This window comes from Trachurus trachurus (genome assembly GCF_905171665.1).
Source record: "Trachurus trachurus genome assembly, chromosome: 7".
Taxonomy (NCBI): Eukaryota; Metazoa; Chordata; class Actinopteri; order Carangiformes; family Carangidae; genus Trachurus; species Trachurus trachurus.
Genome location: NC_139901.1, coordinates 4,956,844 through 5,245,201, shown reverse-complemented (window position 1 = coordinate 5,245,201; position 288,358 = coordinate 4,956,844). Strand labels below are relative to the sequence as shown.

Genomic DNA, 288,358 nt, shown 5'->3' with positions numbered 1-288,358 from the left:
GCTAAATCCTGATGGTGTTCAGCTCATTGTTAAAGGATAATTACCGTTTTTTACGACCTGGCCCTTATTTCTAGCATAAAATATGATCATTTACTCCCCCAGGTAACTTTGGTGTCATTACAAGTCGTTCAGACGAAATTAGATCCAGCCGAGAGCCACGTATATCAGTATAATGCGAGAACACATTATCCTAACTGTATTTTCTGGGTGTTACTTCTCTAAGCAGGAAGTGAACATTGGATTTATCGGAACCTTTTTTTTTTTTTTTTTTAAATAGCTGCCTTCTATGTCTTTAAATGACAGTGAAGAGCAACAAGGGTGAAATTATATAATAATACAATTACACATATATTAGTACACTTACTAATAATATATAATAAATAGTTACAGGCTGAAAAACCCAAGCAACAAACTAAAGGATGCTGAATCATGCAGAGTTGGTTGATCATTCTCTGCTGCTTTGTCTCTTTCACATTACACACAGATTTTTGATCCTTTGTTGATATAAAAATATTGCTTCTTGAAGCTTTAAAGAAGCATGGATCACTGGTTTTCTTTTTTTCCTGGAATATGAAAATAATGTCATAGAAATATTTATTTTTATGTGTACAACAGCGCTGGGCTGAAAAGATTTAAAGGTCTCGTATACTAAACCGGTGGATGTCAATTGTGTTCTGTGTTTATTATACAGCAGATCTAGGTTATATACTGTTACAGTATCAAAGCTCTCAATCCACAGAGAAATGCACACAGTCTGTATTCAGAAACTGAGTTTTAAATGAACTGTCAAGACATATGTAACTGTGTGATGTCACAACAAAGCACAGATCTATCTTCTGGATGGATTCGTATGCAGTGTATACAAAATAAAACACAGGATAGCTGTAAAAAGTGAGACCTTAAACACTATTAAACACAGTGAAACAAGACCAACATGATGGTCTTATTGTCCAAAACACTGTTATTACAAAATATCCTATTACAAATTTCAGTGGAAACATGATGGATAACAACTGTTAATAGTCTTTTAAAAAGTGAACTTATCTTAAAATATGAAATTCAGTGTAGACAAACTCTGGTGCACCTGTGAAATGTGTGTATTTCCTTCAAAACAAAAACTGTGCCTACTAGATCAAATGCAGCAGACACTTCGCTGTATTTACAGTAAATACTGTTGTCTTGCAAATACTGGGTTAATGATGTATTCATGTTTAAAAGACACACAGCACATGAAGCTGTCCCTTTCTGAACTAATAAATACTAACATTTTAGAGGCTCCGTTTAAATAAAACATTTCATTTGTTTTATTATACACAAACAGATTACACAGATGTGCAGCAGCTTGCATTTTTAACATGACGCTGAACTGATAGCAGGAGGGAAGCACACTATATAAACTATACATGAGTTTACATTGGAGCAACAAAGCACGTTATGCATATTTAAAAAGGACACAGATAAACAACTAGCGTCATTCTAAAAGACAAAAATAGGTCTTGACAGATGAGGAGTTTCTCTCTTCCTCTTTCACACAGACACACAGCCCCCCACCCCCTCCTTACCTTAATAATCCGAGCCAGTCCGAAGTCAGCCACCTTGCAGACCAGATCTTCTCCCACCAGGATGTTCCTGGCAGCCAGGTCTCTGTGGACGATGTTCCTGTCCTCCAGGTAGGCCATGCCCTCCGCAATCTGACTGCCCATGTAGATCAGGTGAGCAGAAGTCAGCACTTGGCCTTCAGCAGCTGAGACAACACACAGTGTCAGGTGTCATGAGATGTGCTTTTGACGCAGCTAACAAGACTAAACTTTTACAAACAGCCGGGGCTTCATTCACAGATTTCCTCAGTTAAACCAAACAAAGCATCTACAGCAGCAGTGACCGAGACTGAACGGCAGCAAAATTATACTGTTTCTGTAGGAGGCCGTAAAAATGCATTTCAAACATGTTGTATATAGTGTATTAGTATTATTTTTTCTTATTTTGTTTCATTTTTACTTATTAACTAACTGTTATCATTTTAGAATGTTATGAGTTGTGGGGCGCGAGGCAGTGGGCTGTTGTCATGGGCTTCTGTTGCTATGGAGCAGTTACAGTAGCGACATGAACACAAAAGTTGTCACTGTGTATCTCTCCGCCCTACAGGTAAAGAAATAAGTTAGAAATAGTAAATATTGTTGTTTATCTTGGGTGCTGTTGCTTGTTAAATGTGTGTGAGTGTTAGTTTTACCATTTTTAACCGTAGTTTTTGCCGTTAGTGTAATTAATTAATGTTTAATGTTTCGTTGTTGTCGTCGTGATGAACGTTATATGTAGAGTAGCCGTTGTAACTGTTTTCGTTAGTACCGTAGTCGTTGTGTTGTTCTGTGATTATATTATATGTGTGAAATAAATGTTGACATGGAGCAGTTACAGTAGCGACATGAACACAAAAGTTGTCACTGTGTATCTCTCCGCCCTACAGAGGCGTAACATTTTGGAGGCACCGCTGGGATGAGAAGGCTTGAGGAGCGTCCGAAACCCGTAGGAGAGCCTCTCGTCTATCATCCCCCAAACTACCCAGGCATCAGAACGGAACCTGACGGAAGCGACGGCGGCGGTTACCGACGGCGGTGGTGACGTACCTGACGCATCAGAACGGAATAGGACGACGGCAACGGCAGCGGTTATCGACGGCGTTGGTGACGTACCTGACGCATCAGAACGGAACAGGACGACGGCAACGGCAGCGGTTATCGGCGGCGTTGGTGACGTGTATCCTGACGCATCAGAACGGAACCCGAGGAAAGCAACGGAGGCGGTTTACCGGCGGCGTTGGTGACGTGCATCCTGACGTGAGCAAAAGACACCACTAGGGAGCAGCGAGGACCAATTAAGCCAGATAAATCCCCCTTTTTCATTGCTTTTACCAACTCATCTGATGAAGATGGAATCTGAATTAGAGAACCTGCAGCTGGAAATTAAAGGAACACTGTATAGGCTGACTGTTGAGCAACTGATTAAAGTGTGCAATGCACTGAAGATCTCAGGATTAGGAAATGAATGTGTAGCTGGTAAAACACGTAGCCAGTTAATTTCACATATTACAAAATACCTAGAACGGGACGAATTGGCTGATCTGGAAGATGAGGGCATGTCTGACCTTCTTATTGCCCAGGACATTATTACCAAAATACAAATGACCAAAGAGCAGAGTGCAGGTGATGCTCTGAATCAGAGTGAAGAACAGGAGAGCCTCCAGAGGGAAGTAGAGGCACTAAGACTGTCACTGCGAGAAAAGGAGAGAGCAATGCATGACCTGATGGTGAATAGCCTGACCCCTCCTCTGCGTTCAAACGTCCCAGTACAGGCTATGGCTCCAGCATCACCAAATGGCTCTCTGTGGCGCAAAGACTTTAAGATATCAGGCCTAATAGGGGAGCCTGGACAAAAAGACAGACTCACCTTCTCCAGCTTGGCCAGGCAGATTGAAAATGGGCTCAGCAAAGGATACCCAGAGTCAGAAATCACAGATGCAGTAATCCGTGCCATCACACCAGGTCTGCAGTTAAGGAGTTACCTTGAAGGAAAAGAAAACCTGACATTGCCTGCCCTTCGTAGAATTTTGAGGTCTCATTACCAAGAGAGAAATGCCACAGAACTGTACAAGCAACTCACTTCTGAAGTCCAGAGTAATAAAGAGACACCCCAAAATTTCCTGATCAGAGCAATGGACCTGAGACAGAAAATTCTGTTTGCTTCGCAAGAGGTTGAATCAAGTCTCAAGTATGACCCAGCACTAGTCCAGAGTCTCTTCATGCATACTGTTTTGACTGGCCTGCAAAATGACAATGTTAAAAGTGATCTCCAGCCTTATCTCCTGCAGACAAATACGTCAGACGAGCTACTACTGGAAAAGGTGAACACTGCATGTGCTAATGAAAAGGAGAGACAGGACAAAAAGAAACATTCAGCCCCACCACGAGGAACTCATGTGAACACTGTCCAGTCAAGTGAACCCCGAGTTGAAAAGAAAAACATTCCCCAGCACAGTTCAGCCACTGTTTCCCCTGATCTCCTCTCAGAAATTAAAGAACTGCGCTCTGACATGGTGTTGCTGAAAGATCTGAGAGCTGAGGTTTCCCACATCAAAGAAACTATCCAACAGTCTGCACCTGCACCCCCCCAGTCACCGTCTTGGAACCCTGCACAAAACTACATGCAGTTCTACCACCAGCAACCGTCAACAGCAGCACAAGAGTACCGACCAACACAGGGACCTGCACATGTGAGGGAAACGGCGCAGTTCCAGCAAAGGTTTGCACCCCAGCGATCTTACCCAGCACCACGTCCACGCCCCAGGTGTTTTGCTTGCACACAAGCAGGAGAAGAATACTGCCAGCATTGCTTTAGGTGTGGAAGTAGTGAACATTTCCGTGCTGGATGTAAAATGCCAAGACTGCCAAGACCAGAGAGGGAGAGCTCTTTAAACTAATGAGAGTTGCTTCCACGGGACAAGGAGCAACTTGCAGTTCAGAAAGGTCCCACTATTGTGCACATAAAAGGTACTGTAAGCCACATACATGTGCAGCTATTAGGGAACAGGAAAATCAGTCATGTGGGGAGTCCAAGCTCAGAAGAGTTAGTGACCAAGTTAAAACATCCACTGTGAGGGAGTTGGTAGGAAACAAGTGTACAATCAGGTGTTTCCTGCATCAGCAGCAATTTCAGGCACTTTGGGACACAGGCTCACAAATTTGTGCTATAGATGAGATCTGGAAAGAGAGTTACTTGCCTGATGTACAGTTAAGAAATGTTGCTGAGATAATTGACACAACTAACCCCTTGCAAATAGAAGCAGCTAATGGAACAGGAATGCCATACATTGGTTGGCTTGAAGTGAGCTTTAAACTCACTGCTAATGATGAAGAATTGTTTATACCCATGCTAGTGTTAAAAGGCAGTCAACAGCCTTGTCCCATCATTGGGTTTAATGTCATTGAACACCTAGTAATAAACAAAGTACTGGATCGGTCAAGACACAGAGACAAAGAAAAACTTTTGAAGACAGTAATGATAGCTTTCCCTCAACTCAGGAAGAATAAAGCAAAAGCCTTTATTAGTGCAGTGAGTGCAGGGCAGCCACGTGAATACACTGTGAGGACAGTAAATGAGAGAGTCAGTGTGCCTAAATGCAGCTCTGTCCAGATTGAGTGTAGGGTCCAGGCTCCACCTTTTAAGGAAGACAACTTTTTGATTTTTGAGCCTCAAGTGAACCCACAGTGGCCTGAAGGACTTGAATTTTACGACACCTTGATATCAGTAAAGGCAGGAATGACCCCAAAAATTGTGGTCAGTGTGCAGAATTCAGCTAGCTGTGACATTACTTTGCCAGGAAGAACAATTATTGGCACAGTACAGTCAGTTAGATCAGTTTATCCTGCCGACATCTTCAGGTCAGATTGCCCATCCGCTGCATCAGTCCACCAGATCCAAGCTCAGAGCTCCAGTGAGGACACTGCCACCTGTGACCAATGGGACCCTCCTGTCAATCTAGCTCACCTGAATGAACATCAAAGAAAAGCTGTTAGTCAGATGCTAAGAGAAGAATCACAATCATTCTCTAAGTCAGATGATGATATAGGATGTGTGGAAAACCTGCAGATGAACATTTCACTGAGAGACAATGAACCAGTGTCACAGGTATATCGGTCAGTCCCAAAGCCTTTATACCAAGAAATGAAAGACTATTTACAGGACCTGATAGCGCAGGGGTGGGTGGAGAAATCCACTTCATCCTATTCTTCTCCCATAGTCTGTGTGAGAAAAAAAGATGGCACACTCCGCTTATGTATCGACTACAGGGAACTCAACAAAAAGACCCATCCAGATCGCCACCCCATCCCCAGAGTACAGGACATCATGGACAGTCTGGGTGGGAACACACTCTTTTCATTACTGGACCAGGGTAAAGCATACCACCAGGGGTTTATGGGCAAGGACAGTAAACATCTTACAGCTTTTGTAACTCCCTGGGGCCTGTATGAGTGGGTGCGGATCCCATTTGGACTCATGAATGCGCCTGCAGCATTTCAGCGCTGCATGGAAGAGTGCTTGGAGGGATTGAGAGACAGAATATGTGTGCCTTACCTTGATGATGTTCTCGTGTTTAGCAGAACATTTGAGGAGCATGTCAACGATGTGAGAAAAGTACTGCAGCGTCTGAGAGAGAATGGAATAAGACTAAAACCAAAAAAATGTGACCTGTTTAAAGAGCAAGTACGGTACCTCGGCAGGATTGTGTCAGCAGAGGGCAGCAGGATAGATCCCGCCGATACTGCTGCAGTGACAGCTCTGAAAAACAAACAGCCACGTACTGTCGGTGAGTTAAGAGCAGTGTTAGGACTGTTGAGTTATTACAGACAGTATATTAAGGACTTTTCAAAAATTGCTAGCCCTCTGTATGACTTGCTCAAAGGACCTACAGAAACCGAGAGCCTGCAAGATAAAAGGAGGAAGAGGCAAGCAAAGCGAAACAGCAAAGGAGTTCCATCCAGCAAACCTATCGAGTGGACAGATGTGCATCAGTCAACAGTGGAGCAGTTGATAGACTGTTTAACCCAGCCTCCTGTCCTGGGCTTCCCGGAGTTTTCACAGCCATTCGTACTCCATACTGATGCCTCCAATCAGGGATTAGGTGCAGTATTGTATCAAAAGCAGAATGGAAAGCTCCGTGTAATTGCATATGGTTCTCGCACTTTGACTGTAGCTGAGAAAAATTATCACTTGCATTCAGGCAAACTAGAGTTTCTTGCTCTCAAATGGGCAATTACAGAAAAGTTTCGTGATTACCTGTATTATGCACCATCTTTCACCGCCTATAGTGATAATAATCCTCTCACATATGTACTTTCTACTGCTAAATTGAATGCAACAGGGTGTAGATGGGTATCAGAACTAGCTGATTTCCACTTCACAATTAAATATCGCCCTGGTAAAGAAAATATTGATGCAGATAGCCTGTCTAGGATGCCCATAGATATGGAGACATTCATGAAAGAGTGCTCGGAGGAAATGTCACATGAGACAATTGGTGCAGCTTCACATGCAGTTGAAAATCAGGATGAATCCAGCGTGTCATGGTCCATGGGCATCTCAGCAAGTTGTGCAACAGTGACTCTTAAACCCCCTGTCACACCGCTAACAACAGACCAGATCAGAGAAGATCAGAGGAATGATTTGGTTATTGGGCCAGTGATTCAATGTAAACTAACAGAGCAAAAGCCATCAGGTCCAGAACTGAAACAACTCTCCTCCCAAGCCATCCGTCTTTTCAGAGAGTGGGACAGATTAGAGATGAGCACAGATGGATTGTTGTACAGAAAAACAGTAAATAGAAAACAGCTGGTCTTACCAGAAGTACACAAGAGTACAGTGCTGAAGGAATTGCATGATGAAATGGGCCATCAAGGTGCAGACAGGACAATGTCACTCATACGGGACCGGTTCTACTGGCCTTATATGCAAAAAGAGGTAGAGGAGTACGTTATGAGAAAATGTGTGTGTCTGAAACAGAAGAAGCCATGCCACAACACCAGAGCTCCTCTAAGAAATATTGTGACAACACAGCCGTTCGAGTTGGTATGTATAGACTTTCTTCATCTTGACCGGTGCAAAGGTGGATATGAATATATCCTTGTTATTGTTGACCATTTCACACGTTTTGTGCAAGCATACGCCACTACATCAAAGTCAGGAAAGACTGTTGCAAACCTCATCTTCAATGACTTTGCCCTGAAGTTTGGTTTTCCATCACGCATCCACCACGATCAAGGAGGAGAGTTTGACAATCAGCTGTTCAGCCAGTTAAAGCAGCTCAGCGGAGTCACTGGGTCGAGAACAACACCCTATCACCCGATGGGGAACGGCCAGGTGGAACGGATGAACAGGACGTTGTTGCAGATGCTTAGAACACTGACTGAGACACAGAAATCAAATTGGAAAGACTCCCTGAACAAACTGGTGTATGCTTATAATTGCACACAATGTGAAGTGACTGGCTACTCACCATTTTACCTTTTGTACGGAAGGTCACCAAGGCTCCCGGTCGACATGTTCTTTGGACTGCATGCAGAATCAGGCTCTAGTGACCAGCGAGAATATGTGGAGAAGTGGAAAAAGGGCATGGAGGAAGCCTACGCCATCGTGAACCAAAATACCCAAAAAGCTGCAGAAAGGAGTAAAAGGTATTATGACACAAAAGTGAGGAGTTCAGTGCTGCAACCTGGAGATCGTGTCTTAGTTAAAAACTTAACACCCAGGGGCGGAACTGGTAAACTCAGGAACTATTGGGAGGACATAGTTCATACAGTAGTGAGACAGATGGGTCCTGATCTGCCAATATATGAAATAAGACCAGAGAAAGGTAAAACCCGCTCCAGAGTTCTGCACAGAAATCTGCTAATGCCCTGTGACTACTTGCCCTTTGAAAAACAACCAGAGCTTGTTAAAAATGACAAGGAGAAACAAAAAAGGGAACGCCAGCCTGTATCCAAAGCTCAGGAATCTGATGAGGAAAGCGATGATGAATATGAACTGCATTACAAGCCACTTCCAGATCCCAGACTGCCAGGAGAAAGGAATGAGACAGAGATTGAATCTGGGACTGAGCATGAACAGGAGCACCGACTAGTAGAGGACAGAGTTGGAACACCAGCTCCATCTCCATCACCAGCGCAGTCTTCCCGAGGAGAGCCGCCGGAGGAGTTGAGTGCACCTGCTGAAAGCCTGCCTGGAGAGGAAACAGACTCACCTACAGGAAACGTGCCTGATGAAGCCTCTCCTTCCTCCTCGTCGAGTGCTGCTGCGGAACCTGAGGAGACATCATATCAGCTACCAGCAAGACAGAGACATCCACCGAGACGTTTGACGTACGACCAGCTTGGCATCTCTTCCTGCTACAGTGTGCAGCCAACACCTCAGATGTTGCCTGTGTACCACGCACCTGGACTGGCCCCATGGCTGCCACCGCTACAGCCATACTATTTCCAGTCTCCTTCCATGTATGGACTCCAGCGAAATGTGAGCCTACAGACTTAACAAGTTTGACTGTTGCCACGGACAACATATGGACTGTTCACATGGACTGTTGCCATACACTACACATGGACTCTTTACACAGACTGTTGCCATGAACAATTACAGTGTGAACTGTTTACACTGACTGTTGCTATGAACAATATACAGTATGAACTGTTTACACGGACTGTTGCTACAGTATGAACTGTTTATACATGGACAACATAAGGACTGTTTGCACAGATTGTTGCCATGGACAATGAATGTACTTTTCACAAGCTGTTGCCATGAACAACATTATGGACTGTTTACACCCGGTGTTGCCATGGACAAGTCATGGACTTTCTACAGCTGATGGACTGTTTATGGACTGTTATGGACTGTTCACACAGAGACCAGTAACAATGCAGGGACATTGGTTCTGTGAATATGGATTCAGTGACCTTTGACCTCTACTATTTGTGCATCACAGAGATCGTCAGTTCCAAGTTGATAAGAGAATGTAAAAAAAAAAAAAAAAAAGAAAAAAAAAAAGTGGAAAATTGTCTTGGGTTAATTTGTCAGTGTTAAGTTCATGGTAATGTCGGGACGACATTATATTTTGTTGGGAAGTGTGTAGGAGGCCGTAAAAATGCATTTCAAACATGTTGTATATAGTGTATTAGTATTATTTTTTCTTATTTTGTTTCATTTTTACTTATTAACTAACTGTTATCATTTTAGAATGTTATGAGTTGTGGGGCGCGAGGCAGTGGGCTGTTGTCATGGGCTTCTGTTGCTATGGAGCAGTTACAGTAGCGACATGAACACAAAAGTTGTCACTGTGTATCTCTCCGCCCTACAGGTAAAGAAATAAGTTAGAAATAGTAAATATTGTTGTTTATCTTGGGTGCTGTTGCTTGTTAAATGTGTGTGAGTGTTAGTTTTACCATTTTTAACCGTAGTTTTTGCCGTTAGTGTAATTAATTAATGTTTAATGTTTCGTTGTTGTCGTCGTGATGAACGTTATATGTAGAGTAGCCGTTGTAACTGTTTTCGTTAGTACCGTAGTCGTTGTGTTGTTCTGTGATTATATTATATGTGTGAAATAAATGTTGACATGGAGCAGTTACAGTAGCGACATGAACACAAAAGTTGTCACTGTGTATCTCTCCGCCCTACAGAGGCGTAACATTTCCATGGAGACTGTTCCTTCTCTGATTTCTTCACTTTGGAAAGCTGGTAACATCAGGCCTCCAGGCGTTTTGGAGTTGTTAGAGTTGTTAGATTGTGTATTTGATGAGTTTGATGAGGGACAGGGGACCTGTACCGTTGTGTTTGCTGATCAGCTCGCTTCTCTGCCCCGCGGATCTCAGAACAACATGAACAGATAATTAAAGGTAATGGACCTACTGCTATTGTAACGGAGGTGCACTCACTCACCCATAAAGGACGTGCTAACCAACTTTTAAACGGTTAGCATCGTCGCCCGCGGTGCGGGAGACCAGGGTTTGAACCCCACCTGGGGCAGTCCGTACCGAGAAAACACAATGCAAAGGGCCAGATTGACATCGGCTACACTATGACTATAGGCATTATGGCAATAGGAGAATTTGCCGAAATGTTGAACTATCCCTTTAAGTGAACAATTTAAAGGAGACATATTATGCCTCTTTTCCACAAATTAAAATAGTTCCCAGGTGTCTTAAAGACATCTGTGACATGCTCTTTTCATCCTCTCAAAACAGCCCTGTTCAGAACGGCTGGTTTCAGTGCCTGTCCCTTTAAATGCAAATGAACCACTGCTTGCCCTGCCCCTTCTACTGGTCCCAGGTAGGGGTGGTATTAGTATTTCAACCTAGGGAGCCTGCACATTACAGATTTTCTTGTCAACTGCCACATTTTGAAGGCAAGACAAACACCCAAATATATGTTAAAGAGCCTTCAAAAAGTGATATTTCCATAATATTTCCCCTTTAAGGACACCTTAACGGTGTTCAGTGCCCCGCCCCTCACTCTGCACTTAGTGTTTGATTATACTAAATAAAAGATCATCACACTCCAGGAGCGAGTGACTCTCACAAAGCTAAATGTTTACTGCAGCGTCGATCAGCCAACGGAGGTCACATTAGAAAATCCATGTGATTACATTGCTCTCCTCCTGATGGCAATAATCAGCCGTAGCACAAAGCAGTTGCTAAGGATGTGATTTGCAAGTGAAAGCTGAAACGACAATAGAAACAGTTCTGCTATTTCCTCTGAGACACAGTCACACAGGTGAAGAGGAAATATGATCATAGACAAAAAAACAACATTAGGCTATTTAATTGTTTCCCCTCTGCATGTGAAGGCTTTCAGTGGAGAAGAGTAGAGGAGGTATTAGTAAAGCTAATTGTGCGCATAAGGCAGAGATGTACTGTAACAAAACACACACACACAGCAGGGGAAGTAAAGACCATCTGCTGCAATGAGAAATATCCGTGTCGAGCCCTCACACTTGCTCACTAAGACTCTTGTGATTAGAGCCTTTTGTGAAACGTCAGAACAATATTTCTCGGCCAGAACACAGATTATAATTCCATTTGCTTTGGATTTGAGGGGAAGAGATTTAACGTCACTTGGCCTAAATACTGTTTCAGAAAAAGAAAAAAAAAGAAAAAAAAAAAAGCTAAAGGTAATGACTGAACCCATGAAAAGCTGAAAGGACCCTCAGGTACAGCTGCAGTGGCGTGTCCTCTGTCTGACAGCATGTGTGTGATGTTTAGAAACAGGAACCTGATAAGGACCTGATTTACCGGCAGCTGACATTTCAACTTTTATGACCCTGGCTTAGGTGTGTGCAATCCAAACATGTTTGTGTATATGTGTATGTGTGTGTGTGTGTGTGTGTGTATATGTGACTCACAGGCGAGGTAGGACTTGAGACTTCCTTTGCTCATGAGTTCGGTGACGATGTAGACCGGCTCTCCTCTGGAGCACATGGCCAGCAGCTGGATCAGCTTGGGGTGGTGGAGGTTCTTCAGCGCCTGGACCTCCTTCACAAACTCATCCTGCTTCGTGTCCTCTTGAATATGAGGGAGAGGGAGTCACTGTCTTGACAATAATCGGATCTTCCTACCTTTTGCTCACCTTTCTCTTAAAGGGATAGTTCAACATTTTGGCAAATTGGCCATTTCCATAATCCCTAGTCATAGCAGTAGGTTTGTTACCTTTAATTGTCAGTGCAAGCTATTTTTAGAATGGCGGAGCAGAGCCGCGAGCTGCTCAGAGCTACGCTACGGAGGCTAATGGGATTTCTTGGTTTCCATCATCAAACTCATCCAATACACAATCCAACAACTCCAAAACGCTCTGGTGGACAAGTTGTGACCTGCACATTCACCATGCTATGAGATAATAACGTAGCAGCTGGCGGCTCTGCTCCGCCGTTCTAAAAAAAGCTTGCACTGACAATTAAAGGTAACGAACCTACTCCTTAGACTATACGGATTATGGCAATGGGCCAATTTGCCAAAATGTTGAACTATCCCTTTAAATGTCACATTCAATTTTCACCTCTCGTCGCCTCATCTGTTTGACCCTCTCACAAGAGGTCTCCCCTCTTTTGTTTCAATTTTAATTTGTGGAAATAACACACATTACACATTTCAAAACATCTACCAACAATAACAAAGAGACGGCATTGGTTAGATTAAAACAGTCTCATCAGTTCTGTGTATGTGCATCCTCCAAATGTGTTAATACTGTAAACCACATATGTTTCTCCATTTTACTTGCAAGTACAAATCTCTCGTTGACTTCATGTTGCGCATGTTCAAGATTTAACCAAAACATTTCTCTGCAGTTTTTCCCTCACCTCCCTTGCTCTGCCCATTCAAAATTTATAAAGGCATCTCTACCTCTATTTAATAGGCTACTGAAATAGTCATCAGGACTCTCCACTCCTCTCAACCTCTGCATGGGTTTTTACTTTTGGTTTCAGCTTGTTTTTGCTTTCCTCATAGCATCTATTGTGCTGCCATGGTTACTTTACGAAATAAATATAAACATAGAATAATAAAATGTGCATCATCAAAAAGTGCATCATGATCTGTTAAATATTTAACAGGACTTTCGGGTGCAGCCTGGCTGGACGAGGACAGTAGCCTAAGTGTTTTTTTTTTTTTTTTTTTTGGTTTGTATGACATTTGTGTTGTTCCTTTCAGGTGCACACGATATATAGTAACTGTTTAGAGGAGAATAAATACAGGATTTCACACCATTCACCAGCTTCAGTGTCTCCCTGCACTCGTACCTTGTTTCAACATCTTTATGGCCACTCTCTTGTTCTCTGTGGTCCACAGAGCCTCCCACACCTCTCCGAAGTGCCCCTCTCCCAGCTTCTTGTGGAGCCTGAACTCCTCGCGAGGTCTCTCCCACGGCTCCATGTCGAAGAGCTCCCGCTGCACAGAGACGACAGGGTGAGTCCACACACTTGTCAAATTCGTCACAACAGTTCAAAACAAGTCGGACAGGCCTCCGCCGCGGAGATCCACACCGTGACCGAGCCAACGCAGCGACTGTGTTGACACTGACGGATTGCGCAGCTGAAATATTGTCCAATCCATCAGTTGTACAATAAAGTGCTGACCGAGCACAGTGCAAGGCTGCTGAGTCACAGAAACAGCCTGGACTGTGTGAAAATGTGAGAGTTGCTTAGTTGCAGGATTTACTTGATCCCTGTCTGACCGCGGGGCAGAGCGGGATCTTCACTGTCAGACCGTCTCACACAAAAATGTTTCTTTGACTGTTGATCAAAACTGAAGTGCCCTGGACGCTGTCCTTCAACACTTATCACTGTTTTCTGACTTTTATACTGTAATCTCAGGTGTGTGTTTTTTTGTCCTCCCGTGACTGTGATGAATGTGAGTCCAATCAGTAACACTTTATATAACTACACACTATTAAGCATTAGTTAATACGAATAAATATTGAATTCTTCATTTATAAAGGCATGGATGGCATGGTTAGTATAGCCTAGTCTATAAATACAGTTACCTAATGCTTAACTAATGCTTAATAGAATATATATATATTTTTTTGATGCACCTGTAGATTTTCCTTATGATGTCAATTGAGTGAAATATGAATGAATGAATGAATGAATGAATGACATGAGTTCAGATGCTTTGTGACAAATTTATTGTCTTTCACAATCAGGCGCTACAAATCATTTTGTCCTATTGATCAAGTGCTTTGGTAAACATGAAATGACATGAACAGATAAATAAAACAATAAAACATGATTCATAAATTAACAGGTAGATAAAAATGACGTGACAGATCAAGTTAGGTTCATCCATATGGATTACACATGACAAAGTGTTGACTGATCATTGAGCCCTTGTTCAGTTTTTCTGTGCTGTTGAAGCTTCAACAACACAAAATAACACAACCGTGTGTATTGGTGCGTGTGTGTGAAGACAAATGCTGCAAAAATGTGAAATAAGCAAGGAAATCCAAACTGAAATGAAATACACTTGGCCTCAGGTTCCTGCTGCGTCTCCATCCATCATTTAAAAACACTTTCTGTTTGTGGCATCAAATTACAGTCTCTTACAGTTCTCCTAACTCTACTTAATTAAAATGCCGTCTCGCTTATAATTACTACGAGCTTTAACACAGCCCTCTGATAAGTTTATTGGGCCTTTAAACACACGGGATAAATCTACTTGCAGAGCCAGAAGGCTGACGGATGAATCAGACTTCAGACCACAAACCACGCCACATCAGTTTTTATTGAAGTTTTTCTCTTTGCAGCGTATAAAAGGCCGGAAAAGGGATTTTGAGCCAAGTCGATAAAACCTGATTGAGAGTGCGTTTAGTGATTCGTGTCAGTGGCTGAACGTTTAACTGGTGGAAAAGGTGGAAGATGGTCTGAACGCAAGCTGATTTATTCTGGTGTGCGAGGTCGTAAAAAATCAGCTGTTGGACTGTTTAGGGTCCAGCTACGCATGAAAGAAAACAATTTAAAGAGGGATAACTAGCCACTGTCATTTTACTTTAAAGGAGACATATTATGGAAATATCACTTACAAGGCATTCTTAAAGGGGACATACTGAATTATACTTTCTGAAGGTTCTTTAACATACTGTATACTGTATTTGGGTGTTTGTCTTGCCTTCCGGTCCTCAAAATGTGAGAATTCAGAAATAAATCTGTAATGTTCAGGCTCCCTAGGTTGAAATCCATGTGGTTTTCTGAGCTATTCCCCGAGTTGTCTTCCAGTGATGTAACTAGGTTTCGAATTTGCATAACACCACCCCTACCTGGGACCAGTAGAAGGGGCAGGGCAAGCAGTGGTTCATTTGCATTTAAAGGGACAGGCAGTGAAACCAGCCGTTCTGAACAGGGCTGTTTTGAGAGGATGAAAAGAGACGTGATGTTTGATCCTTGGCTTATTTTGACCAAACCATGTCAGAGATAAGTCTTTAAGACACCTGGGAACTATTTTAATTTGTGGAAAGGGGGTATAATATGTCTCCTTTAATAATTCAATATGATAGTCAGGATTCAAAACAATCACATTGGCTGGCTTGAAGTGCCACTTTCTGATGGATGATTGAGACCCCAACAACACTTAGCTGAGATGAAGTTTAGGGGTTTAAAAATGAAACTAGAGGCAATAAGAAAGTCACAGTCTGAGTATTTCATGTGAAATAAATTAAATGAGGAAAACTAATAGAAAACCGAAATGAAATGTAAAGAAGTGTAAAAGTTCTCCTTCAGACCTGACTTATCATGTGTTGTGTGTATTCACCTTCATGTGTGTGTGTGTGTGTGTGTGTGTTTGCACTGTATAGTTTGCGTGCCGAACTGGAACTTCATATTTCCGTCATGTTTTCCGTCATTAGAAGTTTGACCGGAGCTCTTTGTATTACATCATCCTGCTGCTCCCTCCTCTTCAGCAGTAGATTCATGGCACCTGGCTGGAAAATGAGCCCAGTTTAATGAACTGTTTTATCTTGATGAAGCAGCTCCTAATATTTGCACAGTGGTGGTGGAGTCATTAATCTGCCCATTCTGTCTAAAACTGGTTCAACTTTGTGCTACATTATGGATGATAACCTGGTCAATGCTGTGCGTCCACATCACCCAAACATCATTCGCCCTTCTGCAGCGGCTAAACCAGCACATGATAAACAGGCTCGTCTGAAATGCATCCAAGCTTCTTCCAATTTGTGACTCATGGACTCATTTGGAAAAACTAAGCATGCAATAAAGTCTGATCAGTTTCAGCCCTACCGCACAATAGGCCTGCAGTTGAACACCTGGGATAGAACGGCACAATGGCAAGGCGATACACACATGATAATATGTTGCTATAGCGATGGTGTATTGTTTACAACAAATTGTGTATTTTTAATGTTATTATCAACTAATACATATATGGCTATAAAATTGTGATTTCTCTTGATATTGAAACTTATGTTAAATTCCCCAAACATCACATCCAGTTGTGAATACTGTGGCAATGGACGCCGGTAAAAGTTAAAATATTTTAACTTAGGGCAGCATTGCCGGCTTCCCCCAAGTTTTACCGTCGTTCTCTCGTCCACTAAAATGACATCCGGTGTGCCGTCTGCTGGACTTCATGTGAACGCAGCATTAGAGTTACTCTTAGTGATGTCATTCTAAGAAAATCTTAGAATTCCTTCAATTCTAAGAAAATTCTAAGAAAATGATTAGAATTTCCCCTTAAAGTTAAGTCTGGGCCCGTATTCACAAAGAATTCATCCAAATCTTGCACGATTTGCGCCGGCGTCAGTAATCGCCGGCGCAAATCGCGCGAGATTTGGACGGACCAGGAAGAGGAGCTTCCGCTACAAACAAGCTTGAAATATAGACTAATTAAAAATTTTTCGGGACAATTCCGCTTTTCGGGGCTTCAATACAAGACGGACATTACATATGAGCAGCATGGAGGTATTTGGATGTTTTTTGGTGTCTTTTTGTTACGAAGACAATTGATATCCATTTGCAACCGTTATATGGACATGCACTGCTACGCCGAGACCCCCTGTAACTCAGAGAAGCCATGGATAACTCTGAAACTTCTCCCAGCCCTTAGTCGACATGAGGGTGAGTAGATAATGAGTGAAATTTCAGTTTTGGGTGAACTATCCTTTTAAGAAGAGGGAGGAGGACTTTTAAGAGTTTCTTAAGTAGAGAAGGAAATGATGGAAAGACATAGAGATTGGAGAAATATTCTGTGATCGGTGGATTTCACTGTCAGTTCATCACTAGAAGTGCAGTTGGTTTTGTTTTTCCTTCCTTTTTCTAACAACCAATCGGAGCTTAAAAAAGAATGAGTCATCCCTAGCAATGGGGTCAACCACACCTCCCCACTAAGATAAAAGTTTCTGTCCCCTCCTTGCTCAGAGTTGCTCTCAGAAACTTCCTAAATCACTTAAGCTAAGACTCCTCGCTAGGAATTTTTAGTCTGAGTTAGGAGCTCTCTGAGAGGAATCTTTGTGAATACTGGCCCTGATCTTGTGATGATGATGAAATACAGTGGTTATAATTACGTACAAGATAATGCCTGCATACACATGATGTGTATATTTGTGTGTTACAGCCTCAGACTCACTGCTCTGCCTCTGCTGGGAGGCAAGAGCGAAGAGGAGGAGTCACTGACTGTGGCCTCTGAGAAGATAACATCTTCTCTATCAAAGACTTTTTTCATTTTTCTGCGAGGAGCTGCAACTTGATGCTCGCTATTCATTACGTAATACCCATTTATCCTTAAACATCTCTCTGTATTTGTCACGCAGCCCTCCCCGGGCATGTGAGCGGCTTTTCTGCTCGTAGTGAAAAACGCTCCAGATAGTGAGGAACCTCTGCTCCGTCTTCTCCTGCCGGGACTCCAGCTGATGAGCCATGAAGAAAGAATCCAGCTCGCTGAGGCTTTAATTTAAGCTGCAGTGCAGAGATAGGGCATGGAACTACGACACAGATATGTCTTTTTATTCTAAAAAAAAAAAATGCTCCAAATATTTCATTCTCTGCTTAATTACACTCCAAACACAGTATATATATATATTTGCCTCTTGGTATTAATTTATGCATGAGATGGCGCTCATTAAATTCCTGCAGCAACAAGAGAAGAAGAATATTCAGGAGCTTTGTTGCTCTTTGTTAGAGACTCACCCATAAGCTGCTCAGATGAACAGATACTGGGACGTTCTGCTCATTAAAACCAGATCGTCTGCTGCCTGAATACTGACTTGAGTTATCAGCAGCCTGAAGATACCGAGTCATTATTGGCGGCTGATTCTCTATTATGAAATTTTATAAATGATTCTTTCTGCTGTTGAATGTCTGCCAGCTAAAGAGCGGGGAGGGGGGGGGTCACCATCTCACCAGTGCAGGACTCCGAGCTGATCCACAAATAGGCGAAGAGGTGGGGCATATGCATGGCAGACAGTTGAGGACGAAATAATTAGCCCCCCTATGGAAAATGTCACTTTTTTGTAAGTATTTCCCAAATGCTTTTAAACAAACAGAGCAAAGAATTTTTTAACACAGCTTTTTCAAACTTCATAGTTGTTTCTTGATGCTTGCACTAATTTACTTTGACCACAGAAAGGGAATTATTTTACAAAAACCAAAAACTACCGAGGTCAAAATTATTAGCCCCCCTGATACTAAAAGTCAGTTGTGTGTCCTTTTTTTTCTTAATAACAGAATCTTCCACGTCTCCTGTGGAATTCCAGCCCATTCTTCTTTCAGAAATCCCTCCAGCTCCTCCAGACTTGATGGTATTCTGCCATGGACCTTTGTCTTCAGTCCCCGAACAGATTTTCAATGGGATTCAAGTCAGGGCTTTGTGCAGGACAGTCAATAACATTCACTTTGGTCCTCTGGGGGTAGTTCTCTGTGTTTTTGTTCATTGTTGTGTTGGAAGACAAAGCAACAACCCAGACCCAGTTTGACTGCTGACTGCTTAAAGAGATAGTTCAACATTTTGGCAAATTGCCATAATCCCTATAGTCATAGTGGTAGGTTCGTTACCTTTAATTGTCGGTGCAAGCTATTTTTAGAACGGCGGAGCAGAACCGCGAGCTGCTCAGAGCTACGCTACGGAGGCTAATGGGATTTCTTGGTTTCCCTCATCAAACTCATCAAATACACAATCCAACAACTCCAAAACGCTCTGGTGGACAAGTTGTGACCTGCACATTCACCACGCTATGAGATAATGAAACGTTACAAGACGGAGTTGTTTTCGAGAAAAATGCAGAGACTGCTTGGTGAAAAACTGTCCCCGCTGGGAACGCGAATCAGCAGTTTTACATAAATTTGCCTCGTAAACAACTTTGTCTCGTAACGTTCCGTTATTATCTCATAGCGTGGTGAATGTGCAGGTCACAACTTGTCCACCAGAGCGTTTTGGAGTTGTTGGAACAGCTCGCGGCTCTGCTCTGCCGTTCTAAAAATAGCTTGCATCGACAATTAAAGGCAACGAACCTACTGCTAAGACTATGGGGATTATGGCAATGGGCCAATTTGCCAAAATGTTGAACTATCCCTTTAAGGATTTCTTTCAAAATCTTCACATATTCTTCTTTCCTCATGATTCCTTCACTTGGGAAATACTTATAAAACAGTGACATTTTACATAGGGGGGCTAATAGTTTCGTCCTCAACAGTACACTCCCATCTGCCACTCAAAGTGGCCACACCCTCAGTCGTGCCGACCTCTAAGCCTCGGTGACATTTTAACAGGTGAATTGTACAAATACTCCCAACAGTGTTGCCAGGACTGACGAAATTAGCTGTAGAGACCAAAGCTGTTTCAGCATCAAACTGTAAACGCATTTCTTTCTTAACCTGAGAGTCTATGGAGACTGACTCACTGATGTAATCTGCCTCAGACCAGCCACCAGAAGAATTGCGGCTTGCAGTTGTCGCCGCATGCTACGCTGTGTTTACACATTCTGATAAGTCCAGATAAGTGAGTGGAAACGCAGGTGAGTTTTCGGCTGACACTCACTGAGGGCGTGAGGTTTTCAGAGTCTGGTGATAAACTACACTACAGCCTCAACCCTGTTCATTCAGCCTGTATTTGTTCACATTACGTCAAATGTGCACCATTAAACATCTGCTAAAAAGCCATCAGCTGGTTACTGTTTGCAGTGAGCTCAAGGACTGACACAAGCGACATGTTTTAATGATTAAGTGGATTTATGGATCAGAGATGTTCTGGATTGTACTAGATCTTGAAATATGCATCACGTCTGTGTTTAGATCCGAGTAAAAGACTTGGTGTTCAGACATCAAAGGTTTTAAAGGAGGTTAGTAGGTAAAACACACTGGCAATACTATAAAATAAGTATCATAGGAAACATAATTGTTCAGATCCTCTCCAAATGTCCTAATATCTGCTTAAAACTACTGTATTATTATTTATCAGAGTCCATCTATCACATGGTTGAACAAAAATGTCTGCAGGGGGAGGGTCATGCTACGGCGAATGGTTGTCAGGTGTTAGGACACCTAAGACACATTTCCAGTCAAAAGTGAATGAATGACATACTCAGGTAACCACAGCAACAGCGATATTAGAAAGATTTATGCGTGTTTAGCACTTAGCTTGGCTCCTATTGAAACACAGATGACAAAGTATACAAATGTATATTAACATTATTCTTATTCTTATTATTCTACACAGGCTGAATAAAATCACCATCTTCCCTTTGTGATTGTGTACGTGTGTGTGTGCGTGTGTGTGTCATTACATTACTAAATCAAAACTCAGCACGTGTGAGATTTGAGTGAAATATAACCACATATTTACATACACAAACAAGCTGTGGGAGTGGATGAGGTTGATTTTGTGTTGTGTGCAACACTGTACTTTTATCTTTGTGAAGACCAGTGAGACTGTCTTGACCTGGCGTCTAAGGGTGTATTCACACCTGGTTCATTTGGAGCAGTTGTGATGAGATTGAGATTGGTTCATCTGGGCAGATGATACAACAAGTGGGCTGAGATCGCTTAGAAGGGTCTGAGCTCGTTTCCATTCCAGCCTTAGAGCTTTTCGTTTGCAGTGAGAACGTAATCGACTCAACTACTGACAAAACACGCAACACGCTGCTGAACTTCAATGGTTCTCAACGACTGGGCGCAGGTTCAGCACGAAAATATAGTATACCTAGGATGACTCGGGTCAGCTTCCTTTTTTTCCAGGATTTTCATTTTCAGGCCCATTGGGACCTCTATTCCATGTTTTTTGTTTTTCCCGGGTAACCTCCTTCTCCTTCCGGGTAAGATTTCCGACCAATCAGAGAACAGTTGGTTCGCGCATGGCATTTGTTTACATTTTTGGACCGCTTGGGACTGTTGCCGTGGGAACACAAACAACCCAAAAGAAGAATGCTACAACTGTATCGGTTAAAGCCTACCACACACATAGAGATAATCGGGCTGATTTTGCCCCGATTTTCCCCCTTCCGACCACGGACAGACATCGCCCGATTATCTTAAGCTCTTAAGATTATCTTATAAGATTCTCTTGTAGTGTGTGGTGTGTTAAGAGTCAACATTCTCCCGACAATCGGCTCGGAAAACATTCGGCGCAGATAATCGTAAGTATTAAACATGTTCAATATTTACGATTGTCGGGGCCGACAACCGTGGCCGTTTCAATCAAAAGTCATCTTGTGTGTGGAAAGCCGGCGTTTTGCCAAGAAGTGCCTGCTTGCCGAGCTCTGTTTGCCGAGCTCTGCATGCTGCTCGCGGCGAGCCACTTCTCCGCACAACACCGGCGACCTCACAGAGAGCCACGGTGCAGCCCTGGCATTACATGAGGTTCACACAGACATTCACGCATACACGGGAGATTTCCTGATGGCCGATAGCAAAGACAGTAGCGCTCATAGCCGGCAACAGCCGGTAATAGAGCAGCCATGTTTAAACAATCATGTGACCGCCGCTCACAGCCCGTCACGTGACAGCGCACGGCTCCCTATTGGACAGCCGCTTGACTGCTCAGCATCCGGAGCCACAGACACACACAGATGGTATCGTTGTAAAGGCTGAAGTGTCCCGCTTTCATTAAAAAAAAAATTGCGTCACTCTTTTTGTCCATTCCGGAAATAGATCCGAAGGAGTAGCTACAACGACACCCCTGGTATCGCTGCTGATGCCGCGGATCTCTTTCTGACCAGAGGGTCAAGATTCTGAAAAATCTTAATGTGTGTGGTGTACTGTGTTTGGAATATCGCAGGACACCACACACAATACGATCAAAACTGTTCAATCACAGATTTTTTTATCTTCATGTGTGGGGTCTCTCACAGATAAAAATCGGTTGAGATTTAGAAAATCTTTATGTGTGCACCCCCCTTTAGTCGCTGAATCGGAACAAAGCAAACAAGCCACAGGTCTGAATACACCCTGACTGTCTGTTGCTGAGCGGGCTGTGGACAGTGACCTGTGTGTTTCACCACTCGGCGTGACTCTGTCCATTGTTGGATTTAACATTTGGAAGTGCAGCTTTAAAGTAAAAGACGCCTCACGGTCCCTCCGGGTCATCACAAGAATAGAAGTAAAGACACTGTGTGTTCATGTCTCTGTCCTACCTGCTGGGCACAGGGCTCCTCCAGCGGCACCCCGAGGCTGCGGGGGTTTTTCTGGTAGTAGGTGATGAGCTCGCCGAGCGTGGCGAAGGAGATCTTATCTGAGACGAAGTACGCTCCGATGGTGGAGCGCTGGATCCTGAAGTGGTACACTTTACCGTCACTGCGAGCTGCAGGACGGAGAGGAGAGTCACAGTTATCAAATGTGAGGCAGAAGTAAACACTGCAGTTATTTCACTATGAAAATCTGAATATTACTAACATAATTAATAATAATATCAATATTTGCATTGCACAGAAGAAAAAAAAACACACACACACACACACACACTCCATCGCTCACACAGACTAACTGACTGTCTCTGTGTAATAGGAGACCAGCAAAGCAAAGATTTCACTGTGTGGTCCAAACTGTTGTGCGTTAACTGTGCACATGACACACTTCTTGTATCCTAAAAATATGATATTAATGTTTGTTTGAAACGCTGACACTGCCTTGGGGCTGAATACAACAGCAGACAGTGATGTCAGTGAATATTGTGTAGTTCTACTGAAACATGTGAAAACAACCTCGACATCTGATGAATATCAAAATGTCTGCTGCGCGTCTTTCACAAAGATCTTTAAGCTCGGATGGAAATTTGGAGCTGTGAGTTGGGGGGACTGAATACATCACTGATTTTATTTTCAGCATCTTTATAATAATATTAATAATTATTATTATTATTATTACTTTGTGTCTCCTCTCTCTCAGTTTCTCCTTATTATTATTTGTACATTCACTCAAAGAGAAAGACAGTCGTGGCAGTGCAGTGAGACCATGGGCTGTTTAAATTTGCTATATTCCCTTTATAAAAAGAAGATTGTAGAAATAAATAAATGAAATAAACACAGCCGTGTGTTTTTTTCAACCAAGCAAACGTTTATCATACAGACTAGTCAGCCTCTTATGTGTGTAATGCAGGTCCTTGCTGAGGAAGCTACAGGAACATCAAGAGGAAAAGCAAGGTAGCTGTTTTATACAGCATCACAACATGAATGGAGTTGAACGGAGAAGCTGAATGCAACTGTAAAGAGGTAAAAAATACTGATATATCAACATGAGATCTCTGAAGTTTGACAGATCATCTGAGCTGCATTTTGTACACCACAGAGATTTTTCCAGCCAACACTCAACAATCACCTCCAGAGAGATGACATCAAGGTCACAGACTGAGGGACTGTTCTGTTGCCAGTTACTATATTTAAACCCACCGTGAGTAGAAATTGAACCTTTCTACATAGTCAGCAAAAAAGAAAAAAACATGACCCGAGATAAACTCACTTAAAAGAACAGAGCCTTCACCAATCTCCTATGTGACAAACCAAAGCTAGCATCCTGATTGCAGTAAGCTGAAAGTAATTTACACACAGCGGCTTTAAATATCCTCACCAGAGCTTCCTCTTTGCCTCATGGAAAAAATTAGGTTGAACACATACTGTAAACTACAGTCAGGATACTGGCTCCACCATGCAAACGAGTTAAGGGAAACCATTAACTGTCCAGGTATATGAAAATGTGTGTGATAGTGTGGTGGCTAAAGACAAAGACAGTGCATCAGAGAGAACTGTGTGGACTTGTGCCATGAAGCCGAGCGCCCTGCTCTGCATGATGCACACAGAGCACTGATTATGCATATTTCAGGTGGACCAGCACAGTGGGAATTAAACGTTCAACTGCAGCATTTTCCCCCTGGGACCTAAAGGACCTTGAAGGAGGGAGAGGGGGAGAGAGGGAGAAGAGAAGAGGGGGTGGTGGTGGTTGGGGCAGAGAGTCAATGAAAGGGTGGAGAGGGGAAAAAAAAAGATGCAGACGCAGAAGAAGGAGGCAAAGCCAGAGGACGGTGGGGATAAAAAAAAAAAAAAGGACAACAGCGATGAAGACCATTAGAGAGGAGGCTGTGGGCTGATTCACTGTGGAAATGTAGGTTACTGCCAGAGAAGAGCAGAGGATACACTCTGCACTGCCACCGTGCACAAAGCCTGAACAAACAGAAGGAAACAAACATGTGGAGCAACAACCGAGAGGAACTGTGGGGGGGTTTTGATAAATGGTGAAAGTCAGAGGTCGCTGCCGGGAATGGAGAGATGAGCGGAGGGACGACGAGCCTACCGGAGATGGTGTACTCGTCACTGTGGCTCTCGCTGATGCGAACCAGGAAGGAGCCATCTTTGTTTTGGGAAGCCAGCAGCAGCTTCTCAGCTTTCACCCTGTTTATGTTGCCGTAGTACCACCTGATCAGAGAGGAGAGAGAGAGAGAGAGAGAGAGAGAGAGAGAGAGAGGGATGAACAGGTGATCACACAGCATGTGAAGGAATGAAACAAGAGATAAAGATGTCAGGAGGAATGTGTTACATGTGCAAGCAAACATTCACCAGCACACACACACACACACGCACCCAAGTACACAAACGAAATCCAGTCAGTGTCACCAACTGGTCCGGTCAGTCAGAGAAACTGGTTCTACCAAGCAACTTTTCCCAATGTTTTAAACCGGATGTGAACGTAACATGAGCCGTTTCCCAACGAGTGCAGGTTCTGTTGGCAAAAGGGAATTACAGAGCGGGTAGTTGGGTCAGTGGAGACGTCCCACAGCTCCACCGTGTTTGATTCCTGCCTGTATTTACTTTATCTTGTCAGCACAGCAGAGAGCAGCACAGGGCGGGCCCGCTCTCTGGATGACGCTCGGGTTTCACTGAAACCAACAGGGAGTGACACAAAGAAGCAGGAGGAGAGAGGAGACAGAGACAGGCTTCTGACACCACACACACACACACTGTATAATTACATAACAATACATCTCTGATAAATCTAGTGTGAAGCACGTTCATTTAGTTTTTCCATTTCTTAAAGCAGAAGTGAGTGATCCGGTCGTTTTCGCTAATGCTGCGTTCCAGGCAGGCTTTTGAAATCGTAAATTACAGCTTCAAGTCACAACTTACGACTTTGTAGCGTTCCAGGCAACCCACTCGTGTTTTTCCGACCTGTTTTACCGGTGAAAGTCACTATAACGGCCACTCGTAACTTCCGAACGGTGAACTCGTACCAGATCGAACTGGTACGACTTCACGGTCGGAAAAATACGAGTTTCCTTGAACACACCATAACAGTCCTCGTCGCTACGTCACCACATTCACGGCGTCCCTTGGCTGCACACACAGCCCTGCATGCCGTTCTCTCTCCTCATTGGATAAAAACTGTAGGATACGATAAATGTTTTCTCTTCGGCTCAGAGCAGAGCAGAGGGACTGAGAGACACGTGTTTCAGTCCAAACACTCTATGTAAGTGATTGCTGTCGGAAGATATAACTATTTAAGACTTATATTAACACAAATATATCACTCACTTCTGCTTTAACTGTAAAAAAAAAAAAAAAAAAAGAGCCTGGGTGTAATTCACCTCATCTGCTCATTTCAGTGCACATCAGACAAGACCCGGGACATTTCATTTTCCCCAGCCTTAAACTATCCAAATAATAATAACAACTCATCTGAGTCTGACAAATGTCAAAAGCGACAGTAGCTCCAGGAAGTATCAAGTTTATTAATTGAAAAACCTGTAGTAGCCCTAAAGTAATTCTGTTAAAGGAATAGTTCAACATTTTGGCAAATTGGCCCATTGCCATAATCCCTATAGTTTTAGCAGCATGTTCCTTACCTTTAGTTGTTGGTGCAAGCTATTTTTAGAACGGCGGAGCAGAGCCGCAAGCTGCTCAGAGCTACGCTACGGAGGCTCACAATGATGAGGGAAACCAAGAAATTCCATCATCCTCCATAGCGTAGTCCTGAGCAGCCTTTCGGCTCTGTTCCGCCGTTCTAAAAATAGCTTGCACTGACAATTAAAGGTAACAAACCTACTCCTAAAAAGGGATTATGGCAATGGGCCAATTTTCCAAAATGTGGAACTATCCCTTTAAACTATCAAAATAATAAGTTGTAATTATAACAACTTATCTAATGTCAAACGCAACAGTAGCTCGAGGAAGTATCAGGTTTATTAATTGAAAGACCCGTAGTAGCCCTAAAGTAATTCTGTTAACTTTGTGAAAAATGTCTTCACTTCGTAGCTGTGGGATACTGATGCAGAAATTCAAATGCACAGTAAAGTGTGGCTCAAGATCAAAATCAAAATGTGGCCAAGTGCAATATCCAAATAAACAGGAGCTGCATTGTTTGTTTTTTTTGTTTGGATGAAAAAGGTAAAATGTGTGAATGAAGCATCCTGGTGTCACAGAGATACTCAGGCTTCTAGATCATACACTCCGGTCGTAAAGGAAGGTGTGCTTGGTACAAGATCAAACAGATGATGATTTTCAGTGAAATATTAAATGCAGATATGACCATCTCAACTGAACTCAAAGCAGGATCCCCCCCCCGCCCCCCGTATCATAATAAATGTGTAGAAAATGTGAAGAGTAAAAGCACCAATAAGAGTTGCTGCCCTCTGGGACCTGAGAGTGACATCGTGGTGGGATAATAAAGAGCAGAAAGCAGAGTGAGGTCAGTGAACTCACCACTCAGACCAAGAGCTGGATGATTATAAATGACTCAACACCAGTGTCTCTAATGAACTTCTCATTACTATGATTGAACACTTATGAGGGGGGCGGGTGGTCCGTGATGCTGCAGCGGTTCTCGTGCTCTGGTCCCCCGTCTTCAGGCTCGGCGGTGTGTCCGAGGACGGCCGGATGTGCGGAGTCCGTGTCGGGTCAGCGACGTGAAAACAGAAAGTGAGGTCAACCTTGGAGAAGGGAGCTCGGCTGAAACATGATGACTCCCCGCAGGCTGGATGAATAATGGAGGACCTGCAGCTGCAGAGCGCTGACCACATGCTGCCGCTCAGCTACATTTAGCTCCAGCCTGGTGCAGCAGCAGCAGCAGCAGCAGCAGCAGCAGCGGCACTCACATCCAAACCTTTGTGTTCAGCTTTGCTTTGAACATCAGGAGGATGCCAGTAGACGACAAGTGCAGAATTTCGAATGATTAGTTAAAGGGATACTTCAACATTTTGGCAAATTGGCCCATTGCCATAATCCCTATAGTCTTAGCAGCAGGTTCCTTACCTTTAGTTGTTGGTGCAAGTTATTTTTAGAACGGCGGAGCAGAGCCGCGAGCTGCTCAGAGCTACGCTACGGAGGCTAATGGGATTTCTTTGTTTCCCTCATCGAATTCATCAAATACACAATCCAACAACTCCAAAACGCTCTGGTGGACAAGTTGTGACCTGCACATTCACCACGCTATGAGATAATAATGGGATGTTACGAGACAGAGTTGTTTTAGAGGTAAATGCAGAGACTGCTTGATGAAAAACTGCCCCCAATCCCATTAACCTCCGTATTGTAGCTCTGAGCAGCTCGCAGCTCTGCTCTGCCGTTCTAAAAATAGCTTGCACCGACAATTAAAGGTAACAAACCTATGGATGGATTATAGCAATGGGCCAATTTGCCAAAATGTTGAACTATCCCTTTAATCAACAATCACTGTGCAACTCATTTTACAGCCGATTCTTCATTCAGAATCTTTTTTATCAAGAGTTCCAGCTACTCCAAAGTGAAAATTTGGTGCTTTTCTAGGTCCAGTGTGATCTTAAGTTGAATTTTGTGTGAGTGTGAGACTGTTGGACAGAACAGGGGAAACTGTGGTGAACCCTTCTAACTATCTTTCTGACCACAGACTTTCTCAACAATGGGGATGTTCACACTCAAACTGCTCATTCTTTTTGAGAACAGTTTAATATGAAGGAAGACAAAGAAACCCCCCCCAAAATTCACATGTGAGAAGGTGAAGCTGTTGAATTCTGCTCTCAGATACAGTGAAACTCAGAACAGGTTAAATAGTCAAGCTGTCACACAGGAAGGTCTGGTGAACGTCTGGCATCAGCGCTCAGCGTACAATTGTACAAGATGCTTGCCCTTTCATTTTCTGACAGTTGCATTAACAGATTAACAAATGAGAGTAAATGAACCGTGAACTGTCATAAATCCATCGAGGGTCATTAAATCAGAGTTGCAACATTTATCTCATGGGCTGTCTGTTCAACTGTGACTGTGCAAAGGGTATTTCTGATAGGTGCACTGATGTGTTCGCTGTCTGCTACATCCATCAGTGGATTATCTACTGTCACCACTGAACTGTCAGTCTTCTAGTGTCTTCCATTTATTTCTTATCCTTTTCTTACTTATCTTTTTGTAACGTGAAGGGAGGCAATCATTGCATGTTTTTTGCGCATATGACAATGAACAGCTTCAATCTTGAATCTCAGACGACAGCTCCAGGTTTAAAGAGGTTCAGTCTGAAAATCATCACATCTTAATCATTTTTGTATTTTTGCTTGGAAGAGACAAATCAGTGGTTCAATCCACTGAACAATCTTTGTGTTTGAGTGTTGAAGTTGTGACTTAAACAGCTCACAATGACATATTGACCATGAGCACAAGTGTTTGACAGCTGGGTCAGCTGTCTGTCAGCTCGCTGCTGCTGCAGAGACACAGGAACTTCTTCACGTCCCTCAGGATTTAGATCGATCAGATAGTTGATACAGATGATGTTTCTGAGCCATGCAGCAGGTTCAAGTCCAGATCCACTCAGGTGACTCCAGGACACACACACACACACACACACACACACACACACACACACACACACTGAAGAGGAACACAGTACACACGGTGTGTGACCTGAACACTCACTTGTGTTTGGCGAACTCGTCCTGCAGCAGAGCCACGTAGTTCGCCGGGATCAGTCCGGACTCCAGAGTCCCGGTCAGCTTCTTGGCAAACACGTACTCCCCCCGCTTCTCGATCACCGACAGCTTGTCCCCTTCCTTCACCGTCAGCTCGTCGTCGCTGCGGGCCACGAAGTCGAAGAGCGCCGCGTACAGCTGCACCGGCCGCTTCTTGGGCGACGGGACGCGGATTTCGCCGGAGACGGTGCGGATCTCCGCCGCCTGCGCCCCCGGGTTGGCGATGACATGGTTGTGGTTGGGCACGGTCGGGTAGCGGAATTCGGGCCATAACCAGTTCCACAGCCGGCTACAACACGGCATACACGAGCGGCAGCAACTCTCCATCCCGGGACATGAAGGAACGCGGCGGCGGCGGCGGCGGCGGCTTGCTTCGCGGCTTCGCTCCGACACCGAACAACCAGACGCGCTTCAGGCTCTATCAGTCCGCTGAAAACGGCCTTTTCCAGCCAACAGTCACCAGCCGCTCAGTCCTCCGGGTCCCCTCTCTTACTCTGGCTACAAACATACTGCACCGCCAGCAATAGTTGGGTAGATTAGCCGGAGGAACCGGTTTTTTCTGTTGAGATCACGGATCTTAGCTCCGCGCCTGCAGTGCGCACGGCGGCTGCGGGAATGCGGAAACGGGAATGGAGGCCATCCAAGTCGGATCGGAACCGTGCAAGGACTCGGCGGTGGCGACGCGACCCAAGATGAACCGAGGATGTGAGAGCATGGTGGTGTTGATCCGCTGTGATCAATCGATGTAGGGGCGGAGGAGAGGGAGAGAGGGAGAGAGAGAAAGAGAGGGAGAGAAAGAGAGGGAGAGAGAGCTGCAGCCGCGGAGGATCAGGTGGAGACACAAAGGTGAGAGCGAGGCGCGGCGGCGGCGCGGTGCATAGAAAAGTTTGGGTTTGGCGCTCAGCACAGCACAGCACAGCACACACACACACACACACACACACACACACACACACACACACACACACACACACACACACACACACACACACACACACACCTGCGTACTGAGAGAAAGAGAGAGAGAGAAAGAGAGAGATTGCTCCCTCCCCTAAACCATTTTATTCAGGGTGATTTTGATTTCTCTGGATTTCATCTTTTAAAAAAATAAACAGATAAACTGATGTTTTAATATTTCACAGTCTCATCCAATAATGAAAATCATTAAAAAAAAATCTCAGTGATCAATGATTTGTGGCAGTTGACAGTGTTTTTATTTGTTCCACTCAGGTCCCACTGAGGGAACATGGAGTGTCTCTAACATCCCATGATGTACATGGGTGAATAAAAAGAGCAGGTTTGTAGCCTACATCAGTGGTTCTCAAACATTTCTACATTAAGGACCCCTAAACTGACACAGATTAGACCACGGGCCCCCCATTGGACAAAACACCAGACACCAGAAATACACAAATATTTGTTCTGAGACTGAATAATGTTGCTTTTTTTTTTAAAGTCAATGTATGTTCAAATTACTGCCAATTTTGGAAAAAGAATTCAAGAAATTTCTGAAAAAAAAGTAATATTTCTGGGAAAAAAATCTTTTAGAAAAGGTTGGGGACCCCCTTGAACCTGCCCAAAGACCCCTGGGGGTCACCGGACCCCCATTTTGAGAACCATGGGCCTACATTATGTTGAAATAATCCTAGATGTGGTGTGTTTTATTCTGACCTCCATCTTTTCATCACGATATCTCACTGACCAGGATCAGTGAAGGTAAACAGAGACGGTGTGTTGGAGTCTTGCCTTTACTGCTGCATCGGTTCTGCATCATGACTGCAGCAGAAGCGTGCAGGCTGCTCATATATCACCGCAGAGGAAGGGCCCCAGGATGAACTCAACACCACATTTTTGATGATGCTCCAGTTAAAACCTGGAGGTGGATTTTCCTTCTTGAAATCTATTATTTAACCTTTAAAAAGCTCAGAGTCTCCACTAGCCTACATCATGAAGTGTTCCTGCAGCAGCACTCATCACCAGCCAGGTCAGGTGCTGACGGTGTTTCCAATGAATGATACACAAACCTGAGGGCACGCTGTATTACAACCTGCATTAGAGGGAAAGGTTCATCTTACATGGATGTGAATTACGCTGCGGTTTAAGCCCGGTGTGGCACATTTTGAAAGCATTAACCACATGTGAACAGCTGACTGTTCCCCTCATGAGGTGCAGGAGCTGGATCAAACTGAGACCCTCGGATCCTTTTGATCTGAGCAGCAAAGTTTTAAGACTGAAAACGGCTCAAATCCAACATGAAAGCTTTTGAGGTTCAGCTCTAATCTTAATCTTTCATTTGCAACAGCAGCTTTAAGTTCTGCTTCTCGTCGTGCAGGTTGACTCTGTGAGCTGCAGTTACATCACAGACTCTGGGTCTGATAAACATCACAGGCTGGAGGTTCTTTCTGCTCACTGTGTTCAAAGGAGGAGGCAGGAGAGTGCTCTGAAACCTTTCTCCAGTATGTGACAACAATGTAAAAAAAAAAAATACATGTGTTACAGTCTCATCACTTTCTCATCAGAATTCACCTACTTAAAAAAAACTCAAATATCAAAAGTGAAAGTACTCACTGTACAGCTCAGCTTCACCAGATACATCTGAAGGGTCAAGACATGATTTGTGCAGGAGAGGGGAGAATAAGAAAAAGTTAAAAATGATTCACAAATTGGATTTTACACATACAGTGACATGCAAAAGTTTGGGCACCCCTGGTCAAAATGTCTGTTAATGTGAACAGTTCAGCAAGTGGAAGATGAAATGATCTCCAAAAGGCAGAAAGTTACAGATGACACATTCCCTTTACATTTTAAACGACTGTTTATTTTTGTTTTCATCTTTTACATTTTCAAAATAACAGAAAAGGAAAAGGACCCACAGCAAAGGTTTGGGCCACCCAGCATAGTTACTGTAGCTAGTAGCCCCCCCTTTGGAAACTATCACAGTGTGTAAATAGTAAATAATCTTGTCTGATACCTTGGTCAAAGTTATCTTAGAGTTCAAGTCTCCTGGGTTTCTCTTTTGCAGGCTGCTGCTTTGTTCCCCTTTTTCACTGTAAAACTGTAAAACTGTAGAAAACAAAAATAACACACTGATAATGCTTAAAATATTGTAAAAGAGTTTTTCATGTTTAACTTTCTGCCTTTTGGAGATCATTTCATCTTCCACTTGCTGAACTGTTCACATTAACAGACATTTTGACCAGGGGTGCCCAAACTTTTGCCTGACACAGTGGATTTTACACGTTCTCCAGACTTCATTTTCATAATTTTGTGGTTTTAAGAGCAGAATGCCATCTCGGAATAGTTTTCCATCTCCTCTTTCCCCTCTGGAGCTCTAGAAACAACAGTTTGGTGAGCCACCAAAACATTATTTCCTGGGAGGTGGCGCTCTGGGGCCTCATTTATCAAAGAGGGTGTAAAACTGCTACTAAATATTTGCGTACGGCGAAAAGACGAAAATGGCGTACACCCTAAATATTTACACCTTTTTCAGATCAATCAAACTGTGCGTACGCTCAACTCTCCGCAATAAATCACAAAGGACTCAAGAATGGTGCACACGTGAACACACCTCTTACTCCACCCCCGGAACGCCTATATACAACTCTATATGGTCAGCACGTGCATATTTAATTAGCCATGTGCTCTCTGTGGCGCAGCAACTTTTGTGACAACAAAGTGACAACGGAGACAACCGGCGGAGGACGGGGGAAAGAAGCGGAACTTCTCCGCTTCTCCGAAAGCAGATACACGGGCAATAAATCAGTCAGAAAAATGATCTTGCATTTTAATAAGCTACAATAAAAACAAAAACCTCCCAAATCTCAACAAAAGGGAGCAGAAAGAAGAAGAATCTTATATAGTAATCTGCCCGTTTATCCCAGAAAATCTTTTTTTTTTTTTTTTTTTTACCTAGATGTTAAAACAATGTAGGAAGCAGGACGATAGTTACCATTACTTTGCAGGCCTTCCCACTTCACAGTTACAGCTCTACTGGACTCGGTTTAGGTCATTTTCCATTACAGCTGAGTCCTTCACAGTTCCTCCTCAGGGCCACGTTGTCTCACTCTTTATTCTCTCCTCTCGTCAGCTCCAAACACACGTGCACCTCGTTAACTCAGGTGACAGAATAATAACAGTCTCAGTAGCTGCAGATCACGGGCGCTGCTGCCGATGTGTTTTTAAACTTGGATGGTTTGATCCTTGTCGGACGTCACACAGCCTAATCAAAAAAGCAAAATCCACAATGCGCTCTGTTTATCAATTAACATAAAGCCTAGTGTTATTATAGAGCGGGTTGGATTGCCAGCACCGGTCCACCACTACCACAATTACTTTAAAAAATCCTCTGTGCTCTTCTAAATGTACTCCGCTCCTCTCTCCCTCTCACACTGCAGTTCTCTGACTCAGCAACGGTGTCGCCAATTCCTCCTGTTCCTCAAAAAAGGCGTACGCCAGGGTCAAAATGGGTGTAAATGTCCGCACTTTTCCCCGTCAGGTTTTGGCTTGATAGATCCCAAATTTGGCGGAGAAAAGTGCGTACGCACAAAACGAGGGGAAAATGGCGTAAAAAAAGGTGTATCCACGATGATAAATGAGGCCCCTGGTGTCATGGATGAGAGTGGTGACTGATTTTTTTTGTGACATCACAAAGTTCCAAAAGTCCTCAGAGCTTGTAAGGCTCAGGTTCATACAGGCTGTGTGCATTTCTCTCAGCACGTTGATACTTTCACAGTGTAATATACATAGAACCTAGACACGTTTATAAGTACACATGCAAATCTACCCTTATACAATATGGCACCTTTAAATGAAGTCTAGTGAGGATATACATCATCTCTTTGGTGGCACTGCAAACAATTCACCAGCATCTTGATATGGAATGAGACCTAAACAGGATAGTGGGAACCAATGGTTTATTCCTCAATAATGTTTTCAAGTTCATATTTTAAAGGAACTACTGTACGAAAAACTTTTAACTTTCACTTATTTCTGCTGATGTCTCTGTTATGACCTACAACAGAAAAAAGGCCATCGGTGGGAAGATAAGCTATTTCTGATTTTTTTTATTTCTTTTATTTTTTACAACTAGCGTAAGAAGCGGTTTGAGCACCAGTCAACAGCAGCTGCCAGTGAATTCAGCGCAGCCGATGAGCTGTCTTCTCCATGCAGCTACTTTACACTGTACTTTGCCCAATTTTTTTGATGATGATCTGTTCACACATATTGTTCAACAGACAAATCTCTACAGCTCTCAATTAATTGGAGACAGCATCAACACCACTGTAGATGAGATGAAGTCCTACTCATGGGAGTGGTGAAAATGCCCGTTATGCCAAAACAGTCAATGTGATGTCAGTAAAAAGGTTTGAATGCCTCTCAGGACAATCAGACATCAGACCCAACCCAAGATCGGCTCTGCAAAGTGACACCAGTGCTGGAGCACATAAAAAAGAAGTGTCTGGAAATTGAAAGTGAGAACAAGTTTTCCATAGATGAAATGATGGTCCCTTACAAGGGAACAAAGGCTGGGTCTCTCCTACAGTATCTCCCGAGCAAACCTCACCATTGGGGCTTCAAGATCTTCGTTCGAGCAGGCGTTTCTGGGATAGTGTATGCATACACACTAGTCTTATAGGATTTATTTTATAAATTTATAGGAATCCCAGAGGATTTTATTGCAACCAATAAAAAACAAATATGTTTCTAATAGGACTGTCAAAATCCTAAAAGAACCAAAACTATTTCCTATAGAATTCTTATAGGACTTTTGGAAAGTTATAGGAATCCTAAAGGATTCTATTGGAAATGAGGAAAATCCTATAGCACTTTCTGACTAGGGTCATGAGTCATGACTTCCTGACATACAGTACACTGGAAAGAGCACATTTGGCACAGGCCAGGGTCCAGCCAAAGAACGTGGAGTTGGAGCCAATGTTGTCATTCAACTCTGCAAGACCATCAAGAACCCATCAGAGTGTGTTGTCTACTTTGACAATTTTTTTCACCTCCCTCCCTCTCATTGTGCATCTGAAGGAGTCCCTTGGTTTGCGAAGTCTGGGAACCATCCGCAAGAACAGGCTTAAAGGATGCACTTGAGGATGACCGTGCTCTGCTGAGGCAAGGAAGGGGCAGCTATGACTACAGGGTGGATAATGAGGCAAAACTGGCTGTTGTAAAATGGTAGAACAATAAAGTTGTCACCTTAGCTAGCTCCTGTGCTGCAATCAGCCCAGAAGAGTTGCTGTTCCCTGTCCAAACATTGTGTCACAGTACAATGTCCACATGGGAGGAGTTGACCTTGCTGACATGACGGTGGCCACCAGTGGTACCTGTGCCTCTTTTGGCAAATGGCTGATATAGCCATCAACAATGGATGGCTGCTGTATCGTCGTGATGCCAAAAGCATTGGTGTGCAAAAGCACAAAAAGCTCAAGGAATTCAGGCTGGAGGTTGCAGATGCCCTTATCCACGGTGGAAAAAAGAAGGGAAGGCCTTCCAAGTGAGGGGAGGAGAATGTGCACAGCCCCACCAGATGCATACAAAGGCCAACAACCCCAAGACCCATGGTTGATGTCCGTCATGATCAAGTGGATCATTTCCCAGCTTTCACAGACAAGGAAAGATGCAGGCTTTGCCCAGAAGGACAGACAACAATCTACTGCACAAAATGTGGTGTTTGTCTGTGCATCGTCACCGGGAAAAACCCGTGCAACTGCTTCCAAGCGTTCCATAAAAAATGAAATATAGACAGGCAATGAGGGGCATTGTTCATAAGAGTTCCCACCATAATGGAAAACCTGGACCCATAAAACTTTCTCCACTTTCCAGAGAAAATGAAATTGCTGTGTTGTTTTTACAGTATGTAATTTTCAGCACACAAAAAGTTCAATATGTACACAATGAAATGTTCTGCTTTTTTGTGTGTGTTGTTGTGTTTTGTTGGTACAAATGAATAAAATCAACTTTAAAGGTGCTATGTGTAATGTAAATGACTAAGGAATACACCAATGTATAATTTATCTTCATCAAAATGAACATTAATATGTTCATCATTTGGGATCTTTTTATACCTTAATAGGGCAACGTATCCTGGGAGATACAACTCATAAAATCTAAAATATTGAATATATACTGTATATTTATTTTGAATGTGGAAATATTTTTCTTAGGGCCTAAAGAGATGAGTGATAACATTAAATTATTTTTTGCAACTTATTTTCCACTCCTGCCTGTTTTAGGGTTAATAGTGTTATTCTACCTTCAGGAGGCAGTGGTCGAGTCGGTCCATTGGACAAAACAATTTAGCACTATGCGCTAGAGCTCACTGGGAATGCAGTCTTCGTTCCTGCAAAAATAATACCGCTTCTGTCCACAGGGGTCGCCAAAATCAACACAAATGAAAGTTATTTGTAGATCCTTAATGAGTAAAAAGTATCATGTTTCTTTCTGAAATAAAGGTAGAAAGTAATGGAAATGAAAAAGTACCACAACACTAGACTGGTGTAAATGAGTTTCTCTCCACATTAGCACCATCCATCTGAAATCACAGATCATTGCTGAGTGTGGCTTTAAACGTGAGCGAGCGCAGCATGAGGAAGAAGACAACAGGGCAGCTCTGACTGATAGATAGCACACCGTTTTATTAGTATATTTAGCTTTGTGACGTACAGCTTGGGAGAAAAACAAAAGTAACCAAAAAACAAACAAAACTAAATGGTCACAACTTTTTTTTTTCTTTTTCTTTTTTAGAGTCCAGAAACATTTCAGCCTTAGCAGTGACATCACATGAAAGAAAGCTCAGTTTTTCGATCATTGGTTTCTTTGTCATGGACCAGAGTGATATGTTCTCATTAATTCAGGCTAAACGAACAAACACACCCATACCCCAAACAGAAAAAAATAACCCTAGATTTCTTTTTTAAATGTCTTTTTTTCCCCTCAATCATTAAAGATGCTTCACATATATTATCAACACTTTTCTAAAGAATCAAAATAATTAGCCACAGGTACTGGAAAAAAGGTATCCACTGTTATATATAATAATAAACACAATAAATATAAAAAGAATTTTTGATATAGTTTATATGGTATCAAAGAGAGAGGGAAATGGGCCTTCAGTTAGACGTGTTTTTACAAAAGTGATGTCCATTTTTTTTCCTGAGGTTGAGTTTTGTCATCTGCAGGTTAAAGTTTTGCTAAATATACTAATAGACTAAGAGACCCGACACACAGGGGTCTGTCATGGCTTATCATTCACTGAGGAATCATCTCCACCGGGTTGTGGTCACACCAGTGGAGGTGTCATTGTGGCCCCACTGTGATTTTTGTGTGCTGTGGAGTTAGCTGAGAGGTCAAAGGTCAGTCCCCCCTCCCCCCCTCCAAAGCCTAACAAACACACAAACTCCCCCCGCCCCTCCTTTCCAAAACAATCGGTTTCGTACCGGGGCGTCTTGCGTTTCAATTTCAGCCGCGTGACGTCTCTTCACCGAGCACAAAACTGAAACAGAAGCAAAAATGCACACACACATAGGCTAGCCGTTAGCATTCCACCATGAAACACAGGTGCACTTTTAGCATGTTGATGCTAACTAAATGCTAACAAGGCAGGTTTAAAAAACAAACTGAAATACATAAGCAGGTGCTCGGTGAAAAGAGGTGACGGGCTGAAATTCAAACCGTCCCCACATGCGATAGGCTTGTGTGAAATGGTGATAATTGTATTCAGACGCAGTCCCATTTCCCTTCAGTGTGTAAGGAAGGAGCCAGATCAACTGAGCAGGAACAGAAAGGGGGGTGGGGGTTGGGGGGCGGGTAGGATAGGAGGATAGAAGGACAGATGAGAGGAAACCAAAGAGAGAAAAAAAAATCTGAAAGAATCGCAAAAATCTGTACATGTAAACATCACACTTCCACTGAGTCAAATCATGAGAATACAGGTTTCTAGTTGGTATTACTGTGGGTAACAAAGCCACCAGCAGAGGAAATCAAGACAATCAAGAGTCTGGTACAAAGTCAGGTGAGGACAGAGAGAACAGAAAAGGAATCAAACCACTGAGAATGAGAAAAGAATCTAAAGCACCACGGAGAGAAACAAAAATGAAAAGCAGTAAAACCAGATGGCTGTGGAAGCCATCTTTTTTTTTTCTTTTTCTTTAATATTTTGACAGAAGTAGCTGTACATCGTGCCCTGATAGAAAAATAAAAATAACTCCATTATTTTTTTCTCCTTCGTTTTTTTTTTTTTTTTTTAATGTATGTTGAGCTTTACATTTGACCGGACTGGTTGGAGAAGTGTGTTCTGGTTTGCAGGGACCCGACTGGCATCACGGCTCGTCTGACGGTCTAAGCAGCTTCTGAAACTATTTAACGACTCTGGACCTGAAACTCTTGAGTCTGAAACTGTTCCCACCGCCCCGCCGCACCTGAAACACTAGTCTGTGTGCTTGAGGGTGGAGAAGAATTCCTGTACTCTCACACTTAGCGCAGTGGCATCTTATCTGTAATATCTCTGAATATTAAATGGGTAGTCCAACATTTTCTAAATCTCCATTATGACAGTTAGCAAAAGTTGAGCAATTAGCACATATTGTGTAAAAAATACCAATGTTCAGTTTCACCAGGGGTAATAGAATAAATAGAATGGAAATAAAAGCAAACTGTTGATCGAAGTATTTTCACTAGAAAGACTCTAAATCTTCTTTTTGTCAAAGATCTACAGACAGACTTGACAAACTTTTCAGAGACTTACAGTAAACCTCTGCAGCTGTAAAGAGTGTGTGTATATCACAGCAGATCAGCTGCCTGACCTTCAGGTTTTTTCTTTACAGCCTGGGCCTTTGATACAGTGGCTTATACATTTGCGCTGTACACGCCAGAGTCGGAGCAAACCCACGTCTCTGGTTGTGTGATCTCTGAGAGGTCAGGAGGACCTCCACGCTCTCGCTAAGGCCTCACAAAAGTAAATCCCTTCTTTTCCACAGTGGGAGGATCATAAGCGTATACAACCCGGTCAGTGTCTAGCCTATACCGTGTAAACGTAACCTTTAAAAAAAAGAGGTAATAAAACATGTCTTGTGTAAAGCGCGAGGAACAAGACGCTGAGGAGAGACGGTGTCAGGCAGTAAAAGGTCAATGTGGAGCTGAGATTTCCCTCTGTTTGATTTAAGAAAAAAAAGAAGAGTGGATGTGTGTGTTGATGCCGGTCGGGTCCGGTGTTGGTTGACATCCGTGTTTGGAATGTGCAGTATAGGCATACAGAGTGAGGCTGCTGGAGAACTGTATAAAATATCTTCTCAGAAAAGACCACTTTACTCGCACTACAAAATATATAATGATAGTAAGAAGAATCAGAACATTGATAATCGATAATCATGTAATACTAAAAAATAGAAATCAGATGTGTGTCGGTGTGTGCTCGGCGGGTACGGACGTCTACAACAACAACAACAACAGGAGGAGGGGGTGTGTGTGTGGGGGGTCTGGAGTACCAACGCTCTGATTATGGCTAAAACACTCAGATTACTCTCCCAGTGTGTCCCACTGCAGACAACAGACACAGGGATGGAAACCAAACAATGAGCAAATTACACCTTTCTACAGATTGTCATTTGCCTTTTTTTTTTTCACTCTTATGCAGTTGTTGTTGACTTTGACGTAAACTGACCCGGGCTTAGAAAACCTTCAGAATGATCTTCTCTGAAGTTGAGGACGTGGTGGTCACAGAGGAACCGATGAGAGAGTCCCGTCTCCCTTCCACTTCCAGCTCAGTGATTGGCTACTGTCGGACAGGAAGGAGACAGTTCGGGACCGTCTCAGAGGTTCACATGCATTTTGTAAAATGACTTATTCCTTTAAAAAAAAAAAAAAGAAAAAAAGAAAAAGGAAAAATCCCAGACTCGATTTCAAAGCTAAAACGAGAATCAAACTCAAGAGGAGGGAGAAGCATCTGAAACTGCTCTGATTTCTTTTCTAAGAACCTAAAATGAACAAAATTTTTTGCTGAAGCTTACTACTGAACAGCTTTTAGATTCATCCTTAAGTCAAATAATTATAGTTCCTCCCATCTAATAAAGACAGAAGGGTTGTTGCAGTCATTGGGGTCATTTCTTTTGTTAACGTTTAAGTTACTATCCTATTATCCTTCATTTCCTGACTGCACTCCTAAATCATAAGCTGTCTTTTATAAAGTGTATGGCTGTAGGTCTGATGGTAGAATTTCCTTAATTTCTTTAAAAATGCATTTTTGGAGGTCTGAGGTTTTTTTTTTTTTCATTGCACAGCAGCAGCAACGGTTTTCTTTTGTTGTTGTTTTTTTTCAGTCACTTCTGGAGGAGGTAAAATGAGCAGTCCACCTGGTGTGTTCAGGTTCACACTAAATCCATCCAGTGTCAGGATGTTGGGCTCTGCTTTGATCTGAGAGACCTTCATACACTTCATGAGCATGTCGGTATAACAACAGCTGCAGCAGCAGCTGAGCGGCTGCAGGACTCACCTCCAGTCTGTGGAGGGTCATACCCACATACCCAGATTTCAAATGACAATTTTCATATTGAAGTTCACAGTTTCAGTGTTTCCTGAACCAATTAACTTATAAGGAAACTCAGATACTGTACAAAACTGTAAAAAAATTAGGAGCCAATTGAAGAGAGTGGAAATGATGTTTTTGTGCAGATGTTTTGCTTGATAATGACAAAACACTGATCTGAGAGTTCATGTGAATCAGTTGGTCCTGCAGACAGAGCAGAAGGTGTTTATATCAAACTGAAAAAGTCTTCAGTTCAGCACATCTGGACCGACCCAGGTGTGCCACAGACGACCAGGTGGACTTGACAGAACCATTGGCAGTATGTGAGAGCACAGTGAGGATCAAACAGGAGGAGAGAGTGACGGGAAGACGGTGTCGTTCAAGTCTTCAGTGTGGCGATTGCTCCACACTGACACTGACAAAAGGACTGAATGAGACCCCTGATCAGGAAAAACTCTAAAATTTAGGATAAATTGATTGTACCATAGAGGGACTCATAAAAAAGATTTGCATGAATTCAAGATTTTCCTCTGTTTTGAATCACCTAACTTTTAGGTAAAAAAAAGAAAGAAAGAATAAAAGTAATCTTTTAACATATCTGACTTATATGACATCATCGTCCCCTCCCTCTCTCCCATTTCTCTTCTAGTTGGGTCGTTTTTTTCTTTTTGCATATTTCTCTTTTGTGTAGAGGACAAACAACAAAAATAAACCAAACCAAAAACCTTTTACAGTTCTACATCTAATGTGTCATAGGCCTATTCCAAAAATTAAATAGGCCAAGTACATTTTCAACATCTCAGACCAATCTGAACTTGACACGGTGGCTCTGACATTGCACATGGGTGTAAATCAGTCCAGGTTTGGGTGGAGGCTTTGTGTTTATGGATAGAGGTGTGAGTGGCACAGATGCCTCCCAATTTTATGGCTTTCAAATGTCTCTTCCCAGCGCGTGTCACCCAGTGTGTGTGTGACACCCATTTCAACGTTAGCCTACTGCCTGTCGCCAACACAAACCATCTAAAGACCAGTGAATGCTATGATTATCAGCTGCATTGCAAAAAATAAAATTAAAAAAATGAAATAGAATAAATAATTAAAAAAACAACAACAACTCCACCACACCTCTCCAATCTCAGCAGTGCAAGTTGAGGGAGGGGTGGGGGGTTCCCCTCCCAGGAAACTTGTATACACACACACACACACACACACACACACACACACAGACAGACAGAGAGCCTCCCTGTTTAAATCACAGATGACTGTTGCCTCGCTCAGTGTGCAAAAAGGGAGCAAATGACAGTGACAGGACGGTCGGACTGAGCAGACATCACAGCAGATCACAGATCGATACCTCAGGAGGAAGAAGCCATGTTTGTTTCTGTCTTCATTTTCAGGCTTCTCCTTGTTGGAGCTGCTGGATGCATTATGTGGTCCAAACGCCCCCTTCTGATACAAAAATTCAACAAACTAATACCAACAATTTAAAACTCCACCAGGAGATTTTGGCTTCTTTTAGCAACTGTCCCCCCCAAAAAACAAAAAAACTAACAAACAAAAAGCTAAAAAGGAAAAAGTGGCAATAACAACCAACGACACAAGCTCCATTTTGGGAAATGTACTTAATTATTTTCATAGTGAGAGCGACATAAGCAGATTGATTTCACTCGGATGTAACTATGAAGCTAGAACCAGCAGGCGCTTAGCTTAGCTTAGCATAAAGACAGGAAACAGAGCTGGAAACTATCGGAAACTATCATTCCATTAGGCTATATCATGTTTGTTAAGTCTGTAGCCTACAACAACCAGATCACTGTATTTGGGGGTTGTGTGTCATCTCATTTTTTGTACAAATTAAATACCATGTAGGCTAATCTGTGCTAGTGGGATTTTGTTAGCTCTGAGCAGAGCCAAGCTAGCTGTGATCCCGTTTCCAGTATTTATGCTAAGCTAACTGGCTAAATCCCTTATATGCCAGTGAACTCCTTCATTGTTCAGCAAGAAAACAAACAAGCACATTCCCCAAAATGTTGAGCACTTCCTTTAAGTTGACTCTACAGCAGAGCCCTGTGTCCACTAAATGTCATTTTCAGGTTCTAGTTTGGCAAGACAACAGAAACGACCTTCATTTGGTGTAAAAACAACATGGCTGAAAGCAAAACCTGATCATTTCACAATAATAAATCATTTTAGTCTCATCTCTTTGCTTCTGCACCGAACAAGTCAAAACACGTCATCTTAAAAACAGTTATTCACAGAAGCGTTGGCCCCGTCGAGTGGTCAGGGTGGGTCGGCCCGCTAAGTGTTGGCCTGAAGCGGAGTGCTGTGGTGAGCGTGCAAGACCTTTGCTAACACACACCCCCCCCCCCCTCCCCCCGCGCTCTCCGGAGGATAAAAACATGGAAAGGAAAGAAGGAATTCACAGTTAGAGAGTCACTAAACACAACATTAATCGAGCCCTATGAAGCAAAAACAAAGACAGCCAACCAACCGGTCAGAGAGACAGAGAGGATGAAGGAGTGTTTCCCCCCCCAGCAACAACAAACAGAGAGTCTTTGACTTGTTTTTGCGTTGTCGTGGTGGAGGTTGTAGGAGGTTGGTTGGTTGGTTGGTTGGTTGGTTGGGTTCCCATGGGGCACTGCGGCTAACGCCCACCTTTGCTGAGGTTTCAGGTCTATGGTAGAAGGTCCGTTTTTTTTGTATAGCAGCAGCAACATGAAAGTTGACAACATTAACAATAATAATCATAATCATAATAATAGTAATGGCCATCTCAGAGTTTAACAGACAAACACAGTAAGACAGAGCAATCCTCCTCTTCCTCTGAAACCTGGACTGGACCAGGGAGGAGAGGAGGAAGAGGGGGATGTTTAGGTCCATGAAGAAGAAGTGTAGAGTAGGTCCAATGGAGAGGGGGAGAAGAAGAAGAAGAAGGGGGTGGGGGGTGGGGGGTGGGGTGTTACAACAGAATCATGAGGTTTCGTTGGCATTGCATCTACATTTGTAAAAAGTAGAGGCGCTCTCCCCCTTTGTTAAAGAAATACCTCTTCCCCCTCCACACACACACACACACCACACATTCACACACACACAAACACATACACACACACCCACCTCCCAGAGAAATACACTTCCTGTCGACCTCAGCTCTGATTCTTCTCAAGTTTTCGACATGAACTGATTATATACAGCAGCACACAAACAAACCCGCATGGATGAAAGAAAAATGTAAAGATCTGAGAAGTTCACGACGTCAGTTCTTAAAATGCTTCATCATTTCTACATTACAGGTCTTTTTGCGCAATAAAGTTCCATTCTCGCCCTCCAAAAAACATAGAAACCTTGAAGACATCAGGTGGTGAAGTAGAAGTAAACTGGCTTCTGGTGGGAATGTTACCATTCACTTGAGAGTGTGTGTATGTGTGTATGTATTTGAGGAACTGAAAATGGAATTGGCAGGTCTGATTTGAGGTATTTCCTGGTGGTCAACATGGCGTCTTGGATGCATAAAGTAGCAAGTTGCTCCCTGGGTAAAACGGGTGAGGATTAAGGGAGGAGGGGGGGTCAGGGTGAGGTTTCAGGTGAGGGAAAAGTGCTATAGGACACAGAGAGCTTATATACAAGCAAGCACAGAACAGTTTCTCTCCTCCTTTTTTCTGTCTCTTTTTTGTTCTTTCTTTTTTTCAAACCAAAAACAAACTTTTTTTTCTCATTTCTTTTTCCAGTTTCCGTCCTCAGGCGCCCGGGACTCCAAGTCTCCTCCGTATTTAGTGCTATCTTTTAAGATAAGTCGAACCGCTTTTCTTTCTTTCAGTCACTTGGGAAGAGTCAAGAAAAAAAAAATTCACAGTACTCCCATTAGAAAAAAAGGAACAAATTAAATCTTCAGTCAAATCAAAAAGAGCTTCAGTAGTACTAATTCTGGGAGTCTTTATTTATTCTGTTTTAAATAGTTATGATTCTGGGACAGTGTCGTCCGGAGCCCCTCGTTCATCACGACTCCCTGGGTGGAAGCTCCACTCAAAGACTCCACTTCTCCACCCACAGGAGACCAAAGTTGTTTTTTTTTTTTTTTCTGAAACCACAGCAGCAGTTTTCCTCCCTCCGTTTACAGGCTACTCCTCTTTTCTCCCCCTCCTCCTCCTCCTCTCTCCCCCTCCTCTGCACTCCTTCCCTCAGAGTGCAGTGCTGATTGTGAGGTGCTTCCAGAGAGAACAGGAGGGGAGTTCCTCCGGGCTCCAAGTGCTCTGCTCTGTTTTTAAAAAAAGGGCAAAGGGCAAAAGAGAGGGCAGATGAGGAGGAAACAACAAACCCAGGTTTAAGGAGAGGAGAGCATAGGACAAGAAGAGATGGGGGCCGGGGGCGGGGGGTGGGGGTGGAGGGGAGCGCAGACAGACACAAAACAAACAAAGTGTGTGTATGTGTGTGTGTGTAGTTGTGTGTGTAAGTGTGTGTTCTCCCACAAATCAGTTCTGCTGCAGGATGAGGTTCTCCAGCTCGTCGGCCGAGCGCAGCAGGAAGGCGGCCGACTCTCGGTAGCCGGCGATCAGCTGACGCACGGCCGTGATCTCCGGTTGGCTGAGCTGGGCCGAGGCCCCGCCCCCTCCGCCGCCCCCGCTGCCCCGCCCACCAAGGCTGTTGGCGGCGGCGGAGGAGGAGTTACTGATGTTGGCGGAGGAGAGAGACTTCATGCTGAGGTCTGTAGGCCCTGAGGAGAAGGAAAGATGGATGGAGAGGTGGAGAGGTGGAGAGGCCGAAGGAAGAATGGAGGAGAAGGAAGGTGCAAAGGAGAAGAACGGGAAGAGTCACAATCATTAAGTTTTAGTTGATGATTAATTGCCATACAAATAATTGCAATGAATGATTAAATTGTCTTTTTCTTATCATTGTATGCCACTATTAAAGTATAAGCATAGTTTAAACATAGTTTAATAATACACACACCTTATGAAAAAGAAGCGTCATTCATTGGCATTAAACATTGGAACACATTAATAAAAACTGCACGTCTGTTTGAGCTTTGTAACTAAATCCATGATGCTAATATGGGTCCTCAAAATAAACAGTTTGTGGTGCTCCACTCGTTTATCATTAAATAATAGAAGAAGTGATGCAGTCATTAAAGCAACCCAATGTAAGAAATACTCAGTGCTTGATGGAAACATGACATTTCAGTTTCCTCCAGCTGTTCTTATACAGATGACTGGAAACGATTTATCAATTATGTAAAATGATTGCGGTCAGCTCAAGTATTTACAAGCAGGTGATTATGTCATAATTGTGACAGGCCTGTATGTGCTATCATTGAATCCACTCTTTTGGCAAATTGGCCCATTGCCATAATCCCTATAGTTTTAGCAGTAGGTCTGTTACCTTTAATTGTTGGTGCAAGCTATTTTTAGAACAGTGGAGCAGAGCCGCGAGCTGCTCAGAGCTACGCTACGGAGGCTCATGGGATTTCTTGGTATCCCTCATCAAACTCATCAAATACACAATCCAGCAACTCCAAAACGCTCTGGTGGACAAGTTGTGACCTGCACATTCACCACGCTATGAGATAATAACAGAACGAGGGAGAGTTGTTTTCGAGGCAAATGCAGAGACTGCTTGCTGAAAAACTGCCCCCGACGGGAACGCACATCAGCTGTTTTGCATGAATTTCCCTCTAAAACAACTCTGTCTGGTAACGTTCTGTTATTATCTCATAGCGTGGTGAATGTGCAGGTCACAACTTGTCCACCAGAGTGTTTTGGAGTTGTTGGATTGTGTATTTGATGAGTTTGATGAGGGAAACCAAGAAATCCCATTAGCCTCCGTAGCGTAGCTCTGAGCAGCTCACGGCTCTGCTCCGCCGTTCTAAAAATAGCTTGCACTGACAATTAAAGGTAACGAACATACTGCTATGACTATAGGGATTATGGCAATGGGCCAATTTGCCAAAATGTTGGACTATCCCTTTAAAGTGGTGTGTCTAGTTGTGACTGAGATACATATACTGTAACTATAAACAGACACATACTGTATAACTCAAATGTTTAACAGTACAGTGGATGACAGAACAGAAACATAGCGCCTCCACTGTCACCATCCACATCCAGAGCCCTGATACTCAGTGGCTGGAGTGAACATCAGTGACCATCACTGTGATGACTCCATGTTTAACTGCGGCTGACATCGCTGTGATGAGTGTGTGTGGCAGCTGCTTCACACTGCCATCTGCTGTCTCCTTTCATTGCTCTCTTTTTTTTTTTTCCTGACGCTCCTTCTCATTCATCTCCAAATTACACCATCATGCTGTCACACTTCCTCTTCTCCTCCCTCCCTCATCACTTTCTTTTCTCCTTCCGCAAACTTTCAGATGATCCTGTCTTTCACAGTCCAGAGTCCAGCCTCATGTCTTTCTGTCTCTCTCTCTTCATAAAGACCCCCCCCGCCCCACACCGCTACCATCCTCACCGTTGCTCTGAGCTGCAGCGCCGGTTGTCAGGGAAACGGGGTGTTGCATGGCAGCGCCCAGGCCCGGGTATCCACGGTAACCGTAGCTGAGGCCGGCTCCGTTGATGTAGAGCTGGGTGTCCTGGGAGGAGAAGGCTGACGTGGCCAGGGAGTAGGCGGAGTGGGCGAGGGACACCGGCTCCCTCTGAGCCGCTCCGCCGCTGGACGGCTTGTCTAGTGAGATCTGCTCATCCTGACGGAGGGAAACAGGAGGTGAGGGGGTCAATCAGAATTAACAACCCCGTCATAATAAAACCAATTCAGAAAAAATATCATTGCTGATGTTCATTAGTTTTCAGAAGGCAAGGTTACAAATGCTAATGTTATTTAATTTTTTTATTTTTATTTTGTTGGTTTGTTTCTTTTCTTTACTACTATATATTTAAATACTGTTAACTTCAGTATTTTTCTCGCTTAGTTTTGCTTTTATGTATGTATGTTTGTTTTTTATATTGTAAGAAAGATGGTTAGCTTAATTTGGTCTGTAGGACAGGCATTAATATCAGCATTATGATTCTGCCTGTGCCTTTCCTGACACTACCTTGTTGATAAAGTTTGTAGCTATTATGTGATGTGACTGAATAAAGAATTTCATCATCATCATCAAGGGTCAGCAGGGGCGGGCCCAGAGTATTTTCTGGTGGGGGGTACAGGGAGTAACAACAGTGAATCTGGGGGGGGGGGGGAACCCAAAAGTAACAAAAATGGAGACGGCCATTGATCGCTCTCTTGAATATTTATATTGTACAGTTACACACTGTTTACAGCATGTCTTCATCTTGCTTTTATTGGCCACATTGAATCTTTCACCTTGTAAGGAAGATGCCTTGAAGATGACATTTTAATTTTCCACTTGTCAATATCAAAGTTATAGTCAATCAACAATCAACTATATCTTCAACACAATAGATTCTCACAGTGAACAGCAATATCTTATACTCTTACCCAGTAGTTAGAGCTCAACGGTATCTGTACAATAAACATCTCTCAATGTAGAATAACCAGTGAAATTGTGAAATTGAGAACAATAACAATCTTACATCATTTTCTTTATTTACTACACAGAACACTGGGATGTTTGCTGTACAGAGTTGATTAAGAGCCTTAGTCAGAAGTTAGTGCTTATAGCTCTTTACAGTGAACATAGCAGTGATAAAGAGCTTTACACAGTGACTGACATTACCACAAGTCAATGACCATTGGGGGGGGGGGGGGATTTCAGGGGGGCGGGTGCCCCCCGTGCCACCATGGTAGACCCGCCCCTGGAGGGCAGCAGTGCATCTACACATTAACATCTTCAAAGAAAAAGAGTGGAACACAGGCTTACGTGATAGGATTCAAGGCGCATCCTCTTTGCGGCGTTGCGTGATTCACTCTCGCACGCGGCAGCCAGGATGTTCTCAGCCATGGCTGAGGTGAGGTGAGGTGGAGTAGGACGGGTCTGGAGAAATGATGGGAATATCAAAAGATTGATAATGATATTCTGGTTTTACAATATCAGACAGGGTGAATAAACATGAGCTTACAGTTAAGTGTGTTGAGGGGGAAAAGTGGATGATTGTCTTCAGTTGTGGACACAGACATTCTCAGGTGGAAGAACGTGTGTCTCTAGTTTGGACTCTTAAAAATAAAAGCTTGACTTTAAGGCCAGCTGAGCACTTATTCTGTGCCAAGTCTGGAAATAATAATAAGAGAGCTAATGAGCATCATGATTTATTCTATCATATTTTTAAGTAATGTGCATGGTACATAGACAAATGCTCTTCCGTTGGTTCTGGTACACATGCTTTGGTATCCACTGTATGAAGGCTATGAATCCCTATGTTTGACTTTTGTGTCACAACTAAAAGAGAATCCTCCTGAGCAGCTCAGCTCTATGTATTAACACACAGCACAGCACCAGGCTCCTCCACTGGGGGGCAGCAGATACATTCACATGACTGATCCATCGGCCTTTACGCCGAGCAGTCACATTCCACTGACTGCAATGTGACACCTCATGTCCTCAGGTTGGGGCAAATTAAATGAGCCTACTGTATGGACACTGGTATGAACTTGGTCATACAGACCACAAGGACACAGTGACAAACTTTATGATAATGTTCATTAGATGGTTTAGTGACTCAGCACCGTGAGGACAGTGTCTTGGTCTTTGTTACATTCTCTCAGGATTATTTTATCACAAGTGCAGATTTCAGTGGATTAATTATCTGTGCCACCACACACACCCTGCTGGTTCCTGCTGACGCTGTGTTGGCTGCACACACCTGTCTCTTCAAGCCAGTTTGTCGATTAATATCCATCTGACCTGAAACGACCGCGAAAACAACTGGATGCACATGACGAAATGCTGTTACGTCTCCTTTACTAGCTCTTAAATGAAGATATTCGGCATCATGTCACACAACTTAACTGATATAAATTGACTGGAACGTGTTGTTTCCATAGTTCCGAGCAATTTACAGCCACGTTTTTATCATCTTCTCACTAAAGATGATAATTGTTTGTTGCTTGACGTCCATGCTTGCTTTCTTTGCAGCAAGAGTAGAAGAAGTTTTTATTTTTTATTTAAAAGACATTTAACGTATATACTTACTGTATATGTATATATATATTGTATATGTATACATACACACATACTGTATTATGTATATATATATAATATATATATATATATATAATTTTTTTTGAAAACATGATAATATGCATGTGGATGTAAATAATTGCAGGTAGAGACAGTCAGACAATCAGTATCCTTGGTTACTACATTTGTAAGTGGATGAATTGTGTAAAATTTCAATCTGACTTCTGCTGTGTCCTTGTGATGTGTTTATTACCTCTACTTCTATATCTGAATTCGTTTCTGTGTCTTCTATTGAACATGCTTTATGTTCTGTAATCGGTCTTTCTGTTATATTTATATATTTTCTTACACCGAGGCACTTGTTTAACAACAGAGAACATTTGACTGGCTGAGGCACTTGTGCCAGCTGAAAGGTTTTGTCCTGACTCGTGTACGAACACAGACGCTGAACAAACTGTGGGAATAAAAAAAACCATCAGGAGACAAGAGGGGACGGCTTCCAGCTCGGTGAGTCCCACATGAGTTGGACTGAATGACAAAAGAAGCAAGGCCAGCGGTGCATTATGGGAATTATCGGCTCTGAACGTGGTGCAGATCAATTTGACCGCCTAGGTCAAACCACCCATTGTGCAAAAGAGCAGAATACAGAGACTTACACTGCTGAAGCAGCTATATACAATTTATATACAGAGTTGATGTGACAGCCTGGGAGCCTTCAGAGAGCAGAGTCACAGCAACACAATCACACTGAACTCAACCAGTTTCTATCAAACACTGCTCTCCTGTAATGTTGCAGAAAACTGCACATATAACAGATCATCTCAATCTTAAAATGTTCTTAATCTCATCATTTTAAGAAAATCTTATGTTAGCTCTGCAGTTTATTATTATTATTTGAACTATCAATACTTCAGCTAACTGAGCTGAAAACAACTCGGAGGAACTACAGTGATCTGTGGTGGTGATGAAAACATAATGAGGAAGTGAATAAAAAAAAGAAAAAGATATGCTGCTAGCAGAGAAACTAACATAAAATCAAACTAGCGGGGTCCCCGACTAAGAATTTTCATAGTCAAACCTGATTGGTCAGATTTTGACTTTAGTCGATTACTCGTTGAATCATGTTTTTTTCCCCTCATTGATTCATGATCTCATTTGCGTCTTTTTCGGAGCTAAAACAACCAAATAAACACATTTATTTCTTCAGCTGGCATATGATAACAACAACAGGACGTTCTCCATCCATCCTTTTCCTGATCTCACTCATCAGTCTCGTGTGCATGACGTAGCCGTCTCTCTGTTGGGGAGGGTGCAGCGATTCTGAGTATTCATTTGTGCTGTGAATGTGTGTGGAGAATGAAAACCTGAAATCCCATCGTTGCGTGGCCGTGATATGTGCGTCAGTGCTTGTAGATGGTTCAGAGGTCGAGTGTCACAACACCATGGACAGGACTGTTTTTTGTGTCATGTGTGTATGTGTGTGACAGAGGAGGCACTAATCAGTTTAATCTTGTAAAAAAAACTTTAAACCCAAATCATATATTCCCTCTATGGAAGGAAAAGGAGAGAGGACTTGGCGTGTGCGTTCATGGGCTTAGTGTCAGTGCGCATGTGTGTCCCATTTCTCCAAAGACAAAAAGTGCACCGCGCTTGATTTGCGCTTTACCCACACTTAGGTCAAGACCGCATCGGAGTGGTATTTGGCCAAGTATAAATCCCACAATGCACCAGCTGGTGAAGTCTGCCGTCACTGGGAGCCACAAGCCACGTTTGGGAAATGCCATTGAATAAATTTCAATAAAATAGAATTTGTCTTTCTATCTTATAATTATGATTTTTTTAATCTCATGTTTTCTATTCTTTTATCTCATATTTTTCAATTTCAGTTTTTTGTGTCTTTAGGCTACATTTACTTTTACATCTGATCATTTTTGACCTGTTATCACGTAATTATGAATTTTCTCTCTAACTTATGTGACTATTTTTCATCACTCTCTGTTTAATCCTATGTGTTTTTCTTTTTTTTTTTACTTGCTGAATCTTGCACATAGAGACACTTTTGGAGTAGATGAGACTGTGATCCAGCAGCACTGTTTATTAAAACTGTTGCTGTGCTGTGTGTGTGTCGGAGCTGTGCTAGTGTGCACAGTGGCACTCATATAACAGGCTGCACTTGTCAAGTTTGTCTCGATTACTTTTAAATACCCCCCGCGCTTGGTCACTTAATACATGCTTGCACACTAATATGCAAATGTACATTCCACCAGCAAAACGTCAACAAAGCCAAGTGTGGAGAAATGGGCCAGGGCCAGAGACAGGTACTGTACCTCCATGCCGTTCTTCTTCATGCGTCGGCAGGATTTGAGGTAGGTGCGGATGCGCTTGCGGGCGCGTTCCTGGAACTCTGGGAACTGTCTGCTGCAGGACTCGATGATGGCCTGGATCTTCTCCTTGGGCTGTTTGGAGATAGGCACCATCCGATCCAAGTTCTCGTCCACAAACAGACGCACAAACATCTGGAGGAGAAACCACACAACTGTTAAAGAAACCCTCTGTATGACCGTCTTCTTACATTTGTCTGTTTGTTTATATATCACAGGATCCCCATTCGCTGATCTTCCTGGGGTCCTTGAGTTACATAATTAAAATACAAAGAATACAAATACCAACAGACAGATAATAACAACAACAGTAAAAATAATATAAAGAACTATTATTCAAATAAAATCATTTGACCAATCCCTGTAAATATGTAGGCTACATGTAGTTTTCTCTTAAAAGAACTCTTTCCTTGTGTGAAAGTGGAAGTATGAATGAATTCCAACGTATGGCTCTGTACAAAACAGTTTTTTTTAAGAAGTTCAAATTTGGGCAGGGTAAAGCCATGCACCCGTGGCTGGCTCCTCTGGTAGCGTGTGCATGGATTTTATAACTATATTTTATCTTTTTAACAAAAAACTCTGGAGTCTGGTTTTCCAGAATACCATAAAAATAAACCAATAAATTAGACACTAGCCTCATAAATCTAGCTGCTTTGTTATGCGCGATCTGTAGTTTGTTTTACCAGCTGTTTAGAGGCGGAGGACCAGACAACTGAACAATAATCCAGAGGACACAAAGCTGGAGAGTGAACAATTTGACAGAGCAGTGACAGGGGAATGAAAGGAGCACATCTCCTAGCAGGATGTTGTTAACCTGTTCAGACCAAGATAGTGTATTGTCAAGACAATACATGTGTGTGAATGAGTCAAAGCTGCGTTGTCAAGTTAAAGGGATACTTCACCCAAAATCAATAATTCACCAATTTTCTACTTACCGTCATGCCGAGGAAGGGTTTGGAGAACTTTTGTTATCATATTATCTGCGAGATGTTCGATCGTTGTTGTAAACCATTAGATGTATGATGTACTGTAAACAAGGAAGAAAAACTCGCAGCAAATCTCGCGCAAGGCTAAAAACACAGATCACATTAATTTTTTCCAAACAACTTTTCCATGTGGCGGCTTCAGGACACTTGGGTCAGTACAGACGAGCAGTATGGAGGTATCTGGATGTTTCATAGTGTGTGTTTTGGACGATTCAAAAGTGAACTCTATCCACCGCCATTATATGAAAATCCGTTGCCAGTCAGACCCCCCCTGGAACTCCAAAAGCATTTTGATGACTCTGAAAGTTCTCCAAACTCTTCCTTGGCATGACGGTGAGTAGAAAATTGCTGAATCATCGATTTTGGGTGAAGTATCCCTTTAAGACAGAAGCTTACAAAAACACACTTTGATTCCTGTCTATTCTATTAACATTACACACACATATTTGATTAATAGTTGTTAAAAAAACCCAACATGTGTGTGTTCCTCAGGTTTAGTGAGTATGGTGGAGGATGTTATTTCCTCTTTATGAATAGAAGAGGACGTGTGATTGGTCCCTGTGGGGACGTCATGTGACCCGGCTCACATTGAAGGCCTTTAGTCTCTCGGGATCGACTCCCTCCGTGTCGTTGATCTTGTCGTTGTCGTCGTGGTCGTCATGGTCGTCGTCGTCGTCGTCCGGGGCGACCTGGCTGCCGTGACGCCCCATGGTCAGGTCCTCCGCGCTGCTCAAGTCCATCTTCACACTGTCGTAGCTGCCGCCCGAACTGTACTGTGGGGACTAAGCACACACACACACACTGAGTATTAATCTGGAATATCTATCTATCTATCTATCTATCTATCTATCTATCTATCTATCTATCTATCTATCTATCTATCTATCTATCTATCTATCTATCTATCTATCTATCTATCTATCTATACAGACAGAGCCACTGCCAGTCAACAGCCAGTTTATAAGACTTTCTCTTGCCTCCTTTATCCTACACAATGACCTCAAATGCAACAAAGCATCTCAGGAGGATTGGGTTGCTCGGGGAAACACTGCCCTCACTGGTTCATTCTTTAAATTCTACATCACGAGCCCAAAACTTGAGCATGCAGCTTTGAGGAAGCAGCTAAGAGCTCAACGAAAGCATCATAAATCATCTGGTTTGACATGAACCCACATCAGAGCAGAACAGCTTTTTACTTATCAGCAACTCGACATAGAGCAGGTTTCAACTACTTTAGACCCACGCCTTAAATCTGAGAGGTCATGGGATAGACAAAGCCAAGGAAGGAGAAATAAGTGTGAATTCCTACTAAATATCAAGATGATTTAAAATTGTTTGAGCAGCTGAAAGCTACAGTCAGTAACAATACATATGGAGGTGGAGCTGGTGCACAGTGACATGTACTGAGGAGGAGAAGAGAAGAAAGAAGAAACAGAGACAAATGTTGGTTGGAGAATGTGTGTGTGTGTGTGTGTGTGTGTGTGTGTATGAAACACACATACACACACTTTCAAACGGTGAGAGAAAGGAGTGAAAGGAATGACTTTGAGTGAAATAGACTGACTGAATGACTTTCTGTGTGTGTGTCTTGCAGGTATACTGTCTGCCGGCAACACTTTCCCTTCAAGGCCAGTGTGTATTGTTTGTCAGGTTCTGCTATTCAGTTCCAGACAAAGATGGTGAGAGAAGGAAGGAAGGAGAGAGATCTCTCTTCTCCGTCCTCCTCCTCCTCCTCCTCTCCTCACTTTTGCCTTCATCACTTTATCATCCGGTTCCATTTGGTTCCAAACGGCTGAATGAACCTCTCATGTTTTAAATAAGATCAAGATCTAAATGCGACAATAAAACAAATTGAAATGGAACATGTTGTGTTTGTTAATAGAGGATCTGAGTATTTCATCAGTACATGAAGACAGAGGTTTCTTCTTGTCTGAACTGAGTCGAGCGTGTGCACACAACAGCAGGAAGAACTGAAGGGCTGAAGACAAAGCTGCACTAATGGAAGACATGTTAAGATACAAAATTATTTGTTCGTGGTTTCTTAAGCCGGTAACCTTGGCAACAAATGGTGCAGCCTCATTCACTTGCCTGACTCTTTAGAATTTCATTTTTTATTTTGACATTCAATTAAGTTTTTCCTCATAGAAAAATGAGTGAACAGTTTCTAACACTGTGATGATGTTAATTCTTCACCATTTCATTTCACTGACTTAAAGGGATAGTTCAACATTTTGGCAAATTCGCCTATTGCCATAATCTCTATAGTCTTAGGAGTAAGGTTTGTTACCTTTAATTGTCGGTGCAAGCTGTTTTTAGATCAGCGGAGCAGATACGTGAGCTGCACAGCTAACGCAACGGAGGCTCATGGTATTTCCATGTTTCCCTCATCAAACTCAATACACAATCCAACCACACTATGAAATAATGATGTAATGTTACGAGACAGAGTTGTTTTCGAGGCAAATACATAACCGAAACTACATTCCAGACATGGCTGCTGGGTGGAGGGAAGTGCAAGCAGTTCCGAGTACCTGCTTTATGTGTCGTAGCGTTACATTATTAATTATACGTTATTATCTCATAGCGTGGTGAATGTGCAGGTCACAACTTGTCCACGATAGCCTTTTGGAGTTGTTGGATTGTGTATTTAGTTTGATGAGGGAAACATGGAAATCCCATGAGCCTCTGTTGCGTTAGCTGAGCAGCTCTGCCCCGCTGATTGAAAAACAGCTTGCACCGACAATTAAAGGTAAAGAACCTACTGCTAAAACTATAGGGATTATGGCAATGGGCCAATTTACTAACCTGCCTAGATTACCAGAAACTTGACAGATGAGGCCTGAGCCTGTGAGTCACTCATTAGGTGCAGAATCTCTCTATGTGTGTGTGTGTGTTTACGTCGGCTGTTTGCTCTCACCTTGCCGCCGTAGTCCCTGCTGTCTCTGTCTAGTCGCAGTTCGGCGCTGTGTGCATGGGACTGCGAGTGTGTGTTGGGAGTGTGCGCGTTGAGCGCGTGAGGAGTGTGTGTGTGCGGCAGCGGCAGCGGCAGGGCCGGGTGAGGGACCAGGGGAGGTTTGGCAGCCAGCGGGTACTTCCTGCGGAGCTCCTCGGGCGCGTTGGGATGCAGCGCGCCGAGCAGCGCCGCGGCCGCCGCCGACACGGTGACGGGGAGGTGGGAGCTGGACAGCGGCAGCCGCTTCGGGGGCGGGTCGCTCAGGTTCATGGGCTGCTGGTCCTCGGAGGAGGAGGAGGAGGAGGTCGGCGTGCTGAAGTCCAGCGGGGCGGGGCCGCCGTTGCCGTTGATAACCTCGGTTTCCCTGACGATGGCGCCGTCCATCACAGCGGAGGAGGGAGGGGTCAGCGCCGGCAGGCCGTTCCCGCTGCCGCTCTCTGATGATGAATCATCTGGGAGAGGAGACACACAGAGGGAAGTGGAATGTGAAATATCTGACGAACATCATCAGGTTGGAGCAGCAGCACATGGATCTACACAATGTGTCAACACAAACATCTACAGACTAAGGGCGTTTTCACACCTGCAGTTGTTCCGATTCAGCAACTAAACCGATACAACTGTTGCGTTCTTTTTTCTGGGCCGTTTGTGTTCACATTGCATGATTCTAAAGCGGTACAGCGCTTTGCGCTGTGGAACAGCGCCGTAGCAACGGCCCTAACAACACCCCATCAGCTGATCAGCAACAATGGCAACAATGAACCGCGGGCTGACTTGCAGTAGTGAGGAGGTTCAATTTCTTATTAATATTTGGGCAGACGAGTATTTAGTTGAAGTTCAATTAAAAAAAATGCCCAAGCTGATTGGTTTATGGCTGGGGCGAGACCTTGAAGTGTGCCTATAACGTGCTATAGCTACAAATGTAGTTTAATAGGCTACATTATTATTTATTATTATTATTATTATTATTATTAGCCTATGTGTGACCAAGCGTGCTGTCCGCTGTCTCAGTGCTGACACGTGAATGAATGACAGAGCGTGTTACTGCCCGTGAGAGAGAGACAGAGAGAGAGAGAGACAGGGGGGTGGTCAGGTTGTGTTGGTCAAGCTGTGTTTTCAGTTTCAGGTGTCATAGTTATGTCAGATGAATTGTCCTCTATCACAGCCATTCTCAACCTTGGGGTCCCTCCCGACCCCAGTTGATGTGGCTGGAGGGGACGAATGAACGACATGTTTCTTGGCATGCATTGCTGACCTGGGCATTGTTTCTTAATAAATTAGAAAAACTTTTCTTGTCATTCCCCTTTTCCGTGCATGGTTGAAGGAGATTGGCTTGCATCCACGCTCCACTCGCTCCTGCGCCGACAGGTCCTCGCATGTCACATAAACCAGCCCGGGTGTGTGGACACCGCATCAACTCGCCACCCGCATCTATTTAAACTCCGTCACTTTGTTTTGTTCTTTTGCCCTGATGAAAACCTCCAGGTCGGAATATTGGCCATGGAGACAAAACTACAGCAGCCAATTATTTTTTTCAGTGCAGGGATCAAGAACTAAAAAGGCAAAAAAAAAACCCACCGCGGACAGCGCTGCGCTTTATTCATCATGCGTTCACACCGGCGTGTGTGTGTTTGTGTGTTGGGGCGGGGGGTCGCGGACAGCAGTGCATGTGAAATTGGGGGTCACGACTCAAGAAGGTTGAGAACCACTGCTCTAACACACCCTACAGTTTGACTCTTTTTTTCTTCTAGTAAACGGGCACCGTAGCATGACTAGTTATAGGGGTTGTTTGCGGAGCTCTGCCCGGTGCTGATCGCCGCGGGTCAGCTTGGAAAGGCTGGTGGACTCATGGCTTGAGTTTGCGTCTTTCTTTTCTTTTGGCCACCGGCTTTCCTGTTTTGTGTACATTATGAAAAGGCCAAGACGACACGCTGCTGATGCTCCATTATGTTTTTGGGGCAGTTGCCCGTGGTCCTCCTCCTCCGGTTGCCAGGTAACCAGTCAATTTGTTCCGATACATGTGTCGGTTGCGTTCTCACTACAAACGAACCGCTCCAGGGCTCGGATGGAAACGAGCCGAGACCGCCTCTCCCAAGCGATCTCGGCCCGCTTGTTTTGTTCCGCATCGAGCGCGATTGCTGTGTTCACATCTGACCAAACGAACCGATATATGACGTAAACGCTCCCTGTTTCGGAACAAATGGTCAGGTGTGAAAGCCCCCTAAAGCTCAGTTCACCTGGATCTCTGTATGAAACCTCTGTATGAGCCGGTGCTCACAGTGTAAAGAATGAGAATTTCATTTCTGGTGGAAAAAATTTGCAGCAATTTTTCCTCCTAGTTCATACTCTTCTCTGGACCAGAGATAGAGGCGACAGCACCGTGCAAAACTTTTAGGCAGCTGTGAAAAAGAAAATCTGTAAACTAAGAGAGCCTTCAAAGATGGAAGTTTAAATAGTTTTTGTTTTTATCAATTAACAAAATGCAGCAAATGAACAGAAGAAAAATCTAAATCAAATAAATATTTGTTGTGACGAGTGCTGGGCACGTTACGTATAGTTAAAGTTACTAGTTACTTTCCTCAAAAAGTAAATGAGTAAGTAACTGAATTACTACATTATAAAAGTAACTAATTACCAGGAAAACTAACTAAACATGTTACTTTTTAAATAGAATGCTCAAATATGTCAAATTACCTGGACTAACCCCCTAACCATAACCTTAACCTCCCGTTTATCTGGAACTAACCAACTCACTCACTATATATTAAAAAATGTGTATGTAACATACACTTTAACTCAGTGTTTTTCAACCTTGGGGTCGGGACCCCACGTGGGGTCGCCATGTATTCAAATGGGGTCACCTGAAATGTCTAATAATTGATTTTAAAAAATTACTTTTTTAAACTAATGCTGACGCATCTTGATTGACGGCGGGGTCGCCAGAAATTTGTGATGTCAGAATGGGGTCACAAGCCAAAAAAGGTTGGGAACCACTGCTTTAACTGGTGTTTTATTTTGTGTATTTTCGTGACGTATCGGCACATTTTATTGTCAGTAACGGTAACGGTGTTATAACTGGGGAAACAGAAACTTTTTTGATTACTTGTTAAGTATTCTTACTTTACAGCATTTTTTCACCCCTGCCTATAAAACTTTTGCACAGTACTGCGACGGAACGTCAAATCTTCCTGCACTGCCCAACACTACCAAAGGAAAATAAGTTCTTTGTGCAATACTTTTATATATTTTTTTTAAGTATATTTTATAACTCTTGCTTTGTCCTCTCTGTCACTGTGTCCTTCCTCAGAAGACACTTTGTAACTTGTACATTTAAATACAGTTTTATAGAAGTATTCCCACTCTTTTCTTCCGGCTTCTAAAAGGCATAAAGTCACAAAAGAAAAGTGGAGGAGACTGTGAAGATGTAGGAACAATAACTGGAAGGCTAAAACCATAATGAACCACTGGTGAAGAAAAACACAACTTAGTCAAAAGAAAGTGGCCTATTAGCTAAACACTGTACATTACACACACCATCATGTTACTGCTATCATCATTTTTAGTAGTGAATTTCTATGTTGTTGCACAGAGTACATGTGACACAAAAAACAGACAACACTCGGCCGTCTGTAACTGAAGCAGCTGATTACACAGAGAGCTCTTATTCTGTATGAAATGCTCATTAACATCACACATGTCATATGACAGCTGTTAAGGAAACTGTCCTCAACACACACACACACAGACACACATTAATGCTATGACTTGAGGCTGTGTATTTACAGCCCAGCAGATGGCAGACTTCCCTTATGAAGCAGACACATGTGGCTGAACCTCAGCTCCCTGCCTGGTCTGTATCACTGATTTGTAGATTAGAGATGTGTAGATGAGACAAAATACAAACAGCATGAACCTCCGTCATCAATTTTGTTAACTGCAGAGAAACATCACTTTATCGTGTTAAATTTATGAGTATGTGAACATAAGAAACATCTGTATCACGTAATGTTCAGAGATAATAAAATGAATCATATTGCCAAATCACACAGCTGACCCTGAGCTGGACCAAGACCAAGACCAGGGGACAGGACAGCAACTGAGACATGACTCTCATGAGGAAATCGTCTCTGTCGGAGGGAAATTATTCTGAAAATAATAATAATAAATGAGATGCGTGTTGCAGAGTCTTCGGTGGGAGTGTGGAGCGCTGCAGAGCACTGTCTGCTTATTTGATTAAAACCATCCCAGTCTGCAGCCTGACCAGACAATAACACACCATCTTCACCTCTCCATCCAACACTTCCTCCTCCTGCTTTCTCTGGATCGCTATAACAACCTGCTGACATCATCATCGCAACAAAGAGAGCACACCAGTAACTTTTTTTCTTTCACTTTCGTTTACTCTTCTGTCTCCCATTTAGAACGTCCTTTTCTTGTTCAGCTGGACCTTCAGGAGGACAACTCAGACTGAGAGCAGCTGCTTCTACATCTAGTATTCACTGTGCACATCAGAGCTTATCCCATGTGTTGAGATTCAAGTGAGAATTTCTGACTGAAACAATAAAAAGTGGAGGGATGGAGACATGACACACCGCAGAGAGTTTTACTGCTGTTAAATGTTTCAATATTTATTGCTGAAGCAGGTTCAAGATCCTCTTTTTTTTCTTCCTCCTCTCCATCTCTGTGGCTGTCTCTTCAGGCAGACAGGCTGCTAAATAAGTGATCATGGAATAAATGGTGTGTGCCAAGCAGGCTGGCAGGCAGGATGGATGCCTGTCTGCCTGCCTGTTAGGTTTCATCATTCTGAATAGACTCCTGGTCCAGAGCGATGCTGACCTGCTGCTGCACAGAGACAGAGGACGGAGCAGCACAGCGGCAGCCTGCACTTTCCAATTTCAACCCAATTTGTGATGGACTGTTGAATCAGAGCTGCATTTTGTTCCGGCATCAGGAAGGTAGAGACAGAGTGGAGGGATGAATGAGCGGTGATTAATTAATATGTATTTAGAGAGAAGGAGAAAGAGCAGGACGATGGGATGGATGAGCTGAAACTGAAACAGAAATCAGCTCCAATTAAAGGATGATTGGAGGACAGGGGGGGGGGGGAGATAAAGGGGTGGGGGTTGTTGAAGCAAAAGGAGCACGAGGAGGTTATTTGAATCAGTCAACAACAAAAAAAGAAGAAAAAGAAAAAGAAGAAGAAGAAGCACAGCAGCAGCTGGTTTGGAGGAAAAGGAAGTGATAGAAAGAGGAAGAGAGAGGGGCAGAGGATGGTTGTTGACTGTCATTCTTTTGGGGGTGGGGAGGGGTGGAGGTGGAGGTGGGGGGGTGGAGCCCAAACCACTGCAGGAAGAGAGGGAGAGATGGGAAGGGAGGCATGGAGGTAGAGAGAGAGGCACAGAAAGAGGTCAGCGGGGGTGGGGGGTGTGGAGGAGGAGGAGGAGGAGGAGGAGGGGGAGGTGGGGAGGGGGTCATGGCTGGAGGGGTGGGGGCAGCGGCAGCAGCAGGAGGAGGAGGAGAGGAGAGGAGAGAGGGGAGAGGATGAGGGAGAATGGAGATGGGGGGATGGGAGGAGGAGAGAGATGGAGGCCGAGGGACGAGCACGTGGGCACATTCTTTTTTTTTTTTTCATCATCTCCCCTCTCGGCTCCGGCTCTCGACACCATCATCACACACACACACACACACACACACACACACACACACACACACACACACACACACACACACACACACACACACACACACACACACACACACACACACACACACACACACACACACACACACACACACACACAGAGCTGGGCAGCACGTGTCGTGTTCCCTGTGACGTGCTGAGTAAATATTGTGTTGTAATGTTGCAGCTCTCTGTCTGTTCTGCCTCACGCCTTTGTTGGACTATATTGTACTTAATTATCTTTTTGCGCTTATGAATTTGAATTTCAGAGACAGAGGGAGGGAGGGGAGGAGGAAAGAGGGAGGGAGGGGGGGAGGGGGGGAGAGAGAGGGAAGCCCTGGGACCTGGAGGTATAAAGGCAGAGTGTATTTATGAGTGTGTAAGGAGTATTCATGCGTAGAGGCGAAGGCCAACCTAATTCCTGCCGCCTCAACACAAATCCCCCCTCAGCAGAAAGACCACCGTCACCGCCTCCATCCCTCCGTCCCTCCATCCCTCCATCCCTGCCTGACTTCCACAGTGAGGCATCTCCTCTGTCACCATCTTCCTCTTCTCCTCTCTGTCTCTCCATCCCCGCCTCTCTCGTCTCCTCTCACACAGTGTTGTTACTACAGGGCTCCAGACTGCCCATAAACTGAGGCATTTTGCCACTAAAACAAGACAGTGCAAGTAAATTTTTCATCTACTGGCGCATGTGCAACAGTAATATTACGTTTTCTACTGTTTGTTTTTTAACATTGGTGAAATGTGGAAGGGATGACTCAAAGAATTGGGAATTCGTCATTAAAGGTGGCAGGCCGATGTGTATGAGGATCATAAATGATAAGGAAATATGAATATTTGATTTGCAAGTTCATTTACGATGTGCAACCCTTAAAGCAGAAGTAAGCGATCCGGTCGTTTTGGCTAATGCTGCGTTCGAGGTAGGCTTTTGAAACCGTAAATTACAGCTTCAAGTCACAACTTATGACTTTGTAGCGTTCCAGGCAACCGACTCGTGTTTTTCCGACCTGTTTTACCTGTGAAACTCGTAACTTCCGACCCGTGAACTTGTACCAGATCGAACTGGTACGACTTAAAGCAGATATCAGCTTCACGGCCGTTTCGGCTAATGCTGCGTTCAAGGCAGGCTTTTGAAACCGTATGTTACAGCTTCAAGTCACAACTACGACTTGGTAGCGTTCCAGGTAACCCGTAGCTCGTGTTTTTACCGTCCTGTTGTCTGTGAAAGTTCCCTTTAACGGCCACTCGTAACTTCCGACCCGTGAACTCGTACCAGATCGAACTGGTATGACTTCACAGGAAGGAAAAACACAAAGTACGAGTTTCTTTGAACGCACCATGAGTTAGCAGCCCCCGCCCTTGTCAGGCATCAATTGGTCCTCGTGCTACGTCACCACATTCACGCGCATCCCTTGGCTGCACACACAGCCCTTCATGCCGTTCTCTCTCCTCATTGGATAACACTTGTATCCCACAAGGAAAATTTTCTCCTCGGGTTACAGCAGAGCAGAGTGACGGAGAGACTCGTGTTTAGGCTGAAATACTTCATGTAAGTGATTGCTGACGGAAAATAGGACTATTTAGGACTTATATTAACAAAAACATTCCACTGATATCTGCTTTAACAGGTCGGAAAAACACGAGTTACGGGTTGCCTTGAACGCACCATAACAGTCCTCGTCCCTACGTCACCACATTCACGCGCATCCCTTGGCTGCACACACAGCCCTGCATGCCGTTCTCTCTCCTCATTGGATAAAACTTGTAGGATACGATAAAAGTTTTCTCCTCGGCTCAGAGCAGAGTGATTGACAGACCCGTGTTTCGGTCCAAATACTCTATGTAAGTGATTGCTGTCGGAAGATATAACTATTTAAGACTTATATTAACACAAAAATATCGCTTACTTCTGCTTTAATTTTCTGTTTGCACTCCTAAAATTTTAAGGGGAAACTGTGCTCCTAGTAAAAAAGTTAGTCTGGAGCCCTGTACTAACAGGCCTCCTCCTCCTCCTCCTCCTCCTCCTGTTCGGGTTAGACAACGTGACAGCAGCGAGTTCAATTCAACGCAAAGTCTTCAACACGCAGCCGGCTACGACGGTAAAGTAACTCTGCAGGCTCTGGGGTGGGGTGGTGGGGGTGTGGGGGGTGGTGGGCAGTTGAAAGAGTTGAGGCCGCTTCCCCACATGAGAGTCATGACACCAGAGTTCAACAGTTATGACGCACGCAAATAAAACAAGATCCATTCAGCCTCTCCCGACGGCCGCCGCACAGCGCTCTCATTCATGCACATGACTACGTGATATACAACGTTTCATGATGCTCAGATACGCAGACTCAAATGATTGTGTTTACACATGATACTGTAGCCACAGTGTTTACATGCTGTAAAGAGAGGAGACTGTCTCATGTTCAAATGTACACGGGGTCATTCTAAGAAAGCTGAGCTTCCACCAAGTGTTCAGACATGAAATCAGTCTGAAACAAGAAACCTATGGGACCACACTCTGGCTGAGTGGGTCCTAAACTCATTTCTTTGCTGTGATATTTGTGAAGCTGTGACAAACCATTTTTCTAAATATGAATTAATCTCTTGTGAAGAATGGTGAAAATCTTCCTACAGGTTCTGCTGGAAGCTGCAGCCGCTCCCACTGATGTGAGACCCAACTGAGTGAAACATTTTTTAAGGGGAACTATGCAAGTCTGGTCGCTTTCCTTCTGTTTTGCTAACCCTCCTCCCAGCCATGTGCATTTGATTTCAACGAAGCCGGCGAGAAAGCAATCAATAGAACGGTGGATAACGTTAAGTATTATGCAATGTTATGATGTGGATATTTGTGTAGTCTTATCTGTCATAAACACTGGGACCAAGCACTGATCTTGCAAGACGCTATGTGGAAGACAGAAGGCCGCTTCCACTGCAGGAACTTCAGGGACATTTTATGGGGCTGGGGCCATTGGTGCGTCCCCTGAAGGGCCATCTCCAGAAACTTTTACGGGGGCCAAACGAGTCCCTGCCTCAGGGTGGGGCTTGAGGTTTACTCTGTGCTCATTAGTCAGACTCAAAGCGGGATGTGACGCCAAGAGAAAATCCGGTAATAAGCGGAATTTTTAAAACCCAGTGTTATTAAAAAAAAGCGTCTACACTGCTGGAAAAAAACGATGATCGAAACTTTTTATCTTTTGCATTCAAAAAAGACACACCACTACTACATTTGACAATTAAAACTGTTTCACATCACCTCACAAGAGACAAGATGTTAAAAGACGTATGATAAGTGGACAGACAACTATGCGATCAAAACAAAATTTTTACACCCCAGTATGATTAGAGAGCGTTAATACTGCCGGACAAAAAAAAAAAAGCAACAACAAGAGCAAAAAATGCCACACAGCAATTGCACGATGATCGAAACTGTTGCACATCGCCTCAAGAGCCATTCTCCCTGAAACAGGTCATTTATTTAAAGCAGAAGTAAGCGGAATGTTTGTGTTAATATAAGTCTTAAATAGTTCTATCTTCCGACAGCAATCACTTACATAGAGTGTTTGGTCTGAAACACGGGTCTGTCAGTCACTCTGCTCTGCTGTAAGCCGAGGAGAAAACTTTCCTTGTATCCTACAACCTTTATCCAATGAGGAGAGAGAACGGCATAAAGGGGCGGTCCTCTCTGTGTGTGCAGCCAAGGGATGCGCCTGAATGTGGTGACGTAGGGACGAGGACCAATAGATCCATGACGAGGGCGGGGACCGCTAACTCCATCGGCTGACAAGAAGTTAGCCAAAACGACCGGACCGCTTACTTCTGCTTTAACCATCACAATTACTCTGAAACTGTTTAATTCAAGTAAAAAAAGTAGCATAGTTCCTTTCATTCATTCGTTCATTTTCTATACCGCTTATCCTGAACTAGGGTCACAGGTGAGCTGGAGCCTATCTCGTAACATAGTTCCTCTTTAAATGTGAAACCTTCACTTTCAGCTTCAGATGACAGACAATCAGAGTTGACTTCTGAAGTCAGGCTAAAGTGTCTACATGACTTTCACCCTCCCTCCCTCCAGTCACCATCTCTTCCCCATGTGTGCCTCTTCCACCACTCCCTCTCCTCCGGTCTCTAGGCAGCAGTGCGCTGACTGTGATGTATGGCACCGTTTGCTTTTTTTTTTTTTTTTTTTTTCTTTCCCTATGGTCCCTAAGGAGCACTGGGGCGCAGGAGGGACCCACTGTGTTTAAGAGGCCAAACGTCCTCTCACATCATGCACACACACACAGAGTGAAGTCCCCAGGTGAGTCGACCTGCAGCTAAAAGCCTGCGCAGCGTCAGGGAGAAGCAGGACAGGTGGACCGAGACTTTGGCAGTCAATCATTGTTCAATCCGCGATCCACTGGGAGGAGGAGGAGGAGGAGGAAGATGTTGCATCAGCTGACCTGGCAACACACATCTCCATCAACGCGTGTGCACGAGTGTGTGAACGTGCGCTGCAGGAGTGTGTGTCTCTTCCTTGTCCCTGCGTTTCCTGCTCTGGGTGTTTCTAGCGCGTGAACTATCATCCTCACACTCGACAATTGCACGGAGCCTTTCACATGTTGTAAGGTAAACACACACACACACACACACACACACACACTGAAAGCTACAAAAAATCACCATCCGGATGACATTTACACGTTTTGGCATTTAGATAATTATGGGGAGGATGAAAAGTTGCAAAAAGTCAATAAACTCGACATCTATAGCTGTGTTTCCATCCACATGTTTCACGCACATTAAGTTGTATGGAATTTAAAATGTCTTCTACTCTATTAAATATCATGAATATCGACAAAAAGTTTATCCTGTAGATCTCATTGGATTTTTCTCTTGATTTATAAAGGACTTCTGTGATAAATGTTCATAGAAACAGTTCTTTGTCAGATTAATGTCAAATGCAATTGTGCTACAGTACGTATTTCCGGCTTTTCAGAGACAAAACAAAGGAAGATGCACGCCACCGTCTTCTGATGATAGCTTGGTATGTCACAGTTAGTTGGCACATAAGCACTATTATAACTTGTGCAATATTCACCACTTGTCGGTAGATGCGATCCATGTTTGCTAAAAAAAAAAGCTAAATTAACCGGGCCGGCGCTCATATGGCTTGTGCCACTTCTGGCTTGTGCGCATTTGTCGTTGCGATTCAGTGCAAATATAAATGGAAACACCTTAAAATGCAAGAAAGGTATGAGGCACACCAGTTTGATTACAAAACAGTGTGCGACATCATTACGCAGAATTTTTTTTCCAGAAACACACTTTCACCGGCTTTATTCGCATAAACATTTTTAATGATCTTCAGATAAATAATAAGTGGATGGAAACATAACTTTTGGCTCATGAAAATTACAATGAGTTGTAATGTAGAAGTCACGCTCTTCTATTATCACCTTTGGATTTTATTAGAAACCTGGACCTGATGCTATAAACCTCCATGAAGAGTTGATCAGTCGAACATTAGACACAAGTTCCTGGGAATTTGTTTCCTCCTTAAACTTTTGCATGTTAAAGAGTATTTTCTAACCAAGTTTCTACTTACAGTAATCCCTCTTATCACACATTATGTGTCTTAGACAAGAGCCTATACATGTTTCTGATATCAACTGTATGGGGAAATGTTTCTCCTTTTGAACTCTTTTCATTCCACATTAAAGTGTAAATCTGGTCTTTGGCTCATTCTCTACACCACAGACATGAAACATTTTCTCAAGGCAGAAACATTATACTGTATGAGTCGACTTTAAGCCCAGACAGAGTAGAAAAGATCCAACACACAGAACATCTGCTGGTTTTAAATGCAAAGAATGATGGGAAACGCTCAAACATCTATCTTCTATTCAAATCTCAGTCTTTTCACTTGGTAGCACCGACTGGTGCTGTGAGCGCCAACAATGAGATAAAGTAACATCAGACAACTGGTGAATCACTTACAGCCAGCTGCCATAGACAGTGGTGAATAAACTGCTCCTGCACAAATGGCAATTACAGCTGATAGGACGGTGTAGATCCTTTGATAAACCACGTCTGAATGTCGCCATTGAAGCTGTGAGTGAAGAGCAGGACAAGGACGCTGCCGGAGCACAAGGTTCACGCATCCACACTGAAAACATCTGCTGCCTCTGGACCAAAGCCTCCACCACATGTTGGACTCAACTTAGAGTCACTTGCTTAACACACACGTGGGTAAATTGGGGTGTCGTTACGTTGAGGGACAGGTTCGCAGACAGTCACCGGCCGTTAGCTGGTTGCTTTGAGTTCAGTGGGCGGTTTCTCAGCCGGCTAACCGCCACATCTCCTCAAAATATGGAAAGTACACTCCCACTAAAATCCAAGATGGCGCAGTTCAAATGCCCATAGTAGGAGCACAAAACAGACTTCCCAAAACCAATGTGGGTGACGTCACGGGTGCTACGTCCATTCTTTTTACAGTCTATGCTCCGAACCTGAAGGCAACAAGCCTTTGATTTTAAAGGAGACATATTATGCCCCTTTTCCACAAATTAAAATAGTTCCCATGTGTCTTAAAGACATGTTTTGGTCAAAATACCCCAAAGATCAAACATCACAGCTCTTCTCATCTGTTCAAAATGGTTGGTTTCAGTGCCTGTCCCTTTAAATGCAAATCAGCCACTGCTTGCCCCGCCCCTTCTACTGGTACCAAATCAAATCAAATCAAATCAACTTTATTTATATGGCACTTTTCATACGTTGCAGTAACACAAAGTGCCTCACAGAGGATAAAAACAAAACAAAACAATACAAAACGCCATGAAAACCCCAGACCTCCCACCCCCACAAATATACCCACACACACAAACATACACACACCCAATTCGAAAACTAGTTACATCACTGGAAGACATCTGAGGAAACAGCTTGTAACACCACATGGATTTCAATCTAGGGAGCCTGAAAATTATAGATATTTTTGTCAATTCTCACATTTTGGGGCTGGAAGTCAAGACAAACACCTAAATATATGTTGAAGAGCCTTCAAAAAGTGATATTTCCATAATATGTCCCCTTGAGGCGTAGGCTACATCACCTGAGCGGAGGCTCTCGTCAGAAGAGCAAGAGCACGTTTCAGTCAATATGATTTAATAATCGTCACAAGATATTTTACGTTTCAGCCGCGCTCTGGGGAGAACGCAACAAATCAATGTCTCCATTGTAGTGGCGGGGGCTCGTGCGCTGAGTCAAATAGAGCGAGCTGATTAAAAACCCTGGCATTAATTAAGCAGATTGTTTCTTTAATGCTGCGAAGGAAAGGAATAAAGGCCATGTAAACAGCAGCCCATGGTAGGAGGAGGGGGGGGCGGGGGCCAAACACACTCCCCGCAGAGGTGGGAAATAAACTCCTCCTCCTCCTCCTCTTAGCTTCTCCATTTATTCTTCCTCTTGTCAGTTCTCCTCTGCAGTGGCATAGCCCTCTGTTGGCTCCATTCCTCTCCCACTCTCTTTTGTTTTTATCCGTCCAAGTCATTTTTTACTTCTTTTATGCTTAAACAGCTGTTCAATCATATAACAGTGAATATGTCTGGCTGCTCTCCAGGGAAACCGCTCATGACCTTAGTCATCATGACAGGAGGGTGGAGGAGGCCACAGTCCTTTTTCCTAAACCTACACCAAGTGTGATTTGTTCCTAGAAGATTATAGGAATGACTCACTGTCTAAAGTTGTTGGAGTTGGTGTTGACTTGAGCAATATTACCCTTGGGGGTGTGCTTTTGACGTTACTGTTTATCACGGTCTCGGACTTTACCAAACTAAATCAATACCACGTTGCCGACACAGCTGATGGGGAAAGTCAAACATTACGATTACAAACAGATTATTTAAAATCCCAAAAGTTGCAAAAAAAAGAGAGACAGAAAAACATAGAGGTAATATCTTCTGTTTTATCCAATGAAATATTCAGCTACAGGCCATGTTTTATTTTCACCAGGGTCACAACTTTGTCTCTCTGACTGTACGTTACACATACGGAAGGAAACAGCCTCTTGACTAAAACGGGGCCGTTTACAACATATTCACAAAAAAATGGTTATCTAATTGTTCTACATTTTGAGTTTGGCATCTGACAGGAAAACACTCTACAGGAGGTTATTTTCACGAGTAACATAATGTTTCTAAAAAAAATTAAAATAAGAATCCATGGATGGATAGTCACCATGGAGATGGATGCAACAACATGACTTGGCGGAGTAATATGTTTAGTGATGAGTTAGGCGTGCTGTCCTGCTGATTTGAGCACGTTCTAAAGGTCTTGTTGACCAATCAGATTGCTTGGTCGGAACTACTTGGTGTATAATTGTCGATATTCTTAAATAATAACTCATGGACACCAGCAGGTTTCCAATAGCAACCCATCACTAGCTTTATGTTTCAGCATGTGATTATCTGTAGCTGCAAATGTCAAGTAGTTGCCCTTTTTTGGGTCCCACTACAATATACAATGTAACCTTGTATGTGTGCGTGTGTGTGTGTGTGTGTGTGTGTGTGTGTGTGTGTGTGTGTGTGTATTGCGCATGTGAATAGGACGGTTTGTCTGGTTGTGTGTCTTTCATGCAGGCTGCATCATATGATCCTGCTCTTCACTGTGAATGCATGTGTGTGTGTGTCTCTACGTGTGTGTGCACTCATGTGGGTGTATGTATGCGATGTGTGCGTCATACAGTCACATGGTTGCATGGTATAGGACACAGCCATGACCCTGGGATCACACACTGGTCTGACCTTCAGCACCAGTCGCTCCATTGTTTTGAATGCGTGTCCTGGATAAACCTTTGGTCTTTACAGTGGATTATCTGTCTCAGTGTGTGGAATGTGTTTTTAAATTAATTTTCTCCAAGAACATTACTTCATTGTAAAAATAATCTAGTTAAGCTTTCATGGTTTTCACTTTAAAGTCTTCGACTCTCCGCATGCAGCTGATGTTAGATGCTTTTCACGTCACTGTAGAAATTGAAAATGCCACACAGAACACTCTAGCAATACTATACAAGAATAATGAGCTACAGTTCCAGCTAATGTCAGTCAGATCATGTGAAATAAATAATTACACAAACGTTAAATATGCACGGCTTTGATATTATGCATCTCAGGGCTGATCTTAATGAAAACAGTACATTAGATCCATGTTGGTATGTGAGCTCAGAGGACTAGAAAGCAGGCGTCACCTCATTTGAGTAAATTAAATGAGTTATTATGTCAACCAGAGAGGACTCAGCTGCTCCAGTGGGTTTAAGATTACACAGCTTGCATCTTATAATTAATGTTCAGAAATAATAAAGTGTCTAAAACAACTGGAGTTCTGTTGCTGCCATTTGTCATGTATAGTTAGTTACATCAGGTCTACTTTAATTCATGTACTGATCATCGTTGATGATATTAACTAATCAGAGTTCAACATTTCCAATTGAATACACAGAATTTAGTAGTGCCATCACCACCTTAAAGCAGAAGTAAGCGATCCGGTCGTTTTGGCTAACTTCCTGTCAGCTGATGGAGTTAGCAGTCCCCGCCCTCGTCCCTACGTCACCACATTCACGCGCATCCCTTGGCTGCACACACAGAGAGGACCGCCCCTTTATGCCGTTCTCTCTCCTCATTGGATAAAGGTTGTAGGATACAAGGAAAGTTTTCTCCTTGGCTTACAGCAGAGCAGAGTGACTGACAGACCCGTGTTTCAGACCAAACACTCTATATAAGTGATTGCTGTCGGAAGATAGAACTATTTAAGACTTATATTAACACAAATATTCTGCTTACTTCTGCTTTAATTTAAAAAAAAGCCATGAAAAAAACTCAAATGCAGCCCAGCTCAAATACCATGATATACTTTATAACTGTGGGGTTTTCAACAGACTTCACAGTTAGTCACAATCTGTAGTAAGCAAAACAGTGAGGGTCAGACTGTGCAAAATAGAGCAAAACAAAAAGCAGAGCTGCAGCAGCGATGAGCAGGACCTCATGCTCTTTGCAGACCTCAGTGAGCGCTGGCAGCAGCCCGACAACACACACGGCATCTACTGGTCATGAGTTTCTCTCATTCTCTGAAGTTGTATTTATGTGTGTTGATGAAGACAGAGCTCGGGGTTATGCAAATTCGAAAACTAGTTGAATCACTGGAAGACAACTGAGGGAACAGCTCATAAAACCACTTGGATTTCAACCTAGGGAGCCTGAACATTACAGATACAGTGTTTCCCCCAGAAAATGTGTTAGTTAAGGTGGTGTCTGTCCTGTTGGTGGGGGGTGGGGGGGGGGGGGGGGGGTCGGTGCGCCGTATTAAGTTTCGCTTTCACCATGCGCGCTGCTGTTATGCATGTGTGCTTCTCTGTGGTGTGTAGAGCAGGGGTCTTCAACGTTTTCCAGGCCAAGGACCCCCAAACTGATCGAGAGATGGAGCGGGGACCCCCTACTTATATACAGTATATTGTATAAAAATGTGTTTTATATTTAACTGGTCCTGTAGTGCCATACAGGGCCGTTGTATAGGGGAGAAAGGTGATGATCATTATAGGGGCCCAGCGCCCAGTAGGGCCCACAAAAACCCCAGTAGTCTAATCTTTGTATGACTGAATTATTCTGCATAAGACCCTGACTGATACTCATAGTAATGCTGCATTAGCATCAAAACAAAGTAGGCTAAATAAGAAATGATAATAGATACGTAAAAGTGGAAAAGTCAGGGGGCAGGGTCCCACTTTAGTATACTTTCAGGGGGCCCAGGATTCCTAGCAACGGCCCTGGTGCCATATGCCAAAAGTACCATGTTATGAACTATAAATCACGCTTTTTTTTTAGGAGTTTGGCTGGTCATGGGACTTTTCGCAGGGACTTACATAAAAAACATATGCCATGCCATCTATGATCACAACAGGTCACAACTACGCTCGTGGTAACTGAACGCTGCTACTACACCAATGAAAGAATTACTAAACCATAAAAAGACAGAGAAAACAAACTTGTCAATTCTCACATTTTGGCGCTGGAAGGCAAGACAAACGCCTAAATATATGTTAAAGAGCCTTCAAAAAGCGATATTTCCATAATATGTCCCCTTTAATGAAAAGTGCCACATTTCTTTTGATAGCACAAAAAACAATCAGATGAAAGCCTTATAGGAGAAGTTAATTCGAATATGAAAATGGTGCTAAATCAAAAGTCAAAATTGCCAACTGGTTTAGTTTACGTAGTTGGAGACCAAGGCTGCCAGATACTTTTTTATGGATCTTTTGTGCAAATTCCATGATTCTGACAGTTTTGCTGCTCTGAGTTTGCCGGTATGACAGCTGATGTGGCAGCTTCCACCTGCTATGTTTGACTGGTTTCGACAGTATTATATAGCATGAACTGTCTCTAGCCAGCATGGCTGAAGGACGACTCCTACTTGTGCGCAAACCTACATTTTTTCTCTAATTGGATAACACGCCGTTGACAATGCAGCCAATAAAATTCAATACATGTGGGGTAGAGGCCACTGATTGACTGAGAAGCTCACAGCTCAGGCTGTGGCAACAGTAAGGCTTTTTTTCTTAGGGTGGATGAACAGCTCGAGTATTGGATCTTAAAAACAAAGTCTTCTGATTGGCTGGGCCTCTTATGAAAGTGGGTCCGCCTCTGGTTCAGGGTTCTGACACCCTCACGCATTCAAATAGACTTTTTTGGGGGGCTGAGAACATCACAGCAGATACTATCATATCAGCCTGAGCTTATTATTCATTCTATTCTATTCTTGTTAGATTTTGCTACATGCAAATCTGGAAAATGCACATGTTTATAGAAATTACATGTGACCTGCTGTCCAGTTTAGTTTCATGAAGGTGCTGTTATTTTGTTCAGCTGTAAGTAAAGATACACTGTTTTTTTTAATGCAGGGACCTGGCAGAATGGAGACTAAACACAAACACGCACACACAAAAACAAAAACACATTCACAAACACACAACTTACCAAATGGCCTTGTCTAATACCAAGAAAAAAAACGAACTGTGGGGCTTTATACATTTCTACAATTATCTGTCAGCTATTAAGAGCACTGAATCGATTCCAGTGTCATTAGCAGGCGGGGCGTTGTTGAGTGGACTGCAGAGGAGGAAAAACAGGAGGAGGAGGGAGAGAAAGAGAAGAAGTAAAAATAGGAAGACAAGTCGAGAAGGACTGCAGGGGAAAGAGGAGAGGATGAGGAGTGATGAGGAAGAGGAAGTAGACAGAAAAAGAAGAGCAGAACAGTGGAAACCTGAGGAGGGAGGAAGAAGATAAATGAAGAAGCTGAGAGGAAGGGGGGGAAAAACAAAGAAACGAAGGCGAGGAAAAGTGATTCAGAGGGAGAAGGAGAGGAGAAGGGTGCAGATTAGAGGGTTTGGGGGCAGAGGGATGTGCAAAAGAGCAGAGAGGAGTAAAGAGGGATGGATGGAATGATGGATGGAGGGACGGCGAGGGAGAGAGCGGGAGGGAGGGAGCTCTAATGGGTCGTCCCCTGTCGTTTTTCATTTGCGGCTTCGCTACGCAGTGACAGCTAGAGGCTCTTTCCCCCCCTCCCTCCCCCCCTCCCTCTCCTCAGAGGAGCTAACCTGAGCCCGAGTGGTAACAGATGCTAATTCCTTCACCCCCCCTCCTCCCCCCCGCACCCCCCCCCCCCCCCCCCCTCTCTACACGCCCGCATCCTCCACCTTCGCTTCGTATCCCGGGAGATGGAGAGCCAAAGGGGGGTTGAGGGAGAGAAAGAAGGAACAAGGTATGGTTGGAGGTGGAGGGGTGAGGGGGGGGGGACTCCCCTGCGTGGGATTACAATGGATTATCCCGCTAAGACGCGGCACGAGCTTCTTGCTAAATCTGCGCCCGCCTGCCGCACCCCGCAACGCACCGTATGGCACCTGCCCTGCCTGGCATCGTCATAGCAATGACCCTCCAAGTCCAGCCCAAACACACACACACACACATGCACACACACACACACAAACTGTGTGGCACTGGCAACCTTGAGCTCTTTCCGCCCCTTCCTCCTCCTGGCGGTGACAGCGACCCCCCCCCTCCCTGACAGGACCAGCTGGGACACACATGAACAGCACCTGCTTCACCGTCTTTGCTAATTTCAAAATAAAAGGGTTAGGGTCCCTTCACTGCTGGAACATTCTTGAATTAGTACTCAGGCATAATGTGAGTTCAGTTTTCACAATGAATCACTAAAAACAGAAATGTTCTCTGATTCCTGCTTCTCCAACCTGATGGACATTATTAACCCTGATGAATGTCTGGCTCGGACTGTTCAGGCCAAAACCTCTTGCATAGTTGGTGGTGTGTTGTTTCAGGTGCCAGTGGGATGATAAAATGTGACTAAGTTAGATAAACAAATCCAGTTTAATTGGATTTTGAGACATGATTTTTCAGTCATAAAAAGTTAAACTTCTTTGTCCTGATGATTGAGAGTAAAAATGTTGACTGTTCAGTCTGGGGAATAAGGAAAACGATTCAATTATATACTGACAAAAATAATACGAAACAACATTATTAACTTATAATCACAAATAGTATAGTATAATATTTTATTTAAAGGGGACATATTATGGAAATATCACTTCTTGAAAAAAGCTGTGATGTTTGATCCTTGGGGTATTTGGACCAAAGCATGTCACAGAAATGTCTTTAAGACACCTGGAAACTATTTTAATTTGTGGAAAGGAGGCAGAATGTCTCTCCTTTAAAATGTACTGGTAACACCAACTGTATTTGTTTGGGAAACATTTCTCAACAGCAAATAGTTAATTCCACTGTACTGAGAGTGTTCAGTTCTTCCCATACCAACCACCTGTCATGTGGTTCTTTTCACAGACATGGGAATGGTGATAGTCGAAACTATCATTAAACTGTATAGTTTCATGTTAAACAGCATCAAAATGTTTGGCTGTGAGTTTACCCAGTAACATTTCTTTTCACAGGGCCCAAAATCCCTGTGTTCAGTGGTGTTCTGCAGGATGGAACTGGATCAGATTCTGACAAAAGCTGAGCCTTTTCTTTTCTTTTCCTTTTTACCAGACATTCCTGCTGCAGACTGCTCCCCCTGACTTTCTTTGTGTAGTGAAAACCTTAGTGATGTGCATTTTCAAACATTTGCAAGGGAACCAGAAGAAAACAGTGGCGTTTTGAAAGTCAGGATTATGAATGTAAATAGAGAATGTGTACAGCCTCCGCACAAAAACATTACAACCCGCGGGCCTGCGCACATTTACACAGCAGGGACCACTTCCAGCTTCTCAAGCAACAAAAGAAGGTAAAAGTCCTCAAAATACTAATCTCTTTAAAAGAGGGAAAAGAAAAGAGTTGAGAAAGATCAGGAGGTGGTGGGGAGGGAGGGGTGTTCAAAACCTCTTCAATGTCTGCATTGCTACATGGGAAAAATGAAAGAAGGAAGAGAATGGAGGAAAAGAGAGGAGAGGGGGAGTGTGTGTCCTCTAATGTCTTTGAGGTCTCCTGCCATCTCCAATAAGTCTGTGACACTCTGACAGTCCACCTGCACTGAGCCTGCAGAGGGCCATCTGGACCCCCCCCCCACCAAACACACACACGCACACACAACACACATCCTTGTAATGCTATCATTGTGAGGACACTCATTGACATAATGTTTCCCTCGCCCCTTACCCTAACCTTAACCATCCAAAACAAATGCCTAACCGTAACCATTACTCTTAACCTAATTTAAACCTATTAATAACCTAACGTCTTAACCTTCAAACAGCCCTTGGAAAAAGTGAGGACTGGCCAAAATGTCCTCACTTCTCAAAAATGTCCCCACTCTGTTGGATAAAAACTCTTTCTGGTCCTCACAACGTAGCAAGTACAAGAACACAGGCACACACACACACACACACACACACACTCTCATTATGCATGTGTTCAGAAGCGCTGCCTTTCATCTGATCATGACCTACGCACACCGTGACCAGACGCTACATTTTGATGGACACACACACACACACACACACACACACACACTTGAGTCTTGGGTCTTGTTGTTCCTTTGTCACCACGTCGCTGAGAACACAAAACCTCAATGTGAAAACTGTCTTTTCACTAAAAGCCCCGGGATTAGAGACAGAGAGTCAGCTGCAGAGGGACGGCGTCTCCACGGAGACAGAGAGAGAGATAGAGAGAGAAAGCGGGGTAATTTAAAGTGAGAGCTAAAACGCCTGATCAATTTGCAGAAGGAAAGCTGGAGATGGATGAAGAGGAAGCCCCCCACACACACTCTCTTCATCTTTTAATCCGCTCTCTGCTCTTTTATTGTTTGATCATTTATGTTCCTTTATGAGCTTTAATAGACCCTCATTTCATCCGTCCCTCAGCTTTGTCCTCCGTCCACTTTGCTGCTCTTATACTTCTTTTGTTTTCACATCCAGACCTCTGACTCGTGAGCTTTTTTGGGCTGAAACTCCATTACAGATATCTGAACCGCTTCACAGCAGTGGGAGTGGATGAGGAGAGAGAGGGAGGGAGGGAGGGAGGGAGAGGATGAAGAGGGAGAGGAGGATGGAGGTGACTGTTCATCATCCGGAGAAACAGGGCGGAGGAGGGCGGGCTCACACCTGTCAATCACAGAGCTGCAGCAGGAAGGGAGGCTGACGCAGGACAAATGGACGGGACCGTGGCGTCGTTAATCTGCATTCAGCCGTCCACTCCCAGCAGTGCGAGGAGCAGCGGCCAATCAGCTGCTCCGCTGGTTTAAAGGTAGTCTTTCACAGGTAACAGCACTGATGAGCAGTAAGTCAGGAGAGACTTTGATTTGAATTATTTTATCTATTCGAATGAAGGACAAAAAAGATTTTTATTTTATATGCTAGAATATGCAGAAATAAGTTAGCAGATGAAATACTTATTTACTTATTTTGTTAAAATACGGTGGAATGTGCAGAAAATAGGTTTATTTCTTCAAGTCGACTGTTGCATTTAATTTAATTTTAGCTTGAAGCAGTGTGCATAAAGTAAACTTAGGCCCCATCCACACGAAAACGCGGCTTCACTGAATCCGATCTTTTTCTTAATCGTTTTGAAAAAAATCTCCGTAAACACGGCATCGTTTTCAAAAATATCTGCGTCCACACTGATCCAGTGAAAACGACCCAAAACGCTGTAGTACCTACATACTGCAGGCGTGTGTGTGGAGTGTGTGTGTCGCTGCAGCGCTGCCTGCCACACATAAACACTTAAGACAGCTGAAGAAGACGGGGTCCCCGCTGTAATTCAATAGAAGAAGAAGTTCCCCGCTGTATTCAAACTCAAACATGGATTAAATGTTGACAGGGAGTCGTGTCAGAGTAAATATGATGATCAGTGATGATTAAACAGGAGCGATTCAGCCGCAGCGTCTGAGCGACGCGACGTGAGTCGGCCGTTGTTGTTGTTGTTACGTGCATAGACTGTCAGTGTGCAGCAGCTGCTGCAGCGGTGTGTGTGTGTGTGTGTGTGTGTGTGTCTCAGGTTACAGGTAGAGCGGCGGGGGGCATGACATCATCGTTTCAGAAAAAGTCCGTATTGGCCGTCCAGACGGAAACGCTGGGGCGGCGTTTTCAAATTTTCCCACTCTGGGACCCGTTTTCAAAAAATACCGTTTTCACCCCCTGAAAACGCCGCATCCGTGTGGACGCGAGGCCAATCCGATAAAGTATTTATCCGGATTCGAAAAAAACGAATTCGTCTGGACGGGGCCTAATACAACAAGTTTAAAGGTGATAGCTACAAGTTTAATTCCTCCTGGCCAGTAGGTGTAGAACTCACACGAACTGCTCTCGCTCCAACCTTCCGTTTTACTGGTTGCCAGTTACACATGACATCAACGTTTCTAATGCTGTTGCCACAGAGACCGACGTTGCCAATGTAACCAGATGTAAATATTTATATATTTTGGACCCGCCAAAATTTATTAAACAATTATTTATATACTATTTTTTTTTAATTCTGTAAAATTAATACTTTTATTCTGCACCCCTCTAGACATTCTGTGGATGCATTATTTTTTTTAAAAATTAATCCTTTTGATGAAAAAGTTGTAGCTATAACCTTTAAAAGAAGAGACAGTTTCATTTGATCCAATTTTATATAATGGAATATGCAGAAAGAATAGAACTAGTCTGAAAGGTCTGTTACTTTATAGCGTACCGTATTCAGGTTGTGCATCATGTTTTTGAAAAGTAACTAACTAAAGTATTTATTAAAGTAATCAGTAAAGTAACTGGGATACTTTTCTGGATAAGTAATCAGTAACTCATTACTATTTCCAAGTAACTTGCCCAACACTAGATAACAGATGATAGATGATGAGAACAGAAAGTGGACTGGATTAGCTCCTGGCTGACTGACTCAGTGCTCTGTTCCTGACTCAGCAGCAGCAGCAGGAAGTTCCACACGGCTCTGAGTCTATATCCGACTGGAAGCTCCGTGATCCCCAGGTGGAAAAAACATCACACTTCCTAATGCTGCATTTGAGCAGACAGCGTGAGTCAACACGCTGCCTGAAATTTACTGGAGCTGCAGTCACATCCGCCCAGACTGACGGGGCCAATCCACCCACCTGAGGTTTTTTTTTTATTTTTTATTTTTTTTATTCTGTCACTATCAAGTTGGAACACACAGAAAAAATCTTGTGTTTGGATGTTACAGTGCGGCGGAGAAGCAACTGAGATGATGTGCTACAGACGCATCTTTGTGTGGCGGTGAATATTGTGTGAACTAAATAAGGTGTCCTCTGTGCTGCTGTGTGTGTGTGTGTGGAGCAGGGAGACAGGCTCCTCGGTGTTAAAGAGAGGGTCAGCATGGCAAGAAGAGGAGAATGAGGGAACGGCACCGTCAGCAGAGGAGGAACAAAGACACTGCTGTCACAGCCTGGCACTGCTTACACACCCTTACACACCCTTACACACACACTGCCTGACCCCTTATAGAGCCTACTGTGTGTCTGCCTTTTCACTTTCAGACAACACTATTATGTCTCTATTCACAACTTATTCCTTTAACACACACAAAGATTTTTCTTTTTCTGAAAAGTGGAAAGACTTCAACAACATTATATTGAGCATCATTTGCCACAGCCTTACATACACAGTGGCATGCAAAAGTTTGGGCAGGGCCACCATTCTTAAATCCCAAAGTTAGTACCTAGTTCCCCCCCCCCCCCTTTGGAAACTACCACAGAGTGTAAATAGTAACTAGAGAATGCATTTCCTGAAGGAAATACGGGTGAATGCTGAAAGCTGAATAAGCTGAATAAATTGTGAATCAATCTTGAAAAGATGAAACAATATCTGAAGAGTAAAACTAAAACATGTAAGAAGGGGGCTATATGAAATGGTTAGAAATTACTTGAATTGTTGAAGATCAGTATGAAGAAATTGAAAGGCTGAAGTCTACTCAAATATATTTAAAATGGACAGCTTGAAAACATTGTTGAACATATAGATGAAACGATATCTGAAGAGTAGAAGTGGAAGATGAAATGATCTCCAAAAGGCAAAAGGTTACAGTTGACACATTCCCTTTACATTTTAAACAACATTTTCATTTTAATCTTTTACATTTTCAAAATGTAATGAAACAGAAAAGGAAAAAGGGCCCAGAGCAAAAGGTTTGGCCACCATGCATAGTTAGTAGCTAGTAGCCCCCCCTTTGGAAACTATCAGAGTGTAAATAGTAAATAACTTGTCTGATACCTTGGTCAAAGTATCAGTATCACGATAAAACTGTTGAAAAATAAAAATAACACACTGATAATGCTTAAACTATTGTAAAAGAGTGTTTCATGTTTAACTTTCTGCCGTTTGGAGATCATTTCATCTTCCACTTGCTGAACTGTACATTAACAGAGATTTTGACCAGCGGTGCCCAAACTTTTGCATGCTACTATATATTTATATCATTATTTTCAATATATCACAAGACTGATTTAAGTCATATTACATTGAAGTGTATATTGTGATTATTTAGATAATTTTGTAAAATCCCTTTTATAAAAAGATTTCCTCCATTTCTTGTAGCTGCAGTCGGGGACAGAGCCTGTACAGCAGCAGCACCAGCACTGTTTCTGCTATTTGATGACTCCTTATCTCTGGTGGTGGCAGCTTTCCAGAGCCACGTTAAAAAAAAAAAACACGTGGATAAAGTAGTTACTATCACTGCATCAGCTTTTCACTGAGTCAATTACACAAACCCAGCCAGCCAATCGCTGTGCTACACAACGTGGAAGGGAAGCCCGTGTCAGTTTTTCTTTTCTTTTTTTTTTAAAGCGATGATGAAATTCATCATCACAGCTGAGGAGGATAATGAGGTGAGATAATAGCTGTCATGCTGTAATCCAGAGTCAGCGCTCTGTGCACAGAGACGCAGGATCCGGGCAGTCAGTCAACAAGCTAATAGGATGGGACGAGCAACAACGCCAGCGAGCTGCGCTGCCAACATGACACAATGCAGCGCACACAGGCTGCCCACAGGGGATGTGTGTGTGTGTGCGGACACACACATACAGTACACGAGCGCACAACAGACTCTACACTGCTTGGTTTCCCCTCTGTCATACCTCTCTCTCTCTCTCTCTCACACACACACAAACCACACTCTCCATCCTTTGCTTCTCTCTCTCTCTCTGTCTCTCCATCCCTTCATACCCTTTCACCCACTTCTCTCTCTGTCCATCATCCCAGCATCCCCCAGGCTGATGGAGGATGCTGCAGCCAGTGGGTCAGATGCTGAGCAGGCCAGGAGACAGAGAGGAGCTCATCTCTCCATCTCCTCTGTGTTCTCTTCTCTCTAACTGCTGCAGACAGCTGACGTGGTCTGCAGGCCGGGGATCTGCCAGCAGCCACCTACAGGTATAGACACGTGGGAAGTTGGATGACAAACCTGTCATACATTACTCACAACAGGCAACAGATGAGTCATGTTAATGAAACTTGTACGGAGAGAAAATCAGACTGATTTGAGTTTAAACAGACCTGCAGGACACACACTGTGTGACCACGGTGATGACAGAGACGACGGATGTCTGTATCTGAGGCACTGAAGTCACTGACTATGTTTACATGGAGTCAATAGGACGAATCTCCCAGCATGAGAACAATAGTGACGGACGAGTTTCGCTATATATATCAAATTTTTCATGTCACTATATCGCCGTTTAGACTAATCTGATGTTTGTAAAGTCTATAAAACCAATGATTGGACAAACATTATTATTTCTGTGTGCACATTTTTGTAATTAGTCATGGTTATCATAGTTTAGCCAGGCTAACGGTTAGCTGCCTGTTTAACTTTAATAACTCAGTGACTCAATAAACGGTCCATGAAAAAATATTTTTTTCTCCAGCGGATATCTGAGTTACAACATGACTGAGCTAACTGGAGTAGTTTTGTGTCGTGTCCGACAACGGGAGGGTTTTAACAGCTGATGTCCTGGTGTTAGCTTAGCTACCGCCGTTAGCTTAGCTACCGCCGTCAGCTGTCCCTGTCAGCTGAGCCACTGATGCTTTCTAGACACTGTGATTCCCCCAAACTGAATAAATACAACACATAGCAACACAAAACACACACACAGAAATAGTAATGTTTCTTCAATCATTTCAGATTTGTCTAAACGGTGATAGGGCGTGAAAAATATGATACATATAGCTAAACTCTCATTCGTTACTATTGATCTCATTCAAATTACGTGCTGGTTTTCTACCCGGAAGTAGAATGTAAACAACAAGGCGATTCGGTCTATAACCCTTTCATAACCGGAATATTAGCAATAACCCGGTTGCACACGGCCATGTAAACACCAATATGAGCATATTCCAGTTTTTCAAAAGGGTTATTGGTGTTTAAAAACCTGAGAATGAGCCCTGGGTTACTTCTTTTCTAACCTGAATATTTGGTCATGTATTCACCTATCAGGACATCCCCATCAAAGGGAACATTCATTTGTGTTCTGCGCATGTTCTATTGGCAAGGAATCTTGGTCTTTTGAGTACAGGAACTACTTGTTGTAAACATGGTGAAATGCAGGATAACACCACACTTTTGGAGCGAGGAGGAAACAAATCACTTCATGAGTGGTGAAAGATATGAACATCATGTCTTTTGTAGACGGTAGAAAGTAGCGGGATAGCCAGATCTACAAGAAGGTGAGCGGAAAGTTACGCAAAGCAGTGTTGTACAAACGCCAGACCAGATCAAGCACCGCTGGAAGACGCTGAAAAAGGCGTACTACAGGGCCAAGAAACAAAACGGTAGCAGCATGTCCGACCCATCTACCTTCCCCCAGTTCCACATAATGGATGAGATTTTGGGGCAAAGACCCATTGGGGCAAAGACCCCATTCACTGTTCATTATCCACCGTGCTGCTGCTGCTGCTGTTGCTGTTGCTGTTATTTTTGGATACAGGAAGAAGAAGCAGAAATTACGCACATTGCATCATAAGTATAGTATAGAAGTATAGACAGACATGACCAAATATTCAGGTTAGAGAAGAAGTAACCCAGGGCTCATTTGGGGGTTTTTAAAAACCAAAAAGGTTCTTGGTGTTTACATGACCGTGTGCAACTGGGTTATTGCTAATATTCCGGTTATGAAAGGGTTATTGACTGCATGTAAACGTAATCACTGTCAACAGTGTAATTTGAATCTGAGATTCACTGAGAGGAAGTGAAGTAACCGTTCTCTATATTAAATCAGGTCTTGTTACACAAAACAAAAAAAAAGTAAAAATTGAGAATTTGAAAGTCAGAAATATGAAACTGCACGATGTAGAAATTTAAAATGTGAAGATTTGCGATCAAAATTTGCAAAATGTCAAAATTTTGAATGGTGACCTATAAAAACTTAAATGTTGTACATGCATTCCAAACTTCTGTGTTGATAATATGTATTGGAAGATAACTTTGACCATGCAGACAGGCACTACAGTAGCTACTCATAAAATTTATGAATTCATGTTAATATCTCAGGGTAGATGGCCAATGAGAAAAAAAGAGCATTAACATTACTGTAATAAAAAGTGAGGACTGAAAAGCAGCAGCGGCAGGCCAGCGAGTGAAACAGCGAGGAGGAGTAAAGAGGCAGAGCGAGTGTTGGTTTAGAAACGGAGGGAGGGAGGGACGGAGAGGAGGCGGAGGAGGCGGCCACGGAGAACCAGACGACTTGTTTACTCTCATTTGCTCTAAAATCACTCCACTGATTTCAGACATGTCAACAAAACACATATGTAAATGCGGAAAGTGCAAAGACTGTAATTATCTACATTAACGGCATCAATTTTCAGCAATTATGATAATGATTACCATACACATTCACCGTTCCATTTGTTATTTAAATGTGGCCCTGCAGTTCTCCACTGTGCTGCCCTGTTTCCTCTCTATCATTTACTGCTGTGGAGTCAGAGTGGGAAACAGCAGCAGCCTAATGAGGGACAAACAGCAACGTCCAACAGCTGTGAGCACACTTTTAATATTTAACTGGAAATTGGTGAAATTCATCATTCAATCCTGCATGCAATCCTTCCATGATACACACTCCTCCTGGTGTTGGCCAAGGCAGAGCTGTTCATTCACCTTTTACATTATACCCCCAGAATAAAGCTACAGTAGGTGAAGGTGTTTCAAATATATCAGATATCAATTATAGAAAACTCACTCGCTCTTATTCCTCAGCTTCAAATAAATAAATGAAAAATTAGTCTATATCATTATATCTAAAATGCCTCCAAACAGCATCTTATTAAGAACAATTATTACATTTATATAAACATGTACTGCTGTGGATGCTGCTCTGGACTTCACACTGTCTTTTCTATTCACTTGTTTTACTTTATTGCTGCAGCCCCAGTTCGAATCCCACGTCCTTATCCTGCATGTCATTCCTTCCGTTTCCTGTCTCTCTCTCAACCAATCCTATCCATTAAAGGCGAAAAAACCCACAAAAATATACTTTAATTAAAAAAAGAAAGCATGTTGACAATAGTTTGACAATAGTTGCCCCAAGGTCCCGACTAGTGACTATGGCTGATCGGACCTTTGCTGTTAGATCCACTAAACTGTGAAACAGTAGAAATTAGACAGACAAATTCCTTATCATCTTTTAAAACTCTTCTTAAACTATTCTTTCATCAAAAAGCAGTTGTAAATGTTTGACATGATGTGTTTGATGTGTTTGATGATGTGTTTATTCTCCTGTTTTACAATGTTGTCTTTGTTTGCTTCTCTTTTCTTCTCAAGCACAGTGCCATACAAATAAAGTTCATTACATATTATCATATTAATAAATGAACCTTGACTCCCACTGTTACTGTGTAGCAGCACTATTGTAGCTGATAAAAACGTGTTTGTTATCACAAATCACAACATTTTTAACAACTTCCTTTCTAATTCTAACAACTTCCCAGAACAGCTGCTTATTGTAGTTTTTGTATTACAAATGTTACATATTGTGTATTAGACTATTTTTAGTGGTTTTGTGAATGTTTGTGAAGCAGCAGAAGGCAGACGATCATTGTTGGTACATTTAACTAATTTTAACCACCCACACTTTCAATGTGACTTATGACCATTTTTATCTTAACTTCAAGAGTTTAAAGGCACTATGAGGAGTTTCGGAAAGCAACGTGTTTTCACACTACATTTCCCATGAGCCTCCGCGCGCATGGTGAAATACTTGGACCGGCGCAAGACGGACGAAGTTAAAACATTTGCCAAGAATCTTTTCATTAATCAAGAATGAAAGTTGGAGGTAGGAAGACGATCAGATACCGTCGTAGTTCCGAACATAAACGATGCCAACTAGCGATCCGGCGGTGTTATTCCCATGACCCACCGGGCAGCTTCCAGGAAACCGAAACCAGGAAATGGGCGAGTCGACCACTAAATAATAATATCCAAATTACTATAAAGACAAAAATATTTATCAAAATGGACCCATTAACAAGTGTGGGTAACGTAGATTCATCCACATTAATATGAGACTCACTCCTTTATAACCAAAAGCAAACTCCTCGGGGTCTTCACTTTACTTTAAATCTGGTCTCTCCACTTTCTTCCAAGTACAACTCAAAGTTACTGCTTTGTGGCTCTGCATGTCGTCCAGTCTGCCTCCACTTTACTGAGCGCTCCACAGCAGGAGTCAAATCAAATCTTGATTCACAGAGTCATAACAGACGGTTTGTCCACTGTGAACCGACCGGAGGATGAAATCAGTGTGAGCGGCACGCTGCTTCTTTGGGGTCCGGAGCTTTGGTCTCCTCACACTTCCAGTTGCATCTTTCTATGAATGCCGCAGGTACAGCTTCATTATGTCACTCATTATCAGCAGCAGAGTTAATCCTGCTGATGGCAATCTCAAGCTGAACAGATCAATCTCACTGTTTAATGAGATGTAATCCTCCCCCACCGATTCGCTCCTGTCACTCATCGAAACTGAAACCACACACACACACACACGCACACACATCCTGCGAAATACAAACACAAACACCAACAAACACACCACTAGCAGGTGACAACTTTTTCCCCAGAGAGGAGGAACTTCATTTCAGACTCATTTACACTCTCAAACATCACACTCAGTTTTTCTATAATAACTTTAAAGGTGAACTTCAACCATTCAAAATCAACATTATTCAGAATGAGACGTAACCTCAATCACTTTGAAGGCCGATGCTCAGCAGAAATATTTATTAGAAAATGTTCCATTCCTCAGACAGACAGAGATGCAGAGACCTGAGGGATCTTTATTCATGTTTTTGAAAAAAAAAAAAAAAAAAACTCTTATAATTGTATAAAAAAATCTGCAAACTTTCAAGGTTTTTCTACGTGACGTCCAGGAGCAGCGCTGAGAGAGAAGAAGAATCCAGAAGGTGTTGAATAAGTGGCTGAGCTCATTTAGTAAGCAGCAAGGATGCAATCAGATGGATCCATGCATAGGAGATAAAATAGAAAAGTGGTTCTGTGGAACTTCTCACAACTGCTGCGAGGCCTCGTCTCTCAGGGGAGGAGGAGAGAAACACGAGATGGATTGGATATGAGCAGTTTCTCTCTCACACACACACACACATGGACGTAGCCACTTTCCCTCCTCTGATCGGGGTCAATTAATATTGCATTATGTGGGCAGCAGAGAGGAGAAGACAGTGGAAATAATCTTAGCCAACAAACACACGACACGACACAGGGGCTTGGCTGTTCACCTGGGGGCTCTCCTCTCTTCTCCTCACACACACTGACAATATGGAGAGCCAGGAGATAACAGCTGCAGACAAGAGAAGAACCCTGTACTGTACTGTACGTAAATCTAAAGTGAACGGTCACACAGCAGTAACAGGCAGCAGCAGTGCAAACACTAAACATGCAGCGTATATACGTCTGCGAGGACTGGTATATGTATTAAACAGACCGACACTAATGCTTTCTAATCACATTTACCCAGATACTGAGGAAATTTAATGAAATTTGGTCATTTCCATCCAGCGTTTCTAACCCGATACACCAGAAATGGCTGCATCATTCTCACCCACCTTCTACACACACGTGCTACGTCAACTGGTACAGCAGATCCACACACACACACACACACACACACAGAATGAATACTGTGGGCTGAAGTTGAGGTTGAAGACAAATTGCTCTGCTGAAGTTTTTCCAGCCTCAGTTTTCTTCCCCTGCGCTCGACTAAGGACAACAGATCCCTGGAAAAGGCAAACAGGAATGTGTGAGTGAGTGCAACTTAAAGATCTGATGACCAGAGAGGCATAACGTCAGTATCAACAATTCATCACATCAATGGAACACAGTGCCACGATCAATCAGAGAATCTCTATCATATCACTCATTCCAAGCAAATGCTAAGAACTGGCTGGTAGACACCCAAAGATGTGAGCACTGCCACTGACGAAGCCATGATATGTGTATTTACTATGTATTTATATAGAATGTGTTCTACCCATGTGGTATTGTATTCTATTCCATTGTTTCTCTTTTTAAAGGTTGCCTTGTACAATCTGGCAGAGGGACTAACGATGAAAACTAGCTTTGTAAGCTAACTCGGGTGCATTTACATATGTTTTTTTTTTTTTTTACAATGTTTATTAATGTACATTGTCATTTTCAAATGAACTAAACTGAAACTGAAAAAGACGGGAAAGGACCAAAAAATAGATGCAAGTACAATAAAAAATCTATAAGCAACACTATCCAAAAAACAAGACACAGAATAAGTGTGGGGTCTTTCTCATCTAGTCTCTGCCTCAAAAACTGTCCTCAGCCTCTCAGATTACTTTGTTAGTGGGACTGATTCAACCTTAACAAGATTTTGTGGTTGAAGTTTTTTTTTCTTGTTTTTTGCAAGAAGTTATTCCTGCAGAATGTTTGTTACTGTATGATGCAAAACTAAATTTAAGCCTTTGAGAAACAGGCAGCACAATGTCTACCAACAGCAGCTGCATGTTAAACTGTGACACGATGCTGAGCTCTGGGATGTGGGGAGGAGAGGAGATGTGATGGGCGTGGGACAGAGGGGAACAATGGGCCCCTCCCTTTGGTCTGCATCAGGGAGGAGAGGAGAGGAGAGGAGAGGAGAGGAGAGGAGAGGAGAGGAGGATGCTGATGTCTGGGACTCTTTCATCCCTTGTGAGAGAAGGAGAAGAAACTGAAGTGAAGAATTGAAACAGGGAGCGTGAGAGAGGAGGGGAAGAGAAAGAGAGAGCCTGAATGTGAGTGTGTGGGTGAGAGGAGAGAGGGGCTGGACAAAGGAGGAACTGACAAAATGTGAGCAGAGCAGAGAGAGGGGGATGGTGGGAAGGGATGGAGCCATGTAGAAAGTGATGCAGAGAGGGCGGGGCTTGGTGTGTGTGTGTGTGTGTGTGTGTGATTACAGTACTGTATATTTCACCATTTCCCAGCTAAAAGCCTTGACAGGTTGTTGCGCACATGGAAACATACCGACTACTTTCAGCTGGCACACACACACATGCGCACACACATACACACATTTACTATACATATGACACAGGTTCATCATCACATTCCTCCAGCTGGATCACGTCCAGACTCGGCAGTCAGATTGAAAACCCTCAGCGGTGTGAAGTGCTTCCAACACCGTCAGACCCCAGTATTTGAATGTAACACGATAGGCAAAGGTAAATTAAAGGGATATTTGAACATTTTGGCAAATTCGCCTATTGACATAATCCCCAGTAGGTTCATTAGCTTTAAACGTCGGTGCATGTTGTTTTTAGATCAGCGGGGCAGAGACGCGAGCTGCTCAGCTAACGCAACGGAGGCACGCGCTCTCGTGGAAAAGTTGTGACCTGCACATTCACCACGCTATGAGATAATCACATATAATTATGTAACATTACGACACCTGAAGCAAATCATCGGAACTTGTGCTTTTGAAGTCACTCTGCCGAGTGGCCCGGTCTGGGATGTAGTTCCAGCTGTATTTGCCTCGAAAACAACTCTGTCTCATAACGTTCCGATATTATCTAATAGCGTGGTGAATGTGCAGGTCACAACTTGTTCACAAGAGTGTTTTGGAGTCGTTGGATTTTGTATCAAATACAGCACACCGTGCAGAGCTCACGTCTCTGCATCGCCGATCTAAAAACAGCTTGCACCAACAATTAAAGGTGATGAACCTACTCTTAAGACTATAGGGATTATGGCAATAGGAAAATTAGCCAAAATGTTGAAATATCCCTTTAAATAAGTAAAGTCATTCTAATGGGAGAGAGAATGAATATAACTAAAACCAACTGCAGGTTTGTGAGCAGATGGTGCCTCTAAGTAAGTACACAATTATACTTTATATATATATATAAAAAGGGGTTAGAGAGTGTTTCACAGTTACACAAAAGAAGATGAAAAGCTGCTAACAGCCACGAGCAGACAAAGCAGCAGATGATCTGCTGGAGCTGTGGGGAGGAAGGCCACAGAGGTGCTGGACAGATCCTGGGCTTCCATTGTTTTCAGCACAGACATGCTGCTGCACAAGTTTACAACTTTTCAAACTCACTGCAACAGCAGAAACCACAGCAATAGGCGGAAATATAAGATTTGATTTTTATGATTCTCGTTTACAGAGATTATTGAAATCTATCAATGATGAGCTGTATTTCTAACAACGTAACAACGTCATCAGGGATGGGGGGGACTACAGGTCTTATATGTCCTATGCCCTCTCCAACTTAAAACAGTATTCTAGTCTGAACTATTATACACTTCAGCCTGGTGTTTGGCTGCACTTTGTATAAAGAGTTCAACAATCAAAGATCAGAGCACAGATCAGCTGATCATCACAATGGATGTGGAGCTGCACAGCTGTAGCAACGTGTGTGTTTTGTAGCATTAAAAAAAACATGTAACATAAACTATACTTAACAAAGTTGCTCCAAGTGCCATTTAGGTCGCAGCGCTCCTGTAGTGTGGACCAGAACTAACGTTGGCTGGTTTGGAATGTGTGCGGGAACTTCCCGCATTATGAGTGCTAGATTTGCAGGAACTGGTTAAATTGTGTGCAATACCCACAATCCCACACCAAATTAGAGGCCTTGAATACAGTGACAATCAGAGGGACAGCTGCGTTATGACATGACACAGATTCTTCACTCTTGCTACTGTACCACTGCAGCCAAACTGTCAGTAGCAGCCCTTTAGCCCGCTGCGTCCCCACTGCAGAGTAGTAGGACCGGATAAGACATGATGGACTCTTGTGAGGCGACATAATCATTGTGCAACAGTTTTGATCGTCAAATTTAATAGTGTTGTTTGTAGTGGTGTGCGTTTTTGAAAGCAAAAGAAAAAAAGTTTTGATCATCACGCAGTCATTGTGCACCAGTTTCAATTGTTTTGTCTCCATCAGTGTAGACGCTTTCCACGTAGCAATGCTGGGTCTAATGAATGCCACTCATTTTGCTGCTTTCTCTTGGCGTCACATCCCACTCTAGTACAACCAATCAGCACCGAGTAAACCTCAAACCACCCACCTGTAAAAGTTCAGGGATTGGTCCTTCTGGGGCGCACCTATACTTTTAGTCATGAATCTACAGAGTTTGCTGCATCTGATCCCTGGTTGACAGATGTATGTAGAGATGCTAAAGTATCAATCTGCAGAAGTTCCTATGGAGCCTGGTGCTGCGGCTCATCAAACACCAACACATCTGTCCTGTCTGTGTCCCGACCTTAGCAGTGACAAACTTTGTTTTAGAAAGCCTTCTGTGAATACCAAACATGAAGTCTATTTATTCATTAACTGTTATTTTTGTATTGTAGCCGTCTTCTTTGTTTGCATATGCTTTGTCCTGATCATGAACCACTTTGTGCTGGTTCAAAACTGAAAACTGACTGGAGCGCTCTGGTGTTAGCCTGAGGGAAGACATCCCACCCTGCCACCAAACACCCAGTGGGTCCCTGTTGTGTTGTGTTCATGACCACAGTGGGTGCTGCTGCATGTGTCCGTCTGCAGATGAGTGGATGTGGGTGTGCAGAGCTCCGTGCTGGGGATTTTCCTAACATATTTGAGGAACCACATGATTTCTCACAAGCATGTAAAGACTCTGCTTCCTCCTGCAGCCCGACTATTTTTTCTGCTTCCCCGGCTCCTGTTCCCTCCGCCCCTCCTCATCTTTTGCCTCCTGGCTTCGCTCTTCTTTTTTTTTTGTCTTCCTCCTCCTCCTCTCTTTCACCCACTCTCTCCATTTTCATTTACTCTCCCTCTTCTTTGCTCTGCCTCGCCCTTTTCCCCCCGCTCTCTCTTTTCTCTCTCTCTCTCTCTCTCTCTCTCTCTCTCTCTCTCTCTCTCTCTCTCTCTCCACTTCAGCTCTGCCCTCCATCTGTTTCATTCTCATTTCCCACCTCTCCCCTTATTGCTCCATCTCTTCGATAATTTTTTGGCTTCCCTTCAGCTCTGCTCTTTTCTCTCCCAATTTCCTCTCCTGCCTGCCCTCTCTCCTCCCTCCTCCTTTTCTCTCTCCTCTCGGCCCTGCCCTCTCTTCCTCTTCTTGTGCTCCTGTGCAACCTTGAAGAAAATGGATTAGAGATGGAGAGGGAGGGAGGGAAGGAGAGAGGGAGGGAGGGAGGAAGGGAGAGGATGTAGCTTTTGTGTTGAGACACTCACTCACTCACAGTGAGGTAACCAAACATGTTTGCTTCTGTCTGTCCTCCCATTCCTCACCCCCTCTCCCCTTCCTCTTAAACCACAGTGGACTTTAAAGTGAAAGTATGAACACAGTGGCCCCAAGCTTCACAACAACAGCAGCGTTCACATGGCGACGGTCTGTCAGCACCATGGTTGAGTGATGCAGTCGTCCTGAAAGCTTGTGTACGTGACTTTCTGTCTGCATGAGGTCGTGAAGACGCGATTGGTCGGTTAGAGGTTAGGACTCAGGTTTAAAGTTAGAGGTGAGGGGCCATGTGTTGTGTCCTCACAGAGACAGAAGTGTGTGTGTGTGTGTGTGTGTGTGTGTGTGTGTGTGTGTGTCTATTAATAGTGAGTGAGGTAAGCTGCTTGCAACAATCAGAGGCTGTAATGGTCAACACTGCCCTCATGACCTACTTTACACACACTGCACAAGTCCACACACCAGGAATCATGTGTGTGTGTGTGTGTGTGTGTGTGTGTGTGTGTGTGTGTGTGTGTGTGTGTGTTGAGAGAGATTCAGATAAAGTGCCATCTGCTGTGCACATCTCCCTGTCAGTGAAGACTCGTGCACACTCTGGTTTCCGCACAAGCTGCATCCATCAAACTTTTACAGAGTGTCTGTGCATCCCAACATTTGATTTCTGTCCGTTCTTCACCGTCCCTCCGTCTGACTTGACGTCCGCTTCCGACGATCACCACGGACACGTCGGCCCTGATTACCGACCTCATCTATGTCACGGTTATAGATTTTCTTTGTACGATTATTGTCAGAGAAATAATCACGGTATTACGATTATCACGATTATTATGCATTCATTAATTTCACAACATATGAATGTGCAAAATCAAATGCAGTCAAAATATAATTACATTACTAATTATTTACACTAAATGTTTTAAGTATCTAGTATTATAACCAATTATTTATCCTCCAGGGGAAGTGTTTTAAATATTAAAATCATTAATTGTCATCTATACCAAATGTTTAAGTTTATTTTAATTGTTGTAATGTTACGTTAAGTAAATGGACCAGTATTTCTTCATTTACCTTTACTTTGGCGCACGCACATCTACCTCTGTGTTTCCAACATAATCTTTTTTGGAAAGTGACGGTATTTAGGGATCTTTACGATTAATTAATTGTGACGTTTAATGTACATGTAAATGTGGGGTGCGGGGTCTTATGTTTTATGTTTTTTATGTCCCTATGTATTTGCGGTGTATGAAATGTGGGAATGTGTGTCAATGAATGTCATTTGCACTTCTCGAGGCCGTTTGTACGCAATGGTGAAAACAATTTTCCTTGTAACAGGACAAATAAATTCATCAAATCTATCTAATACCGCGATTAATTGTGAAAACAAGTAATCGTGATTCGTGACATCCCTAACCCCATCTCCTGGAAAATAACATTTATGTTCAACTAAACCACGACGGCAAAAACGCGATCACTAGTTTACATGATCATGGCGTACGTGATGAGTGGCCAGGAGGTGACAAGGTGTTTTTAATCATTATCTGTATGACTTGTCCTTATATGGTTGCAGGGGGAGGCTGGAGCCAATCACAGCTGACATTGGGGGTTGGAGGTGGGGGGCAGGGTACATGAGGGTACATGAAGACAGGAGTGGACGGGTCACCGGTCCATCACAGGGCTGTCACACATAAAAGACCGACAGGCATTACACCTACAGCCAATTCAGAGAGGCCAATTAACCCCTGCATGTATCTGGACTGAGTTCACATTAGAGAAGCTGAAACAAGTGGGCTTGGGGATTTCATCACCATCGTCACCATGACGATGAATACGAGTTTTTTTTTTTTTTTTACAGAGACGATAGCGAGAATAAAAGACAAAATTCAGCGATGGTGGTAAATACTAATAGTGAGATTTTCCCTTTAGAATTCATAGACGACTCTATCGCCACTGATTTGTGCTGCCACCACTTTAGCAGCCAGAAGACAAAAACCACATCCACTCAGCTCAAGGTGAAGAACTGCTGCCCCAGAACACATCCCATAAACACTGTCTTACACATTGAGAACCACACACACGAATATATACACAGCCTTGTCTAAAAAAATCACATTATCAGTATGATTAATAAGACATAATATGGAGAACCCCCTGAGGCAATAAGATGCTTTAATACACTGTAAATGTGTTTGTGTGTTAAAAGTAAATATTTCCATGTTGAACGCCTCGGGATACGACGCATGGCATTAGAGCTGTGCGTCATTGTCTTTCACATCCGTCATATTACCGATTCACGACCTGTTGTGCACCAGGGTTCACACCGACATGAGCAGAGTGTCAGTCATCTGTTCCCCTCATCCAGGGACATTACTGGAGATAATGGAGGATGTTTATGTAGATTTCTGCAGATGAAGTTCAGGATAAAAGGGTCTTGTGATGATTTAATGATTTAAAATACTTATACAATGGCCTATAGCACTGGTATTGATATTTTTTTGCCTTGTAACGATTTATGAAACAATAATTCCTCCTCAAGTCCCCTGGTCTCACATCATAAATGTCTATTAGCTGGAGAAGTTCAGCTGAAGGCTGATGTTTCTTCTGCTAAAATGCCACTATGACCACGTCTATACATCAAACAGATGTTTCTCCTAACCGTCACTTTACAGTGATTATGATTTGTGATGAAGATCACATCACAGATTTTGTCTCTAATTTATGAGTTTGGTCATTTATTGTAGTCATAAAATCAGGATTAGACCATCAGTGGTCCTGGCAAACACTAGACACAGTATTTCACAATAAGAGCTTGAAAAGTGAAGTTCCTGTCAGACTGGTTAAAAACAGTTCATTTATCAGCAGACTTTAAACTACAGTAGTTGAACTACATAGCTTAACTACAATTTGCTGTAACCTGCTGGTACACATTCATATTTTGTGCTGCATCAAGTATTCAACTACTTTTTGGGTCATTTTTTGTAGTTTAACTACTCAATTTACAAACTGCAATTTTGGCCAATAACATGAAATATTTTCTATTAAAAAATAAATACATTATAATATACATTTTATTTTACCATTATTGTGTTCCAGAACTCTTTGATAAAAGGCATGAATCATGTCATGACATGCCAAGTCAACGCTGCCTCTGATTGGCTGCATGGCCCTGGCGTTCCTGTCCTGGTTTTAGTTTTAAACATTGTTGTTCAAGACACAGCGATCTAGAATATGTTGACCTCTTTGTCTTTTTTATAACATATTTTGCTGACTGATTTACATTTCTGATTTACAAGTGAGTATTTTCATTTTCTCTTTATATTACCCAACATGTCTGGTGAACCTACAGCATGTTGACCAAAAATGTCAACTATTTTTCTTTAAAGGGACAACGAGGAGTTTTGGAAAAGCGAAGCGTTTTCACACCATTTATGAGCCTCCGCGCACCGTGAAATTCTTTGACCGGTGCAAGACAGACTCGTGTTTTCATTCATCAAGAATTGAAGTCAGAGGTTTGAAGACGATCACATACCGTCGTAGTTCCGACCATAAATGGCGATTCGGCGGCGTTATTCTCATGACTCGCCGCGAAACCGAAAGTAAGGAAACGCTGGTCGGCTCGCCCAGCATTTCCGCCACCACTAATAATAACAAAATAACGATAGAGACAAAACGATATATTTATCGAAAATGGGCCCATTAACAAGTGTGGGTAACGTAGATTCATCCACATTAATATGAGACTTTTTTATTGTCGTGAAATTTTTCATTCTGCCGACGGAGAAACTCCTCGTTGTCCCTTTCTGCTGGCATGTGAATTATTTTTATATTTTGTTTCATACACCACATGTTGATTTATTTAACGTTGAATTAAATTAGTATAATGAGTATCAGTAGTTGCTTAAAGCTACGTTTTAGCTGTAGTTCTAGGGGTAGAAATGTAGTTTGTTCCAACTACTGCTAGGCTGAACTACATGTAGTTTTACAAGCAGCTTCCCCATGAGAAACATTACAGTAGAGTGTAGAGTATTTACCTTTAGCACTAATAAACTAGTCCCAGAGAATTCCTCTTCTGTAATCACAGATAAGACCTGAACCCGACTCTCACACAACCTTTTTCTCACGGAGAGGAGCTGTCTGAGGTTTGTGTTGTGTTCCCAGAGCTCAGGCTATAGCGCTGCAGCAGTATCACTACTACTCTGCATCCTCACTTTGAGCCTGGAGGGGAAACAGAAGGTGGATCAGGTCTAAATGAACTCGTGAGCTTCTGTGTTGTAGAAACATGGAAAGACACCGTCTCTGCTCGGAAGGGGGTGTGTGTGTGTGTGTGTGTGTGTGTGTGTGTGTGTTGACTCACGGTGAATTAGGTTTGCTCTATATTTTTGGGGTTGGCCATGAAAGATTGATAGAGAGGTGAACTCTATGTAGGCCACAGAGACGGAGCTGCAGCTTTAATGTACTTAAATGTATTGTATGCTGCTCTGCTGTGGGACGGCCGGGACGCAGGGATGGAAAACCATGACGTCTCTTCCTCCCGCTCTAATTGGTTTGCTTGTAGCTCAATAATTAACTCGTTTTTTGGAGGGTTTTTTTGGTTGTTTTTTTTGGGAGAGCCGAGCAGAGCCACTCTCCTCCAATAAAAATCTTTTCCTACTTCAACCTTCTCCTCCCTGCTCCTTATCTCCTCACGCTTTTGCTCTCTCTTCGCCCCTCCCTGCATTCATCTGCTCTCTCCCCTGGTATTTTATCCATCAGGCAGTGTAAAGTGAATTCATATCAATGCTTTATGAAACGTCAGTAATGCAAGATAATTACTTCCTTACTGACGAGGTTCAGTCTTGACTAAATAATCAGGCAGCATCCCCGCTGGTTTTTCTGCTGTGCTCAGGTGGAGACTCTGTATGTGCATGTTCTTCATGTATTTTCAAAGTGGAAGATGGATTTTCTTTACAAAGCAACGTGACACGCAGCGATGTAATGGGACGACACATGGAATTCATCAGTGTTTAAACAGCAGCGGCGTGCGGTCTGAGCTACAGCCACAGTGAACTGTTGTGTTTTACTTTTTGATAGATACATAATAAAATCCATTGAATATTGATCAATAAATGTACTTTATATTTGTCTTCAAGGTTGAAGTGACAATTAGCGAGGATGGCTCGGTCTTCTCAGAGCTCACACAGAGACCCTGATGTGAAATCGGAATCATTTCCCTGCTGTCCTCGTCAGAGCTCTTCTACACTCCGTCAATGTTAATATGTTCATTTCTGAAGAAAAATAAACTTCCCTGACATTCCTCAGCTTCTTTAATTCATCACAAAACACCTTCAAAACATAATTATTCAGGACCAGTGAGAGAACTGAGACCGACTTAAAGTCAATATTAACAACGACAACATGGACATGAAATTTTTGCGTTTTAAGTAGGCTTGTCATGAGAACCGTTAGAAATTTGAAATTAGAATACGTTGATAGCTGCTTTTTTTCAGTACCGTGAGTACCGTAACGGAGTTGTTTACAAGGTAAATTCATGCAAAACCGCTGATGCGCGTTCCCGTCAGGGGCAGTTTTTCAGCAAGCAGTCTCTGCATTTACCTCGAAAACAACTCTGTCTCGTAACGTTCCGTTATTATCTCATAGCGTGGTGAATGTGCAGGTCACAGCTTGTCCACCAGAGCGTTTTGGAGTTGTTGGATTGTGTATTTGATGAGTTTGATGAGGGAAACCAAGAAATCCCATTAGCCTCTGTAGCGTAGCTCTGAGCAGCTCGCGGCTCTGCTCCGCCGTTCTAAAAATAGCTTGCACCGACAATTAAAGGTAACAAACCTACTGCTATGACTATAGGGATTATGGCAATGGGCTAAAATGGCCAAAATGTTGAACTATCCCTTTAAAGCAATGTATCATTTTCCCATCTAATGCGCAGCCCCGGTCCGCAGAGGTCCGCGCGGACTCTGGTACGGTGACCGGTCGATAACTATAGCTGCAACATGTGGTGAGTAGTGTACCCTCGATGTGATGGCCACTCTCTGTGCAGCACTGACCGGTGAACCATGACTACCAGGGGGCAGAAGGAACAGACGCCTTACCAGGTTGTCAAACCATGTTGCATTTAGTGGCCTTACACCACCTCCTCCACATAGCCATGAGGAAGAAACTGTAAACAGCACGCAAGGATTGTAAGAACTGTAGGATCCTGGTACGCTCAACCATGAAAGACTATGAAACCTCAAACTACTGCTGGCCTAAAATACAGAGCTTACTTACTTACAAAGAGGCTGCAAACATAAAGGAAAGGTCCTCCATAGCGGCCCTTGGTTTGAGAATCTGTTGAAGCACTGTGGGCTTAAATGCATGAGAGTTTGACGTGAAGCAGTTGTGAATTTAGAAGCACATGGGTTATATTCTTTGATTTTTAACGTGGTATCGAATGAGTATCAAGAATCGTGGAAATTCACCGGGATTGGTATCGACTACTGAAACTCTGGTATTATGACAAGCCTAATTTCAAGATTGAGAACGAACGGTGCTGCAGTTCGTCTAGGTCATGCCCCGCAAGCTGGGAGCTGCTGTCCTGATGTCGCATTACCGACTTTGTTCAAGAGAAAGAGTCTGTTACCACTGGGTGAGGGATCACATTAGCCACCGTCATCATCATTATCCTCATAATTACCATTTCGCCTCTATTTCACACACGTGTGCAGCCATGTGAGGGCACTGAAATGCATAAAAGATACAGACGGACACGCATGAATACACAGCTCCCACTGTATAGTACTGTATATAATGGTGTACACACACACATATGGGTGAGTGGGTCATAAACATATAATTAAGCACAACTGTATGAATCCAACCAAAACAAAAGGCCTCCTTGTTCTCAACCATTCCTCGTCTTCTGCAGCTTCTCAGCTCGAAGGAAAAAATCTGACATTTGACAGATAATCTGTTGGATCAGGGAGCCACTGTGAGGCCAGAGCAGCGATAACACAGGCCTCCTCAGTTGTCTTTTCTATTTTTGGTTTGTTTAGATTTAGAGTGTGCGGTTTAAGGCAAATTCAATTTCCTGTATGTGCGTGGACGTGTTTGAACTCTGATGGCCATCTCTGAGCTTCATGATATCTGAATATGAACAATGTAGCGCAGCCTCTATCCACTTTGATACGAAGACACCAACTGTTTATCCAGTGACTGGTTAATCCTGTCAGAAATCTGCCAGTTCCAGCTTCTGACTCGAGTGGATTTGCGTCTTGATGTAAACTGTGGACAGTTGCTCTTGTTAGAAGTTGTTTGGATCAGGCTACTATAGGTGCATTACAAAACCTGACACAGTGGCACTTTGAGTTAGACCGGTGTTTTTCAATCTTGGGGTCGGGACCCCACATGGGGTCGCCTGGAATTCAAATGGGGACGCCTGAAATGTCTAGTAATTGAAAAAATACTGATTAAAATATTATTTCAAATTATATTTAATTATGGTTAAAAACACCACAGACAATCTTAAACAACTGTATTCTATACTTTCACTTTCTCGAATATAAATCGAGTTCACATAAAATGCAGCATATAAAAATATCTGAGCTGACGCATGATTGGAGGCTGCGATCACATGACTGCACGTGATTGGGGGTCGCCAGAAATTTGTGATGTCAAAATGGGGTCACGAGGCAAGAAACGTTGGGAACCACTGAGTTAGACACCGGTCACCCCATTTGTACATAGACACACACACTTATCCTGACCTGATATAATGACTCTGGGTACAAACAACCATTATATTATATAGTCGGACACACATATACTGTACATACGAACAGTAGCATCATGGCTTAAAAAAGCTGCAAAGTGATGAATTAAACATCTGACACAGAATCTGTGTGATCATCAGCTGATAGAGACTCTGCCTCATCATCATTACAAATGCACTGCCTTGGGAAGAAGCCAAATACTATTTGTTCAAGCCTACTTTCAGACTAGCCTGGTCCAAACTAGTGTCTTACACATCATTTCAGGCCGCACTGAGAAACATTTACTTCCTGGTAGGTGGTCACTCTGCCTTTATGGTCATGGTCATGACGTATGTCAGGCGCCGGAACACAATGAAGCTCCCGTTCGCTGTAAACAACAACCATCCCCCACTGCAATGAACAGAGCATAGTGTGAGTGTATGTTACATGTCTGTCAACGACAGCATGTGCCACCACTGAACGACAACTTGGCAAACGTCCATCTCCTCCGCCATGATGTATGCAACTACAGCTTCAAACTTAGAGCATAACATCAGCATCATTGTTCTCAGCCACTCCCTCTGTTCTCTGATTGGCCGGTACATCCTCTGCAGGAGAAAAGCTGAGGAAGCATTTCAATCCCAGGCAGGGTACTGAAGGGAAATGAAAACTGAGCGGAAGAAGGTAGCCAGGCTTCTCTTAGCCAAGTGGCTCAAAAAGAATTTAAAGGAGACATATTCTGCCCATTTTCCACACATTAAAATAGTTCCCAGGTGTCTTAAAGACATGTCTGTGACATGCTTTGGTCAAAATCCCCCAAGGATCAAACATCACAGCTCTTTTCATCCTCTCAATACAGCCCTGTTCAGAACGGCTGGTTTCAGTGTCTGTCCCTTTAAATGCAAATGAGCCACTGCTTGCCCCGCCCCTTCTACCAGTCCCAGGTAGGGGTGAGGTTATGCAAATTCTAAAACTAGTTACATCACTGGAAGACAACTGAGGGAACAGCTCATAAAACCACATGGATTTCAACCTAGGGACTTTTTTGTCAATTCCCACATTTCGGGGGCCGGAAGGCAAGATAAACACCCAAATACATGTTTAAGAGCCTCCAAGAAGTGATATTTCCATGATATGTCCCCTTTAAGATTAGAAAAGCCAAAAGGCTTGTGCTTCATAAAAGACTTAACTCTCTGAAAAGGCAGAACTGAGTCAGTTTTATGAGTTTGTTCCAGTGCTTCCAGCACAGACAGCTGAGACGGATGATGAGCGAGCTGTGATGCAGCAGATAAAGTGCACATGTCCGGGATTCTTCCAGTTCACTACAGTACACGCTGACACTCTGCCTTGTGATTTGTCTTTGGTGTAGAAGTGCGGCTCCCTCTGCATCACCTCCTCAGAGGATACACACACATCACACCAGCAGGAAAGAAAGAGTTGACGGCGCTTCTGCTTTATTCTACATCAGTATGTAAATCAAAGGTTTTATCCAGCCAGCGGTCGGTGTATTCCTCTGACATCTCCCTGTTCATCCTCTCTCATCATCATTCTGTTTGTGTCTCTGTTCTCCACCTCTCGCTCATGCTCTCTCCCTCCCACCATCACACGCTTTTTCCCTCTCTTCCTTCCAACTATAAGGTTTTTACCCTCTTGTTTCCCCAACAGTTAACACACTGAGAAAAATGAAAATGTTATTCTAAGTGAAATTAGATTTGAACTAGACCTGAGTTGCTACCAGGACAGAGTGAGGACATGAAGCTTAGAGACAGTCTCAATCTCTATGTAAAGATGATGGACATGACTGACTGATCTCCACCACCTTCAACTCTCAGTATCTTTCACCCACAATCCTTTGCTGTGCATTTCTTCCACTATAAATTGCACTCTCACTTCAGTCCTGTTCTTTTTCACTTCTTTCAGAGTTGAAACAGTTGTAGCGGATTCACTGGTGAACTTAAAGGCACTACGAGGAGTTTTGGAAAGCAAAGTGTTTTCACACTACATTTCCCATGAGCCTCCGCGCGCACGGTGAAATTCTTGGACCGGCGCAAGACGGACGAAAGGAAAACATTTGCCAAGAATGTTTTCATTAATCAAGAATGAAAGTCGGAGGGTCAGACGATCAGATACCGCCGTAGTTCCGACCATAAACGGCGATCCGGCTGCGTTATTCCCATGACCTGCCGGGCAGCGTCTGGGAAACCAAAACTAGGAAATGCTGGGTGAGTCGACCACTAAATTATAATAACAAAATAACTATAAAGACAAAACCATATATGTATCGAAAATGGACCCTTTAATAAATGTGGGTAATGTAGATTCATCCACATTAATATGAGACTCTTTTATAACCAAAAGCAAACTCCTCTGTGTCTCTTTAACTGACAGAAAGAACTACAGATTTTGATAATCAATTTATTCATTTGTGTCATTTTCTTCAGCAAAAAAAGAAAAAAAAAGTTCAGTTCTACTTCCTGAACCTTTTCTATTTGTTTTCTATCTTTACAAACTGAAGATTTTTGGATCTAAAAGTGTCAGTTGAAGGAAACTTAACGTCTGAAAACGTCACCTCGGGGGGGCCTGGAAAATAACTGATTAATAATCAAATTACCTATGAGCCTGTCACCTCTTTCATCATGTATTGTTCTTTTTTTCACATCCACTTCATCCTCCTCACACTCCACCGTGCTACTTCACCATCCTTCTCCCCTTTTTAAACTCATCACTCTCATATTTCCTCCTTCCGTCCGTCTCACACCTTCTCCTCCTCCTCTCTCTCCATCCATCCATCGACTATCTCTCCTCTACATCTCCCACTTATCTCCAGCCCATCCTTTTCAGTCACTTGCTGCAGTGTGTGTGTGTGTGTAGCATATATGTGTGTGTGTGCAAGCCTCCTGCAGCTTGCGGCTGTGTCTGTGGCCTTGAGAGGTGAAAGACAATGCTGGGAGCCCCTCCCTGCTCCCTCTCTGCCTATACCTCCCACACACACACACACACACACACACACACATATAGAGGGTACGTGAGGAACACAAAGACCCAGACTGTAGAGCTGTTCTCCTCCTCGACCTTGCTCTCTGCACCACTCCCACACAAACACATTCCCACAATAACAGCCACAGAAACACACACTAACTCTTTGTGTCGGCTTCAACTTATTGAAGCAATAACTGTCTCTGTATCGGTGGCGTCTCTCCCGCCCTCTCTCCCCGGAGGAGTCGTCTATCTACTCCTAACTTCCCCCAGGAGCAACACACACGGCTCCCTGCTCCGACTGTCCCCGCTCCCTCCTCACAGCTCTCTCATTAGCCCGCCGTCTTACCCCACAACTGATGATTTCATCCCCAAAATTGCACCAGCGGAGTTTCATTTCCTCCCCCAGAGCCTCTATCAGTCCCACATGTCTAACCCTCAGTCTCCTGTATCAGGTCTATACGTCTCACCCCGATGGGATGTATCCACAAAGTTACGGTCAAGTCAAAGGAGGCAGAAAAATAACGCGCACCGTGCCTGAATCTGTGCACCTCTATGTGATCACACTGTTTTCACCTAATGGAGTCACTCAGTGGAGAGCGAAGGAGACGTTTCCTTGACAACCATGCAGGGGTTACCGAGTACACTATACAGAATCGCACAAGACATTATATACTGTATTATTTGCTGGTTATAGACACAGGATATTTAACTGTGGTGCTGCTGGATCAATGCAGAGCCCTGCTTTTTTCTTTTTTTCAAGCAGAAGTAAAAAAAACAGGCTGACTTTCCCTACACTCTCATGAAGAAAAGAATAGCTTATCTGTAAAAAAAAAAACAAATATATATATATATATATATATATATATATATATATATATATATATATATATATATATATATATATATATATATATATATATATATATATATATATATATATATATATATAAAGGTTTTTTTTTCTTTTTTAAATCAGCTGTCCTCTATTTCATTACAGCCAAAACACAATAACAATTCATTCTAAGGGATTTAAAGCTGTGATTTCCCTTTAAACTCACCAAATACATAATGAAACACTGAATGAAATTCAATCAGAATTTAGGAAAGCACTAAAAGACCTCTTTGACATTATAATAGTCTCTGTGTTCATTTATGCATTATCCTTCTTGTTTCCTGATCAAAATTTTATTTCAATTTTCACGTTAGAAGAAAAGAACATGAGTGAATAATACTGAGGCACCGGGGGTGTACACATAGACAATACACATTACTCCAAAGGACACTGACAGACAAGACGCACACAGAAAATAAAGTCACTTTAAAGTAAATTAAAAATTGTTAAAGAATATATAATTGATCACATTGACTGTATAGAGAGAAAAAACAGCAATAACAAACAGAAAACAGACAAACACACGCACAAAAGACTTATGCAGTATCCTGATAAGATTATTTCTACCTGCAGAGATTATGTGATTGAAACTGTTATTCAGACAGTAACACTTTCATTTAAACAGAAAGCCCTGTGTTAGAATGTGCTCAAGAGCTGATTATTTTATTATTTCTTTTATACAATGATACACATCTTTAACATTTTGCTTTGTAACAAATAAATCAGACGTTTTGAACAAAAGGAGCAGGAGCTGACGTGTGGACTGTTTTGAAGGGAGGGGGGGCCGCAGTGTGTTACAGATACACACTGACTCAGGGCCAAGGTTACTGGGGTACTGGTACCTCCTTCCTATCTGTCTTCAACAGACAAGGCCAAGGACTGCCATTCATAAAACGCACTCCCCGGCCCCTTCTAGTGTGTGTGTGTGTGTGTCTAGGTTTAGTGCTGCTGAGCTTTCACCTCTAACACAGAGACAGAACAGAGTCTTCCAGCTTACCACTCACTGCACCTTCAAGCTTTGTTTCAGGAAAAACAGATCAAGTGTTACGTTTCAACACTGCATCAATTGAGCAGGTGATTATCAATGAACTATTCACAATTATTATAGATTGGCTATCAATCTCTGTGGTCATCTAAATGCAGTAAAGGCCAAACATCCTCTAAATGTCGCCGTCCTTCAGTTAAGTGGAAGTCTGTGGGTTTTGGCTGAACAAAAACCTTTTAAAAATTCGCTATATGCATTTTAAAATATTTTCTGACATTTTAAAAGACTACGCACATGAGATTATTCATATCACTCATACGGAAAATACATTTCAGAGGCAGTCATTTAAATATTTGGCTGGAAAAAAAAAACATCCCTGAGTCACTTTCAATCCGGCACTGAAAGGATCTGCTCCGTCTGTGTGTGTGTGTGTGTGTGTGTGAGAGAAACAGAACAGACAGTGGAAGAAGCACATCCTCCTACCAGAGATGTATAGATACGGCTCTGAACAAACACACACGCTGACAAACACATGTCGACATCAGAGCGGAGTGTGTGTGAGAGAGAGAGAGGGAAGTGTGTTAAGCTCTGGGACTCCACGGGACAGTGACCTGCCCTTGACTCTGCACACCTTTAATCTGTCCCTCTCCTCTTTCAGACAAACTGCTTTAAAAAGCAAAGGGACAAAGCAAACAGCCAGATAAGGAGCCAGCGGGGGGGACAGGCCCCAGCGCTATCAGATGGAAGGAGAAGGAGGGAGATCAGACCCTTCTTCTGTTAAACATACAAACTCAATCCAAAAATAGAGGAATTACAGTGGAGTCCAGCAGCTTTCTCAGTGATAATTAAAGAGAATTAGGACGGAGACGGAGCTGGACACAGGAAACTATACGTGTCTCACAGTGAAGCAGAGGTAGGGAAAAGTCCAAGAGAAAGAATAAACAAACACACTGAAATTCCCTGCAGCTCTGATTTAATCAGGATAATGAGCCACAACTAGAGACTCATTAAAAAATGATCATCTGTTTACTAATGGACATTTTTTTAAAAAGGTAAGAATGAGAGTCCTTGGACTGGTGTCAGAGGACAGACACTCTGAGCTGTCACACTTTTATTTAAACTGTTCTGTCACGTTAAAGCCCCAGTACGTAACTTATTTGGCTTTTTATTCGCAAAAATCTAATATTGCTTTCATAAATACGTATTTCACTTAAGCCGCATCACACCGCATACAAATGAAAGCTTTCTCGTACCTTAGAATGAGTTGTTACAAGTCGTTACAAATATATAAGGGGCGATGCACCGAACCGAGGCGGCCATGTTGCATCGCCATTTTTATCCTGTTACATGCAGCGTCTGTTGTCTGTCTGACGTCTGCCTGATTTCACGTGAATGCAACATCAAGAATACGTTCCGATATGCAACCGCACCGCTAGATGGGGGAAATTCCTACATATTATACCTTTAACACGTTATTTTCTGCTTGTGTAAAACTCTTCTGCTCTCCTGGTGTGAAAACACTAATTTACTCCTGAAAATTCTGATTATCTAGATTCAATTGTTTCTTTTAGTCCGTTAATATTTATAGAATAAAACTTTATTGTCATTGCAAATGTACAATGAGACATGTTTCCGTTAAGGACAATAAAGGTCTTTTAAGTTAAGTTAAAAGGACCTTTCCCCAACGACCACATTGTATGTGTGTGTGTGTGCGTGTGTGTATATTGCTGCCCACTACTTATTGTTTATTGTTTTTATTCATTGATGTTGTTTTTTATTGCTTGTCTTTTTTTTTAAGATTCTAGAGAGTTGACAGACAAAGTCTCATTGTACATGTGCAATGACAATAAAGTTATTCTATTCTATTGGTCAGTGCAATGTCTTCACTGCACAAAGTGTGACAACAGCGTGACTACCAAAGATATCTACCTACAATCACAGAAAAGAAAAGAAAAGAAAAGAAAAAAAGAAAGAAAGAAAAAGGAAAGAAAAAAGGAAAAAGGAAAGAAAAAGCAGCGAATCATCAGAGTTGGAGGCTGGAAGACTTTTGCTTTACAGTAAATGTACCATTTTATCGATTATTATTTTAAGACTAATGCCACATAAAACGTATTGACCCATCTGTCTAATACTACCATCTCTACTCTCTGAGCTTTACATCAGGTCTTAATGAGTGGATTAAAGGCAGGTTTCCACCTAATGTGTTCCTTGACAGTAAAAGTGAGACAGCAGCAGAGCTGTCTTGTTTCTAACTCCAGTCTCAGCCAGAGGAGCTGGGGACAGGACAGTGGGTGTCCTGCCTCCTGTCCTCTCAGCTTTGACCTCTCTCTCTCTCTCTCTCACTGTGACTGGCAGCTGACAGCCTCCGTGTCCTGCAGGAAGACATCCGCAGCCCAGAGGTCCAGGCTTAGCTGTGGATGATGATCACCACTGACCACGGAGGAAAAATCAATTGTCATTGTCTCCTTTTTTTTTTAGGGAGTCTGCTGTTGGTGTTTGACGACTTCCACGCTGGATGTGAATTAAAACGCAAAAAAGAGAAAACAAACGGCAGCAGATTACAGCAGCTACATGCCCCAGTCTGAGTATACAGACCGTATGAAGCTAATAGTGTTAGGACAGGACTTATCTACTGATGCTGCTAAAACCAACAGATGACCGCTGTGTGTGTGTGTGTATGTGTGTATGTGTGTATGTGTGTGTGTGTGTGTGTGTGTGTGTGTGTGTGTGTGTGTGTGTCATGGAAAGAGAGCTGCAGTATCTAAACAGGCAGCTCAGTAATGTGCGCGCCATGTGTGGATGGTAATCCCTCACAAATCTGTGTACTTGTGTGTGTGTGAAAGTTTGTGTGTCTGTCTTGTACGTCAACATGTGTAAAGGATGAAACGCAAATCTAACCCTAGATCAGTGTGTGTGTGTGTGTGTGTGTGTGGGAGAGAGAGAGTGAGTAGAAAGGGGGAGGGTGAAAACCAACTGAGATGATACTTATTTCAAAGCTAGATGGGTTTAGGTTGTGTGTATGTGTGTGTGTGTGTACATGTGTGTTTAACTATTCCTGTTAGTGTTTACAGTATGTGAAGGCTTAAGGGTTGAGAAGGAAAAGAGGAGAGGAAAAAGGAATCGGGGTGGACGGAGGGGAAAGATGTGGATGCTCGGCGGTCTGCAGAGTTCAGGCTTAAACATCTGGGTGGTTTGGATTGGTGGGTTAGACGCCTCCACCCCTCCACCCCTCCACCCCTCCGTCTCCATCTGTCTTATCTGGTCCACCTCCGGGGCAACACCCCCCCCCCCCTCCCCTTTACCTCCGTTTCCTCTCTTTAGCCTCTGCTCTTACGGTTCACTTCACTCCTCTCTCGTCTTTTTGTCTCTTTTAAACGTCTCTGTGAGCGTCCTCCGCCACAGACACCAAACACGCTCTGTTTCACTGGATGTAGATGTGTTGTGTGATGAAGCGATACAGGATGTTACAGTTCACAGCAGTACCAACATTTAACTCTATATGACTAAACTATATGAAAATGTCTTTAAACTGGCTTTGATGTGTAATTAAAATGTCTAATTTCTTGAGTTTTGTCTATTTCATTCTATTTCTTTTCTGTAAAAGCCTGATATAAATAAAATAAATAAATAAAGAATAGAATATAAAATAGAACACAATAATGTCATGAAAATACTAATGAGCATGTTTTGTCATTTAGTCTTCTGTGACTTTTTCACTCAAAGAACCGTATTTCCTCAGTTGTAAGCCGGTATTTAAATAATTATAACGGCCGGAACAGGTTGTTGATCTGATGTCTCATGTGAAACTAAGATTTGTTGTGAATTTATCAATATTATATTGGGTCTTAATGCACCCCAAGACAATAGATATATTAAAAACCTAATTCTAACAATTGCAAAGTGGTCAAAAGATACAAGGACCAACATGAAAGACTTTGTAAGACCGACAGACTGACCATTTTCTTGTCAGAGCTAAATCTTAGGATTAAAATGAACATTCTGGCTGATGAGGTCAAAGGGAAAGCAACCTGGAAACAACTCTTATGGAGACTGATGTGAGGATGCTGATTGTAATTGTTTAGTTTGTATATACCACTCTCATCTTCCATCATTATTTTGTGTTTGCATTGTACAGTATGTACAAGATGATATTTCAAACTGTTTGGTTTTTAATGGGAATGTCTTGATTATCTCAATTTAAAAAAAATTAATAAAAAGAGCAAACATACTTATAAACAGAGGGAGTTAGAAATCAAAGCCTCTCTCTAATAAAAATCTGCCTCCAATAAGGGCCGGTACCCTGGACAGGTGAGTAAATAAAGCCCCCGGTCACTATTTGAGCTGTTTCCTCTCTGTCCATGGTCCACTCCACACAAACACAATGGTTTAGAGCAGGGGTGTCAAACTCATTTTATTTCAGGGGCCACATAGAGCGCAGTTTGATCTCAAGCGGTCCGGACCAGTGAAATAATAGTATAGTAACCTAATAACAACAACTCTAAATATTCCCTTTGATTTAGTGCAAATGAACCCTCTTTTTACAAAACATGTTATGAACAAACTGAAATTTCTTGAGAAAATACTTTACAATTTGAACAACATTTCTGTATGCCTTCTGGCCTCTATGTAATTTTCACTCTTGGTAAATTCATCCTGCGGGCCGGACTGGACCCTCTGGCGGGCCGGTTTTGGTCCGCGTGCCATATGTTTGACATTCCTGATTTAGATCATTCTGCACTCTAAAAATATACAATGGCAACTTAAGGTCAAAGCTTCTGTAGACTGACAACAGAAAACATTGTTGTGCTGCATTCATGTCATGAAGTTACAACTGCAACAAAGAAATTCAAGCTTTTTCTGTCTGAGCAGGAAAACGTGATTCCTCAGTGAACTTCGTCAATGAATATCACATAGAAATTTACATCTATTATGTCAATTCCACATATCGTTGACTAATCATGCGCTGACACAAACGTCTCAAGTTGTCTGATGAGTTTAAATGAACACTTCTGACTAATTATCTTGCTTACTACTACTTGCTATTACACCAGGTGAAAATAAAATCAGAAATCCTACAGACTGGTTGTAGTGAAGTACTGAAGAGACTGTGTGGTGTGTGTGTGTATATGTGTGCCTGTCCTGGTCGGCCCAGATGTCCTATCATATTAAATTCTGTTTTCCCCCCTGACAACAAGAACATGGATCCCTCTCTGTTCTCTGTCTTATCAGCTCTGAGCCGCTCAGGTCCCACCACAGCCGCGCTGCTGCTGCTGCTGCTGCTGCTGCTGCTGCTGCTGCTGCTGCTGCTGCTGCACAGCGAGCTGCTCCCTCAGGTGTCGATCTGTCTCTTTATTTTATTGCACTGACTTAAAAAGGACTGCACATGTTTGTGTATGTGTGTGTGTGTGTGTGTGTGTGTGTGTGTGTGTGTGTGTGTGTGTGTGTGTGTGTGTGTGCACTGTTGTTCCTATCTAAGAGGGGACATCGGCGTCGTTACACATTCACCAACAGGGGACTAAGCAGCCAACAGGGGACTTTTTTTAGGTCCCCTGTTGGACATGCTTTAAATCAACTTAAAATCATGTGAAAAACCTTCTGGTTAATTTTTTTAACTTTAGCCAAGAGGGGACCTGAGTGTGTGTGTGTGTAAAATACCATATTCAGCAGTGCCCCGGCAGACTGGAGCAGGGGTTTTAACGACCCATTCACACACGTCGTTTCTTACACTCCTCCATAGTGTGAACGACTTGCAGCCCCGGCAGCCTTTCAGACTGTAGAGAGGCTATCAAACAGGCTCCTTAGTGAACAAACCAGTACCTTGAAACATAATTTGTTATTCTTTGTAACAAAATATAAAGGTTCCAGTTTCATGGATGTCTTAAGTTTAAACTCAACACTGTATTAGGTATAATAGACATTTTAAAATATTGAAATAATTGATCACCCATAACAACATTTTAAATAAAATGGTCATTTAGATCATTTCTGTTGAATTCTGATTAAACATTAAAAATAATTGACCTTGCTAATGTTGCTTGTCCAGTTTTTTTAAGCACAGGGTTTCAATTTTACAATATACATGTGTTCTCAATCTGTATTTATAGTAATTATTAGTTGTCTTACATTGCAGAAAAAGGTCCACACTTGGTTTATATGGAATGACAGGGGTCCACTGTTGGTTGGTGCATAATGACACACGATCCCACTTAGTTAGCATGGAGTGACATACACACTTCATCATGTATGAATAAGAAAGAAATAAGCAAAAGTGATCGTTTTTAAGAGAAAACTTTCATCAAAACTTAAAACAAACATTTCTAATAAAGTAGCACCAATAATGTTGTAATTATTTTTTAAATGTAGGGTGTACTACTGCAACACACATTTCTACAGTCTATTCATTTTTTAATAGAGGGTTTTAGGATTTAGGGTCATCTTAATGTACTTGCATCATAAATCTGTATTCATAAGGATGTATTTTATTTACTGTTTTATATTACAGAAAACTCAATGGCAACCTATGATGATATATTATGTAGAAGTAAACCATCAAAGAGTAACTGATATTAAAGTATTGGCACGGCAATTTGTTATCTTTGGGGAAAATACAGAGGGTTTGGGAGATCATCAGTTTGTCAGAGATACAAGGGATAATTCATTGAGAGGATTAATCTCACAAAGTCCCTATGTTAAACTATTGCCAGACACATTTCTACAGTCTATTAATTTTTCACTTTACTGGTGTTTTATACTACTTAAAGGGACAACGAGGAGTTTCTATTCGGTTATAAAAAAGTCTCACGTTAATGTGGATGAATCTCCGCTACCCACACTTGTTAATGGGCCCATTTTCGATAAATATATCGTTCTGTCTCTATCGTTATTTTGTTATTATTAGTGGTGGCGGAGATGCTGGTCGAGCCGACCAGCGTTTTTTACTTTCGGTTTCGCAACGAGTCATGAGAATAACGCAGCTGAATCGCTGTTTATGGTCGCAACTACGACGGTATGTGAACCTCTTTGAACCTCTGACTTTAATTATTGATGAATGAAAATATGAGTCTGTCTTGCGCCGGTCAAAAGAATTTCACGGTGCGCGCGGAGGCTCATAAATGTAGTGTGAAAACGCTTCGCTTTTCCAAAACTCCTCGTTGTCCCTTTAACTGCATTGTTGTCATGGGAAAATACTTAAACTACACACAGTTTGACATGGCCTGATGGCTCAGAGCCACAAAAAGTTACTTTTTGGCCACGTACATCTCATATAGATGAAGCTCTGTTGGGGCCACCTATGGTCAGACTTTTGCTTTTTAAATGCATGTGATTTCAATTAATTTTAATGTATTTGCATCATAAATCTGTATAGGAATTATTTGTTGATTTACGTTTTAGAAAAAGGTCCACACTTGGTTCATATGGAATGACAGGGGTCCACTGTTGGTTGGTGCATAATGATACAAGTGCCCACTTAGTTAGCATGGAGTGAAATACACACTCCATCATGTATGAATAAGAAAGAAATAAGCAAAAGTGATCATCCGTAAGAGAAATTTTTCATCAAAACTTAACACAAACATTTCTAATAAAGTAGCACCAATAATGTTGTAATTATTTTTAAATGTAGGTTGTACTACTGCAACACACATATCTACAGTCTATTAATTTTTCCCCTATAAGAGTTTTATACTCCTTGACTGCATTGTTGTTATAGGAAAATTTAAATTAAAACTCAGGGTTTTAGGTCACATTTAATGTACTTGCATCATGAATCTGTATTTATGAGGATGTATTTTATTTACTGTTTTACATTACAGAAAAAGGTCCACACTTGGTTTATATGGAATGACAGGGGTCCACTGTTGGTTGGTGCGGAGTGACATACACACTCTAGCATGGGTTGGATAAGCAGAAATGAGAGAAATTGCTAAGTTTTAAGATACATTTTAAATCTAAATTTAATACAAACATTTGTAACTATTAATACACATAACACACACACACACACACACAAACACATGCAAACACACATATTTCAACTTAAGTAGCACTGGTAAAGTTGTAATTGTAGTTTTGTTTTTAAACATGGGGTTAGGGTTAGTTACTGTGAAAACTCAATGGCAACCTATCATGATACTTAAGGGAATATTTCAGTTATTGACATTTATGGATTAACAATAAAACATGTATGGGAAAATACAGAGGGAATGGGGGATCATCAGTTTGTCAGAGATACAAGGGATAATTCATTGAGAGGATCCCTATGTTAAACTATTGCCACACACATTCACACAGTCAAAATGTTTTTAAACTGCCACAACCTCGAGAAAGCCATCCATGCGTAGCAGTTATCAGTTCTAGATTGGACTATTGCAATGCACTTTATGTTGGTGTCTCCCAGTCTTCACTCAGTCGCCTCCAACTTGTCCAAAACGCTGCTGCCCGTCTTTTAACTAACACTAATAGACGTGAGCACATTACTCCTGTTCTTAACTCCCTTCACTGGCTCCCTGTCCCTTACAGAATTGATTTTAAACGTTTAATGTTTGTTTTTAAAGCACTTAACGGCCTGGCCCCACTGTATTTATCTGAGCTACTTTATTAGAAATGTTTGTGTTAAGTTTTGATGAAAATTTTCTCTTAAGGATGATCACTTTTGCTTATTTCTTTCTTATTCATACATGATGGAGTGTGCATTTCACTCCACTTACTTACATTCAAATCAGACTGACTGAGACATGGGTAAATGCAATATAGAGTCACAGAGCATTTTTATGAGCTACCATTCTCTGCCAGAAATGTTGTCTGGGAACAACAGCTTACTTAACATGGCACAAGAAATTAGGATTCATCAGATTGTCAGAGATACAAGGGGTAGGGCATTGTGTGGATGGAATAACCCCAAATAGCTCAATGTTGAACTGCTGCAACACAAATAAAAAAAGTTGACAGTGGTGTGGACCGTGTCTGAGGAATATAGTTCTTGCTGTGTCCTAATTGTCCTTTACAAGGCTTTGTAAGGCTTTGCATGTGTTTTTATATTTATGCGTTCCTTTGTTTCCCTTGATTTTCTAAATACCTTTTAATGAGTAGTTTAACAGGGGGGTTTTTGGGGTTATTCCGTCCACACACTGACATATTCCCTGTATCCATGACAATCTGATGAATCCTAATTTCTTATTCCATGTTAATTGTTCTCAGACAGCATTACTACTAGCAGACAATGGTGGCTCATATAAAGGCCCTGTCACAGAATATTATAACACACCTTCACAAAACTCATTAAAGAACTGACAATTCTTTAGACAAAATGGAATATTGCTGGTACACCCACTCTTTACAGTTGCCACAGAAGTTGAGTCACCAAAGGCCATAGGTGCGTAGGTAGCACATGGCCAACCTAAGACCTGGGAATACCTGTGTCTCAGTCGGTCTGATTTGGATATAAGATATTGGCTGAAAGAAGGTAGAAACTCTGAAGCCCAACCTGAAAATACCTAACGACCATCGTCAGCTACGACAAACCATCCCCCACACTGCCCACACTCAAGGATTGACACAGGTCATCTGGCACTCACTCCGCTCTCACTCCATTCACTCACTTCTCAGATCCCAGTTCAACAACTCTACCTTAAAGTTAGGATCTGTGAAATACATGAGTGCTGGTGACTTAACTACTTCAATGTCGAGGAATGTTTTGTGCCCACATCATAGACTGAAACCCCATTAAAATGTTTAACTCTACTTAGAAAACTGTGTGTAAATGTAATGAAGTCACATTGCTTACTACAACATGCACAATGTTATACCTAGATAATAAGGAATATACACACTTGTGTTTAGCTGGGTACTGAAACAAAAGAAAATCATTAGGAAACAACCAAAATAGATAACAAATTAATTACTTAAAAATATAAATTAATTAGATAACCATCTTCTGAACACAATTAATTGAATTTGTTTATAATCCACTTCAGATGCTATGAATAAGGTAATATGGGATTGTTGAATGTACAATCCACACATCCTGAAAGCAACCAGACCCATTTCTGCTGAGCACCAGTGTGAACTGAATACAGCTTTTATTGTGTACTTCCCACTTAATATAAACTCTCTGATCCTGTGCCAATCCTGTACCTTTTGACAACTTTAAATTAGGTTTCAATTTATACACCAATTTCATCTATAGATGTGTATGACTATGTGATACAGTGTGTAATATACAGAAAAAAACACAAATTTAGCTTTAGTTTTCATTTTTGTTGTGGACCAAAAATATTCAGACAGGTATACATGAACTCCAGTAGAGCTAATAGTTTGGTAAGTAAAAATGTGTGTTGCAGTAGTTCAACAGTGGGTATTTTGGAGTTATTCCATCCACTATATCTGATTTATCCCCTGTATCTCTGGCAATCTGATTAATCCTAATTTCAGACAACATTTCTACTGGCACACAATGGTAGATCATATAAAGGCTGACAAAATATTCTACTGATCACAAGGCATCACACACCTTTACAAAACTCATCAAAGACTTGACAGGGTGGATTATTGCTGGGACAGCCACTCTTTACAGTTGCCACAGAAGTCCATAGGTGTGTAGCACATGGCCAACCTAGGACTGGGGAATTCCATTGTCTGCTAGTCTGATTTGGATATAAGATCTTGGCTGAGGGATGCTAGTCTTTTCCAGGTTGCCCTTCAGAGTTGCTAACGACCATCGTCAGCTACAAGAAACCATCCCCCACACTGCCGACAGTCAAGGACTGACACAAGTCGTCTGGCATAGATTTAAAGCCCTCACTCACTTCACTCACTTCTCAGAAGCCAGTGGAGGTAGAGTTAAGCCCACCACACACATAAAGATAATCGGACTGATTTTGCCCCGATTTTCCCCCTTCCGACCAAAGACAAAAATCGGCCGATTATCCTAAGGTTTTAAGATTATTTTATGAGATTCTCTTGTAGTGTGTGGTGTGTTAATAGTCAAAATTCTCACAACAATCGCCTCGGAAAACGTTTGACGCTGATAATCGTAAATATTAAACATGTTCAATATTTACAAATCAAAAGTCATCTTGCGTGTGGAAAGCTGGTGTTGTGCTGAGAAGTGCCTGCTTGCCAAGCTCTGCATGCTGCTCGCGGCAAGCCACTTCTCGACACAACACCGGCAATCCCACAGAGAGCCACGGTGCAGCCCTGGCAATACATGAGGTTCACACAGACATTCACGCATACACGTGAGATTTCCTGATAGCCGATAGCAAAGACGGTAGCGATCATAGCCGGCAACAGCCAGCAATAGAGCAGCCATGTTTAAACGATCATGTGACCGCCGCTCACAGCCGCTTTACTGCTCGGCGTCCGAAGCCACAGACACACAGACACACACAGATGGTATCGTTGTAAAGGCTGAAGTGTCCCGCTTTCATTTTAAAAGAATTACATCGCTCTCATTGTCCATTCCGGAAATAGACCCGAAAGAGTAGCTACAACAATACTGATCTCTTTCTGAGTTTTCTGACCGGAGGGTCAAGATTCTGAAAAATCTTAATGTGTGTGGTGAGCTGTGTTTGGAATATCACAGCACAACACACACAATATATTCAAAACTGTTCAATCACAGATTTTTTATCTTCATGTGTGGGGTCTTTCACAGATAAAAAAAATTGGTTGAAATTTAGAGAATCTTTATGTGTGTACCAGGATTTAGGATCTGTGAAATACATGAGTGTTGATGACTTCACTACTTCAATGTAGAGGAATGCTTTTGTGTACACATCATAGACTGAAGTCTATGGGTGGGAATTGAGAACCGGTTCCTCTTCAGAACTGGTTCCCACGTGATCATTTCCTTGGGATAGTGTGCGTGCATGCTTAATGATTCCGCTAATCGATTTAGCTTTTTTTCCTTTGCAAATGTGCATGTTTCTAACCCAAACAACACATGCCGTGTTCCGGTCAGAACGAAGGCAAACACGGCGTCGAGACAGAAGAGCTCTAAAGTGTCGGGGTAGATGTGATGTGACAAAAAATATTCAGATTTATAAAACACTGCATACACACACTTGCAAGTAAAGTGCCTACAAGGCACATACATACTGTAGATAGTAAGGAATATACACACTTGTGTTTAGCTGGGTACTAAAACATCAAAAAATCATTAGGAAGCAACCCAAATGTGTAACAAATTAATCACTGAATCAGATTGCCAGTCTACTATTTGTTTTCAAAATAAATTTGATTAGAATTAGATTTATTGTGTACCTCCCACTTAACTCATTGAGTGCCATTGACGTACATATATGTCAAACGCAGTTTTCTGCGGCTGGTAAATGGGGACGCTGTCGCCCACACTGAGTAATTTTGGGGCTTCTGGGATGTGTAGAACGAATGAGACTGTAGATCAGGGCAAGAAGTGAAGAAGAAGGAGCCGACGAGTGCGATCGATACGGAGATAAAAAAGTTGGAAAAAGTTTCTATTTCTAGAGAAAAACGACGGGCAGAGCCTGGAACAAGTGTAACGTGGAGCTGTGATGAAGAATTTCTCTTACGGATGATCACTTTTGCTTATTTCTTTCTTATTCATACATGATGGAGTGTGTATTTCACTTCATGCTAACTAAGTGGGCACTTGTATCATTATGCACCAACCAACAGTGGACCCCTGTCATTCCATATAAACCAAGTGTGGACCTTTTTTTTCTGCAATGCAAAACAATAAGTAAAATGCATCCCTATTAATATATATTTAGAATGCAAGTACATTAATAATTGATTGAAACCATGTGCTGTAAAAAAGTAGAAGAGTGACAATAGGTGGCCACCACAGAGCTTCATCTATATGGGATATTAGGTTACTACTGTTATGATCTGGCTCAGTCACACTACAGAATAACACTTTGTGGCTCTGGGCCATCAGACCATGTTGAATCCTGAGTTTAGTTATTTAAAGTAGTTTTCCCATGAAAACAAGGCAGTCAAGGAGTATGAAACTTCAGTAAGTCAAAAACTTGACAGACTGTAGAAAGGTGTGTTGCAGTGGTATATCATATTACTTAGTGAGGTTAATCGATCCTCTAGAAGAATTATCCCTTGTATCTCAGACAAACTGATGACCCCCCAGCGCCTCCTTTATTTTCCCATACATGTTTTATTGTTGAGCCATAAATGTCAATAACTGAAATATTCCCTTAAGTATCTTGATAGGTTGCCATTGAGTTTTCACAGTACATTCCATGTTTTAAAAAAACTACAATGACAACTTCACCAGTGCTACTTTAGTTTAAATATGTGTGTTTGCATGTGTTTGTGTGTGTTTGTTGTGTGTATTAATAGTTACAAATGTTTGTATTAAATTTAGATTGAAAATGTATCTTAAAACTTAGCAATTTATCTCATTTCTGCTTATCCACCCATGCTGGAGTGTGTGTGTCACTCCGTACCAACCAACAGTGGACCTCTGTCATTCCATATAAGCCAAGTGTGGACCTTTTTCTGTAATGTAAAACAGTAAATAAAATACATCCTCATAAATACAGATTCATGATGCAAGTACATTAAAATGACCTAAAACCCTTAGTTTTAATTCAAATATTTTTTCCTATAACAAAAATGCAGTCAAGGAGTATAAAACTCTTGTAGGGGAAAAATTAATAGACTGTAGAAATGTGTGTTGCAGTAGTACACCCTACATTTAAAAATAATGAAAACATTATTGGTGCTACTTTATTAGAAATGTTTGTGTTAAGTTTTGATGAAAAAAAAATATCTTAAGAATGATCACTTTTGCTTATTTCTTTCATATTCATACATGATGGAGTGCGTATGTCACTCCATGCTAACTAAGTGGGAACCTGTGTCATTATGTACCAGCCAACAGTGGACCCCTGTCATTCCATATGAACCAAGTGTGGACCTTTTTTCTGCAATGCAAAACAATAAATAAAATGCATTCCTATTTCCTATTAATTGGTTGAAACCAAATGTCTAGAGCATTTTGACTATTTAAAATTGAGATGATAGTAGATCCCCTCTTGGACTGCTAGAATGACAGAGGCAACGCATTTATGGATGAGTAAAGACGGACGGGCAAATTATCTTTGTTAAGAAAAAAGAATTAATCTATATTAAAGCCGGTTTAAAGTAAATGTTGTTGCTTATACTGCAGAACTTGATATTAGTGCATGCAGTCATGTTACTTCTGAACTGCATGCAATTCAATAAAAAATATTCACTCTCAAATGTGGCCATGATTATATATTTATATACAATTTGTACTACAGAGACTTTAAAATAAGTAATGATAACTCTAAAGTTATATTATCCATTTTTGAAAGAAACTGAGAAAGTCATTGTTGTGAACAAGGACTCATTAGGTGAATGAATGGGTCGTTAGGTGAATGAATGGGTGCAGACAGCTCCACTGCAGTATGTGGAGGTCCACTCTTTGATAGGTAAATGTCGCTCAGAGATCCAAGTCCCCTCTTGGCAATTTCTTTAAAAATAATTAAAAGTCACATTTTCAGTAATATTATGGTAAAACACCTTAAAAGTAAATTTTATATTCCATGTTTGTTTTTTCAAAATAAGTGTAAACATAAGACCCCTCTTGGCAGCTTGGCCCGACAGGTCCCCTGTTCCCCCTATTGGTGTGTATGTGTGTGTGTGTGTGTGTGTGTGTGCTTTATGTTTCCAGGGAGGGGGCTAGCTGATAACACATGGGTACAAATTTCAGATTGGGACACATTTTATTGAGCAACCTTTGGATGCTCAACCCTCCAAACCATAAAAGAACAAGAGAGCACACAATGACACACCCAAGGTCTTAAATACCCCCAACCACTCATACACACACACACACACACACACACTGAATCTCCCAGAGTTTGTCAAACTGGGTCAGGGGGTTGGTGGAGATGGCAGGAAGAGGGTGGAGGGTGAAGGATGTCGAATGTGAAAAACACTGACTCTTGAAGAAGAAAAACAAGTGTGTGTGTGTGTGTGTGTGTGTGTGGAGGGCACGTTGTTCTGCTGCTCAGCGAGGTTCAAATTGATGCCAGTATGTAGCAGTGTAGAGTTCAACCCACACACAAACACACATTTCAGTGTTTTCAATGTCAAATTCTATAAATCTGTAAATCAGAAAAGAATGAATCTAGCCAACCCTGCTGCTCCAGGCCTCCAGCTGCAACGTGGGCAGACAAACATTTGAAGGAAGTACTCAACTTTTTCTGATTTAACTCTACTGTCCTTTCAAAAGTGGGTTTTCTGTTTTTATTTTGTCAGTCAGCATCTGTTTTGCCTTGCTATTGTCTGTCTGTGTTCTGTTTTGTAATTGTCTATTGTCTGATTTGTCGTCACGAGGTTTTAAAGTCTTCTGTGTCTATGTTGTCTAGGAACCTGCCTTGGGACTACAGCTGAAATGTGCTAAGTCCGGCGCATTTACACTGATGCTTAATGCATCAATGTTGATGAATGTGCATTGTCCCAACTCAATAAATAAATAAATGAGAAAAAAAAAATGAAGTGAAAAGCTGTGCATCTCATATACTGTGCCAATACTGTGCCGCTCACTAAAAGGGGTTACCTGCAGTTAGCTGCTACTCAGTGAGACTTAGGAATTGTTGGGTATCACCGGGGAAACCATCAGTACCTGAACTACTTTTCATTTTGCTTAATTCAACAATTGAATCTGAACTTTGGAGTCTGACCATGGGATGCACCGATCCAGCTTTTTCAGTCCCAATCCCAATACATAAAACTGGGTTTATAGTTTATTGGGTGATACCTGATACTGATCCAATTGTGTTTTGCAATGCAATCACCGCCCATCGCAACATTTCCATTGCTGGTAATGCAAGTAGCCGTCAAACTAGTTGGCGTAGGAAGCGTGACGCTGCGTTGCGGAGCCTGCCTGTGTGAGGACTACTGAGTGAGTGAGTTAGTTCCAGATAAACGGGAGGTCAGGGTTATGGTTAAGGGGGTCAGGGTGGCAGGTCCAAGTAATTTGACATATTTTAGCATTTTATACAAAAGCAATGCAATAGTTACTTTTCCTGGTAATTAGTTACTTTAATAATGTAGTAATTCAGTTAGTTCAGTTCACTTTTTGGGGAAACTACTACTATGAGTCCACTATATGGGGTATATTAATACTCACTAACCATTCGGACAGCACTAAAAAATGGCGTAGTCACTATAATAGTCCACTACAGTGGTTCTCAAAGTGGGGTGCGGGGACCCCCAGGGGTCCTTGAGAGGGTTCAAGGGGGTCCCCAACTTGAAATTTTACCACTTTTTTTTTTTTTTTTTTCCAGAAACAGGCTATTCTATTTTTTTTCCAGAAATTTTTCTAAATTTTTGAAAAGTTTCACGCCATTGGCCCTAAATTGACCATACATTGACTAAAAAAAGTAATGTTATTCAGTCTCAGAACAATTGTTTGTGTATTTCTGGTGTTTGTTTAAAAATGATGATAATGTTAATGGTGCTCCCTGTGTCCGTGTGTCAGTTTAGGGCTCCTTGATGTAAAAAAGTTTGAGAACCACTGGTCCACTACAGTATATAGTGAGGAGTGAGTGATTTTGGACACAGCCATTGTCTACATTTCCCAGAATGCTCAGTTCAGTAGCCTGAGCCTGTTCCCTCAGAAAATTTAAAAATGCTGCCACAAACTGACGTTGCATCGTTCTCCCACAAAACGCTGCAAACCACATGACAAAGTGGACACAGCGACGCGGCCAATCTCTGATTCAATCTCGTTGTCTTTCACACTTTGACTACAATTGCCAGCGTCTGATGTGCAGGAGAAAAGCAGCGTGTGTGTGCTGTCATGCTGATTCCAGAGCTTATCGAGTTTAGTCACACACACTTCTGAAAAGGCTGTGGAGGCTCCAGCCTCTCACAGCTCCAGACCTCATTACAGCCAGGCAGGAGGCTACTGCACTCCACTGCAAGTCAACCAGCTAATTGCACTTCCCAGAGACACACACACACACACACACACACACACACACAGACACACACAAACACTCTAAAACATACTCACACAAACATAAATATGTCAACAGGTTGTTCTTAGTCACAGCTGGTGCTCACTTCTGGAAGCAAAACAAATTGTTAGGCTAGTTACCAGCCTCACTCCCTCTGTGTGTGTGTGTGTGTGTGTGTGTGTGTGTGTGTGTGTGTGTGTGTGTGTGTGTGTGTGTGTGTGTGTGTGTGTGTGTGTGTGTGTGTGTGTGTTGAGGAGCCGTATGGAGGGCTTGTAATATTAATTGCACAGCTCTTTATTTGAGTTTGACTCGTGAAGGGGGGGTGTTAATAATTAAGCATCCACTGTACCCCGTGTAGTATAGTGCATCACACACACACACAGCATGTAAGGGCATATATAAACATGCAACGCACACATTTATATTAGACCACCTCATGTAGAAATATGCAAACATACAAAATAATGAATGTGCATATCCAACACACACATAACATGATGCAATCATATCAACATATGCACATTCAAATGCATCTGGTTAAAGAAGCACAAAATAATTGTACAATGTAAATGTCACATGTTAATGTGCATTTTTAATGTTGTTTCCATTAAGCTGGCCACTGGTCCTCCAGCAGGTTGTCACCACAACGACCACAAACTGTGTGTATATGTATGTGTGTATATGTGTGTGTGTGTATGTGTGAGGTGTGCCTGCTGGAGAAATAAGCCATTTCCATGATGAATATTCCTGTGACACACCGTTTAAAAGTAAAGTTCACTGGGCACAGTAAATTGCCACGTGGACACTTTTATCCAAAGTATGTTACTTTTTGTTTAATGCAGTTTTTAAAACCTCACAAAGATCTGATTAAATCAAAATTATTCATAACGGATTAAGAAGCGAGTTGAGTCATACATTTCAGCTGGTGCCGCATTCAACATTCAGACAAAGAGAATGAGGCTTGAGTTGCCGAACAGACGGTTGTACCAGAGCCTAACCAGTCAATATACATGTGACACTCTCACAATAAGTGAGACTGCAATGATGATAAAGTGTGACAGTAAGTCAGCCAAAAGAACCAGGCTGTATTTGTTGGTCAGATGCCGTCTCAGTTACATAATATCTATATTCCTCACTGCAGACAGATTTAACTGCCTTTGTTCTCTTCATTAATCCCAGCATACGGTTAAGCAGTGCTGCCTTTGTTACTATAACTCTGGTCTTGACACGAACTGGACAAAGCTACAGCAACTGGTTCTGGTTCTGGTTATTGATGGCTGGATTGTTATACCCTTTTCCCACTGGTTAAAGGGACAACAAGGAGTTTTGGAAAGCGAAGTGTTTTCACACTACATTTCCCATGAGCCTCCGCGCGCACTGTGAAATTCTTGGACCGGCGCAAGACGGACAAAGCGAAAACATTTGCCAAGAATGTTTTCATTCATCGAGAATGAAAGTCGGAGGTTCGAAGACGATCAGATACCGTCGTAGTTCCGACCATAAACGGTGATTCGACGGCGTTATTCCCGTGACCCGCCGGGCAGCGTCTGAGAAACCGAAAGTAGGAAATGCTGGGCGAGCCGATCACTAAATAAAAATAACGCCAAAGACAAAACAATATATTTATCGAAAATGGACCCATTAACAAGTGGCTAACGTAGATTCATCCACATTAATATGAGACTCAAATACAAACTCCTTGTTGTCCCTTTAAAAAAACAGGAACAGATGCTGGTACTATCAGCTCTGGCTCCAACTAGCATCGATGTAAATCACAATTAATACTTGGATGAAAACGCCCCTTCACCCCTACTTAAACAGCCACTGTTTTTGTAGTTTTTGTGGCTACACTGTTTTTGTAGTTTAACTTGGAACACAAAACTGGGCGGAGATGTGACAGATCTGTTTTACCAGTTTGTGCGGTGGCAAGCTGCTCACTGTTTCTCCCCCGTGTCTGCATGTACTCTGTAAAGGCAAAATGGACTGACAAGGGGAAAGGGGGTCAGTCGTCTTTTATTTTTAACAGATTTAAACACGTTTGGATAGTTTGTTTTGTTTTAAGTAAAGAAAAATAGTGCTCCGGTTTCATTCGACTGAAGTGAGTCAGTGTCAGAGCGCTGGCCTCCGTCCAGTAGGATCCAGTTTACTAGTGACAGAGAGGATGATTTAATCCCGTGCTCCCTGCTCTCCTCCCTCTAATTCAGCTGGATGCCTGACCTCCATCCCTTTATCCATCCTGCATTTCAGACCCTCTCCCTCCTCGTTGCCCCTCTTCTCACATCCCCCCTCTTGGCTCTGGGTAGTGGGTGTTGAGGGGTGGTGGTGGTGGATGATGAGGAAGGGAGGAGGAAGGGGATCAAAATCATCCTGTCGTTTGTTTCCCCACTGTCCTACTTTCCTCTGCTGCACCGCTTTAACACATTAGACGATGTGGGCCACTGGCCTACAGCACCAGTGCATGTATGTATGTGTGTGTGTGTGTGTGTGTGTGTGTGTTTACTCTGTATGCGTAGAGTATGTACATGCGTGTGACTGTGGCAGAGATTTCTAGACATACAGCCTACCAGTGGCTGGGTGTGTGTGTGTGTGTGTGTGTGTGTGTGTGTGTGTGTGTGTGTGTGTGTGTGTGTGTGTGTGTGTGTGTGTGTGTGTGTGTGTGTGTGTGTGTGTGTGTGTGTGTGTGTGTGTGTGTGTGTGTGTGTGTGTGTGTGTGTATCCCTGAGGAGGGAGCAGCAGGGAGGTAAACTCTGCTCTCCTGGTGTCTGTATTGACTGCAGCCTGGCTGAATTCTGGCCTGCTGCCTGACTCTTCACCTGACTGCATCTCTGACAGACAACTGTGTGTTTGTCCATGATCATCTACATCCTGCAACGTCTGCCTGTCAGTGTGATCACCTGCTCACTGCTCTGACACTTTGTCCATCTGATTTCACATTTGAGGGGAAAAAAACAACAAATGCAAGGTGTTCAACAACTGTTGTAAAAAGTAAAAGCAGCACCTGTTATATGAATACAGTTTGGAACATCAAAATTTAATCTGAGGTCTAATACTGCACAAAAAAAAAAAGAAGTAAATAATGCTGGTTAGAGGCCACATGTAGAAGATAAGAGGCCCCAGAATAAAGCTTTGAGGAACTCCATACAGTAGGCATGGCCCTGTCTGTCTTTATAAACTGGCATATCATCCATCATGTCATGTTTACTAAAAAAAAAACCCTAAACCAAGAATTTACTTTTTGAAATTATTATCATGTCAGTGTAGTGTTTGGGTTCTGCTACAAGACATTTCAGCAGCAAATCGCTAATGTAGCCACAACTGAGCATTTTAGATTTGAAAATGCAGTTTCAAAGCCAGAGTCTGAAAAAGTTGGATTCAGTTTTTCAGCAAACAGTCGGGATTAATACGTCATAATCCCTAGCAACCAATAGACCTGGGTTTGAATCCCGGTGCAAACCTCGTGTTTTGATACCGCTCCTCCATTTCCCCTGCCCCCACTAACGTGCACCACCGTTGGCTGGGGCGAGTCATGATTCATTTGCATACTCATGAATATTCATAGAATCTGGAATTTTCAATGAGGGAGAAATAGTAGACGTGTTTTTAGCCTCTTTGGGAGTTCTTTTAAACAACTTTTTTGTGGGAAAGCAATTTTAATCAAAAAATAGTCATAGAAGAGCATTTTTACAAATTTTAAAATGCCTATTTAGGGGGACTTTAACAATCACTGCAAGTCATAACAGACTTAATAGTACTGTAAACACTAAGGCTGAATCTGTAGTAGTGTTTTCCACTGGTCGAAGAAGCCGCTAAGACCCTGCTAATATGTAGGCAACGGATAAGTGAAGAATCAGCATTCACACTTGGGTCAGATGATGCAGGTATTAATCAGCTCCAGTTCTGATTAGCACTAAACAACACAACACCAAAATAAACCCATTCATTTTAGCCCATTTCCCTTCTGCAACATCTTTCACGAACCCGTCACCTGCCCCACAGGTTCAACTAAAAACACTGCAGCTACACTGCACTCAGGGATGAAAGGGTAAACTGCTCCTTTAGTTTTCAGTTTTCAAAAAACACAATAAGCAAGATCTGAACACTCTTAGCTTAAAAAAAAAGAAAATAAAAGAAAACGTTATGGTCTTCATCATCATGGTTAAAACAATTAACACAAGGTTAACCATCCCAACCAGCATTACAACCACTAAAGGTCACCTGACCATAACATTTTTACCAGACAACAGGTCCGTCATTTTGGTCTGCCTTTGCTTCTCTTCTGATGCAGGATATGGATAAGATGAAGAGCATCAAGTGACAATATTCTTTTCTTGTGTCAAGTACTGTACATGCATCCATTCATACACAGTGTGGATATCCGTGATCCCGCTTAAGGTCTTATTCGGGATTAGCTGTATGCCCGTCTCAGTATTCCAGATAATACCACTAGATCCCATATTCTATTCTGCTTTTCTCGTAATAGAGACGATCAGGCTTACAGTAAAAGGGACGCAATTTACATGAATCGTCATGCTGAAGACGGTGTACTGAAGAATTCTAAATAATGCGGAGATAATGCTGCGCGTCAAAGGGAGGAGGGGGGGGGGGGGGGAGTTACAGTGGTGGCACGGATGAGAGGATGAGAAATTTACCTAAAGCTTAGAAGGACTAAATTTCTGTATAAGCTAGTGTAAAACGATCTTTGGGGATCTGAAGTGCTGAAAGCTCGCCTGTTAAATGATGGATGTGTAGAGATAGAGGGAAGGAGATGGAGGGAGGGGGGGCAGGAGACAGGAGGCATGCAGGGATGTCAGGATGAGAATCCACTGAGCTGTTTGACCCACTGCCTTCTCCTCTCTCCTCTTGTCATTCCTCCATTAGAAATAAAAGAAGGAAACATAGCTTTACTGGAACATCTATAATATCAGTCGTCACAGACAATGTCAAGCTCAGTGTGTCAGCAGATCAATATATTGGCCTGTCTATCCCCCGCCATTTTGTTCCTCTTGTTTCCATGCACTCCTCTTCTCTCTCCTTCCCACATGACGTCATCTTCTCCTTCCCCTCTCCACCCTCTCCACTGTGCTTTCCACCCCCCTCCCTCCCTCTCTTGAGTCTATCCCCCCGTGGAGAAGACCTGTAATGTCATCTCCATCTTCTGACAAGCCCTCTTTATCACTAACCCCCTTTCTACTGAACAAGAGGCTCCAGGAGAAGCAGGCCTGGCTCTTGAGCGGTGCTGTGCAGCAGACAGGAGCCTCTCAGGCGGGGAGGTCAGCAGCACAGAGGGGGGATGTGGTGTGGATGTCTCTCTGGAGCTTCAGGGGGGGGTGAGAGGGCCCTTGCTGGCCAGGACTGAGAGACCGTGGCTGTGCAAAGAGCAGGGACCCTTGGAGCCAGAGAGATGTGGTGTACAAACACACACACATACACGTACACACACTCTCATAAATGCCCACACACCCTCTCGGAAAGCTGCCGAATATATAAGCGCCATGAAATGAAACTATTCCAAGTGCAAGCAGGTCTGGTGAACCCCGCTCCAGCTCCAGCTCCAGCTCCAGCTCCAGCTCCAGCTCCACTATGAGCTCTGTCCAAGGTTGAATCCTTTAGACTCAGCTGAATAAATTCTCAGCGACAGCTGGAGTCACCCCTGGCTCTGGCTTCCCCACCAGCACTTCAATTTGAAACCCACATCGTTCAGCAAGATCATCTCATGGAGCAGAACAAGTCACCAGTGTTGGGCATGTTACTTAACTGAATTACTACATTATAAAAGTAACTTATTACCAGGAGAAGAACCAGAACTATTGCATTCTTTTTTATAAAATGCTCAAATATGTCAACTTACTTGGACTTACCCTCCTAACCATAACCTCCCGTTTATCTGGAACTCACTCAGTATTCCTCCGCACAGACAGCTAGGTCACGGAGCCTGCCTGTGCGGAGGAATACTGCAGTGAGTTGGTTAGCTCCAGGTAAACAAACTAGTTGATGAACTGAAAAAAAAAATGTGTAGGCTACATAACGAACACTTTAACGGGTGTAATGGCGTTATAACAAGGGAAAAGGTCACTTTTTTGATGAATGGTTACTGAAAAAGTAGTTATTTTAACACCGTTATTCCCATCACTGAAAGTCACACTAGTTCATATTTAGGGAAATAGAGAGATAGAGAGTAAAATGCATCCCACACACATTCATGCAGCTTCATGTTGTGTAGAAAGAGACAGCAGACAAACAAAATAACTCCATAACCATGACAACTTTTGTCAAATATAGATGCATGATGCTCGCCATCCAGAGACACACAATCAAGCCGATGCTTGGTGGCCCAGAGGGGAATATGGGGCTCTGAATGCAACCTCCTATAACACTATACAGTACACTGCTGTCGCCCCAAAACTAATCTAACGGAGAAGCAGCTGATGTATGCTGTATAGCTATTGCGCCCAGCCATTGTCTGCATTCAGTGGGTTAGATCCTTCAGTGAGATATTTTTGGCCCCTGCCTCAGGTAGTGATTTTCTAGAAAGGTTTGATAATCTTCTGTGAGGCCGCTAACTGTTTAATGCAACTTTTTAACACCAGCTTTTCCTGAACGCATCAGTCCGCCGCCGCCAGCCACAGGCTTCAAACTGCCAGTCGGGCCTGTCACAATAAAAGCTTTTCACTTCAGCTGTCACTGTTGAGTGAGTGGTGCAGAAAGGAAGGAAAGCAAGGTGGCGGTCAGAGGCTCTTAAAAGTGATTTACTGGCTGCTTCTGAGTTGAGTTGGACATGGACATGTGTGTGTGTGTGTGTGTGTGTGTGTGTGTGTACCATCTGCTGTGCGGAAATGAGCTGCCTACTCCAGTTGAATGCCCTGACAGCTTGCTGGTTAGGAAAACACCTACCTGATATTAACTCTGGGATTCAGATCAACCACAAGCTCTTTGGCTGCGTGTTCAAACCCAGGCAGCAGCAGCAGCAGCAGCAGCAGCAGCAGCAGCAGCAGCAGCAGCAGCAGCAGCAGCAGCAGCAGCAGCAGCAGCAGCAGCTCCTCCATCTCCATCCATCTCCCTGCTGCCAGGAGGAAAGAGCTGCTGCTGCCACGCCCCACCCCCACCCACACCCCAGCCCTTGTGCTGAGAGTTTAAAGGGCTTTCAGTGCAGGGAAAACACAGCAAAACAACTTTGTATTATTTCAACTTTTACTTTAAAGGTAGAATCTGGAGTTTTGCTCGTTGCAGTTTGTAAACAAAACATTCAAATTGGGCCCCTCCTCTCAGGCTCAACTGTGCAGCCTCCTGCCCCTGACAGCAGCAGTTGTCAGGACCGCAAAGGAAAGGAAATACAGTCCGAGTGAAGTGCTGGAGAAGCGGACCGATACCCAGCCGTCACCAACAATGGGAACCTCGAGAATTGTGCTGCAACAAGTAGGCGGACCGTTCATAGATATAGATGCCGCCTTCTGCTTCTCAGTGTACGTCAATAGCGCCGCCATCTTGATACGGGGTTTCTGACCATAGGCTAATACACGTCTGACAAGCAGTCAGACCCGGTCAGACCCTTGTAGAACAAATTTCAGTGTATTTATGCATGTGGGTGTGTGTCTGAGTATGTAAGTGTATGTTTAATACATAAAAAAAAAGTTATAAACATTTTTCAAAAAATGTTTTTTTGTTGTTGTATCATAAATATATGTCTGACATTTGTAATAAACCAAACGGCTTGAAAATCAGTTGAATATTCAGTGAGTTATGGTGATTTTAATGGTTGATAGACGTCTGCCTCTGTTGACTAGTGCAGTAAGTAGACGGGGCTTATACTGTATTACCCCGTAGTAAGTTGGCAGCCGCGTTGACGCATTCCACTCAATAGAGTTGCCTGGGAACGCGGCATCTAGTCAGTATATATATCTATGGCGGACCGCTGTGGTGAGCTGGGAAGCGAGTCCTAGCAGCTCTTCGCTAGCCGCCACCGCTAGCGGACGTTAGCGTTGAGCTAGCTGGTGTTAGCGGTGGCAGATAGCATCCGCCGCTAGCAGCCGGGACAGCTAGCAGGTCTAGCAGCCCTCCTACTCGTGCTGCACGGAACTTCACATGAGCTCTGTCGTTAGCTGGAGAGAAAACACGACTCTCCAGCCAGTGCACAACAAAACAAAGCAAAAGACCAAAATACAGGCGGGGGGAGGGGGCGCTGCGGACACAGCCACCACCACAAAGGACTAGAAGCCCATAGGTGATGATTAAGACGGATTTCAAGTCTAGGGTTTATTTTAAATATGAAAAACAAGCAGAGAGAGCAACTTATTGATCTTGTTAGAGGCAGATCTTTTTCTTTTTTTCCCTGGTACCTTCCATCACATTTCCATCTTCAAAAACACACACACACACAAAAAATCACCTGGGAACCATGAGCATATTGTGATTTTACACTGATCCATATATCTGCTTTCAACTCAACCAGACCAAACTAAAAAAAAAAAAAAGGTTTAGCTTTATGCATTACTAACACTCTGTGCATTAGAGGACTGACAGGAGGCTGCTGCCTGCCGCTCTCCTCAGATTGGACTTTAATTGAGCAGAGAAGCCACTTCAACTCTGCCTCTCAGCTCCTCTGAGTGTTGTGGCATTTGGACGCCTACAACCCTCCTCTGGCTTCTATACAACGTGTAGTGACCTTATAATGACAAGCCCTTATACACTCTGCCATCCACTGCACTCACACACACACACACACACGCACGCTTCAGCTGGCCTCCTCCGTCCCTCCACCTTCCCATGATGCCATCCTCTCCAACTATCTCATCTCGTGCCAGTTTCGTTCTCTCAACCTAATCTAGCAGCTTTCTCCCTCACCCCCATCCCCCAGCTGCAGCTTCATCCGCCCCCTTCACCCTCCTCCTCCTCCTCCTCCTCCTCCTCCTCCTCCTCTTCTCATCTCACACATTCAACTAGTAAATGTCCTTTTCATTTAAAGAAAATTACTTTTTTCCACTTTACAGTACATCACTGGTATATGTGAGTCAGTCTATATCCAGCACTTGACTAGCTGTTAGTTGGGTGCATCCATGTGTCATTTCTGCTGCTCCTGTAGTCGCAATATATAAATAGGAATAGGCTCATAATAACCTGGCTATCTTTTTCATGGTACATATACATGTAGCGGTTCATTAATAAGATACAAACAGACTGCGTCAACAATATGGCTCTTTTGAAATAGCTGCATAGATTGTGTGTGGTTTTAATATTGGATCATGTTTACTCTGAACTGCTGCTACAGGAGGCTTTGCACATTTCTACAGATATTATCAATACGAGTAAGAATAATAAGAATAAGAATTACTTTATTAATCCCCGAAGGGAAATTCATAATTGGAGATATTGTAAGAAATGTCACATTTATCTAAATGACGGGTCCTCCAAGTATTAATAAGAGTATAAGAACTATTATCAGTCATGTCATTCCTTTATAATTGAATAGATTTAACGTTTTTTGTGAGGACATTACTACTGTGAGTGATTTTTCCCACTCTGATGCTCATGTTCATGACCTGTACCCTGTGACGTGAATGCAGCACGGCCATTATAGCTGGATGGAACGGCTGCTGTGGTGTGTTCGCTCTGGTCTTAATGGAATCTCAAGGTTGGGTATGTGTTGATCGTTATGTACGCGTATCTTTAATCATTGGTTTAATATCAAACTTATACCGTAAGAGCTCAATCGTTGAGATCACATGATACATTAAAAGCTGAGGGGACAGTCACACAGTCTATGCACACATACAGCACTGTATGTGTAGTAGGATGATTTTAAAAGCTGATTTGGTTGTTTTGATAATCCATCAGTTGCTATTCGGTGTTTTTTTTAAAGAAGGAATTGAATGAATGCTGTTTTTCTCTAATTAATATAATCAGAAAAATAATGCCTTTGGTTTTTGGATGATTCATCAAAAAAAATAAAATAAAATTGGTAGTTCTTCCCTCATGGAGCAGAAACACAGAGCAGGAGGAGCAGCAGGGTTAGAGGGGAAGGCCTTGATGGAGATGGTTGGAGCACTGACTCCTGCCTGGCACTGTACACACACACACACACACACACACACACACACACACACACACACACACACACACACACACACACACACACACACACACACACACACACACACACACACACACACACACACACACACACACTAGACTTGTTTCACTGCGCTGCTTCACTATTGCTTTTGCTCAGTAACACTTTAAAGGTGATACGTGCAGACACATCCACACACACTGACACAGTACTGGGTCCTGTCAGTGTATTGCAGTGCAACTCAAATATGCATGGGATTGGTCTCATACACACACACACACACACACACACACACACACACACCGACACTTGTTACATTAGCAGGTAATTGCTGTATCCTTGCAGCATTATGAAACAATACGGCTGCCTTCAAAGGGAGAGCCCATCGCAGCGGGAGAGATGGAGAGAAAGATAGAGGAGGAGGAGGAGGAGGAGGAGTGTGACAGGCAGCAAGAAGCAGGAGAGGAGAAGCCAGGGAGACGGAGAGGAGAGTGAGCGGCAGGTAGAAGAGAGTGAGAACATGTGGGAGGACAGGGGGAAACAAAGGGACACGGGGTGGCAGAGAGGAAGAAGACGAGTGACAGCTCAGTGTGAAGAGACGGACTCTGAAGACGTCAGGACAGAGCTGACCTTGAAATGCAAATGTGACGACCTTCCAAAATCAGAAAGTCTGCATAATGTCAACACCGATCATTATTATTATTATTATGCTTTATGCTAAATGAAAAAAAAGGCTCAACTAAAACCACAGAGAGGTCACATAGAGACGAGCAGTGCTGTGATTGGTCGGTTCAGGCTGTGTGCTCCTGGTTCATGATGCTGATGGAGAGGTAAACGTCAGAGAGGTGAACACCGAGGAGAAAGGTCTCAGTGATTCTCCGTCACATCAGAACACACCACTGCTCTCTGTCACACGGTGAATGACAACTCAAGTAATGGGGAAAACAATTAAAGCACTCCACTGCAAATGTATCTAGACCAGATATTTCCCCTGAAGACCAGACGGTGGGCAAATAAAGAGATTAACGGCAGCGTCCACTTACCGTCGTCCTCCTTGCTGTGTGCGTTGGGAGGACTCTGGCGCATCCTCTCTCCTCGGCTCGGAGGGCTCAGGTCAGACGCCGCTCCCAGATCTGCTGCTAGCCATGTGGGCTCGCTCATCTCTGCCTCCTCCTCACTGCTCAGTGAACTGTCATCCTGCACCAGGAGAGAGCAGACGGGAGTAGAGTTTAGTCATGGTACTAATGAGTAATCAGAGGACATTAGTGTAGTAGTGTGTACAGCTCCGTCTCTGTAGATCTAAACAGACGGCGTGCCGTGCATGGTACGAACTCAGGAAATAATCTCCACTTAGTTTGACCCAGCCTCATGAGGATCTTTTCAGCTGGTGGTATCAGTCAATAAAACACATCAGAACATGAACATCGACTGTTTGATGCTGATATCAGGTGTATTGATGTGGAGGTGTTGAAACATGTTTTGCGAAGGTGTCATAAAAAACCTCTCCTAGAGGCAGAGAGTCACACAGTGGCTCTGTTACGTACTCCGTACTCTCCGTTGTGCATGCCGGAGCAGTCCGCTCCCATTCAAGTCAAGCATTTCCACACGGGAAATACACAGCCAGGCCTATTTTTGCCGGATCACACAGCTATCACACATTAATCCACGTCGATCGGTTTGTTAGTTTGTAGTTTTTGATAAGTTCGTCCCACACAGGAAGTCCAACGCATACAGCATCCGGTAAATTTCAAAATATAACACAATGGATAAACTCCTGATCGTCAAATCATCACTTTGTCAACATTAAAGAGGGACTATGCAGGGTTTTTACCTTAGCAATGCTACATTTTTACCTCAATGAAACAGCTTCGGAGTAATTGTGTGTTAAATAAATGACTTTTAACTTGTTCCAGGGAGAATGGAGGCTCTCTGCCTTCTAGCGTCTCTTGGCTGAAAACCAATAACCCTCCAAGATCAGAGCCTCCGACCCGATGTCCCAGATCTCGTCTCTGCAGCACCGCCACACAAACGCGCCCCGTAACTCGTAATCTCTTGTTTATGACAGATAAGACTACACAGTAACTTTATCCACCGCTCCATGGATTGATTTCTCACCGGCCTCTTTAAAAACAAATGCACATGGCTGAGAGGAGGGTTAGCAAAACAGCGGAAAAGCGACAGGACTTGCATAGTTCCCCTTTATATGAACATACCAAAGCGATAAGGTTGACTTGGTCACATTAATTTGTTGTCCCTGGCCCAGGAGCAACAGGAGGTGGGGCAACCAATGAAGTTGAATATTTCGAACCTGCGCGAGAAGCTAGTCGCCTCCCGGAGCGACAAGTCGTGCCCAACTCTGTCGTGCTCCCCGTCTGTCACGGCCTCAAACAGGATGTGGTGTCATAATAATAATAATTATTAAATAATTTTGTTGCGCCAAAGATAAGAGTCACTTTCATTGTGTAACTACCCTGCTTTAGTTTCAAGCAACAAGTCATCAATCAGTCAGAAAGTCCTACAGGACGTCGTGGATGAAGAAAGATTAAAGGGACAACGAGGAGTTTTGAAAAAGCGAAGCATTTTCACACTACATTTATGAGCCTCCGCACGCAGCGTGAAATTCTTTGACCGGCGCAAGACAGACTCATGTTTTCATTCATCAAGAATTAAAGTCAGAGGTTCAAAGAGGTTCAGTTACCGTCGTAGTTCCGACCATAAACGGCAATACGGCGGCGTTATTCTCATGAGCGTCCGCAAAACCGAAAGTAAGGAAACGCTGGTCGGCTCGACCAGCATCTCCACCATTAGCCTAATTAAAATAACAAAATAACGATAGAGACAAAACGATATATTTATCGAAAATGGAGTCATTAACAAGTGTGGGTAGCGAAGATTCATCCACATTAACTTGAGACTTTTTTATAACCAAATAGAAACTCCTCGTTGCCCCTTTAATCATGGAGGTGGAAAACTACAATATTTTATGATACAACACGTCCGTTTAACAAGAACACAAACAGAAAGTAAAATAAAGTAGCCTAAGACAAATCACGGAGTAAAGTCAGTCAGCTACGCAACCTCAGAAAGGCAAAGTAATCTGTTGCTCCATCAGTTGGAGTTAAACCACAACAGAGTGGGAACGGAGACGGAGTATATTGAAAAATGGGGGTTAGATCCCCAACATTAGGCCATTAAAAAACAAAAAGACAACATCTGAAACAGAGAAAACTTTTGTTTTTAGTCAACATGACTGGCAGTAGATGCAGACAGCAGAACCCCTGGAAAGCAGGAAGACTCAGTCAATAATCCTCCATCATCTAAACTCAGATTAGCCGTGAAAGAAACCGTGTTTACCCACTGTTTTAAGTCATCTCTAATCTTTTTATTTACCGCTTTGTCAGTGTCGGCATCCGCGGGAGCAGCCGTGACAGCTGCTCCGCCGGTTTAACCCAAACATCAGAGGGAAAACAAGAAACGCGAGGCAGAGAGGCGGCGGGCGGGCGGGCAAATCAAACACAACATGCCGACTGCTTCAGTGCAGCGAGCGCTGCCTGCAGGCCTCACTGGAAGCAACCACATCACACTCTGATGTTTTTTTCTTTTCCTCTAAACTCAGAACACTCTTCCCTCCAGCTCACTTCAACCCAGAGATGTTGGAAATAAAAAGTGCAACAGTCCTCGTGGGAAACACCAGCAACCAAAAGTGTTTAGATCAATAAATGAAAAAAAAAAAAAACTTTCCAGGAACAGATTCGACCTCCATTTGATCAGACAGAAGCAGACGCGTATTTCTCGATATAAAACATGAACATGATGTGAATTATCAGAAGTGGCAGGAAACTGTGGTTACAAAGAGAAAGAATGGATTTCAGGTGGAGGTGTGCTCAGCTTGTGGTGATCCCAGAGCGTGATGATTTTATTTTTGAAGTCTCTAACAGAATGAATTGACTTTTGGAGACCAGAGTGTGAATGTCACACACACACACACAGTGTTGTGACTGGGCTAACAGCTATAACACCTCTACAGCTGCTACATTGGTCGTCTGTGGAGAATAAACATCGCACGAGGATAAAAACACTCCAGTGATAAAACTGCAGATCGAAAAAGAAGCCCTCCAACCTGAACAAGCGCGAGGGTCATTTACTGTACTGCATCACAGAAATAGAGCTCTGGACCTTCACGGTGACAATAATAAACACACAAGGAGCAGTCTTGGTTTGGTTTGGTTTGGTTTAGGGGAAAGATTGTGGTTTTGAGTTGAAATAAGTCTTAAAATAAGGTCGGAGGATCATTGTTACCTGATAAAAGTTCAAGTTAATGTTGAAATGTTCTAATTTAGGCTTAATTATTATGGCTCACAGTCAGAGTTACAGTGTTTGCCACATGGACCTCTTCCTCCCTTGCAGCTCAGGGCCCTGTAGCAACCCAAAACTTAATAACAGCCAATAATGTGATCATTTTGGCCATTTTAGATAGAATAAAGCCAATAAAATGTTTGAGCAAATAATGTAATAATGTAATGATTTATTATTACATTATTGGCTGGTTATTATGGTATTGGCCTAGTATTGAAACCCCCTTTGAAAATATAATAACTGCTGCTGATAATGTAATAATACATGTATCATTTTAATTCTTTTATTCTAAGGGAAGAAGATGTCAATATGTTACAACTGGATGTGTATCAATGAGGCTGTTGATAGCCTACTATGCTTACTTCCTCCGTTTGTAAACAGAAATGGCCAGGCAAATCACATTTATCATGAAGCATGGCAGGAATTTGCTTCTCATTGTGGATGAGATACAGGCAACAACTGTGATATCTCCTGCCCTGAAAATAATAATAAAAACAACATATAGTACATTATCGGCCCTAGTTATTACAATGTCAAAAGTTTTTTTTTTTTTTAATAAGCCAATAATGTAATAACCAGCCAATAATGTAAAAAAAAAAGAAAAAAAATTACGTTATTGGCTCAAACATTGTTTTACAGCATTATTACAATTAAAAAGGCCAAAATGATTACGTTATTGGCTGTTATTACGTATTGAGTTGCTACAAGCCCTTTACCTCCCGTTCACCTCTTTCTCCCCAAATCTCCTGTCTCTCTCCCTATGACTGAAATATCCTCTAAAATAAGAAAGACAGCGTGTCTCTTCTAACTAAAATCAAAGCTAGGTCGACCACGTTTGCCGTTCTAAAAACATCATTTGACCCTTTTAATAATCTTGTTTCAAAATGTGCATGCAAAAATATGACATATTATCAAAAAGCAATAGCTACAGATGTGTGTGATGTGTACGCCTGATGGTTATTGTTTGTAATAAAGACTACAGGACAGAAACGGGACGTGGTGGACTCTGATCTCCTGCTTTAAAGGGATAGTTCAACATTTTGGCAAATTGGCCCATTGCCATAATCCCTATAGTCTTAGGAGTAGGTTCGTTACCTTTAATTGTCGGTGCAAGCTATTTTTAGAACGGCGGAGCAGAGCCGTGAGCTGCTCAGAGCTACGCTACGGAGGCTCACGGTATTTCCACGATATCCAAAATGGACATCGTCTTCAGGGACACTGGGCTGTCACAGCACATCAAGACAAACCTCTGTCCTCTGCACTCTCTTTAGTAAGTCATTCTCACTCACTCAAACAAACACACACACACACGTTAATATCTGTTATCAGCATATATAAAGCGCCTGGCTGCTCCAAACGCCTTTAATCACTCACATAAACATTTGCAAACGCTGAGCAGATGAATGAGTTCAGCAAACAGCTCAGTGACACTGCAGCTAAGACCAAGCAGAGTGGTGTCAGTGCTGCTGCTGCTGCTCCGACAGGAGGATGCACTTCACACACAGGTAGACTGACAGGCACATGACAGCATGGCAGTGGCAATGACACACACACACACAGAAACAACACAAAAGAGAAAAAAAATTATAAGTCATATTTCCTGCCTGTTTCACATCCACGTCATAAGACGATGTATAATTCAACAGTTCACATGTAACAGTGAGAAAGTGTCCAGGAAATGATGAGAGGTGCTCTGCTGCAGGAGAGTGTGACAGGCAGGCATTACGGATGTTATAAAAACTAAATAAATAATATAAAAAAAATTAAAAAAATGTGTCAGTCACATATTCTCTACAGTTATAGGGCTGGGTTAAAAAAAAATCGATTTTCTCACTGCTAACAAGCCAGGATCACATGGTGGTTCAGCTCTGTGCTACACCAGGAAGGTGTAATCCTGAATGTCAGTAAAACCAAAGTGTTAGTTATCCACTTCCGCAAAAAGAAAGCCAAGCCTGTTCCACAATTGTCTGACTGAAATAGTGTCTTCCAATGGACTCTGTGCCTACATATAGTTTGTGGTTGGAAGAACTGTCTAACACTTTAGAGACGAAGACAGAGGAGATAAGTTTGATAAGACATGTAATGGGACACGGTGCTGAATTACCTTAAAAATGAGAGCTCATAGACATTGGCTATTCCTTAAAGCCTCACAGTGCAAAGAGTATGTGATTCTGTTTATGTCTACCTGATTCATTTATTATTTTCAGCTCTTAGATGTTTTTATAGTACCAGTCTTAACTATGACCATGGAATATTGCTGTACTGTAACCCATGATGTGCTGTGTTCTGTACAGTATGTTGTGCAATCTTTGTTATGTGTTCTTATTTCTAGGTTTTTTCTCACTCTCTTTTATTTTTTTCTTGAGAATCAATAAACATATTTCTATAAAAAAAAAAAAAGGAATAGTGTCTTCTATAAATACCTTGTGTATACACTAAAGAGGGCCAGAACAGCAATGCTGTGATTAAAAAATGTTGTTTCTTTTTTTTTTCTAAATTGTAACACACACTTTCCTGTAAGAGCACTGTGTCTCAGTCACCACTTTATTGCCCACGTGGATTGTAACTTGAGAACGCTGTATGTCTAATTGTTGCACACTTGTGTTTGTGTAGCCTGTGTGTTTTCTTAACGCAATGGTGACTATTTAAATTTTCCCTCTGGGGATATAATAAAGATGTCAATCAAACATTCCCTGAAGAAGTTTCACTACAACTACACAGTTATTCTACCACTATAAAGCGAAGTCAGCTTTCTTTTGACCTGATGCAGTATAAAGACAGAAAGGCCACACACACACACACACACACACACACACCACAGACCGTCTGTGTGCATGTTGCTGGATTTGCAGCCGTTGTTCTGCTGTTCTGCAGCTTCACTGATCTTTATTCACCGTGTCTGTGTGAGCGAAGACATCCTCCTCCGATCTACAGCATTTTCCTTTTTCTATTTTCTCTTGATTGACAACTGTTTTGGCCTCTGTGAACATGAGACACACACACACACACACACATACACATCCATTTCCCCCCGCAGACAGAACCATCCACAGCTGTTTCAAACAGGAAATGGAAAAGCTTTTACAAACTGAATATCAATCAGTGTTGACTGCACCGACTGCAAACACCACCGTGCCTCGTCTGCCTGACGACAAATTGCATGTAAAACCACCGTGAGTTGATTCTGCAGCTGAGATGCAGGTTTAATTATGTAAGGAAGCTGCGTTAAGTTTCCCTTTAAAGCAACTGAATTTTTTTTTTTGCTATCAGTGCACAATCATATGAAACACTGCAGGGTATCCCACTGTTTCTATTTTAGAAGTAAAAGAAAAAGGCTACACCACTATCTCTGCAGCTCCTGTCAGAGTCCATGTGGCAGCGCTGACCCATATCTGTCTATTAAAGACGCTTCTCGCAGGAGGAGTTTCCCTGGGCTCATCATACTGGATTAGCCTCCTCGCTGCAGCCAGGCAGCCAGCCAGAACCACTACTACACACGCCGACAATAACTGGAAGCAGTCACACACACACACACACACACACACACACACACACACACACACACACACACACACACACACACACACACACACACACACACACACACACACACACACACACACACACACACACACACACACACACACACGTGTCTGTACACAGCCAAGACATCCAGGGAGCTGCGTCATTAAAACCTCCATCCAGAGGAACAACTGCCACTCCGACCGCCACAGATTCATCCGTACGACTCATCTCACGCCACACTCATGTGTTTCTAAAAAGAGATGATATTGCTGCTGTTGTCATGGCGCGTGAGATAAAAGGATTCACTTTGAGGAGATAGGCGGTTACAGATGGCTGAAGGAATCCTTAACGGACTCCTCAATTCTGGATGGAAAAGCAGGTTTTAGTGCTGAATGTGTTAGTGTCTCAGTTGTTCTAATGGAAGACTGGATTCTCACATACAGTACCTCGCCTCCTCTTGTTTTTCTCCCCCCTCTTATCGCCCAGTCATCCTGTCTTATTGTATGTGTTGTATGCTGTATTTGTACGGACAGGTTGATTGAATGTAATTTCGCTATACTTTAGTACAGTGTTGTGCTGTGTTATAGTGACAAAATAAAGGCTGATGCTGATTCTGATCTGACATTGGTATGAATCAATCAGGCATGTTGAAAAGCCTGTGTGTGCTGGAGGTCACGTTCAGGTCACTTTACTGTTCGTAGGTAAACTTGCTCTACAGCAGAAAAAGAAAGAAAGAAAGAAAGAAAGAAAGAAAGTGTAAAGCGTCCACTTCAGACAGCTTCAATTAAATCAAAAATAAAATTAAAATCAATATGAAGTAGAAAAGTGTTCTGGTGCTAATCAAGAAGCTAAAATATCTAATAAATACATTAATAATGAATAAATAGACATCTAATAAAACATGTAATAAATCAACTGCAAATGAATTCATGAATAAAACCTAGAGAGAGGTTGTGCAGTGCTTCCTTATAGCTTGTTCATCAGTGTGATAGCAGCTGGAACAAAGCTATTTTTAAAAGACTAAAAACTGAAACTCTTTGTGCAAAGGCTGCAGACTGTCATTTAAAATAGAAGCTGCTACCTGTCTGTGAAGGGCACCGGGATCAGGGTTTCACCACTTGGTTAAATGAGTCCCTGCTCTTCACAGAAAGACTTCCAAACCACGATTCAATAAAATGTTTTGATTTCTTTCTAGGTGTGGATTGTCTGGGTTGTGTTACATTAGAAATACTGAGAAAAATGTTGACGCGTTCAATACTTATTTTCTCCACAGCCGAGCTGCTTCTCATTTACTCTGCTTGAGACTCTATCATACTGGTGAACTGCACTGTGGCTCTGTTGTGTTGCATTGACGGTGTTGAGAAAGTTGAGGAAGGTTAAGTGACCAATCACAGCCATGCAGGTCCAACCTGACCTTTTTTCATCCACTGATGCAAAAACTTGTATATTTTGAGCTTTCTGACCCAGTGTTGTTCATTCAAGACCCTGTCCTGCTAGCTTCTAAAGCTTGTTAACTGGTAACTAATTTACTCCTAGTTACTTTAATTTATTTAATGTTTAATTTCTGTGCTGCTGTGGGGGAAGCTCCCAGTCTCATGTCATGTCAAGTGATTGACAGGTGCGTCTCTCAGGGTCCAATTTAATAAAGCACATCCATGTGGAGCAGATGAATGATAAAAAGGCGGCGTCTTAATGCAGCTTTTTGTTGCGAAGACCGGACATGAATCAGCAGGAAAACGTCAAACACTCAAGAGTTGGCGGAGGTTCAGGTTTTACTTGGCTGTTAACATTATTATTCAAAATGAAATGGCCCGTAATTACAGGATAGTGAAATCAGCAAAGCTCTGGTAGTTTCTGAAGAAAAAAAAAAAAAAAAGTCAAGGCAGGTTATGTATGAAGAAAAAGACTGGTGGCTAATACTGCTACACGGCTAAGTGTGAAAAAAAAGACTGATTTCAATGGCTCATATCCAAAAGGCAGCAGATGTGGACGATGGGGAGCCATCCTGTGAACTTACTTCACCACGGCAACGAGGATGAATCGACTCTGACGAACGATCAAATGAGACTTTATTTTAATCTACCCTTAATTCATTTTCAATTACTATCATCACCAGCTCGCATTACCTCGTTTTCAATTACCACATAATCTCTGCACTGTAATTACTGGTTAGCCTACGTCTCTTTGTTGTGGCGCCGGAGGAATGGAAGAACAAGAGGTTTCATATTAGAGCCGTGGAAGCTATCTGACGGTGGGATCTGTCCGACTTCGCTTTTCAGAGAGGCTCTCGGAAAAATGAGCCGATGATGAATTCACGAGGAGGCTTCTTCTCTCCGACGACGTGTTGAGCAGGTGATGTCTCTGAATGCAGAGGGATTGTCTGACATTTTCAAGTCATTCTTTTTTTTTTTCCTCGACATCTTGTCACATTGTCAGGAAGTCTTTTCGGAGTCTTTGTGTACGTCTCTGATGTAGCCTGATGTATCTTCTCAGCTCCAGGACTGCTTTGCATGCACTGACTGGGATGTAATTGAACATCAAGACCGAGACCATACCGTCCTATATCAAGTACTGGATGGACAGTGTCACATTAGAAAAAGACAGAAACCCAGGATGAGGAAGAGGATTTAAAACAATTTATTAAAAAATGTTCCGAATAAGATCTCCAACCCTACCTTTAAAGGGATAGTTCAACATTTTGGCAAATTGGCCCATTGCCATAATCCCTATAGTCTTAGGAGTAGGAGTTGTTACCTTTAATTGTTGGTGCTAGATATCTTTAGAACGGCGGAGCAGAGCCGCGAGCTGCTCAGAGCTACGCTACGGAGGTTAATGGTATTTCTTGGTTTCCCTCATCAAACTCATCAAATACACAATCCAACAACTCCAAAACGCTCTAGTGGACAAGTTGTGACCTGCACATTCACCACGCTATGAGATAATAACAGAACGTTATGAGACAGAGTTGTTTTAGAGGCAAATGCAGAGACTGCTTGCTGAAAAACTGCCCCCGACGGGAACGTGCATCAGCAGTTTTGCATGAATTTACCTCTAAGACAACTCTGTATTGTAATGTTCCATTATTATCTCATAGCGTGGTGAATGTGCAGGTCACAACTTAAACGCCTTAAAGGGACAACAAGGAGTTTTGGAAAAGCGAAGCGTTTTCACCGTGCGCACCGTGAAATTCTTTGACCGGCGCAAGACAGACTCGTGTTTTCATTCGTCAAGAATTAAAGTCAGAGGTTCGAAGACGATCATATACCATCGTAGTTCCGACCATAAGCGGCGATTCGGCGGCGTTATTCTCATGACTCGCCGCGAAACCGAAAGTAAGGAAACGCTGGTCGGCTCGACCAGCATTTCCGCCACCACTAATAATAACAAAATAACGATAGAGACAAAACGATATATTTATCGAAAATGGGCCAATTAACAAGTGGGTAACGTAGATTCATCCACATTAATATGAGACTTTTTTATTGTCGCGGAATTTTTCATTCTGCTGATGGAGAAACTCCCCGTTGTCCCTTTAAAGTCCTAAAATTAAAAATTTGTACAATGACAATAAAGGTAATCTAATCTTATTTAAATTAATCTTACAGCCTGAAAAACACATCAGTACTGTGTGTGATGTGAACACACTCACACTGTAGCTTTATCAAGTTCACCAACAAATGGAGTGCTTGGCAAACTGGCCTAACATTATACATTTTAGGAATGTTTCAGCCATGTCAGGATACACAATGACACACTGATAACGACGCTGACTGACTGCCTCTGTCCAGGAATTATATATGTATATACATATATATACTGTATATATTAGATCAATGTTCCAGGTTAGATGTTTCTCAAACTGAAACATCAGCTGGTCAGTCAGGTGGGATTCTACCATCCTGTCATCTTCTCCCTCTGCCCTGCTCCCCATGTTCATTTCCCCTCAGTCAGCCAAACAGAGGAGAGCCAAGAGTCTTCTTAAGTGTGTGTGTGTGTGTGTGTGGTTTATTAATGGTCTCAGTAATGAGTTGTCCTCATCTGCATACGGATGAACAGCGGTGTTCTTGCCTGATAGATTAACACACAAACAGGATTTGGAGCGATGGGGCGAACTCAATAACACACTTTTATCTCTCTCTCTCTCTACCCCCCTCTCCTCCCTCCCTCCCTCCCTCCCTCCCCCCATCTCTCTCTACATTTGTCTTTGCTTCTGTCTTTGTCTTAAGAGAATTAATTATGGAACATACGCAAATGGACTTTATGTATGCGGAGGCACACACACACTCCTCAAACGCTGCCGTGCAGCCAACGCTGCTGAGATAAGTAGCTTCAAAGTTATTTACCAGTTTTCTTTGTTAATTATCTTGAAATGTGAAACACTGCAGGATTTTAGAGAGAGTGAAAACAGTGATGAACAGTGATGTGGAAGACACACCACATGACGACGACGACGATGATGATGATGACTGTGGTGAAGACTGTAAGAGGTGCAAAGCAGTAAAGTGAACCCAGGATGAATAATTAACAGACACTTTTCTCTATTGTCTATTTTTACCAGGGCGGAGGTGAGAGAGGTGAAGAACATTTGAACTTCTTGAGAGGGTTTGTACAACACAGAGAGATAAAAAAAAGGGACAAGAGGGAAGAGCAAGAAGGCCGGATCGCCGACCGACACCCCGACAAACATGGTGTCTTTCTAAAGCCAAGAGGGCAGATGGTGAAAGGGAACAGGGGCGGAGCTGCGAGGAAGAAGAGGAAGAAGAAGAGGAGGAGGAGGAGGAGGAGGAGGAGGAGGGGGGGGGGGGGGGGAGAAGCTGAATCTATAGACAATCATGAAGAAACAGAAGGTGAGAGGCTGAGGAAGACGAAGCGTGGATGTGGAGCAGCAGAAGGAGAAAAGCGCCTGAGGAAAGAAATGAGTGGAGAGAGAGAGAGAGAGAGAGAGAGAGAGAGAGAAGGGAGAGAGAGAGAGAGAGAGGAGACAGATGAGAAGTTGTAGCCAGTGGAGCAGAAGAAGAAGAAACAGAGACGGGTCGACAGAGGAGGCGGAGTGACGAGAGCGGAGAGAGCAGGAAGCAGAAGAAGTGGAACAGCATGTGGGAATTACCAGGAGGGAAAAATGAGGTGGATTCACATTCACAGAGGAAGTGTCCACTCAGCACCCAGCACCGGATAAACCACCAAAGTGTTTTGGAGTTGTTGGATTGTGTATTTGATGAGTTTGATGAGGGAAACCAAGAAATCCCACTAGCCTCCGTAGCGTAGCTCTGAGCAGCTCGCGGCTCTGCTCCGCCGTTCTAAAAATAGCTTGCACCGACAATTAAAGGTAATGAACCTACCGCTAAAACTATAGGGATTATGGCAATGGGCCAATTTGCCAAAATGTTGAACTACCCCTTTAACGCATATCTGTGTGCACACCTTCCTTATTTCTCTTATGTGCTGAGCTTCTCCACAGTCTCTCCACAAACCCCTTGATAGTAAAGTCCAGATGCCTGAATGCAAATCGTTGCTCTACAAGCAGAGCATGACAAGTCTGCTCATTGTGTAGAAAGCATTGTATTTGCTGTGTGTGTGTGTGTGTGTGTGTGTGTGTGTGTGTGTGTGTGTGTGTGTGTGTGTGTGTGTGTGTGTGTGTGTGTGTGTGTGTGTTCAGAACTGCCGGATCTGGTCCTATGGCATTGCTAAGCTAATCAGGTTAGCCACCGGACAAGCGGAAGGGCACATCTCCTTCTCTCTGCTCATCTCCTTCCTTCCATTCACACCCTTCCTTTCCCCGTCTTGTCCTTCTCTCTGCTGCTGCTCTCCTCCATCACCTCCTCTCCTCCATCAGCTCCTCTCCTCCATCACCTCCTCTCCTCCATCAGCTCCTCTCCTCCATCACCTCCTCTCCTCCATCAGCTCCTCTCCTCCATCACCTCCTCTCCTCCATCAGCTCCTCTCCTCCATCACCTCCTCTCCTCCATCACCTCCTCTTTCTACTATGTCCACGCTTTGATCTCATCTGCACATTTTCTCTCCACTTTCCTCACTCACTCCCAAATGGATAGAGACAGTAACTTAAAGGTAGAGTCCGTAGGTCTGTTTGTTGCAGTTTGTAAACACAACATTCCACTTGGACCCCTCCTCTCGGGCTCAACTTTGCACACCCCCCAACTTCACCTGCGCTGTCATTGGCTGATGAAAACACACCGACAACACAGGCAGACACACAGTCACCACCACACATGAGTAGAAGCCCAGAGGTGATGATTAAGCAGTACAAGTCTATGTTTAGTTTTTTGGGAAAATTCTACAGACTCTACCTTTACAGTTAAGTCAGTGCAGCCTGGTCACAGTTTTCTAAAGCATAAAATGTGAACCGATCTGTTTGAAACGGGTCTTTGTGCGTTAATCAAACACATTTCCAGGAAATTCATCCAGTTCTGGTCTTTTGCAACACGAGAGTCCTGCACCACAGCTACACATCAAACCAGCAGCTTCGCTCCGCTGTGGAATCTTCCTCTGTAGGAGTTGTAATCTGTGGCTTTCAACTGTCTGTGTCCCCACAGACGGAGCCACTGGAGGGCTGCGGAGCCTCTCTGCCAACACAAATTATACAGCGTATTTGATGTTTTACTAGAGAAGCCCAGAGCACCCCAGAATCCTTGTTAAATAACAAATCAGCCGACTGCGATTATTGCGTATGTGGGGAAATACAGCTTTATAATGTAATGATGAGGCACTGAGCTTCCATTAAATATAGTAGAGCCTCTTCTCATTAACTCAATACTCAATGCCTCCGGGTCAAAGAAAAGTCTATTTGTTTATTGTAGTCTGTCATGTGATGATTATTTTCTCTATCAATGAATCTGTTGATTTTCTTTTTTTTATTCTAGCAATTAGAATGTCGCAAAAGAATCAAACGGCAGCAAATGAAACCAGCAACGGTTTCAATTATTAAATCACACTCAGCTTATTTCTAGTTCTAGAGGTCACGGTTTACACACACACACACACACACACATGGATGTATAACTGCTTCTCTGTAATATGATATGAATGAATGATGCTGAGAGAGAGATGGAGGAGCAGCACCTGTGTCTGACATTAAATCTCCTGTTTGGCCTTTTTACTGAATCATCATAGACAGTAACTACAAGCAGGGATTGTGTCAGCTCAGGTGATCTTCAGAGTGTGTTTCACTTCACCTCTCTGCCATGACGCCCCGGGTCTGTGTGTCTGCCACGCTGACACATACACTCACACACACACACATACACACACGCCCTATCTATAGGATCCTTAGTGCGTATTCAGCATCTTAGACGTTTTATTTTACTGCTTGCATGAGCAACACGAGTTGTGCAGTGTTTTCTCGACCTAGCCATCTATCTCTAGACTGTCTGTGTGTTAATCACCGGGCCGCTGGCTCTGGATCAGTTCACCAGACTGACTGCAGACTTTGCAGGTAGCTCGCTGATGGCACACCTGAGCACAGTGCTGACTTTGGCATTGTTTGGAGAAGAAATGCAAGAGATAGAACTACTACTGTGTGTGTGTATGTGTGTGTGTGTGTGTGTGTGTGTGTGTGTGTGTGTGTGTGTGTGTGTGTGTGTGTGTGTGTGTGTGTGTGTGTGTGTGTGTGTGTGTGTGTGTGTGTGTGTGTGTGTGTGTGTGTGTGTACCTTATAACCTTATTTCACGCAGGTGCAGGGACTATAAATATAAAACACAGCACTACATGAGTTTGTCATAAATAATATTAAAGTCACACCTGAATGTATTCCGTCTGCCTTCAAAGCATTTTGATGCTATTACTGCCTCTGTTTTTTATGCGTACTGTTGCCATGGTTACATATATTTCTGACAGTTAATTAATTGACTAATTGTTTCAGTGCTGGTTGATTTTTACAAAAAACTGTTATTGATTGTAAACCGATTCACAGAGCAGCGGTGTTCAGTGCTACGTACGATCTGATTCAAGTCAAGTTGAGCTGAGACTCATCAGTGAAGAATCATCAAACCATCTATTTTCATAACTGATTTATAATGTGAATTCATTTTCTATGAAAAATGTCCAACACACTTCGATCTATGGATGTCATGATTACTTGTTTTCACAATTGATCGCGGTATTAAATGCCACAATTAATTGATCGTAAAGATTCCTATAAATACCGTCACTTTCTGAAAAAGATTATGTCGGAACCGTATCGGCAGATGTGCGCCAAAGTAAAGGTAAATGCACAGATACTGGTCCATTTACCTAATGTAACACTGAATTGGTAGGAATTTAAATGTTGGCGTGTCATTTCTGTAATTTAAAAAAATGATTAAAATAAACGTAAACATTTGGTATGGATAACAATTAATGACACTTCCCCTGGGGGATTAATAATTGGTCATATCTTAATAGATACTTGAAGTAAGCGATCGTTTTGGCTAATGCTGCGTTCCAGGCAGGCTTTTGAAACCGTAAATTACAGCTTCACGTCACGACTTACGACTTTGTAGCGTTCCAGGCAACCCACTCGTGTTTTTCCGACTTGTTTTACCTGTGAAAGTCACTATAACGGCCACTCGTAACTTCCGACCCGTGAACTCGTACCAGATCGAACTGGTACGACTTCACAGGTCGGAAAAACACGAGTTACCTTGCCTTGAACGCACCATAACCTCTTGTCAGCCGATGGAGTTAGCAGCCCCCGCCCTCGTCATGGATCTATTGGTCCTCGTCCCTACGTCACACAGCCCTGCATGCCGTTCTCTCTCCTCATTGGATAAAACTTGTAGGATACGAGAAAAGTTTTCTCCTCGGCTCAGAGCAGAGCAGAGTGACTGACAGACCCGTGTTTCGGTCCAAACACTCTATGTAAGTGATTGCTGTTGGAAGATAGAACTATTTAAGACTTATATTAACACAAAAATATCGCTTACTTCTGCTTTAAGATATTTTGTGTAAAAATTTTAATTTTACACATTCATATGATTGTGAAATTAATGAATGCAATATAATTGTGATAATCATAGTACCGTGATTATTCCTCTGACAATAATCGTACCAAGAAAATCTATAATGGTGACATCCCTGTTTTGATTTGCTGCCTTCATTTGTCTCAAGACACACCGGCTTATTGTTATTCTTCACATTGCCTGAAATGCAATGAGTAAGTTTTATTTACCGGCGCACCTCATACCTGTAACCTGAGCTACACCGCTAGACGTAATGTAACACCAACAACGGACTTCCATCAGGTCCCTCGGATACGGCGCATGAAACACGTCCGCGCGGTGTCGATCCGATCGGCGTATTTGTTCTGGCGCGACTTCTCGTGTTTAGTCGGCTTATAATGTTTGGAGTTTGTTTACAGCGGTCAAGCTTTCCACTCTCTCTGTTTTCCGGTTTCTTTGTATGTGTTTGCTGCATGTCATTCCCCCTCTCTCTGTCTCTCTCAACTGTCCTGTCAATTAAAGGGAAAAAAAAAACACTGACTGGCAGAGGACAGAGACTTTATAATAGTCACTGTGTTTTCTTGATGCTCTGGATTCTATCAGGACCCAAACTCCCAGCCTGGTCTCAGGTTGTCCCCAGCAGAGCACCGCACAATGAATTTCATTAAGAAAATCAATTAAGGTGGACATTGTTTCTTCACAAAGAGTAGTGGGTGGGGGGGTGATTGGGGGTTAGGGGGGTGGTTGGTGCTCAGTCTCTTTGTTCTCTTTGTTTTCCACGCAGTGGTGGTGCAGAGCTGGACCCTGAAGCCTCCCTGGTTGTCAAATTGGCATCTTTCCACCTCCCTCATCTCCCTGCCCCCACCCATCCCTCTCCCTGCACCATCCCACCTCCTCATTTATCTGCCTTTATTTCTGCCTACGTTCCCGTTCTTCCTCCTCACAGTCCCCTCACCCTGCCAACTCCCTCGTCTCCCTGCTCCCTTCTCCTCATCATCAACCTGCCATATCCTCCTCCTCCTCCTCCTGCCTTTTAGCACAAACTCCACCCCCCCCCCCCCAGCCCCCTCTCCTCCTGCTTCGGCCTTACCTCCCACCCCACCCCCCACCTTCCCACTGTTCTCCAGCTCCTCCCTCCCTCCCATCTCTCCTGCTGCAGCTCTCTTAGATGTTCTTCATCCACATCCATCAGGAGCAGGAACCACTCCCTCTCTCGCTGCGTTTCTTTTCCTGGCTCTACATCTCTCTTCCTATTATGTTTGTTGGTTTCCGTGGAAACTGATCCAGGTTGACTGTCCATAATAGTGATGGGGGTTTTGAAGGAATCCAGTAAAACTATAACTACTGGCTCCAATCATCATCATCATCCATCATCACCATCGTTCCACATGTATGGAGAGCAGTTATCAGCTGTTATTGGTTAACAAGACTGCGTCACTCCGTGTCCAGTTACAGCCATGGTGATTACATATATAATCATATATTAAGCGAAATAAACTGTTTTGTGCAACCGCAACATATTCCTTTCTTTTATCACCTCTTGACCCCTCGGATGAATATAAGTCTCTGTCCTAAGTTAGAATAAATATAATGAACAACACACAGCAGGATGAGGAAGATGAGCTGCAGCCTGATGGGGACAAACAGGCTGAAATATTCACTGTGGTACAAAGACACATACATCCAATCAGAGCGTTGATCACTTATCCACTCATGGATTCTATTATTTTTTTTCCTTTAACAGCCCAGGGACAACATGTGTCAGTGTGGGAGGAGTCACAGGTCCGGCTGCAATCACCGCCAGCATCACAGTGACCATTACCATCAGCGTTATCCCATCACAGTCATCACCAACAGCAGCTTCTGCTGCACGTCCACTATTTTCCTGATGAAATGTCGTCATCACGCCACAAAACAATCAAGCTGCTGTTAGAATAAGTAATAACAGTTGCCGTGGTGCCGCTGTGATGACATAACTTGCCCACCAGCCCCACTTTGCTTTCATATGTCTTATAGCTATAAAAGCCATTTGTTGAGCGTATCTGCATTAGCAAATAAAACACTGTAATATCAATACAGTACTTAAATAAACTCTACAACAGAAACCTGGAAGTGTGGACTCTGAGAGCAGAGTGGAGAGTTGACCGACAAGACCACGGTGGAAGGTTTAGAATTCAAAGTGAAAATGTCACCTTAACATTAATGAGATTATGGCTCTATTCAAAACAGCATACATAAAATGTAGCATATAGTATACAGTATGCAAACAAAAGCAAAATCTGCAGTATGCGAAAATCTCCAGCATCGGACCTGTCTACATTGCGTTGCATACTGTACCCCACAATGCAATGCACATTTGACCTCCAACACTAAGATGGTTTAGATGAGTGAAGTAACTTCACCCTGACCCCTAACCCTGTTATGAAGCTTAATAAAATTAAATTTAATGTAGACCAATCAGATCAATGTAAAACATTTATTAATTGATGTAAATGTCATGATTTCTGTACAAAGCCCCAAGGCACCGCAGCTCTTCTGTCCAGTTCACACATTAAAGGGATAGTTCAACATTTTGGCAAATTGGGCCATTGGTAGGTCCGTTACCTTTAATTGTCGGTGCAAGCTATTTTTAGAACGGCGGAGCAGAGCCGCGAGCTGCTCAGAGCTACGCTACGGAGGCTAATGGGATTTCTTGGTTTCCCTCATCAAATACACAATCCAACAACTCCAAAACGCTCTGGTGGACAAGTTGTGACCTGCACATTTACCACACTATGAGAAAATAACAGAACGTTACCAGACAGAGTTGTTTTAGAGGCAAATGCAGAGACTGCTTGATGAAAAACTGCCCCCAACGGGAACGTGCATCAGCAGTTGTTTTAGAGGTAAATTCATGCAAAACCAAATGAGACCAACATTTACCTCCTAAAAGGAATTTAACCAGCCAATAACTTGCAAAAACCCAGGTTAATGGGCTTGTTTTCTCTCCCGGGATTATGCAGGTTGACCGGCCGAATCACCTCAGCAGACCGAGCTGCTGCCTCTGAGACGACCGGTTGCTCCCACAGGTGGAGCTTCACTTCTCCCAAAACAAACAAAATCAAATTTTCAAACAGTTATTTGGATAAACTCACAGATTGGGGATCTCAACGGTTACTTTCTTGCATGAAGAAATATTCAAACAATAATAAAGTGACATATTAACAGAGCTACAGTACAGCGAGAATTAAAACAGCTTTTGGCTGCTTTACCGCTATTGCAGTCGGTTGGAGCGAAATGCATTCTGGGATACTTATACTGTACGGAATAGCATACTGAATCACACATTTAGTATGCAGTAATACATACTAATGCAGTATGTACAGTAGTAGGCGGTTTTGAATACAGCCAATCTGAAGCTTTATCTCCTGGAGGTGGCAGCATCTGGAGCTAATATGTGTTATCTTCATGTTTCTTTCTGGCAGAATGTCCGGTGTAAATGGCCAACACCGGTGATGTCACCTTCTCATTACCCGCTGGGAAAATCTCCCGCGGTGACACCCCCCCTGCCCCCCCAGCATGAAAATAAACTCCATCATTTCCCGTCCCTCCTCTTTGTTTACAGGGGACATGGACACAGAGAGACAGAGAGAGAGATCTCATGATGGTTGTGTAGAAACACACAGAGAAACAGGCATATGCCACGATAAGTGAGGCGGACGACCATCGCAATCTCCACTTAACCACCGGCGCATGTCTGTGGGAGGAAAAAGTGAAACCCACACATGCAGAGTGAGTCATCTGTGTGGCCGCTCACACCGCACATCAGATGTCACAGGAGAAAAAAAATAAATTAAAAAAGTAATCAGTTTACTGTGACGACAATGCTCAGAATCATCACAGGTCAGTGCCAGTGTGTCTCCATATGTTACGGCCTAAAGCGGCGGCCATGTTTTAAAAGCCTCCACTTGATAACGCTGGTGGGGGAGAAATTTGAGGCAATAAGTTCCAGTCGTTCAACGGTGACGGGCGGTCAGCCTTCAGTCGGGCAACAACGTCTTATTTCTGATTGCATCCATCTCTCACAGAGATCGATGAGGCCCGCAGGAAAGAGGAGAGGATCATTTCTGAACTGAGGGAGAGGTGAAGATATTGATAAGCAGCAACTGGCTGGAGACAAGCACACACACACACACACACACACATGCTGCAAGGCTTAACAGGGTGCAGGCCGAGGAGCTCCACTGCAGAATATTGATTGCTGAGAAAACCAGTCATAAGGAGGAGGTGTGTGTGTGTGTATGTGTGTGTGCATCTGTACAGAGAATGGAGGGGGTATCTCCACTGACGAACACGCGCGCACAGTAATAGGTAACGCACAGACAAAGAGCATGAAGTGGACGGTGAATCATTACAGACAGACGCAGACAGTAACAGCACACATCCTAGAGAGAGAGGCACAGACAGGAGCGTGAGGAGCTGTGTCTGTGGTCCGGTCCGTCTGTGGGGTTATAAAAAGCCTCTGTACAGTATACGCAGAGGAGACGGCCAGCCAGAATCAATAAGCTGCCACTGACCTTCATTGAGCAGAGACATGGAGCAAAAAGGGGTGGGGGGGGGGGAGTAACCACGGCCTGGTCACATGACAGGGGGCAGTTTTATAAGCACTGATGGTCCTGTCTCCACTTCCTGTATTAAAGGGATAGTTCACCCAAAATTCAAATTTCACTCATTATCTACTCACCCTCATGTCGACTAAGAGCTGTGAGAATTTTCAGAGTCCTCCGTCCCTTCTCTGAGTTACGGAGGGGGGGGGTCCGCGCAGCAGTATTTGTCCATATACTGTAATGGTTGTGAATGGATACCAACTTTCTTCATCCAAAAAGACACACCAAAAAACATCCAAATACCTCCATGCTGCTCGTCTGTAATGTCCGCCTTGTATTGAAGCCCCGACATGAGAAATTGTTCCGCTGGTCACAGGAAGAGCAGTGAACCGAGACACTGGGAGCTTCCGCTACAAACAAGCTTAAAATATAGACTTATTTAATTTTTTTCGGAGCAATTTCTCATGTTGGGGCTTCAATACAAGAGGGAGATTACACATGAGCTGTGTGGAGATATTTGGATGTTTTTTGGTGTGTCTTTTTGGACGAAGAAAGTTGGTCTTAGTTGACATGAGGGTGAGTAGATAATGAGTGAAATTTGAATTTTGGGTGAACTATGCCTTTAATGAATTGACCGGGCTTCATCCTCGTGCTTCTGGGTGTTCGGTCTTCATGAACAACACACAACGACGGAGAACAAGAGGCAGGGCTGAGAGATCACGTCAGTCTTCGCGTCAGACTGTGCTACACACACACACACACACACACACACACACACACACACACACACACACACACACACACACACACACACACACACACACACACACACACACACACACACACACACACACACACACACACACACACACACACACACACACACTCAGACAAAAAGCTGTTGAGCTTCATATCTTCTCTCTGAATTCAGGAGCCTCTGGGTTGCAATCAACTCTCAAAAACGGCGATCCATAACATCTGAGGCCCTGTTCGATTTTGCCTGCAGGTGGCTCCCACCAAACAGTTTATCACTGCGTTACCCAGAATTCCCTGAGCCCGTGTTTGCGTCAGATGATCTGGATGAGGTCTTTTCACTGTTTGAGTCATGCACCTTTTCTACAGTCATAATGTAGGCTACAACTTCCTGCTGTGGTTCTTTGTGGAGAAATTTGACATTATTGGTATTAAATGTTTGAACGTGGGCTTATTAAGCTTCAGCTTCCTACTAGAAAAGAGATGATGTAATCAACAACTGATTAAAATGTCGCTCAGATGAGACGAGACATTTCAAGATCTGACTGATTATCACCATACTGTATGTTTGCTTTGCAGCAGCATGAAAGGTAAACAGAGCTACATGCTTGAGGAACACTTTCAGTTTGTTATAAAATGTTGTAATCGTTATAATCGTCGTTGGATGTTGTAAAACAATATACAACTTACTATAGAAACAAGTCTTGCTTTTCTCTTCATGTTAAACAAAAATTGGTGGAAGCAACCTTTTTGCATGTTATTGACTATGGAGATGTGCTGTATATGAATGCCTCTGCTCAATGTCTTTGCATGCTGGATAGTTTGTACCATGGGGCACTGAGATTCACCACCAACTGTAGTCCCCTCACTCACTATTGTGTACTCTATTCTTGGACTTCCTTAAAGGAATAGTTCAACATTTCAGCAAATTTGCCCATTGCCATAATCCCTATAGTTTTAGGAAAATGTTCGTTACCTTTAATTGTCGGTCCAAGCTATTTTTAGAACAGCGGAGCAGAGCCACGAGCTGCTCAGAGCTACGCTACGGAGGCTAATGGGATTTCTTGGTTTCCCTCATCAAACTCAAGTTGTGACCTGCACATTCACCACACTATGAGATAATAACGGAACGTTACGAGTTGTTTTCGAGGTAAAGTGTACTGTACCAACTGAACTGGGCAAAAAAGCATTTAGGTTTCTACCTATCTGAACTTCAGCTTCAAGCCCTTGTTAGATTAAATGACGTGTTTCATGAGAAAGTTTCAATGTTTTTTTGTCTAATTTGTTGTCAACTGTTTTATGCCACTATGTGGCTTCCCTCTTGGCCAGGTCTCCCTTGGAAAAGAGATGTCTGATCTAAGTAAAGGCTAAGGTTTTACATGACCACCTCTGCTAGTGCTAACCAGTGAAGAAAAGCCTTGAGTAATGAAAATGTGGCTTTACTAAACAAATGTGCAGTGCCAGTGACAAAATAATCTGATCTGCACTAACACGGAGACACAATACGATCTTGGATCCAGCTGTTTCTTCTGAACTGATGCGAACACCACAGAAGAAGAGAACGGAGGTGGAGGCTCTGGTTCAACAGGAGGTGTACAGTACAGTAGGTTGAGTTGAACGTAAACTCTAAACCCACAAACATCTTATCTGTCCTGACGTACAAGGAAGTAGAGGCAGAAACATAACCACAGACAGGCAGGCACCGCTGCAGATACACATCAGCAGCACAACAACACACACACCAGTGTTTGCCCTGCGTTCACTCAGCCGATTATCAGCGCCGCCACAAACATTTCACACCATCATTAATATTAAAGGGCCTACTGATGATTCACTGTGAGCGCTTTGTCTTCAAATGAGTTTTGAGTCATGATCCAATCTTCACAGACCCGCTCCTCAAACTCCAACAGACAGACATCGACTGTGCTGTGTGTAAGGGAACATCAGGACTGCACAGAGCTGCTGTAGGAGCAGGACAGTGTGACAGGAGGAGGAGAGAAGTGATGGGAAGAAGTGAACACCAGCAGAGCAGGAGAAGAGGTGACACACACACGCTGCAGGACAAGTGACAAGGCAGGAAGGAATAGAGAGACATACTTTTTATTTTATTTTATTTGTATATATTTGATTCTGTGAGTTTAGTTTAGTTTAGTTTAGTTTAATTGACTTTTGATGCGTTGGCAACATAGTTCTTGTAACATTCATGCAAATAAAGCGAATGTGAATTTAATTGAGAGACACTGGAGATGTGATGGTAGAGAGATGGAGTGAAGGAGGCAGAGAAAGAATGAGAGAGAGGGAGAGGAGGATCACTGTTCTATTCATCTCTACAGACAGATGCTGACCTTGTCCTGATATTAGATAAGCGGTGTGTATGTGCGTGCGTGCGTGTGTGTGTGTGTGCGTGCGTGCGCGTGTGGCAGCATCCACAGTGGTGTCAGAAATATGAATCACATCTCTTGGCCCAGAGGTTCCCAAAGTGGGGTTTGTGGGATGATTTCCAAAAATCAAATACATTTTAAAAATGATTCAAAATTCTGTATTTTAAACATAATTGTAAAAGAAAAAAAAAAAAGAAAAAAAAAATCTAAATTAAACCATGCAAATATATTTTCCTGTGTCCGTCTCCAGAATCAAACCCAAATTGGACTTCGCATACTGCCCACCATCTCATTAGCAGTGATGGGAATAACAGTGCTACTTTGAGTGATCAAAAAACGTATTGTTACCCCCGTAATAATGACGTTACTGTTACTGACAATAACGTGCCGTTACTTGACACAAGAAGTCCCTTCACAAGATAATAATATACCCATTAAAGCAGGGCTCCAGACTAGGGCTGCAACTAACAATTATTTTCATTATCGATTAATTTGTCGATTATTTAAACGATTAAAGCAGAAGTAAGCGATATTTTTGTGTTAATATAAGTCTTAAAGGGACAACGAGGAGTTTCTATTCGGTTATAAAAAAGTCTCACGTTAATGTGGATGAATCTCCGCTACCCACACTTGTTAATGGGCCCATTTTCGATAAATATATCGTTCTGTCTCTATCGTTATTTTGTTATTATTAGTGGTGGCGGAAGTGCTGGTCGAGCCGACCAGCGTTTCCTTCGTTGCGAATCATGAGAATAACGCAGCCGCATCGCCGTTTATGGTCGGAACTACGGTGGTATGTGAACCTCTTTGAACCTCTGACTCTAATTATTGATGAATGAAAACATGAGTCCGTCTTGCGCCCGGTCAAAGAAATGTACGGTGCGCGCGGAGGCTCATAAATGTAGTGTGAAAACGCTTCGCTTTTCCAAAACTCCTCGTTGTCCCTTTAAATAGGCCGGTGCATATTCTCATTTGTCCAGGTCATAGTATTTCAAAGGAGGTTAAATCGAAAGCAACTGGACTTAGTTATTTGTCTTAAATAGTTATATCTTCCGACAGCAATCACTTACATAGAGTGTTTGGTCTGAAACACGGGTCTCTCAGTCACTCTGCTCTGAGCCGAGGAGAAAACTTTTCTTGTATCCTACAATTTTTATCCAATGAGGAGAGAGAACGGCATGAAGGGCTGTGTGTGCAGCCAAGGGATGCGCGTGAATGTGGTGACGTAGGGACGAGGACCAGTAGATCCATGACGAGGGCGGGGGCTGCTAACTCGTGTTTTTCCGACCTGTGAAGTCGTACCAGTTCGATCTGGTACGAGTTCACGGGTCGGAAGTTACGAGTGGCCGTTATAGTGACTTTCACAGGCAACAGGTCGGAGAAACGCGAGTTGTGGGTTGCCTGGAACGCTACAAAGTCGTAAGTCGTGACTTGAAGCCGTAACTTACGGTTTCAAAAGCCTGCCTGGAACGCAGCATTAGCCAAAACGACTGGATCGCTTACTTCTGCTTTAATCGATTAGTTGTTTGGTTAATAAAATGTTAAAAAATGTTGAAAAATGTCAATCAGTGTTTCCCCAAACCACAAGATGACGTCCTCAAATGTCTTGTTTTGTCCACAGACAAAAGAGATACTCAGTTTATTGTCATAAAGGAACAAAGAAACCAGAAATATTCACATTTAAGCAGCTGAAATCAGAGAATTTGGACTTTCTTTCTTAAACCACTATCCAAATCGATAATTCCATTATCAAAATAGTTGACGATTAATTTAATAATCGATTATTGTGCGATTAATCGATTAATTGTTGCAGCTCTACTCCAGACTGCCCCTAAATTTTGAGACAGACGTGTATTTTTTCTAACAAAGGTGAAACGTGGAAGAGGCGACTCAAAGAAGCTGGACTCTGTCATTACAGGCGACATGCCGATTAGTGAGAGGATCACGAATAACTGTGACTCCTAGTAAAAAAAAAAAAGTTAGTCTGGAGGGAGGCCTGCATTAAAGTGGAAGTTATACTGTACACACATTTTTTTCAGTCCATCAAGCTGTGTGTTTACATCTCTAGAAACACCACTGTTACTGTCCAATCAACAGAAATGTGAGTGTTCACTGCCGATGAGCTCTCTGACCATCAGACGATGGTTGGAGACAAAAAGCTGACTTGATGCCCAGAGACGGATGTGATCGCTGATATAAAAAAAAAAAGGCCCAGCCCCGAGGACGTGCAGTTATAAATACATCTTTCTCCATTCTTCTCCTTCCTCTTTCTGCTTATTAGTGTGAAACCAAATATCCACTCGAAGCAACCAAAATCTAATTTTACAGGTCAAAGAGAGCATCCGGATGTCAGAGCTCCTCTTTGCTCCACATATATCCAACCATGTACGGCGCTGTGGTCTGCTATCACTGATCTCAGCTGGTAATAAACATCAGATCATCTGTTTATCCATCTAATGGATGGGACAGATCCACTGCAGCGGCTGCAGCAGAGCCGTAGTCTGATTTAGGACTGGAAGTCAGGACCAACTCAATCTTACCACGTCAGTCACACAATAAAATATAAAACTGACCCGGCTTATATTTGAGACAGATATGGGACAGGCTTTTATTTGATTTTCAACAAATTTTATTTTCAGTAAAGATGGAAAACCCTCAAATCATTCTGTTCTTATTGTTTAAGAAAAGGAAAGAGTCGGGTCCAGAGCAGCATTCATTTAAAAGTTTAATCTGTACCAATTACACTTTTTCTAAATAATTGCGTGCTCCAGCCATAGACTGTATACAGTATAAGGCTCTGGCTCTTTCCTCAGGTCAGTCGTAGTTCTCAAGGGGCCAGACCAGACCAATTATTTCATTGAGTATTCGAATAAGGTCTTCTGCCTTATTTAATAGTTATAGTTAAAATATGTCACAATCAATAATTGTGATGTACTATGCTTACTAAATATAATATCTGTATTATATTTGTGCATTTTAAACTCCAATCTCTAATCTTATTAACCACCTGATATTTTGTCTGGTAGGCCAATTTGATGCCATCACTGGGAGTAATTAAGCTTCGATTCAACTCAAAATTGCCTTGATCATCTTTTGTAATCAAATTATAAATTACTCGAGTACTCATTTCATCCCTAAAATCACTGTTTTAGATGCAGTTAAAACTTGGCTAAGAAGCTGTGCTCCTCTCATTAGGATTACAAGTCTGCTATTAACATCTGAGGATTTTACCTGTTTGCTATTTTGTCTATAGAGATTCAAATGTTCAACTTTAGTATGAGCCTGTTTCACTGCAAATGTCAGGAAAAGTCACAGATGCAGGGAAAAGCATCAACTATGGCTGAATCACCATCTGCTGAATATTCACGCTGAGCTGATTGGTTGATGAATCCAACAGTCAAGAAAATTATTGTGCAAATATTCAGATCATTGATGAATCATTCACGTCCCTTTTCCCACTCTGACCTCAGTACCTGATGGTTTTCCTCTTATAATAAAAGATCTTCTCTCAGGCTTCCGGAAATTAGGACAAACATTTTCACTGTTCCAATGTTTTACTACAACATTTACTAAAGAATAGAGAAGATTATCAGCAGGGGAATCGCTAATGACAATAAAAAACAAGATCAGATTCTAGTTCTGGTTGAGTGTGTAACAATATCCTGAATGAGGTGTTTTGATGTTTCTGCAGGAATTTTATCTCCACATCCAGGAAAAATCAACACACCAGTTATTCATCTCACTGCCTGTGCATATACAAGCCTCTGTGCTTATGCAAGTGTGTGTGTGTGTCTGTGTGTGTGTGTGTGTGTGTGTGTGTGTGTGTGTGTGTGTGTGTAGCTGCAGGCTATGAGTAGGCCATCTCTCCACAGAGCTCATTTGGTCTGTGAGTGAACTCTGGGTGTAAAGGTCTGGTGGTTTCACAGGTGCAACTCCTCCATCGTCCAGGAGGACAAACAAACAAACACACACACACACACACACACACACACACACACACACACACACACACACACACACACACACACACACACACACACACACACACACACACACACACACACACACACACACACACACACACACACACACACACACACACACACACACTCCAAGCTGAGTTATTAAACGCTGCTTATGAACAATCGCAAACCAACTCATGCAGAGTTTGCTACTGGCAGAGTGAGATGCAACACTGAGCCACTGTGGAGGGAATGTACAGTAGGTGATTCACTCCAACTCATCCCTGCAAAGGTGATGATAATGAGCTTCATTTGTCTTTAATGGTGAGAGGATGGAAAGTGTTCATGAGCATGAAATGTAAAAAAACAGCGTTTTACATGACTGCGACAACTGATGGGGGAAAAGCTGCACTGCACTGACCACTGACTGGAACTTCAATCAGTCATTTGACTCAAGGATGCAGGAGTTCAATGGGCAGAGAAAAAGCATGTGTGTGTGTGTGTGTGTGTGTGTGTGTGTGTGTGTGTGTGTGTGTGTGTGTGTGTGTGTGTGTGAGTGAGAAATTAACCAAGGGGTTACCTGCACCAGCAGCCTGGTAACAGACCCCAGTGTGTTTCTACCTGGATCAACAACATACGCTGACTTATCACCATGGAAACTGAACTATCACAGACCAGACAATATATAGTATCAGAGCATGATCCCTTCAGAGGCCGAGGTCGTATCACTGCTGTTCCTCTCAGTTTGAAAAGAGATGTGACTACGGATGAAAACTGATGGTTCCATGAACCAACAGAACCAACTCATCCCGTTCCCTCTCTTCTTGTTCACAGATATGTGAGTACAACAAAGGTGTGTTCCTGTAAACCAACACAAGAGGTCTAGTTCATAGAAAAGTTTATCATAGACCCAGAAGTGCTGGATAGTGTGTAGAAGTGTAAATTAATGTTGGACTAGAAACAAAACAAGCACCTCAACACAGGTTTCCTACACATTTGACATTTCTAAATGACCATACTTTTCCAGACTGTAATTTCCAGACTTCTCTGTAAAAAAAAAATTCAAATAATTTGTAAAATTTGAGTAAATAGATGTGTATCATGTAAATAAATTATGCAATTAATCATTTGTTTCCATTATTCTGAATTTGTATGCCATTATGTCACCAAATAATTTCCAGGAGACAATAGCGCATACAAAATAATTAACCCAAATAACTTCAGATAAGACCAAATCCAGATAAGAAATAGATTTCCATACAATAGTTTCCATTTTCCAAAAATCCATACAATCAAAATCCATACTTTCCATACTTGCATAGGAACCCTGCCAACATCATCAACACTACATGTCAGCTGGTGACTGATTCAACTGATCCCTCCAACTAAAGCCTTTCCCCTTAAAAGTTTGTGAGTGTGTAAAGGTGGACTGGTTAGCTGGTCGGTCTTCATGTTCCACACGATGATGTTTCATGTCCTCACTACCTCTGCTGTCTCCATTAGGTATTTAGAAGCAACCAAGACACACAAAAAGCCTCATGAAATCAGGACTGGCTTATTTAACAGATGTATCGTATGTAGCAGAACAAAGCTTGTGTTATCCACCTTAACAAAAGCCTGTAGTTTGAGACAAGGGGATCAGGAAGGCTAAAACACTAACTCATGTCTCACTCTGTTTTCACTCACTCAGGTCCTTCACTTCAGCTCTTTTCTGCTGACTGTTCATATAGTTTTTCAGATCAGAGCTGGTTTTCCTCTATAAGAAAAAGACAAATGTCTTAGATAGGGACGTCCAATATTGAAATTTCTGCTGATATCCCATATGCCGCTGTCTAACACTTAATTTCCGATTCCAATGACAACCGATACCGATGCAGTCAATTAACTCAGGTAGCTCAGGACAGAATAACAACAGTCTCAGTACAATTCAATTCAAATTCAAAAGTAAGTATTATTCTGTTAGGAACTTCGTACAGATCAGTGGGCGCTGTTGCCGGTGTGTTTTGAAAGTTAACGGGTTTGATTTTGGTGGCGGACATCACGCTTGAGTGCTAGTTCGCCACCGCCACTCATTTAAAAAATCCCAGCGGAAACACTGTGGATCAAACCTTCGCCCACTGCATGCGTTGTGCGTTGTACCGCAGCGCACGCTGATTGACTTGAATGGGGGTGCATTCAAGTCGCGACAGTGGCGACGAACGGAGCAGAGTCCGATCATGTGGAAACTGGGAAGTGACAGACAAACAGCCATCATCTTACAGACAGTCCCACGTGTGTTCTCTGTCTGGCTCATCGAAACAACCTATCATATCCATGGACGCTACGAGCGTAGCAAACAGCCAATCATTGAACAGCTGTGTAGTTCAGTTGCAGCACCGTTGCCATGTGTAGTGAGAAGTAGCAAGGATTAAAGCAGAAGTAAGCGATCCGGTGGTTTTGGCTAACTTCTTGTCAGCCGATGGAGTTAGCAGCCCCCGCCCTCGTCCCTACGTCACCACATTCACGCGCATCCCTTGGCTGCACACACAGAGAGGACCGCCCCTTTATGCCGTTCTCTCTCCTCATTGGATAAAGGTTGTAGGATACAAGGAAAGTTTTCTCCTCGGCTTACAGCAGAGCAGAGTGACTGACAGACCCGTGTTTCGGACCAAACACTCTATATAAGTGATTGCTGTCGGAAGATAGAACTATTTAAGACTTATATTAACACAAACATTCCGCTTACTTCTGCTTTAAGTAGCAGCGGGCCGTTGAAAAACCAATACCGATATGGACGGATCTAACATTGTTATGCTAATATCAGGCCGATATTATCGATCGGCATCCCTATTCCTAGGTCGCTTTCACACCAGAGCTGTTTGGTCTGCTTTTAAATGGACCAGAGTTCGTTGGATAGCCTGCTTTGTTTGTGCCAGCGTGACAGCTCATCCCAACTCTGGTCCGTCTGAAAACGAGGGGCCTCGGTTCACTTTCGAGTGAACCCTGGTGAGCAGGGGTCAAAGGTAAACACAGGACCAAATGTAGGAAGTGTTGCAACTCATAGCGCGTCTGTGTAGCGTTAGCAACACCAACATCTCCAAGTCCGTCACTGATCGTATTTCCATCCGGTCCCATTTTTCTTCATTTTTCTCACTGTCAGAGTGAACTGCTCTCAGCCTCGCTGCCTAACCTGATGGTCATATTGAACAGCTTGCTGAGCCATGTGCGTTTGATAAAAAAGAAAAAAGAAAGAAGAACAAACACAACCCCCAAACAGCTAACTTAACATGCTGCTCCATGTTTGCTGCTTTCTTTCTTTTTTAGGTCCGGGTGGATTGGAGAGTTTGAGTTTGGTGCACCTCAGAAATCACAGTGTGAAAGCAGAACGGAAACAAGTGATAAATGCAGCAATGTTAGGACTTTCAGCACCTGGATGGAACAGAGTCGTCTTGGTCAGGTGTGAAAACGACCTGAGTTGCTCCGATTAAATATGAATGAATGCTATTGGATCGAGTGCTGTGTTTCATGTCAAACAGCTGAAACCTACAGAAAGGACACATGTTGTTTTCCCTGTGGAATCTGAGCCGGTTGCCGGTTTATTTAAAGCTGAACCTAAAACCATGTAAATTGTCGTATAGAGAGAATTAATGCACCACAGGACAATATTTATAAAGACCAAATTACTCCCTGTCATGTGAAAAAAGGCTGCTGAAACTGCTGATATCACAGAGGTAACAGCCTCATGCGTCGCTCTATGCAGACACCGATTTACCATCGCAGGAAGAGCACCATGTGTGACGATGAGAAATTCAACACCTAATTTTGAAAGTGTAAACTGTGTTTAAATAATAAGTAAGACACAAAAACCCCTGAGGAGGCTCAGCCACACACAGTCGCAGAGACAAACCCAATCTAACACTGCTGGCCTAAAAATACTGGAGCAGTCTCTGCTAATCATTGACTCAAAAAAAAAGTGGGACGAGGGAGTGGGAGCTGTTGTAAAGTGTTAAATCAACAGCGAGACTCCAAATATAACGAGGTTTCTTCATAAAGGGCGCAGGGCGTGACTGAACGCGCTGATACAAAGAGGTCGCCGCCGAGAGAGCGCTAACCAAACGCCACGCTGTCGTTTCTCCGCCTCCGGGTGGGGGGAGGACGGGGACTCAGCCTGCTCCATCGTCAGTCGTTCACTTGGTCAAAGTGGGAAGAAATCGGCCAAGCCAAGCCAGTCTGGCGTGGATGCTGGAGATTAGTGGAGTGTCCAACACTCTGAGCCCCGCTTAATCCAGTCAGCCACAAATCTGGCCCGAGCACGACGATTAACCCCTTTCCCCCCTCGCTGGAAGCAATCCTAGGGAAACGCAGCACGGATTAGTCCAGACAAAGGTCACTGTCGGACCAGGCTAGTTTCACCCCTACCAGCGCGCTATGCAACCAAGCTGCAACCGGTCACCCACGCCTGAACTTTGGGCCGTCTCTACCTCCAATCGGCCGCAGAGGTCAACATCTGCACAGATGCACAGTGTTAATGCGGTGTCTTCCTGCTTTTTTTTTCTTTCTTTTTTCTATTGACACTAAACCAAAGGACATTGTGTAACGTGAGAGAAAAGGTCACTCCTACAGAGAGTCACAGTCCGGGTCTCTCCTGTCCCAACCAGACTCCGGCCGGCTTTACACTCCTCCTGAACCACTAGTTTACTCACACACCCACTTCACACCGTGCCCAGACAATTGTGCAAAGGTGAGAATGGAGAAAGGGACTGAATTTCCTCCTCTCTCTTTGTTCATTTGTTACTGAGTTATTTGTAGCACTTAACGAGTGACGTATCGAGCCTAACACTATGAACATCATCCGGAGAGACTGAAAATGTGCTCTTAACTGGATCACGGTTTTAAACTACATCAAAAAGCCCCTCCCTTTTTCTTCTTTTTTTTTGGACAGCTGGCAATTCACTTCAGCTTCCTGTCTACACTGGTCAGACAACACATTCTACAAACCAGACCATGAATCAACCTTTACAGAAACATGACTAGAATGATGCTAAGCAACTTCACAGATACATTTGGATATCAACCTGTTTTCTGAGATTTAAGATATTTTTATAATTACAACAAAACTGGGTGTCACCCTCACAGGGATTGGTCCAGTAACATCAAACCTGGGTGTCACCCTAACAGAGATTAAATACCTGAGTCATCCATTTTTTCAGACTAGCCAGTCTAGTCTACACAACAACTGATGAAGTCACTTGGATAAGGGGCGAAACGTCTGCAAGACAAAAACTAAGTCCTGCCTTCAAAAAGTCTGTGCACGCTACTGCAACTTGATTCAGTTGCATAGAGATTTATCTAAATGGTTCCCCTCCTGTTGTTGTACTTATTTGTGAGTATAAAAAAGGAAAAAACCACACGCACATCCGTGCCAAAACTTTGGGCAGGTGCTGAGCCGATGACGTGCAAAAATGAAAAGAGAATAGAACGTCTCGCACACCACAGGGCTCCAAATGCAGTCCTTTTATTCTCAGGAGATAACGTGTAACGTTTCGAGCAACAACCACTCTTCGTCAGACATACAGAATCCACATAGACGCCATCTCAAGTATCATGTGGTAGTCATGTGACAACTGAATACAGGAAAACACAAAAATCCTAACATTTAGCACAGGAAAAATGTTAGAAAAAAATAAAACAATATCTAATGGTAATAGTACCGAGTCCTAACAGGATGGTACTGTTTTACAGATTTTCATTGAAAAAAGAAAAAAAAATCCATGCATTTACTTTCTATCGTGTTTTGTGTTCACACTATTATGATTTTGTGCTACTGATGACTGAACCATTGTTTTTGGATTTTTGTTGGCAGTAAAATGGGATGGATCTCAAGGGGCTATCCTTTGAAAATCATAAAAGTCATAAGTCATGTGACCAGTTTTCACATGGAAACATCCAAGGGCTGCATTCATGGGCAGAACCACCAGGCAGACTGGACAAGCCCATTTCATTTGGCCGTTTGACATGTTGTTCGACAGATTCAGTGTGAAATTGAGTGTGAAAATAAAGAGCTCCAGGGTTGAGGGGGGGGGCTTTCAGCCAGAGAGGTGTGCTAATAAACTCCCCGTATCACATCACATCCTTCTGCCAGAAAATCTACAAATAAATATTTCACCCGTCTCCGGCTGTTTCTCGCGTCATTTATTTTCCAGGCGACCGACTGCTCCGACTTCCAGACGGCCGATGATCAGCAGTCGGCTTCGGCAGATGTAGTCGTCCATCTTGACTACAGCCGGGGCTCCCTCATGACCAGCAGCAGCCCGCTATCAGGTTTATATACTATTATAAGTTGGTGATGAGACAAGAGACTGGCCCGGAGGAAGAGGAGGAGGAGGAGGAGGTGGGGGGGAGTGGGGGAGGAGGTGAGGGCTTCGGGGAGCCGCGGAGGAGGAGGGGGAGCAGCAGAGTTCAGCTCCAGCAGCATTATGGAGCTGAGCTCTGCAGGGACTCTCTGGTTCCAGTGGTTGAGCACTGAGCACACACAGCAGCATCGCCGCTGGGCAGCGCTACCCTGCCGCAGACAGCCCAGGTAATTACATGGAAACAGTTCCTATAGAGAAACGTACACAGTGCTGCTGCTGCATGATTGACACTTTCATCCTAAGGACCTCATAATATCACTATTTGAGTTTGACTCGTCTGCTGGGAGGTAAACCCCAGCAGTTTTTTATCGCGCTGGAAAACGGTTTTCTCAATCGGCTGCGGCTGACTGACGTCTCGAGTTCAAACTGCTCTCATCTGCAGAGCATTTTACAGAGTCTTGTTATCATCCTGTTTAATAGAAATAACACTGAATGGTAGAGCAGCATTATATGATCTTTGTAGAAGCCGGTCATTTCAAATCAAATGGTCCAAACTATTTCTAACACTATGAGGTCAGAAGGAGGAGTGGTGGGAGAGGACGTATATGTCCAGAGATGGGGACTAGAGTCATTGTGACGTGGACTCGAGTCGCTGTTTTGGTGACTTGACTTGACAAAAAATAAAAGACTTGAGACTCGACTCAGACTTGGAGGTTAAAGACTGGGGACTTGAACTGACTTGAGTGTTGTTCATTTCATGTTTTCAGTTTGAATTAGGAGTGGGAGAAAAAATCGATTCACATAAATATCGCGATATCCTTTTTGACGATTTTTAAATCGATTTTTTTTTCAAAAATCGATTTTTTTGCAATGTGCATTTGTTCGCCTTTTTTACAAACAGGGAGTACAAGTTTTGAAAAGGGTTTAAGTTCACTTTATAATGGAGTATGTTAATTTATAGGCTCCTACAGTATTTGTGTGCAGATAAATGTTAAAAATCGAGAGAATCGGCAATATCGTAGAATCGCAATTTAAATCGAATCGCCATCCTAAAAATCGTAGAAGAATCGAATCGGGAGAAAAACGTATCGTCCCAGCCCTAGTTTGAATAGTTTGAATATAAAATATAAAATTAACATCTAATATTACCGAGTGCAGGCTGAGAACGGCGTTGTCATGATTGGATCACTATCCTGTCAATCAATTTGATTCCATGTATTTTACTGAATATCAGTAATCACAATGCAAATCCAATACATTGTTATCATTTTTAAACAATGATATTAACTGACAGGTTCTGCAGCTAAAATTGCAATAATAAGGTGAATTGACTTGCCCAAGAGAAAATGACTTGGGACTTGAAGGTTAAGACTTGAGACTTGCACGTGTGACCTGGTACCATCTCTGGCTGCAACTATCCATTATTTCAATATTCATTTAATCAGTCTGTGATTTTTTTTGATCAATGGATGAATCTGATTTTTTCAAAGCATTTTTATTTCCATTTCTTTATTCAATAACTGAACATTATTTCAAAGTGACAGTGCAGAAAAGTGCACAAATAACAGGTTGCTGCTTGAACATCCCTGATGGTAAAGTAACCTGCACACCCAAATATGTACAAATGACTGGGGTCGGGTGGGGAGTGGTTCCGTATGTTCCATTTGATGATGTTTAAATATTCATAAGCAACCAGTTCTTCTATCAGTTTAAATTGTGTTGGAAAAGCTTCGAGCCCAACTCAACACCTTTGCATGATTCCTTATCTGCTGCTATTTCCAATATCTTTTTGTAGATAATATGTTATATAATCTGTTATTGATCTTTTTTACATTCAGTATTTTAAATCCCCCCACTGTGGGAATAATAAAAGGATTAGGTTATCTTAGCTGATCTTATTATCTTAACCTGAAGACAGTTGTAGAGACTGTGAATTAAATGTGATCAAACCACATCCACCAGCTGCTGATAAAGCATCAGCTGGGTGTTCAGCTTGTTTCCTGTGGGATTCTTCTACATTCAGTCAAGTTCTTTGGGTTTTTAAAAGTTCCATCAGCTCAAATATATACAGACGAATACTTCCCACTTTATTCGTACAAAACCAGTGATTTCCCAGTCACCTGTAGCAGCCACCTCTTGTGTTCACCAACAACTGGCTCTGTCTTGTGTCGTTTTTACGGCCCCTCTTCTTTCACAGTCACTAGTTTTATTGCTTTGTGACACGGCTACAACCATCAGCAAAAAATACAGCACCTTCCCTCCGAGCAGACTAAACATCTTCATCTTACGCACCTGAATTTAAATGGAGCGTGTGAATATTGACGGACCACGTGACGGCTGACGGTGCAACAGAATCAGATGACTGTTACGGCTGAAACGATAAATTCTGCGACTTTTACGTTTGTCCTGTAACAGAGCTGCTGAATGGTTTTATCTTCTGTGAAAAGACTTTAACCCTGTGAAAACATAACAAATGTTTAGCTTGACCTCTCCTTGTTTTATGGCTGTTCTGGAATGGCCAAGGATCTGCACTCGGCCTCAGGCAATGCTAATCAAAACCCTGAGTTTGCACACAACAGGCTGAGCTCATCAAGCAGCAAGCACGCCAGGCAAAGCAGACCGCCGCGCCGACACACTGTCACAGCACAACCCTGCTAAACACGAGGCACAGAATGTCAGAGCGCAATAACTCTAGCAAGCTGGGCTAACGGTTTCCATAAATCTTAATGGGAGAGTTCAACATTTTGGCAAATTTGCCTATTGCCATGATCCTTATAGTCTTAGGGGTAGGTTCATTACCTGTAATTGTCGGTGCAAGCTGTTTTTAGATCGGCGGGGCAGAGACGCGAGCTGCTCAGCTAACGCAATGGAGGCAAATGGTACTTTCACTTTTCCCTCAAAACTCATCAAATGCAGAATCCAACAACTCCAAAACGCTCTCGTGGACAAGTTGTGACCTGCACATTCACCAGGCAATGAAATAATCATGTATAATTATGTAACATTACGACACATGAAGCAAATACTCAGAACTACTTTCGCTTTTGAAATCACCCAGCAGCCGTGTCTGCAAAGCTGCATTTGCTTCAAAAACAACTCTGTCTCAAAATGTGACATTATTATCTCATAGTGTAGTGAATGTGCAGGCCACAACTTGTCCACAAGAGCGTTTTGGAGTTGTTGGGTTGTGTATTTGATGAGGGACAGGCGAAAATACTGTTTGCCTCCATTGTGTTCACTGAGCAGCTCGCGTCTCTGCCCCGCCGATCTAAAACCAGCTTGCACCGACAATTAAAGGTAATGAACCTACTACTATGACTATAGGGATTATGGCAATAGGCAAATTGTTGATTTTTTACCTCTCCTCATATTCACATTTAAAATGTTCTCTGTTCATCTGACTTTTCAGGAATGTATACATGTAAAATACAGTATATATACCGGTACATATTTAAATCCAGACTAACTTTCATCACCGTATGTAGAGGCCACGTGTCTACAGCTGTACACACACACTGCATGTTCGGGTGTGTGGTTGCTAGGGAACATACAGGTGAGCCTTGCGAGACGAGAGCTGAGCTGTGAGTGCTGATTTTGTGTGGAAGAGGGAAGTGAGAGGACGGATGGACAGAAAGAAATGAGCCTCCACTGGACCACAGGACACCTCACACTGTCTTGACTCTGTAAATCAGTCATAGATGAGTTCTCCACTTCTTGCAGCTGTTTGGGCAGCTTTTATTTTTTAGTATTTCATTTCATAGACTGAAACAAAGCTCAGTTCAATACTGTCAGTGCTGCACACAGTATCTTTAGAATTAACACCTACTATATGTGGATCTGAGGTCAGTCATTTTGCTGGTGACTCATCCAGCGTCTATCTAGTAGTGTACCTAACTAGTGTGTGTTTTATTTTTTGTTATGTATTTTTTGTGTTTCTGTATGATCATTCTTGTTTGCAAATCTTTTTGTTTTTTTATGCTTTGATTGTGTATCCTTATTGTTATATGTTTCGAGCGGACCCCAGGAAGAATAGTTGTGTACTGCATCAGCTAATGGAGATCCAAATAAAGTCAATCAAATCAAATCAAATCAAAACAAAACAAAACTGCAGAGAGTTTTACAGGACTGTGACATTAAAATATCATTGTTTGTTCTCCAGTCTTTACTGGTTCTTCTTGTTCTTTAACTGAAAAACAGTGAATAATATAGTATTATTATATTATCTATATGGAATCTGGACATTTCATATCAAAAGGTCCAAACTATATTTTCTAACAGTATAAAGTCAGAAAGAGGAGTAGGCTAGTGGGAGAGGACATATCCAGAGTGATGTCTCTCACCTCCATACACTGTCTGATGTTTGTCAGCACCACACTAGCCATCAGTGTTCCCCCAGCAGAGTCACCGAGACGAAAACCTTCCACAGTTCATGTCCTCGGTGAGAACAGCACATCAACAAAGCCACATTAAAGCTGATTAAATCCCTGCACAAACAAACAATAAGAAGCGCAGACAAGGAGCCACCATGTCACTGCTGTTGTCATATTCTGGGGAAGCACAACTCGCTGTGTTATGCCACATGGCTGCTCCCTCACTCTGTGCTTACAACCAGAGGACATGGTATAAGTCCAAGTAGCTTTGACCCAGTGTGCTTGGTCAGTCCATTTACTCTCACTATTGCCTGTTTGGGAATTACAGATGAAAAGCAGCCTTTGTTACAACTCAAACTCTGGCATATTTTCTAAATTGTTATTGATATGCACTGTCACTGTGCTGCTCATGAGCATCCTGCCTTCATTTACTTCACATTCCACTATCACATGGAAATATTGACAGTGTGGATTTAAAACACATATCAGATGTCAGGCAGTTAACAGCCACAACACATGACAGCACCACGAAGCGGAGGCAGTGGGCTCCCTCACTACGAGCCTCTGTAGCGGGATGTCGCTGCTGGGGCTGACACCCAGCATGCATGTCTGCATTTTTGTCTGGGGGAAACGGGTGTCTTATCCACCAGTTCATTCAGAAACAGGTTGAGAGGGCAGAAATAGTGGAGGTGATTTTTCCGAGATAAAAAATCACCTAAAGGTCAAATGGAAGAACTCACAGAGCCGCATGACTGAAGACAGGGAACTTTGTAATACTCTATTTCTCCAGCTAGGATTTAAATTTGAGAACGAGAACTGAAGAAGGTTTCTATTTGAGTAAAATAATAATAAAGCTTTATATGTATACATACATTTGATTTTTTTTAATTTTTTTTTTAATTTTTAATCAGCAATAGTTGGCATGTTGATTGCTTGACATTATTCCACTATCTCATCAAGAACTTTAAATGGACTCAGTAAGTTACAGCTGGTGGTATATCAAGTTGACAATTCTGTTATTTTGTTCATGTAAAAATAAAAAATGAAATTAAAGGTCATAGCTACAACTTTTTCATCAAAACAATACATTTTTCAAAAAGAATACATCCACAGAACGTCTAGAGGGGTGTAGAATGAAAGTATTAATTTTACAGAATTTAAAAAGCCTATATAAATAATTGTTTTATACATTTTGACGGGTCCAAAATATATACATATTTACATCTGGTTACGTTGGCAACGTCGACATCTCGATCTCTGCGGCAACTGCATTAGTACGTTGATGGTACGGGAGGTGGAGCTCAGGGGCCAGATCCTGATAGCTCTGTGGAGAAATGGCATCGTGCTAATGCTAATGCTAACTAACGGTCAGCTGGTACTGTAACGTTTCCGGTGCAGGCATGATGCTGCAGGTTTGTCGGGTTTGTCTGCAGGTGAGTTAGTGTAAAATGATTCAGATGTGTTTCCAGTCTGCTGTCAACACCGGAGCTGCTGCACCTTAAATACGGTTAGCGTTAGCCTAGCTTTCAGCTACTAGCCGCTCCCTATTGGCGTACCTGGCAACCAGTACAATTGAAGGTTGGAGCGAGAGCGGGCAAGTTGAGTGCGACACTTAGCCTGGCCTTATTTTTGACCACTGGTGTGACATGGTTTATGAAAAATTATAAAATCAATAACTGATAGTCATATATTAGCTGATGGAGCTTGAACTGATGCAGAAGTGAGCAAAGGAAATGTCACAGACACAAAAATCCACAAAGAGCGCTCTCAAGATGCAGTGGATAGCAGAGACAGAGACTCCAGAAATAGAGGGACCCAATCCATCCAGAAGGAGGAGGAAGAGGATGAAGGGGGGGAAAGGGGATTAGCAGGCAGGCTATCCTTCCTCCCCTGTCCTGTCCTATCCTGTCCTATCCTGTCCTCCTGCTGAGCACATGGCCGGGTCAGGGGGAAAACTGGGCTTATTTTGGAGCAGAGTGGGGAAGAGCTAAGCAGGCCCTCACAGGAGGATTTATCCTGGGAGAGGCTCTGGCAGTCCACTGTCCCCTGGCAGACGGCTAAAGGGTGGGGAAGAGTGCACCAGAGGAATCGGTGAACGCCTTAACCCTTTAGACGCCGGAAGGTAACAGCACATGCCTCTGAAAGCTTGTTTTTACAAAACAAAACAAAACAAAAACTAGAGAGCAACACATCCTGACAGAAAATGTGGTTAATTAGCAGACAGGTCACTGGATTCATTCTGATAACTCGTATCTAATTGTTGTCGCTAACTGTTGTCAAAACTGAAATGAAACTGAAACCAGCTCAGTGTGAAGTGATGGGAGGTGAAATCCTGTGACCTTGTGCAGAGTCAGTTTGGAGCACACCGACTGTTACACACGAGTCTACGGTGTCCACAGTAGAGTTACAGTGGACATTCAACAAGATATCGGTGGATTGAAAACTGCTCCATCACCCCTTTCTCATGCTTCCACAGCAGAAGAAAAAGTTCTGCCATCGATCTAAATCTGTCACTTCCTCTCTGTGATAAATAGTCTCTGTACATCAAACTGACACATATCCTCAAAATGCCATCGCCGCCTTGCCACCGGGAAGCTGACAGTTATGAAGTGATACGAGTTTTCAACCGGCGGCGGCGACGACGACAATGACCCGGCTGATAGTTTCCCAGGAGACGCTGCCATGGCAACACGTGGTAACTACAGTTGTACAGTGATGCTAGAAGCGGATCTGCGCGGCGCTGTAAGAGCCCGTCCTTCAGGTGGAGGAGCGCCGCTCACGACCTCTCTGTTAGAAAGCCTCCGACCCTGCTGAAGGGCCCTCGAGCAAAGAAGCCAGTTCTTCCTGCGGAGGGTTCGACGACTAAAAGAATGAAACTAAGAGAGCTGAGGTGAGTCGGTATAGATATCACACAGTGAGGCAGCAGCAGTGTTCCTACTGACTGTGGATCAGAGCCACACTAACTCCCCCGACAATGGAGGCTCCACCAAAACTGGTCCAACAATACAAACACAGTGCAGAGCATCAGCACTGTGGATGAATACTAGACTGCTATTACACTCACTGACCCACACAACACTCATTCACTTTTGTTTATGGGCAACTTTGTTCTGCCTCCTTCAGGTTTATTCAATTAAATTGAAAATCTTTATTGTCCCTGAGAGGCAACTGGGTTTACAGCAGCCACTGTCACAATCAAACATATAAAAACACTGAAGAACAGTAGGAAAAAAAGTATGATTGACATGAATAATTTAAGATAATAAACAACTACAGCTGATTGAGATATTTAACAGCTGATTGAATGAATGGACCTTGCCTTCCTAGAGAAGGCCAGCCTCCTTCCTGACGGCAAAAGCCTGAACTGTTTGTATAGAGGATGCTGAGGGCCTCAGCCCTCTGAATACACCTGGCTAAGATCATTAGTGGAATATTAGATGAGTCCAGGCTCAACTACAACTATTATATTTTAGTTCAGAAATTAATTACAGAGGAGTTTTTCCTAACTCATCATGAGGGTCTAAGGGCAGATGTTGTTATGATGCCATGTAAGGGCTATACAAATAAAATTGCCTTATTTCTTGGGATGATTCTGACACAGTACGGGATCCCCAGAGGGACACACACACACACACACACACACACACACACACACACACACACACACACACACACACACACACACACACACACACACACACGAGATTTCGTTATTTAATCCAACAAACTACCTCTGTTAAGAAGTTGTGTGCCTTTACTATCACTATTGTGTTTTCCGTGCCCCCCCTCCACTGCATCCCATAATGGTCCATTCACAAGACAGGCCACTGTTTCAATGCTTGGCACGCGCCACCGATTGCTCCTCGCTGTGTGCGGGTGCTTGGTCATTCCGCATCACCCACCACACACACACACACACACACAGACACACACACTCACGCGCACAGACATATACTGTAGTGTACACACTCAAGTCGTCGTAAACACACACACGCACATACATCCCTCCACCGCACGCACGCGCCCTTCCAGAGCGGTGCGCGCCTGTCACGCGCCCGCTCGCCCTCCTGCTCTCTCCATTCCAGCAGAACGCGCTCATGAATGATAATGCCAATGATGATCATATAGCTGTCGCAGGACGGAGGCCCGCAGGAGACACACGCCGAGCGACGGCGGCGGTTCAGGGCTTCGGTGTTGTTGTTTTTTTTTTCTTTTTAAAGAGCTGCGGGGCGCGTGCGGGGCGCGCGGAGTCCGACACAATACAACTTATTACCGGCCCGTCCGCCCGGCGCAGCGCAGCACTGCAGACGGCACAACACCGGCGTTTAGGCGGCTGCTGCTGCTGCTGCTGCTGCTGCTGTTTTCAATAGGGATGTAGTTAATATCGATACGTGATCAGATCGCCTGTCAATAACGCGTCCAGCAGCAGCAGCAGCAGCGGCAGCAGAGCGGTGTGACGTGACCGCACAGAGAGGAGAGGAGGCAGCTCTGCAGTCTGTCACTCAGTCACCGGCATCCAGGAAAACACTCCGGAGGAGAAATGACACACACACTCACACACATACATACATTCACGCAGATAGGCACAGAAACAGAAAACGCCTTCTTACCTTCACTTCTGCCAGATTACAAACATGAATGTCGACCGCCACGCGCCGCTTCCACACTCTTTTTCTCCTGTTTGTCGTTGTTTGGGTTCAGCTGTTTGTGCACTCGCCTCCTGTCGGTGTTGTTGTTGTTGTTGTTTTTCTTACTGTTTTATTTTAAATGGACAATATATCCTGCTGTATATGGGGAGGGAGTGAGAGCGCACAGCAGGACCCTCAAGACTCTCTGTGGCAACCGGAGGGGAGGGGGGCGGGGCTACTGCTGCTTACATCAGAGGGAGAGAGAGGGAGGGAGAGAGAGAGAGGTGGTGGTACTGTAATATACTGTAGTGAGCCACTGACTAAATCCAGCACAACAATGGAAATTAAGCAGCAGATTTGCTCTCCTCCTCCATCCCTCCTTCTTTTTTGTCGTCTCTCACCAGAGCAGAGTTCACCGTCACATCAGTCAAACTTCAGTTCCTTCACGCTCACACGCGCTTTCTGATCAAACGGATCGATCTCTACTTCTCTCGAGGAAAATAAATCCTCATCAGGACGCAGGGGGACACATATTTAAGGGATATTTCAACATTTAGGCAAATCCGCCTATTGCCATAATCCCGATAGTTTTAGGGGTAGGTTATTTGCCTTGAATTGTCGGTGCATGTTGTTTTTAGATCGGCGGGGCAGAGACGCCAGCTGCACGGTATTTCCACGTTTCCCCTCATCAAACTAAAAACACCATCTAACACTTCCGTGGACAAGTTGTGACCTGCACATTCACCACGCTATGAAATAATAATTTAACATTATGAGACAGAGTTGTTTTCGAGGCAAATGCAGCCGGAACTACATTCCAGACATGACTGCTGGGCGGAGTGATTTCAAAAGCAAGTATAGTTCCGAATCTGCTTCATATTATCTCATAGCATGGTGAATGTGCAGGTCACAACTTGTCCATTGTGTATTTAGTATGATGAGAGAAACGCGGAAATAGTGTACCTCCGTAGCGTAGCTCTGAGCAGCTCACGTCTCTGCCCCGCCGATCTAAAAAACAGCTTGCACGGACAATTAAAGGTAACGAACCTACTCCTAAAACTAAGGGATTATGGTAATAGGCGAAATTGCCAAAATGTTGAAATATTCCTTTAAAAAGTGACAGCTATACATTAAGCTGCCAGTCCTTTAACTAATGACATCCAATACACCAGTGCAACAAGGCAACATGAAACCATTTCATTTAGTTTTACACAATTAACGGTATCGTGTTAACACAAGCACTAGCTGCACTGCCCAGGTTTATTATAAGGCTGCATCCGTGTCGGCTATAGGTGGATCAAAATCTATGTGACAAATGTGTGTTTTTTTGTTGAAAACCAACTGTTTTCAAGAACAATGACAAAAATGAAGTGGAAACTGCACTGATATAAATAAAGAATGCAAATTACCACACCTCTGCCAGTAAAGACACGGCAGTCAGTGGTTCAGAGGTACAGACACAAACAGCAGCTGTGATTTCCGGTCAACACACAACACCTCTCAGTGAATCCTACATGCGCATACAACGGGGCAGCGGGATGCACATGTTGCCTTAACGTGTGTCTTGCACAAACACAGATCCGTCAGTGGATGTTTCATTCAGCTCAGGTCTCATCTCCTCTTTGCACACACTGACCTTTACACTGGATCAGCCGCAGACAAATGTTTAAATACACGCCGACCACTATACATGCTCATGAAGCTGCTGGTGTCAATGTGTGTGTGTGTGTGTGTGTGACACAGAGAGAGAGAGAGAGAGGATCAGAGCCTCTGGGACATTTCCATGACAAACCTGCCACCTATAGGCAGCTGGTGAAACTGTAGCGTAATTAGCCATGCATGCCCATGCACGGCACTGAGTGCTGCGGGGAATTGCAGCGCAGTGTGTGCGTTGATAAGGATTCTTATCATTTCCTGTGCCAGAGAAAACACTGAATGGGATGCCCGGCCCCGTGTGGACACTCAGCACCGTCTAAAAGAGACAGTCGCAGCTTTGGTTTGGACAGTCGGAGCTGTAAAACTCAAAAACAGCACAAGAAAGCACTGGTTTAAATGACTTGCTTTGACATGTTCATGACCATCTCTAAATTTGGTTTGGTTTTTATTATTTAGCACACATTTAAACTCAATGGTGCAAGGAGGGAACAAAGCCCAATGGGCTTGGACAAGAGTTCCACCCCTTTTAATAATCACAAGCAATTTAGATTTCAAAGGCTCACAAATAAACATTGGAAAAGAAGGAGAAAAAGTGCATACATAATCAATGTTATATGAACAAAATGAGGAGATGGAAAACAGAGTAATCAATAACAAGTAGAGACAATATTCATATATATACAGTATACTATACAGTATGTATGTATATATATAGTAGATATAGGGTTTGAAATCATAGAGAAAAGGCATAGAATAAGGATGTAGGGCAACAGAGAAGGCAGGAAGTGACTGTAATCTAGCATTCATGAAAGGTTAAGATGTCTTTTTAGCTGCTTTTTAAAGAGTGAGTGGGAAGATATGGATCTTAAAGAGGGAGGTAATCCATTCCAAAGCATAGGACCTCTATAGGACATGTTAAACTCACGGTGTGATGTGCGGGTAAAGGGTAAATATAGAGTAGTATTATTACTGTGTCTAGTACGGTGAGAATGTAGTATATCATAAGTGAGGGTAAAGACATTTGGAAAGGAGATCTTGGTAATAATGTTGGAAGAATCCTGTTTGAGCCTTTTTGAAACAGAGATTTTGAAAATGAAGAGCGCAGAAATCGGCAGCAGCCACTCAAACAGAGACCACGTTACAAGTTTCAACAGGGGAGGGAGTCTGTGCCTTCGAGTCCTCGTCTCTGGGCTTTAAAGGGAAACAGTGCCGTGGTGCCTTCACTGTCTTTCTTTCAGTGTTGTGCACTCACAGGCCGCTGAGGGCTGTTTCCATGGCATCTCTACTTTATTGGACAGTATACACTGGAGAGCAGCGGGGCAGATGGCGAGAGGATAAGATGTGATAAAGGTCACGCCCCTGGTGCAAACCCTCACTGACGGCTGAGGACTTGAGAGCGACCAGCACTCATGCAGCTAAACGCTCTGCACCAGATGTATTCAGTGTTGGGTTTTTTTTTAGAATTCAGAGACACTTATCTTTACAAGATGATATGAGCTTTAACTTTAACAGCTACTGGTCTGATTTTGCCACGAGCAGCTGATAGGTCAAATTGTGAAACTAGAAAATTTTTCATTTTTCATCAGTAGTCATTCATTACTGTGAGACAGGTTCACCATTTCAAACCAACTTTTTGCTTTTTTTTTTCCATAGTGGCTTTTTAACACAGTCGGGTACAAATGAGGTTGATGTGGGACCAAATTGCTTTTCTAGTTACATGGTGGAACAGATGCAATAACTGCTGTGATTATGTTCCTTTTCCAAGTGAATAAAGTGCTGCATTTACTGTACAGAGTGCACCACACCAGGAGGTGGTGGAGGTACTGTAGAGGCTGACTGACAACTTAAACACCAGACCATGATATTTCTGCACAACATTATGTGCAATCTTTTTTTTTTAAATGGTCTGAGCGTGTTGATTTTTTGTGTTCTTAACTCTCTCAAAGACTCTACCAAAGCACCTCTGCAGACTGAGACCGTTTGTCACCAGCCTCCAAAATTAAGATGTTTTTTTTTTTTTTTTTTACAGTACAAAGCCGTTCTGGATGGTTAATCAGATATGGACCTGCAGCCTGGTCCAGCACTGACCAACTGGTGAGATGTACCAAGAAGGTGACTGGACAAACAGAATACCCATGTTCCTATGGAAAGACTAAGTGCCAAGTTAAAAGGAAATGACGACACTTTTATGGACATATGACATACAGTAGACTGAGTTGACCAGTGATAAGAAATATTTTCTAGTATGAACAAGGACACATACAGTATTTCTTCATTTGTTGATATGTTGTTACTTACTTTCTTTGTGGTTTTGTCTTGTTTTAGTCATTTTCTACTCATTTAATTTTTACTTATTCAAAATCTGATAATGGAAAAAAAGAAAGAAAAGACTTCCCATCCCTTCAATCTGTTTTTGAGACAGTTGTTGCTTTAACCAAGCACAACCAAGCACAAAAAATTGCAAAAAGATATTCATTCATATTCTCTTTCCTGAATATGAAGTCTGCAAACAGAAAACTGATCCCTATGAGCTCTCCTCCCTCCCTGCGCTTTTTTTTCTCTTATCAGCCTTTAGTCTGTACTTAGGGTGATTATATCTGGGTTTATTTCAGTATCTTTCACTTTTATTTCTTTTTTAATTTCATATGATTTTTTAAAAGTCATTATTCATTCATTAGTATTTAGTTTCCTCTCAGGAACGTGCTTTTGGTGCAATAGTTGTAGACCGTGACTCAGTGTCTCTGCTGTTGCTGCTATTTTCTTTCCTGTTCTGTTTGTATTTATATGTTTTATGTCATAATTGTGTTTGCACTGCTGTCTGAGACAAATGACCTGCTGTCTGAGACCAATTACCCTCAAGGGACAATAAAGTTTATCCTTATCCTTAACAGACGTGGGGGGGCTCAACTCAACTATCTATAAAAGTCACAAAAGAGGTAGTGAGTAACGAGGCTGCTGACACAGTGTGTCACCTGGCCCAGTTGTTCAAAAGGTGTACTATATACTGGATCTACATTTTTTTGAAATCCCTTGTATCCCAGTTGTTCAAAGCACAGTTGAATTGGATCAGTCTGATCCAGATACACATTTCAAGATTACCAAATCCAGACAATGAGTGGGACAGCATATCACACTGAAGGCTATTATGTCATAAAAAAATAAAATAAAATAAAAATTAAAAAAAACAGCAGTATTGGATGTTTTTTGTTTCTTCAATTTCTTTTAAACAGCCAGACCTCATGTGATCTGGCTGGCTCAATTCCTAATTTGTGGAAAAGTTAACTTTATTACTGTAATGGTTTAAAAACCAGATGCAAAATATAAAACAATAAATGTATATATACTACATTATAATTGTTTGTTTACTTGACCACTTTGATTTTAATTTAAATCACAGTTTGAATCCACCAAACTACTGGGATCAGAATAATCCAAAAGGTATCCAGATCCTACTAAACAACAACACAAACTGATGGTTGGATCAAGATTAAACCCAAGACTGGATTACGTGACCTAATCGATCTCAGAATCGGTTTTTAGTTTTGAGTAACATATTTTCAAGATTTGATCCAATCCATTATCCCAAACCTGATCAGATTACCTTTGAAGAGCTGGGCCCTGAGGAGCTGATCCTCCGCTTCTCCTCCTGCAGTGCATCACTCTACAATCACATCACAGCCCTCAAACAAGCTGCTGATTACTGCCCACTTCCTGTGTCTTCCATAGGCTAAAAAAGCTGACCTCGGTGATGTCACCTCAGTCACCGTTCCTATGGAAACATCACACCAGAATCAGCTGGTGTCTGATCAGGATAGATAGATCGCGTTGCGGGAATTTAACAGGTGTGTGGTCGAGGCCTTAAACAAAGGTGTGGTGTGACCCGCGAGTGGCGAGCGCTAATGGGCCACACAGCCACCTCTAATTAAAGCTGCCACAGAGCAGGACTGCTTCAAGTAGCATGCAGCGTGGCAGCATCTGCATTCATTAAGCATCTCCACTCATTTATTGAATGAATGAAGGAATTCATTTCGAACGTGTGTAAAATGAAACATATATAATAATAATATAAGCATAATCAAATCATAATATGCACAAGTTTGAAAAAAAGTGGGTACATGCACTTTTTAAAAAAATAAATTCCCACCCCTTTCTACTCATCATGGTTTATGTATCAATCTATCTACTACATAAATATCCATATCAATACATATTTGTCCATATACTACATATTTATCCACATCAATATACATTTATCCATATCAATGTATACTACATAAATATCCATATCAATAAACCTATGTACCACATCCATTAAAATATATAAAGACATAAATATCCATATCAACTTATAATATCCCATATGTTTAGCAATTTATTTCTATCCCTCATCTTCCATATACCTATTTAGAAAGTATTTATGTTTGTACTTTGTTTTATCTCTTGCTCCAGACTGTTGCACAAGGTCAGACTTTTCATTGTTGCTCTTACTTTATGTTTTTTTTTTTTTTAAATTCAGATCTCCCCTTAGATTATAACCTCCTTCTCTTCTATTCAGGTTTGACCTTTTATATCTCTATCTATCTCATCAGCTGGAGCGAAGGACGGCTCATACAGTCGACCATGAATGAGTTCACACTGGTCACTATGGAGTCAAAACACTGTTTGTTCGAGTCTGCAAATCATTCACTTCTTTCTCCTGGAGCTTTTTCTCAAAAGCACATGATTCAGCTGGGGGAACTTTTTCTTTTTTGACCTTGTTTTTCACATCGTGACATTGTGTTGAAAGGAGTTGGTGTGTGTGTGTGTGTGTGTGTGTGTGTGTGTGTGTGTGTGTGTGTGTGTGTGTGCATTCACATGCAGCCACAGCAGCCATGTAAAACATGTTTGTGTTTGGCTCCTTGAGGTCATTTCCATTATTTTCTTCTCCTGCTGGAGTTTTAAAGAGCGGTGCGTTCTCCTGACAACCTGAGCATCAGTCTGAATTCTTACTTCATTGTTAGCGGTGAAAGCTGACGGCCTTGTGTCTGCTTCTACCACTCAGATGGACCACATCCCCGTTTATCCAGTTGATCATATTTATGACACGACATTTCTGTGTGCAGCCTTGGTCAAATGACCATGAAGTGTTTTGCGAGGTCACACTGACCTTGACCTTGAAGGTTTCTGAAGCTTGGTCACGGCGTTATTGAGATATAGCGTCAGTGTGAACGGCTGTCTGTCTCTACATACAAACATACAGATGGACTTTTAGTTTTTGGTTCTTTTTATAGACAAAGAAGCTTTCTTTCTTTACCTTGCTGACTAGTTTCAGCCTATGTCTTCCTCACAACTGTCACCAGATGTCAGGCATTAACTTGCCTTATCGTCAAAGACAGCTTCTTTCTAAAAAAAAAAGAAGTATTTCAGTAGACATAATGCACTTTCACAAAGCAACCTGCCCCCTGTCTCCTGCAGATGTTCTGGGACCATGTTACTGTTTTGTCCACATGTGGATTCGCGGCTGAGAAACTGATTCTAGATCAGGGACTCGGTCACTTCTTGCTGTTCCAGCAATCAGCCTCAATGTATGATTTTGTTCTGCTGTCCTCGCCGCAGTCTTTTAGTAATTATAATAGACCAACCCCCAACCTATATCTCTCCTCTACACACACACACACACACACACACACACACTCGTACGCACACACATACACGCACCCCTCCTCCCAAAAATAATGAAATGTCTTTCCTCTGGAGGTAGCTGAAATAATGGGCAGAGAGCGGGAGAGGGGGAGCCCATAAATGATAATGAACCACCTCATTCTCCTTTTTTTAATTCCTTCTGCCCCCCCCCCCCCATCACCTCCCCCAACCCCCTCCTCCCATTCCTCCATCTACCCCCCAACCCACATCCCACCACCGCCTTCAAATTTTCTCATTTTTATTTTCACTCCGGCCGAGCACATCCACCTACTCCCATCCTCATTTTCACCTCCTCCTCCTCCTCCTCCTCCTCTCCATCTCCCTCCCTTAGCCAGACAGAGCCACCGCCCTGCCATCTCTCCAACCCCCCCCCCCCCCCCCTCTTGTCTCCTCACCCGACTCTACACTGGCTGCAAGCAACACCCCCCCTTAAACACTTCCCCGCACCCCCCTGCCAGGAAGCATCCTGGGTAATTTCCTCCTCTTATTGAATTGGTACGGGGGGCGGATGGAGGGAAAGATAAAGGGATGGGCAGATGATCGGAGGCTTGGGATGAGTGCTAATGGAGCCGGTGTAGGATTCACACATAACGCTGTGCATCCTCCTCTTTTTCTTCCTCCTCTGTCGTCTTGGGCTCATTTTCTCTTCTGGGTGAAAGCAGAGATGACCCTCTCTCTCCTTCTCCCCCATGTCCTCTCATCCTCGCTCGCTCTCTATCTATCCTGCACAAAAACAACCCAGACAAAAGACTCCGACCTTCCTTTTTTTCCCCCTCCTCTCATTTTTGTAGAATGCTATTCAGCTGTGTGCTTTCACACACACACAAACACACACACACACACACACACAATCCTTGCCTGTATTTTTGCTACTCTAGGCCCAACACCATAATCAGCAGCAGACACACACACACACACACACACACACACACACACACACACACACACACACACACACACACACACACACACACACACACACACACACACACACACACAGACAGACAGACAGACACACAGACACACAGACATACACACATATAATAATATCATCTTGAAGCTACAGGCCTGAAAAGTCAGTGTCTGCTAAGTATAAGGGAGTAGAGGGGTGGAGGGAGGACATGGACAGGTTTTTGACTTGTGGACATCTGATGCAACAGAACACTCATCATTACACATGAACTTCTACAGTTGCAAGAAAAAGGATGTGAACCCTTTGGAATTTCCTCTTTATCTGCATGCTTTCCATTGCAGGCCTGAAGTTTGCCACCCCACAATAATGGGAAACTGTTTTGTGGACTGATGAAACTAAGATTTCATTTTTTGTATACTTTTTAAAGGTGATAGCTACAAGTTTAATTCCTCCCGGCCAGTAGGTGTCGCACTCACACTCGCCCGCTCTCGCTCCAACTTTCAGTTGTACTGGTTGCCAGGTACGCCTATAGGGAGCGGCTAGTAGCTAAAGCTAAGCTAACGCTAACCGTATTTAACAAGCAGCAGCTCCGGTGTTGACAGCGGACTGAAAACACATCTGAATCATTTCACACTAACTCACCTGCAGACGAACCCGACAAACCCGCAGCATCACGCCTGCACCGGAAACGTTACAGTAGCCTACCAGCTGACCGTTAGTTAGCATTAGCATTAGCACAATGTCATTTTCTCCACAGAGCTATCAGGATCTGGCTCCCACTGAGCTCCGCCTCACGTGACATAATTTCATGCCGACGATGTCAACGTAACCAGATGTAAATATAAATATACTGTATTTTGGACCCGTCAAAATTTATAAAACAATAAACTATAAAGAAAAATCAGTAAAATGAATATTTTTATTCTGCACCCCTCTAGATGTTCTGTGGATGTATTATGTTTTTTAAATTAATCGTTTTGATGAAAAAGCTGTAGCTATAACCTTTAAAAAAAAAAATTTTGTACGTATGTATGGTGAAAAAAAACACTGTGAATGTTTAATGGATATGTTCAATAAAGACATGAAATATTATACTTGTTTGTGGTGTGGTATTAGTTTATGCAGATTGTGTTTGTTTATAGGAGAACTAAGAAATTCCAAAGGTTTCACATATCACATGTTGCCTGCTGTCCTGTTGGTGTTACATGTTAGTTGGTTTTTTATAGTTACAGCTTTTATCAAAATGTGCTGCATTTGTCTCTTGGTTCCTCCTCTCACACTGATGGAAGGGGAGAGCAGCTACTGAAGGTATACTGGCCTCCCCACTACAGCTGCTCACGCAAGTGCATCATGGGTAGATTCTTGAAGGACAAGACCAAGTTCTTCCTGCCTTGTAGCTGAAACCTACACTTATTTTCTTTTGATAATTATCAGGTATAAATTGTAAAGGAGGCTATAAAACATCTAGATAATGAAATGTCTGTTGATGGACAGTTTCCATGCTTTTGTCTTGAAGCTGCTTCAGAAGCTCCTCTTTGACTGACATGAATCTTCTTTGCCAATAACGATGAGATAATTTGACCCGAGGTGAGGGATGGTGAGTATTGGCACGTGGCCATGGCTATCGGAAGCTTACTATTGATCCAGACCCTTCATCAGTCAAAGCTTAATTGCCAAAGGCGCCGACATATCTTATTTATCACGCACAGGTTGCGGAGCCGCACATGGAGCACTGGCAGATGTGGAGAACTTCTGTCTGTGCGACAACCTTTTCATAATTGGACCTCAGAACTTTCTTCATTAAAAAGCACAAACAGTGATTAACGGGAGCCCAAGGGTCGAACTGACTCAAACTGCTGTTTAAACATTAACAGTCGCAGTGAGAAAAACACGCACGAGAGAAAATGTGTTGCTTTTGTATCTTCCCCGGACTGGAACATGAGGATGATTATGAGAATCATGTCGGAGTGTCAGTATGAGCTAATTAGAGCGGCTCTGACGTGGAGTCACCAAACACACTGCTACAACTGCTGGAAAACAACAGGAGTCACCGAGGTTGCTGCAGGTGTGAGTGTGTGTGTGTGTGTGTCTGTGTGTGGGCGTACGTGTGGGAGAGAGAGAAGTGAGGAAAATATTGAACTGTATGTGTGTTTTTTAGATGTGTCGCCTTTGTGTGTGCGCGCGCGCGTGTGTGTGCATGTGTGTGTCTAGATAACGGGTGGGGGAATAGAGGGTTGAGCTCGTTCCAATTAAGCCAGGCCTCAGAGCATCCAGTTAATTAGCTGAGGAGAGAGAGAGAGACACTGAAGTGCCAATTTGCCCTGGAATGTCAATATATCTGCCTATCTGTCCGCCCAACACACACACACACACACACACACACACGCATGCACGCACACACGCACGCACACAGAGGGAATATGAGTGACAGCGAGTGTGTGGTACTGATAGTCACAGAGGTACAGGGAGGAGGAGTGGTGGTGCTGTGGGAACATTAACAATATGGAATACACCAATCACCACCCCCACTCAGCGAGTGGAGCCCATGCCACGCAGATCCACCAACCACCTCAAAGCGCTCACACACAGTTTCCCTCCAGACACAACACTGAGCAGTCGGACGTCCACGCCTGCAGGAGGCTGCGGGAGGCCGACCCACAATCGCCTCCAAACACCGAACAGAAAGAAAACAAAAAGTCAAACTCCTCAGAAACAAGCTGTTTGGAGAATTAAAGGGATAGTTCACCCAAAATTGAAATTTCACTCATTATCTACTCACCCTCATGTCGACTAAGGGCTGGGAGAAGTTTCAGAGTTATCCGTGGCTTCTCTGAGTTACAGGGGGTCTCGGCGGAAGCTCCTCTTCCCGGTTCGTCAAATTTGGACGAACCGGGAAGAGGAGCTTCGAGAAGCTTCCGCTACAAAACAAGCTTGAAATATAGACTTATTTAATTTTTTTCGGGACAATTTCGCATTTCGGGGCTTCAATACAAGACGGACATTACATACGAGCAGCATGGAGGTATTTGGATGTTTTTTGGTGTGTCTTTTTGTTACAAAGACAGTTGGTATCCATTTGCAACCGTTATATGGACATGCACTGCTACGCCGAGACCCCCTGTAACTCAGAGAAGCCACGGATAACTAATAATCTCCCAGCCCTTAGTCGACATGAGGGTGAGTAGATAATGAGTGAAATTTCAATTTTGGGTGAACTATCCCTTTAAACTACTGTCAGAATGCGTTGGTACTATGATCGATCGATAAAAACTGATGCTACTGGCTGTGGACACTGGACTATAGAGGGGATTTTTCTCTAGTTTCATGGAGGTGGTGAGTGACAGGATTTGATTTCATCAGTATATGATAGACTCTGTCCTCCCAAGTTTAAAAAAAAAACACAAAAACAAAAAAATCATCATCAGTTGTTCCAGCTAGTGTCTGAAAATAACTCGTTTTTCTCGTTCAAATGATGGGAAACTAGCGGAGGAGGAGGAGGAGGGGCGGGGGGTTGGGGGGAACAAAGGATGAGGGGTTTCCCACAGGACACAGTCAACATTGGTTTCTTTTGATTCGTTTGGCTTCCTTCATCATAAGCGGTTATTATTATCACCGCCACACGGCTCTCACCTCCACAAAGTTCTCATTCCAGACCAAACCAAAAAAAAAAAAAGGTTCTTAGCCGAACCAAACCTCAGTCATTACAGCATCAAACAAAACTGACTGTGGCAGATCTGAAAACTCACACAATAAATCCACTGAAGACCTGAAGACTCGCTGATATGATGGTGGATTTTTATATGATATTTCCTGAGTCATAAATCATAACATTAACATGATGATGAGACGAGTCACTCAGTCGGACTCAAGACCCACCTTTTAAGTCTGGCTTTTAAGGAAATCTTAATTTAGCCTATTTGAGTTTTAAAGGCAAAGTTCAACATTTTGGAAAATTGGCCCATTGCCATAATCCCTATAGTCTTAGGAGTAGGTTCACCTTTACTTGTCGGTGCAAGCTGTTATTAGAACGGCGGAGCAGAGCCGCGAGCTGCTCAGAGCTACGCTACGGAGGCTCATGGGATTTCTTGGTTTCCCTCATCAAACTCATCAAATACACAATCCAACAACTCCAAAACGCTCTGGTGGACAAGTTGTGACCTGCACATTCACCACGCTATGAGATAATAACGGAACGTTACGAGACAGAGTTGTTTCAGAGGGAAATTCATGCAAAACCGCTGATGCGCGTTCCCATCAGGGGCAATTTTTTCAGCAAGCAGTCTCTGCATTTACCTAGAAAACAACTCCGTCTCAGATAATTGTTTTATTATCTGATTTACTGACTTACTCAGCTTATCATATAGAGTTATCGTTTGGTGTTGTTATCTATTTATTTATTTATTTATTGAGTCTTGTGTATTTTATTTCATTTCATTTTATTTGATGTCTAAATTGATTCCATTTCATTTGTTTGTTTATTTTGTGAGTTTGTGTTATGCCTGTGTGTGAGAGGTGGGGAGTTCTTTCTTTATTTTTATCTTTGATTGTAAAGCACTGTGTGCTACATCTTTTATGAAAAGTGCTATACAAATAAGTTTATTATTATTATTATTATTATCATTATTAATCTGTTATCTCATTAAAAGAAAGTGCATCATCATCTACTAAAAAAGTATTTGCTTGATTTTCTTAGTTTCACATCAAATATTTCCACTTAGAACCTGCATTGTGCATTTTCTCTACTTCCTAACATTTAGCAAACTATTTAATTTATCTACCTGGATGTTTCTGTTGTAGTAGATACTGTCGAAAACCAAACCCGAAAACACATTCTCCGTTTGTGCGGCTCCACCTGCTTGTGGTTTGTTCACATCTTTCAGAGCTGTAGCTTAAATGAGTTTGGAGTTATATATATACATTCTGTGGAGAGAGTATAAAAATACCACAGAGTCTCAGTCTTCATAACAAGAACTGATTTTGGTCTGCTGACCTCCACCAGCGTCAGATGGAAACACTGAGATTTCTTCTCATTACATTATTTTAATTGCGAGTCTGAGCCGTTTGTGTGTGGGAGTTTTCATCCTGCCGAGGCATCGGTGGGCCTCCTGGTCTCCTCCCACACACCTGTCACACACAGCTCCGCAGCGCACAAAAGAACCTGCTGTTTTAAAGCATCAACATTTACTCTTATGATTCACTCTCAGGGTGCGAGGAGACACACACACACACACACACACATGTTCCTGTCTGTCTGCACACACAAAAACATGAATACGGAGCGGAGACATAATGTGTGTGTGTGAAGCCCCGCCAGATTCACCGGCTCTGCTGTTTCACGTGCGCCTCGGCTGCGTCGCTTCACGTACCTTGTTGCTGCTCATGCACCGCAGCTTCATCTGCTTCATGTAGGTGGTGGTGAGAGGCATGTTGTAGTCGATCACCTCCGACACCAGAGGGCTCGGCCTGTCGTTCTCTGGAGAGGAAGGAAGGAAGAGGAAGAGGAAGAGGAGGGAGAGTTTTAGGCGTAAATGACAAATGGGAGTCCACGTCGTCATCCTGCGGTGAGCTTTATTCTAACACAGGGACTTGAAATGTCTAGACACATGTGTCCTTTCTGCTTTACTCGCAGTACAGTTCATAAATGAGCCGTTTGTTCTGTGTGCTCGCTGTGTAAATAACCTGCTGACAGAGAGATACATGTGTGAGGAGAAAACAAAGAATCCTATACAGCGTCCATCCAGGTCCAAGCCACCTGGGAAATTTAAAGTCTTCTTCTTGTCAAGATACATTCCTCTTTTGGATATTGTGATTTTTACATCTCGTCTTGTGTTTTCCCTTTCTGATTCATACGCTTTCTGATTCATACGATTGTACAACTCTAGCCCACATTTGTGTAATATTCCTCTTCTGGTGATGGTTTGGATTTATATTTGAAGAGCTCAGTGACCTTCGCTTGTATGTGTAATAGGAAGAGTTGCTGACGTCCTCTGGTTGGTGGATGAGAGGCTATAGTCCACTGCAACACTCACAACAACATGATTGAAAATTTAAATTTACTTTATCTTATAATAACGTTTGTAATATACCTGTAGAACTACATTTGTCAGTAATTGTATCATTCTTCCATGTAAAGTACCATACATATTTGTGCCTTGTTTCATATTTTTAATTATTTATTTAGTTATTCTACATTTCATATGTAGTCCCAAGTTACCATGGTAATGCTACGACTACATAAAGTCTATATATAAAGAGCAAGTCGGACTGGGCTTGTATTTTCAAAGTGAGTGTGAACAAAGATCTGTGAATATTAATATATTACTCTGTCTGTATACCTGTATACCTATATATCTGAGAGAGGAACTTATTATACTGAGTTACAGTAAATATCATTATTCATCTTTATGAAATAAATATTCCTGATCAGAATTAGATGTTTGATCAGTATGTTATGCTTCCTTTGATTGTAGTTGTTTTTTATAGATTGAATAATTTTATTGAGTCTGGGTTTGAATCTCCCTAGATCCTGAAGTACCTGTACAGTAAGTATTAAAGGAGACACATTATGCCCCTTTTCCACAAATTAAAATAGTTCTCAGGTGTCTTAAAGACATGTCTGTGACATGCTTGGGTCAAAATACCCCAAGGATCAAACATCACAGCTCTTCATCTTCTCAAAACTGCCCTGTTATGTTCAGAACGGTTGGTTTCAGAGCCTGTCCCTTTAAATGCAAAAATCAGCTACTACTTGCCCCGGCCCACCCCTTCTACTGTTCCCAGGTAGGGGTGGCGTTATGCAAATTCGAAAGCTAGTTACATCACTGGAAGACAACTGAGGGAACAGCTCATAAAACCACATGGATTTCAACCTAGGGAGCCTGAAAATTGCATATTTTTTTGTCAAATTTCGCATTTTGGGGGCCGGAAGGCAAGATAAACACCCAAATATATGTTTAAGAGCCTTCAAAAAGTGATATTTCCATAATATGTCCCCTTTAAAGGGACAACGAGGAGTTTGTATTTGGTTATAAAAAAGTCTCACATTAATGTGGATGAATCTACGCTACCCACACTTGTTAATGGGCCCATTTTCGATAAATATATTGTTTTGTCTCTATCGTTATTTTGTTATTATAATTAATGGTGGAAATGCTGGGCGAGCCGACCAGTGGAGGCTCATGGTAAATGTAGTATGAAAGCACTTCGCTTTCCAAAACTCCTCGTTGTCCCTTTAATTTTTTTTTTTAAATCAGTGAATTTTTTTTTTTATTCAAAATGTTTTAAATTGTAAATTTTTTTTTCTTTTTAAAGCCCCAGTATGTAACTCATTTGGCTTTTTATTAGCAAAAATCAAATATTGCTTTCATAAATACGTATTTCACTGAAGTCGAATCACACCACATACAAATGAAAGCTTTCTCGTACCTTAGAATGAGGAAAAGAAAGACGGTAAAACGTGGGTCAAGTAAACAATACGACATCACCATGACAACATATTGTCACGCCTGTATTGTTTTTGTTTCGTGCTGGCGGACCACTTGTTTACATAGACACTTGTTTATCCTGGTACATGCAGCGTCTGTTGTCTGTCTGACATCTGCCGATTTCACGTGAATGCAACATCAAGAATACGTTCAGATATGCAACCGCACCGCTAGATGGGGGTGGTTCCTATATATTATACCTTTAAAAATCAGTGAATCACCATCTGTGTTTCTTAGCTGGTGTCAAACAGTCAACTGCCAGATGTTACTTCAACACCATCTTCTACTCCACACACAGACATGATGAGAGTCGATAAAAGGAGGTGAGGCAAGAGGTGAGACGTCTACAGGAGGATCCAACAAGCCCGGTGTCAGAAAAATCACACTGAGTGCCTGAGAATCTCCACAGACACATCCTCCTTCAACAAGCTGTAGCACAAAGGTCAGCACGGGACCACCCCAACACATCACATACACAATAATGGAAGAGACACGCACTTAAATTGGTTTCCTATGGACTGAGTTTGGAGCAGCTGCCCTGTACTGCCTGTCAACGGTTACTAAAAAGGAAAAGAAAAGAAAACCTGCTGAACGAAAAAGAAAAATCAAGCTGAATCAACAGCCTCCACAAAACAGCACACTGACTGCTCAGTACTGCAGTGTGTCTGTCCCTTATGTCTCTGACTTGCACATAATTTGCTTTTCACAAATCCTCTCTTTTCTTATGTCCCTCTCCACATCCCAGCTCGTTTGTTCATGTGTCATGTCAGAGAGCCGACACTAGAGGACCCTGTGGAGCTGGAGGTGGAGCGACGCAGACAAAGAGAGGCAGAGTGAAGAGGTTGTGGTTTGTTGGCAGAAAGAAACTACAGCTCTCTGTTCATTTGACACAACAAAAGAGACTATACAAATACAGACACGTTCAAAAACACATGATCTCTGTCTTTAAACCTGCCCCTCTCCTCTGTCCTGCTCTCCTCCCTTAACTCGTTTATCTGCCGGCCTCATAAAGGACGTCTGGAGATCTACACAACAGACATGAATACAGGTCATGAGATCAATACGGCTTAGCAGAATAGACAGACTTGTCATCATTGATTGGTGATGGATAGTCTTGTACAAGGACATGAGAAAGTGACAGAGTGTGTGTGAGTGAATCCTCCAGAGAGGGACATAAGGTGATAAGTGGCCGAGCGGGTGACACAACACCAGACTGACCCGGGTTCAGACAATGATCATCTTGATCCAGACGTGTCAGTCGTCAGTCAGTTAAGGGTTAAGATCTGAGGAAACATCTGAGAGCTTCTGAACATCCACATCAACTCTATTTAGGGTTGCAAAGGGGTGGAAAATTTCCAGTAAATTTCTGGAAAATTTCCAGAAACTTTCCATGGGAAGTTAAGCTGGGGAATTTTGGAAATATTCCAAATTGGAAACTTTCCATGGGAATTATGGGAATTTATGGGAATTATGGAAATGTATGAGAATTGTTGGGAATTTATGGGAATTAACTGGAAATTGGGGGTAATTAATTTAAACAAACTGTATCATATCCAAACATAAATGTAAATATTTTGTTGTGTCATAAGCAGACATCCATGCAAAATAATATAATTAAAAACATTTCAACAGATTTATTTCTGAGTAGAACTTTATCAAGTTTTAATTCTTGTGTGAACAAACAATTCTTTTACTGAACCACAAAAATATGAATGTTGGGTAAAATATTACCCTCACCAATCAATTTTGTAAATTTTGGATTTATTCCCGTTTATTCCCATATATTGCCATTAATTCCCATATATTCCCGTTAATTCCCATGGAAAGTTTCCAACTTTGAAAATTCCCGGAATTTTGCAACCCTAACTCTATTTAACACAAGTGTGTTCATAATCCAAACTGAACCGACCAATCAGAAAGTGGCTTATATGACTGTGGTGTTCCTAGGAAACTTCTGCAGAATGAAGCAAAGGTGGAGCAAACATGGAGTCAAGATGAAGAAAGTTCCTCCTCGGTGTCAGCTACAAGTGCATCTCAATAAAGTAGAAGATGATGGAGGTCAGCAGAGCTACTGATCCAGCTCAGAAACCTTTGCAGGGGTTGGGAAATTATCAGCTGATTAGAGTATGACATCATTAGGTTACAATAGTGAACTTTTTCCACTATATTCTAATTCTTTGATTTACTGAATTGTGGGTTTTCATTATATAATAATCATCAATCAATAATCATTACAATTAAAAGTAATAAAGGCATGGAATATTTCAGTCTGTGTGTAATGAATCAACTGTATATAATACATGAGTTTGAACTACTGAAATAAAGAAACATTTCCATGATGTTCTAATTTATTGCGATGCACCTGTACGACCATGGGCGTGATTTATGGGGGGGTTAGTGGGGTTACGACTCCTCCCCCCAAAACATAAAATCCAGCCAGTATAACCCCCTAAATAGTATAATTGTAGTAAATAAGAATATCTAGAAGTTGGTATGAAGAAGTTGTCATTTTTGCTGTTTTAATTTCATTTGCAAGCAACCAAAAGTAATATTTTAATAACCTCACAATGTGTAACTGGTTGCTAGTTTGCTAGTGGCTGGAGGTGAAGCTAGAGGAGCCGCCACAGAATCAATGTGCTGGTACTGTAGGATTTAGCTGATGTGAAATCTGATCAGCTTTTTTCTCTCAAGCTAATTTGGTCTTTACTCTGTATCAATGACAAAGTGTGGTGTGGTGTGTTCATAATGGCTCTCCAGGCAGGCTAACTGTCATAACATATAGATGCTAATAGTCATTAGTTCATCTGCCTGGTAAGAAATAGCTACATGATTGCAAGTGGTGATATGATATATTGACTAATAAACATTCGTCCTGTCAGAATAAAATGTGATAATTTCTGAACAACAAAATAAAATGCACGACTGAAATACCTGTTACTACCATTACTAATATGGGAATGCCAGAATAAAGAGGTAAATTAGCCTTGTATTTTGATCAAAGTTAATGATTTTGTACCTGCACTGGGACACATGCTGACTTTATTTGCTTCAAAAAAATCCTGATATGGGCAGAAATCTTAACCCCCCCGATGTTTAACCCAGAGTGATGCCCTTGTGTATAGCCCATTGTTTCTGGGCATCAACACATCATTTGTCACGGTGTCTTGCTTCTTTGATTCATTTTCAATGTAAATCTGCAGTGAACCCGACCCGTCCAGGGTGGGTCCTGCCCCCCCCCCCCCCCCCCCCAACCAACCCTGCTCAGATAAGCAATAAGATCTAAGTAAACCTGGTATTTACTCATTAGAGCTGTGGCTAATTTAACCACTGACAGCTAATTCAAGTATTTGTCCTTTAACTCACACTTTGATTCAAGATGAATTCAATAAAGCTCAAATCATAAATCCACCAGCCTTTTGAGTCTCCACAGCGCACCACACACTGCTTTCATCTTTCATCATTCACTGTTAGGACACTTCATTCAAAGACGGAGAAAAGAAATGTTAACTATGGTAGAGGAGGGGTCGCTGCAATTTAGCAATCTTCTTATAAATGGACAATCAGTTATTCTTCTACATAGTGGAAAGGAAGCTCCCCTGGTTTTCACACACACACACACACACACACACACACACACAGACACACACAGTGAGCCCGCTGCCTGTGTCAATTAAACATGGCCCTGGTCCATGCTGATTAATTGCATTTAATAATTCACATCTGAACTTTAGTGGGAGTCACTTCAGCATAGCGATAAAGGGGGCTGGGGTCATGCGTGTGTGTCTGTGTGTGTCGTGGAGAGGCCGAACCCCCACAGGGTAGGAAGGCAATTAGCTGCTCTCCCTCTCTCTGAGTGGCATCCAGTTATGGCGCAGCACACACATACAAAGACGTGCACATGCGCGCACACACACACGCGCAGATGTTGTCATTACCATCCATATGTGTGCGCGTGTGTATAGCCTATATGTTCTTGATTGTTTGCTCGGCTTATTACAAGTTCTTATTTAATCATTTCTCCGATGTCCAACGTTTACGTGTTTCATTTAACTGTTTTAATTTAAAGAACTACAACATTATTTTAATTCAAGCCGTTAATGGTGAAGGTAAAAAGTCTAAACTCATTAAAAGTCGTCCAAAATAGAACAGAAAAGGTGAAGTTTCCGATGGAGACTCTGAGAACGTTTAACATCTGTGCGGTTTGTGTGTTTTTTTGATAAGAGATCTTGACATGACGTTTCCTTTGTCCTCCTCTGTGGAGTTTCTCACTTTCTTCTCCCTCTACATCCCCTCTCAGATTTCTCCCCCTGCCCCCCAGCAGCAGCAGCCATCCCACATCCCAGCTCTCTGCCCCAACTCTGTGGAAAATGAGCTTGTTTCCTGGGCCATTTTCTTTGTTAAAAGCCATTAATTAGGCTAATTGAGGAGAGAGACAGGACACTCCAATGACTTCCCTGTTTAATGAGCGACGGGGAGAATTAACGTGTGTGTGTGTGTGTGTGTGGGATGGGGTGGGGGGACAGGAGGCCTGGAGAAGCGAGGAAGGGGGATGTGGGAAGGGAAAAATGGGGGTAGGAATAGCTGGGAGCGGGATGTGGGGAAGCGTGGGTGGGAGATGCTCGGAGGGGAGGAAAAGGGAGGAGAGATGGGCAAGATGGAGGGGGGGATGGGAGTATGGGAGAGGGGAAAAAGATAGGGAGCGTGGCCTTCGGGGGGGCATGGTTGACATGGGAGAGGCATGGAGAAGAATGGAAACATGTTGTGTTTGATGAGGCAGCTGCAGAGTCAGACCTGAGGGCTGAACCACGAAGGAGGCTCAACAAAACCAGGCTTTGTGTTCATGATCCAGCTCAACTAAACCTGAAGCCCCGGTCAGAGTTAACACAGCACTACCACGCTGGTTAGCAACTTGGTTTGTTAAGTCCGGCTCTCTGCCTTGTGCTCTGTGCACGTTCACATTAAATGGGGCGTTTGGTTCATATGATTCTACTTCCGCGCAAAAATGGAAACAGCGACAACGGGCCGATTTCAGCCAAGAGGAGCAGGTTGTTTTAATGGAGAGAGGATGCGATCGCAGCCTGAAGCACCAGTGTTGCTGCAAATATGACAAGAGGCTGTATTCATTTCTGGCAGCTGAACATTACGCTACTTTTAAATATGACTTCTTTTTTTTTTCCATTGAGAGCAACAACGGCTGTCATTTTCCTTGAAGATGACGGCTCCCCACTCTCCTTCCAGTTTTTAATAATGTGTTGGACAGTTATTAACAACATTTTAGTCTCAGTAATCTCCTTAGATGTTTTATTTGCTTGATGCCAATAATTTGACAATGGTTACTAACAGATCAACATCTTCTCCTCTACCACAGGATTTTTTCTTCTGACATGGATGTTTAAGAAATGAGACTGCATCAGTTAGGATTAGATAAGTTGAAACATAGCTGAAACATGATCATCCATGCAGTAATTGTCCAATGGGAGGCTCTGACCTATTAACGGCGGTAGCTAAGCTAACACCAGGACGTCAGCTGTTAAAACCCTCCCGTTGTGGGACACGACATGAAACTACTCCAGTTAGCTCAGTCATGTTGTAACTCAGATATCCGCTGGAGAAAATATTTTTCCATGGACCGTTTATTGAGTCACTGAGTTATTAAAGTTAAACAGGTAGCTAACCGTTAGCCCAGCTAATCTATGATAACCATGACTAATTACAAAAATGTGCACACATAAATAGTAATGTTTGTCCAATCATTGGTTTTATAGACTTTACAAACATCAGATTAGTCTAAACGGTGATATAATGACATGAAAAATGAGATATATATAGCGAAACTCTCGTCTGTCACTATTGTTCGAATGCTGGTTTTCTACCCGGAAGTAGTTGTAAACAACAAGGCGATTCGTCCTATTGAGAAGTTCTCAAAACCCCGTCTCCCTCCGGAGGGAAGCTGGACTCTGATCCAGCTCCACTGGACTTTCAAAGGAAAGGTGACTGCAAATTGTGAAACAGCAGTGCTTTTATGCCCAATTTTAAATGAAACTCTGAACATAACCTGGTCGGGTCCAGGAGCATCAGTTACCATGGTGATCTAGCAAGAGAGCCACCTCTGTGATACAGGAAAGCCTGGCTTTAGACTCAACATACTTCGCTAACCCACTAAGCTCACTTCGTAGTACACCCCTCTCTGCACAGTCTGGAAAGTTTGTTATGACATGTCACATTTCTACAAAGAGAGAGAAATCTGAAGGAATAAGAAGTGTGGAGACAGTTTACAGTTAAACACTGTAAACATAACACAACACTCCTCCTCCTCCTCCTCCACAAAAGCTCTCAAGAAATCCTCTCCAAAAACCCACATCCCCTGCTCTGTGCAGAACGCGCACTCAGAGGTTCAACTGAAGCTGCAGGGTTACACAAATCGAGTGTGTATCTTCCCTTTGTGTTTCCCTCGTCGAGCTGCGGGAGGGATTGTGACACAAAGAGAGGATTTTGCACTAAAAGCACCATCACTTGGAAGACAACCACTTGGATCAGACTGCTGAATCTTGAAGCAGGAGAAGGATTCAGTGGATTTTGTCTTGTGCTGGATTTAGTATTTGGAAGTGATCTCTTCATGGACAGTGTGGGAAGGCAACATGAAGACAAAAAAAAAACCTCTTCAGGTTTGAGGATACTTGTGTTTTAAAGGGATATTTCAACATTTTGGAAAAGTGGCCCATTGCCATAATCCCTATAGTCATAGCAGTAGGTTCTTTATCTTTAATTGTTAGTGCAAGCTGTTTTTCGATCGGCAGGGCAGAGATGTGAGCTGCTCAGCAAACACAACGGAGGCATATGGTATTACCAGGTTTCCCCCATGAAACACGTCAAATACTCAATCCAACAACTACAAAACACTCTCATGGACAAGTTGTGGCCTGCACATTCACCACGCTATGAGATAATAACGTATAATTATGTAACATTACGACACACGATGCAAATCCTTCGAACTACTTGCACTTTTGAAATCACTCTGCCGAGCAGCCGTGTCTGAAATGTAGTTCCTGCTACACATTTGTCTCTAAAACAACTCTGTCTCATAACGTTCCATTATTATCTCATAGCGTGGTGAATGTGCAGGTCACAACTTGTCCACCAGAGCGTTTTGGAGTTGTTAGATTGTGTATTTGATGAGTTCGATGAGGGAAACCCGGAAATCCCATTAGCCTCCATAGCGTAGCTCTGAGCAGCTCACGTCCCAGCCCCACCGATCGAAAAACAGCTTGCACCGACAATTAAAGGTAACAAACCTACTGCTATGACTATAGGGATTATGGCAATGGGCCAATTTGCCACAATGTTGAAATATCCTTTTAAAACTGCAGCTCCCAATATTTACACACTCACACAAAAGAAACTCTCAGGCTTTTGGCTGATGCTGCCCCTTGAAGCAGCATGAGGTATAAAGCCTAAAGCCTGTGTTTCAGTTTGACCTGGTGTTTCTGGTTGACCTGGACTGACAGGTGCTGGGAGGAAGTCAGCCAACTGAGGGCGAGGAGCGGCGAGGGCGGGTTTCACAACACACTTTTTTCATCTGCTGCATATTTTAGCTTGAAAATCAGATTCTGAACAATGTTATAAAAATCACAGCAGGTTCATAATAAAAAATCTAAATAAATAAAAAGATACCGGAAAAAATACTGCAGTTGAGTCTACATAATCTGATAATAATTTGGTGTAAACGTGAGAAAGAAGGAAAAGCGAGAGGAAGGATGAAAGAGGTGGAGATGGACTCTAATTGAAAGACGTGGCGCAGAAGGATGGTGAGCAGGAGAGAGTGATGACAAAGAGACGGAGCTGAGCAGAGGAAGTGTGAGGGACGGCGAGGAGTCCTTTCAACCAGATGCCAAGGAAGAAAAACAGGAGATTCTTCTTCTTCTTCTTCTTCTTCTACTACTGGACTTGACACTTCCTGTCAACGCCGGCGCTTTCTGCCGTTAAAACGCACTGTTCGTCTTCTACCGTGTTTTCTTACTTCACCGGAGCTCGATTCGGCTCATTAGTGAAGTGTGGAATTAGCTGAGCTAAACTGAGCCTGTACCACAACAGCAAAACAAGCACAACTGTTGTGATTTTCTCAAAGCTGTTTTCCTCTAATGATCTGGGGCCGGTTTCCTGATAACGTTCTTTCTTAGCGACTCAAAATATCTTACCAAAAGTTGTTTACCTTTCTACCCCTGGTTTCCTAAACTGTTCCTCAGGAGCTTCCTCAACAATGGCTTTGCTATGAATGATGTACGGTGCTCTGTCCATGAGAAGGTGCTGAAACTGGCTGGCTCCTTCTTCTCAAATAAAACATCAAGCGGATGCTGACATTATTATCAACTACGGCTCTTCTGCAGTTGTTCAACTGGAGATGACCAGCAGTTTCTTAACTTTTTAGGCCGGAGAGCATGTTAACTCATTGAGTGCCAACCACGTAATTTCTCGTTTTTCGTTCCCATGCGTTGAGTGCCGAAAACGTAATTTTACGTTTTTTGCTTTTTTTTTAAATTATGAAAATAGACACTTTAATACACATTATATGTAAATTTGGGGACTCTACGACGAGGAGAACTGAAATAGATGACGATCAAAGTCACATGACAGCTCATGATCTGGAAGTTTTTATCATAACTCGGCTTCTGCAAACGAGTTCTGCATGCAGATGCAGCGCAGCTGCTCTGCTCTCACCCGCGCTGCTGCTCCAGCTGCTCGAGCTGCTCGGAGCTGAACCAGGAAGCTCTCAGCCGACAGTCCGCCCGGTCTTCAGCTGGAGCAACACCGTGTCCTCCCCAAAGTCCTCCCGCGGTAAAATCTGATGGTCTCTGGGCCAAAGCAGACCGGCATCACCGACCCGTACCACAGAAGGACCGCGACCACCGGCGGGACCGGTCTTCCCGAGCCGCGGTGGCCGACTGACCCTCACGCTCCGTGGGGAGAAGCTGTGACACGGCACGGTGCGTCTGTGTTATTATTGTTGTTTAGTGGCGCCCCCCCCCCCCCCCCCCCCCCCCCCCCCCCGCCCCCGCCCCCGATGGTGGTTTTGTGAATAGAACAACAACTGTTGTATATATTTATCTTATACGAGCCCTTTGATCCAGAAATGCGAGTGTCAGAAGAGCGACAGACACAAACAGAGCACCTTTCATAAAAGACGCTCTATCTCCTTTTCTAGAAAAAAAGGAGGGATTTTGGTGAAACCCAGCCATGTTTAGCTTGACTTTTCTCAGGAACAGAGGCACGTAGAAACAAACGGTTTGTGGCCACTTGAAGCATTAAGTTAAACCTTTCAATTGAGCCACAGTATGTGTTGGTGGCAATAATATAGAATACACTGTGGCTCTACATAAAAAGTCAAAAATGGTCTAAATTGCCGGTACACTTGACTAAAACTTTGGAAAGGAGCGCGGCACTCAATGAGTTAAATATATGATATAAATACATGAATTAAATGTCAGAGGAACAGAAAAAGCAGGACGCTCCTCCTGCGAGCTGCAGATGAGCCGGCTGAACAGCGCAGCACGTTCTTTCTGTCTTTTCTTTTCCTAATTTAGCCGTAATTATCCCCCCCTCTTGTGATAGCTTGATTTGCAAACAGATGACTGACCAGCAGCCTCATTTAATCAACTGATGCAATTTAGTCTTTTGTGCCATTGGTTAACATTTGCTCTAAAAGCGACCTGCCCCCGACTGGAACGCGCATCAGCGATTTTGCATGAATTTACCTAAAAAACAATTCCTTGTCGTAACGTTCCGTTATTATCTCATAGCGTGGTGAATGTGCAGGTCACAACTTGTCCACCAGAGCGTTTTGGAGTTGTTGGATTGTGTATTTGATGAGTTTGATGAGGGAAACCAAGAAATCCCATTAGCCTCCGTGGCGTAGCTCTGAGCAGCTCACGGCTCTGCTCCGCCGTTCTAAAAATAGCTTGCGCCGACAATTAAAGGTAACGAACCTACTCCTAAAACTATAGGCATTATGGCAATGGGCCAATTTGCCAAAATGTTGAACTATCCCTTTAAGAGAGCTCCAGACCAACCTTAGGGAAGGTATTCTAAGCAAAGAATGGAAACTGAAACCGTGACAATGTTAAGAAAGAGGAAAAGTAAAGGTAAACGATGCAGCGTTATGGAGGCTTTTGGGAAAGCAGCCCCTAGAAGTTCTATACATATGTTAATAATGTAGCCACCGATCCATAAGTTCTTTCTTTTGCTGCTGAATGGATTGATGTGTGGACTCGTGACAACCTTGTAAATTCACCCACTGTGTTCCAGACACACCTGTAGTGTCTCGTTTCAATTATTAAAAATGAATGAATAAATCATCTGCAGCCTCTAGAGATGATGAGCAGGCTGTGAACTCACTCACTCACTATATATGATGGACATTGAAAGTTGACTTCATGCAGGTATCCAGAGCTCATTAAGTCTAAGCTATTTAACAGCACAGAGAATGTAATTAAATCACCGCCATTACATTTAGATGTAGATTTGCACTCAGAGCGGCTTACAGTGAGGGACTTCAGCGTGGTAGGAGACCTTGGCTTATGTTCTACTATCTACTTAATAAGTGCGAGCTTCACAGCATTAAATTACACTGAATCCTAATCATGTACTTAATTGAATTAATGCAAAATGGATCATTAACAGAATGGATTAGCCAGTTGAAAATCATGAATTATTTGTGGAGCGGTTGCCGTTAGTCCTTCAAAAGGAAATCTCAGACTGAGTGATTAATAGTTTCAATGTATTTTCTGAGTGAAACAGTCAAATATGTGATGGTTTTAGCTATAGAATGTACATTTTGTAGTTTTGGATTGATAAAACATACAACTAGAAACAGAAGGAGCCTGACAGTTCAGACTGTTGGAACCAGACAGTGGATGATGCTCAGACACAGTGCTGGCTGTATAGAGCTGTTGCCACCTGTTTGCAGCAGAAAGAGGAAACTGCAGCAGGATCCCAACTTAGCCGTTGTAAGAGACGAAGAGTGCCGAGGACTCACTGACTCAGACATTTGCTGCAGAGCTGCGCCTGTACCTTTGTAGTCCTGTCCTGTGGTGCTGATGTGCATCCTCTTCTGACACTCTCCACAGCTCATTAGGAAATGAGTCACAGCCTCTCTGGGCAGGAAGGCGTACGTCTCCGCTATCTGAGAGAAAGACAGAGAGAGAGAGGATATAAGGTGATGAGGGAACATGTACATGAAACGGCTTGTTAACAGAGGTGAGTAAAATCATTCAGGGAGAACAGAGTTGTATCTTTTCTTCCAGTCCAGTTAAACACAGAGAACTGAACTTCTGCCACGATGGGTCTATTGAGCTAAATAATAACGACAGACAGATGTTGCTGTGTTACGTAGCTACATCTTCAACCAGATGCAACAGACATTAACTGGTCAAAGACATTTATATTAATAATATAATGCTACATATGATACTACATGATGCTACATAACATAAAACATTTGTTCCTGTTGCAATCGTGTTATAACACTTCTTAAAATGTTTTTGTGTTCATCTTTCTTTCTTTTTGTGTCATTGTCGTGTGAGCTACTGGACTCATTTGAATTTCCCTCCTAGGGATGAATAAAGTATTCTCTACTCCACTCCACTCCACTCTAATATGACACTATGACACTACATAAATTCATAGGATAATAAAATACTACATATGATACTACATAAAATCACATGATACTACAAATAATGAAATACTATTATGATACTACATAACATGACATATAACACTACATGAAACAACATGAAATTATATGATGCTACATGATACTACATATAATATGATACTGCATGATTAGGGATGCACATGATTAACCGTTTAACCGTTAACCGATAACAAGAACTTTGACCGATTAATACTATCGGTTATTTTTTTATTATTATTAGGTCCTTATGTCGTCAACTCATGGGGGCGTGTCGACACGTGCAGAGTTCACTGCCTTCAGTCATATTTCGCAGCAAAAAGTTACACAGGAGGACTGACAGTATGTGCAGCAGCCCCAGTGAAGGAAGGTCAGACAATAAATGTAGCCTACATGGACGTAGATGTGAATCACCTGTAACTACGGCGCTGAGAAAAAAAAGAAGAAAAAAAAGAGGACGAGGACGTCGCTGCTCTCCAGCCGGTTCACCTGCAGCTCTCCTGCAGCTCCACAGAGGAGCTGTCAGAGGAACTCTGCTGCTCCTTCAGTCTGGTGTTTGGCTGCACTTTGTATAAAAACAGTTCTACATTGGACGATCTAACCTCCATATGAGCGCGATCAGCTGAGACAGAGCACAGTGGATGTGGCGCTGCTCTGTCGCAGCGCACGTGTGTATTTAACGGCCATTAAATTGGAGCGATAATTTTCTTTCTTCTTTTTTTTTGCCGTGCGCCGCAAGCATCTTAATCTTATCGGTTAACGGTTAATAATCGGTTAACGAGCGTCGGTTATCGGTCAGAAAAAAAATTCAAAATGTGCATCCCTATGCATGATACTACATATCATAATATGACACTACACATCATGATAAGATACTACGTATGATACTACACATATTTTTGATTTGCAGTACCACATGATTATGGCAACAGTTAATCACATATATTTCCCCCTGTTTGTACACAGCACAGTTGATTCCAGCAGTGCTGATGTGTTCAAGTGTTGTCATTTGTTACGTTTCACTCTGGGTACGACAGAGTTGTGTTTTATCTTGACAGTAATTTTATCTGTCCCAGCACAATAAACAAAAACAATGTCAGTCTGAGGCGCTGCCTCTGAAATCAACTGTTTACAATTGATTATTAAAGCACTAAAACATTTCCTGCTCTGTTTGTGCTCTTTGTCATTCCACTCGTGTTGTCTACATTTCGCCAAATAACAAAATTGGCCCAGAATGACAACACAGGGCTGTTATTACCGTTTTCAAAGCGTCTCAAAGAAAAACTGCTCTCAGAGATGCTGAGGATATAAAGTCTATAAATCCATGGGTGTGTGTTTGAATATGTGTGTGTGTGTGTTTGCATACATAAAACATTTATTCAGGAGGAGAGGCACAAAGACACAAAAGAAAAGAAGAGGAAGGATGGAAGACAGTCTGTCTGCGTGGGTGGATGGGGGGCGGCTGTGCAGCCTGTGTGTGTGTGTGTGTGTGTGTGTGTGTGTGTGTGTGTGTGTGTGTGTGTGTGTGTGTGCAAGAGAGAGAGTATGTGAAGGAAGGAGGGGGTAAAGCAAAGGCAAATGTCACTCTCAGCCTTTGGTGGCCTAAAGACCTGAAGCCAAGTGGTATGGTGTTCTAGCTGCTGGCTTTAACTATCATGTAAGTACAGTCAAAGAAAAAAAAAAAGAGAGAGAGAAGGACACAGAGGACATAACATATAGAAAAGATGAAGAAGAATCAGAAGAAATGGGGAAAAAAAGTGATAGTTTCAGCTTCATCCCTCAATGAGAGGAACCTGTACTGGCACAGTTTGACCAGGAGAGGGCAGTGTCAGCAGCTCAAACCACTTAACTGTTTGTCCAAATCTGCAGAAAATGATTGTTGGAGTACATTTTCCTTTCAAAAGAAGGTTTTACAGTTTATTATGTGAAACCATTTAAAGTGCCATTATGTCAAAACTATATTCATCCTGAGGTCAGCAGAGGGGAGTGAGGAATTCATGTCGCTGCAACCAGAAGAGAGAGATGAGACAAAAGGAGAAAAACTGGTGGAATGATACAAAAGCAGGCGTCTCTAAAACAGCTGCTTGGTTATGATTCAAAATATAGATAGGGGTTGCGGATAATTATCAATTAACCAGTTATTATCTTGATCAATACTTTGGCATATTAGATATCCCCCAAAAATAAAAAAAAATCTAAAATAAGCCTCAGAAATGTTCTGTATTTTTACTTGAAAAATCACTTTAAAACAATGATTTAAAAAAAAATCAGTGATTTTATGATTTTAAATATTAATCAATTACTGAACAAAGTGTTTAAACAAAGAAAGTCAAACTACCTGTCACTTAGCAGTAAAAACTGAGTCCAGTTTGACAAAAGCTGTTAGAAGATAGAGACGCTGTTTCTTTTGTTTTGTCTGAGACCCAGATGGAGGAATGAGGAGAGGGAGAGAGAGAATCCTTTCTGTGACCAGAGGGTGGAGAGCAGCAAAGTAGAGGAAACAGTGAGAAGACTGAAGGGAAGAGAACGACATGAAGAGTGAGAAGATGCTGGAGCTTAAAAAAAATCCCAGACTTGGAGCTAAGGCAGAAAAACAAAGGATCGCAGAGACAAAACACTGTCAACATGAAGCGTAAGTAAACACACTAGACCGTGTCCTTACTGCTTTGTAGGTTTTCTTCTGGCCTGCGTGTTTCGGTGCTTTTCCTGGATCTGTGCTGATCTCCACGTGCATGGCGTAGATGATGTCGAAGAAATCCTCCACCACCGCCACTCGCTTCAGCAAGGAGTCCACCCCGGACACACTGTCCACACACTGGAGACAGAGCACAGGGAAACCTTCACGTCATGAAACAGTCACAGCACAGGAACAAAACACCTAAATACGGAATGTAACGCAGAACAGACATGTTTGAGACATCCGATGAAAGTGTCACTGACTCACTGATGATTTGTTGCATCTAGAAACTCTCAAATAAAACCTTCCAAACACCCGTTTCAACTGTGATGTGAATAGATAGATAGATATGAATAAAAGGTTCTGTGTTTTTATAACCTTGGTCTATTTTATACACTGTTTGTGAAGACAGAGCATAAGAGACTGTTCTAATGTATTGACTTCAACAGGAGTTTTGATACTGAACCATTCACATCTGTCAGTTAAAGGCCATTAGAGTAGAAATAGACCAGGATTTGTTGCTTTTCTTTGACGTTGTCTCACAACGAGACGTGCAGCCGTTCCGCCGTCTGTTCTCCTCACCGGTGTTTTTACCGTTCATCAACACACTCATCAATAGTGACAGTAATCATTAGCTGCAGTCAGCCCTCCGTCTAATCAGGTGCAGAAAGTGTTGTTGATGTCTGAGAGCCGCCATTGTTCAACCCATCAGTTACTGTCTGACTTCTCCTCCTGACATCTCTCAGAAGAAGAGGAAACCAGTTGGATTTTAAAAGGATAGTTCAACATTTTGGCAAAGTGGCCCATTGCCATAATCCCTATAGTCATAGCAGTAGGTTTGTTACCTTTAATTGTCGGTGCAAGCTGTTTTTAGAACGGCGGAGCAGAGTCGTGAGCTGCTCAGAGCTACGCTATGGAGGTTAATGGGATTTCTTGGTTTCCCTCATCAAACTCATCAAATACACAATCCAACAACTCCATGTGACCTGCACATTCACCACACTAGGAGATAATAATGGAACGTTACGAAACAGAGTTGTTTAGGAGGCAAATGCAGAGACTGTTGCTGAAAAACTGCCCCCGACGGGAACGCCCATCAGCGGTTTTAATTTGAATTTACCTCAAAAACAACGTTGTCTCATAACGTTCCATTATTATCTCATAGCGTGGTGAATGTGCAGGTCACAACTTGTCCACCAGAGCGTCTTGGAGTTGTTGGATTGTGTATTTGATGAGTTTGATGAGGGAAACCAAGAGATTCCATGAGCCTTCGTATAGCGTAGCTCTGAGCAGCTCGCGGTTCTGCTCCGCCGTTCTAAAAATAGCTTGCACTGACAATTAAAGGTAACGAACCTACTCCTAAAACTATAGGGATTATGGCAATGGGCCAATTTGCCAAAATGTTGAACTATCCCTTTAAAGACCTTTCATATCAGAGTCCCAACATACAGAACACAGTGGCACTACATCAATGAAGGGTTTGCTAAAACAGACGACTCTCAAGTCTAGATTTAAGCTTAAAACAAAAACCTCCTGGTGTCTCCCCCTTCACTGTGCATCGGTCTCTCGTCAAAATGCAGACACTGAAGTGAGCGTTCAAGAACTCTCACTGCCGCAAGTGGAAACTGAAAACGAGAACTTTTGTTTTTCATGACTGGTTTGCGTCTTTACTACAAGGAAGGTTTCTGTAGCAATTCTGAGTCATCCGTTTATTTTAATCAACCCAGTAAGCTGAATTCAAGCAGCTGCTGGTGATCTCAATACAACACATACTGTGATAAGTCTCGATGATTAGATTATTGTGCTGCATTCTGGGATCCTGAGTCTTTCTCGCAGATTAAGGATAAATGCTGCATTCAAGACAACTCGGAAGTCGGAAAAAAACGAGCTCCAAGTTGTAAAAAATGAATTGAACGGCGTCGAACTCGGAAATTACAGGTTGGAAACTCGGTTATCATATCAGAGCTCCAACTTTCCGACTTGACGTCACGACAACATCAAAACATGGCGGCCCTCGTCTTAAACGGTTAGAATTTAGACATTTTAAGTTATTTGTTGAGGTTTTAATGCATATTTTTTTGTGTATTATTGCAGTAGCCTATATGAAATATGTTTATATTAAGCTGTGATTGTTGGACGGTGTGAAATTGCGGTCCTCGTATGTGACGGAAATAACGTTTAACTGTTATCAAGGCTTTAACATTATATGTGCACTCATCTGCAGCATCTCCTCTCCTCCAAAATAAACATCATTTACTGCTGCATTTATTTTTTCGTATTCAGCTATGAGCCACAATAATACGCCAAACTTCCTTCAGGTATCCATGTTTTTTTTCTCCCGAGTTTCTGCAGCGTGAACGCAATGATGTCGGAAGTCGGAAATTTCCGAGTTGGGGATCCCGACCTCCGAGTTGTTATGAACGCAGCAAAAGAACCTTTGTTGCTTCAGTGGGAATTTCAACATTCACACTTCCCTCTCCTGGACTCATTTATTTGTGTTTACATGACACTTGAAAAACAAAGGGCCTTAACATGTCTATTACTGGACAGCTAAAGTGCATGTAAACACCTTAGTCTGACGAGGACGGGGCTTCTCCACTAAAACACCCAGATAATGCGATTGGAGGCTGATTTTCTTCTGCACGTATACGCCTTAATCTGAGATCCAAGTCAGACCTGGCCATGTGCTTTTGTTTACCACAAAGCCAAAGAAAAATCAATCAATAGAGCAGTAGATAACGTTTTATATGATATACGATGTCACAACGTATTTGTGTAGTCTTTATCAGTCATAAAAGTGACTCTCACATGGAAGGGCAGTCCCTCATAACAAGTTAAACCATTTATTAAACCATCACAATTACCTAACCCCTAACCCTAAAAAAAAATCATGCATAGTTCCTCTTTAAATTTTCCCTGTAAACTGGGACAAGGACAGAATTCCGATAAGACGTCAAACTCAAGCTCTGAGCAGAGCTCGACTTGGCTGTGCATGTAAACACTCTTTGTAGTTCCTCACTCTGATGTGTGTTGAGGGATTTTTAAATTGAGTTAGCAAACAGCCGCACATGAAATCTTTCAGACTCAGTAATATAACTGCACCTCTCATCTTTTATATATCTACTACTGCAACAAGTCCTCCAACCCTCAGCTCTGCTACGAGCATGTCCTGTAATTGCACATGTGGTGGCAGGCATCCCAAACCCTCATCGTCATGGTTATGATTAAGCACACACACACACACACAGTTAGGGTTATGGAAGGGTCACCTTTGGTTCAGGTAAGGCATATGTGGTTTGAAAAAAATGGTGGTTTGGATACTTCCGCCAGGTTAGAGTATGTGCGTTGCTATAGTTACAATAATAAACATGCAGTTTAGGTAGGTTGTGGAAAGATCCTGGGTAATACACACAACCATACCAATGGGAATCAAATTGGAGGCAAACAGCAGTCGACACATCCGTCCACCATGTTAACGACATGGACGGCAAATAGACACTTGAATTTTAAGGGGAAAACTGATGGCAAGTCCTAGAGAGAATAAACCATGTTCCATCCCTGGCACAGTCTCTTAAACCCCTGATAGAGTGACAAACAGCCAGTCATTCAGCAGTTGTGATGTGAGAGTGCAGCCAGTATAGTGTGTGGCAATTTATTTAGTTTCTTTGAAGTCGCCATGAAATGAAACATGTATAACTACATGTTAAGTCGTCCGTCTTCCATCTGCCCGATTCCACGTGAATGCAGCAAGAATACGATAGGGATGTCACAATTACTTGTTTTGAAAAAATAGAAAAAGCACGCTCTGGAGCTTTTGTTGGTGTGCAGACTTTCCTTTTTCTTAACAATTACTTGTTTTTAACAATTAATCGCGGTATTAAATGCCAAAATTAATTGATCGTAAAGATTCCTAAATACCGTCACTTTCCAAAAAAGATTATGTCGGAACCGTATCGGCAGATGTGCGGCAAAGTAAAGGTAAATGCACAGCTACTGGTCCATTAACCTAATGTAACAAGTTATAGTTATAGTTGTTTAGAAGCCACATAACTATATTTATAATGCATTATCAATTAGGGCTGGGACGATACGCTTTTCTCCCGATTCGATTCTTTTTACGATTTTTTGGATGGCGATTCGATTTAAATTGCGATTCTACGATATTGCAGATTCTCTCGATTTTTAGTCTGCATTTTTAACATTTATCTGCACACAAATACTGTAGAAGCCTATAAATTAACATACTCCATTATAAAGTGAACTTAAACCCTTTTCAAAAACCTGTACTCTCTGTATGTAAAAAAGGCTAACAAATGCACATTGCACAATATTTAAAAACATAAAAAAAAAAAAAACATTTTTGAACAAAAAAAAATAGATTTAAAAATCGTCAAAAAATATATTGCGATATTTATGTGAATCGATTTTTTCTCCCACCCCTATTATCAATGTGGGCATTGTCAGCGAGTTACTATACCTGACCTTATACAGTAAGTCATGATAAAATGCTTTATAGTGTGTAATGATTATTGTTATAAAGCGTTTATAACTATAGTTATACATAGCTGTAATTGCATTATAACTCATAAGTATAAGGGTTATAATGCGCTATAGAGATGGGCGTCAAATAAAGTGTTACCGAAAGAAGGCTGCAGAATGGAGACGTACTCAGCAACAAGACACCGTCCACCCAATACATATGCCCAAGCCCAACTATCATTATCAATATATGAACATGTTTATGGTTAAACTCCGCCTGCTCCTGGGATGAACATCGTTGCTCCATCACCTGTCTTCCTGACGGCCACTGAAGGGCACGCCAACAATAGAACATAATACCATAACATGACGGTAGTAACGTGTTGCATTCTCTCTAATTCCTGTCATGTTGACGACATAACAAACAAGAGCATGTGTGGAGTGAAATCAATATCATCAACCCCTTCCCTGTCTTCAGCTGCAGTTATTGAAATTGTAATTAAACGGTTCAGTTTTGCCAATGTGCCAATTTTCTCTGTTGTTAACGGTGTGGAGTAAACTCATGATGTATAATTATACATAAACCGCTGAGCCGCCACAAATTAGACAAAGACTTCTACCCCTACTGGAAGTTGATCAAGCGTCACAGGACCGATCGCTCACTCACTCTATCAGACACACACACACACACACAGGGAAGGCTTGGGAGACTCCCTTCTCCCCACAGAGGTGTACCTGGACTGGAGAGGGTGGGAGAGGATTTTTAGATGAGAGGGAGAGCAAAACAAGAAAAGAACAGAAAAGAAAAGAAATAAAAAGATAAGAAAAGAAAGAGCCACTGAGAGAGGAAGAGGAGGAGGAGGAGAGAGAGGTGAGAGAAGGTGGAGGGCTGGTTCAACACGTGTCAGTGGATAGCAATACATACACACACTAACACACACTCACAGCTCCTCCCCCGCTGCGGAGTGAAGCCTGCCACTGCCATGGTAACTAATGAGCCGGCCTCACAGGGCAGGTGTGTGTGTGTGTGTCAGTGTGTGTTTCCATATGATGGTTACTTGTATAAATCAGATATGTAGAGCCTCTCTGGGCCCATGTGTAGAAGAAGCTCCAGAAGCTCCACACAGCTTCAACTTCACACACTCATGCACATTTCCTGATAAGTTTTGTTTTGGCCACTTTAGAATCTCATCTCTTACAAAATGACCTCGACAACCCCCCAAACACACAGAAGAGCCATGAAGAGCCATGTTCAGAGTCCGGCCACAGATGGTCTGGTCCCCACAGAGCCCCTGTCCAGGACCTGAAGAGCTGTGTGCAGGTGAACCGAGGAGAATCTGAGCCATCATCTGAGCCATCACAGCAAATATTGATTTCATTCATTTTTTTCCCCCCTCTTTGTAGAGTGCAGCTCTGCACTGTTCACAGCTCACTGCTCTATACTGGGTCATTTTGGAGGGCACAGTTTTTGTAATATTCTGTTGTCATGAGGGAAAAGGCTTAAACAAACAGCTCTTAGGAGAGGCCTTATTTGTGACAAGAGGACACTTGGTGCTGACAGCTTGTAGACGTTGGGTTTATCACAGTGAGTGATAGAAATGACGGCGTTATAAATAAACAACCTTACTAACGGAGCTACTTTTTCTAGTAACTAGTTATCAAAAAGGTTACTGTTCCCCCCGTTGTAAGGCCATTACTACTACCGACAATTCAAAATAATACACCCATTAAAGTGTACGTTATATACACATTTTTTCAGTCCATCAACTAATCAGAAAAAAAGCGTTAAAGGGACAACGAGGAGTTTCTATTCAGTTATAAAAAAGTCTCACGTTAATGTGGATGAATCTCCGCTACCCACACTTGTTAATGGGCCCATTTTCGATAAATATATCGTTCTGTCTCTATCGTTATTTTGTTATTATTAGTGGTGGCGGAAATGCTGGTCAAGCCGACCAGCGTTTTTTACTTTCGGTTTCGCAACGAGTCATGAGAATAACGCAGCTGAATCGCCGTTTATGGTCGGAACTACGACGGTATGTGAACCTCTTTGAACCTCTGACTTTAATTCTTGATGAATGAAAACATGAGTCTGTCTTGCGCCGGTCAAAATAATTTTACGGTTTGCGCGGAGGCTCATAAATGTAGTGTGAAAACGCTTCGCTTTTCCAAAACTCCTCGTTGTCCCTTTAACCTGAGTGAGTTGGTTAGTTCCAGATAAACGGGAGGTCAGGGTTAGGGTCAGGGTTGTGGTTGGGTGCGTTAGGGGGGCGAGTCCAAGTAATTTGACATATTTGGGCAATTTATAAAAAACAGTAACGCAATAGTTACTTTTCCTGGTAATTAGTTACTTTTACTAACTCAGTTGGTAAAGTAATGAGTAACTACAGTATAAGTCATTAACTTTTTAAAAGCAGTGTTGGGCATGTTACTTTTAAAAAGTAAGTATTTATAGTTACTAGTTAGTAACGAGTGATTGTAACCACATGAGTTAGTAACTGAATTACTACATTATAAAAGTAACTAATTACCAGGAAGAGGAACTATTTTATAAACTATTCTTATAAAATGCTCAAAAATGTCAAATTACTTGGACTCTCCCCCTTAACCCTCCTAACCATCACCCTGACCTCCTGTTTATCTGGAACTAACCAGCTCACGCAGTATTCCTCCACACAGGCAGGTCGCTTGTTACTGAAAAAAGTAGTGCCGTTAGTCGCTGTTACTGTTTAAAAGTAACGTGCCCAACACTGATCATAGTTGAATGAGACTGAACCAAAGAGTAATTGTACTGTTCAAAGAAATATAACAACAATAAGCTGTGGGACTAAAAAGATTTCTAATTGGCACCTTTATGTGACAAAGTAGTGTTTATCCTCCTGTTTTTGTATTTCTGTATCTGTTTTTATTGATTGGAAAAAATAGAGTTAAAAAAAAAAGATTTCTAATTCTCAAGGTTGAAGAAAAACACAGAAGTAGTAAATGTGAAAACACTGGTAGGTCTGCACAGGAAAAAGCTCTGTTCTAGTACACATGGATAAACACAGACAGGACAGTACTGCAGGACATGAAGCTGGTGGAAGCTGTGACGTCTGTCCCTGACTGAAGCTGAGGGTGGAGACGGAGTCGGAGCTGAAAGTCCACGGCTGAGTGTTTCGCTTTGGCATCACATGATGCAACGTTTCTGATCAGCGTGGAGCTCCATTTACCTGTCTGTGTGGGGGGGAGACCACCATGACAGCTGTGTGTGTGTGTGTGTGTGTGTGTGTGTGTGTGTGTGTGTGTGTGTGTGTGTGTGTGTGTGTGTGTGTGTGTGTGTGTGTGTGTGTGTGTGTGTGTGTGTGTGTGTGGCGTGGGCATTGGTGGGAGGTCGGGTGCATGTGGTGGACGACGGGCTGATACCGTGTGTGTGTGTCCTCATTATTCTAAAGCAGCGTTCCCAACACAGCCTTTATCAGATATAAAGCATTTAATGAGGAGTCAATGAGCGAAAGCCTTTTCCTGGCGCGCGCGCGCACACACACACACACACACACACACACACACACACACACACACAGACACACACACACACACACATCTTTACACACACACAGACACATCTTTACACAATCTTTTGACCCATTACTCCTCTCTGTCTTTCGCTCTCTCCACCCCCTGTCTCGGGGTGCAGGTAATAAGCGTTGCTATGGTAACCAGCTGCAGCTTATCACAGAGGGGATGTTTCTAATGTGCCCCCCCCCCACACACACACACACACTCACACACTTCCCTCCACCCATCCCCAATGCCATTACAACTGCCAGGCTGAGAAGAGGAGGAGGAGGAGGAGGGTGTGAAAGAAATGAAAGGAGGGCAGTGGGATGGTGACTGGGTGCTGCTGCTAATGGCAGGAGGCTGAGGGGAAGGAGGGAGAGAAATAGGAGAAGGGGTGAGGAGCGGAGAGCAGGAATGAAGAGGTGGAGGAAGAGCAGGGTGATGAAGATGATGGTTGGGGGGGGTTCTAGTGTAGTGATTGGCCGTTATTGTTTCAAATACCATTAGAAGCTCTGACACAATTTGGAGCATGTGTTTACATTACTACATCATTATAAGTTAGACAGCTGAAACACATCCAGAATAATAACTGTGTTCACTAGAATTGAATTAGAATGTTTGACCCTTTAAACCAGGAGCCTCTGTTGCTTTCTTTGTCTGCTCTGCTGATGCTAACGCTATTGCTAACTTTGTGCTCAAACTAATAACGACACTTATACATCTTTTACATCACAGACCTCATCTACTCATTGTTATATTTTGTTTTCTATCTTTTTTTTTTATTCCCTCCCTTACTTTCTTAATTTGTTTAGTTCCTCATTTTACTTTTAGAATCACCGTCACCGCCTCTTCACTGTCGTCTTATTTTATCTCACAGTTCGACTCAGATGCTCTTAGAGTTTTACTTTTACGCCTTCATCTGTTTCAACTCTTCTGTCTCTACTTTTCTTATCGTATCTCATCTTATCTTATCTCCTTTTATCATGTATAGCCCCTTTTATTTATTTTATTTAATGAACTGCTCTCATTTTGTTGTTGGGATCTGGTATTGCCTGTGTTGCTGTATTGCTCCTTTGGTTTAATGGCACTTGTTTGTGACACATGTCTTCAATGGTTTCTACTGTATGCACTTTGTATACTTGTGTTGGTAGAAAGTGAGTCTCATTTCCTTTTATATTGTACAAAGTAGGATGATTTGAGAGAGGTATTATTTCATGAAATCTGTGGACAAAACCCTGAAATATTTTGGTGCTCTGATGAGTAGAAGTTAGAGTGGTTGTTTAATTTCAGTGTGTTTAAGACTGCTAGTTTCATTTCTAAAGCCTGGAAAAGAAGACAGGAAAATGTGTTTAATTAATTTCTAGGGCTGACCCAAAAAATTTGAAGCTCCCCCCGTCCGTCCGTCATTACGATTACGAACCGCCGCAGCCGTCGAAGCTTCAATTTTGATCGATTTTATGTTCGTGAATATTTGATTATCAAAATATGATAATCGGGACAGCCCTATTAATTTCTAATGATTTCCCTTGAACCTTGGCATCGTTTTCCTTTTCCTTCTTTCGGATAATGGTTTTGAACTCCTGTTTGTTTTCTTATTTCTTTGATGCATTGATGATGTGCTCTGGTCCCAGTTTGTTTTCTTGGTGTCTTATAAGCCCATGCGGGCTGGGCATACAGAAGTATGCATGACACAATAATAAAAAGTCATTCATCCATATTATTATTATTATTATTATTATTATTACACCCTATTGCAAACTTTAGGTGTCTCCTTTTTGATGCTTTCAAAGGGTGTAGGTCTGGTGTCATGCAAAATGAAGTCAGTGGTTGTTTAATATAGTGAGATGTCAGTTTTAAAAAACGAAATTAGAAAAACCCTTGTAAAACATTTCCTCATTAATGCGCTATAGCCCTGCTTCAAAATAGTGTGTTTGATAGAGACCTACAATATGTTGGGTTTTCATCTTTTTACAAAAAAAAGAAAAATGTCTCGCTGCCTTATCTTTGAGAAATGTTCAATTCTACCTGAATGACAGTCAGTGTAAAGGAAAACTAAATGACATTGGATATATTTTGTCTGCTCTCTACCTCAGGCTGCATTCAGCCCCGAAGACCTCCTGAGCTGAGAGAATTTAACGTCTGTATAAAAGTCAGGGGGCAAACATATGTTTTTTCTTTACATCAAATGAGGAACACGGGAACAAAGAGTCGGCATCTGCATCATCATCATCATCATCATCATCATCATCATCATCATCATCATCATCATCATCATGTGCCGAACAGGTGAACAGATGAAGCGAACCCACGACCCGAGCTGCTCCTGCAGATATTATGTGTCTTCAGCAGAGGAGAGTGTTTTGAGAACAGCCGACGCTCCTGTGTATTTCAAATGCTGCAGGTAATGTCAAGGACTGTCCGACGGCGTTTAGCCTGTTGCCATGACAATGTGCACCACTGCGTCAAAATAGGATGGCAAAAAATATATATTATTATACTGTTGTACACTCGTTCCCTGTATCGTTTGATTTGATTTATTGTGCATGGATGAAACAGCAGCAGTAACACACTACAAGAGGTTAAAGGGACAGTTCAACATTTTTGGCAAATGGGCCCATTGCCATAATCCCTATATTTTTAGGAGTAGGTTCGTTACCTTTAATTTTTAGAACGGCGGAGCAGAGCCGTGAGCGACTCAGAGCTACGCTACGGAAGCTAGTGGGATTTCTTGGTTTCCCTCATCAAACTCATCAAATACACAATCCAACAACTCCACAACGCTCTGGTGAACAAGTTGTGACCTGCACATTCACCACGCTATGAGATAATAACAGAACGTTACGAGACAGAGTTGTTTTCAAGGTAAAGAGACTGCTTTCCGAAAGACTGCCCCTACGGGAACGCGCATCAGCGGTTTTGCATGAATTTACCATGAAAACAACTCTGTCTCATAAAGTTCCGTTATTATCTCATAGTGTGGTGAATGTGCAGGTCACAACTTGTCCACCAGAGCGTTTTGGAGTTGTTGGATTGTGTATTTGATGAGTTTGATGAGGGAAACCAAGAAATCCCATTAGCCTCCGTAGTGTAGCTCTGAGCAGCTCGCGGCTCTGCTACGCCGTTCTAATAATAGCTTGCACCGACAATTAAAGGTAACGAACCTACTGCTATGACTATAGGGATTATGGCAATGGGCCAATTTGCCAAAATGTTGAACTATCCCTTTAATGTGTCCTTCTATTCATGAATCTACAATAAGATGCATGGGATGCTCTTTTGTATGGAAGTTTCCTCCTGAGTATATTACTGCTGCCACTGTGACATCAGACCACAAATGTTACACTGTTGTTAGGTTGTTGGTTTTTTTTTCTTGTGTGTGTTTACAGCGTGCCAGGCCAGCAGTGCCCTTTCCCTCTCTCTGGCACATCACAGGAGGGCCGGGCCGTCGCACAACACAGCTCCAGGATAAACACACACACACACACACACACACACACACACACACACACACACACACACACACACACACACACACACACACAGAGTAACACACGAAGAACTGAGGCTAGAGCGGGGCACAGAGGACATGTTTGTCCTCCACTGTCTGCTCCCATGCTCGTTGTCCCTGATGCTGAGACCCAATGTGACGTAAAGACCAACACACACGCACAAATATACACTTACTAAAATATATCAAGCAATAAATCCTTCACATGCAAGGGGGAAAAAAAAGTGTGCACATCTATTCAATTACACACATGCACAAACTAACATGACACACACACACATTCACAGTGGACCTCCCCCACCGTTCCTCCTTGCGGTTGTAGGGCACATCACTGGCCCGGGACTGGAGCTTATGTGACAGCACTCACACACACATACGTCTAATGTGGGCCATAGGGCGGGGGTGGGGTGTGTGTGTGTGTGTGTTTAGGGGACACCTTAAGGCACAGCAGTCAGGACAACACAGCATGCATCGGACACACACACACACACACACAAACAGCAACCCAGCACTTCCTCCTGGCTGAGCAGAAGGGTCAAAGTCAGAGAGAGAGAGAGAGAGAGAGAGAGAGAGAGAGAGAGAGAGAGAGAGAGAGAGAGAGAGAGGGGTGCGAGGGCAGAGCTGCCCGTCTGCGGGACACACTCGAGTGAACACACAAACAAACACGGTAAACACACGGGCAAGGCGTGTGCATGCGCATCCATCTCCCCGTGGCGACAGCCCCCGCGCACGCACACTCACACGCGTCCGTCCCGTCCGGCAACCATGACAACCAACGGTCCGGGGCGAAACGGTGAAAAAAAAAAACTACTACTATTTTTAGGCTCTTCCCTCCGACCACAGGCCCCCGCCAGACGCAACACCACTCGTCTCTCTGGGGGGGGGGGGGGGGGGGGGGCGGTCTCATTAGACGTATTGCTCTCTCTGCTCAGCAGGACCCGTGACCCATTTCCAGGCCTCGGTCCCACAGTTTGAAGACAAGACACAATTAGTTGTTGCTCCATGTTGTGTATTCTACGTTGTCCTAGTGTCAGGTTAGCTGCTCTCACTTCACGGTCATGGGAGATCCTGCAACAGAGCGCTGACCAGGAGCTGTTGATGCTGATGCTGATGATAATGATATACTAATATAACTGAACAAAGAACAAACCTTCAGAATGTGCCTATGCATCAGTGATACACATGACTGCTCCTTCATTAAAGTGAACACACACATTTCAACATACGCCATCCTGCTGCCATAAATACTCATTAGAGGAAAATGTGGATTAAAGCAACGTTGCGGAGTTTATCGGCCTTAAAATAATGTTTCCAGACTCATTGCAATGGTAGAAAAATGGTTAATAGGATGAATGGTGTTGCCGCTGCAGCCTGAGCCGGGTCGTGTCGGCTGAAACTGCACTATGTAACTTCCCTGTGCGGGTAGGAACCCCCCACGTCGGAGTCTCCAAACCAGAAACGTCTGTAGCAACATTGGAAAAAGTCGCTTTTGAAGAAAAAATAAATAAAAATAGGGACCTGCCATGCAAAATAAATTAAATAAATTAAAAAAAAACCTGACAGCGAGTGAGTGTCACGACTTTGTGTATCTGGCCCTTCAAATTAAAAGCCCTATAGACTAATGACTTGTTGGTGGTCTAATGCTTGGTCGACTATTTGGGGGCAGCCCTAGAAAATAGTCCCTCATACAGTAAAAAGCTCATTTTGCTGTTGGAGCAACATTTGTTGCTGTTTTAGGCTTTTTAAATGATAAAATCACGTATTAGTAGCAGATCTTTTAAAGAAGCAACAAATCAGCTTGAGTGGGAGACAGTGTGGGGAGGCTCCATAAATAAACCCAACAGTTTCTTTACAGAAAACTAGTAGCAGCACATTAATCACTACACATCTCATCTACAACATGGTGCTAATTGTGAATAAAACACTCCATATATTTGACATGAATGATAATAGAAGATTTATTCTTAGGTCTAGTCATTTTCTAAGTTAACAAGCAAAATAAAGTCTAAACTGGACTATTCATACATTTTCTTTTCCATATTTATTCTGTTGGAGCCAGGGGAAAGGAGACGCACTTTGTTCAGTGGCACATCAAAAGTTTGTGTAAAATCGTATTGGCAGAGGGTGCTGGTGAATCTCTTGGTCTTTTTTCAGACGTATCGATCCCATTTCAACAACACAGGTCTCACCTTTCCATCTGAGCCTCCATCTCTCTGCTCTGACCTGCTGCACCTCCACTGCCTCGTCCACCCATTATCAGCTGCATCTCCCTCTCTCTCTCTCTCTTTCTCTCTCTCTCTCTCTCATTTCCTCTTTTTTTGTGAGCTTGCTCCCTCGGTACGTCTCTCCATCACATTTCCACACCGGAGTGTTGCTAGGATACACATGGGGCCCATTCAGTGGAAGCTAACTGCCCCCTTCCACATCCCCTCTCCACTACCAGAGCCACCCTTGCTCTTCATCCTCCACCTCATCCAATACACCGGGACACACACACACACACACACACACACACACACACACACACACACACACACACACACACACACACACACACACACACACACACACACACACACACACACACACACACACACACACACACACACACACACACAGAGCTCAGATCAAGTGTGTGCTGAGCCAAACGAGAAGCAGCAGCCAACCTGTATAAAGACTGACACACCCACCATATGCAGACACACTTACTGCAAAAACATACATGGACAACAAAAACGCACAAGGTCACTACCTAACACACACATTCTGATATAAACATTAAGGCAGTACAATATTATTGCTACTGTAACTACCACAGACACACACACACACCACCACAGCCCTGAGCTACCATGAAGCCATAGAGTAGGAAGAGCTCTGCTCACCACTGAACAGGAAATAGCAGCATGACGGTCTCTAGTAATAGTTAATAGATGTGTCGCATCACATAAACAATAACACATGATCATTTACACAAAATATGTTGGCAGATTTCTACAGATCCTCAGATTTTTTCCCCCTGATACCTGATGTAGCTGACAGCAGCCCTGATCTGATGATCTCCCACTGGTATAACAACATACTGGTACAGTACAAGGTTTTGGAATAAGCATGGTGCTGTAATTGTCACACACTTTGTGACTGGGATGTGCACAGTTCTTGTTTGGATGACCAGAAAGACGACACAGGTTGGTTTTGGCTTCTGAACAAATGAGCAGTGCTGTAAACACGGACAGCAAGTGTCATCCCTCAAAGTAAACAGGACAAAAGCTTTCTTTACCCACATCTGATAAACTGCTCTGTAACTCACACACAACAGTTTGACTGTTTACGGCGCGACAGCAATGGTAACAAGTGTAGGCTACAATCACCTGCTAAGAACAATGGGGTCAGATTCACTTCTGCTGGTCATCGCACTCTGATTTCTTCTTCTTCTTCTTCCTGTATGTTAACAAGGCTGTCATCCCGCAGTGGAAAACACACAGCAGGTGTGAAGCTGATACCACAAGCTGATGACACAACAGTGAGCAAGTTGCTTAACACAAGACCTTATTTCAGTGGCGTGTGGTAACGTTCACCCCTTCCACCCTCCCTCGCCAGAAATCACATCCTCAATATATGATTAAGTTGTTTAATAAACCATCCACACTAAGAGACACAATGCCACGATTGTGTGCTGCCTGTCTTTCCTCCTAAGCTCAGAGTCTCTCTGCTGTATCTAACTGCTCTCTGCCTGGACATCTTCAGCTTTACTGCATTGGAAACATTAAAGCCACACTATGTAGCTTTTTTTTACCTTAAAATAATGTTTCTAAACAGAAAAACAGTTAAAGGGATATGGCAACATTTTTTTTTCGTGTCTTACCTCACTCCCGAGTTCATGACAAGCAGATAGACACCATCCTTTCGACTGTGCGTGCAGTAACAAGGGAGATACAGGCAGAGCTGGCGCACCGCTAATTAGCTTAGCTCAAGCGCTGGAAGTACATGGGTGTTAGCCTGCCTCCACCTATAAAGTCATCAGAGAAACTCTTCAGCAACTCTAAACGGTCCGGTGTGCTTGTTGTGACTCGCGTTATGTTACATTATCTATTTTTAGACTAATATTAGCGAGTGAAAAATAAGACTTGACCCTGTCTTCTACTTATTGTCGCAACCCTGTACAGCACACGTACGAGGCATCCTTGTAAAATTCTGATTTATAAATCTCTCTCAAAAAAAGTGTCACAGTGTCCTACAAACTCCTTCACCGATCTACTGCATGAGCTCTTCTTCTTCTGCTTTCCTCCTCAGCTGTTTTTGCTGAAGAGTTTCTCTGATGACTTTAGGTGGAGGCAGGCTAACACTACCTATACACTTCCAGCGTTTGAGCTAAGCTAATTAGCGGTGCGCCCGTATCTCCCTTGTTACTGCACGCACAGTCGAAAGGATGGTGTCTGTCTGCTTGTCATGGACTCGGGAGTGAGGCAAGACATGAAAAAAAAAAAGTTGGCGTATCCCTTTAATAGGATGGATCGTGCCGTCGCTGCAGCCTGAGCGGTGTTCCGACCCAAAACACTTATTGGTTGAAAAGTACACGTTGCTTCCTGTTGACAAGCTAGTTAGCAGAGAGAGGAGAATATGAGAGAAATAAAATTTAAAAAAATACTCCAAGATGTCAAGAACGGCAACCAGGAAATGTCAGGAATCTAAAAATAGCACCAGAACTTTGTTTACGTCCCTCGATAATTTGATTGGTTTGGATTATGAACCAATAGAATATACTCGTCATAATGCATACCAGGACAACTTCACGTGAGATTTTGCCACCATTTTGCTCGCTTGCTGTATGTCAAAATGCAGAGTTAGGCTCAAAACTAACTTATATAGACGTAGGCTTCGATTTCATTTTGAAAGACACGCACATCCACGATTCCGCGCGCCCGAAGCCTGCATCGCATTCATGGGATCGGTTTTTGAGGGTGCACACTGAGAAATGAACTAGATGCTCCCAATGGGAACACTGGAAACCAGAGGGGACTGCTGGTCAAGTGGGTGGAGACCGGCGTATTGTTTAATATATCTTGGTGGTACCAGTGAAAAGTGACAGAAATTGGTGTGTAAAGAGGGGGAACTGTGCTCAAACATTGAAATCACCTCCACACAGCCAGCCAAACACCGCATGAGCAGGACTGTCAGATCGTTCTTCAGAGGGGCAGCAGCTAAATGGGCCATGACACAGGCCAACAAACATCCCCACCCCTTCCAGCTCTCCATCTTTTCCATCCGTCTTCATCACTGTGACCTGTTTCTATCCCTCTCACCCCAGCAGCTGTCTTACCGCATCTCTGCCTCCATCCTCTCCATCTCCTTCGCTCTCCAGACCACTTCAGATCGCCATCCCAACACTGACACATCCTCCGTCTATTCTCAACCTGTCTCTCCATCCAGGCCAGGGCAAATGTCCTGGCCTTGACATTGACTAAGACCCTGTACCAAAACCTGTTCACATCTATTCATGATCAGACCTGCCATGAAGAGGCCTGTCAGGTAATCAGATCACAAGCTGACAGATATGAAGTACCGTAAACTCTCAAATAAAAGCAGAGTCTCAAATAGACGCCAGTCTGGCTGCAGGTTTGAGCAAATAACATCTGGTCTCAATTAGAAACTGGGTCTATTTATTTATAAATGGCCCACGATGGCCCATTTGGGCAGTTTCTAAGCTGCTTCATCCGTTCTCAACGAAAATTAAAACGCGTCCTGGTCCGACCCGCAGATGTTGAAGCTCGGACCCGACCCGAGTTATTTGTATGTTTTCGACCCGAACCCGGCGCGTCTGGTTGTTTTGTCCGGCCCTGTTCAGCCCTGCCTGGCCCTGCCTGGCCCTGCCTTGCCCTGCCCGGCCCATTGAGAACTCCAACTGACCCAGGGGAAGAGCGATTATTTCATGTGCCGATTAAACTCCTAAGTGAATGCACGCTCTGGATCATGCTCTTTCCTTCTCTTACTCTTAGTTAGAATAAAACTATTTGACAGTGTTATCCATCTTTACTGAGCATAAGATTTGTTCAAAATGAAATAAAAGCTTGTCCGATATAGACACGCCTGTCTCAAATATACTGTAAGCCGGGTCAGTTCAGCAGTTGAAGCAAACAAAAGCCTGGGCTTCTATTTAGGGTATGTTGGTCTAGAACAGGCATAACTGATGCTTCACATGGTAATCTGATGCAACAATCAGATTAGGATGGAATCAAAACCGTAGAAATATTAGTTGGGAAAAACTTGGAGCACTTTCAAAATCCAATATAATAATTATGATGATATTACAAATGAGGAGCATGATTGTTGTTATCATAATAATGACTGTGATAATGATGAGCACAACGAGGGTGGTGCAGACATGAGGACACAGAGCGCACACTCACACATCTGAGGAGCACAGAGCTAATTATCCAACAATGTTGGCAGCAGTGCAGAGAAAGGAGCATTGTGGGAAATAAGGAAGGTTTTCTGATGGTGTTGGTGGGGCGGGGCGGAGGCAGGAGAATAAGGTGGTGGGTCCTGTGGGGAGGGGAGGAGAAAGGAGAAGGAGGAGGAATAGGAGGAGGACAGATGTAATAATGAGAAGCCAGGCTGTCCCACAAGAACATCTCCCTCTGCCCCCATGCCCCACCCCCCCACCCCCCACAGACCAGCCTGGTCTGAACCAAAGCAGATGAATCCAGCTGAAAACTATGAGCCTGTTTTCACTCCAACACTCAGCTCCATCTCAGACATTCCTGGTAGCAAGACCAAGAAGACAGGAGAAGAGGAGCAGCATCCCTGAGCCTCAACATGAACAATGTAACACAAGACCCAGGTCCTGGCTTTTCTTCATCATTGGTACCGAAACGGTATTCTTGCTCTACTCCTGACGAAATAAAGAAAAAAAAGAAAAGAAAAACAGGCCAAGCAACAAAAGGCGTGCTGCCGAGACGTGGACGCAGGTGCCGAGGGGTGGGGGGGTGGGGGGCTGCACCTGGGGACATGCTGGAGAGGACAGCTCAGGACTGGGAGGCCTGGAGAACCCCTGTGGTGACAGCTGACATCCCAGGAGGGACGGGGACAGCTCAACAAGAAGAAGATGTCCATTTTTACATCTAAGGACATTGGACATTTCCACTGTTCTCATCTCTTGCTCTGCAGCTGGCACTGGTCTTTCTCATCTTTTCCGTTTTGACTCTTTCACAGCTTCCAAAGCTACAAACTGATGATTCATCTGTCTACACAGCTTAAACTAAAAAAAAAAAATTACATTGCTCTCACTAGTTTCACTTCATCTTTCACATTCAGGTGCATCTGGCTCTTAAAGTTTGAGGAGATAACTGTGACATCTCGGATCAGAACGAGTCTGAGTCTTGTTTGGAGATACAATATTGGGATGACATTAGTCGCACGACAACTGTTGTGTGCTGCTAAATCCTTTTGATTACAGGATTGGTTTCACAGGTTGTTTCACTAGGCCTGTCACAATTATTACATAATTGTCTGATCACAATTATTTGAGCTAACCACAAACAATTTGCATAACCGTTCAAATGGTTTCCAATCATCTGTATGAAACTAACAAAAGTGTTGTTGTTTCCATCTCTATTTCCTCATTGGTTTCCACTGTTTGAGGTTTGACCTGTCCTCTTTTAATGACATCATCATGTTGCTCCCTCTACTTCTGCTATGCTTTAATGGCACAAGTGGAGAATTAAGACCACAAACTGTTTTCTAACGACGACTGCACTTCGATGAACATCTATTGACATTAGCATTACGGATTTAGTTGCAGAGCCAAACACCACAGCACCACTGTGGGCACTTTTTGGATGGAAGCCAAATGAGAAAGGAGAGCCCTATAACTTGGAGGAGGCCATTTGCAGCAAAAAGGTGGCGGTCAAAGGCAAATTTTTAAAACATCTACGTATCCACCACCTCACCCGATTTGTCGAACATAGAAAGACGGCCACAGCCGCAGTTCCGTCCCGGGAAATTGGCGGTCCTTGAAGCTTTTGGACGAATGTCTAAATATAAACCTGGCAGTACCAGATGGTGCACGCTAACAGACAGTGTAACACGGTACATAGCCAAAGAAATGCAGCCGTACAATACAGTTGAAAAACCATTTAAAGAAAAGTTTGACAAGCAGTAAAAGACAATTAAATCATTAATCACAATTATTTGTATGGCAATTAATCGTCAGTTAAAATGTTATAATGATTCGAGACAGGTCTACCCTAAGCCCAGTACAGTTCTTACAACAGCTCTCCAGACACTCAACACACAATTAAATCAAAAACTTTTTCCGAGCAGCATGTCGGCTTAGTGCAAATGGTGCTCAGCGTGGTCACTTGGATTTCCCATCGTCCTCCTCATCATGTCACTAGTAGCAAGAAGATCGGAGAAGTCCAGACATGTCAGAGCTCAAGCTGTGAGATTAACAGAAAAAAGACAGATACAATCTGCCCCGGACCCAGGAGAGCCTCTAATATGTTTGAGGACGACCGGACTGTGTGTGGTGAGCTGTCGTATCTGTCCCACGTGCTGTTTCAGTTTCTGTGACTGAATGTTGCTTATCTACTTTATCAACCATTGGGCCTCATTCATCAATATCTTCTTAAGTATTTTCTTAAATTCATTCTTAAAGGTATAACATGTAGGAATTCCCCCTATTCAGCGGTGCGGTTGCATATCGGAACGTATTCTTGATGTTGCATTCACGTGAAATCGGGCAGATGTCAGACAGACAACAGACGCTGCATGTAACAGGATAAACAAGCGTCTATGTAAACAAGTGGTCCACCAGCACAATTTTAAAAAATACAGGTGTGACAGTATGTTGTCATGGTGATGTCGTATTGTTTACCTGACCCACGTTTTACTGTCTTTCTCTTGTCAAGTAAAATGACATCCGGTTGGTTTGCCGACGGCCGTCTGCCTGACTGTACCTGAATGCAACATCAGTGCCTCCGTCCTTCCTCACACTACACAGTGGTGACAGTTTTAACAGGCGCTACCTGGAAAACTTTCTCCCCGAGCCGACAGCTCCGGTGAGTTTCCATGGTTACCTACGGTCACACTGCCACTGAACGTAAGAAATGGCGTGGCAACATGGCCGCCTCGGTTCGGTGCGTCGCCCACTTATGTATTTGTAACGACTTGTAACAACTCATTCTAAGGTACGAGAAAGCTTTCATTTGTATGTGGGTGTGATTCCACTTCAGTGAAATACGTATTTATGAAAAGCAATATTTGATTTTTGCTAATAAAAAGCCAAATAAGTTACATACTGGGGCTTTAAGAAATTTCTTAAGAATTGTTTGCAGCTGTGTTCCTACATTGATGATGCCATTTCCGTGCCAGGTGATCCTAATTAACATAGGATTAGCATAGGTAACCGCCCCATCAATGCCCATAAAAGGACATGAGACTGCAGGGCCGTGTGCACACAGAGACCACAGGCACTGAGCAGAAAAGGTGAAGTGAGAAAGAAAGTTAAAAGAAAATCTAAAAAGGGAGCACTGGACTCCAAACGTAAAAATAACTTCAGCAGTGCTGAAGTGGTGGCACCTACTGCAGGAAGTGAACAAAAAAAGCCTGTATTTAGTTTAGATATGGGATGTTGTCAGTCGCACTGCTGACCAAGAAGAAATGGTTTGATCTCAAATCTGTGGTTAAAAAAAGTATTGTCAAACAAAGAGATGCAGAGCAGTGGAGGGGACAGGCCGGTCCAGACTGGTCTGAGCTGGACCAGGTCACTGGGTCATTATCAGAGAGACCACACTCTCAGGTCTGACATCATTAATATATCATCATATTATCATATAATCAGTCACTTCAGGATGGTGTGGGGATTCCCAATAAACATAACTGATGTGAACTAAGTGTCTATATGTTTTTTTAAGAGACCACAATGATTTGTAAAATAATCAAAATAATGATTAAAATCATAAATGAAAAGACAATTATTCTAATTCAAATCATACAACTGCAGAAAAAAGGAAAACACAATCATCAATTGTTTTGCACAAGTATCAACTCTCAAGTGTGCCTGCTGAGTGTGTGTAGATTTTGTTCTTAGCCAAGAACAAATCCTGGATAAGAAACCATCGGTGAATGCTACAATCTTTGTAAAAACTCTGTTAAGAACAAATGTGTTATCTGGTGTGTTCAAGGGGGCACTTGTGGGTCTGAGAAGTGAAGCTCACTTCCGCATTCAAAAAGCTGCAATCCCCTCGGCTGTCGCTGGGGGCTGGCTCCAGAAGGGAGCAACTCCAATCGAGCCCCATGTTAAAATAGCCGATTTTACAGCTTAAAAAAACATATTTACAGCCTGGTACATTTTATTTTTTTGGTCTCAATCGATAGTTTCTACCCCCGCACACACTCTGAGGGGGGTGAATTTTTTTTAAACTCTACCGTTTTACTATTATTAGGGTTAAAGTTCTGGCCAGTCAGGGCGCAGAACCGTTGAGTGACAGGTCCGGCGACCGCTGCTACGAGGCCAGTGGGCGGGCTCTTGGCCGGCCAACGGCCGCACCGCTCCAAATATGGCAAGTAGAATCCAACATGGCGCGGCTCAAACCCCCGTAGTAGCGGCACAAAACAGACTCCCCCAAACCAATGGGTGACGTCACGGACGCTACGTCCATTCTTTTTACAGTCTATGGGTGTGTTAGTCTGCAGCCTGTCTTTTGTAAAACTCTGTGCTGCTTGAAGTGAAACACCAAACACCACCTGTGAATGTGTGAAGAATGGGCGTTAGACCGGGCTGACGGTCCGGTCTGGTCCGGTCTGAGAGGTGTGAGTGTGTATTTGTAGTCTGTGTGTGTGTGTGCTGCAGCAGATGATCGTATCCTGTGTTGATGCGCTGCTCTGTCAGCAGCTCACGGCTGCTTTCATGTGCTCCGTTAACATCGAGTGTTTGTGGTGTCAAAAACGGGTCCGCAAAACAGATCTGCTAATGGGATGACATCTCTGACCTTTTAGCAGAGTAAATCTCAGCCAGTCCGTGGTGCCTTCAGGGTGCATGAGTACACAAAACACTCGTCTGTCATCTCCTCCAGGTTCAACAAGAAAATATTAAGAAATGACTTCTCACCTACGCTGTCACAATCTGTACAGGCAGTCACCTTCAGGTAAATGAAACAGATTGTACAGTTAAAGAGGTACGTGTTCAGTTTGTATGTTAAAAAGGTATATTGATGCTGCACTGCAGGTTGTGTGTTTTCAAGTCCTGAAAGGAGAGGTGTGGAAACGCTGCTGGGACTGTTCAAGTTTAAAAACTCTGTGGTTTCCTTGTGGTCTGTCATCACTACTGATGAAAGCAATGGAATTTGCTGCGAGATGTTCTTCCGTGTTTACATCCAGGGCTCCAGACTAACTTTTTCTACTAGCGCGCATTACTTTCAATGTAGACACGCGTCATACTGTACGTGCTCACAACCCAAAGCGACGCCGTAGTTGGTGCGTCGGGCGTCTCTCCGGTGCCGGGTCTCGGTCTCTCCTACTGTTTCACATGGAGCTCTGCGTGTGTGTGGAAAGACGTCACCTCCAAGATGTAGATTATAGAAGAGAAACAAACATTTCTTTTCGCACATTAGCCAATCACAGAAATCGGCAAATTTACTGGTCGCACATGCACGAGAAAATCAAAAGTTTACTTGCACTGTCTCAAATTTTAGGGGCAAAATGTGACCAATTAGTTTGCAGTCTGGAGCCCTGACATCATACATCCAGGGTTTCCCCCAGTGTATTATAAGCCCGGCGGGCCGCCAGGTCTTACTTGCTTAAAAATCTCTCAGAAATAACACTAGACTTTAACAATGGAGACACCAGGCAGTTGTTTTTTAGTTTTTAGTGGAGACAGTTGATATTATTTATTTAAATACTATTTTTTATTATTTATTCATTTTTGTGGTTGATTGAACAGCATTTCAAGGGTGCAATCTGTAAGACTCTGCCTGGTGCTACATAAATGTCTTATAATAACATATGATAATGATAATATTTTCAAATTTCCAGTCAACTTTTAACATTTATCTTAAGGCCTTATTGAATCACGCCTTCTAAATTATACCACTCCATTAATGAATCTACCTACAGTATAGGCCCTGCCATCAGTCACTGGTCAGGGTCAGGCCCCTGTCACAAAAAAACATGCTTGTGCACCGGTGGGCCACCCTACCACCGGGCTTAACAAGTTTTCTGGGGGAAACCCTGTACATCCAATAGTTTATTATATATAATAGTATAAATTAATTTTTTTCCGAACAACTTTTTCATGTGGCGGCTTCAGGACACTTGGGTCAGTACAGACGAGCAGTATGGAGGTATTTGGATGTTTCATAGTGTGTGTTTTGGATGATTCAAAAGTGAGCTCTATCCGCCGCCATTATATGAAAATCTGTTTCCAGCCGGACCCCCCCTGGAACTCCTAAAGCGTTTTGATAATTCTGAAAGTTCTCCCAACCCTTCCTTGGCATGATGGTGAGCAGAAAATTGGTGAATTATTGATTTTGGGTGAAGTATCCCTTTAAAGGATGAATGAAAAGTCACGGACAGTTAGAAAATCATTTTACTTTCAGCCTGGATACCCTCGTCTACCCCAGATTTTTTGGCTAAATATTTCCCAAAGCAGAGTGGATCAGTTTGGTAGTTGGGGAGTGGTGGTAATCTCAGAGGGCCAACTGTGACTGACTGGTCTCATTAATTATGCCTGGTGGCTGGTGTTAATATGCCAGGCTGCATTTCAGGTGGGAGAGGGGGGCGTGATGAGAGGGGGGAGAAGGTCAGGAGAGGAAGAGAGGAGGAGGAGGCTGGGGGGGGGGGGGGGGGGGGAACCAAGGTGGAAATTGAAGCCTTGCAGTGTAATTAAGACTGGTGTTAATTCCTTTTCACCGTCACTGTGGCCAAAGGAGCTGTTCACCATGGCAACAGGAGAACACAGAGGGGGAGGTGAGCCGAGGGCTGTGTAAAGAAATACTTTGTGTGCATATGTGTTGCACATATATTACCAACGCTATTACTAACTCAAGGTACCAGACTGTAGAAGCATTAGTATTTTTTCAGCTGCTCTCAGCCTTTGTGTTGTATTCTCCATCTATGACCCAAATAAAATTCACCACAGCCTTCAGCAACCGAGTGTCTCACACTGACTCGCTCCGCCTGCTGCTGCTGCTGCTGCTGCTGCTCCACCCTTTGCCAATTAGTAGCTCCTAAAGTCCTTCATTCTCCACTTTGGGATATTTTTTTGTTTTACAGCAAGTACCAAAGGATTACATGACCCACTATTTCCTGTCAGATGTGAAAGTGAAATTAAAAACAGACAAGGAGGGGTGGGACGATATGGGTAACTCACGATTCAATACTGTGGCGATATTTGGCCCACGATAATGATAATATCACGATACACGATATCTGCGATATTCGATATATTGCAAGGAATTTCATCAACGATATATCACGATATATGTGAATGAAAAAAAAAACATAAAAAGGAAAAAGTCTCATGCATTTATTCCAAAACTTTGTACAATGTACAAATGAATAAACACTGTACAGCTGGAGACATTTAAGTGCATGAACATTAATAACATGTCTTATGTAAACCAAGACAGTGCTTTATGATACTGAAAAGTCAGTAGCAACTTGTTTTATGTAATTTTCCATTCATGGTATTTAAAAATCATTTTCTGTAACATTATAAGACAGCGCCGCCCCCATTTTATACAAGTGCAAGTTACAACAACATATTTCAATTGGATTTAGGTCTGAAACATGATTTATTATTAGAAAAAAAAATTGAAAAAAAAAAAAAAAAATTGAATTTTTTTTGAAAAAAAAAAATCAATATTTAAATATTGAATATCGATATCGTATCGCGGTAAAACGTATCGCGATATATTGCCATATCGATATTTTTGCCCACCCCTAACAAGGATGTACTTTACTCTCTCTTCGTTCTTTGAAAAGTTCAACAAAAAACTACAAAAAGATATGGAGACCTTTTCTGGATTATGTCAAACAACACATCACACCATCAATAGAATAAGTAAAGTAAGAGACAGCGTAAGGCTGCGGTTGACAGCATAAGGTAATAACAGTAGTCACTTTCACCCTCCCCTAAAATGTCATTTTTGTAGTCTGTTTGTCCGATTGTTTAAATTTTTTTTGTCTCTTGTACCTTTATTTTATGTCAGTTACTATAATCAATGTAAAAAATTAAAATTAAAAAAAAGAAACAAACAAAGAAGAGCTGGGAAATAGATTGAATGTGTAGTGACAAGAAGAAACGGGGACTATGAGCTAAATTAGCCAAATGAAATAAGATTAGACAGATTAAAGTTGCACCTTAAGTAGGTAAATGAATCTGTGTACTTGTGTTTCTATGAAGTTGCCTCTTATTTAAATCTACTAGAGCAATTTCATGTGAAACTCACTTTTTCTTCTTCTTCCACCTCTCACATAATAAAAAAAAAACCTTGTAGTTTGAAAAATGACAGAGCGAAGTTGAAATACGTGTTTGGAAATGTCAAAGTTTATTACTTTTAATTAGCTGAGGGTACACAGCGAGTGACGGAGATCATCACTTTAAACACAAAGGAGCTCAGGCTCTATTTACAGTGCAGCGACTCAACTGTATTTATCACTAAATTACTGAAGGCATGGCAACTGTCTAAATTCAGCCTCAGCAATTAAGGCTTTCAGCACGATCTGTTCAAGTAATCATGTTCTGTTTTTTTTTTTCTTATCCATCCAATTAAAAGAGAAAAACTTTTGTGTCGAGAAAACTTTTCACTTTGTTCGCCGAAGTTTTGACAAAGAGGTGTGAGCCGGTGTCACGTAGTGATGTCTGCTCCAAAGTGTAGCAGCACCGCAAACATCACTAATCAACTTTATCTGTGTTTGACTGTAGGAAGAGATGGTGAGAATGAGAGCTGGCAACCACTTCACTGTCACATGTCAGTCTGTGCAACGCACGTTGGTGTTTGTGTCTGTGTGTGTCACCTACACAGTTATTTCACACGACTTAATTTAGCTGCACAAGATTTGTGTATCTGAGCAAATCCAAAACGACTTCCTCTCCATCATGACAGTCTCAGTTATTCTGTCAATTACCAAGTGCTATAGTTTAATCCGTGCAAATCACTATTTTCTCTTTTTCTTTCTTCAGACCAATAAAGGAATGTCTCATTTTATGTTCTCCGTGAAACTATAGGAGACAGATATGGCGGAGCTATGACAGCAAATGTCAACAAAATATACCAGCAAGTAATAATCAAACAAGACCCTATGTAACATGACTTGTTTCCAACTGATGGAAAAATCTCTCCCCATGTCACGATTGCTGGTTTTCACAATTAACCACGGTATTAAATGCCACGGTTAATTAACTCATTGAGTGCCGTGCTCTTTTCCAAAGTTTTAGTCAAGTGTACCAGCAATTTAGACCATTTTTGACGATTTTTGTAGAGCCACAGTGCATTCTATATTATTGCCACCAACACATACTGTGGCTCATTTGAAAGGTGAAACTTTCTGCTTCAAATGGCCACAAACTGTTTGTTTCTACGTGCCTCTGTTCCTGAGAAAACTCAAGCTAAACATGGCTGGGTTTCACCAAGTTGTTTTTTTTCTAGAAAAGGAGATACAGCGTCTTTTATGAAAGGTGCTCTGTTTGTTCCTGTTGCTCCTCCGACTGATGACATGCAGTGAGGACTATAGCCTCAACACATGGGGCGGGTGCTCTAATCGTTTTGATGAAAAAGTTGTAGTTATAACCTTGAAATTAATAAATACATAATAATCGTGATAATCATAATATCGTGAGTATTTCTCCAACAATAATCGTACCATGAAAATTCCATATTCGTGACATCTCTACTCCCAACATCAGCTTACCTGTTTATCATTTCAAACATATTAAACCTAGAGGAGGAGGTGAGGAGGAAACTGTACACCATGTTCCTCAGTAATGAAATGACAGGGTATAGCTCTCTGCAGGACAAGTCAAAGGAGAATAGCGATGCCGTACATCCCATCGACACATTTGATGAGCTCCAATCCTCCCGATGGTTTTAATGTTCTACTGTTACCATATTGCTTCTCAAATAGACATGATGTTGGTGTTAACACGATCCTGGCTTTATGATTAGAGAAACCATTTTACAGAATTTTCACCTTCGTAGCTGAAATGATTCAGTGCGGTGGGGGTGAAGAATTACCCACACGCGGATTAAGATCGCTGACTGATCACTGGCCAGCGCAGGTGCCGTTCAAATCATCATCCACCCGAGAGAAATAAATCCAGCGCGAATGGGGATGAAAACATTAGCATGTTAAGAGGATTTAAACGAGCTATAATCTTACATTAGATACAAACCAGCACCAAGACTGTTAACACACTTTCAGCATCAGCTCTGAATCATCTCAGTTGGACTCAGGGCTGCCAGAATTAAAGTTTCAAGAGTGTCTAGTTTGTAGCCACCAAAAATATTCCTAGTATCATTCCAAACATACTCACACACCACCACAGACATATTTTGGCAAAATTACACCGAGGGCTGACCTGGTGATCGACGATCATCAGGACGATCACTGGTTGCTCTTGCCTTTGCTAACAGACAGACAGAACACTTAGTACAGTGTTTTTCAACCTTGGGTTCGGGACCCCATGTGGGGTCGCCTGGAATTCAAATGGGGTCGCCTGAAATGTCCAGTAATTGATTAAAAAAATTAAAAAATATGATTAAAAACACCACACACAACTGTATTCTATACTTTCACTTTCTCAAATTGAAATCAAGTTCAAATAAAATGCAGTATATAAAAATATCGGAGCTGGCGCATCTTGATTGACGGGGTCACCAGAAATTTGTGATGTCAAAATGGGGTCATGAGCCAAAAAAGGTTGGGAACCACTGATTTAGTACCTGTTACTGGTACTTAGTACCTATTACCTATTTAGTTTGGGTTCTAATCCTGCTGCTTTCTCTGGTAACACCTTTGTTAGTTGTATCGTAGCCATAAAAATGTGTCATCTTACCGTCATCTCTCTGTTTATCCACACAAGACTGAGTGTGTGTGTGTGTGTGTGTGTGTGTGTGTGTGTGTGTGTGTGTGTGTGTGTGTGTGTGTGTGTGTGTGTGTGTGTGTGTGTGTGTGTGAGTGTGAGAGAGAGAGACAGAGAGAGAGAGAGAGAGAGAGTATAGCAGCATGCCATGAGCTCCACAACTCTATTAGCCCCAGATTATTCACTCTCTTCACACTTGTTTATTGCTCTTTTTTTTGGTTGTTTTATTTTAGTTTTGTTTTTTTCTTTCTTTTTTGAATATTGATGCTGTGGCTGAATTGTTCTTCAAAATGTTCATGCCAATAAAGCGAGAGAGAGAGAGGTTACCACTGGCCAGGGAGTGTCTCTCTGCTGTAGTTCATTATCTTTCCTTCCAGCATGTGTCCAGTGTTCAGAGCAGATTCATGAGGTCAAGAAACACAGTGACACTAATCCCATGTGTCAACAGGATACCAAAAACAGACTGAATGTGTGACAAAGACAGTCCAAGTAATGCTAATAGTCAGTGTGTGTTCTCTATGTAGGAGTGAACTATAACAACCTGCCTTTACAGTGTCTACAAACCAGTGTGATGAAGTAAATTAGCGACTTTACTTCTCTTCTACTTCTTTATACAATAATGCATCTGTCAGTTAGCTGCGTATATTTTTAGAAAACCACAGCTGAAGTACCGCTGATTGTCACTTTCAATTTTCTCCATTAATAAATTATTTCGTTTCTCAATAAAAATGTCAGAAAATAGTGAAATCACGAGGCAATGTCTTCAGATTGTGTGTTTTACACAACCAACACTCATCCTCAGACGCTACAACTGAGGAAACAGAGGAACGTTTGATCTTTTTCATCTGAAAAGTTTCCAGTTGTTTTTGTGTTGATCAATTTATTAGGTTACAAATCGTTTCATGACTTTGCAGTTAAAGGCCTCTCTTGTGCTGCTATCAGCTGGCCTGAGTGTTTGTATTGTTCAATTTTCTGATTAACTACAATGGGCCTCATTCACGACAAACCCTTCTTAAGAACAAATTTGTTCTGGGCAGTGCGTGGCGCAGTGGTCAGAGCGGCCGCCCCATGTAGAGGCTACAGTCCTCACCGCAGGCAGCCCCGGTTCGAATCCCGCGTCGGGCAGCCCTTTCCTGCGTGTCATTCCCCCCCTCTCTGCCTCCCTCTTTCCTGTCTATCTCTACTGTGCACTATCAAATAAAAAGGCAAAAAGCCCGAAACATATACTTAAAAAAAGAACAAATTTGTTCTTAAGTCTTACTTACAAAGTTTTTACGAAGATTGTGGCATTCATGAATGTTTTCTTATTCAGGATTATTCAGGATAAATCTACGAACACTCAGGAGCATACTGAGGCACATTTGAGAGTTGACACTTGTGCAAAATAACTTATTATTGCTTTTTCTTCTGTTCTGCAGTTGTATAATATTATTTGATTTGAATTAGAATAATTTTCTTTCTTTTATGGCGTTTTTAATAATCTAATTATTATTTTACAAATCATTGCGGTCTTTTAAAAACATTACAGACACTCAATTCATATCAATATGTTTGGGGGGGGACTAGTACATGTGTTGTTTGTTGTTGTGCGCGACGTACAGCTGCCGAGCCGATACAAGCTGAGGTTTTTTGTTGGTTTTTTTTCATGTTATTGTTCAACTACCTGGAAAGTCACAAGTGCACTTACTGGACATTTAAATAAAACATCTGACCTGTGGTGACTCCTGCTTTATTAAACTGTTTCTGCTGTTTCAAGTGATCTATGCTTCCTGGTGCGTCAGTTGTGTCCTGGTATCCACCCTGACTGTCTGATAATATAGATCCATACCAGCGCTCAGGTAAGATGGTGGATGAAAATACATATTTATGCGCTAACATCATAATAAAATGTGATATATGGACCATATATACACTGGACCAGTTCTATTCAAAGCCGGCGTTGAGACCGAAACATGAGCAACTAGTGGGTTAAGGGTCACTGATATTACCCAGCAGGCACTGGTGTTTGGAGCTACTCCTCTGAAACCTCTGCTGTGGATGTGGCAGCTCCGAGTTTCTAGATTTTTTATCTGTCTATTGTTTCCAGCAGTGTGCCCGCTGCTTCACCCAGGATCTGGCCCTCACATAACCTCTGGCACAGACCAGCTACTTACTCACACACACACACACACACCCTCATACACACACTGGTTTATGACAGGTTAGGGTCAAAGGGAGGGTAGGACACACACATAGAGCCACACACACCAGAGTCCAACCAATTCCTGTCAATTTAGGGTTTTTATAATGACAGAATAAGGGGCTCTTTGAGATAGCAGAGATCACTGAGACCTGATAGAAGGGGCCACCCCAATTAAGCTGCCCCACACACACACACACATACACACACAGTATCAAACCCCCAGATGCACAGGACAGCACTCTTATCAAGAGTGTGTGGGTTTGTGTGTGAGGGAGCCGGCAGGCCATTGGTCCGTCCTTCCTCCTCCTCTAATGATTCTACACTGTGTCAAATTGTTTCTGCTGCCTAACAGAGGACACACACACACACACACAGGAGGAAAGAAACACACACACACACACACAGAGGTTTCATTCATCCATCTGTTTACCTAAACATACCATCTTCCATCCCACTACAGCAGCACGGAGCAGCCTGGTTTATTTGAGTCATTTCCTTGTTGTGGGAGCTGCTCTGGGCTCCAGGTCTGATGATTCTCCCTGGAAGATACATCAGGCCTCATCTGTGGATATCACAGTTTACATTTCAGCCATATGGGCATTGCTCTCAGCTGAGCTAATCACGCAGCCGGCGGGGGAAAACATTCAGCTGCAATATTGGGTCTTTAAAATAACCCGGCAGGAGGGACGGCAGAGGCAGAAGCTTCCAGATTTATCACCTACCACAGCTTGTGGTACCTTCGGCTCATCGGTGCTGAGTGTTCCTCTGAATGCAAATGGCTACAGGATGATTACAAGTCTATCTAAATAAATTAGAATATCATGGAAAAGTTTAAAATGTCAGTAATTCAATTCAAAAAGTGAAACTAACACATTATTCACTACACAGAATGCAACATTTCACATCTTTATCTATTTAACTTCTTTTTTGTAATGATTATGGCTTACATTTAATGAAGACCTAAAATTCACTATATCAAAAAAATGTGGATATTACAAAATACCAATTAAAGAATGTCCATCCATATGCACTCAATACTTGTTTGCGGCTATCTGACTTAAAGGGATAGTTCAACATTTTGGAAAATTGGCCAATTGCCATAATCCCTATAGTTTTAGGAGGAAGTCCATTACCTTTAATTGTCGGTGCAAGCTGTTTTTAGAACGGCGGAGCAGAGCCGTGAGCTGCTCAGAGCTACGCTACGGAGGCTAATGAGATTTCTTGGTTTCCCTCATCAAACTCATCAAATGCACAATCCAACAACTCCAAAACGTTCTGGTTGACAAGTTGTGACCTGCACATTCACCACGCTATGAGATAATAACAGAACGTTACAGGACAGAGTTTTTTTTCGATGTAAATTTATGCAAAACCGCTGATGCGCGTTCCCAGCGAGGGCAGTTTTTGGGCAAGCAGTTTCTGCATTTGCCTCAAAAACAACTCCTTCTTAGGTGTTTTCTTAAATTCCTTCTTAAGTTGTTCTAAAGAAATTTCTTAGGATTCATGAAGGTGTTCTTAGACCACATTGTTTGCAGCTGTGTTCCTACATTGATGAATCCCATCTCCTCTTAACGTGCACGTGCCAGGTGACGCCCCATCAATGCCGTGTGCACACAGAGACCACAGACACTGAGCAGAGAAGGTTAAGTGAGAAAGAAAGAAAGAAAGAAAGAAAGAAAGAAAGAAAGAAAGAAAGAAAGAAAGAAAGAAAGAAAGAAAGAAATGACTGGACCAGCACATGGGGGTCATTATCAGAGAGACCACACTCTCAGGTGTGCTATCATAAATATCACCATATGATCATATGATTATTGCTATTGGATGGCGTGGGGATTCCCAATAAACATAACTGATGTGAATAAAGTGTCTATAGTGTTTTTTTAAGAGACAGCACTGCTTCGTAAAATAGTTAAAATAATTGTTAAAAACATCATTAATGATGAGAAAATTTAATTAAATCATCTATTATTCAAATCATATAATATTACAACAACAGCAGAACAGAACAAAACGCAATCATCAATTATTTAGCACAAGTATCAGCTCTCAAATGTGCGTAAGTATGCTCTTGAGTGTGCGTAGATTTTTTTCTTAGCTAAGAACAAATCCTAGATAATAAACCATTGGGGAGTGCCACAGTCTTTGTAAAAAGTGGTTCATGAATGGAGCGGAGGAGTGGGCGGCTGAATGACTGCCTACTAGCAGTTACAGTTTTAAATGCAACACAAAAATGAACAACACACTAAAATGCAACACAAAAATTAACCACAATGTTTGCATGTAAATTGTTATATACCGATACGGTATCGAGAAAGGAAATGTTGCAATATTTCAGTGTATGGATATCTTCTTCCACCCCTACACAACAGTAGCCTACAACAGTTCCGCATCTATTTGGCTCCAGAGTTCAACATGTCAGCCTTCATGGTTCACATATCTGAGCAGATGGCTGATCACAACAACGTGATTTTTGTTTCATATGGAGTATGACTGGCCACTTCACTTTCACTTCCTCTTTTAGTCTGACATCCTGGGCTATGTTCACCGTTTCCTCTGTCGGAGTCAGCGTGGACTGGTGTGTGTGTATCTGTTCTTGTTTAGGTTAAGCTCACCAACAACAACCTGTGCGGTGTGTGTCAGTATCCTGGAGGCCTGTTTGGGTCAGTTTTGTTGGGATGTTTTGACGCCGTGTCTCTGATGACGTCCCTGTTGCTAAATTTGCTTCCGACTTGCTCTGTTCAGGCAAACAGCTTTTGATGATCACATGAGAGTGGTGGTTCAAAAGGTCTGGAACCAGACTAGGCTGATTTGTGACAGACTTTTATAAAAAGGTTAAAGGGCAGGCACAAAAACAAAACACAAGCCATGAAACAACCAAAGCTGTGTCTCACCCTGACCAGCCCTGCTCTAACTGCAGCCTGGGCTGAGGCCGCTGAAGAGAGGGGGAAGCAGTCATCACATGTAGTTGACACCAGTGTCTAGATACCAACTATTATTAGTCCCAACAAACCACTCAGTGTTTCCTTCTCTAACTGGAGCACAAGACTCTGTTTGCACCACAGAAACCCAGTAAGATCACTTCTCCTCTCGCTGTGTGCTACACAGACCGTTAGAAAGCTTCTTAATGTGACAAATCTGATTTTCGGTTATTACCTTAAAGGCTACAACAGCTGAGACTATCAGAGTTTCCGGCGCAGAGGGTTTTATGTAAGTGTTGTACCGATGGGGCCTGATACCGGACTAAAATGCTGGTATCGGTATCGGGCGAGTAACAAATGACGCAGCGATACCATTTACAGTATGGAACTTTGAACGCAGCGCCTAGTGTCTTCTCTCGCCCGACACTCACTGCTGTGTGATCACACGTGTTCAGTGCATGCCGAGCCAAGTAGGGATGTAAACAATTAAATTAATTGCAGTTAATCGATCATTTTCTAGGATTTTTTTGTGTGAAATGTAAACAAGCAAAGCCGACATAAAGTAGCGGGATCTCTATTTATAAATGTGTGCGCAGCGCACTGAGCACACAGGGAGAGAGGAGGTGAAAAGAGACAACAACACTGTTACCTGTTGTATACTGGCGTCAGCCTGTACCATCGCTAAAACACACAGACCAGTGTGTAACGAGTCAAAAAGCCGCCGACACTGAGCCACCTTAGAGCTATCTGTCTTCAGACTGTCCTGACCTGTCCCTGAACATCACACAGGGACAACATGGAGCTGCTGTGTGATTGGTTACTGAGTTTATTAATGTTTACATCAGGCTGCGTTCAACCAATCAGTTTATGCTGTGATTTAAGTAGTTAAATATAGTAATCACCATAGTGTAGTGGCAGGAAAGACCATTTCATGTAATCAAATCTATTGTGTTGGTCAAGAACAAGTTCAACTTAAAGTCAGAGGAAAAATGTTTCGGGTGTTTTTACTGTTCCTAAATGTAGAAGTGGGTCACATTGGACCCTCAACATTATTTAAAGGTTAAATAACGTGTTACTTAAACGTTTTTACCAGGTAGGCAATAAAAAAGTTCTACTGGATTATAGTATTAGAAGAAAAAAAGCTCTTATATACCCTGTATATATATATATATATATATTTTTTTTTTCAAACGGCGTGGTATCGGTACGGTATCGGTATCGGCCGATACTGCACAGCCGGGTATCGGTATCGGAACAACACTAGTTTTATGCTGTTAAACCTGATTTCTTTTTTTGGGGGGGGCTTCAGAAAACAAAGATCAGAAAAGGCTGCAGACTGATAACTGAAGTTGGAACGACACAAACATTTCAAAGCTGATACTGATGCAGGTACTCTATACTAGTGATTCCCAACCATTGCAGGGGGTACGTGGAAACATTTATTAATTTATTTATTAGATAATAAGCAGGCTTAATATTCTCAGTCATTTCATAAGCTCTTTACTAAAATGGCATGTGTGTGCCACAACTACAGTAGTTCCCCCTGGAGGCAATAACCTGTGTAGGGTTGTCAAAAGTATCGATGCTAAAACGGCACACTCGACAGGCAGGCAGCGTCCGGAGCATTTGGAGCTGGATAACAGAGCTACACACAGCTAAGACGCACGTACGGTGAGTTTTTAAAAAAACGCAATATTAACGGCACCATCCCTCTCTCATCTCCTCGCTTCTTCTTCTCCTCCTCCACAGTGTGTTGTCAGAGGAGAGGCGGAATGCATTGGAATGAAACAATAGCAACACACTCTGAAATGGCACAACTTTTAGTTCGTTTTTTTAGTTAATAAAAAGTACACCTGTTATAGGTTCTTTTGTACAAAAATGCAGAATACAATACACCGGAAGTGCAAAATGTCTTCGTACAAATCAAATAAAAGGTCCAGTGTGTAAAATGGGGGTAAAACTGTGATATCCAGCGTTCAGATTCTAGATTGCAGCGCTCACTTGCTCACACTCACCCCTCCTGCCGGCTATGAAAACCAAACAAATTTTATTTTATAGCCATTATACACTTGTACAAATATATTCATGGGTAGTATATTCAGATTTTGACAATAAACCTTGTTAATTTTTACACACTGGACCTTTAAACCGAGAAATTGAAATGATTTTCATTACATAATCTGTTGTGTTACGTTTTGTACGACCACTTTTGGAGAATCATTAACATGTATGAGTGAGGGGGTACTCATGATATGACAAAAAGGTTGGGAACCACTGCTCTAAACTACCGTAAACTGAACCGGCTTATATTTGAGACAGGTGTCTACGTGGGACACAGGCTTTTAATCCACTCAGGCTCAGAGGCTCCTCCCCTCTGATTGGCTGACTGACATGTTGTTATTATAGGTCCTGAGAGAAACCTGAGCAAGTAGAGGCAAAAGTACATTCACATTGTTGTTCCTTAATCATGTCCTTTGATGGGCTGCTGGCAACAGATTAGTTGAAAATGATGCATTTCTCTACTTGATGGACTTTACTTTCACTTAGACGCTTGTGTTTCTGCCCTTGCATTCCAAAACACTTGTGGCAAAGCATGTGACCAATTTATTTCTCCCAGCAGGGTGTGTGTGGTTGTGTGTGCATGTGCGCTGTCCTCACATCACACGCAGGATGAAAGATGGACGGGGAACAGTGTTACTGGTCTGACATCGACACACTGTTAATGATCTTTGAAAACCAAAAACCATAGACTTTACATTGATCCTACATATTAAATTGGGCACATCAGACCACACACACACACACACACACACACACACACACAGATTGTGGTCTTTATAATAACAACAGGGGCTGTGCTACTGCTACCTCAGGATAAGTTTCTGTTCCAGGTCTCAAACCAAAGACTTGCCGCAAGCCAAATGGGCGGTTGCTCTGCTAATTAAGCTAATTAAAAAGTGTGCTCTGAATTAACTGAAGGATGGTTTCCCCACCAGGAGTCAGCTGAGCGAATTCACATTAGATATTCGCTTATATTTTTAATCATTTCAGATTTTCTAATAGTGCGAAAGGACATAACCACAGCTTTGTTTGTAGTAGAGCTGCAACAATAAACCGATTAATCGCACAAAAATCGATTATTAAATGAAACCTCAACTATTTTGATAATCGGATAATCTTTTTCTTTTTTTTTAATCTAAATTCTCTGATTTTAGCTTCTTAAATGTGAATATTTCTGGTTTCTTTGTTCCTTTATGACAGTAAACTGAGTATCTCTTTGTTTTGTGGACAAAACAAGACATTTGAGGACGTCATCTGGTGGTTTGGGAAACACTGATGAACACTTATGAACATTTTTGAACATTTTATTGACCAAACAACTAATCGATTAATTGTTTAAATAATCGACAGATTAATCAATAATGAAAATAATCGGTAGTTGCAGCCCTAGTTTGTAGACAGTTGTACTAACGCAACCAATCAGGGCGCTGTTTTCAGTTATTAGTGTGTTTTATCTCCTAATTCTGCTTTGTCCCGTTCCTGTTCACCCTCTGAGACGCACCATGTTGCCTGCTGCTCATATGCCCCTACCTGGGACCAGCTTCACTCAGAGGAAGTAACTCAGGATACAGACTGTGCACTACCAGACTAGTGAACGAATGAGAAATAATGCCACTTGAATCAGTTGTAACACAACCGAGAAGCTGGAACCAGCTAAAGTCCAGAAAGACAGAAGCAGCTGATCCATTGATGAAAGAGCTGACCATATGATCACCTAAATGTTTCAGCTCTGACAACAGACCTGAAGAGAATCCACATATTTGTCTGGTCATCAACCAAATCCAAAATTGCAGGGGTGTAACAATTCATCTACTAGATCGATGAATCGATTTATATTCCAAGGATTCAACTACATCGATCTGCGCTCGGCAAATTGGCCTTCCGGGCAACATATACATACTGTATACACTAACTGTGGGAAATTTTGTGCACTACAGAGGTAAGCGTTACACAATCACATGACCAGTGCATGTCTGACCTATCAGATGCTTCCACAGAACATCTGACCACTAGTTTCTCTTTTCATTTCGATCTCGACACAGAGGAAAGGTTTGTCAACATAATCCAAATTCAGCAATAATCTATATGACCCGTCCGTGGCAAACAAGACTGAACATCTTCTGATGAGTCTTCCTCTGCTCCGTCTTACTTACACAACTTACACAAATAAAAGCAACAGATAAACTAGAGGGTTAAGGAGTAGTGTATGAAACAGACAGGAATAATGAATGCAGATACTGAGGAAGCAATAACCGTTCTGTCAGTGTAAGCCATTAAAATTACCTGTCAGTATTTTGATGAGTCACATCAATTGTTGCTGCTCGGTGCCTCACATTTTACTGTGTCCAAGCTGCAGAGTCAAACCTGAGATCCCCAGGGAGACTGACAGCCCCTTTTGACAGTGACTAACGCTGTCATCAGCTCTTTGGTCCGTACAAGGTGCCACACGTCTGAGCTCTCAGCTGAGGAACACACATATGATGTCCACAAACACACACATACACACATACACAACAACAGAGCTGTGTAAAAACGCTGTCACTGTCTGATCAGCTGTTGCTGCAGTCAGGTCACAGCCCGCTCAGCGTGACGCACGCAGAGAGAAAGCAGGATGCTGATTCCAACCAGAAACACAGCATTAAGACCCTGCGTAGCTCTACACATCCAGGCCTGTTGTTTCTCATCCGACTCTACAGGTGGAGATAAAGACAAACCGGAGACTCAACAAATGCCATCAAATATATCCATATTGTCTCATGTTTCATTCCTCTATGCCACAGAGCAAATATCCACGTTCCCAAACGTTCCCATGCCAAGGCCCCCTGACTAGCATTAGCTTCTGGCCAGGGACTCCCGTTTGCAAACACACTGAGTCAAACCGCCAGGTCAACACTTACAGCTAATGACGTCATGAATGATATTTTGACTGGCAGGATGTTAGAAAGATGGGCATGGCAACTAAGGTTTTGATATGTTATATAAATTATATTTTTCAATAATGCTCAAAATATAATAATTTGATTTAATTTTGTTTTGCATTTGTTCTCACTTTACCTCCAATTTGCTGAGGACCCCGTAGTATCTCCCTGGCGGCCCCCCAGGAGGCCCCAGCCCCCACTTTGAAAACTACTGCACTAGGGGACCAAATGTGTATTAATGACATACTGGAAATAACCCATGCATTATTTATTCCTGATTGTGGTCCAACTGTATTGTTTCTATGACAACAATACCACCGCTGCCATTGTATGATTGACTCCGACGTAGGTTTTCAACTTCTTCTTTTCACCCTGTCCACCAACCACAAGAAGTCTATCAGCCCCCAGCCTGATGGTCGTAGAGCAGGGTGGGTGTTACCATGGTACCATGTCAACCATGGACAACAATACACCTGTGGTGGCTTTCCTTCTGGATGTCAAATAAACCAATAACCAGCTGTAGGAACAGCATTTTATTTGACGCAAATGAGAAGATGTAATTCTGTTGAAAAAATAATTAAAAAATTGAAGTCATAGAAAAACTATACACTCTCGTTCCTGACGCCGGTCTCATCCAACACTACTGCAGCTGCACATGACGTCACTTACTACACCGACTACAGGAGCATTAACAACACACAACTCTGTCTTATATAAAGGCTGAAAATATGAACTTCACAATATGTTTAACTTAAAGCAGAAGTAAGCGATATATTTGTGTTAATATAAGTCTTAAATAGTTATATCTTCCGACAGCAATCACTTTCATAGAGTGTTTGGACTGAAACACGGGTCTGTCAGTCACTCTGCTCTGCTCTGAGCCGAGGAGAAAACTTTTCTCGTATCCTACAGTTTTATCCAATGAGGAGAGAGAACGGCATGCAGGGCTGTGTGTGCAGCCAAGGGATGCGCGTGAATGTGGTGACGTAGGGACGAGGACTGTTATGGTGCGTTCAAGGCAGCCCGTAACTCGTGTTTTTCCGACCTGTGAAGTCGTACCAGTTCGATCTGGTACGAGTTCACGAGTCGGAAGTTACGAGTGGCCGTTATAGTGACTTTCACAGGTAAAACAGGTCGGAAAAACACGAGTGGGTTGACTGGAACGCTACAAAATCGTAAGTTGTGACTTGAAGCTGTAATTTACGGTTTCAAAAGCCTGCCTGGAACGCAGCATTAGCCAAAACGACCGGATCGCTTACTTCTGCTTTAACGTACGTCTACACATATGGCAGTGTGACACTAACCAGAGACTTTGAGTGCCGGGCCGACCTGCTCCCAAAGAATGGGTCTTTGGTATGATCAGAACAGACAGACACGGCCAGAGGGAGCTTCTCAGAGGAGGAGGGGGGGCAGTCTCACCCCATCTGATGTATTGCCTCAACAAGGAGTGACAATGACGACACCAGTGCCTATTGACAGATTAAGGCAGAGTCTTTCACATACTCTCTCTAACCATTGAGAACAACACTGTCATCTTCTTTTAATGAAACCAATGTGTCTGTGGTCACTTTGTGTTTGTGGCACAAGGGTAAGACAAGAGCCAATGAGGTTGGGGCAAAGCGCCACAGACAGCGTGGGGAAGTCATCATAACTCGCTGAGAGAGCGTCAGCTGAAACGTTGGTCTTTATCGTTCAATGGCTTTTTTGCCTACGACAAGTGAATGGCAAAATACCATCAGCCTTATCCTCATCCTTATTGTTTTACTGAAACACGCATCAGCAGTGGTTTAAGGAGCAGCTGAACATGAAGAATATGGATGTAGCAGTGCAATAGGTCAAAAACGTAAAAAAGAAAATGTGTGATGTGACTCTGTCTTCATGTACTTCGGTCAATTTACACAGTAGTGCTACGGTGCGATTCATCACACACTCGTCACACGATCTGACGACGTGCCTCAAACTCATTCAGTCTCACAGAGATTTTACTGGAGTCAACTTGCAGGGTGTAACATGCAATAGACTTGGCACGTTAGACTGTCCAGGTATGATCAGCAGGTCCAAGAGAAAACAGGAGGGATCCGTCTCTCTCTCCCAGTCCAAACACAGTCCTCAGATACTAAACAGACTCAACAGACCTGCTGCTGCCAAGACTGAAAGAAGAGAGGTGGGGGTGGGTGGAGGGGTTTACTAAAGATAAACTCTGCCAGAGGATTGACAGTTTTTCTGCAATACTCCTGATGTTAATCTGAGTAAGAAATGATACGGGACGGGGTGAAATTAGCTGCACTGTAACCATGCCAACCATCACATCCAGCCACCTCTCGTCCCTGCAGCACTCCTGCATTTACAACAACCTGCCTGTGTGGATGAAACAAACGGCCTCAGGCTGCAGACACGGGATCACTCGACTGAAGATCCGTACAGGGGCAGAGACTAAACAGCAGGATCTGTCGGAGATTACAGGTGATTTGGTGTTGAAGTGCAGACGAGATGGACTGATTCAACTCTGGAGACAGCACAGAGTGAAGCTGCTTCTCCCCTTTGTCTTATTGTCAACATGTGATTCCTGGTTGAACAATAAGGGAGGAGATCTTTTCTGGAGCATATTTTCACTGTATTGCTTGAAATAGAATAGAATAGAATAGAATAGAATAGAATAGAATAGAATAAAACTTTATTGAGCCCCCGAGGGGGAAATTCACTAGGGCTGTGTGGCATACCGGTTCGTACCGAAAACCAGTCGTTATTTCTGTCATGATATGAATTTTCCGTATATGAGAGATGGTGAAACGCTGTTTAAAAAAAAAACATATTAATATTTTTTCCTGTGAGAGACTGTGTCAGGCCGCCATAATGTTGTTAATTAATGGGAAACACTGAGGGGTCGTGCTACATTTACCTGTGTGTGGAATGAGTTATTTAAAGCCGTCTACTGCAGTAATTATTTTCTCATGAGAAGAAAATGTGGGCAAGCCCACTCTTGCATGAAAAAAAACAAAAAAACAATCGTGAAACCGATATGATTTTGAAAAAAAAAAAAAACGTGACATGAAAATTTGGTCATACCGCCCAGACCTACTCTTCACACTCCGATTGCGACCGATTCATTAAATGCTTTTATACAAAAATGAAAAATGTCAGTCACCTGTGGAACGGACAATCCTGTCAAAAACACTATCCAATCATTTTGAGCGAATTTATTGGATCGTGATGGGTCCTTCTAACTGGCATCTGCCCTATGAAACAAGGCAGGATTTCTCCCGTGGCTATGCTACATTTTTACCTTAATTAAAAAGCTAATTGTGATAGTTACATAACTTCATGACTCGTGACTTGTTGGAGTGAGAACGGAGGCTCTCTGCCTTCACCTGGCTTCTCACGGCTGAAAACCAACCATGTTCATCAGTGTAGTACCTGGCTGCCGCCCCGGTGTCCCAGCTCTCGTCTCTGCGCACCGCGACACAAACGCGCTCCGTAACCCACAATCTTTTGTTTTTGACAGTTAAGACTACACAAACATACACGTCATAACATCGTATATAACGTTATCCACCGCTCCATGTATTGATTTTTCCCCAGTTGTAAACAAATGCACATGGCCAGGAGGAAGGTTAGCAAAACAGAGGAAAAGCGACCGGACTTTCTCTTTAAAGCACACGTCAGACTCACAGCCCGGGAGTCAGATCCGGCCCGTGATACAGTTTTATGTGGCCTGCGAGAAAATTTCATGTTTCTATTATTAATGGCAGTATAGTGCTCACACTACTAACACTAAATCCCATAATACACTGCAACAGCTACCAAACAGTCATGGCCAAGCAACAGATAGACAAGTGCCAAGTCCTATCTGCTGCTCTGTTGACAACAAATTGGCACATTGTCGTCTCAGCGATGCACAGCTGCACTCCAAACCAAACCCACCCCCAAACACACATGAACCTGCAGCCAAGACAAGATGCCAAGTACCTGGCATAAGAGAGAAAACTGGGCTAAATATGGTTTGTTCTGTTAATTTTTTTACACCTTTTTTTACACCAAATTTTGGCTTTGACACCCCTGCCTTAAAGGTGCATACAGTTCTGCCACAGACCTGCAAACTGCCGACAAGAGAAAACACATGTGGGGTTTTTCACAGCATCCTGAACAACTAAGTCAACACAGAGAACACAACACTGAGCGACAGGTAAGATACACCATGTTTCACTTGGAATCTCCCCAGCTCTGTCTGTAAACTAATGCACAAACAGTGACATGAGTCGTGACCATCACATCTACAGTTTGGCTATCTCCATATGTTTGGGTTGACCGTCAGATTACAATGAGATAAAACAGAGAGAAACCAATGGTCCCATTTGAGAAACTTGAACTGGAAAACTGTGTCTGACAGTTTAACATGATACCAAAAATGGGCTTCGCTCCTCCTGCACTGGTTTAAATGTTGACATCAAACACAAACTGTTAAAGGGATAGTTCAACATGTTGAACTATCCTTTTAATGTTTGTCTGGTACAACTACAGCTGCTTACTGATGCACCTAATTGGTATTCGGGCTTTAATCAAGTTCAGTAACTTCTTACAGTAAGAAGGTTTCTACACTCCCATTCATACGGAATTATATTTTGTAATGAACTGGACAAACCATCTCACCTAAACTCTGTGCCTTCAGCTGCAGGACGTTCAACAATTCAACACAACTGAGCACAGATAAGCATGCTCTCTCTCATTTACACCCTTCCCCTTCTTCTCTCACATTGTATCAGATGCACCTGTCGTAAGATTTTCTCACCCAGACAACAAAACAAAAACAAAATCTCATCATCACACCTTTTCTCAGGTTCCATCAAGTCAACAACTCAACCTGAACTGATAAAAAAGCTGTTGTATTAAATATAATTAGGATTATGGATGCACAATACACTGTCAAGAAAATGAGTCATACTTGTAAAAGACTTTTCTTTGTGTGTGGTCACATCCAGTTCATCCCCAGTGGGATGACATGGGGAAAGTCATTGAGGACAACCCCTCTTGTGATGACACACCACCTTAAATGTCTGATCCAGGTATGCATGATCCCGCACCAAAATGCATAACCAGCCAGTTACCGCACAGCACTGATATGATAATGATTCATTCACAAACTAAGACATGCTTTCAGTAACTGCACTGACCACTGTTGTTCAATTAGCTGTTATCTTCTATGAAAATGGTTTGGTTGGTGTGAGGCCACGGGGCGGCTAGCTGCCCTTGGCACAGTCCTGACTAATCACAGTTTGGCAGTTGTCACGGAACGGGCTTCCTCTGATTGGTTCATCTTTTTTTTTTTTTCATCAAAGCGTACTAACCTGGACCTGGCTTCCTGGTTTCACCACACATTCACACATTAGTTAGAGGGACAGAGGGGTGTCGGTGTCATATCTTAGTTTTTATTTCTGATAATTACATTCTGTAAAACAGCCTGAAGAGGAAAGGGTCACTGTCAATGCATCATTTCATCACCAAAGGCACCAGAGTTAACCAGCGTCAACTTCAGTCAAAGGCAGGAAGGTTGGTTGAACAGGTCAAAGGTTATTATTTGACTGACAGAGGGACCAACGTAAATAGGAGAGGGACACTGTCATAATTTATCTTGATGTGTTGCTGACCTCTTGGGCCAGGTCGCCCCTTGCAAATGAGATCTTGATCTCAATGGGTCTTACCTGCACGGAGGTTTAATAAAAACAATAAAATAGCCTAATTAATAAACTGCCTTCCATTTTCAATTTAAGTGATCATATCCTTTAAAAAAAAGACTTTCAGAAAATGAATCCCAGCACTAATAGACCAAACTAAAGACTGCCTCTATGCACTGTGCCACTATCCTTGTGAGGCAAAAATGCCACTGCCGTTTTTATTTGCATAATTGTCATAACAGAAACTGAAATTTTCATTTGCAGACATTTATAGATGCATGGGGTCACAGTCTGTTTAATACCTACAGTTGTTTCCCTGACTATAAAACACATTATTGTGGGTTTGTAGTTTTTTTTTTTTTGCCTTGTCCTTTGACAGACAGGCACCTCTATTTTAAAATCTCCCTTTCCTTTGCAATAACTGACAAAGGCGGGTCTGACTTCCTGTGAGTTGATGTGTGTGAGCAGCATATTATGTGTCAGTCAGGAGGCTGCTGAAATAAAATAAAAAAAGGTTGAGAACAACACAGGGAGGGAGCCGATGGTGACACCACTAGTCAGGCTGCACGGGCTCTGTGATGGAACAGGTGTCTGCTGTAGCCGTGGCAATGAGCCAGGGAAAGTTATGTTGTACAGCATCAGGCTACAACACACACACACACACACACACACAGCCGGATGCACACCTTATTTCTTTAGGCAAATAAGGGTAGCCCAATAGCGCGCCTGAATACGGGACGCACACGCACGGACACACACACACACACACACAAAGAGAGAGAGAGCACAAAGTGAAAGAGGAAGACGCACTAACCGTCGCCTTGATGGGGACGTACAGCACCGGTCTGTCCGACGAGCCGTTCTTGGCGTCCTGCTGCAGGGTCCCGACCTGGAAGCCCTTGGACTTGACCCAGAATTTAAATTTGGCGTTGATGTGGTTGTTGCCCTTCTCGTGCAGGAACAAGCCGTTGTTGTTCTCTTCGTCCCCCTGGAGCAGAGTCTGGAGGATTTTGTTGTATTTGCGCCGGGTCACGGTCTTGGTCTTCCCGGAGTCCCCGTACGTCCGCAGGCACCAGTCCTGAAACTCTCCGTACATCTCCGTCCCTCCTCCGGCCGCCGCCGCCGCCGCCGCCTCGGCCGCCGGAAGCCCGCTGCTGTAGCTGCTGTAGCCGCTGGGGCTCCGGCTCCTCTGCTGGTTCTGGTGCTGATGGTTGTTGGCGGCGGCGGTGGTGGTGGTGGTGGAGGATGTAGTAGTAGTCACCGTGTCCGCCACACCGCTGGCTTTTCTCGTTGTCATGTTAACAACAACAAAAACGAGCAACACTTTGTTAAAACGACAACGAATCCCACAGTTTTTTGTCCGTTAAAACAAAAACTCGTCAGAATTCGGTTCGGTTGAGCTCGCGACCGTCGCTCCGAACCACAGGGACCAACGGTGGCGTTCTGTCTGAAATCAGTGCAAACCTAACAGGCTGCAAATTTGGTGGAGCAAAAAAAAAAGATATCAACAAAAGCCTCCAAACCTCTGAAATTGTGTCCAAACGTTTACATTTCCTCCATTCCTCAAGAAAGAAAACGAAAAAAGAAAAAAAAAAAAACCTCGCTGCAAAGTCTCTTTCGAATTTTTTTTTTTTTTTTTTTTTTTTAATTAACGTCTGAAAACGAGCTGTTTGGATCCTCCACCTCCTCCTTCCTCCTCTCGGCTGTTACGCACCAATGGAAGAGAGCGAAAGAGGAAAAAGAAGAAGCGCTCGCCGGGATGCCCAAATTCAACTCCTGGGGGGGTAATTTCTGGTTGGAACAATGACACACACACACACACGGGAACGGAGTGGCGCGCGCAGGGCAGGGGAGCGGAGTGGAGCGGACGGTCCGGACGTGTAGGACGGGCGGGCGGTGCAGAGTCAGACAGGAGCAGACACACCTGTTAGCAGCGTGGGTCGGCCGGCCTGTCCCGTGGGGGATGTCGGTCACCGCCTCCCCCTCCTTCTAATCTGAACCACCACCTCCTCTTCCTTCTCTGAGGGAGAAACGACAGGAGGGGGTGCCGCTCCTCACCTGCCTTTTTTTTCCTTCTCTCTCTCTCTTTTTTTTTTTTTTTTTTTTTTTTACAACCAGCGACAGAAAGCGCCGGGCTTGTCCTGGTTCGTCTGCCGGGTCTCCATCACCGCGGAGCCGAGGGGGAGCGCACGGTTCGCTGAGAGACACGACACGTAGTGCAATTAAGCGGATTGATTAGCCTATTAAACGCCCCTCTTATTGCTCCACGGTCGGTGTGGCCGCCCTGTCTTCTTGTTCCTTTGCCACCTTTTTTTTCCTCTCGTCGTCCTCCTGCGGGGCTGATGGGAGACAATCGGACACCTGTTTGAATCCTGTGTGTGTGTAGGCTATGTGTGTGTCTCCTCCTCCGGCTCCCTCACAGCGCTACGCTATATCTACGCCTCATTCCTCCCTCCTCAAATAAACGATTAAAGGTCCAACGCCGGTGACAGTAAAGGCTACGGTACCGCTTCCCCCAACAGCAGCTGTAGTCCTAAATACACAGAGATATACAGAGCTGCGACACACACCCGCCTGTTGAGATGCAACGGGACATGCACGCTGCAGCTTCCAGTTTAAAAAAGCAGGAAGTGTCCAGAAGAGACCAAAACACGCCGCGTACAGGCTGCACTGCTGCTGTCAGGAGCCCGGAGGGGGTGTGACACACACACACACACACACACACACACACACACACACACACACACACACACACACACACACACACACACACACACACACACACACACACACACACACACACACACACACACATTACACACAGGAGGGAAGATCTGACCCAAAGTGTTCAGAAAACTATTGTTCTTGTAGTGAAAATGAAAAGCACACACATTAACATTAAAAGGACGGACCTATGCCTGCAGAAAGTCTCATTTATTATTTATCACAATTTCCAGAATAATATCTGATCAGTGTGGTGCAACACAGTGGTAGCAGCTGATAAAGAAGAATGCCTAATAGGCTTATGGATATTAAGGATCATCAAAGTGATTAAATAATGTACATAATCTTTAAGAAAGACATCATATTTATCCATATCATATCTTTTATCTGTTGGGTTTATGTAACATTTGTATTGTAGTTTCAGACAGACTCATGCTACTTTATTGTCCATTGAACTGAAATAAAATGGAAAATTATCTTTGGCACCGGCATGGGTTACAAACACAAACGGTAGACAAACACATTGCGTTATGTGAAGAAAATCAGAGCATCAAGTTATGGTCATCATAAAAAAAATATATAAGAGCTCTAAAATGAGCATAAAGTTCTATAAGCAAAGCAAGTTAGTCAGTTCAAGCTTCAGGTGTCTTAACTCAATAAAGTTTGGAGGTGTGGAGATCATTCACTTTGAACCCCTGTAGTCATAAACCTAAATTTAATCAGCTACATGAACAGTTTTGACCTCAGTCTGTTAAGATCTTCAAATATAAGAAAGACTCAAAGGGCACCAAGAGGTACAGTACAGGGTCAAAACCCGTTTGTGATCCATACCTGACCAGAAGCTCCAGACCTGATCCATCTGCTGTGCATAAACTTGTAGAATTTAATGTATGTGCACTGTAGCCTACAGTATGTAATAGGAAGCATCTACCCGAAGAGTTCATCCGCTCTATCCATAACTGAACTTGTAACTGCACAACACCTTCTTCCTTCTACTCTAATTTTAATTAATTGTAGTGTTTATCTTTTATTTTATTTAATATGTAAATTGCTTTGAAGTGCCTGGATGTTATTTAGATTACAATGAATCAATATGAGCCCCAGCTTCCCTATGATATCAGATTTCCTTTTACTGATTCAAGTTAAAGGAAGGTGACATCCCAGAGTCACAACACGCTGCAAGCCAGGACCGAGCCTACATGGGACACACTCCACGGGTTCATGCAACTATGGTGTGTTCATTTAACCCATTACCTTATACATGTAGCACATGGGGGCAGTTTTTAGGAGTAACAAACCCAGATAAGATGTGGATCTTCTGATCTTACATTACACCTGATTATACCTCGTTTTGTTTTGTTTTTACCATTTGATGTCTAGACTAGGAGGAAATCATCAATTTAAAACATCTATTTTTCGAGGATGAGTCCCAGCTGACGGTCATATTGCCTCCCATTCCAACACAACCTTGAAATCAGCAGAGCGAGCAGAGTCACGAAGAGGCCAGTAACCCGCTGTAGAAACAGCTACACACATCAAAATAAGGAAGCTGGCACCAAACCAGGCTGCTGAAAACACTCCCCCCCCCCAACACAGCATCCTCCACCAGCCTTAAAGAGGAACACCACTGTCTGACAGTTCGCATGGTCTTCCTCCTGCAGCCCGCTTTACTCTTACTGATACGGACTTACGGAGAGAAGTTTACCCTCCAGCTCAGTTCAGGCTTGAGAACACATCACTTTTTTTTTTCTTTCCTTTTTTCGCAAGGACCGAATTTGAATGTGACAAAGCGAGCACATATCGGAGTTTGTTCATGTTCACACATGAGGAAGAGAGTCAACACTCTTTGTTATTGTTCATGCTGCTTCAGTAACTGTCATTGTCCCTGTTGTCTAAACTGTGGCTGGTGTGATATAAATGTGAACACAGCCACTGCCTAAGACCTGAAACTGGGCAGATAGCGACCAGTGAAGCTGCAAACTGATCAACTACTGAAAGGTTTTTAATTAATCTAAATGAAAAGAAAATTATTTAGAGGCATTGTATAGCTCAGTGTGTTGAGAACGCGGCCCATATAGGTTTTAGTCGTTGCAGCCGGCCCCGGTTCGATTCCCCCTCTCTGTCTCCCCATTTTCTGTCTCTCCCTGACAGTCCTATCAATTAAAGGGATAGTTCAACATTTTGGCAAAGTGGCCCATTGTCATAATCCTTATAGTTATAGCAGTAGGTTCGTTAGCTTTATTTGTCGGTGCAAGCTATTTTTAGAACGGCAGAGCAGAGCCGTGAGCTGCTCAGAGCTACGCTACGGAGGCTAATGGGATTTCTTGGTTTTCCTCATCAAACTCATCAAATACACAATCCAACAACTCCAAAACGCTCTGGTGGACAAGTTGTGACCTGCACATTCACCACCCTATGAGATGATAATGAAATCCCATTAGCCTCCGCGTAGCGTAGCTCTGAGCAGCTTGCGGCTCTGCTCTTGCACCGACAATTAAAGGTAACGAACCTTAAGGGAAGGAAGGGATTATGGCAATGGGCCAATTTGCCAAAATGTTCATCTATCCCTTTAGAGGCATTTAGAGTCCCCCCCCCCCCCCCCCCCCCAAAAAAAAAAAAATACTGTAATACCTGATGGTTTTTCACTGGAGCTCCAGCACGGAAAAAATACGAGCTGTAAGTAAATGATGAACAGAATCTGAATCAGCATCTAGTCTGTTCCCAGTTCAGGTTTCTCAATTTCTCAATAAATTAGAACAACATGTAAAAGTTTGTTCATTTCAGTAGTTCAAACTCATATTATGTAGATTCATTACACACAGACTGAAATATTCCATGTCTTTATTTCTTTTAATTTTATGGCTTATATTTGATAAAACCCCACAATTCAGTGTCTCAAAAAATCTGAATGTAGTGAAACAGTTCACTACTGTAACCTAACGATGTCACACTCCAATCACATGATTAACTAAGGTTTCTGAGCCTTTAAATGGTCTCTTAAGCCCTATTTGCACGGGATTAGTGTTACCTGGGGACCTCTGGTGATTTGTAAATTACCCCCCCACATCTGTGTTTCTTGCGGTGCATTCGCACGGGATAAGTGAAGTCTGTATTTTTACTCGAATTTACTGGCATTAAGGCTCCGATATGACGTCAAAGCTGTGTGTGAACGTCGTAACATCCGCTGCTGTCACATCCATGTGCGAAGCAAATGTAAATAAAATGTCAAAGCAGCAACATGACTTCGCAACAGTGCAGTTGTTGTCGCAATAACGGGCCGTCATGGCATTATTATTAAGCTTGTTGCACGTCATCCATCTCAATATCCTCCTAAATTTCGCTCTTTTTAATGAATCCGAGCTGTTTATTTAAATGGGTCTCCAGCACCGATACGAGCCCGTGTTTGCACCTAAAACGCCTTCGAAAATGCCGCTCATATTTTCCACCACAGCCTCCATGTTTCAACCCGTGCAGTATGGTTTCAACCAGGGAAGAACAAAAAATGCCCCTCAATTACTGAGATGCAGATTCGCACGGGACCAGTTTTACCACGGGACGTCGGTCTTTGGTGAAATATAGTAGGTAATTTGCGGGGGAATTTTTACTTTACAAATTACTGACATGGCGCATTCGCACGGGATTAAGATCACAGACGTCCTCCGCAATTATTACAAATTACCTGAGGTCCCCAGGTAATACTAATCCCGTGCGAATAGGGCTTTAGTCTGGATCAGTAGCTCCACTCTCATGGAGAAGACTGCTGACCTCCATCATCTTCTACTTTATTGAGGTGCACCTGAACAAAGTCACTTCCCATACATGAGTGAGTATGAAATGAACTCATACAGTGATCTTTCATGTCTCAACAAAGCTTTTTTCCTTCATGTATTACTCTTTCATCCATACAGCTCCACTCACAACACAGCCCCCTCCATAGTCCACTAAAGATGCTAATTCAGCCAGGACAAGCAGGTCTAGTCTCTGTGAGCTGATATACCTGACCTGCTATCCCTTCAATTTCTCTGATAGCATTTCTATAGAAATCTTTAGTCCATCCATGATGTATTGTACATGTCATGAATTTTTAACCAGTCTTCTTCTGTTTGAGCATCTAGGTGTAACCACTGATATGGTGTCCAAATGCACTGTCAGATGACCAAATGAAACAGAGATTTGAGATACTTACGTTTTAGCCAGTCACTATGAATGCATGAAAGTGGTCGGCCACATTTGAATCACACAACCTCCAACCATCTGTCCCAACACCTTTCTGGTTCCTCTGAGCAGCGTCATAAAGGATCCTATGATGCTTTCCCACTTTAATCCCCTCCAGTAATTTACACATATTTCCTCATGCACCTCTAGATGAAACTAAAGAGTCTTGACAACTTAAAGCAGATATCAGCTTCACGGCCGTTTCGGCTAATGCTGCGTTCAAGGCAGGCTTTTGAAACCGTAAGTTACAGCTTCAAGTCACAACTACGACTTGGTAGCGTTCCAGGTAACCCGCAGCTCGTGTTTTTACCATCCTGTTGTCTGTGAAAGTTCCCTATAACGGCCACTCGTAACTTCCGACCCGTGAACTCGTACCAGATCGAACTGGTATGACTTCACAGGAAGGAAAAACACAAAGTACGAGTTTCTTTGAACGCACCATGAGTTAGCAGCCCCCGCCCTTGTCAGGCATCAATTGGTCCTCGTGCTACGTCACCACATTCACGCGCATCCCTTGGCTGCACACACAGCCCTTCATGCCGTTCTCTCTCCTCATTGGATAACACTTGTATCCCACAAGGAAAATTTTCTCCTCGGGTTACAGCAGAGCAGAGTGACGGAGAGACTCGTGTTTAGGCTGAAATACTTCATGTAAGTGATTGCTGACGGAAAATAGGACTATTTAGGACTTATATTAACAAAAACATTCCACTGATATCTGCTTTAAGCTGTCAGAAAGACACTTTGTATACCACTGTCCCCTCGGTCATGATTTTAATTTACCTGATGCCTTACCTGTAAATATATGTATGTTGTGTTCTGTTTCTTTTTCTGTTTATCTTCATTAATTTATCTTGTCTCCTAGCTGTCCTAACACTCTATTTTAATCAATGTGCTGTAATTGCTTTTGTTTTTTGTTTTGCTTTTTAGGGTGCCTATTGTCATCTGGGATATTAGCCATGTTGGCTAAAGCTGCCCTTTTTACTGTTATTGATACAGTTTATTAATTGGGATTGTCTTCGACATAATAAACTAAACTAAACCTGCTAAGAGACAAATTTGCCTTTAGTGACATTAAAGTTGAAGCTAATGGTCGGGAAAAAGAACACGTATAGACTGTTCATCGGACAGCTGATGGAATTCACTAACAAAATATTACATTAGATGCAGTAGATGTCTTTTCCAGCTCTACTTGGACTTCTACTACAGACTCAACCACCTGAGCTACAGCCACAGCCTGTCCCCAGCTTGTCCTATGGTTGTGTGCTATGAGTTTTCTTGCGAGCAGACAAGTCCCCTATATTGTGCAGGGAAGATTAGCATTAGCATTTGCTTATAGATGCATGAGTGTCTGCCTGTCTATTGGTATTTATGTGTGTGTGTTGTTTGTTCAGTAACCTTAATTAGGTCCACACAGTGAGGATTCTAGTCGTCTTCTTCCTTTCACATCATGAAACAGGCGCTGGCCACTGGGAAGAATCAAAATAAAAAAAACATTTTGTTTTGTTTTTTTACACTAATACAATGTATCGTGGTTTTAGACAGTTTATCCTAAACCAAGGGTGTCAAACTCATTTTAGTACAGGGGCAAACAGCGCAATTTGATCTCAAGTGGGCCGGACCAGTAAAATAATAGCTTGATAGTCTATAAATAAAAAGAACTTTGAATTTTTCACTTTGTTTTAATACATTATTAAGATGTTAACAGTTAACAAACTATCCTTTTACAAAACATTTATGAACAACCTGAAATTGCTTGATAAAAATATGTGCAATTTCAAATTATCTCACTTGACAAATTCATCCTGAGGGCCGGATTGGACCCTCTGCCGGGCCAGTTTTGGCCCGCAGGCCGCATGTTTGACACCCCTGTCCCAACTTTGCACAGTACATCTTTACTGATAAACATCTCTGTACTTGTTTACCTTCCCTTTCTTTCTTCTTGATCTGTGTTGTTGAAATATTTTTGACTCTCTGGTCATTTAAATTGTTTGCTTTCTTTGTCTTTTTCCTAAATAAAATAAAAGAGTCTTCTGGGTTTGTTTTTTTTAATTTCAGCAGTTTCCATCTTTAGAAAATCAATGTACCACCACAGGAAACGCCCCCTGTCCAATTTTACCCAGCATGCACTGCACGCTTTGTTATTTGAGTGTGCCCTATTGAAGCTACCTCGAAAATTTCCATGCAACAGGTAAAGATTGGTGTATGTAAAAACAGCCAGTGCAAAAACAGTTCTCTAAAAAAAAACGTCCTTATTATCTATCATATACGGCACCGTACATGGAGACCAACGCCGTAACAAAATACTTCTGACAACCACCTGAGACAGTCGGTTCCGTTTGTCTCCTCATCTCAGTGTGAAAACATCACAGTGAGCTCTCAGGTTCACGGTGAATCTCACCATCAGCGGCTGCAACAGATTTAATCGTTTGATTTCATGAAATGAAAATGACTTGTTTCTACTTTAATGTCGCAGTCTTTTGTTGGCTCGTTATACAGACATTCAGTCACAACACATCTCTTAGGATGTAAATAATCAGTTTGAAGTGAATTGTAGTAATTAGTTTGAATGTACAATCTATAGCAGGATTCTTAGAAACTTGTAAATTTTTTTATTTTATTTTAATGTTTATTTAACAGGGACGACAATACAACATTGCCACAAAGAATGAAAAATGCGATGCATACAAGACGTCTAGCTTCAGCCAATTTGCAGTCTTTGTCCCTGGTCAGGCTAAAGAAGGATAAAATATACTGAATACAATAAGTGCAATAATACAAATACAGTGAATAATACAGTGAATAGGTATCATGAATAAATAAACACAGCTACAAAATTTAGATTAAGAAATTGCACAAATTAAATACATTAAACATTAGTAAAATGCTGTATTGACAGTGACTTGAGAGAAGTTAATGTTCACATTTCTGCTGCTGCTTAAGCCAATGTTTAGCTTTAGCACTAAACATCATGAAGTAATGTGGATCAAGAGAAGTGGATTTTCTGAATGAGCCTGAAATTGTGTGAGTCAGAGACAGGTGTATTTTTGATTGACTGTGACTTTTCATAAACCACAGCACCTTGAATCTTCCTTTTGAAATAAAACCCTTGAGGTACTGGAGCTCATATAAGAAAGAACTATTAGATAACCCAGATCGGAGACAGGGAGCTTTTCAAACATGAATGAATATGAGACTTGTTTGGCAATAGAATCAATTTCCCCTGGACTAACAGCAGTTGAATTTAATTATTTGGTTATTTACTGTGCTGTGTATGTGAACGTTATGAGGTTTTATGCTTTTCATACCTGCTGGTATGCAAAGACCATGACATCATTTATATTAGATACGTGATATACTTTGAGTAATACGAGAGTGTACCTTTTCTATTACTGAATTGTCTTGGTGATTTGTCACAGACAACTGTTATTATGGGGTACAAGATATAAATATGTACATGTGTGTATGTGTGCATGCTTTAAAGTGTGTGGAGGCTCTTTGTTCATGGTGGGCCCTGGTGTGTGTGTGTGTGTGTGTGTGTTAAGGTGGGGTTCTGTGTGTGAGGGCTGTTGTAGCAGGTCCTTGGAGAACATGTGCTGTCAACACACTCACTCACACACACACACACACACACACACACACACACACACACACACGTACTCACACTTACACAGGCCCTTTTGGTCTCCAGAGAAGAGCTATAGAGACAAAGGCAACAGAGAACAACAGACTGCAGAGATAAACTGAGACTGGACATAATAACATGAAATCTGTGTTTTATATTGCAGCTGATAGAAACAAGCTCAAACACTACTTGGAAGAAAGGTTTGAACTGCTGCTCGACACAAGACAACACACACACACACACACACACACACACACACTGTTAGACACACAGGTTACCTCTTCTGAGGCATAAGGCCCCACCTGTCTTTAACAGCTATAGCTGCCCCATGAGAATCCCCACCCCCACCCCCCAGCCCTTACTGTCCTCAGCCAGGTGGCCTGAGGTTTTGTCAGTGCAGTTTAGAATTAAATTGAGAACATAAAAGGGCTTTTATAAATATGAAGAAATCAACTTTCTGTTTCATATTTTTATGGATGCAGGCACTTAAATCAGGACACATCTGTGTCAGCATTAAACATGTTTGTATACACCCTTAGATTTAGATTTGCATATTTTTAAAGCCCCAGTATGTAACTTATTTGGCTTTTTATTAGCAAAAATCAAATATTGCTTTCATAAACGTATTTCACTGAAGTCGAATCACACGCAAATGAAAGCTTTCTCGTACCTTATAATGAGTCGTTACAAGTCGTTACAAATACATAAGTGGGCGACGCACAGAACCGAGGCGACCACGTTGCATCGCCATTTTTTACGTTGAGTGGCAGCGTGACCGTAGGTAACCATAGAAACTCAGCGGAGCTGTCGGCTCGGGGAGAAAGTTTTCCAGGTAGCGCCTGTTAAAACTGTCACCACTGTGTAGTGTGAGGAAGGATGGAGGCACTGGTGTTGCATTCAGGTGCAGTCAGGCAGACGGCCGTCGGCAAACCAACCGGATGTCATTTTACTCCACGAGAGAAAGACTGAATAATGACATCTAAATACAACTTTAAACTGTATCAAGGTCAAACGGGCACAAATAGAGGTTTTGTGAATGACCTGCAGTGGCTTCCCAACAATATTAATCAAAAACCAAACCTAGTTCACACTCCCAAGTCTCTTTTGTGTTGGTGGTCAAATGACCATCATATGACTGAATAGAACTGTACATTTTTTAGATTAAAGACCTTTGCAAAGGATTGAAGAAATCAACGTTGAGAACATACATGTCCTGAATAAACCTGACAGGACAGGTGGAGGTGAGACGCCAGGCCAGGGTATCATGTGTGAACCTTTTTGGTCAAAAGTGTTTGGTCATTTTAATTTTTTTTGAATAACTGATAAACACTTTTATTTAAATATTCAGATCAGAACATTGTGCTCATATATATAGTGACTGAATTTGTCTGACAGGGCAGGGAAACCATATTAAAAGCTGGATCCAAACCAGTATTATGATTGGCAGACAGACAGATACAGTAGATACTTATCAGGGGTTGGAGAACAGAGGGGTTGACATCTTTGCAAGAATGGGCTGCAGAAATGGCACGAGTTGGAGCATTTGAAAAAATGTCATAAAAACAACTTGGTACACCAGATCTATATGAAGGCAAGTCGGGTAAACACTTACATTTCTTAAATTATTTTTATTTATTTATTATTTTTAATTTATTTTATTATCATTAATGGTACAACTATTGCAGCTGTAGTTACTAGACACAGGTCTGCTATACAGGCAATTTCCCTTTATCTATCTATCTATCTATCTATCTATCTATCTATCTATCTATCTATCTATCTATCTATCTATCTATCTATCTATCTATCTATCTATCTATCTATCTATCTATCTATGAGGGAGCATAACGTTAAATATTAACAACCAAAGCATTTGGTGGTGATGGTTTAAGGGGGCTTGTTTGTTGGTTTGGGTGGGTGGGGGTCTGCAGTGAATCACCCTGTTTTACCATGCTCAGTTACATTGTTAAAATAATAAAATCATAAAATGTTAATCCCAAGAAAATGAATTTGCTGAATTTCTAGTGAACATTGATTCACCTATGAAAAAGGCTGATTACTTTAACACTACCTAGCAGCTTTTACCGTCATTTACAAGAAGTCTCACTATAACACCATCATATCTTATACTTTTACCATGTGCTTACTATTAGAATAGTCATGCACAAAAGAATCGGTACAAAATGACAAAGAACACTTCGTACACAGTATGACAGTTTTGTACTGCAACAACTTTACCTCACTCTGGATGGACTCTGGATGATAACATGTCCCATGCCCCTGCAAGGATCCCAGAGTTGCTTCCATGTCTGGCAGACCAGAAAACTGATGTTGAGTCAGGATTCGCAATGGTCTGGTGCCGTGGAAGGTGTTCCAGCTTTCAGGGAAGAACTGTGCCTGTGGTACACAACAGAGGACAAAATCAAAATGAAAGTTCCAGTTAAAAGATCAGTCTAGCATTAGCCAGTCTAATGGTCAAACAGGAAGTACGCTATTTGCTTAAATGATGGCATGAGAATATCCTGCCAGAAGGAGGAAGTTAGCCTGCCCTCATTCAAAATCACTGTAAGTGGCTAATTCAATAATATCGAAATGAACTGCCATATAGCTACAGTTAGCATTGTAGGCAAAGAAAAGCTAAAATATTTGTGCATTGGTTCTGGTTCTGAGAACACACAGTAGACCTGTGACCATCCCAGACCACCTGAGGGGTCCGGATGCTTCATATGGACCTAATAAATCCAGCATGTACCTATTTAGGTGCGAGACCATTCAACAGTAAGAGTTTAACATCTGTCCTTTGACTCACAGGGAAGCCAGTGTAGTGGTCCAGTTTCCTGGTGTGTGGCAGGACTCTGGCAGCAGCAATTAGGACACTTTGAAGTTCCTGTCTTTTTATTACAAAAATAAAGTATCTTACCATCTTATCCAAAATGAAGATGTATTATTTTTGTATGAGGATAAATGTTGAGATGTTTTCAAAGATTGTAATAAGAGGAAACAGCTTTGTGTTTGCGACAACCGACGTTGAGCTGAGTCCAAACTGGGCCGTTATGTTTACGTCTGTGTGTCTTATCTGAAGGCCCCTGGCTTTCCCCGTAGGAATAAGGGGATGGGGGGAGAGAGAGAGCGAGAGAGAGAAAAGAGAAAAGAGAAACACAACCGGGAGGATGAAAATAACCTTCCACCATGGGAAGTGAAAGTGTGTTTCAAAACACTGGTGTCTCTCTCTCCCGCTCCCCCCCCTTGTTTTTTTCTTTGTGTGCCGTTGTCCAGGAGGCCAACGATCGACTGCTGAGGGCAGCTGGTGGGAAACAACTTCTGTTGGGGGAGAATTACGTTCAGCACGCCTACCTAAGAGTCAACGCGCTTAAAAAACCATTAGCATTAAGGAATTCAAACATTTAATGACCGCTGAGTGGCAGAACTCAGCCGTTTTAGCCTGTTCACTGATCTATTCAAAATCTTAACTAGCATTTTGCCATTGCTGCTGTGGTAAGTAAACACCTGTTAATGCTATTTGCTCATTTGGCTATGTAGCAATAGCACATTTTACAAGTAAGTCCTTTGTGGTTAAGAGATGAACACATTTCATATTCTATGCTATTTTAAAACATGTCTCTATGTTGTAAAGTATAATCAAACAAATTGAAAAATATAACGCAATTGATAAAAGTCTCATTTCAAGCCACGTTTATTTGAATGTTTATATTTTGTAAAATCTATTCAGTGAAACTGTATATTAACAGGAGTATGTCCATTATAAATTCTGCATATCATATCATGTACGTATTTCAATAAATTGGGTCTCTCTGTAGGGGGGCAGGTTTCTACTCAATACTGAGTATTAGTCACATTGCATCATAGCGATTCTGTTCATGTGTCATTTACCATCTCACTGCAGGTTCTGTTTGGGTGTATTTTTTTCTTCTTCCATTATTGACAAAGTTTAGTCTTCACACATTTCTGCTTTAAAGGGACAGTAGCATATTTTTAAAGTGGGGTTGTATGATCTACAAATAGCCCCTAAGTACTTTAATTGCAGTAGAAGACTCTGTACTCCTCCCGTTAGCAACGCCAGCCCATAGTGCCCTTTCCTGCACTTTGAGGGGCTGGAAAAAATTATATTATAGCGAACAATGGAACTGTGTTTTTTTTTCCAGGTAAAACCTCTTTTAGGCCGTGAAAATAGGCCGTTTCTTTGGGTCTGTTCACAACACTGTATGTTGTAAATCTCTGGGCAGCGCTATGGGCTGGCGTTGCTAACGGGAGGAGTGCAGAGAGTCTGCTACTGCAATTAAAGTACTTAGGGGCTATTTGTAGATCATACAACCCCACTTAAAAAAATGATACTATCCCTTTAAGCAAATCTTTCTGTGGTTGTGCTCTGTCTATCCAGTTTGATCCACTCTGTGCAGGATCTTCAGCTGTGTCCGAGGGCCGTCCTGGGCTGGGCCTCTTGGATTTCCTTCTCTGTGAAACTGTCCTCTTCTTCTTTTTCTTCCTCTTTTTCTTCCTATGGTGTTGAAATCTCCTCTGACATTTTTGCTGAGGCCTTGCGCAGGGTGGGGGACTGTCCCAAACCAGGATGAAGCCGATGAGCAGTTTGAAACCTTCCCTCGTTCTGTTGTAAGACACCGGATGACTTCACAGGCGTGGTGCATAGTGAACCTGTGACTCTGGATTCAAACCAATAACGTCCTTCAGGTCCCACTGATGCAGTCAGGAATAACATTTCACAACTATATATTTAATGTTTGTTAGTATAAGTATGAGTATGAGTAAGAGAAGCGTAAACCAGCGCCACAGCATATATCTCCCATGCTCATTTGCAATATCCATCCTTGGTGGTCCTTTAAAATACATATAACGTACCAATAAAATACATAAAAACATTACAAAACATAAATGGCAATACAATTAAAGTGCCGTACAACAACAGGCACCAGGTCATTTAAGATTATTTATCAAATATGATCCACTTCTCTTCCATTTGAGCTTAGAATCATCCCAATCATGGCCTGTGTGGGGCATTATGGGTAAAGAGTCCCATATGCTGATAACCTGAACAGAAGAAGCCATCTGTCCAGATGAGGATTTACTAAAGGGAGCCTTAGGCTACTATTCCCAGAGGAGACACCTCATGTTACTGAGCCAGAAACCTTCTTACTGAACCTTTATACGATAGTTCAATGAGCAAAACTTATTGTTTAACGTATGTACAGTATGCATCTGAACCATTGTGGAGTTTAACCAGAAGAGTTACAGCTGGAAAAGTTTCTAAATTAGGTGTTTCAGTGTGTCAAATACCTTTCTAAGAACAACCACAACAACCACATGGCCTTTGTCTAATGAGGGTTTTATCTGTTGTATAAAAAGGCAATTAGCAGCCTCTGTAGAATAATTAGGACGCAAGCCAAACTGTAATGGATGGAAATCGATTGTAGATGCTTCATTAACTGCTGAGCTACAACTTCAAAAAACACAACAGGTAGGATACTAATTGGCCTAAAGTTTAAAGTCGATATGAATATTGTTGTCCAGGAACTAACAGGTCTGTATAATATCTGTAAGATGCAATGCGAAGGCACTTAAAGGTGGAGTCTGAGTTTTTTTTACCCAAAAATAAACACTAGACTTATACAAATGAAATCCGTCTTAATCATCAACTATGGGCTTCTAGTCCTGTGTTGTGGTGACTGTGTCTGCAGCGCCCCCTCCCCACACCTGTATTCTGGTCTTTTGCTTTGTTTTGTTGTGCACGGGTCCGTTTCATGGAGAGCGAGAGAGTCTGTGTTTTCTCTTCAGCCAATGACAGAGCTCAGGTGAAGCTACTTGCAGCAGAGTAGGAGGGCTCAGGCCAGGGCTGCTAGCCGCACTAGCTGTCCTGGATGTTAGCGAGTGCTAGCATGTCTCTCTCTCTCAACAGCAGCAGTCAGGACCGCAAAGAAAAAGAAATACAGTCTGAGTGAAGCACTGGAGCCACGGACCGATTCCCGACCGTCACTGACAGCTAAAGCCTTGACTGGTAACGAGCAGGAGGGCCGTTGTGGTGAGCTAGCTCGATGCTAACTTCGGCTAGCGGTAGCTGTTAGCATCCGCCGCTAACACCCTCTTCCCAGCACAACGGCCCTCCTGCTCGTTACAACATAACACTGGAGGCTCCCAGTGTTGGTGACTTTTGAATCGTCTAAAATGCTATGAAACATCCAGATACCTCCATACTGCTCGTCCGTAGTGACCCATGTGTCCTGAAGCTGCCACATGAAAAAGATTAATTTGATCTCTGTTTTTAGCCTTGTTGAAGCAGTAGCTCCCTGTGGGTGCGCGAGATTTGCTGCAAGATGTTCTTCCGTGTTTACATCATACATCCAATGGTTTACAACGACGAACGAACATCTCGTGGTAAATTGCGCGCATGCACACAAACATCAACAGAGCCACTGGGAGCTACTACTACAACAAGGATAACAACAGAGATCAAATACATTTTTTTCGGACAACTTTTTCATGTGGCGGCTTCAGGACACTTGGGTCAGTACAGACGAGCAGTATGGAGGTATTTGGATGTTTCATAGTGTGTGTTTTGGACGATTCAAAAGTGAACTCTATCTGCCGGAATTATATGAAAATCTGTTGCCAGTCGGACCCCCCCTGGAACTCTAAAAGGGTTTTGATGACTCTGAAAGTTCTCCCAACCCTTCCTTGGCATGACGGTGAGCAGACAATTAGTGAATTATCAATTTTGGGTGAAGTATTCCTTTAAGGAAAAAGGAGTTTGTTTCTTTTTACGGCTTTAAAAGACAAGACCGCTTCACACCTTGTTGTGTTAAACTAAGATGACAACAGGATGGCTTTAGTTCTAGATTATTTGCAGGAAAGTAAATAAGCATAATGCTCCAAAATTTCTAATTATCCCCCTTTTTTTGTATGTCTTTCTTTGTCCTCTGTGTGTGTTTTGGGGCGGTCAGATCAACCTGGCACCCAGACTACAAAGTCTCATTGACCTTTGTTGGTAATGTGTTTGGCCTTTGGTGCAGTCTGAAATAGTTGTGTTGTCCTCTACTCACATGGAGATGTCAGTGGTGAAGGGTGAAGCCCGGGTGAAGCCCTCCACCACACTCTGAGCCCTGCTCCTCTCCTGCTGCAGCCATGCAAAAAAAAAACTCCTCATTCTGACCCAGCAATGACCGAACAACACACACACACACACACACACAAGCCTCCAGATATGCACAGAGCAATGTGGCCATGCAGCTGCATGCCTAAATGAACATTCACCCTGCACACAAATCTATATGTGCTGACTGTCATGCATTAAAGCATATGTATGTATGCATGAGCTAACACATGCACCACACGGCTGATAAAGAGGTTTTATGCACATATATGTAAATGCTTCCCGGTACACACACAAAATACACAAACAGGGACTGAAAAGATGAATCAGTTAGACCCACCTTAACACATATATGGACATGAAAATACACACATATACAGACACGCATACACACACACACACACACACACACACACACACACACACACACACACACACTCTCGCACAGACACATACAGGACCCTGGCTGCCTTGCCTGCTCGGCTGGCTGGATCTCTCGGTTGCCATGGTGCCAGTCAGCTGGAGGGAGTGAGAGTGGGCGTCGAGGACGAGGTCTGCTACTGACTCCTGGCTGGGACACACACACACACATACACACACACACACACAAACACAGACACAAACACATGCAAAAGCACACGTATGCATACAGTAAAAGAAAAAAACACTGCCACGGTAATGTATGCAGATATATGAACAAACATAGATGTAAAAGCATGTGTACAAAAACACATGTGAGCTGCAGGAACACACACACACACACACACACACACACACACACACACACACACACACACACACACACACACTAAAGGAGGCAGAAAGCATTGTGAATGATACATACAGTACAAAACACACAGGTACAAACATGCTCCACAAACATGCTCCACACAACAACCTTAACCCTGACACGTTCATGAAGCCACAAGTGACTGCACACACACACACACACACACACACATACACACACAGATTTCTAAGGATGAATGGGAAAACAAAAGACAATAATGGAACCTCACAGTGAACAATGTGCTGCTGCTCATAAAGACTTGATGTGTTGGTCTGACTGAACCTGTGCACACACTCAGTCCATCCTGTCTCATCCTATACTGACACAAACACACACACACTTATCTTTGTGACCTGTAACACTTGTCCAAATTTGGGGTGGTGAGACTGCTCGCGGCGGACGCTGGAAAATTTCCCTTATTTTCAAATGCAAAACTTGTCCAAAGTGCTGTTGTCCCTGCAGCGTCTACTTCCTGTTTCATGTGTATCAAAAGGCCCGCATTTAAATTTTTTGAGACGCTAAAACAAAAACTCAGGGGCTGCAAATGCTACCATTATCAAATAATCAATAATTGATGGATGAGTGGATGAATCATTTTGGTTTACAAAATGCCAGGAATGTTTATCAGATTTTCAACACGGTTGATTTTCAATTGACCATCATAACGGACTATGAAAGCAGCCAATATTCACATTTCAGGGGTCATAGCAGGAGAGTTTTACTCAAAGATATATCAACTATCAGAATAATTGTATAATAATTGTAATATCAGTTAGATATTATGTGGTATAGCGCAGCAACAAGGCTTTGTCCTCTCATCTCACACACACACACACACACACTGCTTCCTGTTATTATTATTTCATACTGAGAAAATATTCTGGACACACAGTGTTTTTCCAGCTTAGATTTCAGCAGGGTTCTCATTCACTTGACTCATTTTGTAATTTTGTTTGAGCAAGAGCCATTTTTCTCAAATGAATAATTTAGGCACTGAACTCTATGGTAAATAAAACATGAAAACATGGCTAAACATATTTTTCTTCACACTGGGAGGTGGAAATACAAACATTTAAAAAACCAAGAAAACTGACCACAATACAGTATACAATATAGCCTATTCTATTCTAGTCTATTTTACCATTAGAGAACTGAACTCAGTGTAGCAGGAAATAATGCTTTCTGCTACTTTGTGACTTCACCTCAGATTTGAGTTCACAGTAGACACACACACACAGAGATACACAAAAAGTATACCATACAAGGTCCAAGATAAAGCACACAAAAGAAGAAGTCCAAAGTTCACAGACACGCACAGAGAGAGAGAGAGAGAGAGAGAGAGAGAGAGAGAGAGAGAGAGAAAATACAAGGATCCCCTGTCCCTGACCTGTGGGCAGGCTTTGATAGTCTGACAATAGAGGTCAAAGGTCACCAAGAGTGAGGATCTGAGTGTGAAAAGCAGAGCAACACTCAACACCGCAAGTTCAACACTTACTGCACATCATATTCATGGTCAAACGTAAAAACACACATCATATCACATGCAAGTGCATGATTTAAGCAAAGTGAAGGACGGCACAATAACCTGAACGCCTCATCATGACAACTCTTCTGAGTGTTACCCAGGGGCCGGACAACCTTGCCCAAACGCAGAACACACACACGACTGTGCGTAATAGGGCCTCACGTTTGCTGCATTTTGAGCAATACGCGCAAATTGCACAATTGATGCGTGCACGACACGAAGCGCCAGAAAGGTCACAGAGTCAGTATGAGGCAGGAGAGCAACGAGAGCTGTAATCTGACACCTCTATAACTGACGGCAATCAACATCTAAGCCATCACTGGTCAGAGGCTGCAGGTGAAGATGCTGCCCTGGTGTTAATGAAATAAGTTGTACAGTTGAACATGGTCATATAGTATGAGTAATGATAAAATTGTTTTGTTTTTATGTAATTAGTTATCTACAAATACCAAAAAATAAGTTATATTGTTTTATTGTATAGACTATAATGACTAGATAACTTGATAGATCATTTATGAATAAGGGGTGGGAGTAAATACGTCTTCACACTCCTTTTCGGATATGAACAAAAAAAAAAAAATCAAATTATCTTTATTTTCAATTTTTTTTTTAATTTATTTTGTTCATATGTTGTCTTTGCAAAGTTTTTATTTGTTATGTCTGTCCATTTCTGTATTATGTTTTATTTCTTTTAAAGCAGAAGTAAGCGATATTTTTGTGTTAATATAAGTCTTAAATAGTTATATCTTCCGACAGCAATCACTTACATAGAGTGTTTGGACCGAAACACGGGTCTCTCAGTCCCTCTGCTCTGCTCTGAGCCGAGGAGAAAACTTTTCTTGTATCCTGCAATTTTTATCCAATGAGGAGAGAGAACGGCATGAAGGGCTGTGTGTGCAGCCAAGGGATGCGCCTGAATGTGGTGATGTAGGGACGAGGACTGTTATGGTGCGTTCAAGGCAACTCGTAACTCGTGTTTTTCCGACCTGTGAAGTCGTACCAGTTCGATCTGGTGCGAGTTCACGGGTCGGAAGTTACGAGTGGCCGTTATAGTGACTTTCACAGGTAAAACAGGTTGGAAAAACACGAGTGGGTTGCCTGGAACGCTACAAAGTCGTAAGTTGTGACTTGAAGCTGTAATTTACGGTTTCAAAAGTCTGCCTGGAACGCAGCATTAGCCAAAACAGCCGGATCGCTTACTTCTGCTTTAACATGTCCGAAATAAACTAAAACTAAATTAAGTGACGAGGTGCTGAACAGAATCTCTCAGAGCTCAAGGTGACGTCTCTAGGTGTGTTTCGTCCAATCGACAGTAGAAAACCCAAAGATCTTCCATTATTTGTTCAGATGTATGAAGCTCTTTCACCGCAATGCTCAGAAATCACATTCACAAGGGAGAAGGATATAAATGATATGACTCTGTAGGTTTTCTTATATATCAGACAAGAAGAGGTTGTTCTTTTTCTACCTTTACATGTTTCGACGGATTCTTCCTCTTCAGAAGCGTCACTAGGTGTTGGCAGAGCGATTGATACAACAGAGTGGCGACACATATGACTCCGTTGTAAAAAAAATGGCCGACATAATTCTGACCAACTTCCGGGTTATGGAGCCCTCAATAGTTTCCATCCCATGGCGCTGGACCACGTGTATTTCTATGGCTGCACAGCGAGGAACTCTTGAGCTAAATTGATGAAATACCGACCAATTTTAAAGCAGAAGTAAGCGATCCGGTCGTTTTTGCTAATGCTGTGTTCCAGGCAGGCTTTTGAAACCGTAAATTACAGCTTCAAGTCACAACTTACGACTTTGTAGCGTTCCAGGCAACCCACTCGTGTTTTTCCGACCTGTTTTACCTGTGAAAGTCACTATAACGGCCACTCGTAACTTCCGACTCGTGAACTCGTACCAGATCGAACTGGTACGACTTCACAGGTCGGAAAAACACGAGTTACGAGTTTCCTTGAACGCACCATAACAGTCCTCGTCCCTACGTCACCACATTCACGCGCATCCCTTGGCTGCACACATAGCCCTTCATGCCGTTCTCTCTCCTCATTGGATAAAAATTGTAGGATACGAGAAAAGTTTTCTCCTCGGCTCAGAGCAGAGCAGAGTGACTGAGAGACCTGTGTTTTGGTCCAAACACTCTATGTAAGTGATTGCTGTCGCAAGATATAACTATTTAAGACTTATATTAACACAAAAATATCGCTTACTTCTGCTTTAAGTCATAAAGTGGTACTGTATCATCTTTGCTGTGTACTGTAACCATGTTAACTTAACAAAATCAAATTTATTGTAGACTGATGGCTTCATTGTAAAACATTTATTTATTGATGTAAATGTGGTGATTTCTGTACGTAGCCCAGAGGCAGCGCTGCTCTTCTGTCCAATACACACCTGAAGCTTCACTTTTCATTCAAACAAATGCGACTGCCACAGTTGTTAGATTTCATCAAAGAGACCAACGGCCAATCAGTTCAGTAGCTTAGTTGTGATACTGGCTGTGTGTGTTTTGAACGCTGTTTCAAACTATGTGGGTTCGATTCAACACCTTTGACGCTTAAATATATACTGCCGCTTAATAAAGGCCTATTGCTTTACTACTGGTCACAGAGAAGAAACAGGAAATAGAGAAAGGAGTTTACCATGGAGATTTTTTAATTCCCAATTTCCATTTACAAACACGTCAAATTAAATTGGATAAAGGATAATGGAAAATGGATAACGGATAGTGATTCGATTTCCGTTTTTTGTTTGTATTATCAAAGAAAAAAGGGAAACGGTTCATTTTCTGTTACAAAAAACAGATGGCCGTGAAGTACATGGACCTTTAAGCTTTTTTTGCTCGTTGTTCTCTTCAGTGTCGCTCCTCTAACATGGCAACATGTCGCTCATAACCACTGATATAATGTGTATATTATTTGGATCATGAGCCGAATTACATCTCACTCTCCTTCCCTGTGGGTTCAGAGAACAGACAAACCACCACAGCTGTCTGGTTCTGTTCAGATAAGCCCTGTACATGTGCTGCGGGTTGTTTCTACCTGTCCAGCCCACACAGCTTTTAAGAAAATATAACAACGCTTCAATGAAAACCTCAAATCCCCAGGAAGCGGTCGGCCTCTGACGAATCAAGACGCGGAAATATTCCATTTGTCACCGTGTTCACGTGAATGATAGTGTAAACGTAAAATCTGTGCACATAAAGAGCCGCTTTCAAAAACAGCGCTGCGTCTCGAATGGCTTAAAAATCGTTGATTAAAACCTTCTCCTCCCTTTCATCTGCATCCTTCTTTCACCACTGAGCTGGTGTCAAGAGGCGGAATCCATAAGAACTGGCAGCTTTTAGCAGGATTCACCTGGTTGTCCTAACAGACTCAGTGTGCATGTAAATATGCAGTGACTGAAATGGGATTAGGGAAAACATCCATGTGATAAAAGCTCTGTGGCTCTGAGTTTTGGTGATGGCAGCAGCAATGAGACCCATAACCCAGTCAGATCAGCCTGGAACCACAAAGATAAAGTTAAATTGAACTGCTTCATGTCTTCCAGTCACGCAGGTCATGGTCAGTTCAATGGCTGGTCACAAGTCCAGTTCACTGCATAAAGTCTGATGGCTGGATTGCACCAACAATGTTCCATTCAACCTAAGATTAGCTTTAATCGGAGTTCAGTAAAGCTTGGTTTAAACCAGGTTTAAAATTAAGATCTGGATCTATTACAATAATTCAAATTAAACACAGTTTAGTAAAGCCATGTTTTCTTATTTAAACTGTATTTAAGATAGGCCAATAGGGATAAGTGTGCCTGTAAAAATTCAAACTAAAAAAATGAATATATGAATAAATATGTAAACAATCTGCATGCTGTCAGGACCTAGTAGTGTTGTGGTGGGTTTACAGCTGCTTCTCCAATACAAATCTTTAAAATAAAATTTTAAAAAGGGACAACGAGGAGTTTCTCCATCGGTAGAACGAAAAATTCTGCGACAATAAAAAAGTCTCATATTAATGTGGATGAATCTCCGCTACCCACACTTGTTAATGGGCCCATTTTCGATAAATATATAGTTTTGTCTCTATCGTTATTTTGTTATTATTAGTGGTGGTGGAAATGCTGGGCGAGCCGACCAGCTTTCTTTACTTTCTGTTTCGTGGCGAGTCATGAAAATAACGCCGCCGAATCGCCGTTTATGGTCGGAACTACGACGGTATGTGATCGTCTTCGAACCTCTGACTTTAATTCTTGATGAATGAAAACATGAGTCTGTCTTGCGCCGGTCAAAGAATTTCACGGTGCACGCGGAGGCTCATAAATGTAGTGTGAAAACGGTTCGCTTTTCCAAAACTCCTCGTTGTCCCTTTAAATTAAATTAAAAAAACAAAACAAAAAAACAACCTTTATTGAAGACACTCTTGAATGTCGACAGCTGCGTTTGATATTAGATTTGTATTCAAAGAACAATAAAAAAGACATTGGGGCAGCCCATTAAAGGTGTTCAGAAATGGCCGTTTGTCCTGTTTGAGTTTCCACGAGTTGCCGCACGAGTTTACCCGAGTAAGGAAAACTAATTTGATTGGTCGTTATCGAGCGGGCGGGATATTCAAAGCTTGGGGCGAGACCGAGCTCCGTGTGTGTGTCTCAGACGTTTGACGGATGACGGATCCAATATCAGTGGCTGATGAATCGTGAGCAGAGTGACGTATAATTTGTGCGCCTGCATTATCCAATGCGGGAAAAAAATACCCCACTTTCATCCCGGATTTACTCTAAAATAGAATTTTGCACAAAGTTTGGGCTCCATTGTCTGATAGATGAGTTATTGCACTAATGTTAGGACCCACAGTGGGCTCCAAATTAAATTTTCTTTTCTGTACAGCTTTAAAGAGTCTGGGCCTGACTGAGGCTCAAACATGTGGCTGCAGAGGATCTTCACATAACGACATCACAATGGCTTTGAACAATCTGTCACTTTTTTCCTCTTTTGCTCTGGGATAGAAGTTGATTTGTTGACTGAAAATTAATCCTGGGGTTAAGAGCACGTCCTATGTTTGCAATGCCCAATGCAGCGATCACCAGATTCCTGCCGACTTGTACTCTGTGTCATTCCCCCAGCCCCTCTCCCTCCGCTATCCTGTCAATTAAAGCAGAAGTAAGCGATCCGGTCATTTTGGCTAATGCTGCGTTCCAGGCAGGCTTTTGAAACCGTAAATTACAGCTTCAAGTCACGACTTACGACTTTGTAGCGTTCCAGGCAACCCACTCATGTTTTTCCGACCTGTTTTACCTGTGAAAGTCACTATAACGGCCACTCGTAACTTCCGACCCGTGAAGTCGTACCAGATCGAACTGGTACGACTTCACAGGTCGGAAAAACAAGAGTTACGGGTTGCCTTGAACGCACCACAACGTCTTGTCAGCCGATGGAGTTAGCAGCCCCCGCCCTCGTCATGGATCTATTGGTCCTCGTCTCTACGTCACCACATTCAGGCGCATCCCTTGGCTGCACACACAGCCCTTCATGCCGTTCTCTCTCCTCATTGGATAAAACTTGTAGGATACAAGAAAAGTTTTCTTCTTGCTGTCGGAAGATATAACTATTTAAGACTTATATTAACACAAAAATATCGCTTACTTCTGCTTTAAAGGCAATAATGCCCAAAAAATGTAATTAAAAAAAAAAAACACTGACTCCCAATCCTGCCACCAAAGTTTTCATAGATGAAGGCGCCTCTCAGCAGGAGAGAGAAAAGTTGACAATACTGTGTGAACTGCATTGTTGTTGAAGTGTAGAATAGCACATTGCATAACTGTGTGTTTTATTCAGCAGAGTTCCTCTTCTACGCTGAGTGAGTGCTGTCTGTCTGAACAAAACCAAACATGCAACTGTATCAAAGAAGAGTCCATTAAAGTAGGCAGTACTCTATATGCATAGCATGATTACTGCTGTGCTGCAGAACACACACACACATTAACATATTGCATACATCAATACGGTTCTGTATCACTGTCACATACACACACACAGCCAGGACCGTAATGAGTTGCTGAATATAAAAGATGTGTGATTTGTGTGGACTGTTTTCCACAAACACAGGTTTGTGGCCACGTTTCTCTACTTTTCTTTATTTCGTATAGTTTTTTTTAAAGTATATATTTTTCGGCTTTTTTTTTTTTTGCCTTTTTTATTCGATAGTGATGACAGTAGAGATAGACAGGAAATGGGGAGGCAGAGAGAGGGGGAACGACACGCAGGAAAGGTCTGCCCGACGCGGGATTCGAACCGGGGACGCCTGCGGCGAGGACTGTAGCCTCTACATGGGGCGGCCGCTCTACCCACTGCGCCACGCACCGCCCCTTTATTTCGTATAGTTAATTCATCTTGATTTAATCAGGTGTCTCTCTGAAATTAAAAACCGAGAACAACGACCAATCACAAAAACACTATCAGCAACACAAAGGCAGCGCTGTTAGGCTCCAAAATACAAGAAAGGCTGTGGTAACAATCAGAAAAAGACATAACGCATAAACATCTACACACACTGAACTCCTAAATCACCTATTGAGCAACTTTTTGCAGTGAACTCAACTCATTATGCTCTAGCTCTGTGCACAAATACATCCACAAACACACACAGACCCCCCCCCCCCAACCCTCCTATACGTGCAGTATACACACACGCCCTCCCACACACATGCACACACATATTAATGAGTCGCTGTATATGTAAAGCGTGTTTATTCACCCTATGGAGGCTGCTTTGCGTTTGCGAACGCAGCCCGCTAGTGAAGCGTGACTTCCAACGATTCCCTGCCTGCTGTCAACACACACACACACACACACACACACACACAGAGAGAGAGAACAGGATTAGGACACAAACACTGGTGTGTGTGTGTGTGTTTTGTAGGGATTCTTCACAGCCACGTCTTGTTTTTGTAGTTGTATTGAGTTTCTGCTCATTTATGGACCTGGGAGCAGAGCCAGGCTTACATCTTTACTTCATTAAAGTGAATAGGAAAGCACATAAACTCAAGTTGATCCATCTACCTGTGGACTACACACACTCTTCATTTCATTCGTCTGTGTCATAAACGACCGTCACTGATGGATGTAATAAGTTTGAACCATGAAGTTGGTCCACGTCTACTGGATATTTTAAATGAACAGTTAGAGGAGAATAACAGAGTTTACTGTTTGCTTTCACCTTTGTGTGTGTGTAGCGAGTTAATCAGCGTATTAATAGAACATTGATCAATAACTAATAAAACATACAGATTTCAAGCAATATAACCGCTTGTTATCTGCTTCTATTCTAACATCTCAAATGTCATTGATATCCTGATCTGAAATGAGTTCACAAAAAAAAACTGATCACCAGATTAATCAATAATTTCATATATCCCAAGGAGAAAAAGCTCCTCCATTTTGTTTGAGGCACTGTTGCCTTACACAAATTTCACCAAAACTTTATTGTCCACTCAGTTTTTATCAATGAAGATAACTAGATTTTTTTTTTTTTTTACATTTTTAATTGTGGTGAATGATTAGTTTAGTTTAGTTTAGATAGATTAGATTAGTTTAGTTTAGTTTAGTTTAGTTTAGTTTAGTTTGGATTACATTAGATTAGAAAGTCTTTGCTGCCCCTGAGGCCCAGTTTGGTAGCCACAACACAATACAAACCTTACAGTAGCCTAACTAAATCAACACAATATATAATAAATATAGAATATTACTATTATATAGAAATGTTACAGTGACATATGAAGCATTAAGAATCTATCTATCTAAACAAAACGGATGCGACTGTGTCCTAATCTATTGTAAATTGTTGTTATGATTCCTGTGGCCTGCTGATGCAGTCTTTTACACTCTGACCTACGGTCTATTTTTATATACAAAATCATTATTTTCTTCATTTTCGGCTTATAATTGCATTTTAAAGCATCTTAAAGCTTCACTAAATTCCATTCAAACATGTACCTGTACTTTTTCTTTTTTTTTTTTTTTTTTTTTTTTTTTTAAATATAATGACCTGTCTGTCGTTCTTCAGTCTTTGTTCCTTTCACCACTTGTGAATATTTCTCATTAACCAACAGCGCCCTCTGGTGGTGGTAGAAAAAACCATGTGGCTCAGAGCAGAAAAGAGCTGCTGAGGCTCTTTTGATCCGAGTCTGTGTGAAGTTCCATTATCTCAGAGTGATGCAGTCTGATTTCATTTGAAGTGTTTCCGCGGGTCTCACTCTCCACGGCCCTCTGAGCGCTGAGGAGTCTAGAAATAAAAGTAAAGGATGCTCAGCCCCATAATGACTCTGCTGTGTTTAATGGCATCACGGTCGGATCCCTCTCCGGTTGGTGCAGAAGCTGGAACAGAGTGTTATAGCGTCCAAAATGAACAGGTTATTTTCTGATTATTCATTCAGAGTTTGTGTACAACGGTATGTGGCACTGACTGAAAGAGTGTATGAGCGTTTATGTTAGCAGCAGCATGTCTGTGAATATATTAGCACCCCGACTGGCAGTGTGACACGCATGCACACACACACACAGATGTACACATATCCACACAGGCACACATACGGTGGAATGCATGCAGTCATTCAGACACACACACACACACACACACATAATTAACAGTGTTTTAGAAATTAGAAAAAGGAAATGAGCACAACATGTTAAAAACAAGCATGGTGGGTGGGTTGGAAACAGGTGGGACTATTGATAAGGTACGATTTCTCTCTCTCTCACACACACACACACACGTTTGTGTGGCTATCTTTGTGAGGACACTCATTGACATAATGTTTCCCTCGCCCTTAACCCTAACCTTAACCATCCAAAACCAATGCCTAACCTCAACCATCACTCTTAACCTAATGTAAACCTAATTATAATAACCTAGTTATTATAAAGTCTTAACCTTCGGTCTGAGAAAGTGAGGACCGGCCAAAATGTCCTCACTTTCCCAAAATGTCCTCAATCTGATGGTTTAAAACTCAAACTGGTCCTCACATGTATAGCTGTACAAGTACACACACACACACACACACACACACACACACACACACACACACACACACACACACACACACACACACACACACACACCTACACACACACACACACACACACACACACACACACACACACACACACACACACACACACACACACACACACACACACACACACACACACACACACACACACACACACACACAGAGGTAGTATTCTCCACAGGTGAAGGGAAGGCTGCAAGTTTCGTGCTGAAATATAACAACAACCTGAAGCTGTTAATGGGTGTGTGTGTGTGTGTGTGTGTGTGTGTGTGTGTGTGTGTGTGTGTGTGTGTGTGTGTGTGTGTGTGTGTCTTTGTATAAAGCACGATCCAATCCTCCTTGCCTGGAGCTGAAGCTGTGTGCTGAGTGGGGGTGTGTGTGTGTGTGTGTGTGTTGGGAGACATGGGCCGATGGGGCGCTGGGAGGGGGAGGGGGTTGCCTTGGGATAATGTGATCCCTCTGTGTGTGTAGGTGTGTAGGTGTGTGTGTGTGTGTGTGTGTGTGTGTGTGTGTGTGTGTGTGTGTGTGTGTGTGTGTGTGTGTGTGTGTGTGTGTGTGTGTGTGTGTGTAGGTGTAGGTGTGTGTGTGTGTGTGTGTATCCTTGGGACAGGCCCACCATGACTGGATTGCCACACAATGGGATGGGTATGGTTGCCAAGGTAACCCCCATCAGCCCAAGCAACCGTGGAAACTGGTAGCTAAGTAACAGGAGCCCGGCAACAAAATGGAGAGAGGGGATTATAGGTACCTCTGAAGGTGAAATTATGGGCTGCAGAGTGTGTGTGTGTGTGTGTGTGTGTGCGTGCGTGCGTGCGTGCGTGCGTGCGTGCGTGCGTGTGTGTGTGTGTGTGTAGGGAGGGGAGTTATTAAGCTCAGGTTACAGTCAGTCAGGATGCTGCAGGTTCAGCCATTTCAACATGACTGACAACACAGATTCATTTAGAGGAGGGTTTTATCTAAAGGGAGGCATCCAACATGATCCTTTTACAAGATGTGATGGATTATTACAGAATGATACACTGAACACACACACTGTTCTAGGTTCATGTCTGATTCATCTCTCTGACAGAGATGAGTCTGCTCCCTGGAGGCTGCTTTAAAGCCTGCGGTGACAGATCTTTTCAAACAGTTCCACCATACTATGGATTTTTTTCAGTTACAGATTAGTTAGTAACTCAGATTCGGCATAAATAGGACATGGGGGAAAGTCTGGAGCCATGACCAATTTATTTAAGTAAAGTTACATTGTTAAAGGTGTTTATTGTCCAACATTGTTCATACCCCAGTGAAACCAAGACAAATAGCCAAAGGATGTTCAAACAAACCATTGGGTCTAAAGTGTTTAAAATTATTTTCAATGTTTCTGGGGGTTTAAGAAGGAATATTAGAGGGTTTTTGTGCAGTTTTATGGACCTGTTTGTGTCGGGCATGATGCATGCGTGAATTGCGCAAAAATGTCCTAAATGACGTCATTTCGAGTCAACTCAGTATGGAGGAATACATTTTGCTACGAACGTTAAACGTGTGGTACATGTTTCGAATGCTGGATCAGGGGTAGACAATAAGGGAAATTTTGAAGATCACTGGCCCCACCATTCTAACCACTGGCCCAGGGCAATGTCAGGTATCGATCCCCATATAACGAAAAATAACATATCCCAGCCAATTCCTGCGGTCTCGCCATCGAGACTGGAACTTTCTTATTTATTACATTTTTTACTTGCTAGGGCCACGGGACAAGCGCACCGGGCACTGGCCCCTACAGCTATGAAATAGCTGCAGGGACCAGTGCCTGGGGTCTACTGTTATTGTGTTTTCCTGCATAATATTCTTCTTCTTCTTCATCTTCCGGACGTTTTTCGGTTCGAGTTGTAGGACAAATTATATATCAAAATGTGCGGTTCGATCAGGATCGGTGTACTAATACCTTTCTCAACAGATTACAAATTTTTTTGACGTAAGTCAATGGGACGGGCAAAAAAAAAAAGAGCGAAAAAGAACAATCATTGGAGTTTTACAAATGTCTACTGCTCAGGCATACTTTCACCTAAAGACTTCATTTGAACTTTAAACAGTAGACACTAGAGATGCACCGATCAATCGGCCGCCGATTAAAAAAGCCGGTTTTATATCCAATCGGCTCCAATCGGTGACCGGCCGGTCACTGTCGTAATTTCCGGTTTTCAGCTGATCACACTGACGCACTTGCGCGGTGCGTAGCAGCTCAACGCGGCCAGAGCAAAACAGCTAAAAACTAGCAAGACTCAGGAAGAAAACATGTTGCTGATTTGGACTTATTTCACTTTGCCCCAGGACGACCCAAAACACGCTGTTTGTAATGCTTGCAAGTCAAAAGTAAGCCATGGAGGATCAACGCCTAAGACATTTGGAACAACAAACTTAATACGCCACATCGGAAAGAAGCACCCAGGTTTGCTTAGCAAATGGCCACTGCCGCTAAGAGGAGGGATGCAGCAGAGTCGCAGCAACCACAACAACACTCCACCGTGGCTCCTATGTTCGACATCAACACTGAAAGTCCAACGCCACCACTAGGAAAATAATGGAGTTTATAGCACTGGACGACCAGCCGTTCAGTGTAGTACAGGTTAAAGGCTTCGTAAATTTGATGAAACACCTGAGTCCACGGTACAAATTACCAAGTAGGCGGTACTTTTCTGACACAGCGCTGCCAGAGTTGTTTGAGAGCGTTTCAAGCCATATGACTGCTGGACGCCACTAAATCCCCGGTCAGTTTCACAACGGACATTTGGACTTCTAACATGAGCTTAATGTCAATGTTGAGCCTGACTGCTCAGTGGCTGGATGATGAATTTGAGCTACATCAAGTCCTTCTACACTGTGAAGAATGCCCCGGGTCCCACACCGCGGACAATCTAAGAGCCAAATTTGAAAAAATGTTGGCGGAGTGGAAAATCGACAAGAAGAGGGTTCATGTCGTGTTGCGTGACAACGCTCGGAATATGACCAAAGCACTGGATGATGGCAACCTCCCCAGTCTCCCGTGTATGGTTCATACATATATATATATATCACTGACGCTGTGGCAACAGGCAGGAGAATAGTCACGCACTTTAAACATTCATCGCTAGCCTATTCAAAACTCCACGCTATCCAGGAGGAGTTGGGTCAACCCACGAAGCGCTTGCAACAAGATGTCCCCACGAGGTGGAACAGCACATTTTATATGTTGCAGTCGCTGTTGGAACAGAAACGTGCCTTGGGCTTATACGAAACAGAACACGAGCTCCCGGCCGTACTCAGCACAAATCAGTGGGGTTTAATTGAGAATGTATTGAGCATCCTTGAACCTTTTGAGGAACTCACTAAGACATTTAGCTCCTCGTCAGCCACCGCCGCAGTTGTCATCCCTGAAATCACTGCACTGAAGCACCTTTTGGGGAGAGCAGCTGACACAGACCGTGGTGTGGGCACTGCCTAAGCCACGCTGTTGGAAGTGGTCCAGAGTAGTCCAACAGCGACTACTCACAATGTGCTCAAAATATCAGAGAGACTTAGGCCCAATTCCGATTCTATTTTTTCATCCCTACCCCTACCCCTAGCCCTTAACCCTTGCCCTTGAAACGGAGCTACAAGGAGTAGGGTTGAAAGTCAACCCCTACGAATTGGGACACCACTTCAACAATCACATACGTCATCAGTCGTCTCTGCTGGCTTTCACATAAGCAGACGTGACGAGCTTTTGCCACAAATCCACCATACGTTAACTTAATAAAATAAAATCAAATGTAATGAAGACTGATCGGTTCATTGTAAAACATTTATTTATTGATGTAAATGTGGTGATTTCTGTATAGGCTACAGAGCCCCCAGGCAGTGCTGCTTCTGTGTCCAAAACACATGAAGCTTCACTTTTAATTCAAACAAATTAATGCGACAATTGTTACATTTCATCAATGAGACGAGCATTTATCTCCTGAAAAGAATGTAACTACCCGGCGGTCAACCTTTAAAAACCTGCGGGTAAGTTAATTAGCGGTCGTCTTTTCTACCGGGACGAGGTCGGGAGGCTGGCCGGCTGACAAGCTCTCCGGACGGGGTGGTGTCTCCGTGACGAGCCGCTGATCTGCTCCACAGGTGGAGGCTCCACCGTGGAGCTTCACTTCTCCGAAAAACATCGGAGCAAACGTCTAAACAGCCTCATGTGGATAAACCGGCCGCCCATTGGGATCTAAACAGCTACTTTCTCGCATGAAAAAATATTAAAACTTAACAAAATGATGTAATAACAGCGCTACAGTGAGAAAAAAAACAGCTGCCGGTTGCCGCAAGATGCATTCTGGGAAACTTGCCATAGCCCTCGGTCCGTAGTGTGCCCCTGAAAAATCTCCGTTTCGAGGGCCAGATAGCCCTACCACTTCCCCCTAACCCTCGTCTGAACCAGAATTGGGACACCCCTACCACTTCACGTGAACGCGCAAAACGAAGGGTTAGGGCCAAGGGCTAGGGCTAAGGGGAGAATCGGAATTCGGCCTTACAGAATTTGAATTGTCAGCCTCTAAGTGCGGCCATGTCTGTCTCTGCTCCTCATTGACTCCAATACAAAGATTTTCTGAGAGAAGCAGAATGGACCTCTGTTTTAAAATCGCACATTTCTGCGAAATATTTACTGTAGAAACACCAAAATCACACCGAATTGTTCAGGAAGTCCTTTGACGCTCTCGGTCTAGGTTTTTTTCTGATAGGAGTTACCATTTTGTCAGAGTAAGCCTAATGCGAGACCAGTGCAGCGGCAGAAAATCGCTCTTTTTCTCGACGTTTCTGTCTGCCTCAGCCTGGGGGGTCTCTATCGTCATTGGCAACCACCACAAGTTGCCGTGGTAACCTCTGAGCCTCAGGCCAGAGCTCGTTAAGGTTTATAAACAATCCACCTGGCACTCGTTAAAATAAACACACACACACACACACACACACACACACACACACACACACACACACACACACACACGTTAAAAAAACTTAATACCAATGCTTCAGGCACCTTCATCAGGTTTAGTTCAAGTCACTGTCAAAACACAACCACACACACCAACACACACAGGTAGCTATGTGATTACAGTTACAGACACACACACAAACACACAGGTAACTTCATGTGATTACAGTTACAGACACACACACACACATCAAAACACACAGGTAACATACACATGCGCGCGTATGCGCGCACTCCTCTCCCACACTCCAACACACACAAACACACACAGGTAACTTCATGTGATAAAAGTTAGAGACACACACACACACACACACACACAGATACACACAGGTAACCTAATGTGATTACAGCTCCTCCATATCAGTGCTTATAGAAAGATGATCATGTGTCTATTTGATTAGCTCTGTCTTGACCGAGATTGTGGGTTTGATTCCCATGTTGACAGAGATGGTGGGCCTATCAAATAGTTATCTTTTTATCTCTCTCATGATCTTCCTGGTACTGAGTACCTCCTCTGAATCTTTTAGTGGTACCGTACCGGCTTACTTTCACCCCTGGCTCCAGATAACAACTCCTCTCTCTGGTCTGGCCAACAGCTGTCCACCCCCTGGTCCCATTCGCGCGCGCACGCACACGCACACGCACACGCACACGCACACGCACACGCACACACAAAGATACACAATCATCCAAAAATGCACACACACACACACTTCCCTTTATGTTCACATTATAGGCCGTGTGTGTGTGAGTGACATTGTCCCTGGGGTATTTGTCCCCAAGGCCATTTTCTTGGGGACAAATTGTCCCCAAGGCCATTTTCTCACAGTTTGGGGCAGGAAGACATTAATTACCATCGGCAGAGAGTGAAACCACTTTGTCAGTAAACCCACATGAGGAAGAGCAGGAGGAAACGTACGCCGAGAGAAGGCTACGCTTATCGACAGGACCCTAACACACATGTGCGAACATACAGCACACACCACCACAGAATTCATGAAGTTCACGCTGTCACTTCCTTCCAGTGAGCCGGTGTGTGCAGGTAGTGGAGGGAGGGGGGGTTGGGGGGTCTGAATCAGTTTCCTCTCACTGCATCAGCCTGTCTTAATGTTCCGCAGGGAAAATCAGTTTGATCCTCCAAAGATAGCACATACTGAAACACCAACAACTTCCATCACATAAAAACTGTTTGGTGTACCCAGTTTGATTTATGTCAAGTTCAAGATAAGGAGCAGAATTCAAACCTCACACTGCACCCCCCACCCCATATATGCAGTCAACCATCCCCAGGTGTTTGCTGATAAAGATTAGAGTCTTGTTCCTCTGGTTTCTGCCTGTGGGAAAGAGACGTTCAGGTGCGCAGCAGATAATAAAACCACTGATATCCAACAGGATTTGGCTGGCAGAGTGAAACACAGCGAGTGTTCCGGGAATGTGGAGATCCACACGACAACAGGTAACCAGTTTGCTCGCAGAGCGCCGTCACACAAACAAGCCGACAAGCTCAACAAGTTGGTAAAGAAGGCCCAGTCTGTTGTCGGTATGAAGCTGAGCACTCTGGAGGAGGTGGCTGACGACAGAATCCGAACCATATTCCTCAGGATCATGGACAACACCACCCTTCCCCTCCATAAAACACTGGACAGTATGGCAAGCCATTTTAAAGGTACAATATGTAAGAAATCTAAAGCAACTGGCTGTAAAATCGTCCTAATATGTAACAGAGACTCAGGAATAATGTTCATATAACATACTGTATAGGGATGTCACAATTACTTGTTTTCACAATTAATCGTGGTTTTAAAGGCCACAATTAAAGCAGAAGTAAGTGGTCCGGTCGTTTTCGCTAATGCTGCGTTCCAGGCAGGCTTTTGAAATCGTAAATTACAGCTTCAAGTCACAACTTACGACTTTGTAGCGTTCCAGGCAGCCCACTCGTGTTTTTCCGACCTGTTTTACCGGTGAAAGTCACTATAACGGCCACTCGTAACTTCCGACCCGTGAACTCGTACCAGATCGAACTGGTACCACTTCACGGTCGGAAAAATACGAGTTGCCTTGAACGCACCATAACAGTCCTCGTCCCTACGTTACCACATTCACGGCGTCCCTTGGCTGCACACACAGCCCTGCATGCCGTTCTCTCTCCTCATTGGATAAAAACTGTAGGATACGATAAATGTTTTCTCCTCGACTCAGAGCAGAGCAGAGTGACTGAGAGACCCGTGTTTCAGACCAAACACTCTATGTAAGTGATTGCTGTCGGAAGATATAACTATTTAAGACTTATATTAACACAAATATATCACTTACTTCTGCTTTAATTAATCGTAAAGATTCCTAAATACCGTTACTTTCACAAAAATTTGATGTTGGAACCATATCAGCAGATGAGCACCAAAATAAAGGTAAATGCACAGACACTGGTCCATACTGGTCCAACGTAACATTGAATTGGTAGGAATTTTAGCGTGTCATTGTTGTCTTATAAACTATTCGAATTTTTTTTAACAGAACAACTATTATTTACACTGAGCACAAGTTATATTTGAATGATAGGCCTACCAAAACTTTATTATTGTGAATAATTCCTTAGTTTCAGGTGTCCACCTCATTTTATTTAAATGTAGCTATGTTTAATGCCAGAGACAAATGAAGGAAAGAAAAACCTAAAAAACATTTAAGTATTTATTTTGGTGTTGTTTAGGCCAGTGCCTTATCCTTCTTTTACTCAGCTGTTTGCACTTTATGCTACAGTTAAAGCTGCATATTTCATTAAAAGTTTAATGAACTATCATCTTAATTGTCTTTATTTTTAGTTAGCATACCTTAAACACTTCAAGTTAAAAGCTAATGATGGTACAGTACTGTATATAAGAGCAGCTGCATGCTGGTGCGATAAGCTGTATGTTTTACATTCAATTTACGTATGATCTGATTAGTCGACTAATCGAAAAAAAATAGTCGGTGACTAGTCGACTATCAAAATAATCGTTTGTGGCAGCCTTAGAGTCAGAGCAATAAAACAGCGAGGTTGTTGATGAATATTTAGCTTTTTACTCTGCTTTGAGATATTGAGACTGACTGTGAGTGAGCAGAGCAGAGGTTAGTGCGTCGCTGTCTGGCAACCTGGAGTCTGGTGGGTAGGGGAGGAGGGACAACCCGCTGCTGTGTTTTGAATTTGACTGCAGCAACAATTTTGGCCACATTCTTACATATCATACCTTTAACATTTAAAAGCCAGACTGGATATGTGTTGCAGATATCTGCAATTCAGTTTTGCCTCATCAAAAATAATATTTCCGATATCCGCAACTACATTCTTCCTATCCACAATTGTCATTTCAGATATCCACAACTACGTTCTTCCTAGGTCACTTTTGTCATTCATGTGTATGGGGTTTGTCATTACAGATATCTATAATTCAGTTGCAGATATCCGCTATGTGAATTACGGATATCTGTAACTGAATTACAACTAGCACTAATTTCAGTTTGAAATATAATTTGATTCTGACTAGACATAATTCCAGTTCAAGATATCTTTAATTCACCTCACCTATACATGTCCCTTTTCAGATCTTAAATTAAGTTTTACAGATATCTGTACATGGAATTATGACTACGTATTCAAAATGACTTAGATGACGTAATAGTACTAGTCGTAATTCAGTTACAGATATCCGTAATTCACATAGCGGATATCTGCAACTGAACTGTACACATAAATGACAAACGTAACGTCATTTGTCCTATATGGTAAATGGTAAATGGACTTGCACTTATATAGCGCTTTTCTAGTCACTCGGACCACTCAAAGCGCTTTACACTGTAATGGTCGCATTTACCCTTTCACACACATTCATACAGCACTGCTCGCAGACAGGCAAAGGAAAGGCTAGGAAAAATGTAGTTGTGGATATCTGAAATGTTCTTTTTGACTATAGGCAAAACTGAATTACAGATATCTTGAATGAAAAATCCAATTATTCAAAATGTAATTACGACAAGTCAGAAAGACGTTGTTGATATCTACAATGTGATAGTCAAACTGGGCCTTTAAATGTTAAATCCGCTTGCCATAGGAGAGGTTCAAGAGCACATTTAGTCACAGATACAGAGAGGGATACAAAAAATTATTCATACCCACCGCAATACAGCTGTACAATTCCTCTGTCTG

At 42.7% G+C, this 288,358-nt stretch overlaps 2 protein-coding genes across 2 annotated transcripts in view; both read right to left on the bottom strand.

Moving 5' to 3' along the window:
* The window catches only part of srms (src-related kinase lacking C-terminal regulatory tyrosine and N-terminal myristylation sites), a gene marked incomplete at its 3' end in the record, with an annotated part of 32,000 nt that extends 2,115 nt beyond the window's left edge, over window positions 1-29,885 (bottom strand). Inside the window, exons 1-6 of the mRNA XM_083976302.1 lie at window positions 29,392-29,885; window positions 24,812-24,933; window positions 22,663-22,829; window positions 13,331-13,478; window positions 11,942-12,100; window positions 1,563-1,744 (exon numbers count right to left, since the gene is read on the bottom strand). Coding sequence (XP_083832428.1) covers window positions 1,563-1,744; window positions 11,942-12,100; window positions 13,331-13,478; window positions 22,663-22,829; window positions 24,812-24,933; window positions 29,392-29,771 — 1,158 coding nt within the window. The 5' untranslated portion in view covers window positions 29,772-29,885. The remainder of the gene's footprint in view (window positions 1-1,562; window positions 1,745-11,941; window positions 12,101-13,330; window positions 13,479-22,662; window positions 22,830-24,811; window positions 24,934-29,391) is intronic.
* Window positions 29,886-45,434: 15,549 nt separating this feature from the next.
* LOC310989284 (nucleolar protein 4-like) lies at window positions 45,435-251,429 on the bottom strand (the record flags this gene model as incomplete). The annotated part of the gene is made up of 11 exons (XM_083976295.1): window positions 45,435-45,676; window positions 47,425-47,656; window positions 48,791-48,904; window positions 52,375-52,563; window positions 54,002-54,196; window positions 56,332-56,819; window positions 132,894-133,047; window positions 189,294-189,400; window positions 202,479-202,590; window positions 205,763-205,915; window positions 250,947-251,429. The coding sequence occupies 11 exons, from the start codon at window positions 251,427-251,429 to the stop codon at window positions 45,435-45,437; spliced, it is 2,469 nt and encodes an 822-aa protein (XP_083832421.1).
* Between the last annotated feature and the right edge of the window lie 36,929 nt (window positions 251,430-288,358).